At 49.7% G+C, this 265698-nt stretch overlaps 1 protein-coding gene, 4 long non-coding RNA genes and 1 pseudogene across 18 annotated transcripts; 3 read left to right on the top strand and 3 right to left on the bottom strand.

The window, feature by feature from the left end:
• Positions 1-3342: 3342 nt before the first annotated feature.
• Positions 3343-188205, bottom strand: Dab2ip (DAB2 interacting protein). 13 transcript variants are annotated; one of them, XM_074051086.1, is made up of 16 exons: positions 188045-188205; positions 101896-101999; positions 84240-84382; positions 30879-31032; positions 29409-29507; positions 28004-28558; positions 25089-25233; positions 24860-25004; positions 22024-22260; positions 20412-20613; positions 18091-18269; positions 15363-16251; positions 14568-14720; positions 12670-12863; positions 7277-7364; positions 3343-6520 (listed from the first exon to the last, which is right to left on the bottom strand). In XM_074051086.1, the coding sequence occupies exons 1-16, from the start codon at positions 188082-188084 to the stop codon at positions 6353-6355; spliced, it is 3495 nt and encodes a 1164-aa protein (XP_073907187.1). In that variant the 5' UTR covers positions 188085-188205; the 3' UTR covers positions 3343-6352. The 13 variants fall into 13 exon arrangements, with proteins under 13 accessions (XP_073907187.1, XP_073907185.1, XP_073907188.1 ...); XM_074051084.1 differs by lacking the exon at positions 188045-188205 and adding an exon at positions 164978-165108; XM_074051087.1 differs by lacking the exon at positions 188045-188205 and adding an exon at positions 163799-163937.
• On the top strand, positions 83615-91717 carry LOC141415375 (uncharacterized). The gene is made up of 3 exons (XR_012440329.1): positions 83615-83975; positions 90364-90515; positions 91584-91717. It is a non-coding gene; the product is annotated as an uncharacterized lncRNA (long non-coding RNA).
• LOC141415374 (uncharacterized) lies at positions 162081-191375 on the top strand. 2 transcript variants are annotated; one of them, XR_012440328.1, is made up of 4 exons: positions 162081-162164; positions 164739-164807; positions 188289-188422; positions 189924-191375. It is a non-coding gene; the product is annotated as an uncharacterized lncRNA (long non-coding RNA). The 2 variants fall into 2 exon arrangements; XR_012440327.1 differs by having other exon boundaries at positions 188289-191375.
• LOC141415373 (U6 snRNA-associated Sm-like protein LSm5 pseudogene) lies at positions 172221-174569 on the bottom strand (annotated as a pseudogene).
• Positions 191376-244655: 53280 nt separating the features above from the next.
• On the top strand, positions 244656-245620 carry LOC141415618 (uncharacterized). Its single transcript, XR_012440614.1, has 3 exons — positions 244656-244930; positions 245188-245267; positions 245482-245620. It is a non-coding gene; the product is annotated as an uncharacterized lncRNA (long non-coding RNA).
• Positions 245621-246367: 747 nt separating this feature from the next.
• On the bottom strand, positions 246368-251854 carry LOC141415619 (uncharacterized). Its single transcript, XR_012440615.1, has 3 exons — positions 251734-251854; positions 249337-249504; positions 246368-246486 (listed from the first exon to the last, which is right to left on the bottom strand). It is a non-coding gene; the product is annotated as an uncharacterized lncRNA (long non-coding RNA).
• Positions 251855-265698: the final 13844 nt, after the last annotated feature.

A 265698-nucleotide genomic window follows, 5' to 3' on the forward strand; every position in this document is an offset into this window, starting at 1 on the left:
TCAACTGTCGGGGGTCCTTGGCCATGTCCACTCTGCAATAACCTGTGTGTGTGTGACATGAGCAGGGCATCTTGACTGGTAGGTACCAGTGTGGGATGCTGGGACGATGACTAAGTCTTTTCATTGAGGAAGCATCTGGAAGTCTCTCTGAAGCTAGTTGTCCCAGAGGACACTCCAGTCAGCTGCCTGGGGGTCTCTGAAGCAGTGAGGTGGCTGTTGGGAGAGGGAAGAGGCTCACTCTCTCCTGTCACCTGCTTTCTGCCTTGTACCTTACAAAGTCTTCTGCTTTGCCTCGTATCCCCAGGTCCAGAGCACACGTGTTTCAGTGGCTGCAGAGAATACATGCATAGCCTCTTGCAAGATGAGGGAGGAAGAATTTCCTGGCTGTGCAAAGCAGGGGTGGGGGAAGGCTGGGCTAGTGCCCCTGCACTGCCTCCTGCCCACCCCCCCAGACCCTCTGGGGGCTCCATGGAGCAATGAGCTCGCTCCAAGTCAGTCTCTCTGCTAATTTCTTCCATACTCCCTCAACAGCTTCCAACTGACAAAATTTCTCAATTCCCTTATCTCCTATCTCCTCCCACATTCATTTTGTCCTTATAGCTGATAACCCCTTTATTCTTTTCCTGTCAGTATAATGATGTTTGGGGAGAAAAGAAGATAAATGCATGTGGTCAATATTCCTTGCTCAATTGGAAGACTTAAAAAGTCTAATTCTAGCACCTGGATGATGCACACCTGTAATCCCAGCATTTGGGAGGCTGAGGCAGGAGGACCACAAGTTACACACATAGTGAGAACCTGTCTCAAAAGATATTTCATTCTATTGATTCACCATTTTTAAAAACTCCTGATGGTGTGCTGAGTTTTTAAAAAATCATTTATTATCTCTCTAGTTTCATTGCTTTAAGGCCCAGGTTATGTCCTGAACTGGTTCTCTGGGCAACTAAAGGTTTTCTTCGTGTCTCAGGAGAGCCAACTTCGGGTAATGACTCAAATTGTAATCCGAAAGGTGTGTTCTCTCTAGGGTAAGGGTCTCTGTGACCCTCCTTATTACAACTTATTAAAATCCTCTAGGTCCTTCCATTTGCTTCCTTGATCTGTAATAAACTAGCGCTGATGGTGTGTTATCTCCAATGCAGTTTTTTGCCATTTGTTAGTTTTGGCTTTTTGTTTGATGTTCTTTGTACCTTCGTTATAAATGTCTTCTATCCATATGAAATGACTTCTTTGTTTCATTCATTGCTGGTTACTTGGGTTCTGGGTCAGTTGAACGACATCATCCCTACAGAGGGACGCAGATCCCTGATCACCTGGATGGGGGATGGCACTACAGAGGCCCCCCAGGGGCCCATGGGCATGACAATGAAAAGATAGACAAAGGTGTGGGAGGTGAAGGTAGAAGTGAGATGAGGACGGAGATGGGAGGTCCCTGAAGACAGGATACTTTTAAGACACTGGCTAGGAGAGAAAAGACAACACAGCTTGAAGCAGGTGGTGATCTGGCACTTTACAAAGCTTTGGGAAAGGCTAGGGATAGGGGTATACACCTATAATCCCCACACTCAGGAGGATGAGGAAGGAAGATCACAAATTTGAGGCCAGCCTGGGCCACATAGTTCCAGGCTAGCCTGGGCTACATTGCAAAATCCTATCTCAGGAAAAAAAAAAAAAATTAGGACAGGCACCTGTGTTGTACTAATGCCTGTAATCCAAGCTACTCAGGAGGATCATGGTTCAAAGTCACCCCAGGCAAACAGTTCATGAGACCCTTATCTCAAAAACAGTCAACACCAAAAAGGGCTGATGGAGTAGCTCAAGTGATAGAGCACCTGCCTAGTAAGCATGAGGCCCTGAGTTCAAACTCCAGTACCACCCCCCCTGCCAAAAAAAAAGCTTAAAAAGTAAGAAAGCTGTGGGAAAGAACCAGGACTACAGGGGGATTGGCGGGAGAGGAGGTTCAAGAGGTGGGATACAGGGACTGACTGGGCTTGGGACTGCCTTGGGAAGGAACAGGGTGCCTCCTCTCTTGTGGCTGTGGAGAGCTGGTAGTGGCCTGGGGCGGTGGGGCCACCCAGGAGGTAGGCGGCCTGGTTCTCAGAAGGGAGAGCTGGCTGGCCAGGAGACAAGGAGAGACACAAATTCGGATTAGCTTTGGCCATGGTATGAACTGGTGACCTTTGTTTTTGTCATCTAGACAGTGCGGACATTAGGTGGACCCACCACTTACGGGTAAGAGAACGCTGTCAAAGAAGGGGTAGAGGAGGGACATGGCCTGGGCTTGGTGGGGGAGGTGCCTGAGGACAGGTGTGATGAACAGAGCTGGACAGAGAGGCCTGGCGGCTTGTCCTAGAGAGCAGCATCACAAGGAGGTTGCTTTTCTAGGCAGAAGGTGACAGCAGTCGGGTGAACCCCAGGAGCAGCTGAAATAGAGGGAGAAGTCCTCATAGGAGAGGCCAGGGTTTTGGACAGGTGGCTGTGGTCACCCAGAGTGCATGGGGCAGAATGCAAGGGTGGACCTAGAGCACCCTACTGTGGCTTGCCCCTCATCTCCCACTGGCTGCAGGGACAAGGACAAAAGTGGCTCTGGGGTTCTCTCAGGGAAGGCTCCAATCCCCAGCTGGAGCCAGAGGCCCTGTGCAGGAGACCTGGGGCTTCAAATGCAGATTTGAGGATACACACCTCTGTCCCTGGACTCTCCATGGGTTCACCCCAGACTACTGTGCACTGGAAGACAGGATGCTGAAGCTGGGCAGGCTCCAGACCTCAACCTCTCTCCACCATTCAGCAGGTGCAGCTGAAGGGCTGCAGGTCGGCTCCTTCCCAACTAGGGCCCTGGGTTCCGTTTTGCAGGTAGGTCTGGCTCAGGAGAGCTTGAGTCAGCCTTTCTGGGTGCTGAAAGCTTGGAAACATTGTCCCAATCACTCATTACTTGCTGGTGACCCTGGACCAATGTCTTGCCCTGCCTGGTCTCTTCATCTCAAAACCTTTTTCAGGGTATGAGAGAGCATTTCATGCAGAGCCTGGCAGGAGCTGGTGTCCACTGCAGGGAAGGCACAGTGGCCATTCTCTCTCTCATGAGGCAGTGGGCCAGCAAAGACCTCACTTCTGAGCCCCTGGGAGCCAGGGGAGGGTTTAAGAGATCACCTCTCCACTGCTGGTGCAAAGACCCCGACCTGGAGGAGGATCTCCGGTCACCCAGTGGGCCACTCGCTTGAGGGGCTGCCCCTGCCCAAGGGGAGCCAAGAATGTGATCCCCTTGGTAATGTATAGTATCAGCTCAGGACTCAGAGGCACCCCTATAAAATCACCCAACACACAGCTGAAAAGAGAGGCGAGCCAGGCTTAAAATAGCTAAATAAATCTTTAATATTTCTAATTGCAAATGTACAGAAATTGCACAGCCACACAGTCTTAGAACACCAACAACTTCTCTGTACATTATTACATGGTTAAAAGTCACAGCTAGAGGAGGCACTCCAGCCAAACTCCAACGTTTGCATTTTTCCTTTTCACATACTTACAAAGGTGGGGCTAGGACACAGTGGAGGGCTAGGGGTAGCCTGTGGCCAAGTGTGTAGAAAAGAGGGGCTGGTTCCCTGGACAGTCTGGCTCCCAGATGGACAGGTGTGAGGGAGTGGTGTCCCTCGGGCAGGTGCTGGGGGTGGTGCATGTGGAGCTCTGGCCCTGATTCCCACCCCTTCCTGGGCAGTCAGAGAAGTCTTCATTCATGAGAAATTTGGCAGTTTCCTTTACCCTGAATACAGGAACTGAGCAAAAAAGGCCAGGTTTCTGCACTGGTGGGGCAGCATTCACCAGCAGACCTGGAGTTTGGAGGCCAGGGAGCTCTGGAGCGTGGCCTTCCCTGAGCAGGGACCATCCTTCCCTCAGGGACCTCTGGCAACCCCAGGCCTGGCTCTGGCCTGCGGTGCAGGTTCTCCATGGCCTTGCACAGAAGGCCTCTTTACTGGTCCCATCAGAGCACATGTCCCCACCAGCCTCCACCAGGACAGCATGCTGCAAAGCCTACAAATTAATGCCACGGGAAGGGAAGAGACACAAACACCCAGATCCCAAAGCTCCTTGTCCTGCCCAACACTGTCCTCTAGGTTCCAAGGTACGGTATGAACCATTTGGAGAGCAGCGGTCCCGGCCGGCCCTCACAGCACCAGGACTAAAGGACTATGTACATCCCTTGGGTGAAATAGTTACATTACAGTCAAACACCAAGAACATTTACAAAAATCTTCAGACTTGCAATAAGATAAAAATCTGTGAAGAGTCTGTACACTTTTACAGTTTTTGCACTAGGTAAATAAGGCTCTCGGCCGGAGAGCTCTCAACCTCCACCAAGGGTGGCCACAGAGGCCACAGCGACTGGCTCCCATGCCCTCCTGTCCAGGCCTTAGGGACCTCCCTGTATTGCTCGGAGGTGCTGAGTCCAAGGTCACTCTATGAGGCATGGGTGGACGGGGTGGGTGGGGAGGAGAGCAGGTCTCCCTGGGCAGTGGGAGAAAAACAGCACTGGTACCAGGCCCTGCTGGAGAGGCCACCCTGGTTGAAACGTGCAGGTGCAGAGGTGTGGACAGGAGTGGGGCAGGAAGAGAGGCAGCAGGACCTCAGCCCCTACCTCCTTCCTTCCTGAGGCCTCTGACCTTGGTGGCCCAGCCCACTCTCCACCAACATCTGTCCCTAGCCTAACTGGGCTATAGGTTACATCTAAAAGCCCTTCACAGAGCAGCCATGTCACCTGTGCATGGGCTCAGGATGGGGTACAGTGTGGTTCTGGGCCACTCCTCCAGGACTTCCACCCTTCCTGGTAGGGACTCTGGCACATCCCAGGCCCTGGGGCAGAGGTGGTGGCTCTTGCAGCCCACCCAGCCCTGGCTCTATTGTCTGGGCAAAGGCCATAGGTGACCCAGGGCCAGAGCTTGGACTCTGTAGGGTGTGAGAACAGAGGGGGCCAAGTAGAGCCAAGCTCCTGCCCATTTATGGCCCACAAAGTGGGGAGGGGCAGATATGCTACAGAACAGCCTAGAGCTGAGGAAAATCAGCCCCAGCTGTGGGGTGTGCCCCTCCCCTGCCTGCAGCGCCTGGGTCCTTGGCTGGGGCCGGGAAGGGTGAGGAGGAGGCAGGTGCACACACAGGGCCTGGTGCAGGCTGCTGCTGTCTTGGAGAGGGAGCAACTCTAACATCCTCCAGGGCCGCTATTTCCCATGCAGTGCGCACGCTCAATTTAAAAGGCCCCTGTGTTCCAGCAAGCGAGCAAGCGGGCTTTTGTTTCTAATGCATACTGTGAAAGGAAAAAAAATCACAGTTATCCACCTTCTCAGGTCCTGCGGGCCTTAGAATTTTTCTTTTAAACCATCAGAGAAAAGATCACCTTTTCAGGGTGAGCACCAGCTGGTCATTCCCCAGAGGGCCACTGTGCCCAGGATGCACTGGGCCCCTAGAGAAAACAGCTACAATGCACTGTGCTATGTGGTCAGCTCTGCCCAGCTCTTTGGCTTCTGGGAGCCAAAATTTGTAAGCATATTAGCAAAGCATCAGTCTAGGCCCATGGGGCAAGTGTAGCAGGCTTTAAATCCTCCCCACAGGCACAAAGGCCCAGGAGAAAAAGCTATGATCCTCACTGGTCTACTTGGCGATGCAACTGAAGAGGGAAAGGAGGTAAGGTGATGAGTGTGGAACAGGCACTGGGGTGGGGGTGGATACTTGGTTCCTCACAGCCAGGAGGGGTCCCTGACAGGCTGCATGCAGGGGCAGGTGCTCAGGGCAGAGATGGATAGGGGCCCCAGAATCCCTCATGTTCTCCCCACTGTCTCCCTGCCTGCCTACTGACCTATAAGGTTCCAGGCCCCACAGGGCGGAGGCCTGGTGGCCAGAGTCCTAGGCCCTGAAAAAGCGAAGGGAAGCTGCAGGGTGGCACCCTGGCCCTCACCCAGCCCCTCTCCAGGCAGCTCCCTCCCCGGAGAGGGTATGGGGTACATGCACTTGGCCAGTCAAGGAGGAAAAGGTGACACACACCAATTCAACAACCATCAGACATGTGTTTGGCAGGACCCTGCTCCCTCCAGGCTGTCCCCACTCCCCAGTGTGCAGTCTCTTCTGCCTGTGCTCAAACCCGCTTCCCAGGCGGGTGGAGAGAAGGAGAGCACTGCGCCCACCTCATGTTGTGTCAGTCTCTGTGGCTCCCTCTGTGCTGCCTCCTGGACAGCAGATGAGGGGAGGGGAGCACCTCAGCCTCCTGCCACCTGCGCAGGGCTGCGACTGTGGGGCGCCTCCCGGCCGAGACCCTGCCCTGGGCCACCACAGTCCCCCTTTCCTTGGGGAGGGTCCTCCCTCCTCGGGCCGGTTAGCAATTGCTGCTGTTTCTGAACTCGCCGTTCTCAGTAATCTGCAATTTGGTGGGGTTGGTGGGGGAGACGCCGTTACGGGCTTGCATGCTGTACCTCTCTTTCAGTTGCGTCAGGGCACTCATGAGGCGGGCATTGGCAGCGTCCAGGGAGGCGATGCGCTTCTCCTGTGGGCAAGGAGGGTGTCAGTGGGACACAAGATGGGTTCCAGGATGCAGGGAAGATCATGCTGGGCAAGGGACCTCCCTGGGGCTGCAGATGCCTACAAGAAGCAGGGAAGGAGGACCAGGACGCACTCATGCCAAGTGCGTGGGAAAGGACCTGGCTGTGGAGCAGCTGGTGCCATGCGAAGAGGCTCTGCATCATCATGAACAGAGACCTTACTGCCCGCTCCTCATCCCAGACAGTGCAGCTCTAGAAGCTGTACCCATCAAGTCACCTGAGGCCCTGAGGGCAGTCATCCTTGCTCATGTGCATGAGGGACACCAGAGGTCACTAGTCTGGTAGTTTTACAGTCTCCCGATTCATGGCTTATGAGGAAAGAGCCCCAGAGAGCCACAGTGTCCTGTGTGTCTCTCCTCCTAAGTCTGAAAGTCAAAGCACTGAACAAGAGTCCCAGTCCTCCCTCTGTCCAGCCTACTACCCATCCCCAGCCTTGCCCACTCCTCCCCTTTCCCAATAGCTCCCAATCCTTGCTCAGCATCCCAAGCATCCCAGCAGCAGAATGGGCTGCCCGTCCCCTTTCAGAGCCTGTGCTAGTCAGGAAAATTGACTTCTTAGAGCAAAGATCCTGGTCTCTTACTCCTCCTCAGTTTCTGCAATGAGGTATGACTAAGGAAGTCAGAGAAGCCAAAATCATGCTTTCCTCACCCCAGGTCCTCCAATACCCACAGCTAAGCAAAGAGTTAGACAGAGTCTCCCACCTGGGCATCAATGATCTTCTGTTTGGAGTCTACAGCAGCTTGCATCTCGGCATGGTCCTTCTTCAGTTCTTCCTCCACAGACATCAACCTGCACCAGACAACCAGACAGTGACAGACAGGCTGTCAATGGGTGATCTGAGAAGAGGGAGGGGCCTTGGGGAAAGTCCATCACACCTGCACTAGGGGAGCCCCTCCTCAGGCCACAGATTTGCCTCTCACACTTGTTGGGGCCAGCAACTGACATGTCTGGTCTACTCTGTCCTCACAAACCCTCTCTAACCCTAGCTGTTCCTAAATGCCCAGAAGCCCATGGGGCTGTCCCTTTCCTGATGTTCTAGGAACCAAGGTGGTAGGGTGGAGTCAGATCTTCATGACCTCCCAGATCATGAAGAGTTAGGCAGGTGGTGCTATGTCACAGGAGTCACAGTACAGGGCAGAAGCTGAAATCCCCTCCTGCCCCCACTGTATTCACTGAGGTTGTCCAGGTCCTATGCCACCTCTGAGGCCAGGGAAGCTCAGACATTTCCCTCCAGGACTCCAAAGGAGGTGAGTACTGCCCACTGCATGGCTGCTGTCTGGGAGAATCACAGGCCCATGTACAGAGCACAAGAAACACTCTCTCTGCTGAGGGGCAGGCCATGATCAGCACCGCCAGGCCCCTGAAGGACAGGCAGCAGGTAAGGAGCGGCCAGAGGAGCACGGTTCTCCTTAGCACTGTCTGCTCCTTCTCTGGAGCTTTCTGATCTTATCCTCCTCATCTCTGAAGCTCTATCACCACCAGTCACACCTGCCTTCCAACTCCCTCTGTGGCTCCTATACCCTTACTCTCTCGATCTGCCTGCTCTGCAGATGTCTGGTCACACCTGTCCCAGGACATGACGGTTTCATGGCTCAGGCCTCAGCATCCATTCTGCTTGCTGAATACACTCTCTCAGAGGAGCCCACCCACTCCCACAGCCTCATTTCTGATCCAACCCTCAACACTTCCCCAGTTTGCAGGCTCAGCCCTGCTGGTGCAGCACCTGCGTACTCACATTAGAGCACAGGGAGGTCAACGGTGCTGAGCAGGCCCCTAGGGCTGCTGTGAGAGCTGGTGAGGAATTAATTCGGGGAGAGGCGGGGCATGGATGGATAGTGCCAAATAAGGGAAATTACATTCGAAGGAGATTAGATTTACACTCTTGCCTCTGTTTTAGAGATGTCTAGAAAACTAGACATGGTATCTAAAACAAAGGTCCTCAGACTGGGAATCTGCTTCCTAAGGGAAGGGAAACCAGTAAGGTGAGCCTAGCTCATGGCCTGCAAGCAGAGTGGGGGAAGCCAGCAGCCTCCCTGGTTGAGGAAGGTGGAGGTATAGCGTTTGTGGGGCAGAGTGCCACACAGACATAAACTTCATGTATCTCCCTTGAGTTTTGCATGAATCCTCAACACCAACCTGCAAGTATGTGAGCAAACGAGCAGGCAGGGCAGGAACCACTGCAAAGGACAAGCATGGAACAATGCCAGGTACAGTGTCAATCCTACCAGCTAGAGTGGAAAAATGCACGAACACGGGGCATCAAGAAGGAGCTCCGGAAACACTGCTTCAGTGGTGTTCAAGGACCTAAAGGCCCCTCCCTAGCAAGGCACCAAAAACCTCAGGATTGAGCTGAGTCCAGGAAGTCTCACCGTGGCCCAGAGCAGATCCCAAGGGTATTTAAATAAACACAAGAATGAACACCACCTGCCTGCCATCTAACCAAAATTACCGTACGCTGAGAAACAGGATAAAACTGTAACTAGGAGAAAAACCCGTAAGTAAAAAGACTGTTAGGTTTTGAATGTGGAATGTGCCCCACAGCCTTGTGCACTAAACATTTGGTCCCCAGTTGGTGACGCTATTTTGAGAGACCTGTGAGAATTTAAAGACGGGGCCACACTGGAGGAAGTAAGTCACTAGGGGCAGGATGCTGGGGGTGTCGTGGCCCCTTCCTGTCTCTTTTTTTCCTTCTGTCTGAAGGAGGGGAGGAATTTCACCCACCACATGCCCCTGTTGCCACATTTGCCCAAGCACATGGCACAACATGGATGAACCCCCTGAAACCATGAGCCAAAATAAGTCTTTCCTCCCTTATGTTGTTTCTTTCAAGTATTTGCTCACAGTGATAAGAAAAGTAATTAATACAGACTCAGATGTCACAGGTGATAGAATTAGTTGGCAATGACATTAAAACAACTATCATATATATGTATGTTCTGTATGTTCAAGAAAATAGAAGAAACTATGAGCATTAGAAAAAACTGTTTGGAGTTTAAACCAGAATGAAATTCTAGAGGTGAGAAATTAATACCTGAAGTAAAAAAAATATCAGGTAAGATTAAAAGCAGATTAGACGGAGGGGGTGAATTCAACTATGATATATTGGAAGAACTTTTGTAACTGTCACAATGTACCCCCAGCACAATAATAATAATAATAATAATAATAATAATAATAAAAAGCAGATCAGATACTGAAGAAGACATGAGTCCCAAACTTGAAGACAGTATAAAGTCTCTACCATACACACGCAGAAACAAGAGAGCACCAGTGAGATGTGGAGCAGTGTAACGCAGCCTAATGGATGGATGATGAGAGTCCCAGAAAAAGAAACAGGGAGGTGGGGACATAGAACTACGAATCCAGACAACATGAAGAGCCACACTGAGGCATGGCGTAGTCAGATAGTTATAATCAAACTGTTGACAACTGGTGTTGAAGAAAAAAAAATTCTTTTTATAATGCTAGGAATCGAACCTAAGCTCTCAAGCATGCCAGGCAAGCACTGAGCTATATACATTCAGCCCAAGAAAAACATCTTAAAAACAGCTAGAGGAAAGATACACTAAATACAGAGAAAGATAATGACAGAGTCCCTGTCATTGTGGCCTGTAGGTGGGGATAAATCAGGCCCACTGCTTATTTTAGTAAATAAACCACCACATCACACAAAGAATTCTGCTGTAACAGAAGAGCACATGGCTGCAGTATCTGCCCTTCACAGAAAAGCTTACCAACCACTGTCCCAGAGCAGCACAGATACAGAGCTAATAAGCCAAAAAAAGGACATAAAATGGAATCATAAAAAAAATGCAGTCCAGCCAGGCATCGGTGGCCATGGAAGCAATCCTAGGTACTTGAGGGGCAGAAATCAGGAGGATCGCAGTGTGGTTTGAGGCCAGCCCTGGGCAAATAGTTTGCAAGACTTTATCTTGAAAATACCCAACACAAAAAAGGGCTGGTGAAGTGACTCAGTTGGTAGAGTGCCTGCCTAGAAGCCTGAGATCCTGAGTTCAAGCCCCAGTACCACCAAAAAGAGGAAAAAAAAAAAAAACCCAAAAAAACAAAAATGAAAAAGACACAGAGATGCTATAAATAGAAAGATAGTAGATTTAATTGGTAATTACATTAAATGTATGTGGTCTAAACACTCCAATTGAAAGGCAGAAATTGTTTAGGTTAGATAAAAAATAGCCTCACACCTGTAATCATAGCTATTTGGGAGGCTGAGATTGGGAAGATTATGGTTAAAGGCCAGCCTGGGCAAATAGTTCACAAGATCCCATCTCCAAAATAACCAGAGCAAAACAAAATAGGTGTGGCTTAAGAAGTACAGCTCCTCCTTTGTAGGCATGAAGCCCTGAGTTCAAATCCCAGTCCCAACCTCACCCCCACAAAAAAAAAATCTGAAGGATTTGTCTATTCCTTTTGACATATAAAGACACAGCAAAAAGGCACTGTCTTGTGAAGGCAAGAGCTCTCACCAAATCTGCAAGCACCTTGATCCTGGATAGCCCAGCCTTCAGAACTGTGAGAAATAAATTTCTTTTATAAATTACCCAGCTCAAGATAGACTAAGCAGTGGACTAAGAGTCTAAGATGGAAAATGCTATATAATAGTAACATTAATCAAAAATAAAGCGGGGAGACAGGCACGGTGGCCTACACCTGTAATCCCAGTATTCAGAAGGCTGAAGCAGGAGTTGAGTATGAAGTTAGCCTGGGCTACATAACAAAGATTCTGCCTAAAAAAAAAAAGAAAAAAGAAAGAAAGTAAGTTGGCGTAACTGCATGAATAGACATATAGTAAGGCGTATTTCAGAGGAATAGGCATATCATGATAAGAAGGTGATGTTCCAAAGAGATCAGTTCACTAATAGTACATAATAATCCCCAAAGCATATAAGCACCTAAGAATTGAATGTCAGTGTGCATAAAGCAACAACCAATAGAAACCAATAGAAACGAAAGGAGAAAATAAAGAATCTGTAATTATGATTAGACGCCTTAATATCCTTTTTAGTAATGAACAGAACAGTAAACAAGCAGACAGAAAAGCAGTAAAGCTATAGAAGACCTAAATGACGCTTTCAACCAAACCATCCTAACTGACATTTCCACTGGGGAGGAAATACACCCGGATCAGTTAGTAGAAACAAAATACTAAGCAAGCCTCTGAATTCAGAAGCGAAGGCAACTCGGAACACACACAGGGAGGAAGAGGTGGTCAGGATGAAGATGTGCCAAGAGCATAGCTAGAGGTCAAGTGAACAGAAGGTTTCTGAGCACCTGGGTTCTGCTTGTGTTAATCCTTTATAATGAATACACCATGGGGAAATGAAGCAAACAAGAGTCAGGAAGTCTATGTAGGGGAAATTTGGGAAGGGTTAAGAAAAAGCAAGAGGCCACACAGGGAGACACCCTAGCCCTGGATCAATCTGTCCAGGTAAAGGACGGGTCCTTAAAGTGAATAAATAAACAAACTATGAAACACTATTTCTCCTTCTACACCTGGTCTTCCTGTTGTTAGGAAGTAAGCTTCAAAACTGCGGCATGGTGGGCTGGCCTGTACACTACCTCTGGACTGCACTCCTATCTGTAGACTACCCCAGGTAGAGACAGAGGGATGGGGCAGACCTGACATAGTCTTCAACAAAGATGAAACCCATCAAAACCACTGACCTAGAAACCCTCCCCCAGATAACCCAGGCACCTAGAAACTCAACAGATCAAATTGCGTCGTCACTTCTTCCTCTCTACCCAAATTGGTCCTCATGGATAGGTGGCATTTCTCACACCCACACCCAATGCTCGATACAAATCTGGAGGTTATTTTGTCCTTCCTTTCTTACCTCCACTGAATTCTCATTCCCACTGAATGGAACTGACCTTCCCACTTTTCCAGCTTCCAAACTCCCCGAAGAGAGCTTGCCAAGATGACCTGACTCCTTACAGGTACCCAGACCCTCTGGGAGCTGGCCTTGGCTGGTTCACACTCACTCCTGCCCTGTGCTCCACTGTCCTGCCACCCGGGACATGGTCTTCCCTCCTCTTGATCTTCTGTGGACCAACTCCCCCTGGCAGGGGCCCTAACCTGCTGATGATGCCCTTCATCTGGATGTCCTTGTCTTCCTGTTGTCTCCGCAGCCGCTCCTCACCCTCCTCGAGCCGTGCCTGGTACTCCAGCACCAGCTTCTGTGTTGTCTCCTCCTGGCACTTGAACAGGGTCTCATATTCCTCCAGCTTCTTGGTGGAGATTCGCAGCTTGTCCTGCAGTACAGCCAGGTCCTGCCAGCAGGACACAGCATGTCACAGGCACAGCACCCAGGACAGAGAGCCCAGTCCAAGTGGGAACAAGGTGGGAGGGAGTCCCATAGGGAATGGCCCAGCAGCTATGATGAGACAAGCCTATGCTACACCGAGGGTCTCTCCATTCTAACCTCCCAGAATGACCTGTAGAGCCATGAGGTAGATGGAGACTCAAACCCAAGTCTCAGGAGCAAGGGTGTAACTACAGCCTTGAAGCTCATACCACCACACCCAACTTATTAACTTTTTGCCTGCACTGGCCTTAAACTGCAATCCTCCTGCTCTCCACCCCCAGTAGCTGGGATTACAGGCACGAGCCTCCTTGCCTGGCAACCTTGAACTTTTTATAATAAACAAAGATTTAAAAACCCTGGAATATATGAAGGACATCGGATAGTACCTTGAGAGGTGAGGGTTCTCAAGTGGGGAAGTGATACCCAAAAAAGCAGCCAAGTCCCATGGAGAGTGACTCATCAGTAGAGGAGACCCTAGCCTCCCAGCTTTGACCTAACCCTAATGACATGGAAGTTGGCATGGGACATGGAAAGAACGGGAAAGGTAAAAGGCAAAGGCAAGGTGGCTCAGGCTTTCCGGATCTGACTCAGCCTCTTGGGAGAAAGGAGGTGTGAGGGGCAAGAGAAACTGCACCAGAATGCTGTGTGAGCTGCAAAAGGAGCTGGCTGCCTCCATACAGGAAAGAAGCGGGGGCAACCCTGGAAGTAAGAGGGCCAGACATGTGAAAATGCAGGGAGCCTGGGGTGTGGCCAGGCCTCTACTCTTGCCATCTCACCCTGCCTCCTGGAGCACTGTGTAGTGTCCCCTTGTTTCCTTTCATATAACCAGTGAAAGCAGGTAGATGCAGTGGACCAGAGAGAGGTGGAGGTTAGTGTATGCAGCATGGAGATGGACCTCACCCGAGGCTAGGGAGAGGAGCACTGCCACACTGACCCGAGGCCCCTGCTCAGGAGGCTGCTACAGGCTTTCTGGGGCCCCAAAGGGTGAGAGCACCCAGAGGCAAGGGAAAGTTGGCTGTATTCTGTGGGGGTGGGGGTGGGGGTGGGGAGAGAGTTGTATTGGCTCCTCCATCTACCTTGGCTCTGGCCTCCAATGGAAAACAGACTACCCACAGATTCAGGGCAGCTGCCACTACTGGATGGTTTTGAGGGTACAGCTGAACCCCAGTGCTATGCCAAAAATTCTAGAGGTGGCAAAGGGTTAGATTTTTTAGAGCCAACTTTTTCCCCTGAGAGGAAGAAAATGTCCCAGTGGCAATTTGACCTCACCTGTCATCCTCATAACTGTTATTTCCTCCCCAGGCCCTGGCAGAGACAGAACTCAAAAGAATCAGGCTTTAGGCTGGCACAAACCCAAGGGAAAAGGGGTCTGGGCGGGGTGGCTCTCCTAGCTGTCTTGGGGACTCCTGCCTTTGGTTCCCAAGAGTCCCAGGAGTCTGCACCTAAGTCCACTGTCAGGTAACTGATATGCAACCTATACTGGAAACCTACAGGTCTAAGCTAAATCCCTATGGACACTTTCCTTCCATATTTCACTCACTGCTATCCTTGCAGAGGGACTGGTCATCACTGAAGCAAGCAGCACTGCCTCACTGAGGACTCTTGGGAGACTCCTCAGCACCGGTGGAAGGCAGCCCGCCCTGCCCACCCAGCCCAGGTCCAGTGTTACCTTTTCTGCTTGGCTGAGTTCCTCCTTACTCCTTAGCCTATCCCTGTGGGGGGGGTCTGGGCCCAGGCCCTCGTCTTCTAACAACTGCGCGTTCATGGTCAAGAGCCAAGCAGCTGTGCGGTCCAGGGCATTGGGGCTCACGGGTGAAGGGCCCTACAATGAAACACAGCTGTGAGGGGCTGTGGTGAGGCAGAGGGAGGGAGGGATGGGGAACCACAGGGACAAGTGGTTCAGAGGCATGGTGGGAAGGGAGGGGACCTCCAGCTGCCTGAGTGCCTACCAAGGATATCTGTGTCTCAGAAGGCAGTCAGAGCCAGTCAACAGTCCACAGCACCATACTCTGTTACTATAGGGGCAAAGTGACAGGCCCGGCTGAGGAGTGGCCAACTCAAAGCACATTCACTTATGTCCTGCTGGGACAGGGATGTTCAACCTCTGGCAGCTGTGCATAGAGGCTGGCTCAGCCTATGTGAGCACTTTGGGAAGGAAGTGTGGGGTCAGAGCAGGGCAGGCAGATATAGACTGTGGGGCCAGGGCTTCAATAGGCATAGAACTGGAGATGACTGGATCTCTCCTTCTTGCTCCCTGAACCCAGACTGCCAAGAGGATCTGGCAGGGGGGCTTGGTGCTCCTTAAGGCTGTGTTGGTCCTGGTTTGCAGATGAGTGGATGGGGCTGGACGTGGCACCGCTCAGCATGGGATGGCAGCTGGGTGCAGGTGAGGTGAAATGACCGAGGAGGAGCATGATATGAGGTGTGACGCCCGCTGAGAGCCCCACCCATCCACAGTGCTGACCTGCTTATGCACGGCACGCGGTTTCAGCTCTGGGCTATCCCCCTTGGAAGAGGAGGACTGCTGCCGCAGCCGGGCACCAGGGCCAGCCCAGTCAGGCGAGGCTGATGCCAGGGTTCCACTCGAGGGCCGTGGGTACTGCAGGGTGCTCAGCAGGGTGGGGGGTGTGCGGCCCCGGGGAGCAGGAGGAGGAGGTGGTGGTGGCGGGGGTGGTTGGTCAATCCTCCGCTGGGGACCAGCGCTATTCTGCCGAGGCATTGTGGGCTGACCACCCTTCTCAGTCAGTGACATCTGTCGCCGTGCCAGCTCGCCAGGCCGCCGTGCTAGCTCCTCTGCAGTGGTGCTAAAGCTTCCTAGCTTGGCAGCAGCTGCCAACTCTTCACTGTTGCTGTGGGAGCTCAGGGAGCTATGGCCCTCAGAGCCTGAGTCTCCAAGGCCACGGGGAGACAGCGGAAGGCCAGCCGCCATCTGATACACAGGGTTCTGGAAGGAGAGTGGTGCCAACAGCTGGGGCCGGCCTGGTGCACCCTCAGAGGTGCCTGGTGTGGTTGGTGTCTGGCCTGCGCGCCGCACGGTGGCCAGCCCCGCCAGGTTCACTGGGGCTGCCCGAGCTGGCCACCCAGCCACCAGCTGAGTTGCAGGTGCCTGCCCATCACTGGAGAGGACGTCAGGGCCCGCTGGGGAGCCCGCTTCCCCGTCCAGCGTGCGGGTGTCTTGGAGGTCCACCATGGACAGGCTCTTGCCACCGTTGGCCATCTGGAGATCAGGCTCATTGGTTTCCGAGTAGCTCGAGCTGCGGGCAGGTGAAGGCTGGACCCCAGAGGACCTTGTGACAAAAAACAAGTCCTTGTTTTCGGGGGTTGGAGACGGTAACCGGGTGAAATCTATCAGACTGCAGGGAGACAAGCACACACAGGGAAAGAAGGGGAAAAGAAGAACTGTGAGTGCAGTCACGTGGGTCCAAACCAACAGTACTGCCAACCTGCTAGGGCCTGATAGCCCCAGCTAGGGCTAAGATGGAGATGGCTAGGTGGTAGGAAGGGAGAGTCCAGGGACCAGAATCTCTGCTCTAGGGACCAGTCCTGCTAGTTTCAGGCTTGGTTGCCTGGCAGGGACTTTCCCTGTTCAGTTGCATCTTGGGACAACAGGTGCTGGGGCCTGATGTACTTTGGAAAAATCCCCTTAGCTAAACACAAGCCCTCAAGCTCACTGGCTCTCAGCCTCCCATGGGTCCAGCACTGCGAACTGTGACTTCAAAGTCACCAGGGCTCCCTCTGCCTCTTACCTCTAGTTTCTAATCAGCCTGATAACCTAAGTAGGGCCTGGAGAAACTGCTCCCTCCCCAGCCTCCTGCTGCCACTTCCTGTTTGAGTGACAGGCGGGGGCTGGCATTTCTGGCAAAAACAGGGAGTAAGAGGAGGATCCGTCAAGTGTAGAAGCAGGTGGGGCAGATCTGAACCTGTGCTGCAGGCTCCACCTCCCTTGGTCCACCACAGCCCCAGCCTCCTCCTTAATCCACACCTATCTGCAGTCTCTTCCTGGACATCCCTGAAGACCAAGCGCATCTGTAGTGGGGCTGGGTGGGCTGTGGAGGAGGAAATGTGGTAGTGCACAGGCTCTGAGTGGGTAAGAAGCAGCAAGGACTTGGGGGCCTGACAGGGGCTTACAAAGAATCATTGGGGCCTCAGATGAAACAAACACCAATGCCCTGAGACAGGGCAGCTGCAGCCACTTGGAGCTGTGGCACTCCTGGACAAGGGCAGGAAATAGAATGAGAGAAAGTAAAACCAGCCAGGGGTCTGGGCTGCCACGCCACACAGGTAAGGTCTCCTCAGTACTCACAAGCCTAGCCAGCTCATAGCCTTTCAGGTGTATCCCCACACGAACTCTTGCCTGGTGACTGCTCTGCCACTTGGCAGGTTAAATGAACAGACTCCCTAGTCAACACTCAGAGGAACCTGGGTACTTGCACTATGGCCTCTGGGCACCAACCCCTGCACCAGATCTGGCTCGATCCCTCCTGCCTGCTTCAAAGCCTGTGCTGGCACCACTTTGGAACAAGCTCACACTCCCCACTCTGCTGCTCCAGCTTCATTCTCACAAGCTGGGGGTGGGGGTTGGGGGACAGGGAAAGGAGTGGAACAGAAATGGTTGTGAGTAAACTCTTTAACAAAGTTTTCCCGTTCTGACTTAAACACTCAAAGGCATCTTCCCCCACTCCACCATGTGTGCTGTGTACATTGAGAAGGCTGCACCCAGGACTTAGGGCTCAGTACCTTTGTATTCTCTGGGCTCTCAGCCTCAAAGCCTAGCAATCATCTCAACTCCTAAAGGCCCCCCAAATAAGAATGGTTGTTCTTATTAAGCATGGGGAAATCTCAAAACGCTAGAAGTATATGGAACTGGTATTTGTCACTGGGCACAGGGGTTTTTCTCCAGGCCTTTGCTGGTGCTTGGCCCTTTACCTAGAATGCTTTGTTTCCTAGTGGAAATGCTACTTTTCTAAAAAGGCTCAAAACCTATAGCACTTCCTCCAGGAAGTCTTTCCTGGTTTTCTCCCCAACAGAGGTTTACCACTTAGGACCTTCCCTATACATTTTGAGACTCATCAGGCTTGTTTCATAAGCATTTGTGTGGGTGACCTCTCCCCCATTATGCAACTACAGATGGGCTACGCCTAGTCTGCATGCATGCCCTGCTACTCCCAGCACACCTGGCACGCCGCTCTTACCCAGAGAGGTCATTCTCAATCACCATTTTCTGCAACCCAGCTGAGATGCTACTGCTGCCTGATCCTGGTGTGGAGGCCAGGTCATTGGTGCCAGGGAGTTGCCCACTGCCTGGGGTGCTCAGTGCTGTGTGGACATCTCTCAGGATCCGAGGCAGGGGTCCCAGTTTGGACACGATGCTCTGCAAAGACATAGCAAAAAGCAGGTCACAGGGCCACTTGCAGAGACTAAGAATGCTGCAGAACTCACTCAGTTCCTCAGAAATGCAAATCCCTGGCCCACCAGTCAGATCCAGCCGGTTTGTGAAAGGACGAGCCCAGGATCTGTAAATCTGTCTTGGTTACCAGCGCTCTAGATATTCCTGGAGCAGGAGTACAAGACCCACCAGCCTGAGGCTTGTTTGCCCTCCCCTGGCACCTAGCAGAGAGCAATTCTGGGAACACTAGAATTTCCACTTTTATCATCTAAAAGGCTTCTGTGTCAGCCCCCTCCCACTACCTACTCCATGAAGTGAGCTAGGCCTGACCCCTCTGATAGCTGAGCCCCAGTGGAGATGGCCCAGGCTCAGGGCAGACATCACAGGGTGTTGGCCAGACAGAGGCACTACCTGGGCCCTTCTGAACCTGTCATGGCTTAGACATGGTATAGAGAATTCTGAGCCAGGCACGAAGCTAAGGGAGGGGGACACTGCTTTTGCACAGTGGAAACCCATGTGTCAAACGGTGAAGGCAAAATGTGAAAACTTGTACAGCCAATACAGCAGACTTGTAGAGGCAAATAGCTTCATTTCAAATATTCATTGCACCTCATCACCTGGGAGACAATGCTGATCACCTTCCATACTTCCTGCCTGGTTGTGAGATCCATGGGACAATGATCAGCACAGAGCTCAGTAAGGGTGGCAGTGAGTGACTGGTGTAAGCTGCAGTGCAGGCTCGGGACTGGAGGAAGGGATTTGGCTTTCCTTTCTACTCCCACCTCCTGAGTTTCTCACAGCTAAAGGCAAGTGGATAAATTGGCTGCAAAATTAACTGCCTGTGATGGCAACAGTGGCAGTTTCAGAGAAAGCTGGGGCTAACCCATGTGCCCATCAGTAGAGGATGGTGAAATAAACTGTGCTCAGGTTGGAGTGGCAGCTCAAGTGGTAAATTGTCTGCCTAGCAAGTGCGAAGCCTTGAGTTCAACTCCCGAGTACTACAAAAATAAATAATTAAATAAAAATAAACTGTTTTCATAACAGGATAGTCTGCAGCTACTCAAAGGGCTACAGAAGTGGTACAGGACAGTGATGTGGAAAGATGCCCATAAAAGTGGATGAGAAACACACTACAGTGTATGCAGTACATTCTCACTTGGAAACAAACTTAAAAAAGAGAATGGCACGTGCTTGTGCCTGCATGTGTGCACCCACGCAAAGATTGTGTCTAGAAGGCTGCATATCACAGTGCTCCAAGTGGCCACCTCTAGGGATGGGACCCAAGGCAGGAAGGCCTTCAGGCCTGGTTTCAGCATTAGTTACTTTTGTAAAGTGGTCCCCTGGAGCCCGGGAAAGCAACAGATATTCAAGAAGTGTTTCCTAACAGGTCTGGACTTTAATGCCAAAAAATTGCTCACTGTGTGGGCTGAGGCTGCTGGGGCAGGGGTGGGGGTGGGGAGGTGGGGTGGGCGGGGAGGTGGGGCGGCAATGGGGTCAGTGGAATGCCAGGCTGGCAAGGGCTCAGTCCAGGTAACTGAGGCAACGTCAGGTATTTAGGGAATAATTTTGTCAACTGACATCTGAGGACAATCTACAAAGGTTTTGTTTGCTTATTTTGTGGTGCTGGGGATCAACCGCGGGGCCTTCTGCATGCTAGGCAAGAGCTCTACCACTGAGTCAGACCCTTTAGCTCTAGAAAGGTTTGTAACTTCCTGCATGGTATGTGGAGGTACAGGTCTTCAGTCAATCTTTTTCATCTGGGTGGCTTCAAAACCCAGAGCAAGGGTGTTTTTGGTGAAGTGGCTAAGTCAAATCCCATTTCTCTCACTTCTTGGGTAGGAATCTAGCCTTCTTCATATGTAGAACTCAGCCACCAGAGGTGGAGCGCGTAAGCACAGCCCCAGGCCCCATACCCACAGTGAGCTGCTGTGGCTGGTGCTGAAGAGTGAACGCCACACTCATCAACAAAGAAAACAGAGCCAGATCACTGGTATGTTCCACAGGGCCTGGGCTGGAAACCAGGGCTGAGGGTGCAGCTACTTGACCCATGTCACCCTCTGACCTTCTGGCTGCTCTGGAAGGAAGAGCAGCCTTTGACCCTGACCTCTGACCTATGGCCACAGGCACCTGTTCCAGCTGGCTGACAGCCTCCCAGAGCAGCGAGTGGAGGCTGGAAAGCTCACGACCCAGGTCGATGTAGCCCTCGAAACCAGCTGTGTTGGAGATGGTCTCAGGGTTGGAGATCTCCAGCAGGAAACGCTGCATGTTGGTCCACTCGTGCTCCAAGAACTGGTTCATGAATGACATGTATTCCTCCTTGCTGCCAAACCTGGAAAGAGGGGGTAGCCAGGGTGAGCAACCCTTCTCTGAGCCACCTCAATTCCCATCCTCCTACCCCCACAGCCCATCCCACTGACGCTCCAAGTCAACTGAATCTGCTGTGACCTAGGTCACCAGGACCTCCTTTGCAAAAGGCCAAGACTGGTGACCCTTTGGGAAACCTCTAATCACAGGACCCTCGCAGGAGCCCATTATCCTTCCTCTTTTCTCCAAGTTTCAATGCCTGGTATAGATGATTCTTGGGCCCACGGTCACCCACGTCTCCTCCGGGGAGTCCCAGATGCCTGAGCAAGAAGCCTGGAAGCAGTCAATTCTCCCTCTTTCTCATCACCAATAGGCAATGCCTGCTAACATTATCAACCAACCTTGTCCCTAGCAGCCACTGCCTCCTGAACTGTCCCTCCCCCACCACACACACACACACACACACATTTGCATTGCTTCTAACATTTTTGCTAGAAACACAGCTATGCTCTCCCCCTGGGTCTTCCCCTCCCTCCCCTTGACTGGTGTTCTTTTCAGGATCCAGAACAGATTAAGGGTGATCCTCTCACTTGTTTAAACCCCTATGTGGCGTTCAGGGCCATGCTATTCTCTTAGTCTTGTCTCCTGTCTCTCCTGGCCTAGTACTTGATGATTCTGAGTCCCATGGCACCACCACCCTCCCCGGCATGCCAGTCTCTACTCCTGCTGCTCCCCTTCCTTGAGCTGGATGAATGGGCTCCCCATCTTCTTCCCCAACAAGCCACAAGCCCTCCTGAGAGTGGTGTATCTCAGTCACTGCTCTGCTATTTGTTGCATGGCTCCCTCTCTTGAGGGCTGAGGCTGGGGCTGATGTATCTCTGCATCAGTGCCCAGCAGAAACAGTCCTAGAAGGCTCAATCCACACTTTGTGAATGAATGACAAGATGACCAAACCCTGCCACTTCCACTCACACGCTCTAAGAAATGCAGCTGAATACACCAGAAATGTTTTACAAGCAAAGCCATCCTGATAGCATTAATCCAAGGCAGTCTAAAACCTGAGCGCCTGGCCACTCAGGGGATGGTTAAGAAAACATGGGATATCAGTCACTTGTTTCAAATTAGAGCTTAGAAACGTCAAGGGATGGGGAGAATCCTTATGATAATGTTAATTCAAAAAGGCAGAAGGAAAAAATATCTTGTCTTCTCACCTTTGAAATTCAAGGAAACCTACCAAAATGGCATGTACTTTTACTAGGAGGATGGAGTGTGGAGGAGGTTTTATTTTGAAATGAGGGGGCAGGGAGGAACTGAGAATGACAAAGACAAAGCAGGGCGTGTGCCCAGCCAAGCTCAGGGACAGAAGCATGCCAGGGGCCTGTCCCTGTGGACTACAGCCCTTGGGTCTCTGCCCATCAGGAGTAGTGGCACTCACTTGGCAAAGTTGGCCAGGTTTTGGGTAACCTTCGCAATGAGGGTGAGGGTGCGGGCTGTGCGGTCATCAGGATACTCCTGCAGCAGGTTGAAGAGTGAAGGTGACATGATGGCTGGGCAGAGGAAGCGCAGGAAGAGGGAGGCACTGATGAGCCGCTCGCTGATATCTGGCCGGCCACGGCTGCTGCACTCCTGCCGCCATGAGGCGAACACCTCTTTCAGCTCCCTTGGGAAGACACTGTGGAGGGGACAGACAAGGGTGGGCCTGATAGTCAACAAGGGCCAAGGATAGGAGGGCACAGGGCAGAATCTGGTTCTGGGTCACACGGAACCCTTGGTTCAAACCCTCCTCCAAAGAGTACTGAGCTCTTTGCATCCATGATCCAACCAGTCAGTCATTTGTTGGTCAGGGCTGCCTACTGGGTAGGGCTGCTGGGGGAGCTGAGATAGTACAGGGGGAGTAACCAGCACAGGGCCAGCACAGACAGGGTATTCAGCTAGCAGGAGACCCAAACTCTAGTCAGGAGCCAAGTGGCTGGGAGACAAGGCCTGGGGAGCTGGCTCTATGTCCTAACAGCATCAGTAGCATAGGCAGAACTGAACTGCCTCTCTACCTGCCCAGGGGCAACATTTTCCACCCTAACAGTAGGCATCTGGGCGCGGAGGATCTGGAAAACTCGAGGGACAGATCAGCATCCCTTGAGCTCTTATCACTCCCTTTGCCTGGATAACATCATAGGAACCTAGAGGTTTCTGGAAGAACCTCAAATAATCAAGAAGAGGAGAATACCCTTATCCACAGGATAAGAACAGAGTTCCTTCTGCTCTAGATGGAAGGGAAACAGAGGCAGTGACTTCTCGAGGACACATAATGAGAAGACACCAGAAGCCAGGGTTCCTGGCTCCACAGGACATTTTGACCTCTCAGTCAGGCCCCACCTGTTCAACCTTCAAGTGGCTTTCCTACCTTTTTACCCTAAAACAGACCCTAAAACATATACTTGCACCTGCTGGGGTAGACCAAACCCCAGTGCTCCCCTAAACCCAGTCTATGCTTGGCTCTCTCAAGGTCAGGGTGACATGACCAAGACCCTGGCCTCCCTGGCCCTACTTGAACTGACAGCAACGTCTGCCCTCTCACGATCTTTAGCCATCTTTAGGCTGAGGTACCAGGATCCTAATAGGGCTTGATCAGCTTGACATGCTTTCCCCCCATAAACCTAGCAGCCGGCCCAGCAGGCTCTATGACAATGAATAAGGCTAAACCAAGGTGATGCCAGGAGAAGAAGTGAGGTGAGTAGTCTTTAGCCCTGGCCCTCATAGTACATGGCACAGAACTGGGCAGTGGTAGGCACTGAGCAGTGTATCTACCAATGGCCTTGTCCAGAACAGCAAAGAGCCTCTGATAGATGCCAGAAAGAGGAAATGGAAAATCCTTGCCCACAGAATATTTTCCCTGTGTCCCACACCCAGCTGCCCTGGGAATGGTGGCAGAGGGTGAAAGCCTGACCCAGCAAGAGATGGGGAGAGTGTTCTCAAGAGTTTAAGGTTCTCTGGTTGTTCCCTCTAGCCAGGTCCAAGGCTGTGAAAGTGGCACATTTCTGGCCCCAGGTAAGCACTTTGTGCAACATGAGCTGAGGAACCTGGGCAGGTGGGCACAAACCCTCCTGCCATTCCCTCTGCCCCCTTCCCAAGGTCACTGCTCACCTAGCAAGGTTACTTTTGCCTGTCCTTTGGAAGCAGTAAACACACCCCCTGGCCCTCCTGCATGCCTAGCCCTGAGTGGGTGGATCCACCTGCCCCCAGGATGTTCCTGCATATGTGGGAAAGATATTCAAACACAGATGCAATCCCACTCTGATGGAATCAGGGATGCGACAGCAGGGCCCTGAGAGGGGTAAGCAGACCTTGTCTGGTGCAATGAAGGGCCACAGAGGGGCAGATGGAAGGCCTCAGAGCAAGAGTTTGTGCAGGTCAAGGTGGGTGAGTGAAAAAAACAACCAAAGACCAGAGGTATGGCTGTGGAGGTGTTTAGGTAGGAAGAGACGTCAGACCTGAGTGGAACAGTGACTCAGACTGAAGTCTAGGCAGCTTCTCCAGTGTGAAAACAAACCCATTTGGGGTAGCAGCAAGACAACCTGGACACACGTATCCTCCAACAGTAAGGTTGGACTTGGCACCCTATCAGTTGGCCATCACAAACATATCCCAGGAGCAAGCAGGATATCGGCCTTACTGGATATTTCCCAGGGACTGATCCTAGACCCAATCATGGTCCCACGTAAGAGACGAGCAGCTTACTCACAGGCCCTGTTCTATTGGCAACTCCCTTCTTCTCTGTTCCCTAGTGCCAGCAGGATACCTGCCTGGTGCTTGGCTTAAAAACCCACACATGCCCCTCCTGCCCTGCTGGGCCCAATCACGAGCCCATGGCAGGAGCACCATAAGTCAGTGAGGACTCTTACAGTGGGTGCCCATACAGGGCCTCATCAGTCCCACTCTATGATATACTAGCCTTCACATGTGCTGGGCACTCACCAGTCACAGGTAAAAATGGACTGCCATTTCCAACTTCTTTCTGATAATACTATAAAAACTGTGTCCTACAGACATTCTGGAATACTCTCCAATATTTGAGAGTCCCAAAAGAACCAAAACAGCAGCCTGGCAATCCAGTAATTCAGTGGGGTCAGGCAAAGGGTAGATTCTGACCCCTGTGCCTAGCACACTGTGGGCACACTGACCTAGAACAGATGGACAGGCAAAATAATAATGCAGGAAGGCCTGGGCCCCAAATACAGTGCAAGACTCCCGAGGGGTCCTGGGCAGACACTGACCAGTAGGAGTTGATGATCTTGCAGAAGGCCAGTTCACAGCACATCTTGAGGTTGCCTTGGTGCTCAGGGAGGTCAGAGGCCGAGCACTTGCTTGGGTCCACTTCACAGTTTTCGTCTGACTCATACAGAGCTTTAATGAACTCACCTGTGGCCAGGAAAGAAGGTGGAATGAGGGCTGGGTGCACACTGTCCAGTCTTCTGCCCACCTGCTGGCCTGCATCTTTCCTACCTAGTGCATCTTGCAGGTACTTCTGACCGACCAGCTTGAGGTACTCCTCAATGGCTTTGGTGGCAAGCGTGTTCTCCCGGAAAATGAGGTGCTCATTGTCCCCACAGCGGTCCACCTCTGACATCATCAGGTCTGTCAGAAAGTCCTGGAGAGACAGGAGGTGAGTAGGATAGGATCTGAGTTAGCTTGCTGACACAACTGTAGTACTCCAGACCCAACCAGAAGAGAAGCCCCTGCTTCTCAAGGCTGCTCAACTGCCATGCTACTGAGGAAATGGAAAGGAATGGAATACCCATACTGTAGGCTATCAGGGAGCACAAGCAGCCTAGTAAGAGAGCAGGGTACAAGGATGGGGAAGTATGCCTCATAAGGAGCCATAGCCACCCATCATCATGTTCAGATTGGCTGGACTCAAACCCTTATTCAGCCACGTCCAGGCCTATCTGTGTGGCCACAGGAGAATTCACCTCTCCCCTACCATCCTTTGCAGAGGATGGACAGGACCACTCTCTGCTTGTAGTACAAGCAACCACCAGGATCCACCCAAGACTGGTGGGGATTTCTCACCTTACACAGACTCATTCTCTGCAGCCCCACAGAGAAGAATGAGAGGACAGAAGCGGTATAGCTGCCCTGGATGGTAGTGAGCCTCATGCTCAGAGTGACAGCAAGGCGGATGTCCACCTAGCAGGATCCTGCCCGTGGCTGAAGGCTGTGGCACCACAGCTCCTCACTGCTGTGGGTCTCAGACTGCTTCAGAGGATAGCTGGTGAGCCCCTTGCCCACTAGGTCCCACCTAGTGTCATGGGAAGACCTCAGCAGAGGAGCTCAGCCATACTGTCCCTGACTGCAGCACTGCCCAGATGGTTACCTCCCTCACTCTGGAGACCTCATGCCCACAGTCAATCTGTGACTTGGAGAAGGGAAAAAGAGGCAGACAGGCAGCCAGAATGAGGGAAAGGGACCAGCCAGCACAGAACCTAAGTGTTGGGTCAGGTTTCTGGTGTCTGAAAATCCCTCATTCCAATGTGTCAACTTTGGGGCTCCTTGAAATACAGAATCAAGTCCCAGGCAGAGGAGACCAGGCTAGTGAACTGAAGGATGGAGAGATAGGAAGAGATAGGAAGGGCCAAGGGGAAGCTGCCGTTAGCCTCCTTGAGAGTCAAGAAGCCTAAGAATCCTTTCCTGACCTGTAGATAACTACTAGGGTTATCTCTGAAATACACTGAGCAAACATAAGAGCTCTGCTAGGGCTCCCACTCAAGCCCATGGTCTCCCTGACCTCCTGTGGTGGTATAGGCCCCAGCATTGGGATGAAATGCTCTTGGGTCCCAAGAAGGGGAAAGCAAAGCACAAAGCTGGAAAACAACGTGTCCAAGGCTACACAGCTACCCAGGGGCCTAGTCTTTTGCTTCCCAAGCCCCTTTACTTATCCAAGATCATACAGAGAGGATAGGGAAGTCTGAGAATAGAAACTTAAAGTGATGGCCTGAGGAGAGGGCCAGTAGGGGATACTGTGTGTAAGTGAATGCCGCCATCACCTTGCGTGGGCAGGCCATCTGTGCTTCATCGCACAAGCGGCCCCCATCACATTTTCTGCTTTGCACAAGAATACCCCACTCGTTCCCGAGTGTTCCAGAGAATGTACTATGTCAGCAACATCAGTTACTTACCAAACTCCAGCCACTGCTTCCCCACCCCGAGGGCTTCCCCACCCTAAGGGCCCACAGGGCTGGCTGAGCCCTGGCCCACTGCTGACAGGGTCTCTGGGATAAGGTAGGAGGACAAGGGGCACCATGGAGTGCCCAAGCCTGGCTCCCTACCTGGACCCCATGACCCTGGGCAGTCTTCCACCCCTATCACACAAACCACTAGCTCTCAAACCACATCACTGTCCTGAGGGTCAAGGCCCAGCTCCTTGGACAGACTCTGGGGTCTATCCATGTCATAGGCAGCTAGCCCAGCCCTCTTTCTTCTACCCCCCACCCTTTGGCAGTTCCCTCTAAGAGAAAAAACATAGTGAAGAAGGGGTGCCTCACCACACCAGTTAGGCCCAAGAGCTGTGTTCACTAATCTGGGCAGGTAGGAGATGGCATGCCTTCTAGGACCACCCAGCCAAGGAGCCTATTTGGTCCCAAAACCAGGTGGGTGGGGGCTGAGGTGTAGCCTGCTGGATCCATTTTCCACTGTATCAGGGTTTGAAAAGTGAGAGATGGGGGAAGTTGGGCCCCTACAGCCTTATGATCCCATATTTTGTTAAGCTCCGGGGCCAGAGCTGGCTGGGTATCTCTCTCTCTCTCTCTCATATAGAGATTGTCTCTCTCTCTCTCTCTCTCTCTCTCTCTCTGTGTGTGTGTGTGTGTGTGTGTGTGTGACAGAGAGAGAGAGAGACAGAGAGAGAGAGAGAGAGAAAGAGAGAAAGAGAGAGAGAATCTCAATCTCTGTGAGAGAGAGAGAGAGCTGTGTGTCTGAGTGTAAGGGTGTGGGGGTGAAGATAGGGGCTATGATGTTGGTTACCTGTTGGGGGTAACAGCCAAACCCAATACCCCACTGGATGTTTGAGTTTGGATTGCTAGGGCTGGTAGGTTATGGGGCCCATGTGTGCTGGGAAAGCCCAGCTACATGCCTGTTTCTCGAGCCACAGGCCAGCCTCTGGGATAATAGAGAAAGTACTTGAAGGCAAGCACAGTCTTTCACTAAAGCCACAATACATCCATGCCTCCACATGGGTCTCAAGGACCAGCCTTGCCATGGGGGAGTATGAAGCCCCCTACCTCATGATACAACTTTCAAGTCACGGAGCCCACCTGGCTATGATCCATGACCCCAAGGCCTCCACTGGAGAGGACACAGGATGGGCAGGTAGCCCAGTCCCTGTTACTAGGCCTTTCATGACAGCAGTGGACCACACGCACCTTCACCTTGCCCGTGCTCTGCAGGATGTGCACCAGGGCAGATGCCATCTCTTCCTTAGTCTTGGCACTGAGGATGGGCTCGAGGGCTGCACACAGCCCCAGGTAGTGGTTGGTGATGTGTTCGGCAAATTCCTTATACATCTCCATGGGCAGGATGGTGACGGTCTGGTAGCGTGCCTTGATGCGGATCATGGGCCCAGGGCCCTTGCCACCCTTGGGGTTGGGTGTCACCACTGGGTACCACTTCTCCACAAACTGCCGCCCAGCCACCGAGGCAGCAGGCAGGCTCACCAGGCCCAGGTAGCTGTTGCGCTCCTTTTTCTTCTTCTTGTCAGTCTCCCGGTACAGGTGGACAGTGACTGTGCGCAGAGGAGGCAGGTTGTGGAACTCGAAGTGCTCACCCCAGAAGACATTGTCCGTCTTGAGTTTGCCCGTGGTACGGGCATAGAGCACATCATCTAGGCACAGCTCGCACAGGTACTTCTTCTTGGCCGGCAGATCCTTGGCCTCAATCACCCACAGTTTTAGGATATGCTCCACACGCCGACTGTTATCCTGCATGAACACAGGGGCCGGGGGTGGTCAGCTGCAGCTGCCACCCCAAACCCAACAGGTCCAGAGCCCAGGAATCTGCAGGAATCTGGGAGAGGCTCTGAGGGTGGTGATACAGGGGATGAGGTCTGATGGACATGGCTGGATCTCTGGTCTATCCTGCTGATCACTAGCTAGTTCACTAACCTTGAACAAGTAGTGTTTTATCCTTGGACTCAGTTTGCTTTCCCCCAAAATGGGAATGAAATAAGCCCACCTCAGAGAAGGAGAGACTAAGGAAGGAGGTTAATGCCTGCCACATCACAGGTTATGGTTCTCAGTTTGTTGGTTTGTAAAGGAACTTAAGAGGTGAATACTGGTCCCTTCCTTAGTGATGTCACAGCGACCACAGCTCAGCCCAGGCCCACAAGTCAGATGGGGAGACAGACATAGGAGTGGGGATTACAGTTGAGGTCCCAACCAGATGGGGGAGGCCAGGAGCAGTAGGAACTCAGGAAGGCACCAAGCTGAGTTAGGGGTGCCTGCCTGGAGAAAGGGACAGATGTCTAAGTTAGAACAGGATGGATGAGCAGGAGTTAGCTACAGGAAAGTGGGGACAAGTGGACACAAGAAGGACACAGAGTCTGACTCCCCAAGGCCCCAATACCCATTTCTCTGGCTCAGCCTCCTTAATATGTAGCTTTGGGTATAGGCTCACAGCAGCCCAGCTGTATCAGCTTGGCCAACTCAAATTGTCTGAGTCCACTTGGGCCCTGCCTGTACCAAAGGTCCAGCCCTCCTGCTTCCTCATGTCCACTTCAATTCTCTAGCAAGCCTCACTTCAATTCTCTAGCAAGAGGGGGTACAGTCCTACCTTGTTGGGGTGCACTGCTCGCCGCAGGTTCTCCATCCACTTATCCCGCTCAGCTGCTGATCGGCAGGAAAAGCACTTGCTTCCAGAAGATGTTGTAACCTGTGGGGGTGGGCAGAACAGTGTTATAGGGAAAGGGACCTCTCGGCGTCACACAGCCAGGAAGGAGGAAGGACAAGGCTCATAATTACCCCGATACCTCCTATTTCAGATGGTGCACTGAGCCCTTTGTCCAGGGCAAGTCAGAGGGAGGAAAGAGACTAGACCCATGCCATCTAGTTGCTGGGTCTGCCTCCTCATCCCTGGCTCATTACTCTTCTGTCCAAACAGGAAAGCATCTTTCTGTCTGACTCTGATCTCCCTCTCCCTCAGATGAGCGAAGAGAAAGACAGAATGGGGTACCAGACAAGGGTAGACAGAACAATCACCTCAGTACTCATCTGGTATCTCCAGGGTTCTTTTGTCCAGCAACAGAAACAACGAAGGTCATAGAAATCTAATTGTATGCCAGATCCTAGGTTCCTACCAGAACCACTTAGACATCTTTTCCAGGCAAGGGAACTTGACCCAAGCTGCTTCCACTCTGTCCCTGCTGCCCCTGGCACCACACCCAGGGTTCCACATGGAAACCAGATGCCTTACCTGGGCCTGTACATTCTGAATTTGGGCCCTGTTGTGCACAAGTGGACAGGCATCAACTGTCCCAAGGTGAGGATGTCTGAGTCCAGATCCAACCCACTCAGCCAGGAGTCTTAATCCAAAAACAGCAGAGGGGGGCACAAGATATGGGGAGATGCAAGAAGGTTGTCATACTAGTCCCCAAATGGTGGCTTGTCATTAGCAGGCTCATTCCTCTACCAGAGAACTCTCTGATCTATGTATGATTATTGAGGTTGAAATGGGTTGGGATAGGAATCTTCCCAGATATACAGGTAGGAAGACAATACAAACAAGTGGAGAAATAAGTAGGAACTCCTGTGGCATTAGTAAACCTGGTCCTGGCTTGGTCTTAGCCTGGCTGCATGATCTCTGACATCTTGCCTTCTCTAGGCCTCAGATTCCCCATTTACCATGAGGGACTGTACAGGTAATCCCTGCCCAGGCTGATCCCTGACCCTGTGCTATCACCTGGGGCCATAGAATGCTGGGCAGGAAAGGTCTGAGCTTTCTGCACAGAGAAAGAGGCTCCTTTCCAATCCACACTACACTGGGGGTGAGCAGGCTCCAGAGAATAGGTTTTGGGGCTTAAGCAACTTTTCTTACTCAATTTCACCTACTGGCAGCTTTACTTATTAGTATAGAGAGCAGGTATGCAGACCTTCCCTACCCCCAAGCTCAACCTTGTCTCCCAGGAGCCAAAAGCTATGAGCTGATTCCTGCCACTATCCCCAAGAACCTGTTCCCTGCCGAGGTCACAGAACTCCAGGGTGTCTGAAGGAGACCAGACTGGGGAAGGGCTATGGTGGGACCCACCTCGAAGCAGTAATCCTGGCCCAGGATGCTGCTGTGTACAGGCTTGATGACCACTTCCTCCTCCATACTGAGGTCCAGCGCCTCCACCGCGCTGCTGGGGCTGAGCAGGGACTCGTGGGAGCGAGACTCTTTCAGCCTTGGCATCAGATGAGACCTGGGGAGGCGGGCAGTTGGTATGTCAGGCAGAGCCTGCCAGGGCCTGGACCAGGCTAACTGCCAACTACCCACCCACTTGCTCTGTCCCGGTTCCCACTCCCCTCCCCAGAGGCAGTCACTCCTCCCAACCTCCACACTCTTCTATCTTCAGGTAAGTCTTAGGATGGTTGTGAGGCCTGCCAGTCCCCACTATGGGGTGCTGGGCAAACGGCTTGGCCCCTAAAAGAATAACAAGCTGAGGATTCTATGACTATTTGGAGGGTAATAGTGAGCTTTTGCATCTGCAGAGACCTGCCGGAAAGAGCCACCCAGGTCCAAGCAGCCTTCTGGAGTTCTGGGGCCTCTCCTACCTCCTCTGCCCTGAACTTTGTCCAGGACCAAAGTAGTTACCCTATCCCAACATTTGTCCAGAATACCACTGCCAGCAGAGCCCTTTGTCTTGCAGTCCCACTCTGCCAGCCTGACACAAGGCAGGAAATTACTAAGAACCTTGACTGCTTCATTTAGCAGATAAGAACAGGAGGCTATAAGTAGAAGGAATGCTACAGTTTCTGCACAGTACCCAAAATACTGAGACTCAGTCAGGTTCCACAGGCTGGAGTTCTGGGGCCCAGGTCAGCATCAGTGGGCCTAACACAGCCTGCACACAAGGAGCAAGCACAAAGATGTCACCTGGAGCCTAGAGCTGGACTAGCTCTAACAGACCTGGTCTTGGGCCCGAGCCCACTTCTCACTGATTGCTCACTGGCTGTGCAGCCCTACGCAAGTCACATCCATCTGCACCTCAGTTTCCTCCAGACATGGCCCACTGCCCACCCCAGGAGACTCAGTCAACCTTTTCCCTATGCCTCTCCATGCCCAATCTGAAACTGGCCACAGAGAGTTCTGAGGAAACAGGCCAAAGCAAAAGAAAACTGTGGGGCAAGCCAATCTTTTCCCCAATGGCCTAAGGCTACAGGCCTCATAAGCTGTATGGCTCTATTGCCCCAGGATCCTTTCCAGATGCCTAATTCAAAAAGGCACACAGTGGCCTACACATCATGCCACACCATCCTAGGTGTTCAGACAGGTTTCCGTCCTCGACCTCAATCCCTGCTCCAACAGCCCAGCTCCCTCCTTACCACAGCACTGACCAATGCTCTGGGAGGTCTGTCTTCTTGTTGGGGCTAAGACCCCAACTGGGGCCAGGGATGGACAGCTACCTCCCTGCCAGATGGGGCTTCATACCACAGCAGATATGTCCTGCCTCGGATGCTTAGGAAGTCACCTCCCCTAGGAACTGCCAAGATCCACAGCTCCTGAGGCCTGAAGTCTGGGTCCAAAACCAGTTTGCAACCAGGCGGAATCAGGCTGCTTTCTGGCCCAACATGGAAACTCCTGCCATGTTAGGATGTTGGGAGCCAGGGCGGGCCCAGTAGGGGCCGGGCCCAGGAAGTACAAAGGGCACTGCTGGTGAGCTACGGCAATCTCATGCCCGAAGGCACCTGCAAATGCTGGCTGGCTGGCTGACTGGGGAAAGGAATAGGAAGGGTTTAGCACACTGGGCCTGTCCAGTGAGACCCAAGGAGGTCCTAATTCTAAAGGCCCAGGCCAGACCCCCCGTCCCAAAATAGCCAGGGCCCAGAATCTGTGGCTGCAGAGCACTTCCCCTCCTTCCTCATCATGCTGTTCCACAGACATGACCCAGCTGGTCCACCCCTTGCTAGGACGGTTCCGGGTGACAGCGGCTGAGAAGCTCAGGGCCCTTAAGGCCTCTTGGACTCACCCAGCCCAACTGGCCACAGCTAGTCAACCTGACTTTCCCACCTCTCCAGGGCTGCTAGTATGTGCATGGGGGAGGGGGAGGAGGAGGAGAATGTGGAGCAGAGGCTACACCAGCCCTGCAGTCCCAGCTCACTGGAAGGAAGAGGGGCAGGCTGCTCCTGGGCAGCACAGAACACTGGCTAGTAGTGTCAGGGCTTGTGCATCTGCAGCTCCTTCCTGTTTTAGCCTAGCATCTACCTACCAACTGCCCCTCCCACCCTAGCCCTAACACACAACAACCTCTGTCCTCACCCAATCTGGGCCCAGAGAGAGCGGGTCTGCTGTGAACCCACCATCATGTACCCTGTGGTGTTGGATGCTAAGAGGACATGGGCTTTCATGGTCATGAGATCACTTCCTAGGCCCAGCGGGACCATCTCATGGCTGAAGAACCACCTCTTCAAGAAGTCAGCTCTGTCCCTTGCCCACAGCACTCCACACCAAGGATCACCTGCCCCATTAGTCACCAAGGCAGGCCTTTACCCCCACCGGACCCTCAGCTCACGCCAAGATATCTAGGTCAATTTCTTCACTCCTCCAGCCTCTGCCCTGCCAAGTGGAGCAAGCAACCCATCTAAGGCAAGAAGGGAAACAGCACCCAAGATTTTCCAGGTTCTGAGAGGGCAGTGAGTGGGTGTGGCCTCTCTACTTGGGAAGTTTGGGTGAACGGAGGTGAGCAGGCACCAACCTCTGTCTTGTTCCCATTCCACTCCCAAGACAGGGTGCTCATGGGTACTCATCAGTATGCAGCCGGTTCACCTGTATACCACCCCCTTTCTTCATTTCAGTTGCAAAACTCTGCCATAGATACTCATCTACCCATTTTATAGAAAAGGTAAGATAGGCTCAGAGAGGAGCAGCTGCTCGATCTGCCAGAGGCTCTCTGCTGTGATGAGACTTACATGTAAGCTGCCCCAGGCTGCCCCTTGTGGGATGGGATCTGGGACTGATGCCATTGTACAAAGGGCCTCTGCCGTCCCCAGCCCCTGGGTTAAGTTCCTCCCTGCTAACCAAGGTTGGGTGGGAGAGAAGGTAGCCAATCACATGCCTTCCCTCAGTGCCCACGGCAGTCTTGTGATAGCTTCCCTTGCTGACTTCCTATGGTCCTTGGAGACTACAGCCTTAGTCCCCTCAGCAAGGTGACACCATGGAGGGCCTTCAGCCAGCAGTCTCCATCCCTACAGATCACCTCCCTATCCCAGATCTAAACTACTTCTCACAACAAGCCTGAGGGAACACTGTGTGACTACACTGTGTTCTGAGAGATTGGATCACATGTCTACAACAGGACCAGGTCTCAAACCACACACCTGCCCCTCCTCATCGGCAGAGGCAGTAACCCTGGCCCAGGTTTACCCTGGGCTGTGAGCCACAGGAACCACCACACATATCACCTTGTGGAATCTTCAAAAGCCCAAGAGCCAAATGCTGACCTCACCCTGCAATATAGCAAGGAAACTGAATCCTTGGGCCCCATATTTCTCCTAGTATTGCTCCACATCCCAACCCCTTGGGCTATTTCCTTAAGTGAAAAGAGGAGGGAGGATTCTTCCCTTAAGTGGAGAGCAACAGTTCTGGGCATTCACTGAAGAAGTGCTGGAAAGACAAGATCTTCAAGGATAGGCATTTTTCAGGCTTTTGAGTCATGATGGAGGTGGGGTGTCACTCTAAAAAGCATAAGATTCAGTTCAAGAATGCCTAGACTTGGCCCTCTGGGCTGTTGGCTGGGTCTTCCTGCCTGTTTCACCTGACCAGGCCTACTGCTTGCAGTGGCCTATTGCTGGCAGTCCCAACCCTGGGACTTCACTAAGTCTCCCTGACCCAAACCATTGGTTCTGCTAAGTGGTCCCCTTGCAGCAGTCTTATGTAACTCTTAACACCTAGCATCAGTGCCCTTTCTTGTCCTGACTCCCTGGGCAGACAGTGACATTCTCCAGCCTGTGTTGGGAAAGTCGGCCACACAGATATTCCCTTGGCAGGCAGGGGGCTCCTCACTGGTACAGCTGGGTCTGGCTTAGGTCCAAGATTCAGAGCCTCAAAGTTCCTGGACTAAAGTCCTAATACTCTAACAGCCAAGGTCAGCTATTACTCAGGGGCAAGGTCACTTGGGACAAGGACAGACCTTCCTGAACCCAGACCCTGTTGACGTGGCTGTTTCCTGAGAAAAGGGACAAAGAAGACCCAAGGGAAGGTTGTCAGGTACTGGCTATTCAAGTCTAATTCTCAAAAGCAACATCCTGATGTCTACCCCAGAATCTCTGTGAAAGAGAGCCCAAGGGGGCTCATTCTGTCTACTTTAGAAGCACCCTGCTCCCCACAATCCCAGTTCTCTCTGGGACCTTCTCCAACATGGCAGGTTCTTTAGCCTCATGACTACCCTCCAGGGACCAGAGGCCTTTTCACAGTATCCTCCATTCTATGGAAGCTTGCACCTCCTAGGGAAGGGTGGCACCAAGATCTCTAGGTCACTCACAGGTCAGCCAGACCCTGCAGGGAAAGAAGGGTGACCCACTGGCTTTCCTTTTCTAGACCCCATCAGCACCCTCTAAGAGAATATGGTCCTCTATCCACATGGCCTCACTCTCACAGTTTATGTGAGAGTCAACTCCCAGAGGCCTCAAACCGGTGCCTGAGACCTTTTTGAAAGACCCTCATGTGCACCCTGATAGTGACTAGCAACGGACTCTGCTCTCTGGGGACCTTGGCCCAGGTTCTTTCTTCAGTTCATCCCTCCAACGCTCTGCCTAACAAAATGCTCTCTGTTCTCAAGGCCCAGCCCAAGCCTCCATGATGTTGTCCCTAATCTCTCCAGACAGCCTATACCTATGACACCTGAGTCCTACTTGTGCCACACTGTCATTAATTCTCATGATGGTCCTGTCAGGACTGAGCTACTGCACCCCAGAAAGGCAAAGTGACTCGCTCAAGATCTTGCATGCAAGTGACTGAGTGGAATCTGATGGCAGTTCAGTGAAGCACAAGGCTGTTTCCACCAGCAAAGGCCACGGCCTCAGCCTGGCCTTTCAACTGTCCCATAGTAGCCACAGCAGTAGTGGTGGAAACGGGGCAAGGCCCACAGCTAGGTTGGCTTGCTTGCTGTGACCCACTCATTTGAGGGCCCAGGAAACATGGGCATGGGGCCAGAGCCAGCCCCAACAGCAGCTCATTGTGAGGACAGGGCAGCAGGAACAACAGGACATTGTCCTGGCTCCTGGAACACAGCCTTATCTGATAGCTTTCCAGCCAGCCCACAAGCTGTTTTCAACTCTAATCCTTTATTCTCTTAAAAGGTTAGTGACACAGAAGTTCAGCAAATTCTCCGTTATTTTAAGAGAGAGAGAACCAAATACCAAAAACAAAACTTGCAACAATGAAAAAGCTCTATGCTGGAAGCTATGGGTATAGGGAGTTGAGAGTAAGATTTTTCTAGCCTAGAAAGTAAGGGGCTCAGGATTACCCTCCAAATCTCCAAGGGACAAAAGAGCTGCTCTGCAAGTCTCCAAAACAGTGCTGGGAACAAGGATAGGCCAATTCCAGTTCAATATAGCTGCTTCTGATAGGCCAGGCTCATTTGATTTCAGAGACAGTGGGTATCCTGTCACTGAAAGTACACAAGCAAGAGCTGGGAGACACCTTTAAGACATGCAGGGGAGGGATGCCTTCACTGCCAGGGACGGCTGGGGTAACAAGACTGGCAGCACAGGCAGATAAGCAGCAGAATGAGTACTGAGAGTAAACCCGCATGCACACTTACACACGTGAGGGCATGCTACAGAAACACCATTAGCAGCTGGAAATAGGCACGAAGACAGAGGGCATTAGTATCCAGGATGCCCAGCAGAAGTAAACCCATCTCTAATCTTGATAAAACACACAACCCTGAGTTGTAAGTCATTCAGTTCTCCAGACCTGTTTCCCATCCATAAGTGGGGTAATAACACAACCCTCACAGGATCACTGTAAGGATCAAATGAGACAATGCAAGTGGTGGGCTTAGGAGGGAAAGGGTCAGTGCCAGTGACTACCATTAGTCACTCGTGACTGTCGTGTCTCCCTTCCCTCTCCACACAGCCATGCACTGTTCAGGAGCTGGGACACAGCTGTGACAACACTGAGGAGCTATGGGCACACTGTCAAGGATGACATTTCTAGGATAGGTTACACTTTTGACATTGGAGAGAGGATTAAGGACTTCCCAGCCTGTTCCCTGTTCCTTCCACCAGCCACTCAAATTCCTTACTTCTTCCACCCTGCAAAACAGGGATCAACCTCATCTGCTCAAATACTTCAAATTTTTAGAAAGCCCTTGTTTTGCTTTGTTTTTTCAGTAAATGAAAGGAAAAGAGGGTATGCCTAGGAGGTACCTGTGACTCCTGGACACAATGGTCCCAGGACTTGTATGCCACCTCCCACTGCCACAATCTGCCTGGAATAGGGAGAAATTCCATACAAGGTGGGTCTCCACAGAGTTAGTGTCCACCCCAAGGCTGGAGTCAAAAGCCAGCCATCAGGCCCAAACACGCTCACCATGCCTCTGGCTTCTGCAGCAGGAAGGCCCAGGCAGCAATGCTGGAGCTCTCTGCTCACACTGGAAGGAAATCTCATCTGGACACCATCCTCGAGTATGTCAGGACGAGGGCGCTGACCTCCTGGGAATCCAGCAACAGGACATAAACAGGGCCATGCTCCACTGGGATCATCCAGCAAAGCCATGGCTCCGTAGCCCAGGCTTGCTCTGCTGGCCTGGGAACTGGTGGTTGAGGCCAGTGCTCACTTCTGATCCAGCAGCAGCCCCAGGGTGAAGAATGGGGGGGAAGAATGCAGCCATCATAGCCCAAGGAGACAGAGCCTGTCCTAAAAAGGCAGAGAGGCTGGCAGCTTAGCCTGGGAAGCTTCTGGGATGACAGGCCTGGAGGCATGGTCTCCTTTAGCCCTATGTTCCTTCAGTTCAAGGCCAGAACTGGGTCCTGACAGTCACCAGAAACCAGTGTGATGTCCCCATGGATATACATTGAGCTCTAACCTCCTGCCCTCATCCTATATCCCTGAAATCTCCATACTGTAGAGCTAAGCCAGCAATGAGGGTCTACACCCTGGCAAATAAAACAGAACAGGGCAGCTCCTGGCTTGCTATGGCTACTATGTAGCCTGAGAGGCCTGGCACCAGTCATACTGAAGAGATACTGATGGAATGAATGATACTGTGGCAGCCTGGACCTAACAATACTTACTGTGCACCTACTGTGTAGCCAGCTGTGTGACAGGTGTTCTTACACAAGTACACATATTATCTCACGGCCTGGCACTGAAGATGGCATTGCCCTTGCAGACAGGAGAGTAAGAACTCAAACTGAGGCCCAACTAGCCTGGCTCAGGGGCAGCTGCCACCCCCCAACCCTACTGTCCCCAGTGATTCCAAAGGGTTCATGAAGAAAGCTTTAGGGCATTTGTACTTTGCTAAAGTGGAAACTGAGACTTGCAGAGTGTCACACAGTCCAAAGTGAAAGTTGAGATCTTGTCAGCCACATCACCCTCTGTTGGGTAGTCCTGTACCTGCATCACAAGTGCCAGGTGTGGGGATGGGGCATCCAATCAGCCTAGTGCCTCAGAAAGAGCCCCATCTCTCTCATCTCCAGGGAGCAGGAGTCAGGGAGAAGCTGGCCAGGGAGTGCATTGGGTCCCAGGCTTCTGTCCTGGCTCCACCTCTCCTTTCCCTTGGATCCACAGACCCTGTACAAGTTCCTTCCACTCTCTAGGCTGCTGTTTCCTCATATGCTGAACCACTCCAGAAAGCCTCAAGGCCCCATGTCAACCACATATAAACAAACATAAGGTAGCATCACTACTGCTATTGTATTACCATTACCACTACATCAACAACATAAAAGCAAAACCTCGCTGCAAGCTGGCAGTGACTTGGGCTACAGTCTTAGAAGAGGTCAGGAAAAGCAGACATCAGTACCCAGACCAGACCCTACCCTACTCTTTCCAGCAGAACTGTACAGGAGTAATGGAGTCTACAAAAGATATTTGGGACTACATTTACCTTTCCAAACCTTATTTCCTTTTTGGGAAGGGGGAAGCATAGAGAGAAGAAACAAAAAAACTTTCCATCTAATCCCTCAAGTCATCCTGCAGCCTGAATAATTTCAGGTTTTTAATCAATAGCTGTCAGACTTGTCAAATTACTTTGGGGACCACAAAGCAGTTTTTAAACATTCATAAACCTCAGTAGAACAGCGAAGTGCCCTGAATTTTAAAATAAAGAGAATCCAAGAACACTTACAGAATGGGATGAGATTTGGACAAATCAAGAGTGAGTCGAGGGCCAACTGCCCTTCATGCTTACAGCTCTTGGCCCCTCCCTGGTCTCCAGGAGAAACTCCAGGCTTGGCCTGCCCTCAGGAAGATCAGGGAATGGGATATCCCCAAGCCTTAGGCCCTGCCTCAGTCATGCCAGGGAAAACCCTTGCCCTGGATCCCAGGATAGGAGCCCACTTTCTCTATACAGTCATCAGTACTCTGACCCCAGCATTGCCTATAGTCCCTATTCCTGCTGCCCTATCTCCGGCTTTCCCATTTGGACCATTTATGGAGATGTTTCATGGCCCTGGAAGACGTGTTTCTCTCCCCTGCAAGCAAGTTCAATCTGTCCCAGTCCAGAACACACCAAGGCATCCCCTTGGTCTAACAGGTCACACTGCTCAGTGTGGGGCTGGTTTCTGACTGGCTCCTCCAACTCTGCTGAGAACCATAAATACTTCCAAGAGCAGTTTCAGGAAGAACCCAAGTACAGAGGTAATAACCAAATAAAAATAAGGAAATGAGATAAAATCCAAGTACTCCCATTCCCCAGGAAGAGGCTTCCCCTCTGCCTTACCTAATTCTTCCCAGTTCTCCACCTCCAGGAAGCCTTCCTTGGCTTATGCTGGCCCTTCCAGAATGTGGGGACATAGGCAGCATCTTCTCCATCCAAGACCCAGTGCCATGTATGCCATGTGGTCTTCAGAATTGTGTGGACTCCTCACATTAAAGTCTTTTTCCCCTACCCCTGAGGACGAGGCTTCTGCCTCAACCAAGGACAGAATCACTTCTCAATCCCCTCTTGGCACTATGCTTCTTAGATGAATGGTTAAATGGAGGAAAGGAGGCCTCCTTCTTTAAAACTACATACAAACCAATTTCTGTGATCTTGGTCAAATTAATTACCTAGGTCTCAGTTCTTCTCATCTGTAAAATGGGGGTGACACTACTTTCGGCCCCATCACATTGTAGGAGCCTCCTGACATGGAGTGAGTTCTTGATACACAGCCCCTGTGACCCACCCTGGTGGCCTCCATTGCCTCTGGAGACTGAGACTCTGCCTCAACCTGGGCATTCTGTTCCCTTACCTCAGCACTTCTCTGATGCTCCTGGCTTCTCCCATCCCACTGAGATTTCCAAGATGCCTCTCTCACTCCACCCAGCCAGCAGATCCTTCCTGTTTGTCCCCACAGCTGGACTCTCAAAAAGCTTCTCTGCAAACTGACCCCAGACAATCTGACCTGCTCTACCACCCACCCCAAGATCAGGCCCAAAAGCATAGGTCATTTGGGGCAGGAACATCAAAGATCCCCACTTAAAGTGGGACATATCTGGAAGTAAGTGCTGGCACACAAGACTCTAGACCCAATACCCATTCTCAAACTGGTGCCTCTTCAATTGTGGTCACACAGGATCTATTCTTTGTCAGCAGTCTGACCTCAGAGACACAGAAGTGGTAAAGGCATTAAATAGAAGGGGTGCCAAGGGAGTAAGCCCTTCTCCTGCCAAATGGGCTGTCCTTCTGCAGAACCTGCTGAAGACTCACCGTCCTAATGTCCCAGCCCTTGCTGGACAGGGTTGATCCAGCCACTAAGTATGTAGCAACTAACTCTTCCAGTATGCCAACATGGACCTGGGGACCCTAGTGGACAAGAAGGCTGCTGCCTCTCACATTGTATCTAGCAGGAGGCAACCAGAAGTGTTCAGCAAAACAGTGAGAGAGGGCAGTTGCCAGTAAGTCACAGGCTCCTAGTCACTGGTAAGGGCAGATACTCAAGAGAAACAATGTCAAAGAAAACTCCATAGGGGAGGGGGGCTCTCAAGTATCTACACACCCACCACACACCGATGCTAGCCCACACTCCTAGAAAGTGCATGCGACAGGTGCGGGCTCCACATTTTGTAGGCCCCAATCCGGCTAACTGCAGTTAAGCAAACTGAGGCTTGGAGACCATCTTCAGAGCCCCAGATTCTACACTGGCTGATTCCAGGATAAGCTAATATTATCTGTTGTTTGCCACCTGGCCCAAGGGGTTTTAACTAATCAAGCCACACACTCACATTCCAAGGTGTGCCCCAAGCCAGCAGTGCAGGTCCTGGTCACAGCATTAGCTCCAGTCAGGTGGGGCTGCCCACCTTTGTTCAAGGCAAGACACTCTCACTAGCCAAGCCCTCTTCTCCATCTGTGCCTGGCTCAAAGGCCACCACATGCTGGGTGTGGTGGCACCCCTGTAATTCCAGGATTTGGGAGGCTGAAGCAGTAGGATCACGAGCTCCAGGCCAGCCTAGACTGCATATATCGAAAAAACAAAAACAAAAAACAAAACGCTACCACTTCTATGAGCCTTCCCAGCACCAGTGACAACTTCCTCCAGCTCCCCCTCAGGAAGTGAGGAGAAGTTCCCAGGCACAAGGGTGGGGTAGGAGACCTGGCATCAAGGCTCACTCCAAACTCTTCTGCCTATATTGCTACCTCAGGTTTTCACCCAAACTACAAAAATCCCAAGCCTACTTTCAAGTAACCACAGGAACCTTGGTGCATCAGAACTGCATTCAGCCATGCTTTGTCACCTTATGACTCGTAAAACGGTGAGGACATCTAACTGGCAGGCAGTCTTACCCATCCACTTATAGCACAGAAGTAAATGAGGGAGATCAGGATCAACAGGACCCAAGATCTAGCTGAAACAAGCCAAACCCCTCCTCTGACTTCTCCAGAAGTGGGGTCCTCCCCAGTGAAAACTCCACTGACCTGGCTTCTGATAACTGTTTTACATATCTAAGCTGGAACAGAGACACATGCCAGGCCCAGACACAACCTTCCCTGTCTTCTGCTCCCTCTACCCAAACCGGAGGGTCTGGGCCTAATAAATCAGAAAGCAGATGCAGAAGGGAGAAAGTGAAAGACAGAAAGTCTGGTAGGGCTTGGGCAGAGATGACAGGGCCTCCAAACCCCAGTGCAGCTCCACCCAGCTCAGACTGGATGGCTCAGAGCAAAGGCCAAGCTCCTTAGCTCAGAAAACTCCAAGCAGTTTCCAGCATTTTTCAGTTCACAAGCCACGGGGGGCCGCTGAAAAAGGAGTGTGGACACTGGGTCCCCTTCTCTTTGAAACCAGGATCAGTGGCAGCACTCTTCTTGGTTTTCTGCTTTGGGGCAGACCTATCCTAACTGCTTCCATGGTCTGGGCTGGCAGTTACAGTCTGCACAGACACTATCATTGGCAACTCAAGTCCCTCCCCAGATTGGGCACCTATGACAACCACTCTGGTGCCCACAACCATCCAGCCCATTCAGATCTCCTTGGGCCTAAAAGCCTGCTTGGTGGCCTTGAGGCTTCCAGCCTCATTCCTTCCCAGCCTCCCTCTCTCTTATTCCAACCTCCACTCAGGCCACTCACCATCTCTCAGCACAGTCACCAGGCTTGCCAGGTTAGGGACAGCAAAGGAAGGCCAGGCTAGTAGCTGGCTGTTCCTCACCAGCCCCAGCCAGTTCAACTTCGCTCCGGTCCTAGATATAACACTCTAGCCCTGTCCACTCCAGTCCTGTCCGCTGGGACCAATCATGGCTAGTTAAACAAAGGCCATGTTCCAACTCTCTGTAATGTGCTTTTAAAGGGCCAGTGTCCCACAAAGTCCTGCTGGGAATTTAAAGGTACAGATCCCTTTTTCTGTATAGAAAGCAGGAAAGCAAAATAAAACTCCAAGAGTCATGATCAGATTAGAGGTTTTAAGACTGATAAGGGAGACTTCAAGCAAAATAAACAAGAGTCAAATCCAAATTTCACTTGAAGGTCCCAAAGAACCCAAAAACAGAAACGCCAAGACTTAACTCTCAAGAGTAAGAACGGGAATGGTGGCCATTGTTGAACATTCACTCTGTGCCAGACACAGCACTTAGCATTTCTAGAACTATCCCAGATAGGCAGTGCCATCATCCCATCTTCCAGCTGAGCAAACTGAGGTCAGCAGGAGGCTTCACAAGAATTCCATAGCAGGCCAGCAGCAGAGCTGGGAAACAAACCATGGAGGTCAGCCAAAGTTGAAGTCTTCTTTCCACCTGCTCCCTCCCAAGAGACCCAGTTTTTCCCACTCTGACCCCTGGCCCCCCTGCCCCACATCCTCCAGTATCCTTCCTTCCCAGGAAAAAAGAAGGTAGTAAGACCATTTGTCACAGATACCCAACTGCTGGGCTTTCAGGCTGACCTCCAACACCCTTTGAGGTCCGTTCTCACTTCCAGATGATTAGACTGGGAATCATGAATTTTGACCCAACACTAAATGAGACACAAATGTCAGGTGAAGACAGAAGAGAAACTCGGGATAGAGGATGGGGAGTGGGGAAAGTGTGCCAGCCCTGCAGGGGTACAGGCACTTTACATTTACATGCAGGCTCTTAGCCCCTCCCCAAATAGGCCTTGTGACCAGAGGTAGCAGGTGAAGTGAACCAAAGTTAGGTGAGGGTAAATATCCAAAATACAAGGCTGAGGCAAACCAAGCCTGTTCACAGGAATAGAGGTACAGAGGTATGGGAAAGGGGGGGCTCTCCTGGGGCCCCTAAGCTCCAAGGGTTGGGAGGCAGAGGAAAGGGAAAGAGAAGAAACTTGACTACCTGGATCTCAGGACCTGGACAAGGAAGCCAGCCAGTAAGGCTGGGCCATTCTGGCACCGGAGTGGCTGGGTTCACAGTGGCTGCTATACGACTAACCACCATCAGAAGAGTGGGGCGTAGGCCTCAGGCTCAACTCTGCAGGACCAGGCCAATAGAGGATTTAGTACCCTCAACAGTATTTCAGGGAACTTAGACATCAAGTAAGTTTGAGGATCTTTAGCTTGTGGTTAACCCTGAAGCTGGATTGCCTGTGTTCAAATCTGGGCTGTGTCCCTTGCCACCTGTGTAGTTTCAGATAAGTCAACTCACTTCTCTGTGCTTCCCCCAGTTTCCCTCTCTGTAAAACAAGCTGTCTCGTATGATGTAGTACTTACATCATATGGTTGCTGGGAGGATTCAGAACAAAGCCTGGTTCAGAGCAAGCACTCAACAAAGGCCAGCCTGCAGCTAGGCTGAAGGAGGGAGCCCAGGGTGTGTTGGGAGGCACAAAAAGGGAATGACCTTGCAAGGTAGTGACATGGGGCAAGTCACCCTTTTCTTTGAGAAAGAATGCTCAGGAATTCCCAGGCAGGATCACTCTCTGCCACCTCCTGGATGGCTGTACTTCTCCAGGAAACAAGGAAGACTCTGAGAAAGGCTGAGCTGTGGCCAAATCCTTTGAAGCTACAAACAGGCTGCTCAGTGTCCAGTCCTGGCTAACTGAGGTCAACTGGGTCAGGAGGGGGCAAGAGAAGGAGGTCCAAAGCCTCATGGGCCGATCAGGAGGCAGCAGAAAGTTTCATCTCTCCAGATGGAGTTCCCTAACCCCAGCCTTCTTTGATCTCAGTCTTTCCATTCCTCAGATGACTCCCATGGCACATGGCGCAGCTTAGCTAGCTTTGCCTGTGGAGAATGTGTCATCAACCGGCACAACCTCCCTCAAAGCTCCCTCTTTCTGCCACAAGCACCCCAAAGCCTGAATAAAGCTCAAGGTCTGCCTCAGTCTATCTTCTTAGAGCCTGATGCAGCTGGTGTGCACGTGCGAAAGAAATGTCCAGCATCAGAGGGAACAGGTGGTCAGCTGAAGGCAAGAGGACTGCCCGATAGCCCTGGCAGAACACATGGTTCCAATCCCTGAGATACAGTGAGAGACCCAGTGCCTTAGCTTAAGTCCCACCATTACCACCTCATCTATAAGGTTAATCAGGCAATAAAGGGAGTCTTAGGACAAGAATCTCCCTTTCTCTTGCCTTCAGAATCCAATTCATCAGCACATTTTGTAATTCTGGTTGTGTTACTTAGCAATTGTGGAAGGTTGGTCAAGTCCTTTCACTTTCTTGAGCCTCAGTTCCCTCAAGTGTAAGATGAAGTCATATACTGCAGTTAACACATGTAACAACAACAGTTAGCCAGATCAGAAAAGGCAATGAATGAAGCAAACTGGGAACTCAAAAAACTTAAATAATCTCAGGATCATTTATACAATAGGCATTGGGAGCTCACCACAGCTCCATCAGACCTCAGACAGTCCCCAGCCCTGTACAGCAAATCACATTCTAATTTTTCCCCAGAGCCAGGCAAATTTTGGGGGAGGTTAAGGTCCTAACCACCAAAATATTCTGTAAAAGACCTCAAACTTCTCTGCAAGCTAAACACACAGGGAGACCTCCAGAGAATGGCCATTAGTGTAAGGAAGTTCTGCTCTGAGTAAGATCCTTGGTGCAATCCCAGCTCCAAGGCTGTCTGATTTTAGAGGCCTGCAACCCAGCATAAGACTGGGGTAAGCAAGGTGAAAGGGACAAGCCAGGGCAGGGTCAGAAGACTCAGCAGGAGTCCAAAAAAGTGAGACTGACACAAGGCAGTTGGCAGGCCCTCCAAATACCAGAAGGAGGAGGCCTCAGAAAGCTGTTGATATGATTTTGAGAGGACAAGGTGGCTCTCCTAAATCAGCACCCCTAGAGATTCTGCTAGACTTGTGATGCAGGCCCTAAGTTAAGATCCACAGACATGGTCACCCAAACACACTGCTGGGGAACGCTTAAGCCCCTCATTTGGCCTCCCCTCCTTTGCACCGCTCTGCCCCCTGCTGCCTTCTTTTTTCTATTCAATGCATGTGTCTGTTCTGACCCATCCATCCATCTCCAGGTCACCAAAGGCCTTTGTGTTACCAGAGCCAACATGACAGAAAAGCTTGCTCCTTCCCTGAGACCCAGGCCTCACAGGCCTCTACTCTTTACCTCCTTTCCACCAGGCATGGGGATTCCTCAAAGCTCTGATTTTGGAAGCATCTTTCTTAGCAAACAGTTTCCTCTGGTGAGCTCATTCACTCCCATATCTTTAAATACCTCCAGTGTGCTCACGACTTATAAATTTGTACCAGTAGCCTCCCCTCTTCTGAGCTCCAAAATAATACCTAACTGCTGACAGGCAGCTCTTGGATGCCTCACAGATCTTCAGGCTTGAAAAGTCCCATGTGGACCCTGTCTCAGAGGCTAAGCCAGGAGTCTCTGGACAAAAAACCATTCCTTCTCTCACCTTCAGAATGTAACCCATCAGCCCATCCTACTGCTACCCCTCCCTGACATTAGGCTCTTCCTATCTACTACTCTCTACCAAGAAGTTAGAGGAACCCTTCAGAAATGCAGTGCACATCATTTACCTCGTTGGCTTAAAACTTTCAATGACTCCCCCTAGCACTACGAATAGAATACCTGACCACCTCCTCACGTGGAAGAAGCTGGCAAGAGTGGCCTCAGCCAGCAACACCTCCTGAGGTCCCCACTTTTCCACTTGCTTCAGGGACTTTGTACTTGCTGCTCCCTGAGCTAGGCGTTCTTGCTCTACCCCACTCTCTGAATAGCTTGGCATCTCCTGAAACTCATCCTTTCACCACCGCTTCAGCCACAGCAGGTCCTGCCCCACCCCCGTTTTTCCCCCATGAAAACACTTGGCTTATTTTCTTCAAAACATGGTGCTCATTCAGCCAGCAAATATTTGTTAGGTGCAAACTATGTGTCAGGCACTGTTCCAGGCACTGGGGATACAGGTGCTGATCAAAGCAGACAGAATTCTTGGCTTACATATTGATACGGGAACTTTACTCAACCAGGAATAACTTTGTTTCTCCACTCATTTTTATTCTTATCTGTCTCTCCCACCACAAGGCAAGCTCTGTGTAGCTAAGGGCTATGGGTGCTATGTCAGTGTCCTAAGAGAGGACGTGGCATAGAGTAAGCCCTGTATTTACCAATGTGTATGCAAAAACAAGGACAAGGGCCTTCTTTGGTTCCCAGCCAAAGAACCAACCCACAAAGACATTAAGACATCAAGACCCGGTAGGCTTCTCATTGCCCCTGGGGCCTCAGGTAAGAAGGAAGGTTTCTAAAATGCCCTGGCCTGACAGCCTAGTCCTTCTTGGGAACAGACTGATGCACAAGTGGCAGTTATGTTTAAATGCTGGAGATCTAAGCCTGAGCAGTCAGAGAGTACTTCCTGAAGAAGTGAGGTCTGAACAAGACCAACCCTCAACCCCTCTCAAACCTAAAAGAGAAAAGCAAATTTGTGTTTTAGAGCTCTGATGTTCTTTGCTCAAACAGAAAAAAAACTCTGTTCCAAAAAACCTTTACTTTTTATTAGTGTCTGGATCAATAAAAGTTTTAGGAGAAAAGCTTCTCTCCTACAATACTAACTAGGAGAGATAGACTTGGATTATTAAATCTGTCTGGGAGAGGCAGCAGCAGGGAGAGCGAGGGGGTGCTGGAACTACCTATGCTGGGAGCCCCAGGCTAAGGGCACCAAAACAGAGGGTACGGGACTGAGGATGTTCCTTGGCTCAGCAGCCTGAGGTGGGATGAGGATGGGGTGAAACCCCTTGCTCAGAATAAACCTTCCCAACCCATAGGACCCCTAGGCTGAGATCAGCAGCCAGGTCACAGGAGGCCCACCTTCCAGGCACCTCACCTCCCCTGTGAGGTGCTGTAGGGCTTCTTCCCAGTACCCAGGACTTTCGAGGACAGGAAGGGGAGGGCTGAGGAAGGGGAGGGTTTGGCTCCTGAAGAGCAGGAGGAATTAGTCCAGTAAGCCCAGCCCAAGGGGTCTTTGCCATTGACCAACACAGGGAACTGACTGGCAGGTAGAATCCTAGAGCCAAGCCTGCATGGAAAAACAGCTGCTTACTTTCTAGCCTACCCCACTCCCATTAGAGACCTGGGTGACACCACACATGGCCAGAGACACATGAGGCAGGAAAGAGGAGACGAAGCTTCCCATGCCTCCTTCCTCCTTCCTCCCTCCCACAGGGTCCCACACAGACCTTGGCAGTTGCTGGAGCACAGGCCTCTCCGCTGACCTGGGTCTGGGCACCCAAGGCCAGGGAGCCAGGTCGGGCTTCTGAGGATGGCTGGATCTCCACGGAGAAGCCCCTCTGGTCCAGCCCAGGATCTTGCCAAGGTTGTCACTGAGAAGTCCAAGGCCACAAAGGCCCATTCCTGAGGGTGGCGTGGGCCCAGGTAAGTCTCTTGGTCAGATGAAGGGGCTTCTCAGCCAGGGCTGTCATCTAAGAGGTGAGCCCAGCAGGGCTTCCCCTTACCACAAAGCACACGCTGAATCTGTGTCCTCAAAACTGAAATTCCCCAAATGACTTTAGAAAAACATAGAGGTAACAATATCTAGACATTTCCGGGTTCTTCAGGGAACAAATGGAAAATTACAGTCTTCTATACAGGTAACCACAAGGCACAACCTCCCTGTACAAGAAGTCCAGAAGGGCTCTTGAAAGTAAACAACTGCTTTGAGCCACGGGCAAGTCTCCCTCCCAGGGCCTCTGGCAGGGTGCAGGCATAGCATGGAGCAATTCCAGGAAACTGGAGGAGCCCTGGCCCACAAGTCCCTTTAGGCACCTCCCCTAGAGTACTGGCTCCACCCAGGGTCACTTCCTGCCCTCTGCAGTCCCGCCTCTGGGCCTTTGCACTTGCCATTCCCTCAGCTTTTCTCAGCTCAAAGCAAATATGGCTTCTTCTCATTCTGGTCTCAGATCAAAAGGTTTAGCCTGGGAGAGCCCCTCCCTGACTATCTTACTAAAGGGACAACTCCCACCCCCACCTGTTATCATCCTACTTCATTTCCTTCATAGCACTGATCTGAGGTCATCTTTCTGTTTTGCCGTCTTTTCCCCACTAGAAGAACCTTGTCTATTCACCTGGTAAGCCCACCTTGAACCAGTAGCTGGCAAAAGTAGGCACCTGACAGACGTATGGAAAGAATGAATATATTTTCCTATCTAGTCTGAGACAGGCCAGTCAGAGTCATGTTAAGGAGCTAGGGGGCTAGGAACGTACATCAGTGATACATACAGTGCTTGCCTAGCATGAGTAAAGCCCTGGGTTCAATTGCCAGCAACACAAGAAAATAAAAAAGCAAACAAAAAAGGACCTGGCATAACCAAAGATTTGGAGTGCCCCAACAACCTCTCACCCCTGCAGGGACCCCAGACTTCCTGAGGTTCACCACGTCCTCAACTCTGTCCAGGAATGAAGGGACATCTTACCCTAGTCCTCCCAGGACCTCAATGTCCACCCTGGTCCCATCCACCAAACAGCAACAAGCCCTTCCCTACTCAGGCATGGTGGCCAGTGACATTCCATGGCCAGCTGTCTCCAGCTGTAACCACTTTCTGTTCAAGACCAGCTGCTGGGGGGTGGGTGGGGATGAGGTGAGGAGGACTAGGATGAGAGGATAGGAGCTAGGGTTCCCACCTTGCAGTCTCCCTTCCAACCTCCAAAATGCTAGAGCCCTCCCCCTCCCCTCTGCCTAGGCCAGTGGCAGCTCCAGTGGTGCCCTAACTCAAGCTCCAGGGATCTTCTGAGTCAAACCAGCACAGCCAGAAGACCTGACAGAGTGAACACTTTCCCTCCTCATTCCCATTCAAACATTTTTAAAAAGTAACACAAACTGAGGTTCAGACAAGGCCTGGGGTTTGCCTACTATGGTCACCCTGGCAGAAGGGTGACCAGGTAGAAAGGTGACAGGGAAGCTGGGCTCTACTCAGGACTAGGCAAAAGCCTTCCAGTTGGGAAGGACACTAAGTCCCAGGCAGTAGCCCTGGGTTTAAAATTCCACTCCAGAGCAGTTTTCTCTTCTGCAGGAAGCTTCTGGCTACACCATCAGGGCTGTGTGAGCTGTCCAGGTTCAGGAATGCATCTAGATGCCTGGGGACAAACAGACCCCTGGGTCAAATGCTACCATCTGAAGATTCATCTTTGGATCCTACCACACACAGCCCTTACTGAAACACAGAGACATTTCTTCTGGGGTCACCTTTCCATGCCACTAGACAAGCCACAGTACCAATCTCCACTTATTACTTAGCCTTACCACCAGCAAGGGTCAGGCCTCCTTCCCTTATAGCTATGTGTAGGGGAAGTTCTGGAAGAGCATAGACCTGAGCCCTTCACGAGGGTACTGCTGTATAGCTGATGATGCCATGGGCTTATGGAATCTAGTCCTTCAATGGAAATATCCATAAAAAGAGGCCTGGAGAGAAACCCCCCTGTCTTGGAGGCCTGCGTGGCTTGCAGCCTTCTCCACTGGGTCCGACTCATTACAGGCCTAGTTTGGTCCTTGGCAGTTTCCATGTACCTTAGGTCTCATTAAGCCCCAGACTGTGTCAAGCACCTACTGTGTGCAAGCACGTGGGATTTTGAATGAGGTGACTGTAAGAATAGTGAAGAGGTTTTACTGTGGTCTAGCAGCCACCCTCAACCTGGAACGTTCCTGACTTACTCCATTCCCTGCTGGGCCCCAGGCTCCCAGCTCAGCTATGTTCTAGGCACAGGGGCCCAATATCACCCATCTGTCCACATCTGTACCTACCCATCCCCCAAAGCCCAGAGGGCACCCAACTCCTGCTATCACCTATGGGGTTCCACAGCGAGAGGTGCATTTATAGTGGTCACCTTCCTTCTGAGGCAAGATTTGGAAATCAATGTGAGTCAATGCCCTGTATAGCTATCCTTATCTCAACCAGCAAAACCCCTTGTTCCTTCCTATTATTGCTTATACTCTCTCTACAACAAAATCAGAGATAAGGGCAAAATAGTTTCTGCTGGGTATTGAGGGGGGGAGCGGGAGGGGGTGGAGTGGGTGGTAAGGGAGGGGGTGGGGGCAGGGGGGAGAAATAAACCAAGCCTTGTATGCACATATGAATAATAAAAGAACAATGAAAAAAAAAAAAAAGATTTACCCTCCCAGCTTTCATTTCAAGATGTCCAACATTCTCATAACATTTCCTAGCAAGGAAAAGGTGAGGGTGTACTCACAGAGCAGCAAAAGGGCCAGGGAAGCCAAGGCAACAGGAAAAAAGAAGTAGAGCCCATCTTCTGAGCACAAATGTGCTGGCTCCAAGTCAACCCACTGATTTCACGATCATGGCAACAAATAGGCAATACAGGTCCTGTGGCCATTTTACACAAAGTCAAATCTAGAGAGGCTCAGTCATTGTACAAGTTAACCCAACTACATCCGAAAGTAGATGTGCCTCACCCCAGACAACTGTACCCAATCTGTTTATACTACTCACCCCTCTTCTCCCCCCACCCCAATTCCAATACTTCCTCCTAGAAGCTAAGCTATCGAGTGGCTCCACACTGTTTGTCTTTTTGCTTTTGTCCTGAGACAGTCTTGCTTTGTAGAACAGGCTGGCCTTGAACTCAAGATCTTCCTGCCTCAAGTCTCCTGAGTGCATGTACCACCACTCCAGGCTTCCACACAGTTCTAGTATCTTATAATAAAACAGAGTCGTCCTATGTCAGGACCTCTTGCTCTGCCATGACAGCTGGCACAGGAGAGGGTAACAAGTTAATAAGAAATAAGGGTGAGATGTTCATCCCAAGGTGGGCTCCCACACTCACCAGCTGTACAGTCTTTGGGGAAGTTACATCCTCCATGTCCTCCTAGCCCCAGCTAAAGGTCTGCAAAGCCTCTCACAGGCTCATCACAGAGTCATCTGTAATAGTGCACAAACATGGAGTGCACAAAGATCATCCTTGACCACCCATAACTGGGAGAATTTCAGAGGCTGCCCGGATCCAATCACTCCTGGATCCGGCACCTTCCATGACCCTGACCACCCACAACAGGCCTAGATCGTAGGCCTCCCAGATCAGCAGGTCCTACCTACCCAAGCAAACACCAGTGCCAGCCAACATACCCTCCCCTTTTTCACTGCCTCCCCACACCACCTCCCATCCCCAGCATGGCCTTCCTCACAGCCACCTCCTGTTCCATGACACATTTTGTTCATTTGTAAGGCTCAGTTCAACCGCTCCCATTTGAAAGCCTTCCTCATTGTCCCGAGGAATAGAGATGAGCCCCATCACTCCTTCTCTTATCCTGAAGTCCCAGCCTGGATGTTGCTGCCTGCCTTGCTGGGCCTTCCTTGGTGTCTATTCATCTCTGGTTGTTCGGGGTTGGGACTCAATGATGAATGCTAGAAGCACACACCCTGCAGCTCAGTCTTCTCCCAGAACTCAGGGTCCAGGCATTTGACCTTTCAGACTGAAGATATCCTTAGTATTGTGTGGGGTTCTCTCCAGGATTGTGAAACCCGTTTTTCTCCAAAAGATTCCTTTTTCTGGAATGTCAACAGAGTGAGCTCCAAGACTGTCAGAGGACAGACACTTCCAGGCTGTGCTTGTACAACCCCGTGGGGAGAGATGAGCTCCCAAACTTGTGGCTCTTTCTGGAGTAAGTGTTGCTGTAACCCACCCACCTCAAGATGAGTCTGTAGGACAAAGCAGGGGCAGGACCAGCAAAGGATTCCTGCAAAGGAGTTGCCCAGGGCCTGGTTATTGACTCCTGCTATGTTCAACTGAGGGTGGGAAGCAAGCTTGGTACACTGAGGAACAACTCTGAGAAGTAGTTTCAGTGCAACCCAGTTGTTAATTTATGGGAACACATTCATGCCCGAGTGGCTTTATCATCACTAATAAAGAACAAATGTGTCCTGGCACCTGCACGATGCCAGGCCCTTGTGTAAGGTACTTTATATACATTATCTCCTTATTCCTCGAGGAACCCTAAACTTGGGTATCTACACTACATACATCTGACTAAAACTGAAGGGAAGCAGAGAGTATGGGGGTAAGCCACTCAAGGTTATACAGCAAACTGAGTGGGAACTGGGGTCTCAGGACCTCCAACAACCTGGCCCCAGCCTGCCTTTCTGGTCTAAGCGGCCAATGTTGATTATTTCAGAGTTCTGCCATCTGTTCCTGTCCCTGATGCTTGCCACTTCCCTTGTTATGAGTTGTGTGGGTAGTTAACACAGGTGTCTACCCTCAGTTCCCAACTCCCTTCCTCATCTCCATCTGCTCAGTAGCACCTCCTCCTTCCACTAGACTCTCACCTGTCTGGGTACCTCCACCCCAATATCAGCCTGGGAACATCACTTCTATCTGTCAGACCCCAATCAGTATCTTGTGGTGTTAGCTGGCAGAGAAGCCTGGAACCTTTCCCCCGATAGTGATGTTGACACATGTTGGTTCCCAAAATGTAGTGCTTCCATCGAAGCATTTAGTGCGAGTAAATTCCTACCCATGTGATTCCCCCTCTGAAAAATAGAAAGCAAATTTACTAGAACAAGCAATGTGACATGGTCAGCATTTCTCTTTGTTGTCACAGTGCCAGGTGCTAGGCAGCACCACATGGGGTGCCAGGAACTGGATATTATCAAAAGGAAGGGGAAGCTGGGTGCCAGTGGTTCACTCCTGTAACCCTAGCTACTTGAGAAGCTAAGATCAGGAGGATCCTGGTTTGAGGCCAGCCAGACAAATAGTTTGAGAGATCCCATCTCCAAAATAACCAGAGGAAAATGGACTGGAGGTATGGCTCAAGTGGTAGAGTGCCTGCTTTGCAAGCATGAAGCCCTGAGTTCAAACCTAATCCCACCAAAAAGAGGCAGGTGAAAGGGGGCGACCAGTCGCCAAGTCTGTGACTGCTGACCCATCGTGTACATTAGGTGCTGCAGTCAATCCATGGTCATTGCCCCTATTCCTGAGCCCTGCCCCCCAGACACAAAACACCACTCACTGGACTCCTGACAGAACCTCACTTCTGTGTCCCTAAGTAGGTCACCCACCACCAGTCCCCAAGTCCTATCCCAATCCCACCCAGCCATCATCACACTATGTCTACAACAGGCTTGCTGCCAGAGTTCATACACACGCTTCTTCAAAGCTCACAAAATTCAAACCTTCCTGAACTGTGGCCTTATCTCCAACACTAGGACCAGTAACAACATCATGGGATGGAATCCTACTCTACTCCCAGGTCCCATGGCTACCAAAAGAAGAAAGCTAATGCCAGGCAACATTCATTGCCTGGGTGCCAGGAAGTCAGTGGTTACCAGTGAGGGCCCAAACTGTTCCTGCCCGTCTTGGACCAGCTAGAGCAGTCCCTTCCTGTGGAAGGCATGGCCTTCTGCAGAGAGATGGGAGATCAGGAGAGTCCATAGGCCCTGTTCTGACCCTGCTGTGCATGTAGCCACAAAGCAAATCTTCAAGAATATGCCATTTACAACCCTTCTCAGGATTCCCCAGTGTCTGCCCCCTCAAGACATTCCTACTTCAGGAGGTGGAGTGGGAGCCTCTGGTTTGACTTCCTCCCAGTGTTTCCCAAATCTATTCCATGCAGGCATGTACCACAGTGCTGCAGCATGAGATACTACTGACCTCCTCACCTTGACAACAGGCCCATGGAGGCAAACAACCAGTCCAAGGCCACCCAGCTAGGAAGGGAGTGACACCAAGGATCCAAACAGGGGGCAAGACACCCAGTCTCTGCCTTCAGGAAGTTGATGGTTTAGTGGAAAGGGGAAGGCACACCAACACTAGGGCCAAAGAACTGTATCTTTAATAGGCTGTGTTTCCAGAGGAAGCTTCAGTGCAGGACCTCACAGAGCAGGAGACTTACAAAAACTGTGGGCACAACATTACCATTTAGGGAGAAGTTTAGGAAAAGTTCATGGAGAGGATGGTCCCCCAACACATCCTCCTTCTGAGACCTGTGTCTCCCACCAATCTCTGTGCCTGCTACACACAGAGTGCTTTCTCATGGGCCCTTCTTATGGTCAGGGGATTAATATTGGGCTGGCTGCTGACACTCTGCATCCTGTTTACATCAGGGAACCCAACCCAGTGAGGTACATCAAGTCATGCCTCATTTACAGATGTGGCATCAGACGTACACAGTGGTGAAATTCTCTGCTGCGAGCCTCACAGTTCGTAAGAACTCTGCTCCTGACTCTGAGGCCTCTAGCAAGCACTGAATTTCTCTGAGCCTTGCTTCCTCATCTGCAGAAACTGCTGCGAGAAGCATCGTTCCTATAGACTAGAGCCTAAGACCTGAAGCCTGGGTCCAGGAGATGGTAATCAAACAGTTCAGGAGTCTGAACAGCAATGGACCAGAGGTCAGCTCCTGCAGCCTGTTGGGCAAAGAAGCAGAGGATGACAGGTTTCATTCCTGGTTCCTCTCTCCCTGAGCCAGGCTTGCCAAGGAACAGCCACCAATATGGAGTTGTAATTGGTGAGCTTGGTGGCTCAGAGCCAACAAAAGACCCAGTGGGTGACGGTGTTGCAGAGGAAACAGCTGAGCACAGCGAATATAGCTGCTGACCCAATTCAGTTCCGTTCTGTCTTTGAGAAAATAATTGAGTTTAAATGAATAGGTTTCCCATGTCCCCTCTGGGCCTCAGAAGGGGTGGAAGGGGGAGGGGGAATGGTTCCCCAGGCTTACTGTTGGTTATTTTTGAGTCATTAGGCCTGGGAAAGGTTTTTTTTTTTTTCTTTTTATGGTGTCCAGAGGGGGTCAAACATGGTCAAAGGGCAGCAAGGTGGAATGAGACCCATATAAGGTGGATCATGAAGATGGAGTTTTAAGTTCTGGTCTCATCAGCAGCTTTGTGGAGTGACCCAGTCAGTCCCTTCTGGGCCCCAGGTTTCTTATCTGTAGAACAGGGACAGTATAATCTCCCACACCTCCCAAGAGTCACTGGGAAGAGCCAAGGAAGGCATTCTAGGGAGGAGTCTAGAATACAGGCCCAAAGTTGCCAAATCTTTTTTTTTCAAGGGAATACAGAAATTCAGACTTTCGGGTGAATGTTTTAGGGTTGTGTAAAGTGTTGGTAATCAATGTAAGTCAAATAAGCAAGCAAAATAAAACCTTTCTACCCTATCAGATGAAATGCAACCTCTCTGTGGGCTACAACTGGCCACGAGCAACTCTGGGCAACTTCCAATTTAATGACACCCTATGTAAATTAACTTATGATGTGCCAGTGTCCTCCTACTTGTTTATTGCCTTGTAATTTTCTTTGGCTGAGAGGCCAGACCTAGTCCTGCTTGAATAGGAGAGGTGACCTCTCCTCCCCCTCAAAGTGGTCTTCTTTAAGACCTCAGAGGAGGCTGCCACCCCACCCCTAACTGCTGGGCCTGCTTATGCCCTAGAAGTTGGGGGCCTGGGCTCACCTCCTACCTATGCTCTGCTCCCTCCTGGGGTCTCAGCTTCCTCTTTAGGAAAATGTGGGTTGACAGAGCTAAATGAAAACAAGAGAACTTAGTGATAAAGCTGAGAACATGTGCCGAGTGTTCCCAGAGAAGCAGTGCACAGAGCAGAAAGAGCCTGTGAGATGGCATTTCCCTCCGGGCTCTTGGCTGTGTGGATGCAAGAAAGCTACCTAACCTCTCTGTACCTCAGTCTCCTCCTTCGAACGCAAGATTAAATGAGATGATGACTGCCAAGTGCATGGTAGGATGCCTGGCACACAGCAAGGGATCAAAAAATGATAGGTATTATTACTATTGTTATCTTTAGTGAAAAGCATGCCAGAGAATTCTGAGTGGGTGACTACAATAACATGGCACAACCAGGCAAACTTGTTAACAGATGAGGCCACCTATAATTAGCAAAATCATTACATATGCAAATGACACTGCTCAGATGCCTGAGAAGGGTGTCCTTTCAAATGTGTTTAAAAAATCCCTTTCCCCTGACTACCCAACCTCCACAAATCTTGTTTACACTATTAATTTCATTAGCAAACGTTTTCTTCATAAAATCAGGCAGCACTCTATGCTGGTATGTTTGAATCACAGAGGTTTTTAAGGGTTGGGAAGTGGCTCGGTAGTAAGGAGAAGCCTAGAAGCTTCTCCTAGAAGCTTCTTGCCTAGAAGCTCAAGTAAGGCCTTGGGTTCCCTCCCCTGCAGGGCAACAAGCCAATACTTTAGGAGTTTTAAATCAGTTGAGCCCCTCCCACCCCACCCAGAACTGGTTCTGGTTCTGGTGTTCCTTGGCCAGCTACAGTCTGGGCTGCTAGTTACTGCTACCCAACCTGTTCTCTCAGCAGGCAGGCAGAGGATCTCTGCCAATGGTCCCCCTCCTATACAAGGAGCTCTGGTGAGGGAAAGCATTGGGGGTTCATTCTTGGCATGAAACAGGCCCTATATTTGAGAAGAGGATCTTGGTGGCATTAATATGATCAATGTTGGCAGGACCTCATAATGCCCAGCCCACATCAGAGAAAACCCAGTCTCAGAGATTTAAGGAAGTAATTGACCCAAAATCCCACAATTACTAAGCTGTAACAAAGTCGGATTCAAACTTCAGCCAGTGTCCCATCTCTGGAGTCTGTTCTTCTGGTCTACCTACCTGATGGGCACAGAGTGAAAACTGGTTGGCATCTGAGACTTCAGTTTGGAACTGAAGAAACTGAGGCTCTGAAAGACCCTATATAATGTGCCACAGTTCCACACTGGCCCAAGAACCAGTGTCTTGCACCCCAGGACCCTACTACTGCATTTAGAATCTTAAAAACAATTCAAATCTTCTTCCCCCTTGAAGGCTACATCAGTAGCCTTCACTGAGCCTGTGTCCCCTGGGTCCAGAACAGACCCAGGCAAACAGAGGATGCTACAGAAATGTTTGCTGAACTCAACTATTTTCTTACCAAAATAGAAAGCGGAAGAGTGAAGGCATGCACAGGGAGACAGAAGGGACAGAGTACAGGAAAGCACAGCTTGGGAAGGGTCTATCAAAGTACTTCTCTGCTGAAGGGCCTTGGAGGGGGAACAGCGTATTCGTTTCTTTGAAGGAAAATTGAACAGAAGTATGAGCGCACATGGTTAGCCCTCATCTGCCCCTTGCAAGCTCAGGCCCTCATTCCTTCCCTTGCTACCTTCTCAACCCAAAAATTAAGGCTCAGAGAAATGGGTGACCTGCCCAGAGTTGGAAAGGGGCAGATACTAGAACCCATATATCTTTCCCCCGCAAATAATCTCCTCTAACCCCACCTCAGCTTTTGGAAACCTAAGGGGGCTTGGATAATCCACCAGCACCCTTGTCTCAACCTACTCCCTACAGCATCTGCCATGGCAGACACCTCTATGTATAGGCACTCTATCAAGTACTCCCTTTAAAAAAACACATCCTCACAAATACCCTAGGCAGCAAGTACAATTACTGCACCCATTTTCTTAGAGAGGGAAACAAACTTAAGATAGAGCACATAAGCTGCCCAAGCAGTGGAGATGGGATTCATGACAGACAGTGCAACTCAGGGTGACCTATAGTTGCTACCCACACCACCACCCCATTTCTGGGCCAAAGTCCTAAATAAACCTGGAGGAGGGCTTTGTAGGGTTTTTTTTTTCTTCTTCTTCCTGGTACTGAGGCTCCCTGTCTTTCCAGAGCTATAGAAGCCCAGCAAAGTATTTTTAGACCTTTTAAATCCCCATCACCTCCTATCCCCAGTCTACCACCATTGCAGGTGTGGGGACTGGAGCCTTGGCCTCTTGGCTGAGCTCAGCTGGCCCTGGCACTGGTTCCTCAAGTTTCGTATGAGGGAGAGGGACAAGCTCTTCCCCTAGCAGCAAGCCCATCCCTCCTCTCCTCTGGGAAACCTTCTACCAGCCTTCACCATCACTCTGGGCCCAGCACCAGTACAGGGCCTGTGGACCATCTGCCTCATCCAGCCAGTAGGAGCCCTTGAGAACAGAGCAGAGGCTGATGTGGCTGCCCACTGCCTCCAGCAGAGTGCACACAGTGGGCCCAAGGGAAACACTGGCTGAACCAGCTACACTTGGCTCTCAGGTCAATGAGGCCAGATCTAAGGGGCTCCTACTCTTGGAGTTAGACATGACTGTGAGCCCCGGGGTGAGGTCACACTAGGGCTACCTACCGGCTCTCCCAACCCAATCTGTTAGAAGAATATGGACGGTGCCAGGCCCAGTCTTTCCATGGATGCCTGACAATAGCTATGTGAGAATCATAGGAGATGAAGTCATCACTCCCAGAAACAGGCTGATTAAGAAGACATGCCAGCAACGCAAACAGCAAAGCTGGACGGACACACACACACACTCACTCTCTCACTCACTCACTCACCAAGTGCTTCTCCACCCTGGGAAGCTGGGCCAGGCCTGAACTCCTCTGAGTAACAGAAATCATGCCAGGATCCAGAGCCAGCACAAAGAATCTAGAGGTAGTAGATACAGCTGGACTTTGAGAGTGGCTGGTACCCAAAGGAGTCACTTTGCAGGGGCTCCCAGTCCTGACCTTGCTGAAGTCTAACCTGCCCCCTGGCCCTCTCTGACCCCATGGTTTCTTTTCTCATTTCCTCCTTAGCCCCACCCTTTTTCTCTTCCCAAAATGAAACTGAACCCAGCCTTTCAGGCCCATTCTGATCCTTTCAGGAGGCAGGCCTGACTAGTTTAGAGGCAGGGGAGAGCAGCTTCTACTGGCTAAGGCAGGGCTTCTGGGGCTAGGTCCCAGGCTCAAATCCAATTCTGTGCTATATGAGCTGTGTGTCCTTGGGCTAATCAATCCACCTCTTTGAGTTTCCTCATCTGTAAAATGCAGACAGCAATGGGCCTACCTCATGGGTAAGATTAACAAACTAAGTTTATGTGTTAATTCATCAACCTTGTGTCAGGACCTATTCTAGGTACTGGAGACACATGAGGGATCACAGCATAAAAGTCCTACTCTAGTGAGACTCCTGAATCCAAATGCCTGTGGAATCAGACTGATGAGCTCAAGTGCTCTATTCAGGCTCAGGTGGGAAGGAGGTTGTGCACTGGAGGTGGAGACTAACACATGAATGGAGACAGGAAGCAGGGTATTCCAGGCAGAAGGACAGGGACAAAGATGGGGCTGGAGCTCAGGAGTAGAAAGGCAGGCAGGAGCTGCCCACTCAGCGTTCACAGGACAGCACCTTAACAGGTCAGGACAGGTGAGCAGCGGCCTTACCCAAGCATATTTTAAATATTGCTCTAGCCATGGCAGAGAATGAACTACAAGGGGAGTCACAGGTGAAGTGGGGAGACCAGCCCACGAGTCAGCTACAAGGTCCACATGGGAGATGACAGGGCAGTGGTGGCAGGACAAACAGCACTGAGCATAGCACCCAGCACAACATAAATCCTCCATAAAAATTCTTTATTATTGTCCCTGTCGCTATCCTTGTTACCATCTACATCCTCATCATTTTTAACACTGGCTCAAGTTCCACTGGTCCCAAAACTGAGACTGGCAGGCAGGCCCTCATAAGAGCCCTAGGAATGGCAGGGCTCCTCCACCACTTTAGAAAGACAAAGACCCTTGCTCTAGCTCTAGCTCTAGCAGTGCCTGGTCAGCACTTCACTTACTTAGCCCCAGCTGTCCAGCCTAAACAGACAGGTCTTCCTATGCATGGCCTCCTGGACCCAAGGCCCAGCCTCCAGCTTGATCTTACTCTACACAGAGCCCAGGTCCAGCATCTCATAGGTTTCAGAGTTCCAGCCCAGGCAGTTTCTCTCCTGCTGAGAGGAAGGGGCTGCAAGACCATTAGGTGAAACCACCAAGAGAGCTGGGAATCTCAGCTTATGGACCTCATCCTCCATAGGCTTTCCTGAGTCCAGGCCATACTCCTCCCTGGCCTCCTCCTTTGTACTGGAGAGGATTCACTGAGAGCAGACTGAATCTCATAGGACAGCAGGTACCTCTCCAGCACAGGCAGGGACCACAGCTGATTCTTGTCACCATCCCCAAGGCTGGGCACAGGTGAGCAAAAACAGAAATAACTCAATCCCAAGGGTCCCTTGGGGGAACCCTGTCTACACTAGAAACTGAGACACCACAATGAGCCTGCCCACCTCCTGCCTCCTTCCTCCGTGGCTGGCTGGGGCAATCCTGTGCCTCTGTGTTTGTGTGAAGCAGCTAGGAAACACCGGTCCTCCACCCTTCCCTATAGAACAGAACTGCAAGCTGAAAGGCAGGAGTGCTGGCAGGTAGGTGTGCTGCCCAACTCCGGGTGGAGGAGAAAGAGATACCTAGTCCAAGCACAAGAAGAAAGTCTCCTAGCCACAGTACTTGGAGGTTTGGGTGAGGTGTACAGTGGCAAGGCTCTGTTTCACTTTTTGCTTTACACTGACTGGAATTTGGTACTCTGTGCTTGTGATATTATCATTACTATAAAAGGAGACTTAAATGGAAATAAGTAAAAGTGAGTAAGACAGCAGTGAGGAATTTAGTAAGTGTTGGCTGCTGTCACTCCCCTGTCCCCTGAGCCAGTGCTACCTGACTGCCACTGGCCACCTGACACATGCAGAGAAGATAGGGCAAGAGTGGAGAGGGGACAGAGCTGGGAGAAAGCCAGGAATCCCCAGCTCAGACCCCCATCCCCTTTTGCCTTGCTGTCCTTTGCAGACACTAGACTGGATGGGTGTCTACTCCACCAGTCCAAGGGTGCCCTGTGTCACGGTCACCTCTCCAGCTCTGACTCCAACACCCTGCATATAGCAGGGGCACAATGAAAGTTTCTTAGACAAACCTCCAGGACAATCTGAAAGATCAGGCACCAGGTGATCATTTAGAAAGTCAAATATAGATTGCACAGGGAGTGGCAGCAAGGGTGGAGAAAGAGAGAACAGGGGAACTTTTTATGCCTGCAGGCCTGAACACGAAAACACTAGACAGACTTAGGCCAGGCTGGAGCAGTCCAAGCCCTCTAAGAGTATAGACTCCTGCAGGGGAAGGACAAGGAGAGGAAGGGGCAGAGAAAGAAGAGGGCTAGAGCCCTATGAAGGCTCTCCCCAGCAGCTCCAGTAAGAGCTGTCAGGTAAGGACATGGGAAGGCATGGACACACAAAAGGATGAACAGCCCAACCCCATAGCTATGCAGTCACCCCTTTGCTGAAGATCAGGATCCAGGTATCACTGGGAGGTGCTGCTGTGCATTTCTCTGAAACACTTGCCACCTTTCCTCCCTGAGCTCTTGGCTGGCCAAAGCCTCTTGTTTATGTGACAATGCCAGGAAGAAGCACCTGACTGGGGCAGCAGACATGGTAGAATGCTCTCAGGGTGGCTTCAGTCAGCCTGACTGACTCAGACCAGGCCAGCCCTCAGCCAGATAAGCAGGGTGTTCACAATTGGGCACTGGTCCCAGCAGTTCTGCTCTCCCCCCATCCCCACTCAGTTCCAGGCCCATTTGCTGTCCTCAAAGTGCTCCCACAGATTCTTACCATCACACCTCTGCCCAGGGGGCTCCCTCCCCAGAAAGACCTTGCCTCCTCCCCTCTGGCCAGTTGAGCTTTATCTAACCTTTAGGATAAAGCACTCTAACTAAAGAGTATGGCTGTGTTTGGTCAACATTCATGTTTTGTTTAGCCCATGCAGTGTTTGACATTTTTAAGTTTTGAATCAATTGCCAACATTTAAAGATGTGAAATTTTCAAATGTCACCAAAACAACTCTAGAATTCTGCTTCTCTTTTAAACCCAAAGGCCTGCCACCAATCCCAGTGGCTGCCCTGCCCCTCTCAGGACACACTCCCTACAGACTGCCACAGTTGCCACCATAGCTGTGCCTCAAGAGTTCCTGTGTCACATGGGCATAGACAGGACCCAGAATATATCAAACCTCCTCTCAGGGCCACACCCAGCTCCTGGCACCACTACAAACTTACTTAATGTTTGTGGGACAAAGAATAAATATGCAATGCTTCACCATGCCCAGTATTTCCTGATTGCTATGCCACTTCTTTGCAGGACCATCCTCCCCCAGGGACAGACTAATCCCCTTCACCTTTGTGGTTCTCCTCTCACGGCACTCTCACCGGCAGGATGCATTGGGAGTAAGCCTTCAGGCTGTGTCCAGATCTCTCCAATCATTACTTGATCTTTCTTTCAAAAGTTGGGCCTTTTTAGTGCCCAGCCAAAGTAAGAGCACTGATCCTAGCATCTCCACACCTTCTAAAAGAGGTGGCAGGATTCCTGGCTGGCCCAGACAGCGATCCCCAGGACTTTTATTACACTGAAAAAAGAAATTCATCAGCAAGAACTCACAAAGCCAAAGCTTTCTCAAAGTCTGCAGGAGCCTTGCCCCTCTTTGAAGCTGGTAACCAACTCTTCCCTTTCTGTCCAGTAAATGAAACCCCACAGGGTTTTCAAGGTCAGAGCTGCATTAGCAGAAAGGGTTCTCTTTGTTCTCCTGCCTCTGACTTGCCCTAAACACAGACAATTGCCCCCTGACAACCAGGTCCTGCTAGGATGGGGCAGAGGACCAACCAGGTGCTTCCTGTGGTCCCCCAGGAGACCTGCTCCCCTGGATACGATTCTCTGCTGGCCTGGCAGCTCCATGTCTGCAAGTAGTTTGGGGGAGAAACAGCTGTTGGTCCCCAGAGTGTGCTCACAGCCCAGGGAATGGGCAGGACTCAAAGGATGATGACATACTGAGGATGTGACCTCAGGCTACTTGGCCTCCTCCCTCTTAGTTTCAGTTTCCTCATTTGGAAAATGGGGGAATAAATACCTAATGGGAGAGAATCACCCTCCTAATGAGACCCAGAGGAGCTATGGGAATCATAAAGTGCCATGCCAAAGTTAATTATTCCAGTGCCTGGCATGGAGTGTGGCATGCAATAGGTGCTCAAAGTATCATTCACGACAGAAACATTTACAGGGCACCTGCACTGTTCCAGGCTATGTGCTCAGTGCCAGAGACCAGTAGAGCTATGCCCCATCCACAGGAGGTCTGCCCTTCAAATGGGGCACTCAGACAACTATCATACCAGGAAAACTACAAGAAAATTAGGAACAGAATGCAGTGGAACCTGAAGGAGGGTCCTAGACTCCCCAGGGTGGAGGTGATGACTGAGATCTTATAAGAAACCCCACCTCTCAACTGTCTGGTCCTCTGACGGTTTCCTAACAGGCTTAATTAGGGAGTGGCCAGGCATGGTGAATGAGTTGCTCACTGAAGGCACCCATGTGCAGTGCAGGTCTATGCCATATGCATCCAGACACACGTGCCAGGACCTAACAATGCCATGGCACCTGCATAGGCCAAAGCTTGTGCCTCACTCTCTGTAAACATTCTCCTAGGATCCCCTACACCTGTCTAGTGGGTAGACTACTGGCCCCCTTGACAGATGCCAACCTTTCCTGAACAGGCTGTGGCCATCAGCAGACCTGCGAGTTATGCTGTCCACAGTTCACATTCTGACTTTTCCCCTTACTAGCCTGAGAGACGTTGGTCTCTCTACCTTTTTTTTTGTTTGTTTTTTGGCAGCACTAGGGTTTGAACTCAGGGCTCCATGGTTGCTAGGCAGGTGCTCTTACTGTTTGGGATGGGTATTTTTTGAGATGGGGTCTCACAAACTATTTGCCCAGGACTGGATTCGAATGGCAATCCTCCTGATCTCTACCTCCTGAGTAGCTAGGATACAGGAGTGAGGCTCTGGTGCCCAGTTCTCTCTACCCTCTTTTCCCAGCTCTGCATCAGACTGCTGTGAGCACTGTAATACAAAGCACCTGGCAGAGAGGGACACTTACCCGAGGCCCATTCACCCTACCTTCGCCTGTCCTTACCTGCCATCCAGGCCTTTGGAACTACTTCCTGCTCTCCCAATGCTCTGAGTCCTTTCTTACCTGCCCGCCCCCCCCCCCCCCAGTTTTCCCAGCCCGAGAAGGCAGGAATATTCTAATCCTGAGCCCCCAGTACTCGTCCATGGGATTCCCTCTGCCTAAATGCCCTTCTCTGGGTTTGCCACCTGATAAGACTCATCCTCAACTACAGTCATTTCTTCTGTGAAGATCAATTTTCTGAGAGCTGGCCAACTCCTGCCCAGCCCCCAGCAGAGAGGTGTGGAAAGAAGAAGGCCAGAGGCTGCAATGCCTGCTTGGCCTTGGTATAGCCCCTCCTCACTCTTGGCCTCAGCTTCCCTCTCTGTAAGAGAGATCTCTATGAATGAGTTTGGCTAAATGTTCTATTTGGGAGGAGGGAGACCATAACCAGGTTCAGACAGAGAACTACTTGGAGGGCTGGAAAGAAGCTAGACTCTGCTTTGTTTAGGGAAGGACAAGTCAGCTCATGAGACCTTCACCCCCTAGGAAGCCCCACTACTACCAGGGACAGCAGTCCCAATAATGGAAGCGCAGAAATTAAGTACAGAAAATGTGGCACAAACCTTTGCTCCTAGGACTGGGCAGGGGCAGTGAGGAGGTGTTGGGGCAGCTTTAAGTAGAAGGATCTGGAACTTGAAGGATAAGTAGGAACAAAAGAAGAAGAGTGTGGAAGAGGCATTCCAAACAGAGGGAGAACCCGGCAGGGAACACACAGCATGACAATGGTGAATGAGCCTCAAAGGCCTGTATGTGCCAGGGACTCAAAGCACTTGCTGCAAATTTCCCCTATTCCTCTCCACAACACTGATAGGAATTGCTATTATCCCCATTTTACAGGTAGGTAAGCACCCCACAATCACAGAGCTGGTGAGTGGTAGAGCTGGGTTTGACACCAGGCATTGACCTGCATCGTCTGTGTGAGTAAACAGGGGAGAGAGACCATGGCACAGGGGCTCAGGGGAGAGGGTGGAGCAGCAAGAACAAGATCCTAGGGGCTCCTGAGAGACTTGTTAAGACCTCATAGTCGGCTTTGCTATCCCTGCAGAGTGATCTTGAAAGATACCTGGTCCAGTCCAGCATATGCACATGAAACCCTGCAGAGAGCCTCACGGTGCATGAGGGCATGCAGGCAGACACAAAGAGTCCGAGAACCCCAGCCCCCGTGCCTCCTTTCTCCATCTGCCTGAAGGATGCAGGGAGCTGCCGCTAAGGAACGAGCAAGGAGCAAGGGAGCCAGAGAGCACAGCCAGTCAGGAGCTGCGCCGTCAGCAGCTACACCACAGGCTGGTGCAGAGCTGTTGCCAGGGCGGCCAGAGAGTCTGCCTTCACAAGCAAAGTGATTTAGAATGGTCGCTCTCTCTGGGCCACCAGCACGACTGCCCAGTGCCTCCCACCGAGTGCTTGGCCTTCTAAATCCTCAATAAAAAAATGCCAGGGGCCCCATAGGGGGACCAGTAGCATGAAAGACCTTTAAGACAGCAGGTATGGGCATTTCTGATTCATTGGAAACAGTTCCTTATCACAACACAGCACAAACAGGGACCTGGCCAGGACTAGAGGCTTCTGGGCCAGGACATCCGGTAACCCAGTTTCATCTCATAGGACACTCACCATCATGCCGTACCATCGTGCTAAGGGGGCCTGGGACAACAGGAAGTCTAGGCATTGAACAAGGTGGAGCTAAGAGGATAATGGTAGGAGGAAGGCAGGCCCAGACTATTCCCACCCGGCCAAGTCAGACTGGCCCTGGCCACTGAGGTAACAACTATGGTAGGTAGGGTGGGGCAGCCACCTGGGTGAGGCAAGGGAACTTCAGGTCCAAATACTCAGAATGCTGCGAAGGAGTGCATGCATAGTCCAATTTGACACAGCAAAGTGAATTCCAGTGTGTACCTGCAAGAAACCTACCCAAGGGCAGACTCGCCAGAGCCCCTAGTCAGGAACCCACATGCTAGGGGTAGCTACAGGAAGCCCACTCAATAGTTTTCTCTAAAACTGCACAAAAAAAAATTCATTGTTTTAGCTTGTATTTATGTGCTTCCACAGAGGACTAAGTGGCTTCGCACTAGCTGGATAGAATGACCACGAGGCACTGCCATCTTGCCCTAAGGTTTGGCTAGTTCTGCAGGACCACTCTTTGGATGCCACTCAGGATTCAGAATTCCGTTTGTCCTATCACTTAACAGAAGCCCCCGAGCCAGTGAGAACACTGGTATACTGGGAATGACCTGGCACAAGTGCCTTTCAGAAGGCAGGAGCATAAAGCAAGGGGGCTTCGCTGCCTCCCAAGGGGCCCAGGGCTTGTCTTTAGGAGTGCTTGCTACAACATTTGTCCATGGCCCAGGGCAAAGGAGTCCAAGTCCCCCCGCCCCTCGCCAGCTAATCTTATCAAAAAACAACTAAGTGGTCACCTTGACTTAGGAGGGAGAGACTACAGAGAAAACAAGTTACCACACCTGCTGCTGAGTGGTCCAGGAGCAAGCGATGGGGCATATGCTCCCCAGATGGGCACTGTGGAACCAAGCTCCACTGTCTACTTGGATATAACTGGGCTAACAAGCACAGTGGCCAGGGTGCCAAGCTGGGGTAGAAACTAAGGGATGGAAGACTCTCCAATTCTCTCATGAGCTCTGGAGAACAAAAGTGTGTGGGACAAGCCTTGACTCAGCACCTTTGGTTTCCCATCTGCCTAGGCTCAGATTGGTCCAAGTTTGTCACTATGGAGGGATATGAACAGCGAGAAGAACCTGGATTGGGTACCCAGAATCAGAAATGCTATGCTAATCCTGAAATAGGTGCCCATGAGGTACCGAGCCTAAATTTCTCTGAGGGAGGGGTCTGGCTCAAAAGAAGCAGAAGCAAGACCAGAAGGCAGTCCTCTGCACATCACCTCCAGGCCACCACTGGGGTCTCCCTCTAGCAGCACACTAGAGTGCTGGGATAGAGTTGGATCCCCTTCTGTGGCCTCAGAGGCAGTCACAGACTTGCCTAGAACCTCACAGGAAATGCCCTGCTGTTTATTTGAAGAACTAAGCAGAATTCTTTTGGAAATAGAATCTGAGCAGGACAAAGAGTTCTGGCGGGGCTCTTCAAACAGCCCACATAAACACTTAGCCTTTAGCAGGGTAGGGCTGCAGTTTACATTTGGCAAGAGGCAGAGAACAGCCAATAAGAACGGAGTTTGGGCTGAAACTCAGCTTCCAGCCAGCAACAGCAAATCTCCCAGGCCAAGGTCCTGCCTCTTCTGGGGCTCAGCAGCCCACTTGGCTCTGCCCTACCAGTGATTTCCACCAATGAGGGCTGGCTCCCTGAGCTGGAAGGGACTGGTACATCCAGCCCCAAGGTTTCTCTGCAGCCTGTAACCTAGAAGCCCAGAAAGATGGAAGCACAGCCCCTCAATACAACCATCCCCTAGAAGCTTGGGACCCTCCCCCCCGAAGGGAAGAAAGAATGCAAAGCACTAGCTGGAGGTTTCAATGCTTGAGTGGGTCTTGGATCCCCTGGAGTTCCTTCATGAATACAGATTTAGGAGCCAACCTCAAACCTGTGAATCCATCCCTCCCAGACTGAAGCTCTGTAATCTTTTTACCAGGTTTCTGGGCACTAAGATACTCAGCTATCTCTAGGATGCAAGGTGGGGTGACCTCTGATGCACCCATGTCTCCTTCCTAGTGCCCAAAGGAAACATGTGGTCTAACTGGGGTGACTGGCAGGGAATAAAATGACCCACCACTTCAGAGGGTGAGGGTATTTGGGGAGGAGTTATTTTCAGAGTTATAAAGAGGAGTCAGTTATTAGTTGCTTGGCATTTTGAACATCATAGAATTACCCCCAAGTTATATTGCCATTAAGAGGAAGCAAAGACCCAATAAGGCAGAGATGCCTGGGTTTGGGACTGTTGGGGGTGCTCCCTTTCTGGAGTCCTATTAATCCCCTAGCTCAGAAGACTCTAAGGCAGCTACCCTGAGGTCCCTGGCCTTGCAAGAGTGAAGTCCTGACACTGGCTACAGAGACCATCCTCACCATCCCCACCACCCCCCACTCCCACAGGGGAGCAGGTACCAAGGTCAGTTACCTGCAGCATGTTGGCATGACCTTTAGCCTGGAGTTAACAGAGACCCAGGTTCAAATTTAGCCTCTGCCATTTAAGTTCTATATGACTTTGGGCAAGTTCTTGTGAGTCTTCAGACTTGGTGGTTTCCAAACATAAAATAAGTATCAGTTTCCTAGGACTACCTGAGGGTTAAGGTAGTCTTTAACCCAAGTACTCTTTCAGCCCCTAGCAGTCAGACCCATGGGATCTGCACAAGCTCTTCCACCTGCCCAGAAGGCTCTTCCCTAAGAGTCTTCCTCGGTAAGCCATCCCCACACCCCGTACACACACACACACACACACACACACACACACACACACACACACACACACACACACACACACACATACACACACACCCCCATATTAAGCTCCCCCAAGCCTAGATTCACTGTTCTCAGTGAATTGACCTGTGGAACAATTTCATCCCACCTGTCTCCTTCAGAAGGGGAGGGGTTGGGCTGGTTTTGCTCAACATTGCACTGTACCCCTTCACCCAGCACTGAGCCTTGATAGGCTTAACTAATCAGTGCCCCTCCCTTGGAAACCAGGTCATCAGAACTTCTGTCAAAGCCTAGGATTCTCACAGTAACTCCTTGGTTCCAGCCCCTGTAAAAATCAGTACAAATCAGTACCCTACCCTAACAGGGCTCTCTTAGACCTGACAGCACCACTGGTACCTCACTGCCCAATAACTGCCTGAGATTCACTCAGCCTTTCAGACACTCCAGATTCCTCATAGTAACACTTTCTCAGAGTTTCAGAAGCAAACCGAAGTCATTTGCCAACTATTTTCTCCCATTAATCTCACAATGCATTTGCAATTTTCCCTCTATAATGACTCATTTAGCAGCAACGGAGCAATTAGACAGACCACAGAATATTGATTTTCTAAGTGGGAGAAATGTCGGCACAAACATCATTTCATGCCTGTCTTGGGCCATCTCTTACTATATGACGGGTGGATCCTGGAAAGGCTGGTCTGGATCTGCTGTCAGGATTCTGGGGTCTCAAACAGAAGCTTAAAAGCGTGGTATGTGTGAATGTGTGATGTGAAGATGACATGGTAAAATTATCACATAATATACACGATCCCATGTTGACTTCAGAACCTGAGATGGTACATGCAGTGATCATGAGGAGATGGATTCAGAAATCAGATGACTTTGTCTCAGATCACACAGGAAGCTGGGAAGTCAGATAAAGACACAGGTCCATGTATTGGCAGAGCAGAATTCTGCTCATCAGGCAGCCCTGAGGTGGCAATGCAGTCCCTTTTGTAGTATGTGAAACAGCTAGTCTGAGTCCTGCAGTCACATCTCAACCTCAGAACAACCCCTAAGCCTAGATGAGAACACCTCAGGCTGCCCCCACCAATCCCCAGGCTTGACCACTGACTCTTAGAACCGCCCAGAGAAAGACAAGCCAACTGGAAATCCTGCCCTCCTCTCCCCCTCTCTTCACACCACCACCCCAAGACCAGTACCTACCTAGCTCTTAGAATACTTCAGACATCCTCGCCCTACAAAAAGAGATGATGGGAAGGAAAAGGGTGTGAGTGGCAGTTTTATACCCATACTGACATAAGGTATCAAAGTCAGCCCCACAGGTACTGACTCTTAGGTCAGTCCTTTTAGGGAAAACTCTTAGGTTATGGCTTACCTTCCCCTTCCCTAGACGTTCATTCTAAGCAAGCGGGGAAGGGCGATATAGGAGCAACAGGTCCCCACCACCAGCAACATACTGGCATTTACTCAGGGAGTAAATGGTTTCTTGGTGGCTGAGAAGAGCTGAAGGAGGACAGACAAAGGTTCCAATGCCAACTCTGTGTGCCTTTGGGTAAGATAATTACCCTTTCTGGGCTTTAGTTAGCTCATCTGTAAAATGGGATAATCCCTGTCCTGCCATGGCCCTGGCTGGTGTGAGAGCCAAGTGATAAATGACCCAGTGCCATATGTACATTGACCAGAGACGCTCATCAAAGGGGATCGTGCTCAGGAGCTGGCACATCCAGCAACAGCATGGGCTGCTCCAGGTGGGGAAGCATCTCCTGATCAGAGATGTGGCACAGTCTGTGGGGGAAGCAGAGCATCCTGCATTCTCTCTCATAGGCTAAGACACATATTTGCACATCAAAGTCTCCAAGGAGTCACCTGTCGAAAAAACTTACTTCCTTTGACTCACTGGATGCTGCTCTGACCTGTTCAGAGGATGAAATTCCCTCATTACAAGACCCACTAACATCTGCAAGAATGTGGTGTTCCATGGAACCCAGTTTGAGAAATATTCTTGTGGGCAGTCTGGACAGAGTAGGGGAGGTGGGAAAAGAGGAAGGACTTTCAAGTGCACCCTGGCTTGGAGAAACGACGGGACATCCTCCCACGCCAGCCACACGGAAGGGGCACTCATTCCTCAACTTCACTTTCTGGCATGAAATGACGCAACGTCATAAGCAGAGACAACATCCACTTCAATGAAGCACTGTAAAAAGGGACTTGGAAATTTCGAACAGTAGTCACTCCCAGGCTACTCCTGACCTTCACAAACCCAGAAACCTGGAGGGGCTGGATAGGAAGAAGGGCCCCCAGCAGATACATCTCACCCTCCTCTGCTCTTGCCTTCATGCCTCCTATCTATCCCTAGGTAAGCATGGTGCCCTTCAGGCTACCAGAAAAGGAGACTAACTCCCCACAATAGATGACCACACGTCAGAAGAATTTGTAGAAGCACAGAAAGCAGGAAGAACACAGAAAACCAGCCCATCTGTACTAGAGACCCTATTTGTGGATCCTGAAAGGAAGGAGTATGACCATCAGCCCTGCCCACTGGGATACCACGGGGACCATGTAGAAAGAACACTAGCACTCCCCACACACATACATCAAAACCCAGTGCCCTCTCCTCTGTCTGGGGGGGAGGGGGGCTCCAGGAACCACTGGACCCCCTGGAAGAGCTCTGGCAAACCCATCTATGGCAGAGCCATCCATAATGGCGCAGACGTTGCTCCCAGCAAGGACAGAGCTTTATTAATTATTCAGAGAATGGTGCAATTATGCAAATCTGTGGGCAGCCTCTGCCCAGCTACTGCCTTCTGCAGAGGGAGCCTAGGGGGGATGGGAAGGCCCAGAGCCCAAGCTACCGGGTCCAAAGGAGCCACTCAATCTGCAAAAGGAGCAGTAAACCCCTCATACCCTGGTTAGATAGGGCCTGTCCCAACTAGACTACCTCCCCACTGAGGGCTCTGGTGTGGCCATACACCAGAGCTTTGAGGAATTATTCTTAGGCCCTCGGATGCCTCTTTCCAAAAAACATAATTCTACTACCTAAGCCAGCAATGCCGTTGCTCAAGGCTTGGTCCTGAAGATCCCGAAGGCAGGGAATGCTTCTAAAGTTCCCTCTTAACAACATGCTCCATTTAATGTTTAACAAATGATGCTCTGCAGGACACTCCTGCTCCAGATACTATCAGCTACTCCTGGGCTGGGGGGACACAAAACCCTGGATTAAGCAAGGCAAAACTGGTCACTGTCCTGCAGGACCTCTCAAGTCTTTAATCCCTGGGATGAGGATACAAAATGTATTTGAGCACACAACCTCTTTGGAATACATCTAGTCTCACCTCTAGGAACCTCTGGAACTCTTCTGAGAATCTCTGAGAAGACTGATTCCCTTGACCTATTTGGGCTATGGAAGTCCCTCAACCCTAGCACTCCTTGAACAGCATGCTCTGTGGAACTCAGTTTGGGAAACATTCCTATGGGTGCATAAGGGCACATAAGACAGAGGTGGGGAAGCAAACAAGGCATTCCAAGGCAGCCCTGCTTGGAGTTCCATGACAGCAGTTAGCCCTTGACTCTGAAATTCCTTGGAGCAGGTTTTCACTATCCTCCTGAACACCCATTATCAAAACCCAACATTTCAGAAGCCCAGAGCAAGGAGACGAGAGCCACCTGAGGCAGACCAAATGGGTCTCTTAGCAGGATGCCCGGCTATGGTACTGCTACTGCCCCCACACCATATCTGGTCGTTTTAGAAGTCCAGTCAGTGAACCCCTCGGCACCAGACTCACCCACCTTCCCACAGATCCAGAGCAAAGCTGGCCGGGGGTCCCCTGCCCACCATTATCACTTTGCTCTGACCCTCCTGGGCAGGGATGAAAGTCATGTCCACATTCTGACAGCAGGGGGGAGGGGGAAAATGGATACAGGTACCATGGAAGGCCAATTACCCAGCACCGTCCCTCCCACCCACCTCACCAAGCACTATAATCAACAGGCCCAAGTGCAGCCACAGCTCATCAGCTCTGTCAAGAGGAAAGGAGATTTGGAAGCCCACAAGACAGCCATTTGAAAACTGCTGCAAATGGAAAGGGCAGTAACTGAGCTAGACTTGTGCTTCTGTCCCGGAGACCCCACCCACTGAGGGCCTGCTTCCACTGCCACCAATCCCCCACTCCTTACCCCCCACTGCAAGACCTCACCACCACAACAGCCTCCTGTAGAGCTACTGGTGGCCTTGAGACATGCCCTCAGAGCTTCCTGGCAGCCGTCATGTTGTCTCAGGTGAGAGACAGTGAAACACTCTGAAGAGATCTGAACACAAATCCTGTATCTGCCACTCACCCACTCTCCAACTCAGAGCAAGTGACTCTTACCTTTAAGAACCTCAAATTGCTCATCTGTAAAATAGAGAGAGGTGAGCACTATGCAGTGGTTAAAGCACAGAGGAGCCAAACTGCTTAGGTGTGGATCCCAGCTCTGACAGCACCAGTACACATGGCATGGGCATGTCATTGGAGGGAAGTGAGTTCATCTTAGCAGAGTGCTAAGGAAGGGGCTGGCCATATAATGTGCTCAACCATGTGAGCTATTACACTAGAGAGAGCCCTGGCTTTGGATCCAAAGTAATCTAGAGTCTAAATCCATTGTGCGGCTAATCCTGGAGCAGCAATTTACCTCCTGCAGTCAGTCTCCTCCTCACCTGTCAGACAGGGGAGGTTAGTGAGGCAGGCCAGAGGATCAGAGATGATGTGTGTACATCACATAATGCCCAGCACACAGGTGCTTCACAAACATGTGATTTGTAGAACACAGCATGTGAGCAGAGACCATGTAGAAGAGTGGTGGATGCTGGGGGCTTTATAAGGCCACACTGCCTGGGACTCAATCCCAGCTCTACCACTTGCAAACTGCAGAACTTGAACAAGTTGCTCAGTCTCTCTGGAACTCCATTTTCTTCTCTGTAAAGTGAGGACAGTAATAGCACCTGTCCATAGTGCTTTGTAAGGAAGAAATGAGAAAATGCACACCAGACGCAGAGCCCAGCCCATCCTCAGTGGCCCCTCAAGGGCAATGGGTAGTGCCTTCACAGCGCCAAGAGAAGTCTGCCGTGAAGACGGCAAGATGAAAGACATCTGCGTCCCGCCCCACTACAATGGCTCCATTCTACAACAGCTCCAGGGGCTTCATGACCTGAATGCAGTGAACCAAAGTCCAGGAAAGATTTCATGTGCTGCTCTGTGCCAGCCTGCTTTCCTCCAGGAATCCTAGCCCTAGATAATCGGTTTCTGCTTTTGCTTTACTAAGACAGGGAATCTGAGGATCAGAAGGAACCAGCTGGTGGAGCTGGGCTTGGACCAGCTCTGGAAGATGGACTACTGAGCAACTGGCAGTGCAGGGGATGGGGTTTTGGAACAGACACCCATAGGTCTAAATTCTAACTCCTGCCTTACAGGCCAGATCCCCTTCCCCCTCCTATCCCCATTCTCTACCCACCACCCTAGCAGATGCCTGACAGCACAGTACACCCCATCTGGCCTGGCCTCTCTACAGTCATTCTCATCCCTAAGCAGGGCTATGCTGAAAAGATCTCCTGGGGAGGGTACCGCTTCAGCCCTGAAACACTGACTTGTCCTGTCCTAGGGGCTTTGACTCAATGGACCTGGGCTTGAATCACATTACTACCACTTGCTTGATCCTGGGTAAGTAACATGCTCTTTGAACCTCATTTTCTCCACCTATAACCAGAGAGTCAGCAAGAGTAGTAGACCTTGGTGGCACAGGTGGGTTCAGTATTGGACCTTGAGTTAGAAGACCAGCTTCAACTCCAGCTATGCCTCTTCCCCTCTCTGACACTCACCCACCTACAAAGCAGAGTATCAGTGCCCTGCCTGCTTCAAGCACCTCAGGAAATTCAAGAGTACTAGTGCAAAGGAGTTTTGCAAAGTGACAGCCCTATGCAAGCACCAGACAGGGATCCTGATTCTCATCCATGGAGGAAGATCACAACCTTAAAGTGAAGCATGTGACTGGCTAATGGAAGCATCTCAAGCTCCAGCCAGGGAATGGACACCTAAGTAGAGATTTCTCCAAAGGACAACTTGAGACCATTCTCATACTGAGTTTCAGTTTCTACACCTGCGCAATGGGAAACAAAAACCCTCTTGCTATGTTTGAGGAATCACAAATATAGCATGTGAAGTGCTTAGGCAAGCTGCTGGCACACAGCTGGGGAGCAATTTTTACAGCCCACCCCTACCCCCAGGAATGGTTCTCAAACTTTGGGCAACAGCTCTCAAACTGTGGGGAAACACAATTACCCTACCTAGAGAGTATAATTCAGAAGGCCTAGGGTAGGGCCCAAAAACCTGTATTTTATCAAGTGTCCCAGGCAACTTCCTCTTGAATAGGTCCTCCCCAGCCCTGGGCTCCTTGGGGTGTCCATCACAGCAAATTCTGGGGCTGCATTTCCCAATGTAGTCCCGAAAGGTTGGAAGAGGGTAAGAAGGCACGAAGGGGAATAAGGAGCAGGGGGCAGGGCTGGGAACAATCTATTAATCAATCTCCTCCCCAGACAGAAACAGTAATTGTCGAGGCTTGCACATCCTTCACGTGCTAACAATCTGCAGCTGCAATACAACGCTTTGATTATGAATGTCAAAAAGACAGAGCATGAAATTAACTTCCCCTCAGTCAGTGGGCACAGGGAGATGTTACACTAATTCACTGCCCTCGGTATGAAAACTCCCCACAACAACGTCGCATCAAATTAGGGCCCGTGCTACCCTGGTATCATCTATATCTCTGCCCAATGCATTCTTTTACAATCAGGCTGGGCTTTTGAACAAGGACCGTGCTTGTTCAAGAAAGGTCAGGGTGACAGGCAGGAGGTGGCATCTAGGGTTAACTGAGGGCAGAGGAGGTGGGCAGAGCCAGCTTGGACAGAAGTGGCTGCCCATTGGAAAAGGGAGGTGGGGGATCACTGTGCTCAGGAAGAACTCACCCTGCAGGGTAAGGAAGGCAGGGAAATAGTGAGGTCAATTCCTGCACTATTGGCTCTAGGAGATTGGAAAGCTGAACTCGGGGCTTCAGTGGCTTTTCTAACACTGATCTGAACCTACAGCCAGGCCCATAATTCCTGCACTTTCTGCTCCAGCCTGGCCTCAGCAGTCTAGGTATCTAGGAGAGATAACAGAAGGGGGACTGGCAAAGGCCTACTCAGGCTGCCTTTGCGGGGAGCTCAAAGGAGCAGGGTCTGCAGGCTGCTCATCCCTCTTATAAACCTATGCACATTCAATTATTCACTAGCAAACACTGACCACCTCCTCTAGAAGGGCTCAAAGTACTCTTCTTGTGTCTCCAACTACTCCACCACTACAGTGCTGAGAAGAGTCAGGAGCATGCAGGCCTCCTGAGTGGGCACAGGTAGGGTCAAGAGAGGAGGAGGCCTTATTCATGCCATGCCCCTTGCATCAGGCCTGGCCTCCAACCTTGGGATTGCTTCTTAGCCTCTCCCAGGGAATTTGCAGACACAATGCTAGAACTCTTGCAGGGGCACTGAACCCCTGGATCCTAACCTCACCTCCTACCTGGCACAAAGATGGGACAGCCAGTGCACAAAGACTTGCTTTCCAAATGCCAAGGAAGGGTCATACGGGAGCCCACAGAGTGGCATGTGGTGTAGCCTGTACAATCAAAGGCAGACAACAGCATGTTCATGGTGGACAGATGTCCACTAACTCAGGAGGTAAGGTAAGGTAGGCACACCTGGCTCATCAGTACCACAACAGTCTCCTCTGAACCTTGGCAGGCAGAATAGGTGGTAAGCAGGATTTGAGATAGTTGGCAGGCAGGATCCTGATGGGTAGAAGGGGGAATAGAGAGGAAGCATGGCTTACCCAATCATACAGAGCATAGAAGGCAACAAAAAACCAAAAGTCCAAGAAAGGGATGTGCAAGCATGGTCAGTCTCACTTTACCCATGGGCCACAGGTGACTCCACACTGAGCACCAAGGGGATCACACAGCAAGGAGCTGGGCCCCTGGTGGCAGCCTCCAAGGTTCTGACTGGGAGGAAAGGAGAGTATCCTCTGCACAGGAGGAGTAGGAAAGGGTTAGCTTCAAAGCAGAGAGGCCAATAAGGATCCATGGCAAGGCCTTGGCCTGTCACCCGGCTCTTCTGAGACCAGGACAACCTCGGCTCAGTCCAAGTCTGCTGTCCATACCTATACATGCATGCACACATACACCCCACACCAGTCTGGGTTGTTTCCAGCGCCCTCCTCCCAGACAGACTGACAGCCAGAAGACTAGAACCACTAGAACTTCTTCGCACAGGGGTGCTTCCCTTCATGCACAGGCAAGCCCACAGGGGAGTGGGCTGACAGCTCAGAGTGGGCAGAAGCTAAGCACACCCTGCCACCCTGGGAAGGAGGCACCAAGCCTGCTGGGAGAGCTGCGTGGTTTTCCTTTTTGCCTTTTCGGTCTCCCTATGATCTCTAGATTTCTTCTGTGTCCTTCTAAAATACCCGTTAATTAGAGCCTGGTAATTAACTTTCTGGTTCAAATAATATTTTGCAAAGGAATTCCATTACAGAGTCGATTTGCATATCCTCAGATAGCCCAGAAATAGACAGGGCTACTTACGGAGAATGGATGAGGTCTCATGGTATCCCCTGAGGGTCTGCTTAGCACCTGATGGTGAGAGGGGAGTCAGAGGGTTGTTGTTGCCCCAAGAAACTGGGCAGCTTGTTTACAAAATCAGCCAGTTCAGTGTTCACATGCCCAGATGGAAACTGCACACATGTGCACAGGTGTGCACATGCAAGCACCCAAACACAGAATACACTATAACACTATACACACATTAGCAGCAGGGTATATATAAATACACACACAAACACACAAGTAGACAAACACACAAGAAAGCACGTAACACTAATAATGGTAGTTGACACTGAGTACTTAGATGGAGTCATTTCCCTATATTTAACCTACCAAAATAGCTACTTCATATGGTCCAATTCAACATGAGGTCTGACTTTTCTTATTGGTCTGTCCAAATGTTTTACATCTATTAACTTATCTGAAATGCACAGACATGAACAAGGCATTTAGACACCATGTACACACACCTTCATGAGGACAGAGACACACTTGAAAAATATACAAAGCATATATACAGATATACACATGCTTATTCAAAGAAGGCTTCTCCATTCTCCAGCCTTTGAACGCCAGCCTGGCTGATCACATTCTCACTGTCTAATTCCCACTGTTCCTAAAAATGTTGCCCAGCTCACATCTCTGGAAGGTACACGAGGGAGCCGCAGATATAAAAGAAGGGCAATAAAAATGAGAAAGCAAAAATAAATTGGCTCTTCTATGTGTCCAGGTCGTGTTCTGTGGTTTCCCTCTCCCTCTCTGGAGATGAGGCTCAGAATCACAGTCAGTCCTGCCCCCAAAGGTACTCACACCCCTAGTAAAATGCTAGTCAGGAGAAGATCTGATATGAGGCCTGGCTTTCTTGTGGTTCTCACCTCCATGCTTGAATATATACCTCAGTTTCCCTTGACGTCACAGCCCCTTCGCTGCCTATCTACCCTGCCGTAGGGGAAGAGGACCAGTCAAAGTGCTGTGGAAATATAAGACCTCCTTATAATAATTATTGGATTAAGAATTAAATCTGATTCCCTTGTTGTGGGGAGAGGAGAGAGGGAAGAGCTAGGTAAGCCTTCCATGACAGTAATTAATGAATTCCTTGTCATACCTCATGGAAGGCAGAGGCCCATTTAACATGTGTAGAATCCACCTACACAGAGCCTCTCAGCACTGAGGATGGATGGCCAAACAGAGCAATCAAACTTCCTGCAAAGGGCCTGTCAGAAAATTCAGGAGAAAAAGGACAGGAAGAGAGAAATCTCAAAAAGTAGTAGCACCAGTGGTCATTCAACTTAAGAAAGCAAAATTCAGTCACTGACAAGCAAATAAATGCAAATAATAAAAGAAATGCCATTTTTCTGCCTATCCAAATAACAAAGACTTTTAATATGACATCCAATGTTTTCAGTGGTGTGAGGAAACAGGTAAGCACTCTCAAAAATCACTGGGAGAGTATAAATTATTAGAGGCTTTTGATGATGGGCATTTTTGTCAAGAACCTCAAACTTCATACACTTTGACTTAGTAATTTCATTTCTAAGATGTTATTCTATGAGAAAATCAGAGATGTAGACAAAGATGAATATTCCAAGGGTTGGGGCTGGTGGAGTAGCTCAAGTGATAGAGCAGGTGCTTAGCAAGCATGAGGCCCTGAGTTCAAACCCCAGTATGTCACCCCCCAAAAAAGGTATTTAAATTCCCACATCATTTTTAATAAACAAAAAGTAGGCATAAACTACATGCCTAAAGGATTAAAAACAAGAACAGTCCAAACATATGCTGGAATGATGAACTTTTAAAGTAGATTTTTTGGGGGCATGGCTTAAGTGGTAGAGTGCCTGCTACAAAGGCAACCCTGAGTTCAAACTCCAGTATGACAAAAACAAAACACCCACAAGCACTTTTTGCTTTCCCAGGTGTAGACAGGAAAAGGGTCACGTTGCCCATTTCTTAGCTGTTTCTTTTGAGGTTAATAATGACCTTCCTTTTTTTTGTGGGGTTTGGACTCAGGGCCTCACAGTTGCTAGGCACCTGCTCTACCACTTGAGCCACTTGGCCAGCCCTTTTTTTGTCATGGGTTTTTTTTCCAGATAGGGTCTCAGGAACAATTTGCCCAGGCCTGGCTTCAAACTGCAATCCTCCTGATCTCTACCTTCTGAGTAGCTAGGATTACAGGCATGAGCCACCAGCGCCCAGCAATAATGATCTTTATGGCTTGATTTGCCCCATCAGGAGAACCAACATCTATTATCTCTTTTGAACTTTAGAATGACACTGCGTAATTGTTTGTTGTTATTCCCACATTGTAGATGAGAAAACTGAGGATTACCAAGAAGTGACTTATTCCTACCAACACTAACACTTACTGAATCCTACAAAATGTTAGTCTAGTATCTTTCACACATCATTTTATTCAACAAAATTTTACAAATATTTAAGAAATGTGGAAGACCCAACATTAAGTGCCAAAGAAACAGCACTAAACAGGCCACTGCTGATTAAATATGTACTGAATGCATTAATATTAATGTCTCCAACATTATTATGCCCATTTTGTGGATGTACAAACTGAGGCCCAGAAAGCTTAAGTGACTTGCTCCAGGAATGGCTTCAGAGTCAAAGATCACATACTCTCACCACTCCTAGTGACTGTCTAAGCTGCATTATCATCTGGCCATCACCACACTTTACAGACCAGTCCCTGAGGAAGGCAGGGAAGGACCAGACCCTCCCTATCTCTAGTAGATGAGAAGTGAGGGCACAAACCTCAGCCTGGGTGCCCAGCTCTCCTACACCTACAGTTAGCAACAAAAGCAGGAGAAAAGCTCTACCTTCCACTTCCTCTGTTCCTCACCAAGCTTCCTCTCTTTCCTTCCTCCAAGGACTGTCTCACCCCAAGAGACAGAACTGATTCCTATTTATTCAGGGCTAGTTGATGGTCCCTGGAAGCCCCCCCCCCCAATGCCCAACTTCCAAGTAATCTCCCTCCAGTCCTACGCCACCTGGAATTCCTCCGTCAGTAATATGCAGATGTGGAAATTCCAATAATGCACACATTGCCTGGAAGGGGTGATGCAGCTCTAACTGCATACTTCCCAGCCTTGCCTACCTGTATCTGGTTGCCTGTATTTATGAGCTAACTTTTGCACCAAGCCAACTGGTAAGAATGGTGGGAGACGGGGTAGGGGGATTGCTACTACAGGGGTAGAGACAGTGAACAGTCAGAGGAGACACACTCTCAGCACGTGCGAAGGGTCAAAGTCACCCAGAAACAGTATCAGGCAGAAGAAAAAAGGGATGAGGAAGGCGTACATTGCCAGCTGACCCTCCTGGCTCATCAGGAACATTAACAAATAAATAAGTGACTTGGAATCATCTTCTGGAAAGGCAGAACCACCACATCCTGTATTGCTTTTACCAACATTAAAACAGCCCCGTAAATGAAGTGGTAACATTTCCAGCCTGCAAAATGAAAATGCCTTTGCCTGCACACCTTTCACCTGGAAAACACTCTGGGTAGCGTTCATTTCAGCTATCCAGGAGAAATGATTACCTGTCCTGATGCTTATGGCCAAAGCCTCCAAGGGAGAAAGGCATATGTGAGGGACTCAGGGACTGTGAAGACCAGCTGGGCACCTCCCCAAAGCCATTGCCAGGAGAAAAAGTACAAAGGCTCAAACCTGTTCTGAAGCCCTGAGCCCACCCAGCCCTGGGATGGCCTGACCCCAATCTCATAACCACTCTGCAGCCGGACTCACACCTGGGACCAACTCCTTTCTTAGGGAGCCAAATGATCCCAGCACAGAACCAACTGGTTTCCAACCTCCAGATGAAAGAATTCCAGTGCAAAAGAACCTCCCCAACACAGCAGTTTGCAGAGCACACAGCCAGCGTGCAACAAAGCCTCTTCAGAAGCCATTTAAACCAGACAAATTCACCCAAAGTCAGACTCAAGTGGCTCCCCAGAGAACCCTGGCTGTCCGTCTACATGAAAATGCCAAAGGGAACAGAGCTCATACTTGCTACCCCAGAAGCCCCCACCCACCTTCCCATCCCTGTCCTGGTCCACTCACTGAGGCTGATGTCTCTGCACTTACCCCAGCCCCAACAAGAGGCTTGGTAGCCAGTCGGGAGGGGTTCCATGGAGTGGGGATTCACCTGTCTTTGCACCTAAGCCAAGCCAAAGGCAGCCCATTTCACCCACCTAGACTCAACAGCACAAACACCCACATGCAAATAGGAGGTATCTCTCCACTCACCCAGATTTGACCACAAGATGGGGGGAGGGAGCACCACAGTTGGTGTTACTCCAAGTCAGATAACCCTGGGGACTGCCCCAGCAAAATATCTGCTCATTCATCCCAGCAGAAGCTGGCAAATCTATTCCTGAGCAAAGCAACAAATCAGGAGACCCCAATTCTAGCAAAGCCTGTTTCAGCTTTAAGGCTGGGCAAAAAGGATTTCAAACCCCATCTCTCTGCCTGTCCAATGGAAATCTGTCCTCCCTTCCTGTGCCAGAGAAGCCATCAAGCCAGATTTTGTTTATATAAAATTAATAAGACAATTGCACACCAGTGAAATTCAGCTCCAATCACTACCAGCTACCGTTTACCATGTTTCCAGAAATATGCTTGTAGTTTCTCTCCCAACCCCCATTCTGCCCCCCCTTCAGCATGTAGCAAGGCTGACCTGAGGCTAGGCTGGGCAGGACCCAAGGGAGGTCCTCTTGGCCATGCCTGGACCTCCAGCCAGGGTTGCCAGTCAAGCACTTGCCAGGCTTCTTGGTGCAGCTTCCCGCCAGAGGAAGGTAAACATGACATGCATGCCGCCTGCTCCCAGGAGGGTAGACACACTCAGAGGCTGGACTGCCTGCTGACTCTCCTGCTCCCGGACAAGTACCACATGCACACAAAACCGGGTACGTACACGAGCCCCCGCATGCGGGTGCAGAGGGTCCGGACCCCCGCCAAAGAAAGCGTAGAGAAGGGCATGTTCCTTGGGGGAGAGAGCCGGAGATGGGGGCTGCGCAGAGGGAGGAAGGCAGCAAACCGGGTGGCCTGCCACCCAGACAATAACAAAGATGGGAAGCGAGATTTTCAAAGACGCAGTGGTTGCACCCAGCACTGAGCTCTGGCCTGGCTGCATCTTCCTGTCAAGGCACGCCTGGTCCCCTGGGGCACCAAGGCCATCTGAGAAAGGGTCCTGCCTTAGGCTGGGCTTGGCAGCTGGGGCAGGAAGCCCGCTGCAGCAGTGCTGGGGATCCACTGGAGAGAGCAGCTATGGGCTGATGGAAATGACAGGTCTAGCAATTTTACTGCGATGCGGGAGGGGCACTCTCTGGGAAGATGCTAGGGGTCAGTTAAACAGTCACTCCACCTTGGGCAGGAGTTAGGCTAGAACTTGTACTCTTTTCCTGCTGGAACCTCTGAGAAGGGGAGAGACATTGTCATTCTACCTACGCCTTCCCTACAGGGAGTGCCAACTCACCAATCGTACACACGGAGCACAGCCCTGGGAAGACAGATGCCAGTGGCCTGAGATGTTGGGGCTGAATGCTGAAAAGCCTCCTTGGTGCCTGCCCCTTCTTTCACCTCCACGACACGTTCTAACTGGCACAGGAATCTATCACTGTGCCTGTGCCTAAGCGGGAAGGTGCCTGTGGCCGGCACCAGTCATGGAGAACCTGGACCCCAGAGACTGTGTCCGCCCAATGCCCCCGCATGGACAGGACGGCTTGCCCTTGCGAGCTGAAGCCTGCTCATTGCCGATTACTCCCAACAGGCTGAACTACCTCCTCCCTCTCCTCCTCTCTGCCCCACAAGCCACCTCCCCCTGGAATTTCCACACCTGCTCCCGGCTTGCCCAGGAGAAGGAACATGGAGCAAGAGACACCCCTGGGAGACAGAAGAGAGGGAGGGACTCAGCTGTCCAGGCTGGAGAGGGAAGGGCTTTCTGCCCGGCCGCAGGCTGTGCCCCTGAACTCAGGGCCTGAGCACTGTCCGCTCTGCGCGCCCCAGCCCCCAGCGGAGCACGTGCCCTAGTTAGAGCAGATGTGCCCCCTAAGCGGCCCAGCCCCCTGCTCCTCCCCTCCAGATGTTCACCCTTTTCCTCACCACCGGCACTGCCGGGTCTCGGTAGAACCCAGCAGAAAATGCCTTTTGTATCGGACACCCTAGGACTCCCGAGTATGGGGGATGGGTCCTGGGGGTGAAGGGACCACTTCCGTCCCCACCTCCAGGCACTGCACGGTCCGGGAAACAATGCCCACCTTGGCCAGGCGAGGTAGGACTTCTTGGGGACAGCACTTCCCGCCCGGCTCGCTCCGGGCCTTGGGCACCCTCTTCACAGCACCCTGGTGGGGAGACGGAAGGGACCTCCTCTCGGGCCCCTCGGTCCGAGGTGGCCCCACAAGTTCCCGGAGGACGGCGCGGAGTACCCTCCCCGGGGGAGCGCGCCCGGCCCGGGCTCCGGCTTTGTCCCCGCGCCCTCGGGGCGCAGCCCGGGCGGCGGCGCGGGGAGGCCGGGCGGCGGCGGCGGCGGGCTCACCTCTCATTGTCCGCAGCGGAGGCGGCGGCAGCGGCTGCGCTCCGGAACCCCGGCAGGATGTGGCGGAAGCTGTGGTTGCGGTCCAGCTTGGGCTGGCTCTTGGTGCGCTTGATGGAGCCCTTGAGGCGGCGGCTGAGGAAGCCCTGCGCGCGGGGCGACAAGAGGGGGAAGGGGAGGCGGGGTTAGCGCGGTGGTGGCGGCGGCGGCGGCGGCGGCGGGCCGGGACCCGCACCCTCGCTGGGCGGCCGCGCGGCCGACGGCGGGCCGGGCTCGGGCTCGGCCCCAGCAGCTCGCGGCCCGCGCCGCCGCCTGCCCGCCCGCCGACCGAGCGCCGACGGCCCGGCCCGCGTTGCGCGGCCCAGCCTACCCCGCGCCGCCCGCCGGCCGGCCCAGCCCGCCTCGTCGCCCCCGCCCCCTAAGCCGCTGTTGCTATGGCGACGCCGAGTCGAGCCGCGCCGACAGCAGCCGAGGCCACCCGAGCCCCTCGGCCGCCGGGCGGGCGGGGCAGCGGAGGGGGCGGGGCTGTGGAGGGGCGGGGGTCCCCCGGGGGGCTGGACATTTATCTGCCCCTCACCTCTTCGCGGCCTCTCAGCTGGTCCTCTCGCAACAAAGTCTCACCCCCACCCACCTGAAGGAATCCACGCCCTCCCCCGCCCCGTCGAGGATTGACAAGCGCCTTTCTCCACCTGCGCGGTCGTTGCTCTCAGTCCCTGGTTGCAGAGATGGGGGAAACTAAGGCTGAGAGCAGGCGCGTGGTCCTCTGAGGAACCAGCCGGCCAGCGTCTAGCAGTCCTCTGGTCACCTTTACCCCAACCTTGGCGGCAGTCGTTGGCTGTCTGGGTGGAGCCTGAAACAGTTGTACCCCAGGAGGGCAACCACCTTAGGGACAGGATCTCTAGTGCCCACCTTAGGGAGGGGCCTAAGGGAATGAAGGGCTTCCTGAGTATACTCATTGGGTGATACTTCATAGATTCACAGTCTACCCTGGACTCTGCGGCTAGGGCTTAAAACTCCACCCCACCCCCCAAGAGCAGCGGGGAGGAACCAGGAGGAGAAGGAGACAGGCCTTCAATACACAGGTTGCAGCGCTCCATTGACAGGTGATGAGTAGATATGGGGACTCAGGGGACCACAGCTGGGTCCTGCTGGGCTTGGAACCTGCAGGCAGCTTGAGGGAGGAAAACTGGGGGAGAAGTTGAAGGAGGACACCCTGTTGGAGGAGGACTTCTCTGGGAGGGGCTCTAGGACTCACCCACCACTGCCTCAAATCCAGGTGATCCAAGGATAGAAGATATTAACTTATTTTGAAGTTAGTGTTGTACATAAATCTGAATAGCACATTTCATCTATCACACAATTAAGGGTGAGCTTGGCAACCCTCTCTAGGTGCAGGGGGAGGGGACACTTGCTGCAGACCATGCTCTGTGCTGCTCATGTCCATCCCTGTGGCCCCAGCACCATGCATGACAAGATCAAACATTGGCTATATAAGTCATCTCATGCCACCAACACAACAGAAAATGACAGGAAAACTTTATTTGCAAATGAAGCCTTGCTCAGAGAGGTAAAATGGCTTTATCCAAATACACCCAGCTTTCAGAACTGCCAGAGTTTTCCCCACAAGGCACCCCTCTTTGCCCATGTCTTTGAATTTTCCCTTTTCCTCTCCTTTTCTCTCTACTTTTTCCTCCTTCTCAACCTCTCACATCCATAGAAGACATATCCCTGTGGTTGGTTACCTGTCAGCATTCTACACATCCTCCAAGGCCCACTTGAAATGCCACCTCACCCAAAAGATCTCCCAGGTAGTGGAGTCCAAATGCATCTAACCTCTGCAGCCTATATTACTGTCAAGTTATTCAAATCTGTTGCAGCTTGCAAATATCTTTTGGCATACAGGGTGACCCAAAGACATGGCAATGCAGACTAAGGGGAGTACTAGGCTCTTGAGAGACACCATGAAGGCAGAGACCCACACCTCCATGTAAGCTTTAAGCTGCCCCAACATCAGCGCCACCTGGCTAACCTACATGGGCTCCCACACAGGTATTGTGTCAAGCAAATTCCCCCAGCAGGCTGGTACTTTTCTTGGTTTTTATTTTCACACTGATGAAATTTTCACAATTTTTAAGCTCTTATGGTGTGAAGAACCACACGGCATGTTTCACAATTTATGAAGCTCATTTTGTAGCAATATTGACAGCTTGATCCTATTTCTGAGTTTTAAAAAAGAAGTCCTCTCCCCTCTAGAAGAGTGGGTAGAACATGTGCCACTTCCTCTTCCCCTCTCCTCCCCTTAAAGCTCAGACACCCAATGCTCCTCTGACAGCAGCCTCCTCTTGAAACCCACTTTGAAGCTACCTCCCCCCCAAACCAGCAATGTCCTTGGGACTCGGTACTTTCTATAACAGTCACTCATTCACCTTATTAAAAGCCTCATATACTAGGCACAGGGACCACAACAGGCATGGACACTACAGGGTGAGCAATGTCTACATTTCCAAGATGCCCAGGAGCTCAGATCATGGGGAAAGTGATTTTTCAGGGGAACAGAAAGGGCTCCAGGTGACCTCCACCATCCCACACCTCTGCCCTAGAGACCTTGTGTACCCCAGGGAACCCATCTCAGGGCCCTGTAGACTCATCATCCTTGAAGGAGACTCAGATCCAAAAGGCTGCATTACTGAGTGCGACTAAGGCCCAGAGAGGGGAAGGGGCTTCCTCAAGGTCACACAGCAAGGTTAATCAAGGACCTCAAACTCCAGCCCCTGCTCTGCCCAGACTTACAGATTACTCTCCTTCCTGGGGCTGGAAGGCCCACCAGGTGGATCCTCACCCTGTCCTGCATGAAGAAAGATAGCCTTTTCGTCCCTTCTTGGGCAGCAGCTTCAACCCTGAACTTAGAAAGTGGCTGAATGGTGTTCAAATAAAATCTTACTCTAGGCAAAACTAATCAAACCCACAGCTCTCTCTCTCCTATGTGCTTGCCAGGCAGGTGCTCTACCATTTGAGCCACACCTCCAGCCCAGAAACTCTTATTCTAGCCCCAAGTCAAGGGGCTAGAAGTATATCTACTGCCTGCCTAGCATGTATGAAGCCCTGGGTTCAACCTCCAGCTCTTGGGGGAAGGGGTGTGAAACCACAAGTCAACCTTTAACAGAGTAGCAGTTGGCAAATCATGTCCCTTCTCTCAGTTAAAACAGAGTTCTTGATGTCCACTTTCTGGGCTGCCCTGGGGCCTGCTGATACAGCCCAGTATCTGAGAACTGAGAGGTACAAGCAGACATTCAGGGCTCCAACCCTGCTTCAAAGACTGGTCCCTTTGCCTTGGAGCTGACAAGCAAGACCACTGACCTCTCTGTGAAATGGGTGGGGGCTGCAGTGAGGATTAGATAGGACAGATAACGCTGTTGTGGCTCTAGGCTCAGAGTGTAGTGTACAGTAAGTGCTCAACAAAAGCCAAACATTATTCTCACTCCCGATTTCCACACAAATGCCCAGGCTTGTTTGCAATGCCCTCCCTGGCCATCCCCCAGGCCCTGACCCCTTAGCCATACTACCACTTCCCCATCCCTCTTACCCACCCTCTCCTGGAGGCTGCCTCCCCACCCCCCCAGTACAGCAGCTCAAGCTCTCACACAGCACCTGGGTTCAATTCTTTTTTTTTTTTTTTTCTGATGCTCACTGTGTAGCCCAAGCTGGCCTCAAACTCACAATCCTCCTGCCTCAACCTTTCGAGTACTGGGATTACAGGAATGTGCCACCAAGCCTGGGTTCCTGGGTTCAATTTTTAATTCAGACAACCTATAGGCAAAATTAGTAGGCTTCTCTGAGCCTCAGTTTCTCCATCTATAAAACATGCTAATGATATGATACCTACTTTATGGGATTGTGGGAAGGGTTAAATAAGATCAGACATCACCAGAAAGACAGTAAACATCTAAGCAACCACACACAGCAGCTGCTAGCTTTATTATCACTATTACTGAGGTTGTCTCCACTACAGCCACCTTTTTTTGTTCCAAGGGGTAAGTAACCACCGTGGGCAGGAGTCTATCTGGACTCTCCTAGGACCCTGAAGGCCTCCTGGTAGTGGGGACAGGGACATGAATGAATGTGCTTGCAAAATGACCTTAGAGACACAGAGTGACATCCAGTTTGGAAGTTTTGAGCTCTTTTTAACAAGCACTTTCTTCTAAAGCAACCTCACAGAGACTCCCTGTGTGCACTGTGCAGGGGCGGGCAGGGCTGCTCAGGTGAGGCCTCGGCTTTCATCCTAGGGAGCAGGGACTGAAGTCTAAAGCACAGTGAGCAGCCTCATAGTCCACAGGGACAAGCCTGCTCCCTCCCAGACAGGCTCCCCGCCTCCATTAACGCAGCAGGCAGCTGTGCCACTGTGCTGGTTTCAACTAAGGCCCCAGGGCTTTCGAACAGGCTGTTGTTTCCCAGACCTTGCCTGACAGCTGGGTGTGGCACCTGTGAGGCTTCTGTTGCCTCTGTGGATGGCCCTCACCTGGCCAGACACCTCCTGATACACAGGCCCCCTATGCATCTCTCTGTATCACAGACCAAGGCACAAGCCATACCTGAGACGAAGACAGAAGCCTGTGGGGCCTTTGGCTGGAAGGACTGAATCCTTAAAGAGCCCCCAGTTCCGGCCACTCCCCCACCATCCAGACATCCAGCCCACACCCTGTTCCTTCTCCAGGAGGCTCTCAGTCTTGCTCAGAGGACTCTCAGAATTCCAGACACACAATTGATTCCTTCATTCACCCATTTCAATCAATTCCAAGTGATGATGATGATGATAAATGACCAGCTATCAAGCTCCTGTTCTGCCAAGTCGCTGTGTCCGAGAAAATTCACTGTACACTTCCCACCCCAGGAGGCTTGATACCTCTACTCAGAGTCCTTGGGAGGACACGAGCTTCAGCTACAGAATGTTTGGGGTTTTCAGGATAGGAAGTGGAGGCTCGGCAAAGTTAAGGCACATGCTGAAAGTAGCAGAGCTGTCACGTGGCAGAGCTGGGACTGGACCCAGGAGAATTCTGCCACCTGAGTGGGCAGGATGGGGACACCCTCCCCCACATATGAAACTAACAGCTAGGATCATCCTCTCCACACAGGACCCAGGCAGAAGGAAAGGTATATATCACCATGGGAGCCCCTTGACACTAACAGCCTCTGGGCCACTGTCTCTCTCAATGTGAAGCACCGAGCCTGTGGCCTGGCACACAGCAGGTACTCAGTCAAGCGCACCTTCCCCAACCACAGCATCTTTCCATTGTGCAACTTCCACCCAGGTCTGCCTTTATCACATCCTCCTCTCCCTACAAACTGACCTGGGACACTGCAGGTGAACAGTTGGGCCTAATACCCTTTTGTCTCCCCTTGAGCCCTCAGCTGCCAACCTTAAGACCTAAAGAAGTGCTCAGGATGGAGGCAGAACCCCAGGGGCCCGCCTCCAGCCAGGTCCAACCCCTCCTGTGGCAGTTTCCCAAGTCCAAACCCAAACAGACAAGCCTGCAAGGAGGGAGGCTGTTTTGATAGACATCTCTCTTAATATCTTTCTGGGGTTTTGTCCAAATGCCAAGAGCACATCTAAATAAATAGGAAAGGCAAGGGAAGATCCCATCCAGGTAGCACCACCTCTCAGCCCCAGGAGAGCAGATGCTGAGCACACAGGCTGGAAGGCGAGCCTAGCACCTTGTCAGGCTGGCAGGGACAGAGGATGGGGGCAGTGGGAGTCCGTTTCTGGGTCACGGAGCAGCCAGGCTGGTGCCCATATGACACAAATGAGGCACTCAAGGGCCAGAGGACTCTGGGCAAGCTGGACTTGCCCAGAGTAACTAAGCAGGGCAGTGGCAGGACATGAGCACCCAGACCTTCCTTGTGCTTCCCAACTCTAGCACCCCTAATTCAAGAATCTTCTGGACTCCCCACACTCCCTCTTTGCTAGCCTCAGTCTTCCTATCTGTGTAACATGAGGCTGGAGATCAACTACTCTTTATGCACTGACACTTGATTCTATAAAGTTAGAGCAGATGCTAGGCCCAGGGTGACTGGCAATCTGGGCTTGGCACTAAATACCAAGGAATTCTCTGGCTTTGTCTGTGTCTTTCAGATATGCCATTCCTCCTGCCATAGGCAGGTGCCGTAGCACCATAGGCAAGCTTCCCAGCTTTCCTGATCTCCTCTCCAGGGAAGTCTGCACCATCAATGGACACCTCAACTGGGAATGACTCACTACTGGTGGAATGTCAGGCACTGTGACAGGTGACAGAGGGGAGGCATTTTAAGCCAGGATTAAGTTGGTGCCTTTCTGGTGGCCACCCACTCACAGGCCACCTTACACTCTGTAATCCCATTCCAGTATTCCATTGAACATAAAAGACCTCTACGTTCCACCTTGCCCAGAGAAGGCGTCAGACCATTTGGGTCACACAAAGAGAACCAATTCATGGACCATGAGGGCCCAAAAAGAGGCTGGGACACTCAAGGGTCACTCTTGACTTAAGATGGTACCTGAAAAACAAACCACACCTCACATTCACATGGAGAAATACACAGGACCAGAAATACAGAAGTTCAATGACAGGCATGCAGGCATGCATGCATGCAAATGCACACCAGAAGGGCATGCCCACAAAGAAAGGCATGTGTAATTGAAGCATACACATCTCCTCCACACTGCACCCACAGATGCATGCACACACATGCACATTAACAAACACACACACAAACACACATGCATATACACAAATTAACAAATCCACTGAAATAAGCTCACAGATGTACACCTATACTCAGCTGTCCACGGGCACCCACGAATCACACAGGCCAGTCACACAATCATAGATTCCTGCTTTTAAAGTCTTGTAGCCTGGCAAGAACTGGACACTCCTACCCCAAACATGTCTCCTCCTGCCCATCTGAAATCCCTGTTTGTGCCTGCCTCCATGGAATCCCAGGCCAAGTGCAAATGTCTTCTCCCTCCTCCTGAAGAGGCAGGAGAGCAGAAGGGTCCACTACTCCGTGGCTATGGGGCCTCCCACCAGTGACTGAGCGGCTCTTGTTGTTTCCTTTTACATTTTACATTTTATGTAAAATGAGGACAACCATGACCACTCACTGATGTTTGTGATGGTAATGAGATCACGAAGGAAAGAACTCTGTCCACAGTAACTATCAACCTGCTATCATCAGTGGCATGATCACTTCCACTGGTATCAGTGTTTTCAGTGCTTCCTTTGACTGCCAGAGAATTATCCAGAAGGGCTACCTGAACCAGAAGTCCACTTTGCCCCAGGGACCCTGCTCACGCTCAGATTTCTCTCCTCACAGGCTGGATCTTGAGGAGGTCAGATACATGAATTTGTCTCCCACCTACACTGGACTGGACAGCCCCAGAGCAGGAGCCATGGCAGCCTGGCAGATATTCACAAAGTATTTCCTGAATGAATTAATAAATATTGATGACAACAGAAAATAGAGAGTGTTCTAGGAGGCCTTTTAAAAGATTTCACTAGGGACAATTCCAGTGGGCTTGCTGGAGGAGGAAGCCTTTGAGGGCATTTTAGAATACTGAAGGTGACACAGCAGGTGGGCTTGCTAAGATAAGAGATCAGGGGAAAGCAGGGCAGCCAAAAAGGGCAATCCAGGCTGACTAATGGCCCAGGCAAAGGTGCATCGTAGGGCAGCAATGAGTTGAACTGTCTGGGAGTTATTGCAGGGCCTTCTGGCCTCAACGTTCCACACACCACCCTAACCTAGGCTTATAACCCTTCTCCCCCCGGATGGGGAACACCCAGGCCAAGGGGCCCTTAGGAGCCCTACAAATTGGAGGAGGAAGGAAAGGGGAGTGGCAAAGTGGGAGGGAGAGAGAAGGACAACAGCAAGGCCCAGTGGTGACCTGCCAGTGCCCAGGACTGAGAAGGCATCAATCCCAGAAATCAGACATGCATTCCTGAGGTCTCAGCCCAGGATGTGACAAGCTAGAGCAGCCAGGGAGTGACTCACCGTCCCATAAATCCTCTGGCCCATGGACCCTGGCCTTAGCATAATAAGCCTGTCCCAGAGACACAAATGGCTCACCAGCACCTCAAGGTCTGGCCAGGCTTGGCCTGGGGATGGGGAGGTGACTTCAGGGAAGCCACTCCATCAAGATGTCTCACCCCAGCGGCAGGGCCTCTCCTTTCCCCATCTCCCTCTGTGACCCTTCCAGCGCTGGGACTGAAGTCCCACCACCGAGACCAGTCTCCCTGAGAGACTCTCTGACCTCTATACTTCTTCTTCCCCAACAAAACTTCTGCGTCCTTGCCACATGCACCCTGCATGAGTGAATGCTCTCAGCAAAGGCTGCCAGGCGGAGCAGCAGGTAAACCACTGAGGTCAAAACCCAGTTGTGCAATTCATCACAATAAGGGCTAGCCCAGCACTAATGATAAGTCAATGGACTCATGAAGCTTACTTCAGATACAGTATTAAAGCTTTCCAGAATGCATCTGGTATAATTCTCACAGCCCAATGTGTAGATGGGACAGCAGAAGCTCAGGAAGGACAAGCAAAACAGCTAGGAAGTGACAAAGCTGGGTTCAACCCAGGGAGACTACTCTCCAGCTGTAGTCTTACATATTTCCAAGGTGCTGAGCAAGCACGTTGGCCTCTTAGTGACTCAGTTTCCTCATCTGTACAGTGAAGAGATTGGTCTGGATGATCTCCAAATCCTTTCCAGCTAGGGCATGCCTCCCTGATGATTCATTTGCAGGTAACAACAAATAAGCCAGACCTTTTGGTGACAAAGCTTGCCCAAAGGATAGCTGCTGGGTCAGATGGCCCTGCCCTGCCCTCCCAGGTGCCCAGCAGCTCCAGGGCAGCAAGGCAGGGGAGAGGCACCATCCTGGTCTCCCTGAACCAAGCGCCACCAGGGAACAACAGAGCCACTGGGGGCCCTTGGCCTGAGGGCCAGTAAACCTGAATAGGAGGAGGGGTGGTGGCACCCCATAAGTCCCTGAATGAGCAGGGCTGTTAGACACTGTTTTCACTATACGAAACAAACACTTAGTTGGGAAGGACCTTATAGGCTACTTTCCTCCTGGGTGATTGACCATCTGCAAGCCAGGCTTACCCTGGAGTCCTGGTGTCAAGACTTAGAGGACCCATGGGGCAGAGTCAACATCCAGATAAACGCTGCTTTCCTCACTGGGGCCCTGTGGGGGGCCAGAAGACTTGTCAGACCTCTCCCCCTAGGGCAGTGGCCACTGTAGCCTTGAACACACAGTGTGGGAGTTCTCAGACTCAGGGAGACACCGCTCACCCTCTCCCCTGCTCACCTGACCTCACTCCATTTAATTTATTTGCTTCCTGCTTCTCTCTCTCTCTCTCTCTCCCTCACCTTCATTCCCGGAGCCCCTCCAGATGCCACCATAAGTAAGGCCTTGTCCCAGCACTGAGGTCTGGAGAGATCACAAACATACCCTGTCCTTGAGAAGGTCACCATGGGTTGGTAGAAGACACAGACACAAGGGAGATCTTTAGGTGACAGAATCTGTGAGAGAGGACATAGTGCAAGCAGTGTGCTCTGCAGCCTGTGGAAGGGACACCTGCCTTGGCTAGGTCTTCCCAGGATATCATGAGGAACTCTGGAAGCACAGACACAGCGAAAAGTTGTGACAGAAGAGCCAGCCTGTCCTGTGGCATGGAAGCTGGGTCAGGCCTGCAGGGCCTCAAAGCCAGGATCCCCCACACCACTGGAGCCATCTAAAGCTCCAGAGCACGGGAATAACAATCATGGCTCATTTTAGATGTTCTTTAAGCAATTCCACAGGAAAACTTACTCATCGCAATGTAGACTTGTGTCGGAAACAGATGTCACTGCTGCCACCTCCACAGAGGGGCCTCCTGGCTTTGGAAACAATTCCTACCCAAGAACTCACATATAATTATGTCTGCAATCCAACTCAAATGCCAGGCGGTCGCTTTGTTTTCTCAGCATGAGAAAGTGGGGAATGAAGGCATCTGTGCCTTGCCCCCCACATCCAAGCTCCTTGTCCCCAGGAAGAGGGGAGGGCCTGCAGGGCCACAGGCCAGGGTGCAAAGCGTAGGAGGCAGTCCTCTCCTACCCTAGGGTGTCTGACACGGGCTGACCCATGAGACCAGGCATGCAGGAAGCAGGGTCTGGACAAGATAAGGCAGAGAAGGGAGTCAGGGCTGGCATTTGAACCCCTCCTAGCTGTGTGACCTGGGTCACCTCCCAGCTCTGGGTCTCAGCATCCTCTTCCATAGGGGAGAGAGAGAGAGAGAGAGAGAGAGAGAGAGAGAGAGAGAGAGAGAGAGAGAGAGAGAGAATAACAACACTGGCTAGCAAAGACAGCGCTGCACGCAGAGGGCCAGGCTCTGTAAAGACTTTACATCCAGGCTTTCAGGGGAGCGAGCCTAGGTGAGACCTTCACTCTGTCTGCTCATTTCACCCCTCGGAAAGTGAGATGTGTGGGGGTGCCTCTGGGGTCATCAGGATAAAATGGACAATGTCTGAAGAGTGCTTGGCACAAGGCCTGTGCAAACAGGCCTTATGATACCCTCTCTGTACACACAGCCAAAAGAAGGCAGAGCTGAGATTCGAACTCAGGGCAGTGGATCTTCAAGGCCAGGCTCTGAACACACTATCTCTCCCAGAATGTCCGCCTTCTCCCTCCCAAAGCAGTGGTGAGGCTGGGACAAGGGGTCTATAAACGGGCAAAGGATGACAGTGATAGTGTCCATCCACCGACCCCAGTCTGATGACCACAGCACAGGAAACCTGCCTCGCATCCTATTCCCCTCCTCCTGATGGAAAGCTGTCTTTGTCTCTCAGACCCTGGCCCTCCAATGTCCCCAACAAGGGTCCCTTTCAGAGGTCCAGTTCTCTGGTTAACCCAAGCCCAGGCAGCGCAGCCACCCATGCCAGGCCTAGCTGTCACCAGCTCTCAGATGCTCCCTCTTGGAACTGTTGCCGCCTCCCCAGCGGTGGGGCTCTGGGCTTGCTTATTTCAGCAGGTTCCACGTGGCCCTAGCACACAAACCCCTGGGACTTCACTCTCCCTCAAAGTAGCCACCCAGCGTCCACTCGCTACCCTCTGCTGCCCCCAACTGGTGGGAAACCACACTGCACAGATGCCTCCAGCTCCATCCATCTGTACACTGGTCCCCTGCGCCCCTCTCCACCTTCTGGTGCCAAAGCTGAGCCTCAAAGCTCTCACTGGGGTGGTGCTGTTTCAAGTGTGGAGTGCAGAAGGGAAGGGTCTGTCCTGTACCTGGGGCTCTGGGCAAAGTGTGAGGAGTGGGTGTCTCTAGTATAAGAACTGATTGAATGCCTTCCTATGCCAGGCACTGAGACCTCTTAGCTTCTCTGTACCCATTTATAAATAGGGAAAGAGAGGCTCAGAGCTGGGCAACTTGCCTAAGTGTTACAGAAGGGAGCAGTGATCAAGATTCAAATCCACTTCCCTCCCTGGTAAGATGCAGGGAGGAGGAAGCACTGCACCCCAAGAGCTCAGAACAATTGTGAAGAAATGAAGGTGGCTCCCAAATAGCATCCCACTTGCTAGTCCCTGAACCTGTCATTCCTCCCAGTGGGCGAACTTGCCATTGACAAGGAGCACATGACACTGGGACTAGGGGTATCCATTAACAGCAATGGAACAAGTTTATTGGATTTCCAAGGAGCAGGGCTAGGGGATGTAGCTATCAGGGAAGACCCCAGGGATGGAGGCAGTGCTGGAAGGGCCCAGGGCAAAAGAAGAGGGACACCAGGCTACCCTTGTTCTCTTCCCTCTCCACCCTCCCACCTAAGCTGCCCGAGCCAGGCTGGCTGTTCCTAGGATTGAGCAAGAGATTCAGGGCTTTTCACAGTTAGCTCTTCTTGTGTTCCAACTCAAAGACCCTCACAGGACATCTAAGCACAGGTGTTGGTAGCAGGTGACAGCCAGTGTGAGAGAAGCAGTTGGCTTGCCCCTTCACCCTTACCTTGAAGCCCCTCTGCAGTCCTGGTCTCTGTCCGGTGAAGTACCCCCTGACTCTGCTGGCCTTGCCATGCACACTGCCAGTCTCTTCTGCCCCCCTGAACTTCGGCTTCCTGATCCGTAAGACCAAGCTAAGGAAGCCGGCTTCCTGTTCATTAACACGGTGAGCAGTTTCCCATCCCAACCAAAATCCACAGTCCCATCTCTGCCCCAGGCCTCAGACTCCGGAAGCTGATAGCCCCTGGCTCACCCTCCTGTCCTGTCCCCCTGTGCAACTCCTGAGTCCAGTGATCTGCAAACACATCCCACCTCGCTCCATTCCCTCTGCAGGGCAGGGGCACAGAAGACAGACATAGAACAAGTGACAGAGACTCTTTGTTCAGGCTCCTGTGTAGAGACAGCTTCCTAACAATTAGGCTCCAAGAAAGGTAGCTGGAGGGGCTGGGGATGGGCAACCCGCTGACAGTTGACCAGGTGCCACAAAGGTCCTACTTATTTGGCTGAAATGAGCAAGGGAGATCAGTCTTGTGGCAAATTCCACATATTAGGAGGAGGAAACTGGATCCTGTCATGGGACCCTCAATTTGTGGTCCAGCACCAGGGCCCTGTCTCAGCCAGCCATAGCTGTATGACTGACCCCTCTGTCTGTATGTCAGCCACAAGATGCATATGTGTTCTGAGTGAATGGGCCTTGGAAATGGGCCAGAAGCAGCCAGGATTGCCCAGGACCTGCCCAGCAGGTGTCCGGGGCAAGCCCTTCTCTCTGGGCCTCGGTTTCCCTATGTGCACAGACAACTGGTACAGGCAATTTGTGAGCCTGACCAAACCAGCTTGTCTGTCCCCTCCCCCTGAGGACAAGGGCAGCTGCTTTAGTTGAGAAGGAGCTCTGATGGGGACAATGAGGCTGCTGTGCCAGAAACAGGGACTGCCATAATCCTGCCCCTCCAGGCAGCCCCCAGCCCAAGGGTCCAGCCCACTGTGGGTCCAGTGGTCAGGGGTGGCCATGAGCTTATGGGTGGGAGGGCGTCATCCGAGCCTCAAGAGGCAATCAGGGCCAATCAATCCCTCCTCCCAGGAAATTAGGGGGCTGGAAGAGGGGCCCACTGACACAGACGGTTTATATGTAGGTGTTGGGAGAAGGCAGGGAGGGAGCAAGGGGCAAGGAGACTTGCCCTTGGACTGGGAGATGGAGAGGACTGGGCTCAAGTTCAGGGCCTCCCCAGGCACCCTGTGTGACCTTGAAAAAGGACCTCTCCTCTCAGAGTCTCGCTTCATCCTCTGTATGGGGAGTGGTTGGACCCTACCACGTCTAACAGGCTTTCCATGGTGGTGCTGGGCTGGGTGGGGACGTGGGGGGGGGAGTCACTGCTGCATGTCTCTGTTCAGGCACCCATTTCTGTGTTGTGGGATAAACACAGGGAGGGTACAGGAGTCAGGAAAGGGCTGAGTGGCTAGAAGTCTCCAGACCACATCTCAAAGGCCTCTTGCTGGCTGCGCCCTTAACCATCATCCCCTATGGCTCCTGCATCCTATAAGAGAAAGCCCACAAGCTTTAGTTCTGCCCTCAAAGCCCCTCACTCTTCTCTCTAGCCTTCTCCTTCAGGCTCCAGACCCAGCTAACACTCCAATCACACAGGGCCATTGGTTCATTCTTGCTCAGTTACATCTGCCTATAACTGAAATATTCTTCTCCCTTGTTCCTGAGAAAACTCCTACACATTCCACAAAGCACAGCCACAAAGATCCCTCCTATAGGAATTCTCCTCTATCCATCCCAGCCAGAGATCCCTTGTTCAGGTACCATCCCAGCCAGGGTACCCCAGGCATACCTCTGTTACAACATCGGAAGAATGACAGGAGCCCTGTATACAACCAAGCACCTAGTAAAAGTGAGTTTCTGAAAAGAAGCAAAGACCCACTCCTAGAAGCATCTGCAGTCAGCCTGGTACTGAGTTTATGTGCAGCTTCTGCCAGCCCCCTGAGCCTTCCCCTCTCTGACACTTCTCCATCTCGCAAAAAATAGCCCTGAGACCTAATTTCAGTTAAACCTTCAAACACGACTCTCCCCTTTCAGCTTCCCATAGAGGAATCAACTGACTGTCAAGTTTCCCAGTGCCTTTGCCACCTTCCATACCCTCGACCCTGCCAGCACTCCTCAGGATCAATGGGAGGGTGCGGGGTAGAGGAAGGAAGGAGGAAAGACCCAGCCCACACCAGGGAAGGCTGGGCTTGGGGCACCCAAGCCCACACCAGTGGCAGGCTGAGGACTCTCCAAGCCCAGTACAGCCCGTGTCACCTCACCCCATATCCACCTGCAATTCCCCTGTGCACACAGCTAAGGGCCCCTGGTACATGCAGATCCCGTAGACCTGGCCTGTCCCACAGCCTGCAGATCCATGGCCCCACTTACTGACCCCTCCTTCCTCCTAGGAGACACCAGGTCAGAGCAGACAGACCTGGGTGTGAATCCCAGCAGCCTGAGAGCTGTAGCCATAAAGGAGCAGGAAGCCTCTTTGGTCATCTACGTCCAGGTCCCCCACAGCCCTTAGGACACATGGCCCTGGGGAGGAAGTTGCACAGAAGGGCAAGAAAGGTTCACATCTTGCCCAAGTCAGCTGACTCTGAAGTCCTTTCTCTTAACTACTGCACCAGAACATTTAAGCACCTGCTGTATGCCCAAGCCACATCCTGCCTTACAAGGTCCATTTCCTTAATGTCACAAAAGAGAAAACTGAGGCTCTCCCAAAGTCTCCACAGGACAGAGACAGGGACTAACCCTGAGTCAAATGACTCACAACAGAGTCACAGCAGGGGCTGAGGGGCGGGGGAGGTGTCTCAGACTTGATTAATTGCTCCCTGCAAGGTGGTAGCTTCCCCTCCCCACCCCATGGAAGACCTCAGATCCCCCTAGGGGCATCTCTGTGAGAGATGGTGACGGCCCATCACCTGGGCTTGCAATGGCAGTGGCTCAGCACACCCTGTGGTGTCTCCCCCGCCTCCCCCAGGCAACACTGTGTTCCCCAAGCTCCCTCCAGGTCTACATGGAACAGCTGTCAGCAGGGCATGAGGATGCGGCTGTCAGAGCTCAGGAGCCAGCGTGTGCTCAAGGCTGGGGCTGGTGGTGTGGAGGGGGCCATGGCCGCACAGGTCTGTCCCCAGAGTGTGTCCTCTGCCCTCTACCCCAGCCCACGCAGATCTTCACTGGTCTGGAGCCAAGAAGGGAAACAGGATTTGAATGATTGTGGTGGCCGTCATCTGTTAAACACTTACTATGAACGGACCCGAGCTGGACATCATAGGACCCTCCATCACGGTCCTTCAAGGCAGGGCTGTTACTCCCCCGTTTTACTGATGAGGCCACAAGGCTCAGAGAGGCTGAGTGACTAATGTGGCCATGAAGAGCCACACAGAAGAGCTAGAATTTGAACCCAGATCCCCATGACTGAGCACTCCAGTCCCCCAGGTCTGAGCACCCAGTACAGAATGGAGTCTCCACTCGTACCCTTTTCCTTAATGGTGGCACACAGAAAAAGGACCAAGATGCCCCGAGAACAACACAACACTGAAGTGTCCAACAGTCCTGGTATTTGTGTCTGTCTGTCACTGGGTATTGTGTGACACCAGGAAAACTGCCCTACCTCTCTGAGCTTCAGTTTCCTCATCTGTGAAATGGCAATCCTTAAAGTACCCCACAGCATTTCCATGAAGAGTGGGAAAAAAGTCCACCCCCAACCATGGTCTCTGCCCTGCAGACCCCAATCAGGCAGGTGGGCTGTGAGTTGATTCTGAGGCACTCAAGGTACACAGACTATGATCTGAGCCTGATCCACAGGTGGCTTCCGCCCCAGGAAACAGAATGAGACACCATCACAGGAAAAATGCCAAGCCCAGCTGACAATTACTGAGCTGCAAATTACAACATCTTCGAGGTAGGATGGTACACAGCAGACAGATGAGACTGGCAGGGACTGGAGCCAGCAGAGAATCAAGGCCAAGGTCCTCCTCCTCCCTGCCCCAAGAAGCCCAGTGCCTGCCTGGGCTCAATCATGCATGGCCACCACTTATTAACAGTTGGAGCTTGGGCAAGTGACTATCCCTCTGAGCCTCACTTTTCTCCCCTGGAGAGTGGAGTGCCCAACATATCAGTTGTCTGAAGGATTGAGAGAGATCACAAAGGTAGTACAGTGCACACAGTAGGTGCTCAATCAATGCAGGTGACTACATGAGTCATCTTGGACCCCAGCACTTATAAGCAAAGCTTTTTTTTTTTTTTTTAGTGCCAAAATGACAGGCAAGAGGATGAAGAATACTGGGGAAACCCCTATACACTTCTCCCGACCTACCCTCACCACCTACCTGTTCCTCCAGACCCCCGAGCACCAGGCCCAGGCAGCAGGTGGACACTCCACATACCCCAGGGTCAAGTGTAGCCACATCTACCTGCTACTCCTCCCTACTCTTGCCTAGCCCCCACCCCTACTCTTGCCTAGCCAATTCCTGCTGACCTTCCAGGGCCAGAGGCACCTCTCCCACCCACCAGGGACAGTCAGTCACTCTCAGCTACCCTGAGCTGGGACAGACAGGCTTGTGCTCTCTCTGTTCTCTCTGCTCACTTGCCACAGAACTGGCTCCTCATCCACTGAGCCTCATCTCATCCATCACTTCTCAACCACATCACTTTAAAGAAGCCCTTCTCCACCATCACAGCAGCCCTTAGTATCAACCTCAGAGCAGATCCAGGGCCTTGTCACCTGTGTTCCACTGACCAACATCCCCCTCTCAACCCACGTCCAGACAGAATGACGCCTGCATGAAGCAAGCACACTGTGAAATTTCCTGAGAGAACGAGTGGCTGACTAAATGATCAAAGTTCCATTTCTGATCCGGACCTGAGCTCCCAGAAGGAAGACAGTGTGTCTACTACTTCTCTGTGTGTTGGTGCCTGCCACAGCACCGGATGGAGGGACACAGAAGTGCTTGCTGAACGAGGGAGTGTGTGTGTGTGTGTGTGTGTGTGTGTGTGCGCGCGCACATACATGTGCATGTATGTGTGCATACATAGGGGTGTGGCAGTCAGATGGTAAGGGTCACTACATTCTGTTTCCATATAGTCATTTAGGATTGCAATTTTTTTTAAAAGTACATATACAAATTGCCCAAATTCAATAGTTATAGTATATATGCTGTGTTTGTCAATTCTTAAGCCTCATCAATTGGAGAATACAGAATTATTTTATTTCCCACCAAGACAGAATTAAATTAGGGCACGCCAAGGACTGTTCCAGGAGAGACATTAAAATACAGAAACAAAAACTGTGCATCTTAAGGGTGGAGGAAGAGCAGTGTATGCATGTGTGCACACCTGGGGTACACTAATTTAACCCAGCCTCTTCTCTTCCCAGACCTGGTGGCCTTTAGGACTGTCCTCCACCTGTCCCATCTCTTAAAGGATGGGACCCATGGCGGGGAGGGGGGAGAACATGTAGGGCTGAGCCACAGAGAAGGGAGCTGCCGAGGGATTGGATACCTAGAGCAAGGGAGGCTGGGTGCTCTCCCGGTCCATGAGGCTCCAGAAAGGGGGGCCGCGGGGTCACAAAGCAGCACCCCAGGTGAGGTGGTGATGGTGGTGGCGGTGGTGGTGACGCAGAGATAGTTACCGTGACCCGGAACGGTGTAGCAGCGGAGGGCTCCATGCTGGGGCTCTTCTCTGAGAGGCTGCCGGGCAGGCTGCGCCGGGAGCCCGGTCTTTCTTGGGGTGACTCTGTCAAGACAGGGAGAGAAAGAGTGAGACAATTCAATAGCTCTGATAGAGATGCCATCACCCTCCTATCACCCCATCCAGGCCAGGACAACATACAATCTGGTCCCTATAAAATGGTGCAGCTGTCGGGGAAAAGTGTTGCAGCCACCTCCAAAATTAACGGTAGAATACCCATGTCCTAGCCATCCCACTCCTATGCATATACCCTAAAGAAGTGAAAACAGTGACTCAGACATACAATTCAAGTGTCATCATACACAGCATTGTGTACACATGCAAAGGATTGTCACCAGCACATGTGACAATGTGGATGAACCTTGAAAACATCATGCTGGTGGCATAAACAATGACAAAATTGTAAGATTACACCTATAGGAAGTTTCTAGACTAGTCAAATCCATAAAGACAGAATGCAGATTACCAGGGGTGGTGGAGAGGGGCAAAAGGAAGTTATTGCTGAATAGCACAGTTTCCCTTTGGGAAAAGGGAAAAGTTTAAAAAAAAAAATGGATAGTAAGGATGGTCACATAACATTGTAAATGTACCTAAATGCCAAATTTTCTGTATTTACCACGATTTTTTTTAAAAAAGCTCCCCAAAGTCTGCACTTGAAGCCCACAGTCTCATGATGCAGTGAGCGCCCCCCTCCCCCCACCACTGGAGGTATGTAACAGCTGGATAACTGAGCCCTGTCCTGGGATGCCACACTGGATGGGAGCTTCGAGGCCCTCCCAGGTCCCTTTGGTCATGAGAATCCATGACCTCTGACTTCCAATCCATACCTTGTTGTCCAGAAGCGTTAAGTCTAGGAGACCTGCAGAGGCTTTAAGCCGGGGAGAGGGCTGGCTCAAGTGGTAAAGCGCCTGCCCAGCAAGCATGAAGCCCAGAGCTGTGGGAGACCTTCAGAGGCCTGGCAGGTACTTGAACCATGGAAAGTAGCCAAATGCCCAGCTTCAGCTGGAGGCTGGGGAAGATGGCAGGGGGACAGGGGACAGGGCAGTGTGGCCACAACTTCCCATAGTTTTTTAAGATATGAAACATTTATATTCGGAAATAGTGACGGCTAATGCAAAACTTTAACCTGAGTCAGTCCAACCCGGCCACTTCCTTGCAGGTTCCCCAGACCATGCTTGCTACCTTTTTTCTGCTGAATGGGTAGTGCCCTCAGAGGACTCCCCACGGGGCTCTCCACCAGCCTAACTAGTAGGAGGAGGAGACCCTTGCTGGCCCTCTGCCTTTGGCCTTGGCCTCTTCTGGCTCCTTAGCAATAGCTGGACCTGAGTCTCTCCCGTCAAAGCTGTCATTTCCAGAGAGAGAGAGAACTCCTGATGCCCACGCCACACCTGAGCTGGCTGCATCGCTACAACCCCAGTGCCCTGCACACAGTCTGGTGCATGGAGACACTTGAGAAAGACCTGTTGACTCACAGGGAGAAAAGGGACAGAGCAGAGATTTCCCCAGGACATGGTGACACATGGGTGCAGAGTGAGAGGTGCTGCACGCACGTTCACCTTCAAGCAGATGCTCCATGTACACCCCAGACCACTGCAGGTGCCTACGGAGTGAGGATGTGAGCAGCCACGGGATGGAGGACACAGGCGCTCATAGGAGAGGGTTCCTGAAAGGCAGGACTCTCCCTCGCACTTTCCACTCCATTCTGTGCAGATAGTCAATTGGACAAAGTTGGACAAAGGTCCCCAGAAGCATGGAGGAACAGACCTGAGCCCCTCACCAAACAAAGACAGGCTCCAGTCCTCAGCACTGGCTAAGAGCCAGGCAGGCAAAGTCACCTATCCAGCCCTGGGTCACCTCCTCCACAAAAAGCCTCCTTCACAGACACTCCTCTGCAGCCCAGTGACAGCCACCTCTTAAGGCCCTGGCTGCTCCCTTGCTGTGTTTTCCTGCTTAGAGCTTTCCTCCCCTCTCCTCCACCGTGTCTGCTAGTCACACTCGACAGACACCTACTCTTTTTGGAGGTTTCCCTAGGAAATCTCTTCCCACGCACCCCCATCTGCCTTCATCTCTCCTCCCCCAACCTTCCCCCAGCACCCACATGTGCTCTGTAACAGTGCACATCACCACCTCGGAGGTGTCCCCTAGTGCTCTGTGACAGAAGAAGTCACCCCACCTCTGAGTCCTATCCATGTGCAAGGCACTGTGCCCGGTCAAGCAGGAGTTGTTATTTCTATTTTACCAGGGCAGAAAATGAAGTTCAGACTACAGCCACTAGTTAAGATCACACGGCTAGTAAGTCCATGGCTCCTGAGGTACTGAGACCCCAGGTTTAAATGTCCAGCCAAGGGATCAACACATAACCGTCACTCACCCCTCAGTCTGGGATGCACAACTCAGCCAGAGGCAGACCTGGGCCAGCCTCCTCTTCAGGGAAAAGAAAAAGGCTCCAAGTGGGCACCACACAAGGTCAGGCACAGTCAGACCCAGAGTAGCCTGCTTCTATTGCCCTGGGTGCCCTCAGAGAGGCTGACTGCCTCACACAGGCACCTAGAGACATTCTGTGGCACTGGCACCCCACAAATTGCTTCCCTCGCCAACCAATTTTACTGTGCCTGCCATGGGGTGGGAATGTTCACTCCCACACCTTTACCCAGGAAGTCCTCTCTCCCTCATGAATGGCCTGGATTGCCTCCAGTGAACATGGTTCAGCCTTGGGGAAATGACCCTCTCCACAGACTGTGGAACCAAGACTGGTGATTGCAAGGTTCCTCCCAGAATCCTGCCTCTTGGTTCTCAGCCAGGAGATTCTCAAAGTTACCTGGTCCAATCTCCCATTTTACAAATGATAAAATGATAAAACCGAGGCCAGAGGGGAAGCAGCTTCTCCAATATTCCCAAAGCCAACAGATCAGTATCAATGAGTCTCTTGGATGCTCCCAAATAGCTTTCAACTTGCATTCAGAAGCCCTGAGATCCTACACAGTGGCACACCTGTTGTCCCAGCCACTTAGAAGGCTGAGGTGGAAGATCACTTGAGCCCAGAAGTTCTGGGCCAGCCTGGGTAACATAGCTGAGAAAATGGACAGCCCAATGAGGAGGCTGTAGGGCATTTGGGATCAGAGCTGCTCTCTGGGGCAAAGTAGAGGGCTCTCCTCCCTGACTCACTGGGCCTTTGAGCCCAAGCCCAGGGCAGGGCTCTGTACTCCAACAGAACACAAAGGGAACCTTGGTACCTCCCCAGGTGGTGTCCCTTTGCCCCAGGTTCACTCTCTCCACCTGCCTCCCACTGCAGGTCCACTGCTCTGTGAACCTTGGGCTTTCGTGGGGCTTGGCCAAGGGAAACCCCTGGTGGGTCAGAGGAAAGAGAGTTCTACGGTTGGCTGCTCTTCACTGAATCATCCAATCTCCAGGCCCTTACCTTCCAGTACCATGTTCTCCACCCTGCTCCTCTTAAGGGTCTCCATGGAAGAGCCTGTGCTTCCCCATACCTGACACAACTTTGTCACAGCCCCCTACCTAGCCCCCCTCAAGTCAACCTAGTGTGTATGGCATCTGCTCCCAGCTGGGCCCCAGAATGACCCACCAGATAGGTTCTCAGCTCCCTGAGAACCACTCATGGGACTATGACACCTCCTTTACCTAGAGACAAAACCCTGAGCAGCTATGACATGCCACTGTCACGATACGGGCAGGGTCTGGGCCAGGCTGGGCTCTCTCCTGACCCAATACTCAAAACGGTTTCCAGCCTGCCACAAGCTCTAAACACAAAGTTGATAACAATAAAGAGATTTCTGGGTTCTGGGCCAATGTTTCAACCTTTTTTTCATGATCACTCCCCATAAAAGGTCTTCTTAGTCTCTGGTTTCCTAGTACCCCCCCATAAAATTTAATATCAAAGACACACGGTCTTTAAAGTACTGTATACATACCGGGCTTTATGCACAAAAATAGTACTTTTGTTTTTTTACAGCTCCCACCGAAAACGAATGTCTTGGACCATTTCAGATACAGTCCCATGTGGCACTTGACAGTCACAGTGTGCTGTTTTCTAGATGAAGTAACTGAGGTTCAGAGAGGCAAAACTGACTTCTACACATCTTCCAGGTAGAAGCAAAAGAATCTGCTGAGAGTTCCTTAAACAGCCCCCAAATCCACATTTATAGCCTCAAGGAAGAGAGGGTCTGAAACATGCAGTGCAGAGGGGACTGGATTTGAACCTGATTCTGCTGTGCAGCTCCAGGTCAACCTGTTTCAGCATCTGGGCTCCTGATTAATCATCACAGTGAGACAGAGAGTAAGAGTGATGACCACCTTCACGCCCCCACTCCCCTCCCTCAAAGTAAAAGACCTGTATTTTACACAGAAAAAGAAGGCAGGGACCTAAGTTGGCTTCTGCCTCTGGGGATTTAACTTCAGACTTAAGCACTGCCTCCTTTGACCTTTGACCTAGCGGTACAGTCTGGGAAATAGACACTAAGAGGTCTGAGCAACACAGCTGCTGCAAGCAGAATCCCAAAGAGGTTTAGGGAATCCGAAAAGATCACACAGCATGAAAGTAGCATGTCTGGGAAATGACTGTGGGAAGGGAGACCCAGCGACCTCTTTCAAGTCACCCCCCAGACCTCAGAGCACCACAGCCTTTCCTCAGCTTACACTCGTTATGTGACCTCTATATTACCTCCGGACTCTCTGAGAAACTGGACCCTGGGATCAGCTGATCCTTGATCCCTCCCTATTCCACTAAGGGACTGAACAAATCTTCATTTTACCAGTAAGACCAGGCTGTCTTCCTATTCTCGGAAGCCACTGCCAGAAAAATGCATTTTAACCTTCATTTGTTTGCAAAAAATAAATAAAGTAAAATCGGTTTCATTCAAATGCTGCTGGCTTGGTTGCCATGGATACCACCTAATCATGAAGGATGACTGTTACTTGTTGCCATGGAAACACGGCGGGCCTGAGGAACATCCTGTAATTTCAGACAAGACACCAAATTTCAGTTGTTGGGTTGCAGTGCCCAGACTTTAATGCTTGAACGCAGGTGGGAGGCAGTGACCTGGGGCAACTGTCAGCAGAGACGAAGTCAGCGAGGGTGTGGATAGAGTGCACGTTGGGTGTGTGGGGATGGGTGGGGGGTCCTCACAGTGATCAAGAAACGACCACATGCCATTTCACATCTTTTAGAGAGGTTTAGAACCTCTAAACCTCAGTCTGGAATGAAAAAGAGATTTAAAAGAAGCCAGAAATTAAAAAAAGCAGTGGCTCCAAACAGTTGTCAGAGATACCATGGAACTCTTTTATCTCTGCTAGTGGAGTACAAAGATTTCAGAGAACAATTAGACAATGGCTAGTTGAGATGACACTGCACACACTCTAGGACCAGAAATTTCTCTCCTACAGATCTGATCTGGAAAAATGCTTCATCCTGTGCACAAGGAGCTGCACAAAGATGTTCACTATTTGTAGGTGCAAAAAAGCAGAAGCACCCTAAATGTACACCAAAGGGGAATAGATTATGCATTTTGGAGGAGTCGGTCTGTGGAATGCTATATGGCAAGGAAAAAGGTACAGCTGTCAGGAAAACCATTCACATGGAATACAACAGCATGATAAAAGACCTGGATCTTTACATGAGTAAAACTCAGAAATAGGATGTCAAGTGAAAAAAAAATCAGTTGTAAAAATATACAGAATGTGACCCATTTATGTACATTTTTCTTAAGATGTTCATAGCAACTTTGTTTGTAATAGCACAAAACTGGAAACAAGCAAATATCCTTCAATAGGTGTGTGATTAAAACTGTGGCCCCCCTAATGTGTAAGGCAGAATGGCCCCCAAAGAAGTTGACACTCTAGCTGGTGGAGTGGCTCAAGTGGCAGAGCACCTGCCCTAGCAAAGGTTTGACCCTGAGTTCAAAACCTTCTACCACAAAAAAAAAAAAAAAAGAAATCCATACCCTTATCCCCAGAGCCTGTGCTCATGCTACTGGATGTAGCGAAAAAAGGACTTTGCCTAAGCAATTCTGGATAAAGATTGCAAGATGAGAGATGATTCTGGATTAACCAGGTGGGAACAGTCTACTCATGTAAGTCCTTAAATGTGGAAGAGGACAGCCAAAAGTGACCCAGAGAAATGCAATGAGCAAGAGGCAGGAGACATTGCAAGCATGAGAGGACTCCAGCCACCACTGCTGGCTTTGCCAACAGATGAGGGTGGTCAGGAGCCAAGGAATGCAGGTGGCCACCATCTTGAGACTGGGCCCAGCTTTCAGCTGACCAGCAAGAACAGAGGGACCACAGTCCTACACCCACGTGAAACTGAATTCTGCAAACAGGGAATGCACACTGATATGGGTTTTTCCCTAGAGCCTGCTGACACCTGATCTTGGTCTGGCAGGACCATTGCCAGACATCTGACTACAGAACTGTAGTAAAAAAAAAACCTGTGTTGTTCAAGCTACATTCTAACTTGTTACAGTAGCAACAGAAAAGGAGTATAGAGCCTGGGGTGTGGCTCAGTGGCACAGTGCCTGCCTAGTATGCATGATACGTGAAGTCCTGGGACCACAGAGAGAGAAAGAGAGAGGAGCACCACACATTCCATGGAATACTACTCAGCAATAAAAACAGAGCATGCTATTGATCTGTACAATTTAAATGGGTCTCAAATGCATCCTGTTGAATGAAAAGTCAGCATGACAAGGTCTCATAGCACACACATGACCCCATTTATTTTCAAAATGATAAAAACAAGAACAAAAACCAGTAGGCGTTGTCAAGAGGATAGTGAGGGTGGGGGCAGGCAGGAGGGAGCAGGCAACAGGGGTCAGCACAGGAAGGTATTGGCGAAGATGGAACGGTCTTGATCCTGCCTCTCTCTTGTAGTGGTACCCACACATCTATGCACATGATGAGCAATGAGGCAGAGAACTGTACACACACATTGTACCATCGTGCAGAAAGGTGAGGAAGGAAAAAAAAAGTCACCCTTTTTTTTGGAGGCCTGCCTGACAATCACATTCGAGACACATTAGTCTCCTTTTGGACAGGAAGCATCTCCCAGGACACCAACCACAGATGAGGTGACTGTGAGACTGTGATAAGCAAGACAGGGTGAGGTCATTTCCTAACTGTGTCTAAGCAACCCACAAAGACAAGGTCACTGTGCCACCCACAAAATACCAACTCAGGGAAAATGAACAGCTGCTGCTTCTTTACCAACGACAGCATCAGCAACATGCAAACCTCCTCCCCCCACAAGAGACAAGATTGGGTACCCAATCCTAGCCTCGCCTCCCTCAGCTTTCTGATAACAGCCAATGGATCTTCAGGGAACCCTCTGCCTGAAACATCCCCTAAACCACACAACCCATGCCGAGACCTTACCAAACATGGTCCCTAACACATTCCTACTGAGAAGCCCCAGGTGGCCCATCCCTGTGTTCTCCCTCACCACCAAAGAGTAATAAATACAATTTGTTCACCTAGTGGAGCACTCCAGGTGATCCCTTGGCTGCAGAGTAGCAGCTGAGGGTGCAGACTACAGCCATGCAAGACACAACCCGGGGCACATGGGTCCTCCATGGGACCACCTATACTATTTGGGCAACTGCCTGGAAATCTGCAATCATTTCAAAATAAAAAGGTAAGGCCTTCCTGGCATGGTGGCGTATACCTGTAATTCCAGCACTCGGGAGGCTGAGGTAGGAAGATCATGAATGTAAGGTCAGCCTAGGCTACCTAGTGAGACCTTGTCTCAAACAAACAAAAAACCATCCCCAAAAAATCTTTTTAAAGTTAAGGCTTACCATAGGTTGAAATACATTTGCTGTTTAGATGATTAAAAATGAATACATCTTACTTTATGTGTGTGTGTGTGTGTGTGTGTGTGTGTGTGTGCTGTCACATAGAAAAATATCAAGCTCATTTTCAGAACTTCTCTTTGGAGATTGGGCAGGCTCAGTGGGGACAGGTGACAGCACTACTTTCTGAATGAGAAATTACTAAGACTTCCAAAAATTAATAGTAACATTAAAATATAAATAGGTGATAAAATGATTCAGTACAAACTGAACCCTCTGAATAGATCTGAAGAGAAAGGAAATGAAAACAGAGAAAAAAACAGAATCAGAAAACAAAACATGGAAACCAGCAGAGAATGTGGGTCAGGAAAGCCCAAAAAGCAGACTTAGAAACAAAGGCATGGGTGAGAGAACACAGCTCCCACACCTGGACACCAGCTCCCAAGGTAGTGACCAGGCGAACTGAGTGGGAAACCCAGGGTAAAACCCACCATGCACATACACATGTGTGTGTGTGTGTGCGCGTGTGTGTGTGCATGTGTGAATGAAGTACATCCATATTGTTCTTCTCTGCTGTTAACAGCAAGATGAAGAATGTTTGCCAAAATATGATTCTGATAAGTCCCTTATCAGATAAGTCCCTGCCTCCCCTGGCACATTTTTCCCAGTTCAGCCTTTGGCCACCCATCTGTGGGGCAGTTGTTACTTAGAGGTCACTAAGCCTTACCTATCTGTGACAGGTGAGTAATGGCCCCCAAAGAGCACACAATCCCTGGAACCTATGAATGTGTCACTTTAAATGGTAAAAGGGACTTTGAAGATGTGATTAAGGATCTTGAGTTGGGAAAAAAAGATTATCTTGGATTCTTTGGGTCCCCCTTGGACCCAAAAGTTCCTTTTTTTTTTTTTTTAATTTTTTCTTTAACAGGTTCTAGCTATGTAGCCTAGGCTGGCCTTGAAATCATAATCCTCCTGATTCACCCTCTTGAATGCTGGGATTACACATGTGCAATACAGAGTTCAGCCACAAAGCTCCTTATAAGAGGGAGGTAGACAGCTGGGGGTGTGACTCAAGTGGTACAGCACCTGCCTAGCAAGCTCAAGGTCCTAAGTTCAAACCCCAGTACCACAAAAAGAGAAGACAGAGAAAGTGATGACATCAAGAAAGGAGAGCTGAGAAAGGTGGGGCCACCAAGCTGAAAAAGACAAGGAAATTGTTCTCCCAGGAGCCTCCAAAAGGATGGAAACCCTGCCAATACCTTTGACTATAGCCCACTGAAACTGACTTCAGACTTCTGACCTCCAGAACGGTAAAATAATTAATTTGCACTGCTTGAAGGCACTTAGGCTGTTGTAATTTGTTTCAGTAGCCCTAGGACACTAATACCCCAACAATCAAGGTTCAACTTTTATTCTGGTAGCATGCAAGAACAGAACCTCAGATCACTCAGGGTCAAGGACCATCAGGGCTCTCATCTCTCTTCTCCCAAATTGACAACTGCTTTAAAAGAGGAGAGAGCTTCCTTTGAGCAACATAATTGTAGCCATAGTTAATGCAAACTTCCTTTCTGTACAATATACTTGTTATCAAATGACATGTGGAAGGGCCTAAAACCTACAACAATGTATAGGACTTCTGTTGTGCATTTTGTAACATAGCTTGAAGATGTTTTTACAGCCATGCACAGAGAATGTTCCACTTACACCCTCTGTATTTTATCCTTTTATCCTTAGTACAGATACTAATTACACCAACAATACTTCTTTAGGGCATAGAAGTTCTAATTATAGCACTTCAGGAGGAGCTGGGATTATAAAAACTTAAATATACAGATGTATTTCTAAATTCGTCTTACTTTTTCACTTCATTCATTAATGATAAATGATTTCTTTTTCCCAAAAATCTTCCTCGTATTTAGTGTTCTGCACTTTTGTTTTAAAACTGTCTTATTAAATTAGAATCATGTGGCTATATACCAGGTTTATCTTTTCTAGTAAATTCAGCTAGGCATAAAGTTTTAAGCATATATTTATTCATTTTTACATATAATTTTAAAACATTCTTTACCTTTCTGGATTTGACAACTTGGAATTCAATTTTAAATTATCCCTGAACTCCTAATTTGATGATGTAATACTAAATTGAATTTTATTCAGTTCCCTGTGTAATTTTTAGACTAAGGAACAGTTGACTCATAGATTGCATAGCAGATTCTGAAAGAGACGTGAGGTTATATTGGAAAAACAGCAGAATGGATCCTTTTATTTATGCCCTAGAATAGCCCTAGGTATTGGGGGAGGGGCACCAATGTGAATTTGAAGTTCACACTGGCTACTAAGCCCTGACTGAGTCACAGATCCGGTGTCTCTGACCCAGGGATCTTGTGCCTTCCCCCAGTACCCACAAAGCTCTCAGACCAATTTCTTAGCCTGTAAATCTGGCAACATTCCAGATCCTTCACAGTGATTACAAAGAACATCACAAAATACTTAATAAACTTAACACATACAAGATCAATAACTAAAAGCCACTGCTGGAAGATATTAACAAAGATCTAAACAAATGGGCTCCAAGGACTGGAAAGCTCAGTAGTGGTAAGAGCGAATTTCTCTCAAACTGACCAATGCAATCCCAATCAAAATCCTTGCAAGCTTTTCAAAGACACTGACAAGCTGAATTTTAAATTTAGATGGCAAAGCAAAGGACTTAGAATAGCCAGTCAAGTGAGAAAGGAGAAAAAGGTTGGAGGACTTACATTGACTGTTTTCAAGGCATACTTCACAGTCTCAAAATATAGCTAATGTACACAAGCCGGAGTGGTATTAGCATAAGGATAAGACACATAGATCAATGGAACAGTCCAGAAATAGACCTGCACGCATATGACACTTTTGGAAAAAAGGCCCCAGGTAAACTGATGGTGACAAAGGTAATTTTTTTTTCAACAAATAGTGCTAGAACAACAGGCTGTGTGTAATAAAAATGGACCTCCAGGAAATGTGAAAAACAGATCTAGAGAGACAGTACCCATGCCGTGTGTGTGTGTGTGTGTGTGTGTGTGTGTGTGTGTGTGTGTGTGTTTCTATCTTAAAACTGACTTCCCAAGTAAGAACATCAGCTCCGACTTCAACAGGAGGAAACTGAGGTTATAGGAGACAGAGGGCAGGATGCAAGCCCAGGGATTCCCGAATCTGAGGGGTGCCCCATTTGGAGACAGGAGCCACTGTGCACAGATGAGCGAGAGGACGAGTCACCAATCCCTCAGGCCACCCAGCATCCTCCCTGTCCTGGTCCCCTCTCCATATTCCCAAGCTATCCCAGCCCCTGTCACACACCAGAACAACATGAGGGACATCTTGCATTTCACATTTTGTTTTTATGACATCAGGTTTGGGGTTGGGAGACCCCATGAAGCCACAGAACTGTGGTTCAGAGTGCGAGGACACTCTCCACTGCTGCTGGGGAGGGGGGTAGAGTCTGGTGAGAAGGACATGGGGTTGACACAAAGGGCTCAGTGTTCAGGGCACCCATCCCTGCCCTGAGGACCCTCACTAAACATAGAGCACCTGGTGGGGTGCAGAGGAGACAAAGGGGTCAGGCTCGGAGTTGGTACTCAGCAGTGGAGAGAATGAGCTCATCCCGGTTACATCTCAGAGTCCTGTGCAGCACCTCTCCAACAGGGCAGGGCAAGGGTTCATTCCATTCCTGACCTCTGGCTCTCCTCATTAACAACCCAGCGTAAACCCCATACACTACTCAACATCTATAGACTTTATCACCAGACTTTATTCCTCCACTCACACTACTTAACAACATTTTCCCTACGCTTATCCTGAGAGACATCCCACTTCCAAAGAATTCCCATTCTTCCAGGGAACTCCGGACTTCCTGGCCACTCTGAGAAAGAACAGCTCTGAAGGCTTCTTTCTTCCCTGAGTTTTTTTTTTTCCTCTAAAGACTTCTAGTAATTTCAGTCTGCAGGGGCCCATCTCCTTTTCATTCCTGAGTTTTCTCCTGCACCCCTTTTCTTTGCAGCTGGAGGGCCCCTTTGAGGCTGACATTCACTCTGTGAATTACATTACACAATGTAATGTAATTCTGCGTATTTTTAAGCATGTGGGTATGTAGTAAAAGCATAAAGAACATGGTGCAAGATACCTACTATCTTCAGGCAGCTGGTTATCCCTGGAGAGAAAGTAAGCAGCCATAGCTAGAGGTCAGGGGGTCAACAAACTTTTTCCAAAAAGGGCCTGACAGCAAATATTTTAGGCTTATGAAGCCATATGGTCTGTCTCAACCATCCACGTCTGCCTTTGCAGTGTGAAAAACAGCTATGGACAATTCATAAACAAATGAACACGGTTGGAACTTTAATTAGGGACACTGGAATTTGAGTTTTACATAATTTTCACGTTAAAAATATTCTTGAGCCAGACATGTAGGCCCACACCTGTAATCTCAGCACTCAGGAGGCCAAGGTAGGAGGATTGTGAGTTTGAGGCCAGCCTGGGCTACAAAGAGAGACCCTGTCTCAAAAAAACAAACAGGCTTGGATGTTGAGTGTCTCCCACTAATACTTTGATCATTCACAGAGTGAAGATTAATGGGCCGTGGATATTTACTTTTTCAGAGAAGCATTAGTATGATATCCAAAATTTTGTTCAATTTCTACAAATGAACAATGGGGGCATTCTTTCACATTTAATTTTTTTCCATTGTCCAAGCATTCAGAATAAAGACAATAAAATTCTGAAAAAAAAAAAAAAACAGGCAAAAAAAAAAAAACCCAGCTTTTTAGCTCACAGGCCCTATGTAAAAAATAGGTGAGGGCGGGGTTGGGGTTTAATACTTTAATGACTTCTACACTTGCGTCATTTTATTTCTAAGAAAAACAGAAAGTATAGCAAGTTCATATTTATTCAATCTGAGAGATGAGTGCACGGATGTTGGCAATATTATTTTCAAATCTTTTCTATTCTTTCAAATGTTTTAGAATTTTTCAAAAACTTTAAAAAGGGAAGAGGGCTGGGTGTGTGGTATAACACTTACCTAGAAAGAGGGCACAAGGTTCTGAGTTCAAGTCCCAGTACTGCCAAAACCAAACCAAAAAACAGAACTCTCTAGGGCTAGAGGTGTGGCTGAAGGGGTACAGCATTTGCGAAATAAACCCCAAATACTCCTGGAGTTTATCAGTAAGTGCTGGGATTAAAGGTGATTGTTTTCTTTTATTTTATAATATAGTTACTATTTTTGTTATTCTAGGAACTAGGGAACTCTTAACATAAACATAAAGAAAAAGAAGTTGGAGGAGCATGGACCATTAATGTCCCTGTGATAGGCTGTCCCTTTCCCTCCAGCCTCAGAGCACTGCCAGCAGGGAAAATGACCCCTCCCTCTGTAGGCAGCACTGCCTGTGGGAGCAGAGCCAGCGGCCTGGAGTGGCAGCTTGGGTTGTCTGAAGGTTAGGGTTCCAGAAGTGCTGGGAGGCTGCTGCTCACTGGAGGGGGGTGGGGGGACAGGGAAACACTGGGCTCCCCACCCTGCATGCCCTAAATCTACAACCCTGAGCAGGTCCTAGATTCCATGTGGACTTGTGACTGCATAGTCGGTTCATGGGAGACCCAAGAGTCTCCCAGATCCCATCTCTACCAAGCTTCTCCCCAAGATCTAGTTCTACAAGCCACCCCTTCCCTTACTTTTGGATCCTCTTCCGTCTCCAGTACCTTCCCACCACTCTATCACGGAAGGCCCTGTGCCCCCCCACCGCCAGCACCAGCACCAGTGCAGGCCAGATGCCAGGCCCCCTCCCCACACAGTCCTTGCTTTGCCCTGCACCTTCCAAGGGCCGATCCCACCACCAGCTGCCAGCCCTCCCTTTCCATGAAGGCAACTCCTGGGTCTCTTCTGAGTGCCTCACTCCCCTTCTTTGAGAATTTCAGGAATCAGTTCAACTCTTACAAATAAAAACTATGGGACAGCAATAATATGGGTGGGCAACATAGAGCCCTGACTTTGTATCTTGCCAAATTCAAGTGTTAAAATAACAATGACTGTCATCTCATATTTCATAAAAAGAATGTTCTAAACCCAAAAAGAGTCTGGGACACCATCTCAGAATAAAACAGAGGGATTGAAATATGTTACTGAAACGAAATGGATGTCATGGAAAACTCACTACTTCATGTTCCTTGCTCGGCCCCAGGCAGGAGTCCAGCCCTGGTCTGGGGAGGGAAGCGCAGCCTCTCTTCTGTGCCCACCCTTCCAATCTTGTCGGCTCCTCCCATCCTGCCTGCTGCCTCCCCACCCTTACCTACTGGCATCTTCCAGAACTCCGGTGGGCTTGACTGACTTGCCCAGCCCATAAGCACTCCTCAGGTCACCTCTACAACATCTCCACAGAGGCCTGAGGCTGCCCCACTCTCCCAACTCTCTCGTTCTTCACCCCCCTGCATCTCCCCCATGCATCAGCATGGACCCAGGCCCTTTCACACCTGGACAGGCACCAGAGGCACCTATGATCATGGACACCCAATCTCTCAGGCTTCCCCCTGCTCCACACCACTCTAGCTTGTGGCTGCTAAGTCATAGCTCTAATTAGTGTAGGGAGGGTCAGCCATCCTAAACTCTGGGGCTAGGCAGCGGGGTGGTGGGAAGCAAGCCACTTCAGTCTGAGCCTCAGTTTTATCATCTACAAAGTGGGGCTGATAACAGTGAAGACTTAATGCAGTGAAACACAAAAAGTACTCAAAACACCTGACACTGTGTGAGTGCTCAAGAAATGGGGGTCATCATCATTATTATTACTATTATTTTGATTCTACATCCTGCTTTGGGGGCAGGGCACCTCTTGGCCATCCGTTCAAGGTCCCACCTATCTTTCCAGCCACAGCATCTGCTCACCTGATTATAGGCCTCCCTTAAACTGAGGCCGCCAGCCCCCAGGGCAGCCTTTGGCCCAGAGCTTACAACACGACAGGTTGTAAGCTCAAGCCCTGCTGCTCTAAACAGTACCCTTTTACCTGTGGAGACTTCTGGATAGTTCCACATTGCACTTCTACATCAGCCCTCATAGATTTGGGTGTAGCCCCTCAAGCTTGGGATGAACAGAAATAATGACAATTCATCCTGTATCACATTTATTTGCTAGGCATGCTGTAGAGACCAGAGATGGGCAATGACTTGTCTGAGATCATACTACATTTATGACCCAGTCAGGAACCCCGCTGTAGCTACACTCCTGAGCAAACTCAGTGTCTCCAAAATAGAGGTATAAATGTCTTTTTTCTAATGTCTATTCCAGATTTCGAATTTATTGGTGTCCCATGCCAAGCAGGACCCAAAGGTGTCTATCTGCCCAGTTTCCACTCTCTCCTCTTCTTTCTGCTGCCTCCTCAGCAAGGAACCTCAGGGAGGGATACAGAGCCTCATGACCCCCACATCTTTCTGCAGGAACTCTGCCTTTTTCATTTCACAGCCGTGTCAGTGCATCACCTCCAAGGGCCATGGAGAAAGAAATCACACAGCCCAGGTGCCGACAGCTCTCTCCTGTCTGTCAGGAGAAGAGAAGAGAGAAATAAAAGCTAACAAGAAATACAAAAGCAAAATCCCCAAACCAACACTCAGTACCCAGCAGCTGTCAAAATCAACACAGGAACTGGGAAAAGGGGGGAACACAACCCAGATTAAAAACCTCGCAGCTGTGGAGTCTGCACTGCACAAACCAAGCCCATCTGCAGGTCCAAGGGCATCATAGGCGTCCTCAGCACAATTGTCTCTGCAACATACCAGGGATCTGTCTAGACCAAGAAACCAAGTCTGCCTGTTGCCAAGTACTGAATCTACTTATTTTTTCCCCATTATTATTATTTGGAGGGCTATTGAGATTCCCTTGCTTCCTTATTTATGCAATCAGAGGAAATCACGGCAGAGAGCCGCTTCCAAACTCAAGGCCACGTGGGCCAATTTCGGATGGATAATTAAATATTGAACAAACGCTGAAATGCCTCTACTGGATGGGGATGGCTAAAAATAACCACCTGCCACTCCTAGCGCGGGCACCCGATACACAGGCATCAAGGCTGCTCATTCTCAAATCCCCCCTCCCAGCAAGGTCTGCACAAACTTCCCTGGAATGGCAGAGAGGGGCGGGAGCCGACTCCCCAAATACCTACTTAACAAAAAACAAAACTTCAGCTCCCAGCAAGCTCTGAATGTTCCTGACCAGGAAATACTCTCCCTTTCCTGACATTTAACCAAGTGGCCCCTAGAGGAAGGTGCTGGGGAAATATCACAGTCTTGCTTTTCTTTTAAAAATAGCCAAAGGCTTCATGTCGTTTCTAAAGCAAAACATGTATGCAGTTCAGGATGTGAGCATGTTTGTGTCAAGTTGTGCAGGAGTTCCATCCCTGCTCTTCTCCCCCAAGAAGATCCAACAAGGAGCACAGCTGCCTCAGTTTCCCTATCTGGGCTAATCTTGGGAAAAGCAATGATGGAAACCAATACAGAAATAAGGTACAGAGGGGTCTAGGTTCCAGACTGCATCTCTCATCACCATTTTTAGTAACCTCTGGGAAGTGGTTGTGACTATGTGGGTCTCAGTTTCCCCAGCTGTCAGTGGGAATAGTTGCCTCCTGGTACTGGGGTCTCACCAAGAGACTCCAAGTATAAAGCCTTCCCATCCCCCTGCAGTGGGTGAGCAAAGCAGTCTCCCAACTCCTTGGAGGCCCTTCACCACCAGGCCTCAGAAGGAACAGAATTAAATAGAGCAGAGATGGGGCCCCCAGAAATCAAAACTCTAAATCTGACCCACAGAGGTCAAGAGTGCACCTGGGGACCATCCTGTGCTCAAGTCACACCAGCCAAAGATAGGCAGTTTCCAAAGTTGTGGTTCTGAGTACAAGCTTTGGAATCCCATGGCCTCAGCTTTAATTGTGCCTTACCTTCACCATCCCAGCTCAGTTTTCCCAGCTGAAAAGGGAAGTGACAATCATGACCCCTACCTTCAAGGAGGGTTGGAGTTAGAAATGTGAGATAATTAGGTGAGGTCCAAAGATCAAGAGGCTGACATTCCAGCAGATTAACTGGCACCTCTAGCCTCCTTCAAGGACCTAGAGAGCACTGCTAGGGAGTGGGCCTCAAAGTTGCCTGCCTTTCCCACCCCATGGGAAGCTGAACCCTTGCACCAAGGGACTTAGGAGGAGAAACCAGCTGAGCCCTGTGACCTGCCCAGGAAAACAGCAAGGTTGACAGAATTGTAAAAGACAGCAGGGTACAAGGGGCAGGGCTGGGGAAAGGGGCTGGGCTGGGGGGGCAAGGAGGGAGGGGCACCTGCACTATCCCAGGCAGGTAGAGGAACCACCAGAAAGAACAATACCAATGGAGTCACAACTGCCTTCCTACCAAGTTATAGCCAGTAGAGGAAGGCAAAGAACCCCCAGTGGAGTTGCTGACTGTGCAAATCAGGTAGGAGGAGGGGGAGGATGCCTCATTAAAGCCAAGGCCTGGGCTGAGGGCATAGCTTGAGCAGTAAAGCACCTGCCTAGCAAGAATGAAGCCCTGAGTTCAAACCCCAGTACTGCCCCCCAAAAAAAGCCAAGGCCTGACCTTGAGCCTTCCTGACCATGGGCTAACAAGGCAGAGCTCAGGATATGAAGCTGGGCCAAACTGGGCTCCAGCATTTCTAAGCTGTGTGACCTTGTGCAAGGATTCCCCTCCCTGGACTGCAGTTTCCTCAAAGGAGGGTAATATCAGAAGCCATCTCACTGCACTGTTCTGAGCATTCAATGAGGTAAGGCAAGTTCAGAGTTAAGCTCACTGCCAGGAGGTAAGCAAACAGGAGCCAAAGTAAACAGGCATCATTTTACCCTTATTACATCCCATAAAGGGAGTAAGCTCCCCAGTCCCTAAGTTATGTAAGAGGAAGGGTCTTGAGAAGCTGGGACCAAGTCCCAAAGGTCTCAGCAGGAACAGAGGAAGAGAGAGGTAACAAAGGGTATACCCATTTCAGAGGTCTCCAAGGCAAGGACAGACCCTCCATCAGCCCTGGGGGGAACACATGAAGACTAGGGATCCATAAGATACAACCAGGGGTTCAAGGTGTTGCTCCAGAGACCTCTCCACAGGTCTCACTGAAGTCAGGGTGCCCTGGAGCGGCCACAGCCCCAGCACGCCCCATGATGGCAGTTAGGATTATAACCAACCATTGCTCCCAAGTAGGAGCTAGTATGTCAAAGCACCCAGTGGTGCTCCCACTGTGACAGCCAGCAGTCCTGGCTTCCGTACCCAGTTCTGTGAAGGTGGCCTTGGACAAGGCATATACCCACTGTGCCTCAGTGTGTCCCCATCTGGACCCTAAGGGTTAGATAACCCCACTGCCATGTTCTGAGCCCTGAAAAAGGACCATTCCTCTGGAGGCCAGCCCCAGCCCTCCAGGGCACCACCAAGTGATCCTCCTGCCTTCATTCTGCAAAGGGTATTGCAGAATACCCTTTGAACCAACTCCTGAGCCCCACTGACAGACCCCAACAGACCCTGAGGGACAGAAAGTCCCAGGCAAGGCAGGGAGCACATATCATAAAACAGGTATGGGTGGACCTGACTATGTCAAGAGAAAGTATCCATCAAATCTCCATTGCCAAGGTGGAGCCTGGCACGGGCTGGACCCTGGAAGAACTCAGATGGAGAAAGAACCCAACTCTCCCATGGTCATGGCTATGGGCATTCCCAAGGGTCTCCTGACTCCTGGGGCAACAAGAGGATCAGCTTCCCCTAGACATTTGGGAAGACTGAAGTCTGTGGTACACCCAGTAATCACAGCTGAACTGGGAATAGAGCTCATCACCCACTAACCACTGCTCTACCCCCCAGAAAAAGGCTCTGTGCCTCAGTGCACCCCAATAAGCCAGCTTCCCCAACCAAAAGGAATTTGTGGACAGGTAGGCACGTGTACAATTCATCTCTATGCACCCCTGCATGGAGAGAGGATGAAACCCAGCACACAGTAGGTGCTCAAGATGTGCTTGCTGGCTGAATGAATGGGCCAGGACTTATGCAGGAATAGAAGCAAACTTCTATTTCAGATTGGAAACTGAGGCCAATCAAGGGAAGAGCCCGAAGGGAAACTGTAGACCCTCCATGGCATAAAGCCATGCCAACCTCCTGTTGTCAAATGGGCAATAAACCCCTTCCCACCCATCAGGGACGTTCCTTAGAGGCAGTGGCCTGTCCAATACCCTCCCCCCAGCCTGGCCATCTGTGGGTCCCTGCCACCAACCAACTCTTCCCTACACTTTCCTATCTCTGGACACACATGGCCAGAGTTCCTGTCATTTCCCTTCCTTGCTAGTGTCAGAGGTCAGAAATCTTCCTCTGAGGCCTGCTGTCACCACCAGGGGACCAAACCCCTCTTACATGGGGAGAGGGGAGGCAACACCCAAGGTTAGAAGGAAATGATTCAACACCAGAGGGTGGCTACTCCTGTGCTGCACTCAGAACGGGCATGGCCAGGGCAAAGTCAAGTGCTGTGGGTTTAGTGAACAAGGACCAGAAGAAAGCCAGCCACCTCCCCCCAAGGAAGGCAGGGGGCCTCTGGCCTCTACCCCACACCCTGCCCTGCAGCTCTGACCCCACCCAGGACTGGTCACCACTGAAGGCCCTGATCAGGCCCAAACTGCTGTTCACTGCCCTGCCCCCATCTATACCCCTCCCCCACAACAGGAGAAGCTGTGTCCACAACACCCAAGACTTTTCCTTGCCTTCTGCATACTGTTCCTTCTGGCCAGGGAAAGGACAACAATTAAACTTCCCAACATAAACTTCCAGCTTTCCACCCACAGCCTGTCTCACCAAGACTTAGAAAGATTAACTGACGGCGGAGGTAGGACTTGAACCCAAACCTGACTCATCACTCTCTCTGCCAAGGGAAATCCAGTCCATCTTAGGAGAAATAGTCCAAACTTCACCTCCTCTGTGAAGCTTGCCCTGATTTCCCCCAGATAGAATTGTCAGGGACAGTCTTCTCCCTATTCCTGGCAGGCTGTCAGCTCCTTCAAGGCTGAGACACAAAGCAGGGCTCCTCACCAGGTGCGGGAGCTGGACGCTCAAGCTCATATGACAGCCTGACACACTGATTGTCCCTGGCCAGTCAGCTGAGCAGGAAAGGGAGTTCCGGTCCTCCTTGGGCCTTTACAACTGGGACAGAACTGGCATGAGGGAGAAAGGAGGGAAGGTCATGTAGGTCCTTTCAGAGGGGCACAGCAGGATGGGTGCAGGAGAGGCCCCAGTGGGCCAGAACATGACTGGGCATGAGCCTGTCTCTGCACTGAATCCTCCACTTACAACTACTGCCACTCTACAGCTGAGAATATGAGGATCAGAAGGGGGAGTGATTTGCCCCAGTCACAAAGCTTGTACTGAAACTTCTGGTCTCCCAGACTAAGCCTGGGGCTGGGAGTAGTGAGAGGCCATTTCCAGAAAGGCAAGGGATGGGGAACCACAGGCTTTGAGACTGAACTCCCAACGCACACCTATGCACACACCCCCTCCAGCCTCAACTTGAACTCTTAGGAAACAGAGAACTCACGACTTCCTGAGGAAGCCCTGTACATTCAGGCTAGGTCCCAACTGTGGGAAAAGTCTTCCCCATTGAGGGACCAGGGGAGCAAAGGAACACTTACTGCCTGCCTCACTGGCCCCCAGGTGACAGGGGGAACACACACCAACACACCCAAGAGTAAGAATTTCACCTCACAGTGCCTGCCAGATTCTAGACGTGGCATTTGCTCAAATCCCTCTGTGGTCAGTCTCAGCACAGGACCAGCCTTCAGTTCTCCCGAGATAACCTGATGGAATAAACTGGCTCAGTTCCCTGCAAAACCATTCCCATCCTTCCTTCCACGCCAAGAGCATCCTCCATGGGTCTGAGCATTTGCCTTACTCCCACCCCTGCAGATCCCGTCCAAGGCCTGGCCTTCCAGAGGGCCTCCCTCCCCACCAGCCAGGGAAGGAAGTCCAGGCTCTCACAGCCCAAGGCAGCCCCCTGGATCACAGTTTCCAGCTGAGGATCCTGTTACTGGAAAGAGAAAACGCTGTGCACATCTCTCCCTCCACCTTGTCCTGCCTCCTGCGCTGGAAGAAAGAGGAACCGTTCCCGAGGATCACTTGAAGCTGCCCTGGACACATAGCTAGAGGCCCTGGCTTTTCCCCGGAAGTTCACCCACCTGTCCCTCTACACTAAGCCCTAGAAAAGGAAGGTAGCCAAGCAGAAGCCAGGACAGCCCAAGATCCACCTCGACTACTTTACTGCCAGGTCTCTGAGTAAACTGAGGCACAATGAGCTAAGAAGTGGATCTGAGAGGACACAGGAGAACCTGGATTCCAGTTCTCTTCTTGATCAGGATATAAATGAGGCCCAAAGGTCTCAGCTTCCTCACGGGGGAGGAGGACAGGGGAGAAGCTGGGGCAATGGGGTCAGGCAGTCATAGTAACGGCGGACGAGATGTCCCTACAAATACCCAGAAGGATCCTGCATCCCTGGCATCCCAGGGCACCAGGTGGTGAAGTGGCGGGAGGGAGGGTCTAGGGGCCTGGGGTTGGGGTGGCGCCTACCCCGGGCGGGCCGAGTCCGGCTGCGGGAGCGGCTCCTCTGTCGCTGCAGCCGGGGCCGCCTCAGCAGCCGGTAGTAGTAGGAGGACCTCCCGGTGCTCTTCCTGGCGTTGCCGCCCGCAGACATGCTGCCGCCCGCCGGGCACCGGGCCGGGCCTGGGTGCTCACTCGGGCCCCATCGGCCGCTCCGGACCGCCCGGCGGGCGTCCAGCGCTCTCCTGAGCTCCCGGTGCAGCCGCCGCCGAGGCCAAGGCTGCCCCACAAAGTCGCTCAAACTCCTCCTCCGCCTCCCCCGCCCCGCCCCCGAGCAGCCGGCCCCGCGGCGGGGGCCCCGGACCAGGAGGCCGGGCTGGCACCGGCCCGGAAAGTCAGTGCGGGAGAAATCCCGGCCTGGAGTGAACGTGGCGAGGCGGCCCGGACCCCAGGCGGGACCCCAAGAGGGTTCTCTCCACCACCCCTGCGCCTAAGAGCTCCATGTCCCGCCTCGGGGCGCCCCATCCGGCCGGCAGGTGTGCATGGTGCACACCTGCGTGTGCGCGTCCCGGAGACCAGGGCACAGTGCACGCACCGAGGCAGACGGGCACCGCGCTATGGGAACAGTCCCCTTCAATTAGGGTCGGATACAGGCTGATGTTCCGGCCCTGTTCCTGCCCGAAACTCGCCGTGCTGCAAAACAACACACAAACACCCAGCTCCGATGTCGCCGACCCAGTCAGGCTGAAAGCTTTCCCTTTTAGCGCAGGATACGTGCTTGTTCTTTACAGTGTAAAGATCTTCCCATCTGATACAAATATTTTTACATAATTAAGACTATGGTGTGTATTTCAGGAATATGAAATGTAGCTATTATAATGCACACCTGTGTATCCAGGGGGGCTTTGCCTAACTGGAACATTGTGATCCGGACCCTTCCTTCAAATAAGCCACCAGGGATGTGTGAGTTCTTCCTCCCACAGGACATTTTCAGCAGCTCTGGCAGGTCAGAGGGCAGGACAATCCCTACCTCACCGTGGGGAACAGAAACTGAGGCTGGGGAAAGGGCAGGCGCCACTCCCTCTAATGCACCGGCAGAAAAGCTTTCTCTAAGTCACTCACTCCTCAGCTCTAGAACCTTCCTTCCATGGCTCCCCAGAGTGTATTGGACCCCAAACCCAACCATTATTCTTAGGTATTTAGAGCCCCAATAACTTGGCTCCAACCAAACCTCCTCCAGCCTCACTTACGCTGCACCCTCTTAGAGCCCCACCTCTTCTGCCTGGCTATCCTGACCCTAAGGGAGTGTTTCCTTCTCTCTCTCTCTCTCTCTCTCTCTCTCTCTCTCTCTCTCTCTCTCTCTCTCTCTCTCTCCTCTCTCTCTCCCTCTCTCGTCCTTCAGCATTTATCAACTGTTAAAACTTAAGACACTCACTTGAGCTCCATCATCAAGTACAGAAAGGGAAACCAGGGCCCAGAAGGGAGTCTAACTTGCCTGCGCCACACAAAAAGTAGCAGAGGCAAGTGGCCTAACCCTGGGACTATCACATGTAATTTAGGGATGCTAGTCACAGCGGGTGCCTGAAGCAATTTGGGTGTCCTCCTTCCAGAGCCGCTGGAAAGGTGGGGTGAGAGGGGGTGGGTAGCCTGGGCAGAATCCAGGCCAGGTTTTGCTCCTCACAAAGGGGAAGCCCCCTCTAGAGCTCCTCAGCCAGGAGGGAGGGCCCCTAGGTCAAGAGGAGCTGGGATCACAGCTGGAAGCCAGGCGCCTTCCCAGGACTAGGGGGGAGGGGCACAAGGGTATGGCTCCTCCAAACCCTGCTGGGGAGTCCAAAACCATGCACTCCCCTGGCCCCTCTTTCCAGAACACTGGCCAATCCCACAGGATGATGGAAAACCACGGTGCCCAGAGGACATCATTAGCCTTGTTTGGGTTAAGCATTGCTCCATCTCATTCCAACAGCAGACATAGCCATGAACCTCTCTGGAGACCCATGGGACGGGCTTGCACCCAGTCACTGGGTTCCACCCCAAGCTGTGGACCTCCTCTGGCCAAGCCACAGAATCCTGTAACGCACCTCCCACACAGGTGGGGCTCAGAGCCACCAGCCACACTTTGCCACTTCTGGGGATGAATAATCACCAGGCCCACCAGTTAGGGGATGGGGAACCCCTGGAAGTCCTGCTCAGCGTGGGGACAACCATCCAGCTCCCAAGGCCTAGAGTTCGTCTTGCTCAGTTTGCTTCCCAAAGCAGAATCCCTTGCTCAGTCAGATTGGAGCCCACCTGAGGGAAGGAAGGCTCACTACTAACTCTCATCAGTGAGAGGGCAGGGAGGGGGGGTGTTTACGGTTCTTAGTCTAGTCCCCAACAGGCAGACATAGGTATGTGTGGAGGGCAGGGGCAGAGCAGCTGAGAACTCAGGACCTCATCTGTGAACAGCTGGGCTCCACAGTTCTGGCCCAGTCTCTGGTCTGACTCTCAAGTCCTCTGTGCCTTAGTTTCCCTGCCTCCAAGGAGAGGCTATGAACCCCCAACCTATCTGCCTTGTCAAGGGTCAGCTAGTGAACTGAAAGTTTCCTCATTCCCAGCCTTGGGATGAAAGCAAGTACTGCCAGCCCCCAAGGCCAGCATCTCCACAGGTCCCAGGTGGTGCCAGGTAGATGTGGGCTGAGCTGCTGAGTGGGAAGGGGCAGGGCAAAAGCTAAGAGAGAAGGAGCTAGTTCCCTGTCCCTCCTGCTGGCCTGGACCCCTGGGCAGCCATGCAGACAAAAGCTTTGCCCTGTGCTCCAGCAGAGCATCTGGAATCAATCCTGCCTCTGTAGAGCTAGCCACCACCCCCACCTCGTCCCTGAACAGGAACCCCTATAGCCTCCTCTCCTGAACAGGAGCAGCCCCCATCCTCCTCTGTGGCACCTGAAAATGACACTCCCCCCTATTGCTGACTGACAGAGGACACACACACACACACACACACACACACACACACACACACACAGACAGGAGAAGCCCTCTGTGATTGGCCTCAGACAAAAGAGACTTCCCAGGCCCTGCTGATCTGATCCCTGAGCTGTGTTGGGCTGTGGGTCTAAAAGACTGGTCTTATTTTCCCACCTGGTCCCACCTCCAGAGGGTCCCACCTCCAGAGGGTTCCTAAATAAGCCTCAGCAACCAGTTCCTAAGTGCTGCTTTGAGTGTCAAGGTCACAGCCTCCTATACCCAGCTCATTACACAGGAATATTTCTGGGTTTCCCTCAAGATACTTGGTTCAGTGGGTCTGGAAAGACCTGGAAATGTGCACCTTTAGCAAGTGTCAGGCAGAGAATGAGGCTCACTAAATCAGATCTCACCCAATCAGATCTCACCCAATCCACCCATACCACTTTCACCCTCTCTCAAAAGCCCCCAAAGACAGACTCCCAGAGGACCAAACTCCATCACAGCAGTAGTCCCTCTGCACCCCCCACCCACATCAGCCTAAGGATCTGATCTACAAAGGTTCATTCCACCTTATTTCCTGCTAGTAGATTGGCTGCCATCGAGCTCTTGGAAAGACCAGGGAGGGACAAAGCCAAAGAATTTCCCCACTGGGAAGGAGGTGGTGGGTAGCATTAGAGCAGGACTGAAAGCCCAGGTACACAGTGGGCCAGGCCAGTGTCAAGTCACGAGGGACCCCAGCCCTGGACAGTCCTGAGTGTTACTGGAGTGTTGGGTTTGAAGATAATAAGGGAGGGGAGAAAAAAAACCATATGGCCAAAATTACCTTTGAAAAGCCTGAAATGGCCCTTTGTAAAGCACAGTTTTAACTTGAGTCTTAGGACAGGTATCACCCTTTTCTTCAGCTGAGCACAAGACAGAAGGGCCTGGTCTTCATAGAGGGATAATTTTATGTGGAAGAGATATACCACCACCAACAAGGTGTCTTCAAACACTAGACTGACACAGGAAGGAGAGATGTCCATGCATGGAGGTAACACAGAAATCCAAAACTTCCCAACAGAGCAGTGCTTGGAGAGCTCATTTGAAGGCAGGGTTTGGAGTTAATGCCAATAATGGTAGCTGAACTGCATTCAGCATGCACTGTGTACAGATCCTATTCCCAGAATTCCCTGGGAATATCTCATTTAATTTCACTATGACCCTGGCAGGAGGATGGTTCTTTGTTTTCACAAAACATTGGCAATAGAAGGTGAGATCTCTAAGGTTACAAGGCTTGCACTAGGAGTCAACATTTGAACCCAGGGGACTGGAAAGGTCTTAAGGTTGAGCAGAACCTAATGCAGAGCTGGGAGAAGAGCAACAATCTAGAATTTTCCTTAAGAGCCAACAGTGCCAAGGGACAGGAGGAGGCTAAGGGGGATGGGAGTTCTGACAAGCAAACAGAGTCCATACCAAGTCCAACACAATGGATGTCTGGAGGGCTAAGACCTGTCAGGTTTCCTGTCTGGACGAGGCGGCAGTGACCAGGGAAGTTACAGGCAGGCAGCTCTGTACACATCCGCCCCATAGGCCAGTCTGTACCTCTGAGTCCTCAGAGCCCTGCGGGTGAGGGGAGACACTCATGCTTAGGGTCACAGACTCTGCCCCAGGAGGTAGTCTGTCTGGCAGGCAATGATAGCTTCCTGCATCCACTGTTCTTCCAGGAATGAGGCTGGACCAGGAGCCAGATCTTCACTGGGGAGACAGGAGAGGCTGGAGCCCAGCTCATCCAAGATGGGAGGTACAAACAAATCCCATTAGGTCATCCTCAAGCACCAGAGGCCAGCCAGGGTGCTACCTCTGCCCCCATCTTCCCAAAAGCCACCAACAAATTTCATGTCATCCTTTGTAGAAAATGGCAGAGGCAGGACCGAGATGACACCAGGCTTGGATGGCTCTTTCCCTCTCAACACAGTTAGAACAGGGACCAGTCAAGCATGGACGTTTGAACACACACAGAGCCTCAAGGAATAGGAGTGCATTTTAAAACAAACCACTAAACAACTCTGGGCTGGTGGCGGTGGCGGAGTCTTAGGGAAAGGTCAAGGGTCCAACAAGGGGGTAAATCAGCTAGGGGGTGGCCTCCAAGGTGGGGGCCACTCTGTGATATGCATCTCTGGGTCTTGGGGTTCCACATCTCAAGTAGAGATGAGATAGCTCTCTGCCCAGCCCACCTCCTTGAGATTCCATCAGGGTCTAGAAATTCCCCCAGGCCCCAAACCACCATTGAGGTATCATCTCCTGTCTTCTAGGAACCTAGAGAAAAGGACACATCTCCCTTTTAGGTGTCAATAGCCTTTCATAAAACCCTAGGACAGCAGAGGTAGAAGGAACCTTGAGAGTAGACAATGGCACAGACAGGGAAGTCATTTGCTGGAGCACCTGCCTAATTCATGGCAAGTGGGGAACCCATATCAGTTCCCCAATCATAAGGGTCTGCTTGTCCCCCTACTTAAGATTGAGCAGTCAGAGTCTGGTAGCACTACTCCCTGAAGATGAGGAAGCTGAGTCAAGGAAGAGCCTCACCCGAGGTCACACATGGGACTGAGGCCAGGTTGGAATTTCACCTGGGGACCCCACAGCTGCCCAGGCTGCCTTTCCCTTCAGTGGCCTGGATCTGCCTTCCTTGCATGCCCACTGCTCACAGGCCCTGCAGTTCACTGCAGGCTGAGGCCCCAAAGCTCACCACCCAAACCCGTGGTGCAGGGAAGGCTGGGATCCGTTCTCCAGGCCCCCGCCAAGCCCTCCTCACTCCCCCCACCCTAGCAGCCTGTGTGTCAGCCCAGATGGCCAGGCCTGGAGCTACTCTCTCCCTGTACTTCCTCTCCCTGCCCTGACCCAGAAACTCTGCCAAGCTCCAGGTGGGCCTGGGCCCCTAGCCAGCCCCTCCCTTCTCCCTAGCCCTGCCTGGAGTAGATGCGGAAGGTCCCAGCTTCTTCCTCCCCCTCCAGCGAAGGATGCAGATGGCTCAACACCCACCAGGTGACCAGAGGGGGTGGCATATGGTCCCAGTGTGAGGTCAGAGAGCCCTCTCCCTTTGCAGGCAGGCCTGCCTGGTCATCTGTGAACCATGTTATGGTTGGCACTGGCCTGGGTTCCAGTGGGGAGGGGGACTTGCTCCATCCCTGAAGAGCCCACAGATGAGGACAACTGAACCAACCTGGTAGCCAGCTCCATATAGGAAGGGAGCTGAAAGGGCAAGGGATTTGCAGTGACGAGCCAGCCCTTCTCAGCTCTGTGATCCTAGTTGGTGCCTTCACCTCTCTGGGCCTCCATTCCCTCAAATACAACCCTGTGTGAGCACAGTGGATCACAGACTTGGGTCTACACTGGCCAGCATCCACCTCTCTAGGCTATCACTTTCCATACCCATTTGTGGGTTCCTTGAGAGGATGGACAGCTCAGTTCCCAGCCCAGAGCAGACTTAACACTGGAAGAGATGGAAAAAAGTGGCTGAGCCCATCTGGCTTAGAGTCAACACTGAAAGAATTGAGAGGAATGAGAAGTCCTGGAAGGCTGCCTGAAGAGTCACTGGACCTGAGCTAGAAAGCAGAGTAGGAGCTGATGGAGTAGAGAGGAGGATACTTTTGGGGAGGTAGAAGGATACATGACTAGAAACCCAGAGGTGGGAGCCAGTGAAACATGTATCAGGGATAGTGTAGTGTGTAGACTTGTAAGGCTGAAGCAAAGAATGAGGTGTGGACTTGGGGGCAGGCTGTATGAGGGATGACATTAGGGAGAAGAGATGGGAAGACAGATTTAAGTAAGGGCAAAGCCCAGGCAGCCCCTCCTGGGACCCAGGTGTAAGATCTGGGCTCAAGGCTTAGATCTGTCACTGTGTGCACTGTGTGGCTGGGGAACCTTGAATAAGTCAAGGACCCCTCTCTGATCCTTCTCTGCCTGTGCATAAGGCAGGCCTGCCGGTGTGGGGTACCCATGAACTACGTTGTGAAGTACATTGGGAATAGCCAGAAACAATTTTGGGGGATAGGTTCAAGGACTCTATTTTCTCTGTCTCCCTCCCTTCCTTCCTCCTTTCCTCCCTCCCTCCCTTTCCCCACTTTCCTTTCTGGAGATACTGGGTTTGAACTCAGGGCCTCACACTTCCTAGACAGGCACTCTACTGCTTGAGCCACTTCACCATGCCTATTTTGTGCTGGGTTTTTTTTTTTTTTTTTTTTGAGAAAGGGTCTCTTGAACTATTTGCCCCAGGGCTGGCTTGGAACCATGATCCTCCTGATCTCTGTCTGCCTCCTGAGTAGCTCGGATTACAGGCATGAGCCACCAGCACCCAGCTGACTCTTCTTTAAAGAGCTTGGTAGCAGCTTTCTCAGGGGGCCACAGACTACAATTGTCCTAGACTCAGAATATCTATACCATCTCTGGTCACAGAAAATATGGGCTTTGCATTTGTTGTTCCTTCTACCTCATTCACATAACCTCACATCTTCAGCTGTTCAGCACCTTCCTGTTATTCAGCTCAAATGTCACACATTCAGAGACCTTCTCTGGCCACTCTATCTCAGGTACCTTTGTCCTAATCTCCCTATATCCATTGCCCCTTTTAAATTCTGTAACTTACCATGCCTCCTAAAACTATCTTCTCTGTGTAGTCAGATATTCTTTCACTGTATCCCCAACACTTTTATGAGGGCAGGGGCCTTGTACCAGATCTCTAGCACACAGAGTGCTCAATAAATGTCTGGTGTATGCAGTGAAGGAAGGGAGCTGAGTTCAAAGCCCTCATTCTTTTTTTTAAGAAGGGCAGCTGTGGGACCAGGGGCAAGTGACTTTGTCTCTCCAGACCTGGGTTCTCTTCCATATGACATGTGGATGACAGACTGGAGGGTTTATACTCACACAGCAGTATGGAGGCCAGGGTGCATTCCTGACCATGCAGGAGGTACTCAAAGTTGGTACCCAGTGAGTAAACGAGTGAATGAATGCCTTTACTTTGCTGTTTGCCTTTGAACACACCTCCTCCCATTCACAGCCTCAGCTTCTCTGTCTATAAAATGAGGTTGCCTGGGTGCTCTTTCAGAGCCCTTGACTCTGACACTCAGAGCTTCTGTTGCTCAGTACAAGATATAAGTGAGAGCCACAGAAGGTGCTAGAGGAGGGGCAAGCATTTCTAGAGCCCTGGTTGTCTCACCTAAGGCCACGTAGGTGAGAATGAAGTGCAATTTCTGCCTCCTTCACCCCTCAACTCCCCTGGAAAATGAGAACAATGAGGCCCTGCCCCCACTTGGGAATTTTGTCTGGAAATTCTACCAGGGAGAGGAGGAAGGGCTGGGGCCCTACAATTTCTGCGCCTGCTCAAACAGGAAGTAGCTGAAAGTTTAGGGCCAAGGAAAACAAGTTCAAGGTCATCCTGGAAATTAGCAGGCACATGGGAAGGGACTTGCCCATTCCCCCAGATGAAGCTCCTGGAGATTAATGATTAACATAGACAGATGGGATATGAAGAGGGGGATGGTCCAGACCACAGACAAAAGCATAAGAGGAAGCGCCATTTGCCCAGCCTCTTCTGGCATACCTTTGATGACCAGTACCTCACTATACTAGGGAACCAGCCCCTTGCCTTTGGAAAGTCTGAAAGACTAGAAACTGCAGAAGGCCTTGAGAGTTCTAGTGGTCAGCCCACCCTTGAACCAGGGCTCAGGGAGCTCAGGTCTTGCCCTGGTTCCTCCCTCAGTCCCAGTGGCAGTTCTGCAGGGTAGGCAGAAGCCAATCAGAGAACCAGAATGGAGTGAGGTTCGCACCCCACCCCCATGTCCCTCCTGATTATAATGCTGGGGTGTGGCAGGGTTCTAACCTCTGGCCATCCTTACGCGAAAACCCAAAAGACATGGGCAAAGAAACTGATACGGGGCCCAGTGCCACTGAGAGCCCTGGGGAGGCAGCCTGGGGTACAGAGGCCTCCATATAGCCCCTTTGACACTGTGACTCTCTCCTCTCCCCTGTAGCCTATGGCTCAGGAAACTGGAAGATAAAACTTTCTGGGACTTGGGTTCATTGTGTCCTCCTGGTCCACCCCGATGCCACCCCAATCTCTCTTATACTGGCTTCTATACCTATGAGACCTACCTTTCAGCTCAGCCTCCCATCCCCAAATGGTGGACTCTTTCTACATCCAGCCAGGCCCAGGAACCCCAGCAACCTGGAACTCTCACCAGGTGCAGGCCAGCACAGCCCCCATGGGGCTGTGGCACTTAGGGCAAAGTCCTTGCCCCATGGGGAGGGTCAGTTGGACCAGAGCCCCACCCCAGAACTCTAGGTCTCCCAGGATCAAACCCAGGGAGGAACCATGGGTGGCATGATACAGAGTTCCAGCCTGCTGGGCAAGCCGCAAGGCAGGCTTTGTAGCAGGTTCACTTTGCTACAAAGAAGATAGCCCAGAACCTCAGTTCTTGGACTTTTAAGACATTTCGGAAGCATGTTAAAATGCAGGTGCCCAGGCCCACTTTGCAGAATCTAGCTTCAAGCTCAAGTCTGCAGAAGGACTTGGGAATCTGCATTTTTACACAGCAGGAGATGGGCCCACAGATGATTTTGAAGCAAGTTATCTGTGGGCTACATTTAGCCACACTGGCTCACCTTTGGCTTAAGCTCTACCTTTAGCCCCTGACACAGATGAATCTGCTGTTTCAAACTGCAGCCCATTCTCAGCGCCTATGCACCACAGCCAAGCAGGGTTTATAAACCTCATAGCATAGAAGGGTAAACTGAGGCCCAGAAAGCAGTTTGCACAGTCCTCTGACCCACAGTGAAATCCCCAGGGTTCCCAAATGTAGTCTGGAATCTAAGGCCCAGCAGGTCAGCTCAGGCCAGCAGCGGCCCTGACTGGCACCCTTTGTCCTGGTCTCTATACCCTCTGACTTCACCAGGTCCCAGGTTGATTAAAATATCCCCTTACAGTTCTGATAGGCATGATAGCCTCTTATGGGGCTGAGAACACAGTTCCATCTGAGGCAACACTGCTAACTTGGACCTGTGCTCTGGCCTTCTTCAGGAGCTGGACACAGCTAGTAAAGGATGGTGAGAGAACCTTCACTTGACAGGTTCAGAAAGACCTGCTAAGAGTCTTAGAGGGGAGCTCCTTGTTCAAGGTTGCCCAGCACCCACTTACTAACCCAATATGGTGCTCAGTCTGCCAAGCAGTATTACTTCAGTGAGTCCTTACAACAACATAAGTAGTGGGCACTAGGACTCTCCTGTTTACAGACCCAAGTGATAAGTGGCAGTGACTCAATCCTCACAGCCTGGATCCTGCTGATAACCCTGTACTGTCACAAATGGTCACTCTCACTGGTCCCTAGGAACTTACCTCCTTCACAAAGGCCAAGAAGACAAAGCTGTTTGCAGAAAGTTGTCCTGTAGCAATAAGGCTGGGGGCTTTGGCATCTGGTCCTAGCCCAGAGTAGTGGTCAGTGGATGTTGCCCCACCCCCACACTTGTCCCCACTCCCTACACCAACCTATTCCCCAGCTCCCACCGCATCTCTCCTTCATAACTTTTTTCCCCTTACGCCCCCTCGGACAGGACACAGAGCACTGGGCAAGCTTCCTGAACTTGAATCTTGAGAGCTCCAACTTCTAGCTTTTGTCTATCCACCTCTCTCCATCTTCAATGACATCACCCAAGGCCAGGCATCACCATCTCTAGCTTTGAGGACTCCTATGTTCCCTAGCTTCCCTCACCCCCCCCCCACCTACAGAATCTATTCTCTATTAAACAGCAAGAGTAGACATTTGAAAAACAGCCTTTGTTTCAGCCCTCCCAGGCCTGCTGGTCCTTGGACCCCCTTTCTGGCTCACCTCCGGCCATCTCCCACTCACTCTTCCTTTCCAGAAAAGTCACCCCTTTCCTCTCTAAACTCACCCCCCCACACACATCCTTTTCTCCCAGCTCCCCACTCCTTTCCCCTGGGGAGTTCATGCATTGTGCAGTGCTATACGCTTTTCCATGACTCATCTCACATCTGTGTCTACTGGCATACTGTGCTCTCCGTGAGGGTCGGGTCCCTGTCTGCCTGGCTCATCATGGGCCGGAACCCAGTGTCCAGCACAGCCCAGTCAGCCACATGGTAGCAGCCAATCAGAAGGGTGGGGCAACAAGGAAAGCACTGTGAAGTTTGGGGCACCTCAGACCCCTGGCACCCAGGCATTCCACAAAATGGGGCAAGAAGCCCTTCACCCCAGCCTAAGCTGGGAACTTGTTCGTTTCCCTCCTCGCAGGTTTCTGTGCTCCTCATTCAGTGATTTACAACCCATCAAATAAATTTCTGCCATTATCTCTCACATGCAGCATGCCGCCCTTCTGCCACTTAATAATGCATTTGGCCCACTGGACCTGTCCCCAGAGAAAGTTAAGGCTTGGCTCCGACTCGGAGCAGGCCCACAAGCCCATGTGGGATCCAAGGGCTCTTTCTAGACCCAAACCTTGAGCGAGCCCAAGCTTCAATCTGCTGCGCTCACCTCCTTCCCTGCAGCAGAAAAAAATGTAGGCTGAGGGGTCCTGGTGCCCACTGGGGCCCTCGTGGCTAGTTTCAGGGCAGGTGTGAAGACTTGATAGTCCTCCACCCAGGAAGCTGCCACCCAGCCCTGTGTAGCCCGGGAGTTGTCTGCTAGATTCAGGTGCAACAGTGGAGACTTGGAGGCCATCCTCCTAGCCATGCCTTGGTACTTGACCTCATTGCATCCTCACAAAAATCTCTAGAGGCCAAAGATACTGTCATTCCCATTTCACAGACAGAGAAATGGAGTCTCAGAGAAGCAACTTCCCTGGGGGAAGTTTTTCTAAATAGGGGGGTGGACAGGGGTCTGGAGGCTACACGCGAGCTACCCACTCAAAACAAAGAGTATCCAGGAGATAGAGAGAGCTTGGGGTGTTAGTTAAGAGTCTGACTCCCACCCCTTCTCAGCTGTGTGACATGGGGCAAGTTCCCTAGCCTCACTGGGCTTAAACCACCCACCCCATAGACTACAAAGACTTTCCTCCTGAGGCTTATCACACAACTTGAATGAGGCAACACGTGAGAAGCTGCCTTATAAGCTGTCTAGTCCTGGTAGCAAAATTTTTTGTGTGTTACAACAGCGAAATCAAGACATCACCATGCAAAGATGTACAGGAAAACCCTGGCTGCTCTAGGCAGGGGACATAAGCAGCTGGGAACCATTCAGGTATCCAGGCAGAAAATGAGGCTCTCCCTTCCTCAGACCAGCTTCCCTCATCTGGTACCAGGCCCTGTGCCCAGGTTTGGGAGAAGCCAGACAGCCCCCTTGGGCATAGGGACATTCCAGGTGTCCTGAGTCAGGCCTCCCCTTTTGCCTCCCCCTGCCACTAGATTTGCTCTCCTCCTCACTTCTGCTCCTGAAAGTTTCTGCTTCCACTTTATAGTTTCCGTGGCAACCAGCTCTCTTACTTTGTTTTCTTCTTCTCAGTCACTTCACCATCTTATGCTAAAGGGAGAATAAGAGTGGGTGGAGTAGGACATCTGGCCAGAAGGAAAAAGGATAGCAAGGGACAGGGCTGGGAGGGAGGTGACCTCTGGGGTACAACCAGGAGGCTGGTGCAGCTCAGTCTATCTCCAAAAGACCTCTGAGCCAGGACTGTACCTCTTTTGTGCAGCACACCTGCCAGCCCTAAAGGAGATGCCAATGGCTGCGCAGACCAGACTTTCAAAGCTAGCTTCCCACTACCTTGTCTTCATCCATAGAACACCCCATCCTCTGTACTTCAGGACATCCTTCCCTGTCCAAGGCCTGGCTCCAAAGTTCCCACGTGGGAAGACCTGGCTGACACCCTGCTACCACCATCACCCCCTCCAAACTGCTCCTCATCTGACTTCTCTTTTACACATCTGTCCTCCTAGCAGGCAAAGCTCCTCACTCATTTCCACATGCCCAGTGCTCTGTGCAGGACTGTCACACAGTAGGTCCACAGGAGGTGAACCCAAGCCAGTGGCCAGAGAGACCAGGGCTCCAGTTCAAGTTCTACCACCAGCTAGCCTCAAGCCCTTCTTTACATTTGTTCTAGAACTCAATGTTCCCAGTAGTAAAATAAAGACAGAACTTACTTTCTCACAGGCTATTGAAGACTGAAGTGAGTTTGTGGGTCTGAGAGAGCTCGGAATGTTCTGAGTGCTGTACTCAGCCAGGGATTATTTTTAGGCCTGAATTAGTACCATCCAGTGAATGACCCAAAGGTCTCCTTGACCCTCAGCTCTCATGGCTCTCTTTCTCCACCTGCTGACCTCCTGAGGCACTGACTGCCTGCCTTGGCCAGCTACCAAGCGTGGCCCTGCCCCTAAGCCAGCCTTCCATACCACCTCCAGCTCCCCTGTGCGCGCGCGCACGCGCACACACACACACACACACACACACACACACACTCGTGCATGCTCGAAACACAATCACTGACATGCAGGGACCTTCAGCTTTGTCAGGGCCTGATGTGTGCCACACTCCACTTCCCCTGAGGGTCACCTGGACCCTCTTTCTTTGGAATCTGGGTGCTCTCCTCAGAGAAGGGTTCCCCCCACCTTTTGCCCCCACTAGAGCAGGCTTCTTCCCTTTCTCTTTGGTGCTGACAGTGAGCCTGGAGCTCTCCCTGCCACCCAACTGCTGGCCCTGCCTCAGACCTGCACGTCACCCCTTCCAAATGGCTCACCCACGGTGCACCTGCCCAGGCTTGTGCTAGGATGGGCTGTTCTCCACACTCAGAAGATGCCTGAGGCCACAGAGGCTCAGCATAAGCTTCTGTGTATACTGGAGGGTCATCTTGTCCCCCTCCAAAAACCTGTAGAACCAGACAGTGTTAGTAGACCCACAGAAAAAAGAATAAGCCAGGATCCAGTGGCCATGACTGTAATCCTAGCTCCTTGGGAGGCTGAGATCAGGAGGATCACAGTTTGAGGCCAATCCAGGCAAATAGTTCATGAGCCCCACCACCCCCATCTCCAAAATAACCAGAGCAAAACGGACAGGAGGTGTGGCTCAAGCAGTGGAGTGCCTGCTTTGCAAACATGAAGCCCTGAGTTCAAACCCCAGTTCCACCAAAAAAAAAAAAAAAAAGAAGAAGACATGAAATATTAAAAACAAGGAAGTGAAGGCAGGGCCAGTTGTAGCTAGCCTGGAGCCTCTGTCTCTATACTTCACCTTCCATCCCTGCTCTGCTCCCAGGATCCCCAGAGTTGTCACTGGGAAGCTAAGCCTTTTGGCGCACACCCTGGGATGCACTGGGGTACTTCTTAGGAGTTGGCATTTGAAAACCCTAGCAAGTCCTGGTATAGACCCAGAAGGGACACTATATGCACCTAAGAAGTTCTAACACAGTGTGGTGGGACACATGGATACCCACAGGGATGCTAAGACAGGGGCCAGAGGCAGAAGTAGCAGGAGAAGCAGTAGCTGATTCTAACTGACAAAGAAATGGGAAATCAAGGAAGGCTTCCCAAAGGAGGTGACATCTGGCAGGCCTTTGATTTGGATTCTGACAGACAGTGGGTATGGGGCATGAGATCTAGCAGCAGCTTATATCACACAACAGAGACTTAACTGACCTCCCTCTACCAAATGCCATGTGGCTGAACCTCAGTGAGCTGTGGACTTGGAGGACGCTGGCCTGGCGTCCCTTCAACTGGGCCTTTTCAGACACAGCAGTGCTACATCTTCTTGAATGGTCCAAAATGAGGCACTTTCCAGGTCAGTTTCTAAGTCCAGACTCCAGAGCCATGTCTGTTCTGGTCACTGCTGTCACGGGGTATGGCCAGAGAGTACCACAGTAGGTAGAGCCTGGCAGGCCTGAGTTCCCTGAGGTGCCCATTCCGGAATTTCACACCACCCCATGGTCAGCCAGGAAGTTCTTCTCCCTATCTAACCTACATCTCCCTTGCTGAAACCGACACCCACCTTGCTTTGGAGACCCAGGAATAACAAAGCACAGAGCTGAAATGCCTCACCAGGAGCTCTGTTTGCAGCAGAGGTGGGAGTGGGGGAAGGAGAGGGACTCAGTGGGCAAAGACACAAGCCCTGGGCTGACAAGAGCAGACAAGGGCCTCTTTGTGTGCATGATTAATTTATAGGCCCGGGGAGGGCCACAGGAATGTCCTCTTGCTGGGCCTTGAGGCTTCCCTGACCCAATTTAGAAGCTGCATTTATTGTGTTGCTCATGTCAAACCTCCCCCAACGAGGTCTCTATTCCCAGCGTGCTCATGAATTTTCCGGGGGTTTAATCGTGCTCAATCTGAGAATGATTTATTAAGAAGATTAAACCCCCCCAACTATGCTTCTGCATGCTCTACAAAACCTGGCAAATTCTTTCTCCGTCATCAGTGCTGTGGGCTCCCCTGCCCACGGCAGCACAACCACTCTGCAGTGTTAAGGCTAGAACCTGGGAGGGAGAAAGCCTGGTGGAGGGTCAAGCCCCTGGGGAGAGTCTGGGGCAAGTGCGAGAAGGCACACATGGAACCAGATACCCAGCATTCAACCCTGTGCACTCCTGGCATGGAGGTGAAACTGCCTCGCTCCAATGACCACCTTGCCCAGAGCAAAGATCCTTGGCTCCTCAGGGAGCCCATGGTCTAGACACTCCCTGCTCTGCAACTTAGGTCACACCCTGAGCTCCCTCATTCCCAGTTCTGAGCTTCCCTAGGGACTGCTGGAGGAAAGAACTGGGTTCTTTCCCAGAACAGTACCTGGGCACTGGGTTCTGTCCTCAGATGCCAGCTGCAGAGTCCCTGGCCTCAGGAATGATCTGAAATCTCAGATTTGGCCTCTCCTCTCCCTGCATCCCCATCCTGTCCCAGAGATCATCAGGACCCACGCGTCTACTGTCTGTCTGTCATTGGTAGTGAGCACAGTCATAGCTGTGGAGTGGCTGCTGTTACTCTGCCAAGCACTGTATTGAGTTCTAAATGTGCATCTCAGCTCACATGCACAGTGAACCTGTGGGCCAGGTGCTGTCAGCACAGTATCTTAGGTGAAGAAATAAAACTGAAGAGCACAGTCCATGTGTTTAAGTCCGTGCAGTCAAAAAAAAAAAAACAAAAACAAAAACAGCAGAGCCAGGATTCAAACTCAGATAGTCCATCCCAGGACCTGAGGACTGAGCTCCTGAACCTTTCACTTCATTCCACACCCGTCCCCATGAGGACCCTCAGTCTGGGCTCAGGTTGTCGCTGGACGCCAGTCTCCAGCCCGTCTGTCCCATTGTCCCTCCATACAGCAACCAGAGGACTTGCACTGAAAACCAAAGCTGACCTCTTGAAAACCGTGTATGATCCCTGGCCACCAGCACAGGCCCAGGCTTCTCTGCCTAGCTTTCAGGGCTCCCATCCCCATCCTCCCCTCTGTGCTTTCTCCACTACCTTGCCCTTAAACTTGCCCCCTCTGGGCTTGTCACACCTGCCCCAGCCTCTGGTGTCCATACCTTTGCTCTGTCTGGTCCCTCTGCATGTCATGCTTATCCCCATCCCCACCCCGTGTTTCTTACTTCAAAATTCTCAAGGCCCAAATCTAATGCCACCTCCTCTAAGAAGCCTTCCCAGGATTGTCAATCAGATTGTTGCAGTGGAAGGGACCTCTCCCTGCTCTGATTCCGTGCAGCATGGATCTCACTGTCCCTTGCATGGCTGCTGGTATACTAGTCTCATTTTCTGGAAGGTCCTCACTCGAGAGAAGCTGGGAGCAGGCTTGCTCAGTGCTCACTTTGGCCCATCTGACATCGGGTCAGCTCAGCCCTGTGGGGTAAGCCAGAGCATCCTGCAAGGGCCCCTCCCTGGGTCTCAGAAAGACTCTTTGGCTGGGCGCTAGTGCCTCACTCTGGAGGCAGAGATCAGGAGGATCGTGGTTCGAAGCCAGTCCAGGTAAATAGTTCACAAGACCCTATTTTGAAAATACCCATCACAAAAAAGGGCTTGTAGAGTGGCTCAAGGTGTAGGCCCTGAGTTCAAGGCCCAGTACTGCAAAAAAAAAAAAAAAGAAAGAAAGAAAGATTCTTTTATCTTTCTTTATGTCAAGGCTGTGGTACGGACTAAGGATCCCTTTTCATATTTAAATGCATAAAATAAAATTCCAATTTTACTTGGAAACCAATTATACTGAAATCTGGTTATCAAAATACTTTTTAAAAATGCTAATGGAAAGATAAGCGCTTCTTTATTAGTGCCTGATATAACAAGATCCAGATCTAATAACAACTGTCATTTTGAAGTATGATGAACAAAAACATTATTTCGAGACACCCACAATTACTATCCTATGACCCAAAAGCTGTGAACAACTATCACCACCGTGGTTTATCACCTACACTTGTAATTGAAGGAATTACAATTTGTAATTGTAATTAGAAGTCAGGAAAAACAAAGATGGGATTTTTTTTTTCTTGATCCACTTCTTAGCACTCTGGACTTCCACCCAGAGACTATGGGGGTTCCGCAGATTGTGGTAAAGGTCCCTGGACGACAAGGTGGGGAGAGGGGTGATAAGGGACAAGTGCAGGATTTGTGCTGGAACCAGACCCTGGTTGTGTGCTGGCTGCACACCCTAACCTGTTTCTGCCCACCTGCCTCGGTCATAGCACCAGGAACCAAACCTGTGTCCACAGTCTAGTTGTTCCAATCAATCCCAAATCCCCTAAGTGGTTCTAGTTTGACAAGGCCCAGGAAAACAACCCCTTGGAGCTACTGTGCCCAGACAGCCCCAGCCACCTCCCAGAGAACTTGTTTTATGTCCTGAAAGAACAGAGTTGACAGGGGATAAATTGTCCAGAAAGGCTGGAGTGGGCTCCAACTGTCTGCCAGGCGCCCGCCCAGTCACCCCACCATACCCACTGCCGTCTGCCCTCTTAGGAGGGAGAAAGCACCATCCATTACCCAGAAGAATGGGCGCCGTGAGGACGCGCCCGAGCCTTCCCCAGGGAGATCATCTCTGGCCACATTTCTGTTCAAGTACCAAGCTCTTAGCCTGGCTGTTCACTTGGGCAGGACCAAGTGCCTCAGGAGAACTGGGATGGAGGAAAGCGGGCTTCTGAACCACTCAACCTGGGCAGCTAAGGGGCTAGGAATGGCATTACAACCATGTCCTGAGCTAGGAGGGGTCCTGGGCCAGCATCTCCAATCAGCTGGAGACACAAAGCTGGCAGGTCCTCTGCAGCCACATGGGGCTTGAGAAGAGCACAGGGAAGGGCCAGGCTTAAGTGCAAACACATTGCAGGAGTAACAGTAGTGCCATACGCAGCTTTCCTTATTACGTGCTTCCTTCAAGTAGAGGGACACTGGCACCTGAGCCCAAGCAGGCTCACAAAGGATGCTCTCCGTAACACGAGGATGTTCCATGGAGATCCTCCAGAGCACCAAGGAGGGACACTTAGATCAGTGTCAGGCCGTTCCAGGCGGCAGACAGAAGCAGAAAAGTAGACCTCCACATCTGAACCATGAAAAGAGCTCCAATCCTCCTTGCTGAGTGAAAGGAACAAATTGCAGGATGATAAATGATTTTTCAAAAACATTTTAAGCAGAATCATCTATATTCTACAGATCTGTGTGCTTGAAAGCACAAGCCAGCACTGAGGAAAACACCCTTCAAATGCCTCCCACATTCCCGGGACTCTGCTCCCAGGACCCATTCAACTCTACCCCTGTTCCAGGTCAGCCAAGCACTTGACACAGGAGAAGATCGTGACCCAGCAACTTTCCCGCACAACTGACAGGAGCGTGATAGCCACAGCCTTTGAGAAAGGCAAGTAGGCGATGTGTACCAAAAGCTAAAATCCATACAATGTCCATTTTAAACTCATAGTCTCCTATGCCATTCCCTCAGATAAATGTTCACAAGCATTAAGAATAGATATGCGAGGGTATTTGCACACACCTGTGTGCAGCGGCAGGATAAAGAAAACTGTGAACATCTGCATCCATGGCAGGAGGGACTGGCTGAATAAATTAGGGTCCTGAAAAGGGGACCCTATCTGGCTATTTCACAGTGTGAGGTAGAGATGTATGGAGTCTCTGTGCATTGCAAGGTAAAAATGCACACAGTAGCTGGATGCTAGTGGCTCACACCTATAATCCTAGCTACTCAGGAGGCAGAGATCAGGAGGATTTTGGTTCAAAGCCAGCCCCAGGCAAATAGTTCTTGAGGCCCTATCTCAAAAAAACCCAACACAAAAAATGGCTGACAGAGACGATCAAGCTGTAGAGCACTACAGATCAAGCATGAGAACTTCATTTCAAACCCTGGTACCATCAAAAAGAAAGGAAGAAAGAAAATGCACATGGTATTTCAAGATGTGTGGGCTGATCACCTAGGTGGATAGGACTTGGGTCAGACTAAGAAAGGGGACAGACTAAGCCATGCACAATGATACCCACCTATAATCACAACTACTCCAGAGGCAGTAAGATCAGGAGTTCAAGGCCAGCCCAGGGAAAGTTAGCAAAACCTTATCTCAAAAACAAAATACAAACAAAAGGGGACATAGTTTAACTCATAGAGCCCATGTTGCCTAGCAAGTGTGAGACTCTGAGTTCAAAGCCCAGTGGAAGGAAGGGGGGGGCAAGGGAGGAAGGAAGGAAGAAAAGAAAAAGAAAGGGGACGGACAGACTTAGTTTTCAGTCTGTTTGATTTTTTTGTGTGTGTGGTGTCAGGGTTAGAACCCAGGGCCTGTACATGCTTGGCAAGTACTGTATCACTGAGCCCCAGTCTGTAATGTTTGATTTTATTTTTAATAAATAATGAAATATGCAGATTATGGTGGAGGCTGCTGGTCGGGGGAGGCTGTTTAGGGGGCGGTCGGTGCTGGGAGTATAGAAGAACTCTATGTACATTCTATTTAATTTTCCTAGGAACCCGAAACTGTTCTCTAAAACATAAAGTCTATTAAAAAATAAAACATATTGAAAGTCTTGAGAAATTAAAAACACAAGACAACCCTGTCCCTCAAAGACAGCGTTCCTCTGCTAGAATCTCCTCAGGCCTTCAGCATTCTTGGGCAAGTCCCAAATTCCAGCCTGGCTCCAGCCTGGGGAGGAGCAGGAAGGTGGAGCCTCACCTCTAATGCTGGAACTGGGGTTCCATTGAGGTCCTCCTGGGAAGCTTTGTTCACACTATTTTACCATTTCATCTGAATAGAAGCCTCACACCTTCATTTTGAACAGTTCAAATATCCTCCCCTTTGAAGCCCATTTATTCCAGAAGCCATCACCCCTGAAACGCAGGCTCTCTGAGGACAGTCTGTGTCCTACTTACAGATCACTTTGTGGTCTCCAGGGATGGCCGGTTCCTTGCATGGAGTGAGGGCTCATTAAACATGTGCAGAGCCAATGGTCGCCCTTCCGATCACATCAATATTTCTAAAAGTCCCGAAGCACCGTCTAGATGTCTCTCTGAGGCCACTCATCTGGCCTTGAATTCTAATTCCGCCTGTCCTTGTTAGCAGCAGTTGCTCCTCACAGGTGGCTCCCAGGGTCCACGCCCTGATGTGTGCCACCAGCCTGGAAGCTCATCCAACTCCACAAAGCAGATGCCAGCATAAGCCAGGAAGTGAAGGAAATGAGAAACAGGCCAGGCCAGAATAAAACGGTGAAGTGTGACCACTCCAGCCCCACCCCAGCCCACTGCAGCCCCATTGACGGCCATCAGGATGGCAGGTGTTTCAATCTGAAGACAAGATGCCAGATTTTATGTCAAAGCCTCCTTACTGTTCCACATAGGCACATGATACACAGTTAAGGATAAACAGAGGTCGGTGAGGGGCACATATTTTGCAATCCCAGCACTCAGGAGGCATTGGTAGAAGGATCACAGTCCAGGCCAGTCCAAGCAAAACTGAGAGACAACATCCAACAAACAACTAAAGCAAAAAGGCTGGCGAGTGGCTCAGTGGTAGGGTGTTTGCCTAGCAGTCGAGGCCCTGAGTTACAAGCCCCAGTACTACAAAAACTAATGAACAAATAAACAAATAGGTCCGGGGATGTAGCTAAGTGGTAGAGCATTTACATAGCAAGTGTGAGGCCCTGGGTTGGATCCTCAGAACTGCAAAATCAAATACACACACACACACACACACACACACATCTTACAGGTCATATCAAATAGAGATGCAGGTCAGGTTTAGATCACTGCCTCTGGAAACAACTCAGAATCCAAAGCAGACATGATTTAAAACAAGCAAACAAAAAAAGACAAAGAGCCCTCCTGCCCTCTTTAGTCCTGCCATTCCATAAGCCCAAACAGAATCCACACCGCAAGGCTCCACCCCCTGACACACAGAACCCAAACCTTACACTAAAATGGACTCAAGGACCAGCCATTCTGAGGCAGCCACGTCAGCTATGCCATTATAGGCTGTGGGTCCCAGGCAAATGTTCTCAGTTTCCTCCTCTGTAAAATGGGGGGAAATGATAAAAATAGTACCTGCCTCCCAGGGGTGTTGTGTGGTCATCAGGGAAAGCCCCGGGGACAGGGAAAGTCCCCAGCCAGGAAGGGCTCTTCCTTATCTAGGCTTGGGGGAGCCAGGGATGTAGTACATCACAGCAGGGCTGGGTGTCAAAGCACGGCTGCTCCCCACCTCGGTCCCTCATCCATATCCTTGAAGGGACAGAAAATGATGGGCTCACAGCCCTGCCTAGGAGGTCTGTCCACAGGGATACACTCTTCACACTCCAAACGTTGCACATCACAAAAATCCATACCTACCACTGTGTATTAATACTAATTACTGAGATGGTGCCTGGCACTGTGCTAAATGCTTCAAATCAGTTCCTGCCTCTCTATTTGCCCAGCGATCCAGCAGTAACTGAGGTTCAGAGGTCAGCTGGTAACAGTGCAGCCTGAATTCAGCCATAGTTTACTTCAGCGCCCTCAGTTAATTCTGCAACCTTTAGGATCCTTCCTACACTAGAAACAGCACCAGTTCCTGCCCCTAGGTAGCCTTGCCGGAGCTGTCACACAAGGGCAGAGTGCCATGGACTCTGCCTGGAAAGCTGCTTCAGAGGAAGATGACACCTGACCCAGGTCAGCAGGTGCATGGGTAGAGAGTGGGCCAGGACATTGGAGGCTGCTGTCTGGAGACTGCAGTGTAGACAGAACCAACTGCACTTGGGCCAGGCAGACAAGAGGATGGTGAATGGCTGCCCTCTTGAGAGAATATGTGGATGTGGAAGAAAAAGGAAAAAAAACACCACGGAGGTGAAGGACATGCAAAGCCTTGAAGCTTGAAATCTACCCTTGAGGTTTTCCAGACCCTCAGGAGAGGCCTCTAGACTTAGGTAAAGCCATCCTTGGTCTGGCACCACCACCGTGGATCTGGGGGTTGCATAACTCAGCAACAGGGTGAGAACTGACCATGCTGAGTCACAGTAAGTCCCCTGGTTTGGCAATCTGGATCTTGGATCTTGGGCATGCCAAGCCATCATCATCTGCAAAATGGGTGTGAGAAGAGCTGGCCACCTGCCTAGCAGGGACTGCATAAGGCCCAGATGAGGCAGACCGATCAGGTGAGGGCAGCAGCCTCCAGGTGCCTCTTGTGCACACCCCCAGACCCGGACACACTCTCTCTCAGGAGCGGGACTGCCCATGGCTCTGCCTTAAGGCTGCAAATATAAAATGGAATCATGACCTTGAAAGCCCCAGTCCTTCAAAGATGGACACTATGCCAAGGACAGAATGATCACACCCTCCTATTTCCCTGCACCATCTTGATTTTAAAAGTGAAAGTCCCACATCGTGGGAACCCCCATCATTCTGGTCAAACCAAGATGATGAACCATTGTAGCCAAGGGTTTGGCCTCTTGGAGGACAAATCGTCTTCTTATTTGTACATTCTTCCAACAAATATTTACTGAGAACCTAGGGCAAGTGTTAATGGTGGAAAGCCAGCCAGGGAGCTGCCCTTATGGGCTTTTGGTCCAGTGGGAAACACAAAAATAGTGTTTAAAAACCATAGAGATGTTTCTAGAACAGTTCAAGTTTACCAAGGGGACCAGATCAGGCTCTGGATCTCTGAGCCATGCCATGGAAAAGGAATGGGCTGGAGACTAGGATTATGACAGCTCCATTTCTCCTCCCTGTACTCTCTACCATTTCCTGTAACTGGGGAAAATATTTAAAAGTAATAAATAGGTTTCTAACCATCATAAGTTCATATAGGTGAAACTAAGTTTTGGCTTATGTCAGAAAAAGTGGCCAAACCGGAAGTCAGATTCGAGAGGAGAAATGGCACACAGTGTTATAGTATATTCATACATATGTTCACACAGGATTCTGTTTAGTGTTTGTATTTTATTTTATCTTTATTTTTGTGGTGTTTAGTGCTTTTTTAATAAAAAGAAAAGGACCAGGCAAGGTGGCTCATGCCTGTAATTCCAGCTACATGGGAGGTGAAAATAGGAAGATCACAGGCTGAGGCCAGTTCTGGGCAAAGTTAGAGAGACCCTATTAAAAAAAAAATCTAAAAAGGACTGGGGGTATGTACGCTCAAGTGGTAGAATGCATGCTTAGGAAGCATGAGGCCGAGTTCAATCCCCAGTACCACAAAAAAATAAGTAAGCATATGAGAAAATTCTAAGTTAAAAAAATTATAATAGCTGCCTGGACCTGAATGAAGAAGGGGAGCAAGAAATGGGCAGATCAGTGACACTCCACAGATAAGCCTCTCTGTCCCCTTTACCATTGCCCTCACTCCAAGAAAACCCCCAGGGAATCAAAGCAAATGAAAGCCATGGCCCCAGGATGGCTTTATCCTCATCCCCTTCCCCACACACTCCACGTACTATCCCTCTCAGCCAAACCTATCCCAAACTGGCTCTGAAATGGTCTCTCCCAAGGGGTAAGGTGACCATTTGGCCTCCTCCTGGTGAGAGGGGCAGGGTGGCACTCTATTTTTTTTTTAAGCTTAACAACTGACATCTGTTAATTATTATTTGTCCATTTCTGTTTTTCTTTTGCCCTCACCATTGCTCAATCCACCCAGCAGTCCCAGTCCTGAGAAGTGGAAATACCACCTGCTGAGAGGCGGTCTGGGGTGCAGACGCCCAGCAAGCAGGCAGCGGAGGGCTGCTGGCCATGGACCAGACTGTCCGGCTGTCAGAGAATACCACATAGACAGTGAGCTGGGGAGAGTAGAACTCGGCCTTGCACCAGGCACTAGGGACCCATCCCCACCTACCTCAGACCTCACACTTGTAGAGACACCCACTTTGAGCCTGAAAGGTGACCCTCCTAGTCAGCCCAGGCACTTCGCTTGGAAGTCTACAGATTTCCAGGCTGAGCTTCCATCAATCAAGCTGTAAAGTGTATGGCATCCTCAAGGAGCCAAGGGGAGGGTCAGAAACACTAAGGGCCGTGCTCTTCTGGTTGCAGGCAGGGGCTGCCCTGCATGGGGGTCTGCGCCTCTGCTGGCTTTGTAAAGGTTCCAGGCAGGGAAATTCTGCCTGAGAATAAGGGCATGGCCGGAGAACAGGTGGGAGGCCATGACAGCGTTCAGGTTTGTAAAGCTTCCCTGGGGCACTGTGGAAGCAGGCAAACAACTAAGAGAAGGCTGTGGCTAGGTTTTCCCCTGCAGTCAGTGACAGGGACAGGGGCACAGGAGAGAAGGTGTGGCAGGAAGGGATGGGGAAGAGGGAAACCACCCAGCTGAGGTTCCCTGGCTGGGGCTGGGCAGTGTAGCCTTCACTGGCAAGACAGGCCATGCATGGAGGATGTGGTTTGCAAAGAAAGAAAAGAACTTCCACGTTGGAAGCTAGATGTGACTTTGGAGCATTCAGTGAATGTCAGTCCTCTCCATCTCACTCAGGAGAGCAGGTTAGGGTAAAGGAGTAGCCTGGGTTCAGGGGATGCTGACACCCTGGGAAAGAGCAGGCTGCCAGGTGAAAGCTGGTAGGGTACCCAGGGTAGGGCGCTCGGAGTCAGGAGACATGGACAGAGACGCTCAACCACGAGGGTCCAGAGGGCGCAGTGGTTGGGAAGGCAAGGACCGGCAGCTGAAGACCAGTGTTCAGCCTGGGGAAGGTGACCCAGCAGAGCAGTAACATCACAGTGTCAGGGGTCCCAGGTGCTGAGCAACTTTTGCGTGCCAAGTCTTGAGCTAGTGACCATTGACTGATGCTTCCAGGAACCACTGAGGTGGGTACATTTATCCCATTTTACAGATGGGAAAGATAGCAAAGAACAGCTTGTCCTATCTGGTCTTGAGCCCACATACCCCTTTAACCACCATTGGGAACGGGGAACCCATGTTTGCTGACCAGTTGGTGGCTGGCATTTTCAGTGGGGGAGGGGTTCCTAGGAGCCAGAGGTGACCAGGTGGATGCCTATAACCCTACCTCCATCTGGGAAAGTGGGAGGAAGGGGAGTCTGGTCAGGGCTCTGGCAACTATCCTAGCAGCCGGCCCAGGCAGCCAGAGTAGGAGCCGCCCATCTGAGCGGAAAAATCTGGAAGTCTGCAGCAGGGGGTCAGATCCCGGAAGGACTTTAGTTCTTGCTCTGCCTTTAGGATCCAAAGTTGGAAAACAATGACCACTAGAAAGGATTTGATGACTAAAATTTTTGACTGTTGCTAAGTTTAGCACTCAGGGTGGGGTAGGCGCAGTGATGTGCAATGAACAGACTTTGACTTCCACTACCAGCTCGGTGTGGTATTGTATCCTGGTCCCTAACTTAACTCCTTCTACTCCCATTCCCACCCTGAATAGAGGTCTATCTTTTAAGGGCCTTATCATGGGAGAAAAGTCAAATAACTTCCAACCTAGGAAGGGCTTAAAGTATCCTGTTAGTACGTAACACCTAGAAAGGGCAAGTTTAACTAAAAAGAATCTGTTGTTAATAGTGGAATTTTGGGCACCACAGGAATCATGACCTAGAAGAGCTTATGAAATCACTACAGGGATCATACCACACTCTACCCAAGTGGAAAAATGTCTTCAAGGCTCACCAAATCCTTACTAAGAAAAATCCTAGCCTTTGGCTCCTTTTCCAACATCTCTTCTTTCAGAAGCTTGGCCTTATGTAGCCCAGGGTGAAAATCTCCGTCCGCACTAAAACAGTTCCTGGCACATGGTAGACACTCAATAAACACGTGTCAACGCCATCACCACAGACAGCAGCTCATTCTTGTCACTGTAAAGGATTCTCAGGCTCCTCACTATCCTCAGAGGGCCAGGCACCACACCTTCCAACAACCACCCTTCATCACATAGCTTTGTATTATAATTTATCTCTTGGTTCTAGAGGATGATATGGTATATGGTCAGGAAGAGCTTCCAAACATATGTAGTTGGCTCTTTAAAGTTAGGAAGAAGCTTTCAACACTATTCAGGTTCAACCTAATTGTTTTCACCCCTTAAAAGCACCGCCCCCCCCCTGCCACTCTGCAATACTAGGGATCAAACCCAGGGCCTCACACATGCTAAGCATGTGCTCTGTCACTGAGCCTCATCCCCAGCCCAGTTAAAAGCACTTCTATAAGGAAGTTAGGAAGGGGAATATGGCTGATGCATTTCCTAAACAAGAATGAATATAGAATTTTTAAACCTGTTGAAATCACCATAAGAAGGGGACTAAAGTAGAAAGGAAGAAAATAGAGGGGATGAACCAATTCAGGTTATAATATATATATATATATATATATATATATATATATATATATGTACATATATATATCTCACAATGAAACACCTTTTATGGCTCTCTTAAACAAATAAAAATGTCTTTGCTTTTTCAAAAACAGAGAACAGAAGGCAAAACAGGTCCTATCTGGGGATTGGTACCAGTGGGAGGGGGAGGATATAAGAAAAGGGTGTAGGAGGGTGAAATGCTGGAAATCCTATGTGCACATGTATAGAAATGGAAAAATGAGATCTGTTGAAACTATTCCAGGGACAGAGGGAGTGGGGATGAAGGAGAGTGATGGAGGGTATGAATTCAACTATGATATATTGTGATATATTTTGTAAATGTCACAATGTACCCCCCAGTGAAAAATAGTAAATAAAAATAAATGAATAAATAATAGAGATAAATTTTAAAAATAAGATTTTTAAAAAGTACTTTTATAACCTCAAAACTTAGACTGGTCTGGGAATGGTGTACCTGCAACCTACCCCTCCCCACCTCCCCACCTACCTCACCCCACACACACCCGCCACCCCTGCCACCAGACTAGGGGACCCTTTTCTGCTGGGCCCAGATGTGAGTGCATAACCTGTCTTGGTACGCAGGGTCTGCTTCGTTTAGTTTATGGGATCTGGAGTGCCTTCTATCTGGATATCGTGCCCACGTGTAAATTCCTTCTTGGGAGAAAAATGTTTCTACAAAACTCCATTTAATTTAACAACCATTCAGAACAAGTGCTTTATGTGTTTATGGGTCTTTTGTTGGGTTTGCCTGTGTTTGCTCCCCTTTCTTCTGAGGTCAGCATCCAAGTGTGTTCCTTTTTCTATTTCAAGCTCTGTGGAGAAACAGCCCAGAAATGGGAGGAATATAGGAGGAGAGAGACAAAGAGATAGACAGACTGATACCAGGTTGTGACCATAAAGTCCCATACTTTGACCAGTTGGTAGAGGGGATTTGGTCTCTGATAGCTAAAAGAGCCTTGGCTGACCCCCATATAAGCCCGGTGCTAAGTGGTTCAAGGTGACAAAGGGTCCCAGTCCTTGAAGGGTCTCATTTGAGCAGATGGTTAGACACCAACTCCTGCTAAGAGTCATACTAAGGCCAGAGAACCGGCCCCCCTCCCCTAATTCTCCCCTCCACTGGATACCTGATGAGCTCCCAACCCCTACTCTGTCCATCCAGAGAGCAGGAAGCCCAGATCATCACTCACTCCCTGAAGGAACAAATTGCCCTGGGCTCCATTTCTTCATTTGTGAAGTAGGGATGGAAATGTCACGTGATACTCAGGCCAGAGGTCATGGAAGGATTCGCAGGGTCCAGGCCTTACCAGGGACAGTGCTCACTGTGACAAAGAGCAAGCCTTCTCTTGGGCTGGACCAAAGCCATGCCTCATGGGCCTGAAGGTTCTTTTCCCTTGCTGAGGAAAGGTAGGGGTAAAAGGAAGGAGGACTCCACAGAACCCCAAGATGAGGGTCTTCTAGCCCAAGCTTTTGTTCCCCCATCCAGAACACTTGCTGTTTCAAATTGGGGCTGTCTGCTAAGGGACTATTTCTGGGATGCACACACACACATCCAGGCTTTGTTTGTGTGTGGTACTGAGGTTTGAACTTGGGGCCTCACATTTGCCAAGCAGGGGCTCTACTGCTTGAGCCACTCTGCTAGCCTACACACTGGCTTTTCATCCACTAAGCAGATAAGCTTCTGCAGTCACAACCAGCCTCCCCACTGAGGGCTACCCTTCATGCTTCCAGCCCTATGGAGTCAGGTGCCCTGACCTGCCCTCCCCCACTCAAGGGATGGCAGTGCCATGGGTGGCAGGTCCAAAGTCAGCACCTGGGTCTGCCCAGATGCAAGGCCAGGCTGAGTAGCAGCAGCTGCTCTCCTCTTCAAGCTCTCCAAGGAGCTTCTGCAGCCTTTCTAGCCCCCTAGGAGACAGAGGGTGAGGGCCAAGATCAGGGTCAGGTTGGAATCAATGCAACAAGACTGCCAAGTCCATGGGAGCTGAGAACCTGCCTTTCACCTCCTTATATTTCCCTAAAGCAAATCTGCCCTGGTTGCAGGCAGGAAAGCATTGTGCAACCCACGCACAGTCAGTGCAAGAGGGGAAAAATGCAAAGAAAAAAATGCATTATCCATAGTCAGCATTCCAGCCCCACCATCCATCTCCAACCATCGCTAGCAGATCTGCCAGCCACCAACGCCTTTAAAAAGGCCTTTGTGGGCACTCCCTTGCCTCCACAACAGCACCCTCTCCTAAAACAACGTTCAACAGCTCTGAATTAGCCACTCTGAATTACCAAAATCAATTACTCCAAGGAGGAACTCAGGCAGACAGGCACTAGAATAAAGACAGCAGATAATTCCCACTGGCAGGTAATTGCTCCCCTGAGAATTTCAGATAATAAAAGAGAAATCTCAAAGAAAGCATTTTCCCCCAGAAAGGCAGGGGAAGAATATGCCTGGATAAATAGACAACTTTTCCTTTCCCTGCTGCTGCCTTTGTGGACTGCATCCCTGCAGGGGAACCACAGTAGGACCATGGGAATCTGCAGGGGTGGGGTGGGAGTTGAGTCGCCTTCATTTCAGGATACTGGGTCCTTCGTTGGGCAGGGAAAGGACAGGGCCTTGGGCCATCAGTGATACACGGGCTCAGGATGCAGTTAGCAGTAAATCTCTTTACTCCATGTGTCCATTTCATTCCCTCAAGAAGCCCAAATCTCTTGGAGAGCGGGTCTTTGCCTGTCACACCCTGATCTTCCTGGCCACCTGCTCTTTGTGGCTACCCCATGGAGGACCTTCAAGTGGATCCCAGATGGTGTGACAGAAAGACAGATCACTGGTGTATCTGGAGGAATTACTGAGCCTTCCGGGCCTTGGCTTCCTTAATTTTAACATGAAGAAATGATATCAAACCATTCTATAGATAGAAGTGGCCTATAACACCACACCTTCAAGGGTGTCACAGAGCCTGTCAACAGGCATTCCAAGAAGAAAGTATCTAGAGGCAGAGGTTTGGCGAATTCTGGGGTCAACAAAAGTCAGTAGATTTCTTTACGGCAGGACTTCTCAGAGCCTTTAAACTGTTAATGTGGATTGGTACCATACAAGTTGGACATGAAGCATGCAGCCGTTTACTAACTCCTTTCTACAAAGCACCTTACCACCCTACCTGGTCTGGAACACACCTGGGCTAACAATGATTGTGGATGTTCAACATACCAAGGACAGAACAAGGCATTTAAGAGGGGGTGGGAGGCTACAGGAAAATTTCAGAGGCCACAGTGCTTGGGATCAGTTCTGAAAGAAGGAGGAGGGACTCTGTGGGAAGAGACAGGGTAGGGGACATTGCAGGTACAGGAACTGCCCAAAAGGAATGCAGAGGTGGGAGAGGAAGCACTGGGTCCTGGTTGTTATCTTTTGAGAAAGCGAGAAAGGGAGGATGGGAAGGGTGTTGGGGTAAAGAACATTGCGAGGATTTTTTTTAACATCCTTGGGTACAAATAAGTGGCTTTACTTATGAGTACTGACCATGCACCAGGCCTTGTGGGAAACAGAATTCTCACAACGCTCCCATGAAGCAGGTTCTCTTGGGTCCCTTGCTCTGAAGCTAAGCTAAGTGGCTACTTCAATTCACTCAGCTACTAAGTGGCAGGGCAGGGATTCACAGGCCCCAAGCCACCAATTTCAGCCCCATACCCTTCCTTGTCCACTCTGCTTCTCCACCCAAGAGCCACCAGGGGCAGGGCAAAAGCCAGCGCCAACACCATTAAAGCGTGAAGCACTGCTGATTCCTCTCTATCCAAAGCCTTCTCCCTGCTCCTTCATTTTTTTATTTCTATTCTACTGGCGAGCACTTCCCAAACATGTACACGGGTCATTTGCTCTATATATTTAAAGAGTCTTTGCGGCCATCCATCTGTGAGCGGGCAAGATGGGGCCCAAGTAAGAAGGTGGTGCTGAAACAGACATGTTGCCAAACCCATCACACCGCCAGCAAGACTGATGTTTCAAGCACGTGGCTGCTGCTTGATTTATGGGGTGTGTGGAGCTGTTCCAGGAGGCAATGGGCCTCTCAGGGAAGGAAGGCGCCATCTCATCAGCAGATATGTCAGTAATCATCTCAATCACAGTGAAGAGGGCAGCGGGCTCCTTCCTGCCCTTGTACTGGAAAGGAAGTGAAATTGTGTGCCTTAATTCAATTATGCAATTAACTAGACAATGTGGAGAGAAATTCCAGCAAGGATATAAATACTTAAAATCCCTCGCTAGTGGGTGAAGAGGATGTCAACAACAAACAGGAACTCGGGTGGTGGGGGGGGAGGCAGGGGTAGTGAGGTGTGTCCCTGCCAGGGCGGTTTCTAATTACCCCCGTGCCAGCTCTGTGATAAGCACTTTGCAAGCATTGCCTCACTTAAGTCTCAAAACACCCCGGTGACGTAGGTAGCACGATTATCCCCATTTGATGGAAACTCAGGCCAGTGAATTGACCTGCCTGAAGGCACACGATGGGAATGACAAACCCACGTCTTCTTCCCCCATGTTCCTCTCTCCACCCCAGAGTCAGCTTAAGATAAAAGGGACTCAAGCAATGTCTAGAGCAACTGGGGAAGGAGGCAGGATGGCATCTCCACGCCTCCCCAAGGGTCTTGCCTGCCAGGCCTGGGGATCTTGGCAGACCCAGCTACAACGGCAGTAGTGAGGAACCCAGCGATTTTGCAATCCCGTTGGTAGCAACCTGGGCAGCTGTCCTAGGGCCACATCCTCTGGGAAGCCCCCTTGACCTGCACCCCCACAGACCCTTGCTGTCTACACCTACACACAGCCTCTCCAAAGACTACACAAGCTCTTTCTGTAAGAGCTGACCTTCCCAGTGGATGCTGAGGAGGGAAAAGGGGAGGAGGAGCAGAACTTCCGCCTCCACCAGCCCACCAGCAGGATGGCTTCAACACATACTCAGAGCAACAAACCTTTAGGGGAAGGAGGTCAGACCGGATGCAGGCAAGAGAAAAACTTCAAGCCTTAAAGAAACTTTGTCTCTATTAACCTCTTTGCCTGCTCATCAAAGTCACGCCCCTAAAATCCCATATCCGGACACCTTCTTATTTGGCAGTTTTGAGTCCTTGGGTTGCTTTACAAGAAAAGGAAGTGAATAATTAGTGCAGCCTGTCTAACTTAGACCTTCCCCTACCCAGAACTGCCTTCACCTTAGGCAGCAAGTTCTAGAAAGGGGCTTAGTATCCCAAGACCACTATCAAGTGGTCTTCTTAAAGGCCCTTGGTTATAATAATGCAAATAATAAGTAATAACAAAAACACTCATGGTCACAATGTGCAGATCTGCACTGTGTCCACCCTTCTTCAGAGGAGGAGCAGGTATTCTTATCCCCCATTTATAAATGAGAACAAGGAGGCTCAGAAGTGAGGCAATTTTGTCCGAGGTCAGTCAGCTGGTAGGTGCAGCAGCCAGGTTTGTCAGATGGAGCACAGCTTCCCCTTCCCCACCCCCACCAGCCTCTCTGCTCTGCCAGGCTCCTCTGCTACTTGGCTCTCCCCCTCCTCCACTCCAAGCCCAGAAGTCAGTGGCCATCAACAGACCCCTGTTCCAAACCTGAATCATCACCTTACTGGTCACTCCACTCAAAGTGAATGGCCTTGGTGACTCCTTGAAGGCACCTGCTGTTGGAGGGCAGGAAAGACATTAACACCAACATCAAAATAGCCAGGGAGCTACAGGGGATGGAAAGAGATGAACTCAGGACAGACTGGCTGCAGCTGCAAAGTCATACCTTCTAATGTGCACTTTCTCTTACAGAGCCTGGATCCAGCTGTACCTGTCCCCTCCCCCCACTCCTCCTCTCTGTCTGCTCAAGAACAGTACTGGGTGGGGAGATAGAGAAGGATGCTAGTGGATAAACAACCTCTCATTCATCCCTTTCCCACTCTCGCCTGCTTAATCACACTTGGTTTCTCTGTATATATACTTTCACAATCCCTCATGAGGCAGCCAAGAAGCTAGACAGCAGAGATGTGGAGCGCTTGATCCAGCAGACTGTAGAGTCAGAGTCGGGAAGACTAGCACACAAACCCTGGCTCTGCCCCTTCCCAGCTGGTGAGCTGAGGCAAGTCCCACCTTCCCTCTGGACGTCAGAGTCCTCATCTGCAAACTGGAAATGATAAAGGATCCCCCAGGTCTTTTGTGAGAATCAAATGGGCTAATGCTTGGAAAGCCTTAAGAACCTGACCCACAGGAAGCATGAGCTGCTTGTATTTTTATTTCAGCCCAGAGAACTCAGGCACCTTATTCAGACTCACACAGCCAGTATGAGGCACAGCAACACAGACATCAGGTTTCAGCCCTGGTTCAAGCTCTTTCTTGACATAGATCCCCTCTCCTGGGGCTCTGTGAGAGGGGACAGCCCAAGAGTTTATAATGTCCCAGTAGCTTCCCCAGGCCTACAGTTCATGGGCCAAGTACAAAGTCCCAACCAACAGGTTTGTTTTTCTTACACACACACACACACACACACACACACACACACACACACACACACACACATCAATAAGAGGCTCCCAGTGAAAGTTCTGAAACCTTGGCATTGTCCCCCATCCAGAGGTGAGCAGTGATCTCATCCCTGTGACTAAGCCAACGCTGACGCCCAGAGCCCGTGCTGGGAACCCAAACACTTGGCACTGCTGGCTCCCAGCCCCAGAAAGAGCCTGGCTACAAAACCAGGGTTCTCACAGAGCTGGGAATCCCTGGCTCTTGGGCTAAGAAGCAGAGTGGCTCTGTGAAGCGGAGAAGGGGCTAGAGGTCCAGGTTTGAGTCCAGCTCTGCCATGAACTTGTCATGCAGTTGTAGTGAACTCAGGTCCACGGATGTAAAATGGGCGGATTGCACCTGAGTTTTCTAATATTCTGAACAGTTCAGGTCTGGTTTAACCACAGTTCTGCCCCACCAGGACCCTTAGCTCAGCTGGGGAAGCAGCAGAGCTAATAAAAGCCTGGGGTTAGACAGCAAGGAGCACTGACAAGTGCAAAGGAGAGGCCAGTGTTGCTGGGCAGATTGGGACAGGCTGCCTAGAGAAGTGGAGGGTTCCAGGTGGCAGGGAAGGAATGGAAAACGATCCAGGAGTCCAGGAGCTTGTCAGGTAGGGAGCATACACTAGACACACTAGAGCATCTTAGAAGTTCCACAGAACCAGGCAGGAGAGTAGAGCCTCAGCAGAGCTCTAGCTGCCACCTCCTCGCTCTCTTCACTCCTCCCACCATGGGGAAGCCAAACAGAAAGACAATCAAAGTACTTAGTTTAAAAACTAGGAAAAAACAGAGACAGACTTTGCCCCAGAGCTGCCTCCTCTCAGAACCCAAAGACAGCAGAAAACAGGGTCCTCCCTCTAGAAGGAGACGCAGGGATGTGCAGAGTGTCTTCTAAGGGTTTAGAAGAGACTGCTCTACCAAACATCAAACAGTAACACCTGTAATAAAGCCAGGGAGCATATCATTGCACCACACTGTGCTCTGTAATCCTCAGTGGTTCCCTAGTACCCTCACCATCATGTTCAAATCCTTATTGCAGCATATGAGGTCCTCTATTTTGGGTCCCAGTGGTACTTTTTGCTGCACTCTCATCACCACCTTCCTATCTCCGCACTCCAGCAGATTACAGCCTCTGACTGCTCCTCAACCCCACCGTGACCCTTTGTCCCAGAGCCTGGATTCATCCTTGGTCTTCTTGTCATCCTTGCTGCTTTGCCACCTGTATTGTTTCAATAGACTCCATTCTCTCCTGCAGCCTGCTGGCTCAAACTGGGCTCCTCATAAGAGTAAAGATCACAGATTCACGGGTAGGGGCATAGACCTAGGTTCTGCCCCTAAATCTGGGGTGCAGTCTCCAGAAAGGAGTTGGGGACATACCTCCATGGGCTCATTTAGAAAGCGGCAGTCCACCTGTGTCAACAGCAGCCGAGCCACTTATATGAGATAACGGAGGACTCTGCACAACGTCAAGTGTGACAAAAACCCAAGGGATTATGAAGTCTATTTTTAACTCCCATATCCTGGCCGAAAACAAATCCCTCACACACCCTGCAGATCCCTATCAGGGGCTGACAGGGCCTTTTGGGAATTCTCTCCTCCTGGAAGTAGCACCAGCTTTGATGGCAGTCCCTTTGCCGGGAAAGGCCCTGAGGTCCCTGCTCGGGTCTGGGCCAGCTTCCATTATGTCTGGTTGGGTCCTCACTACCCCCAGCCATTTCCTAGTAGACTCAGTTGTCACATTTTTTCTAGCCCATGACAGCCAGACAGGGTCACAATAGATGCTGAGAAGGTCACTCATTCCTTTCTTATTCATTTACTTCCTGTCCCCACTCTGAGCTCTTCCCTGACAAGGTGGGTCCTGTTCTGATCACCTTGGGTCAGCCATGAGGCACCTGTGCTGCTAGGATACTTGGTTTAGGAGGCAGCAGGGGTAAAGACAGGTAAGCTGACAAAACAACCATGAGGACATGTTCAGTGACAAAGCAAGGATGGCAGGGCTTAGGGCTTCGAGGGCCCCATAGAGGCAAGAGACTTGGGGTGCGTGTGAACATAAAGCCAAGTCATCATCAATCTCTCTCCTGTCTCTCCAGGATCCCCAAGATCCTTCAAAACTTAGTCCAAGATGGGTTTTAATAAGTACCAGTCACTACGACCTACAAGGAGATGAGAGCGTTGTACCTTAGGACAGAGGTACTTATCTGGTCATCTGGCCTATCTGTGTAGGTGTTAGCTGAATTTTATTTATTTATTTATTTATTTATTTATTTATTTTGGTGCTGAGCACCAGGAATGCCAGGCAAGTGCTCTACCACTGAACCACACCCCCAGTCCTAAATTCGCATAGACGTTAACCCTTCTCCCTGGTCCCACCTCCCCCCACGTCAGCCATCTGAGTTGGCTCTCATCAACTAGCCAGGAAAATGCCCCCAACACAAAAGTCTCCAAGGAAAAAGCCTCCCAGTGACTGGGAGCCACCATGGACAGCCTCCTCTGGCTGGCGCTCCACCAGGAGTGCTGGAGCCCAAGCAAGGGAAGCTAGAGGACTTGTGCACTACCTCTCTCTGCCTGTCTGAACCTACCCAAGTGACCCCTCTCCCAAAGCCTTGGTTTCCTCAACAGAAAGTTGCAGGGAGACTGAGAGGGGGGCTGGGCAAAATAGGCCACTCTGAGTGAAAGCACTTTACAAACATGGAGTTTCAAATACTGCTTTGTGGCTTTCCCATACCTGCTTCTAGGCCTGTGCATCTTTGATGCCACAAAGCCAGAGAGACTTTATCAAAATTAGATCAGGACTGGGGTGTAGCTCAGGAGTGGAGTACTCACCTAGATAGCACGCACAGGGTCTGGAATTGATACCCAGCAAGACCCAAAACCAAACAACAGCAATCAAGAATAACCCAAGGGAAGGAGTGGTGTCTCTCCATAAACCCAACGCCATCCCTGTCTGTGCCTCAGCAGGAAGCAACCCTGCCCAGAGCACAGACACAGAGGCCCCGCCTGGCTGTTGGGGAGTGGGGTGCAAGGCAAACACTGAGACAAAACATTAGTTACAACCCAACCCAAAGCCAATCCCACACTGCAAAGCTAGATGAGTGCTCACTGCACCAAGGAAGGTCCTGGCTGGGCCCAGGTGTGTGGGCCCAGTGTGTGGGCTGTGCGTACTGAGATGAGAAGCACTGCCAGGTCTGTGACCTCCACAAGTTCAGGACGCATCGTGTGAGACAGGTAAACCCACAATAAGCAAAAAACAAGGTGGTGAAAAAGAGCGGCAAGCTAGCACTGAGCACTCCAAATGGACCAAATGGAGGTGACATTCATGCTGGGCAGTGGAACAGTGGCAGAGACCAGGAAGCAGGAAGCTTAAGAGCGGAGAGACAAGGGGTAGGAGGAAAGCAGGAGCCAGGCACAGGACCTTGTTTGCTGAGGCAGGGGTCATGGGCTTGATGCTATGGGTAGGGGACAGGAAGCCACTCTGAGAGAGGGAAGAAGACCCATGATGGACCTGGAGGGCATCAGATGGGAGTCAGGGAAGGCTGAGGAGGCCCAGGGGTGAGACATGTAGAGACTAGGGAGGGAGAAAAATGGCTTTACACTTTATCCCTGGCCTCTTGGCCTAGGTTACCAGCTAGGTTGGTCCCCCAAGCCGCAAGCTCTCCTTGGCTCCTATTTAGGACCCCCAGGCACTCTCACTATCACCCTCTTGCAGTGTTCATAGTGCAAAAGTCTGTTTTCATTCTGAGAAGAGTGACTTCACCAGCCTGCACTTCCCCTGCTACCTAACCTCTTCCCCAAGGTCTCCCATGTTCCCCCATCTTGGAGGACTTCATGCCTAAAGGACACTTTTGGCTGGTTTCATACCAATCTCCAGCACAGCACCCTGCTCTGCCACCTAACCCCTCACCCATGCTCTGGGTCCATCATGGACATCCCATCCCCAGAAATGCAGCATGACCTGGGAAGGTCAAAGATGAAAAGAGCCTCAGAGGTCTAGCTGAACAGCTCCACATCTACCTTCTTTGTAGCCAAGGACCCTAAACTTTTAAGAGATGACAGGCTCTGCCCAGCATCACCCCGCCACATCTCAGCCCAGGTCCTCCAGTTTCCAGGCAAGAACACTGGCACCAAAGCCAGCACTAGGTGGACAGAAAAACAACGAGGTATAGGATACAATGCAAAGTATGCCTGTGCATACTATCAGGGGACTAGGGTTCAAGTCCCAATTCTGTCACCTTCTTCCTACCCCACATGCACATTAGGGCTTTGAACATGTCACTGCAGCTTCCTGGACTCCAATGAACTGTTCCATAAAATGGGTGTTTAAAATTCTGTGCCTTCAGCAGGATCAAAGAAAATAAAGGCAGAACGCGCTCTCTATGTGCAGCAGAGCTTGGACGCCAAATGTGACATTTCTGAGGTCTATGCCAGTAAGTCCTTCCCCCGACCCTACCCCCAGCCCTCCAATCTAGCCCAGCCCAGTCCATTCCTGTGGCCTCAGGGGAGACATTTTTCCAGAACAAGTCTCCAGGGGAATAGATGGATTTCTAGACATGAATTTAAGACACGAATGTGCACAACAAACACACCCCCACTCCCACCCCCAGGAGAGTCAGGCCAAGCACCTTCCAGCTGGAAAGGTTGGAGGCCTCCAGGGTAGGATGGTGGAGGAAGGTATGTATGAAGAGAGGTCATCCCCACCTCTCCAGGGTCCCCACTATTCTAGCCAAGAAACCTGAGCACAAAGGCCTTATCCAAAGTGCATTGATCCTTCTAGAAATTAGAGGCCAGGAGACTTTGGGGGGCAGCAGGCTTGCCTCTATCACACACTTCATCAGGTTCCTCTGTCCCCCAGAGCCTCCCCTATGACCTTTGACATGGGGGAGGGCAGTGTAACCTGGTCACAGGCAGCAATCATCCCACCTGTGAGTACACAACTGTGCCTGTTTTATAGTTGGGAGGAAGCCAGGAAGAAAAGGCAACTAGCTCAAAAGAGTGAGGCCAAAATTTGAATTCAGACCTCTTGGGACTCATACCCTGTTTTTCTTCCTAAGAGTACCTTAGGGCTACAGTTCCAACCATGCCATGCAGGAGAACGGCCTGAAGATTTTTTTAAGTATAGATCTCTAGGTCTGGAGTAGAGATGAGGAACTTACATTTTAACAAGTGCCTAGGTGCTTGTGATAAAAGCATCCCAGGACATACCACAGGCCCAGCTGGGTTTACAGTGAGGCCCACCCCCTTACTGGTTGTAGGACCTTGGATAAGTCTCTTACTCTCTTTAAGCCTCTTTCTATCCTTCCTTCCTTTTATCCTTTCCTCCTTCCTACCTTCCTTCCTTCTTCTTCTTTTTTGTGAACTTCCAGCAGTAAGCTCTCTACTACTTGAGTCACACCCCCCAGTTCTTAAACTTGCTTTTTTATGTGCAAGGAAATACTTGTTAAACCCCCAGCACAAGGCCTGGCACAAAATAAACTCAATAAATGATCCTGTGATCACTGCCAAATGCAGTTCCAATGTGCTAAATGCCTAAGGGAAGGAACAGAATGTCAGGCACCAGGGGACCACGTGAATACTTGAGCCAGTAAGAGCTGCCCGAAGGGTTGTGCTAGAATCGGTGGGTAGAAGTCACAGGGACACAGGTTTCAGCTTAAAACAGGAGGAATTTTATTAACAGACTGGAGATGCCCAATCATGAAACCACCTGCCCGGTGAGCTCACTGTCACTAGATTCTCGGGGAGACGCAGCCCCAGGGAAGGAAGAATAGAAGGGGATGGGCGCTATAAGATTTGGAAGGTGGCTTTGGATTGGGTTCTGTGGGTCAGCTTCTCTCCCATCATGCTGCTTAATTGGTTCCTTTTCGCCTCCTTGATACTTACATTATATCACTCCAGGTCTCTAAAGAGGGCAGGGAAAGGCCTTACACTTTCTGAACCAAGAATAAGTGGGAGCATCTTAATCCCAGGCCTACAACCCCACTGAAACCATATGCCCCATGGGTGTGTGCATCTGTGCTCTCTCCTCAAAGAGGCTGGTTAAGAGGGGCTGGTCTCAACCCATTTTTGACAGGAGAGAAACTGAGGTACAGGGGTGCTGAGTTTCTGAAACAGCAAGAAGGCTCAAGCTCCAGGATGCAGACTAGCTGTTCAAGGCTGTTGCTGTCCTATGAACCAAGGTGCCTTTTACAACTTACCTCACAAAAGCCTTACTAAATCTCCCTGGGATAAGACTTTTGAGCTCAGAGAAGTTAGGAAGACTGTCCCAGGACACATAGCTAGAGAGCACAGGGGACTGAGTTTCAAACGTAGATTCTGTAGGTTTGATTTTTAACTCTCAGGCATATGGTCTTAGGTCAAGAAAAAAGAAAGAAGGGCCGGGCTCCAGTGACTCACTCCTGTAATCCTAGCTACTCAGGAGGCAGAGATCAGGAGGACAGAGGTTCAAAGCCAGCCCAGGCAAATAGTATCTCAAAAAAAAAAAAAATCTATCACAAAAAAGGGCTGGTGGAGTGGCTCAAGGTGTAGACCTGGAGTTCAAGCTCCAGTACCACATTAAAAAAAAAAAAAGGAATTAACATTGAGGGACAATATTGCTAAAGATTATGATCTTACTGGTGATGAGTTACATACTTGTCCACCTATAATTAAAATTAAGGTAGAATTTCCCCCCACTTAAATAGCAGAAGGGGCCAGGGGACAGCCTAGCACACAGCCCAGATAGCTCAAAGGAGTAGAAACCAGAAAACCCTGCAATCATGCCCACCAGGCTGGGATCTGGAAGCTAAGTGGTTGCAGTCAAGATCCCCACTCTGTGTTCTTTTGGAGGGTGCGGTTCCAAGCAGGCCAGGAAAGGGAAAGGGGGAAAAAACCTCATCTCAACCACTTGCTTCCCTAGTAATTGGGGGTACCTCAGCAGAGAGGGTTGGGGGCTCCATCACCAACCCTGGGGGAAGAGAGGATGAGTCTGCGGTTTTGGGAACTCACTGGAAGCGTTGGGGGTTGGTAGGTTGGTGAACCCCCACTCCCCAATCCCCCACTCCTCCATATCAACTCCCCCGCAGGGAGCGAGCCCCGCTAGAGGTTCCTTCCTGGTGACTCCCTGCAGGCAACTCTGGCCTGCAGGTTAGGGACAGAGGCAGAACCACGAGAAAAGTTTAAAGGGTCAGCGCTTGGTACAGAGGTCCTCGCCGGACGGCGGACTTTAAATGGAAGAAGGGTAAATAAAGGAGAGACGAGGCCCACTCCGCAGTCCTGTGCCCAAACACCTCACCTCTGAGCCTCGGATCCCTGCAATCCTCCAGGGCCCCCCTCCCCCTCAGCCTGACCAGCCACCTCCAGCTTTTACCTCTATGCGCCGGCCTGGCCGCGGGGCGCTGCCATCCCAAAGGCGCGGGAGCCAGAGCGGCCCAGGGCCAGGGTCACGAAGTCGCCGGATTTCGGGGTCACGGGCTCCCAAGGTGGCAGCAGGAAAGTTTGGGTCGCGCCCGCTGAGCTGAGTGCAGCTGGCCGGGCAGGAGCGCGCTCCGGCGGGCTCCGCGCCTCCCCCGGTGCCGCCGCTCCGCGGCTCGGCGGCTCCCCGGCTCCCCGGCCACTCGGCCAGCCCAGCCCTGCCAATCGCAGGCCCCGCCGCCCGCAGCTCCGCCCGCCGGCCCCGGCCCCGGCCCCGGCCCGAGCGGGGGCGGGAGGGGAGGGGCGGGGGCGCACCTGTTTGGTCAATCGACCCCATCTCCACCACCCGCCCGGCCGGACTGAGCAGGGCTGACCCCTCGGCTCCCAGAGCACGCCCCCGCCCGGGTTTGGCTCAGGAACTAGGCCGGGCCACACGTCCCCTCCGCACCCCGACCTGGGTGTCAGCCAGCCCGCGAGGTCCTTCCCCCCGCCCAGAAGTTCAAAGATAAAATCCCGGCTTTAGCTGTGGGGTTCTGGAGATAAGGGACGAGCGGTGGCAGAAGTTTGCTTTCCTCACTCTTCTTTCACCCTACATGTCCCCTCCCGCAAGGACTTTCCTGAGTCCGCTGACCCCTTAAACTTTCCAGTGCGTATTGCTTCTTCGGTCTCCGACCTCAGCGCGGAGGATTAATGCGGGCGCCAGACCTGGGAGGAGGACCGTGCAAAGGCTGTCGCTGGAAAGGCACTTTAGGACCCCCACCAACATAACCCTGAGGACCCCAGCTATCTCTGGCGGACTTCGCGCATGCTTCCGATCCGCTTCAGCGGGTCCTCCGACTTCTCTTAGAGACACACCAAGTATTACAGTGTCACAATTTTATTGTCCCATTTTCTAGATAGGCACACTGAGGCCAGGAGGGGGCGAGCGCTTTTCGGACCTGGTTGGCGGGACCTTTACAAACAAGGTGAGTTTGCAGAGTTTGCCTGGTTCCCTTTCTCGACGACCCTGAGCGGACAGGAGCCTGGCGTCGCCCCACCTCGCTCCCTGGCTGCGATCTGGGGGGTCGGGGAAGAGGATGAGGCCTCTCGCAGTGCGCGTGGTGCGCGGGCACGGCCGCCGCACGCCCGACCTTACCTCGGCAGCAGAGCGGGTCCTCGCAGAGCGCGCCGGCGGGAGGCCCCAGCAGGGGCAGGGAGGCCCAGGCCAGGGCGCGGGAGGCCGCGCCGCCGCCTCCCATCGCGGCCGGCCTCGATCGCGCCTCTGTCCCGGGGCCTTCCACCCTCCGCGGCACCTGCGGGGCCAGCGCTGTGCCCGCGACCCCGGCCTCGGGGGTCGATCCCGGGCCAGGCCCGGGATGGGCGGCGGCGTGCAGGGCTCCTTGCGATCCTTGGGCCGTCCAGGCTCGGACTTCCCACGGCGGCGGCCCGGGCTCGAGCGGACGCAGGTCGCCCTGGGCTGGGCTCTATTTTTAGCGAGAGCTGCTCACCCAGTCCGACAGACAGAACCAGTTAATACGGCCACTCGGGAAGGGCCTGCCCGGGGAGCTCCCCGGAAAGGGGAAAGGCAGCCGCAGCTCTGGTGAAAGCTGATCCTTCGCATTCCTGCCTCGCGAGGCGGGAGGGCGGGAGGACGGGAGGACGGGAGGACGCCTCTAATTCCAGGGGGAAGCTGGCGTCCTCAGAAGGCAGCGCCTGGGCCCAAGTGCACGCCCGGGATGGCTCTTTACATTGGCTCTGAAACCTGGCCCCACTTCCTCTCCTGACCTCAAGGCTTCAGACGAAGTCCTAACATGCCTACCTACAGTCTCCCTTCTTGCTGGTCTCTAACACTGTGAGGGCCCCTCCCAATGGGATCTGAGCCCAGCATGGGACAGAGCTGGCACACAGCCATCATCTGCTTGTTGAACGAAGGAGTGAACAAGACACACATGCGGACAGTAGAAGTCTTTAGGACCTGGGCTATATGGGGTGGGTGGACCCCTTGAAATCTGAAGGAACCCTAGATACAACATGTCTGGCTGTGTTACTTGGCAAGCCATCTTACTTCTGTGCCTGTTTCCTCTTCTACAAAGGGGGTTTTAGGATCCCAAGGGAGAGTATTCCAGAAACCGTTTTTTAAACAGAAGCATTACATAGGATGTTCATGAAATGAATGAAGATGTAAAGAAGAATAAGATATGCGTCTGCTCTCAGGAAGCCCCCAGCTCTTTTAATTTGAGGACTTAATTTTTAAGTCTAAAAAAGTACTAGACCATGTGGCATTGGAGTTAGGGTAGCTATATGAAGCAGTAGACTAGGACAGAGGCTGCAAAAATAGAGCTACACATGTATGGAAACAGTATTTGGCAGAGGTGGCACTGCAGGTCATTGTGGACTCTTCTATATATGGTGCTGGAGCAATTGGATGGCCACCTTAAAGAAAATGAGATAGAATCCCTACCTCACACCACACATAAAAGATCAACTTCAGGTGTACTGAAAAACGGGAAAGAAACCCATAAAAGTCTTTTCATGTTTCAACAGGAAGATGGATACATTTAATTAAAAGATGAAAAAAATGTTTGTCAAGGCAGGTGCTGGTGGCTGCCATCTGTAATCCTAGCTATCAGAGATCAGGAAGATCAAAGTTCAAGTGCCATTTCACACCTATTAGACTAGCCCCAAAACAAAGAAGTGGCACAGCAGGCCTATGGAGCTTGGAGAGCTCTCATACTCTGGAAGCAGGGGGGGGAAATGGGTACCCCACTCTGGAATGCAACTTGGCAGCACTGAAAAATGTTGAGGACTTGGGCTGGTGCAGTGGTTCAAGTGGTATCTGCCTGCCTAGCAAGTGTGAGGGTCTGAGTTCAAATTCCAGGACCTGGTGGGGGGGAGGAGTGAAGCTGCACGTATCTAGTGAGCCATACTTTACTTTGGGACAAACCTCGAGAACTTCCTGCTCATTGCAACATTTTCTGTTGTAAAGAAGCAGCTGAAACAGCCCCAGTGTCTGTCAGAAGAAGGATACATAAACAGACTGTGGAATGGTTAGAGAAATTCTTCTACTCAGTGAAATAAATTCCCTACAAATCTCCAACGAAGAAGCAAGTTGCAGAAAACCAAATTGTATGATCTCATTCATTCTGATTTGGGATTTTTTTTGGATTTGAATTCAGGACCTTATGCTTGTTAGGCAAGTGCTGTACTACTTGAGCCATTATTCTGATTTTTAAACATCCAAAACAAATACATATATTGCATAGGAATGCACAGATGTAAAAGTATAAAGACATTCAGAGATGTGATAGATATGCCATTCGGGGCTGGGGATGAGGCTCAGTGGTAGAGAATTTTCCTAGCATGTGTGAGGCCCTGGGCTCGATTCCTACCATTGCAAAAAAAAAAAAAAGAAAAAAAATTGTGTGCATGTGTGTGTCTGTGTCTGTGTAGGAGCACATTCCTATAATCTTAGCACTTGGGAGGTAGGGGTGGGAAGATTGGGAGGTTTCTTTTGTTGTTTTGTTTTGTTTGTGGTACTGGGGTTCGAAATCAGGGCCTTGTGCTTGCTGGGCAGATGCTCTAACACTTGAGCCACACCTGAGCTTAAGGACTGGGAGTGTGAAGCCAGCCTGGGCTACATAAATAAACAAACAAACAAACAAACAAACCCCAAACCTTGTGTGGGTGTATGATGCTAGGGATTGAATCCAGGCAAGCACTCTACCACTGAACTACACCCCTAGTCCCCCAAACCTTTTTAGGGCACAGAGCACACATGATATAAAATCCAGTCCTGCTCCAAACTTCAGTTTTCTTTTTTTTACAACACAGTCATCAGGTCTAAGTGCTCGACACAAAGCATGGCTCATGGTGAAGTGCTCAGTAAATCTGAACAGCGGAACAGCTCTCTCCCCAGTCTCCACTGGAGTCCTTGCCACCATAGTCACAGCCAGCTGCTCTCCCACACCCAAGCACCACTGTGCCACCAGGCCTCCAAGCCCCGCAAGCTCTGCCGCGCCCTCATGCTTTGCAGACTCTACTCATCTTGGAAGGCGAACTTCCCTATCTCTACTGGCCATTGCCTGTCTCTCTACCACAGTCCAGCACAGGCACTGCCGCCCATGGAGGGCCTCTGCGAGCTCTTCACCTACTCTTCAGACAGAGTTCCCTGGGCATCTATCCATTCCACTTTCCACATGTTATCACCTGGGGGATTATCGTACCTGCTTGTGGGGTAGTTTCCTGGAGCTCTTCCAGATTATAGCCCCACCACCTGCATGGGGCTTAGATTTAGGAAGGTTTGTTGATTGAATGTAAATTCTGAGTGGATTCAGATACTCAGAAACCAAAAGGGATCCTGACAAACTCTCAAAAGGAAAGCAGCCCCATGACCTGCTAGAGGGACTGCTTAGTCTTCATGGAATGTTCTTGATGGCCACATGAGCTCTGGGGTCAGAAAGAGTGGAGCCACTGGCCAGCTGTGTAACTGAACATGCCGTTACATCTGTCTGAACCTCAGCACCCAGGCGTGCACAACCAGGATGTGACTGGGGTTTGCTATAGGGAGTTATTACAAGGAATTGAATGAGATGGTTCTGTTCTAAGGACAGGTAGCAATTATGTAAACACTGGCCAAGAAGAAGATGTTTGCAGGGAGGGTAGAAGGAACCCAGTTGGGTTACTATGTAAGTGGAAGGCTTATTTAAAAAAAAAAAAAGTATAAGAATGTCACCAGTTCTGAACAAAAGCAACACCTGGAGATTGGTCCAGAAGCCAGCGTTGGGGTGTGGGAGTGGAGGTGGGGTCAGAACATGCTCTGAGTCAGTGTTCCTAGTGTCCTCTGTCCTGTTCTTTGTCCCAGCCTCCTCTTTCCCGGGTGATGGACTGCACAGCATTTCAGTACTGCAGACCCTCCTCTCCGTCTCCCATGGCTGCTCTGGCCCCACCAATCTGTTCTCACACATATCCCAGAGATCCCAATCTGGGCCCATCTTTTCCTTGCCAGCTTCCATCTGTAGGGGTGACAAAGCCTGCGACACCTTCCCCAGGGATGCATCTGAAGTGATTTTCCAAATGCACGTTTGCACTATATATGCAAAGTCCACATATGTCCACTTGTCAGGAGCTTCTATCCAGGCAGCACACAGGATGGGAAATTGCTTATGGTCCAGACTCAAGAAGATGAATTGGCCAGTATTACATGCTGTACATTCAAACAAATGCATGAAGACGACAGGGCTGTATGGCCACGGGAAAAGAACAGCACTGTGCGCTTCAAGGTTTCTGATGAGACTTTCTGAGCAGATGAGCCAATCCTCTTTGATCCAGACCGCATGGGACAATGTAATAGTATCCTGGTGACATGGATATTAACCACTGATGGCCGTTTGTCCCATGCAAATGATCACGCAAAACAAGAATCCCACCCACCTTATGTCTGCCATCTTTCTTACTGGCTCTCAGGAAAGCCACCTTGTGGGTAACACCAAAGGATACTCTTTCATCTCACTCACCTGATCTCTTGGCAATCCCTAACCCCATGGAAACTTCTGCTCCCTTCTGTCTTACCACACTCTCAATTTTCTCCCCCTCACTACCTCATCTTACTCTCCTAGGCTATAAAAATTCAGACTGCCAGAATTGGGCAGTCTGGAGATGCAGACTGTCAGAATTCCCCTTCACCTTGACTTCTCCACAGCAACTTCAACCACGTGGAGTACAGGACTTCAATCACTGTTCTTATGCCCGTGACCCTCCTGTTCATCTCCAGCCCAGTGTGGGCACTGTGGTCCCTTGCCCAGACTTCAGTAAGTTTGGAGTTGCTTCCCTGTGTCTGCCTGCCTCTTTCCTTGTTGGTCCCTGATCATTGGTTCACTTCACATCATTCCCACTCCTGCTGAAAACTTCCAGTGGCTTCTTGTTGCTTTCATGTAGCCCTGGGTCTGGCTCCTCCAGCTTCTTTCCATGCCCTCTTCCTCCCCCTTCTCTACCTTTAGCCACTCCAGGCAACTTCCAGGTCCTCAGATATGCAACACTCTTTCCCATGACATGGCTTTAACACACTAAGTTCCCACTTCAAGAACACTCTTCTCTGTCCCCTCCCCTCTGAGGTCTAGTTAGCTTAATGTCACGTCCTTAGAGCAGTGTACTCTGACTTCTCACACTACACACTTATGTCTCTAGTTGAGTTAGTTTACAGTACTGATCTCAGTTGGTGACTGTATCTTTATTGAAGCTGAATGGATTGCAATTCCAGGGCTAGGCATCCCTGAACACAAGGATCACTGCTGATTCTGCTCATTAGCACACCTCCTCCCACCCCCATGGAAACCCCTGTACATAATGGATATTCGGTGAATGTTTGTCAAATGAATAAGTGAATCCAAGTCTACTTGCACACCTCCCCTGATGAGCTGCTTAATCACTGTTGGACACAGTTACGGTAAATCTCTCCATTTCTGTCCACTGATATGTATAAGCAAGGAGGTTCTAGTACAATCAATTTTTATTTGACATATGAGGAAACGGAGGCTCAGAGACTGTAAGCAACTTGCACAAGTTCACTCTTGTGTAGCGCTTGGACTCAAACCTATGTCTATTTGATTCTAAATCCTGGGCTTTGTAACCATGGTCCCCACCACCCTGTTCATGGAGGGTGGATCCGGTAGTACTGAACAGGAGAATGGCTAGCATTCCCAGGACAGGTCTGCTAGGAGGGGACAGCCTGGTTGGAATCTAACCAGGTCCCATGCTTTGATTCTGCCTCTGCAGGTTCTCACACCCACCTACTGTTTATGGATTCTCTAAGCACCTAAGAATCCACAAAAATGGCAAAGGCCCCATTTTGTGCCGGCTCTGGGTGGACCGCTGGGGACACAGGTAAACAGAACAGTGAGCTGCTCCCAGGTACAGGGGAAGACAGGCCATGGTACTGCCACAGCAGAAGATTTCCCTTCTCCAAGTGTGGGAAGGCTACTAGACCACACCCTTCAGCTCTCAGCTCTTTGAACTTGCTGTGCTGAACAGAGCCACCTCGCTAAGAGGTGACAGCCCCTTTCTGGGTGTCCTACATCCAGTGACTGACTAATTCAGGAGCAGAAAAGCCCAGACAACTCTGAAGGGCCCACCCTAGCTCACCCTGTCTCAGAGTGGATGAGACCTCATTGACATGGCAAGGTGGCTTGGCTGTCCCTGTGCCCAGCCATGCTTCTTCCCCTTTGTTGCCATAGGTGTTGAGTCCAATAGGAGTTCCTATGAACCTCCCACACAGAGCCTCTTCCTGGGGAGCCCAACTGGGGACTGGGAGGACCACAAGTACTCACTAAAGTGTCCTGGCTGTTAAGGATGATCCTACAGAAAGTGTGGCTTTGAAAATGGCAGTGACAGAGGTCAGTGTAACTCAAGAGAGCAGGCAAGGTCCTGGGAGAGGCACAGAGGCTGGCACAGATTGGAGGTGATTTGGGGAGACATTGGGCCAGGAATGGAGGGAGTCATAGTCTTAACATTTTTTTCCTTTTGCAGCCAGAAGGTGGTAAGGTTGTCTGCTTAGGGGGAGTAAAACAATCACATAAGAAAATATGTAGGACTCGGATGGTGCACACCTGTAATCCCAGCCCTCAAGAGGCTGAGGCACAAGGATCCCAAGTTCAAGTCCAATCTAAATTTTTGAGACCCTGTCTCAAAAAGCAAAACAAACAAAAAAGCAGGAGAAGGAGAAAGTGATTACCACAGTGTGTGATATATCGCTACAATCGTGGGATGAGTGCAGGGTCTCACAAGTGCATAAAAGTCCTATGGGAAAAGTCAGCCAGGACAGAGGAGCCAGCTAGAGGATGATGTGAGGGCCTGGGGGTGAGATTGCCAGATGAAGTACAAGATGCCTGGTTAATGAATATTTTTTGGTATAATTCTGTCCTGTGCAATATTTTGTATGTACTTAGTTAAAAATTTCTCTGTTTACCTCATCCCCTTCCATCTCCCTCCCTACCAGTGCCAAATACTGCTGGTGAGGCCCAGGTAGATCTCAGATTCCAGTTTACCCCTCCCTTGCTCAAACACCCTCAGTGGCTCACCATTGTTTAAAGCCTAAGGCAGTCTTCCAAGGCCCTCTGTTTTCTAATCCTCAGCTAGCCTGTCAAACCCATCTTCCATCCTCAGACCCATCACCTTCCCTTTAGTCCTCTGCCCCTTCCTCTGCCTACAGTGCCCTCTCCTTAAGTCCACCCTGCCAGCAAGCCTCTGAGGTCTGGGCCCTGCTGGATGGGCAGGAGTAGTTATGGTCACTGACGGTAGAAACATCTTAGGAAAGTTCTGTCACTCCTCTGAGTCTCCATTTCCTTGTCTCTAAAATGGGCACAATACTGCATCTCTCATTGTGTCTAGAAAGGGTCAGACACACTATTTTTTTTTCCTTTGAGACAAGACATGGATAGGTAGCCCAGGTTAGCCTTGAACTTGTGACCCTCTTGCTTCAGCTTCCTGAGTGCTGGAATCACAGGTGTGCACCACCATGCCCAAGTCCAGCTCAAACACACTGTTTTTTCAAACTCAAAACATCATCATTTTTCAGTCTTCACAAACTGTTGTTTCCAAGGTAATCATGATTAACTTAGAATAAATGGGCATATAATACATCTCTAAAGCATTTCCCTTTAACGGGAAATGTAGCTTCATAGAACCTAACCATTAAAAGGTTTTTTAAAAATTCCATTTCCTTACCATGATAAGACAAGACAGAATCTAGTGTAAGTCAAGAAAATCCATTCATACTTCAGGTCCTTCTCCTCTAGGAACCAGCATTGTTATATTATTTCCATTTAGCAAAATCTCATCTAATTTAGTAATCTTTCTTACTTCTGATATGATTTCAAACTCAGTGACATCTTCCAGCACCATATTGGCAAGATCATCAAATCCTAGCAGTGTACCAACAATTTCCTTATCGCTGTACATCACAGCGTGAATTCTGGATCCTATACATTTGTCTACAAGCTCTAGCCATAGTAGCTACAAGTGGCTGGTGGTAGTGTTAGCGCCATGACTTCACCAGCACTAGGATGCTCAGAGACTCTTGAAGGTTGGTATTCCCCCTGCTTGTGGCCAGAACCCTGCCTAGCAACCAGGGACGTCCGTGCATGTTGGCTGAATCAGTCGACTCAAAAGTAGTGAGGGTTTTTTGTTTGTTTGTTTGCGGTACTGGGCTTGAACTAAGGGCCTATACCTTCAGCCACTCCACCAGTGCTTTTTTGTCTAGGGTTAGGGTCACATGAACTGTTTGCCCTGGGCTGGCTTTGAACCTTGATCCTTCTGATCTCTGCCTCTTGAGTAGCTAGGATTACAGAAGTAAGTCACTGGAGCCCGGCTAAAAGTTCTGAGTTTTCACAGGTTAACTGGCTTCTCAAAATTACAAGGTCCATCATTGAAACAGACAAATTCAATTTCCCATATTAAGATGATCTGAAAAGCAATGGATAATGAGGCTACTGTAATTCTGACTGGGTAATAGGTTTCTCCTCCAGTCAACAATGGGCCATACCAGCTCCTCACAAAGAGCCCTCTTTGGAATCAAACACGGTGCCCAGCCGCTCCAGCTGGAAGCAGGTGCTGTCCACCACACACATTTCTGTCACAAAGCTTCCCCATTCCAGACCACGAAAGGTGATTTCTTAGAACCATTAACATAATTATCCGACTGCAATGCTATAGAACAGCAATTAGATGAGCTGTGATTTTTGCACAGTTACTTGTCTCAAGAAAGTCACCTGAAGTTCATCTGCCATCAGGATTCATGGCTGTATTCTGTAATCGTAGGGAATGATTTTGCTAATAACAGAGGTACCTTGATCTAATTTCGTTTTAATGCCAGGAGGTACCCTCCCAGAATAATCAGCTTCAGGGCAATTCCAATTTCCAGTTTTCTTACACATTCCGGAGAAAAGATTCAATTCAAGGCAGCTGAAGTTACTTCTTTATCACCCAAAGTCATCTAGGGTGAAATGGAACCTACCTCTATGTGTTTGCAGAAAAATGCAGAGAGAGGCCCAGCCACCGGGAGCCCAGCCACAGGAAGCCAGGCTGGGCTCCCAGCCCAGGGGAACAACCAGGTCAAGTTTGAACCATTAAGCATTCCCTCTGAAAACCCTAATTTCTCTTGCATTCCTTTACTATCTCATTCATTCTTTGTCCCGTTTTCCTCAGCAAGCCCTGGGTCATGCATGCTGTTATCTGGATACAAATAGTGATCACGTACACAGATACATACCACCCAGTTCTCTGTGCTTTAACATTTACCAACTCACTGCATCCTGTGAGCCAGGCAGAGAGGTTAAGAAACTTGCTTCAGGTTACACAGCCAATAAGGGGCATGATGGGATTTGAACCTTCCGCATGTTCATATGCAATAAAGAATCCTGAGCCCACCTGGAATTATTCGGTTCCTTCTCTGTGCTTTCCTTTGCTCCCTTACAACAGCTCTGGGATGGGAATGATACTACTCTCCTTTTATTGAGGAAGAAACTGAGTCACAAGAGAGCATTGTTTTGATCGAGGTCAAAGCAGTGAGTGCAGGGAGGAGTCAGGATTTGATCCCTGAGATTCTGATTTTAAACCTGGTGCTGCCTTGGCCAAAGCCGAGAATTCTGTGAAGTGTGTTTGAACGACTTTTGGCAGAGGCTGTGTTCACGGTAATTAACTAAAGCCGTGACCAGCCACTCAGCTCTGTTCTCCTCTTCCTGCTTTGGGGCAGCGCCTCCTCCATCCCCCACCCCTTGCCCCAGAAACCAAGTGTCCTTTGTTGTCATTCGATGTTACCAAACAAAACCTACTTTCAGATTCCTATTCACTCACTCATATGTTTATGCTTTCAACAGAGGGCTGCATGGTCTGCAGGAAGCACCAGGAGGTGGACTGGCTCCATCCTCCCTGGGGATGAGGGCCACACCTGTGCCTCTCAAGGCTTGTCTCCCCATCTTTACAAGAAAGGAGGGGCTGAGGTCATTGCTCTTTAAACCAACAGAGCCACAAAACCTTTGTTGTGAATGATACACTTCAGGCATCATTACCCAGCCTTTCTGTCAGATGGAGTGAGCTGCTCTGGTCAGAGTTGAGTTAGGGAAGGAGGTCTTTCCTACATGGCAACTCCAATATATCTCCTTGAATACAGCTGGAAAATTGTCTGCTGGGCTGGACAGGGTCTGTTGGCTCCTGGAGTTCTCAGTGCCAAGGAACTGGGCTCCACTGTTAACAGGTAATGCCTGTAGTGCTCCGTGGGCTACTAGATGCCTACCTGGGGCCTCCACCCTATCCCCTGAACACCTGTAAAAGGCCCTTTCAGCAAGACACTGCCTTTAGGGGAGTGAGCTGTCCAGACACAGTGTCTGTGCCCATGCTTGAGGCTGAGGGTCAGTCCTACCTGGCACATTTCTTTTGGCCTGGTAGACAGGCTACTCCTCCACGCCTGTTAATAGTCTGTTTTCTCTCTTGTCTTCTCCCCTTTCTAAAACCACACTGTTTTATTCCGCCCTCCCTCTGATCTTTCTCCAAACACTGCCCAGGTCACCACTTTCTGTGGCAGGTCTGAGGCCACAGGAGAGTGAGACAAACACAGAGTACCTCAACACAGACCCTGCACGCACAGCCCTCTGCATCTTGAAGTACCTGGGACACCCCAGGTACTCTGTCACTGTGCATGGAAGGCTTCCTGAAAGCAGGGGGACCAACAGGGTACCTACTAGTGAGTAGGAGTTGGAAGGTTTTAGGAATGGGGACTGCAGGTGGGCAGAAGGCAAGCATTTGAGGCCCAGAAAGGACAACGACCTAGCGAGCCTGTGTTCGAAGGGCTGTCAGCCACTTGACCTGCATTGGTGGCCATTGCAGGTGGGGTGAGGTGAGCTGCCCAGGATGTAGGCAGCAGGTTCCGCACCCCCCAGCTGCCCAAGGGACTTTGGTTGGTGGAAGTGCTGTTTAACAGCCTTGAGGTTCATGTGTAGCTACAGGAGGTGGGAGGCCAGACTTGTGTTTGGAAACTCATCTGTTTGCACACAGTTGGAGGGGCTGTGTAAATGGAGCTCCCTGTTGTCCCTTTCTCTCCTCTGCAGCTACCAGCCTCCTCAACACAGTATAAGTAGCCCATGTTCCTGCTGAGATACAGCATGTGCTCAAAGGGAAGGGGGACTTCAGGCTGCCCACTGCCTATATCCCACCCTGGCTGGCCCCAGCCTAGAAGGCTGGCCCCTGATTTCTCATCCTGATGTTGCGTTGACAGGCAAAGGGCCTGTTTGTATGGGACAGAGGCTCAGGGAGAGGGCAACTGTGAACCCCCTTCCTGTCCCTTCCATCTCAGTCCTACCTCTCACAAGTCCCTTCCCCAGCCCTGTAGCCCCTCTTGGGCCTTGGTGACTGTCCCCACCCAACTCCTACACCGTAGTGGGGGCGGTCCTCTCCCCAAACACAAGCTCTTTTGTTCACAGGCAGATTGGCTGCTGCTGGTGGAGTTTTCCTCACACTTAATGAGCCTGGGTCAGCTGAGGGATGAGGCATTGCCTTCCAGGACTGAGCTGGGCTAGAGCTCAGTGGCTTCTGGCTCAGACCCCTGTCCTTCCCCTGTTCAAACCCCTTCCACAGCTTCTGCCTACTCCAGGACGATTTTGGTCCCGATGACACTAAGCAATGTCTAGAGACATTTTTGCTTGTCACAGCTGGTATCTAGTGGGTAAAGGCCAAGGGTGCCATTCCCATGACATGCCATTCCTGCCCCAACAAAGAGGGTTTCTGAGCAGTCCTCGATGGCAGCAGTTGAATGCTGAGAGCCCCTGCTCCAGGATGAAGCCCCACCACTCAGGGAGACCCACCTCTCCAGCTGTTGGGCCTTTGAGCCAAATGCTTCAGGCTGGGAACCTCCTTCACCTTTGCTCCATCTGGTCCCCTCACCAGGGTGCCCTCTACACTCCACTGAGCTGAATCTTGTTTCTCTCCACCCCTTCTACCTCTGGGATCCTCCCCTGTTGCTTGTACCAACCCCAGCTCCCTGCTCCTAGAAACCACCTGATTCCTTGACCTCTGGATTCGTGCTGGTCAGCTTTACCTCCCTACGTCCTGGTTTGCCTTACTATTCACAGAGCAGCAGAGGTCATTGCTGACGCGGTCATTCCTGCCTCTTCTTGGAGTGAACCCAGGCACATGGCTGCTGCATACAGACACAGAGCAGCCATGTACAGTGGGAAGCACACAGGCTTCAGTGGAAGTGGGGCCACAGTTCAAATCCTGAGTCTACCACTTTTTTTTTTCTTATGGAACTGGAATTTGAACTCAGCTTTGCATTTGCTAAGCGGGCACTCTACTCCTCGAGTCACACCTCCAGTCCATTTTGCCTCCCAAGGAGGATTACAGGCATGAGCCACTAGTGCCCGGCTCTGCCACTTCTTAGTAGGAAGACTGTGGGCCATCCCCAAGCCCCTCTGCCTCAGTTTCCTTCTCTGTAAAATGGGGGAAACTGCAGTGAGAGTTCTGAGGGCTCATGCATTTTTCCCTTCCCCATTTCTGTGGTTAGCTCCTTAAGGTGCAGGGGAGTATTGGAGTCGCTTCCCTACCCACCCCAAAACTGAGCTCTCGCAGGGCTGCAGAGGACATTGGGGGACAGAAACCCCTAAAGCCACCACCTGGAAACTGAAGGCTCAGCAAGTCTGGGCAAGTGGCCAGTCCAGGAATGCCACTGCCCCGTGGCTCCTGACTGCTTGGACTCTCCCTTCCTGCAACAATTCCTGCTGGAATTGTGACCTCCCAGAGATGGGCAGCCAACCACACTCACTGAGCTGAGCACTCTATACTGAACGAAGCTGGTGTTTGCAGTCTTAGGAATTCTGGATAGACTCAGCACAACCACATCCCTCCCCTGCCATGCACAGCCCCCTCAAGGCACAGGAGATAGTCAGACCTTGAACCTGATTTCAAGGTTCTGCCCAGACCCTGCTCACCTCTCCAGCCTTCCCTCTTTGTTCATATGGACTTTGGGGTCGGGCCGCACTGAATTGCTCCAGGTTCCCTGGAGGGTCCCATGTGGGTCTCAATTCCAGGCCTTCCCCTGTGGTTCCCTCTGCCTTTTCACCACTTCCTTCAGCAGTCCAAGCTCTTGTTATCTTTCAGCTCAGCATCCTCTTTGCCTCCCTCCAGGGCCTCCCCGCCCTGGGCTGTCACTGGAGCTTCCGGCTGTTCTGAGCTCCAAACTAAGGCAGAGGGCTCACCTGGTACCTCCCTGGAATGCTCACACCCAGCAGGGGACCATTACAGATGAGGTGAAGCTGAAATTAAAGCAGCAGTGAAGGTAGGCAGGGAATGAGACCTGGGCCCAGTATGCCTGCTCCAATTCCAGCGGCTGCCCTGAGAACCACCTGGTAGAGGAGGCAGGATGGGTTTAGACCTTCCAGTGCCCAGACCCCCTCTGGGCTAAATGAATTCCAATCTCTGTGCTAAGGCTGGGCATCATCCCAAGGCCTAGCAAGGATTAGAACTCTCTGGGTGAGCTGAGGTAGCCCAGGTCCCCTCCCACTGCTCAGATGCAGTGGATATTTCTGTCAGGTGAGGCCAAGCTTCAAGAGGCTTCAAATATCTCTTCAAAACCATCCTGTGTGTTGGGGTCAGATGGAAGGAATCAAAAGAGAGCCCTGTAGAGTTTGCAAAGTACTTGTAGTTGCATTGAGTCATTCAGCCATTCATTATTCATTCAACAAACATTCTGGGAAAACCTTTAGGGCAGAGTTGAAGCTCCAAGGTGTGCATGCCAGGATCAGACCCACTGACAAGTAGATGGACAAGGCCACCGGGTGTGACAGAACTGTCCCAGAGTCCTGAGTGGAACAGTGGATGAAGCATGATACAGAGGTCTCCTGGTCTGGGGTGGAGCCTGCATGGAGTAGGGAAATAAGAGGCTGCAGTCAGAACTGGCAAAGGCACAGGCAGGGGTGTGGCCTGAGTGAAGGATGCATTTGAGACATGCAGATGTGAGGAAGGGTGGCAGGGATATCAGAGGGAAAGGACTTGGCTAGATGAAGGAGTCAGTGGGGGAGCCTGGAGCGAAGACTGAGAAGGAGGAAGTGAGTGAGGTAAGATTCCAGCACTGACATCACAGACAGTAAGAGTGCTAGCAGCGCAGGCTGCCTGAGCATTCCCTCTCCACCAGAACAGCTCTGGGGATTTTCATGAACCAGTGCTTCCACTCCTCGGTGCCACCTGGGAGACAGAGACCCATGCCATCATCCCATCTCACAGATGGGAACATTGTTTCCCAGAGCCACTACTTGGGCAGTGGCAGGGATCTGGTGCAGACTCACTGGGGCTCCAGGGACTTGTCCTAAGTGAGCCTCACAAGGCCTCTCAGCCAAGGGAACTGGAATTCTGGACTCTATGGATGGGGCACTTTTGGGGACTGGATTGGTGTTGAGGACTGTGTGGCAGTGAAGAAGCAGAGACCAGAGGAAAAGAGGGACCGGACATGGCCACAGGGAGCAAGGCCAAGAAGAAGGGGTGGAAGAGACTTCCAAGGCCAGGGAAGAGGAGAGTAGGGTGGTCCTCAGGTAGGCAGCATGGGATAGAAAGCCCAGCAGGCAGGACTGGGGGTGGATAGTGAGGCAAGGAGTGAGAACTGGAGAAAAACCAAACTGTGGGTGGGCCTGGAGAGGGACCCTGAGAGGCCTTGGGGGCTTGAGTCCCACTGCTCTCCTGTGGCTGAGCATAGCAGACCCTAAGAAAGGATGTGGCCTGTGTGTGGCTGAGAGGGGCTGCATATGACGGGAGAGAGAGACGGTCAGAGAGAGATACAGAGATAGAGATGGATCCAGATGGATCAAGCAGAGAGAGAGGAGAGATACAGCGATGATGTAGAGTGAGATAGTGACAGAGAGACAGACGTAGAAAAGCAGTGACAGCAACAGGGAGAAGCAGTGTCTGGAAGCCACCCATGCTCTCTGTACTGCCAAAGGCAAGTCTGAAAGACACTGCCTTCATGGAGCTGGCAGAGGAAAGACTGAGGGATCTCAGTGCAGGGCACCTGCCAGAGTCCTCGTGTCCCTCCTTCTGGCCACAGAATCAGAACAGCCCCTTCCTCAGGGACAGGCCTTGAACTGAAGGAAGGGACCCCTCCACTCCACCCTCAGGAAGGAGGCTGCTGACCTGAACTCCAGTCACAGGGGCCTCTGCAGACCCTGCCCAGCCTTATGCTGTGGTTCCAAGTCCCCCTTCCACTGCCTCTGCTAGGCGTTGTGCCTTTCACTCTCAAGGCCTAGTATTCCACTATAGCAAAAGGCAGTGTGGAGCCATTTGTGGGGAGAGAGTCCCAGGTAGAGTGTGGGGGCACAGACTCTGCAGCCATCTCAGTTGCTGAAATCCCTTGAGCTGGCTTTTCTGGAGCCTAGAGTGGGGGTGTGGAGTCCCCACTCCTTCACGAGCTCATGCTTGGGCTTCTGTGGCCACAAAGGGTCCCCCTCACAGGGACTCCCACAGGCCCTGTTCTCCACATGCTTGCTCATTTGCTCACACACAGGTGCTGGAGGAATGTAGGTCCCAGACAGGAAGGCCTAGGGTGGTGGCAATCTAGTCACTGGGTGCAGACTTCAAATTGGATGGAAATGTGCCCTTCCTCCATGGCCTCTGCCCCACTTGCCTGGGTCAATCTGAACCAACTCACCCTGTTCTGCCCAGGGCTCTTTGTCACCGGTCTCTTCTAGGGTGTTTATGCCTCAGCTGGGCAATATGGCATCTCCAAGAGAAGAAATGTGCCTCTTGACTTGAAGCATTTGAAGGTATAGCCCATGAGATGTCCCAGGACACAGGCAAGAAATGAGCAGCAGCTATGGTCAAGGGGGAGGGCAGAGAGGCCTCCACTGGGCTGGTTAGAGGTGGCTTCCTGGGAGAGGGTGGCTGAACCGTGACTGGGAATCTGAACGGAGGCCTCTGACACTCTACTGCTTCTAACACATGAGGTGGAGGTCGTCCCTCCACCCTGGACTTGGGGCCTCTCTCAAGATCACACCTGGAAGGACCATCGCAGCTCCTCTACAAAGCAGTCATATGGACCAGCTGGCACAGCAAGCCCAAGATATCATTGCCCCTTGCATCCAGAATCTGCTCTGCTACCTATGTCCCCCTCTCAATGTGGACACCCACCTCTCCTGCTATGTAGGTCAAAGATCAGGAATGCTCCTGGCTTTTGCTTTGCTGCGCTTTCCTCAGCCTCCAAGTTCTCAGTCTGGCTTGCCAGGGAGCTCACAGTCTAGAGACAAACTGATGAGGTGGCTCATTAGTTTGTGGTGGGGTAGCAGGAAGCCCAGGAAGCCCACACATGGCAGGCAGGAAGGCTTCTGGAGGAAGTGACCAGAGCTAAGCCCTCAGGATGGGTCAGAGTTGAAGGCTGGGGACAGAGGTGAATGGGAGATCATTCCAGGCATGGGGAACAGCAGTGCAAAGGCAACAGAGAAAGAAGTGGCACATCTAAGAGATGTTAATTCATGAGCGTGAGAGTGGAGACAGAAGGGTGGATGGAGACCACAGAGGTATGGCCCCCTGTCAGTGAGTTTAGACTTTATTTTGCTGCAGTGGGGGCTGCACATATGCTATGAGTGACCTCCTCTGGCTACACATGGAGGGTGAGCTGGGAACAGGTGCCAATGGGGAGCCCCAGGAGCTCCCAGGTGCCAGCTGCCCAGGTGTTCAAGGTGGGCCTGGTGAGGGGGTGGGGGGAGTGGAGGCGGGGAGGCTGGGGGATGGAGAGTCAGGGAGGCTGTCTGCACCTTCTAGGAGGTAGGTAGACCTTAAGTGGGTCTCCCTCTTCCTGTCACCCGATGAGGACACACAGGAAGACACTGGTCAACCCTTTCCCCTGAGTCTCCTCATACCTCAGGCAGTTTCCTGCTTGCTCCAGCCTCCTTGGGTGACTTCCTGGGAGAAGTCCCAGTGGGGAGGGGCACAGCTAGGGGTTCAGAAGGCCTGAGGTGGACTCACCATCCCACGGCGTACCCACCCCACAGAGGCAATGGGATGGATGGGTATTGGGAAAAATGCTGGACACAGAGTGTTCAGTGTCAGCCCTGGGAGGCCTGCCAGTGAGAGGAAGCTGGGGACACACTGGCTTGCCTTCTTGGAACACGGAGGGCTGAGCAGCAGTCCATCTTAGGCCCCCTTACTCGCAGGACTCACACTTGGGTGAGATCTCAGTTTCTTCACCTGTAAAATGGGAATATGGGCTGGGGGATATAACTCAGTGGGAGAGTACCTGCCTAGCATGAAGGAGGTCATGGGCTCAATCCCCAGCATCCCCCCCCCCACACACCTGCAGTAGGTGGCAGGGGAAATGGGCCGTGTTACTGATGCTTTAACAAGAGTCAGCACCACACCCCACGATGAGGCAGCTGCTGGCCAGAGTACTAGGAGAAGAAATGATTTAACTTGCTAGTTCTTCCAAGAGGAGCCCTGCTGGAGGGCTACTGCCATCTGTACTGTCTGCTGAGGTCAAGGTCAGGGCTTACTTGTCAGTACAGCAGGAATGAAGACCGGGCTTCCATGTGCCATGTGCCCTTCAGGAGGGCGCCGTCAAGAAGCTATTGAACATGCAATGTCTTTGTCTCTGCTGCATGAGCAGAGTGTCTCACTCAGAGTGTCTCCCTAGGGGACACCAGCTGCTTTCCACTGAGCTTTATCCCAGCTCTGCCCTGCCCAGCTGCAAGCACAAGACCCCAGCCTCAGTCGACCATCTTGTGCAGCCAGCTGCCCAGGCTTGGGTGCATCAGTAATTCAAGCCACTCCCTGTCCGGCCTCATTGTTCTTCTTTATTGACTCTTCTTCCTGATTTAGCGCCACCACGCCTCCACCGGCCCCTCTGGGAAGTCCAGAGGCATAGGCATGGCTGGCCAGCAGGCCTGAGGCTCCCCAGGCACGGGGAAATGGCCATGGATCAGATTGGAGTTCAGGAGATCCGGGGTTGGGGGCAGCCCAGAATAGTAAAAGAGAATAGGTGTTTGAGTCACAAGTGCCTTCACTGGCTGCGTGGTCTTTTGGAGCCTCAGTGGCCTCATTTGAATAAAGGGGCTGTTCCTACCTAGGTAAGGAGTCAAAGGCTCAATTTGTAGAACATTTGGCAGAGTCTTGCATATAGTGAGTGCTCAGTAAAAGGACTGAAGCCCTGCCTCTCTGGCCTCATCTCCTCACTAGTGACAGCCTCAGGTGGGATGCAGCCCCTCCTCGGCCTTCGGGGTTCCAGGACAGAGCCCCAGTGCAAGATTCTGGTATTTTGGATTCTGGTAGACCAGGCTGGTATCACTACCTTGCCACAGATAGGGAAATTAAGACTTGGCAAGTCTCAGCTCTTTGCCCAAGGCCTGGTGAGTTCACTAAGGGGCACAGCCAAGAGGAGGCCTGGCAGTGGTGTCTCCCATCCCCCCTCTTACAGATGCAGCCAGAGAAGGACCCAGAGGCCCTGGTTCAGAGAACAGGCTCCTTAGAGGGCAAATGCATGTGACTTGGCTTGACCATCACTAACTAGCTGTGTGGCTTTGGGCCAGTGACTCTGCCTTTCTGAGGTTCACTTTCCTTAGCTCTAGTATGAGGATGGTGACACCTCAGGGTTCAGTGGCAAGAGGAAGTGAGCTGGGGACTATGAGGCTTGTGGCTGGGCAAGTCGCTGTGGTCTTTAAGCTTAGCTGTTCATTGCCTGCTGAGGCAACGCTCCTTGATGGCATCTTTGGCCCCCCTCCCCGCTTTGAGGGAAGGCAGGGCATGTGACATCAGGCCCCTTGAGAGCTTCCAGCCCAAAATAACCCTCTCTTTAGATCAACCCCATTCCATTACAGCTGCTTCTGCCTCCTGCTGTCCCCTGCTGAGCTGACATGGCTCCTGCCATGTCATATAGTCACACTGCTTATCCCTAAACTGGTTCAGCTGACACTCCCCAGGAGGCAGGATTTTCCATGAGCAAATGGAGAGCCTGCAGGTGGCAGCTTTGACACAGTGGTAGCTCAGAGAGGGCACAGCAAAGTAAACATCCTACGCTTGGCAACAAAGTAGACTGGGATCAGATCACAGCACTCACTGTGTGTTCTGTGCCTCAGTTTCCTCATTGCAAGATAGTCTGCTAGCAACTGACCAGGTTGGTTGAGAGGATTCAAGTGGACAGTACAAACAAGATCTTTCTGGAGCCTAGATGATAAAATCACACCTATCTATCTGCCTCCCTGCCCAGGCCTCCCAGTGACCCTGGAGGAAAATGTCTTTACCTGTAATTGTTATGAAGAAACAGGATCTGAGTTCTGTTCTGTCCCCCGGATTTACCAGTGTTTGTCCTTCCTCTCCCCCACCTCGTGCCCCCCACCCGGGCTCCCCCAACACACATATCAAACCATCTCTGAGCCTGCTTGACCCTGTAGGAGTCACAGACTCCCCAGCAGGTATCCCGTCACACACTCATTCACTCACTAAATCCTTCATTTACTCACTCCTTAATTCATTCATTCACTCACTCACTCATTCACTCACTCCTTCATTCATTTACTCACTCACTCATTCATTCACTCACTCACTCCTTAATTCATTCACTCACTCACTCACTCATTCACTCACTCACTCCTTAATTCATTCATTCACTCACTCACTCATTCACTCACTCACTCCTTCATTCATTTACTCACTCACTCATTTATTCAATGAGTGTATATGGGGCTCCTTCTCAGGCCCAGACAGCAGTGAGACCCTGGGGACACAGAGACAAACCAGGCAGAACCGTGTCCCCAAGCATCTTTGGTTTTAAGTAGGAGTCAGGCTAGTGACCAGGCAATGAAATTGTGCCTTGAGGCGTCACCGTTAGCTGTCAGCCACGTATGCACTGTGTCAGCAGTGTAGCAGGGGAAAAAACCACCGGACCCTGAGTACCCAAAGAGGGAAAGGTGGGGTCTTCTTCCTCGTGCTGGCTCACTGTCAAACACCCTCTTGTCCCCTTCCTTGACAGTCAAAAGGCAGACGGAAAGAATGTGCTTTTCTGAAAGACAGATCTTAAATTTTTTCAGGGGGTTTGAGACAGGGTATTTCTTTGTAGCTCAGGCTGGTCTCAAACTCATGATCCTCCTGCCTCACCCTCCTGAGTTCTGGGATTACAGGTATGCACCACCATGCCAGGTAGAAGAAAAGATCTTGTCTGACCCTCACCCCCATTTACTTATGGAGAAATTGAGGTCTGCCCACACAAAGCTCTGCCGGGGTCAGTACACAGATTCCAAGCTCTCTTCTTCTGCTTGTCTTTCTGCTTCTGATTGGATAGAAGGAAACCACTGCTCCTCCCCACAGCTGTGGTCTGAGCCTCGACCTAAGAAGCTCTCACCTCTGGACCACCTGATGGTCCCTGCTTGCACATCAGTACCAATGGCTGTGCTCCCCACCTCACCCCCCCACACACATAGGCCATGCCCTCGAACACCTGGTGAATGGAATCAGAGCTCAGAGCTTCCACCAGATCGGAGGGAGTCTTGCTGAGCTGGAAGCAAGGAGGAGCGCCCAGAGCCCATGCTCTGCTCTGCCAGACCCAGTTTTGTCCCCACTAAAGCCCCCCAACTTTGTTTAGAGCTTGGCTTGCCAAGCCCTGACCGAAAGCATCACTCTAATAATAAGTGTCAGAGAAACCTCCAGCCTCTTTGCCTTTGCACCTGCTGATCCTTTTGTCTGGGATGCCTGTCCTCACCTAGTGGACTGCATTCGTTCACTTTGTCACTCACTCAACAAGTGTCTACTGGGTACTCGCTACATGCCAGACAGAGAGCGTGCTTTGGGTACACTGAGAACTCACAGATTAGTAGGGAGCAGGAGCATATAACTTAACACACAATGTGTTATGCCAACAAAGACAGGCTCTATAAAAGACAAGAGAGACTCAGAGAGTGGGGTCTAATTTCATGGGCTGGTGGAACATGGCCTAGGGAAGACCACTCAGTGCAGAGTGAGAGGAAGAATGTTCCCAGCAGAGGAAAGAGCTGTGCAAAGACGCTGGGGTAAGAACTAATTTGAGGAGTGAAAGGAAGGTCAGTCCTATATGACTGGAGTGTAGAGGTGGAGGAGGAGTCAGCTGGTGCTAAGAGGCAGAAGACGAAGTTCTGGAAGTCAGGGTGACCTGAGCTGACAGAAGGAATCAACAACCTTCTCAGTAGAGGAGTCACCTCCTCCAGGAAGCTTTCCTGGACTCCAGGTGTGGTATTAGTTGACGTCCCCTGTCAGAGCACTGGCATCTCTCCCAGACTAACTTGAGAATGCCATGAAGGAAACAGCAAGGCTTGGCTTACTCCCGCACCCCAGAGCTCAGCCCAGGACCTGAAAGTACTTGGATGGATAAATGTAGAACCAGGGCCCAGACAGGGGGAAGGACTTGCCTCCTTTGCTGCCCTGGCCCAGGTTGGTCCCTTCACTTTGCTGCTGAGGTTGGCTGGGTGGGAGGCCTGGGCTGGAGGAGGCCAGAGCCCTTTCTAGCTGGGCGTGGAACACCCCGCCCCCCACTCCCCCGGGAGGGGAGTAGAGCCTGGGCTCTAGTCCTATCCTGCCTGCACTTTTCCTATTGCCTCCTCTGTCTCCTTGCCTTTTTCTTGGATCCCAGGCATCTCTCTGCCTGATCAGTGTACAAGAGAACAGCAGCAGGCTCCCTGATAGGCCAAGACAAGGGGCTGATTGTACCCTAGGCACCATCAGTTTCTAGCCCTGCCCTGCCCAGAGGCTGATATTAGCAAATGTTGACATGAGTCGGTGCTGTGGCCTCCTGAGACTTCCTGAATGGGTGATGGAACGCTGAGGCATCTGAGCTTTGCTGAGCCATGGCTCCCCTGCCCCCTCTCCCCCACGAGACCCCTGGGACCAGGGTCTGTACCCTCCACAGACAGCATCCACGCAGGCCATTTCTGTCCCCCTGCCAAGTTTCAGGTGGGCAGCTCTGGAGACAGGCAGCCTGTCCCACACCCCAGACTGTCCACCCCCAGTCTCCCCTGAGGAATGAATCCCTGGGAATCCAGTCTCCATCATTTGTCTCCCATCCTAGGATGGGAGCTCTTCCAAGGCAGAGGTTTTTTCTCTTTCTCTCTCTCAATCTCTCCTCTCTGTCTCTGTCTCTGTCTCTCTCTCTCTCTCTCTCTCTTTTTCTCCCTCTGCCTCTCCTGCCTCAGTCTCTCTAAGTGCCAACTCCAAGCTCAGCACCCTGAGGTCACTCGGGGTGCCATGACCTGCTGCCTGACTGCCCAAAGATATTAGGTCCTTGGCAGGATCTAGCCACGTTCCCTTGGGGGCCATAGCTCCAAAAGTGGCAAATCTGTCTCCCTAGAGGAAGCGGGGCTGCTGTAGGAGGAAGGGAATTTGGCCTTGACTCTGTGCCAGGCAGCCAGGCCTGGCTGGAGCAGCGGAGTCCAGAGGGAGAAAGGTTGGGTTGGTCTCAGGAAGACCTGAACCCCCAAAATGCTGTCCTTCTACCACTCATCTCTGAGACTAACAGGGCCTTTTCCCCATGAGCCCCCAAACCTGCCATACCCATACCAGCCTCAGTCCCTTGGCCACACTCCTGCCCCCTGCTTCCCTGCTGCCCAGAGACAGGCACAGTGTGCCCAGCATCCTGGTGAAACAGGCAGCAGCTTGGCTAGTTGAGCAGTCGAGGCGCTTGGTTACCTGCATCCCCGCAGTCCCAGGCCTGCAAAAATCTCCATGGAGGAACCCGTTCTGTCCCTACCCTGGACACTGCCTGGGCTCTGTCCCAAGAAACTTTCTCCGGCCCAGGGCTTCTAGCTGCCTGGGAGGCTGGGCAGGGGTAATTCCCTGGAGGCAGCCTCCAGCTGGTGCCCTGGGGAGCACTGTGCTCTGCACCCTGGCTTTTAATCACAAGGTAGTTCCCGCGGTCTGCTCCATAATTGAATTCTTCACAGCAGCATGCAGGCCTGGGGGACAGGGAGTGAGACAGACAAGTAGGGGCTGCAAACTTCCTTCCTTTCCTTCTCAGCCAAGAGCAAAACATAAGCAGCCAAGAAACTCTCTCCCTTCCCTGGACCTGGCCTATGCTGAGTCTGAAGGGGACCCTGCAAACCCTGTGCCCCATGTCCCAGGGCGCCCATGCCCGCCCAAAGTCCCAAGACCAGACAGTGCTTGGCTGTCTTCCGGCCCCCCCCCCCACTTCAACTTGGATTCCTGAAGCAGAGAAAAGTCTGTTGAAATCCCCAACTCTGCTGCTTACCGTAGGAGTCGCCTCGGTCCAGGAGGGAGTCTGGCTCCATGGTGTGTGGGCCCCAGGCCCCTGGCCCCACCTGATTTATGAACCGAGGCCGTCTCCATGAGCGCCTGGGTTTCTCCTTTTGTATTCCATCTGGCGGCTTTTCCAACTAGATGACTGGGTATTCCTGCAAGCAGGCCTCTTTCCAGCCCTCGCCTTCATACAGTACATTTAAAGTAGCAGTAACCTCTTTTTCCTCCCCCCGCAGCCCGGCTGGAAACATTAGAAGGGACGAGGCAGCAAGATGTCTAAAATAGGAAGACGCCAGGGATGCTTGGCCTGGCTGCCCGCAATGCTGGCTGCGGGGATCTGGCCCGGTTGTGCAGATGGAAAAGCTAAGAGGTAAGGCAGAGACCAGGCTTAACATCTGGAAGCAGGCTCTGGGGCCCCAGGGGCCTGTGGGGGGTGGGAGGGTAGACTGACCCACTCTTGGGAGGGGATGGGGGTCCGCCTTATTCACCAGCCAGCACCCAAGCCCCAGGGGCTTCTCCCAGGCTCTGCTGGAACCTCCCACTCAAATCTGTTCCCAGACATTTCCTGCAGTGTGGAGGATGCAGAAATTGACTCATCCATCCATTCAGTTAGTCACTAAATTTTTTTTGTTTGAGCGTTTAGTCCTCAACAGACACGGAGCCTCCTGCTGGTCACTGTTTCTGTTCTTTGCATGAGGTAAACAGCTCACAGGTAAACTGGTCATCACGATGCAAGTGCCTCAGGAGCACCAAGGGGGGCTCATCCCAACGGAAGATGTGGTCTGGGAAGGCTTCCTGGAAGAATGGGCATGTAAGCCAGGGCCTAAAGGATGCTTAGGAGTTAGCCAGGTAAAGAAGGAGGAGCAATTGTGGGTGCAGTAGCTAGAGTAAATGAGGCATTCAGTGTCTTCCCACGTGAACCCAAGTGGTTGAGGCCCAGACAATAAGGAGAAAAGAGTGGGTCTGGCCAGGCCTGTGGAGATGATCCCGGCCCTGCTCTGAGGTTGGGTCATGGAAGTGACATGATCCCACCTGTCCTTGAATCCCAGCTGTGTAAAAAGGAGTCGGCAGCGTGTCAGGACTGGACGAGTATCTATGACCATAACAAGACAGCCACAGAGCTGGGTGTGGTGGCATACTCCTATAATCCCAGCACTCAGGAGGCTGAGGTGGGAGAATCTTGAGTTTGAGGCCAGCCAGGCTGTACAGCAAGACACTATCTTCATAATACAAAACAACCATGGTTACACTGAACACTGGGGACCAGTCATTAAGCACCTCTCACAGACCAGAGGTAACACCTTTTGGAGTACTTGCCTCCCAGTGGTTCCTTCTGGTAGAAACTGTCATTCCATGGCCCAGATGAAGACAATGCCATTTAAACAGGTGACAGGAGGGTCGGTCTGTGAATGACCTCCAGGGCAGAACTGGCCCCTGAGAAGTCCCAGCCTTGGTGCTGGAGGATTGGGGAGGGCAGGAGGACAGAGATGCAGTAATTCATTCTGCATTGTCCTGTCCTACAAGCCCAATCAGAATATGGGTCACTATCACAGGCTCACGGGAGAGAGAGAGCTTCTTTTGAGCCCAATCAGGGGAGGCTGCCTGGGTGAGGAGGCATCTGACCTGACAAGAGAGAAGAGCAGAGTTTGGATGGGCTACACAGGGGAAAGGTAAAGCCTCCAGGCAGGCAGAGGGACAGCAGGAGTTTGAGACAGGAAGGTAGCCCGTAGGGAGTGGCTGCAGAAGGTCAGGGCTGTGGGCTGCTCCCAGCCAGAGCATGCAGGGGCTGGAGCACCAGCTTGGGGCGTGGCCTGGCTCCAGGGGCACACACGGCCCCGAGGCATCTGTCCAGAGGATGACCTCCTTTCCAGTGCACGCCCGGATGTTCCTGCGAGCACCCTTCGCCAGCCTTCCATATGTGCTGCACTTTGTACCGGAGAAGCCTGCGCTGCCCGCACCTCATTGCTGGAACACCGGGCCTCAGTGACCTGCTTTTGGGAGACATGTCTCTGGTATAGGGGTAGAGGGGACTTCAAGAGGAGAGGGACAGATGACAGGGACACTGGCAGAAGGGCCCAAGCAAGGCGCAGCAGGGTGAGCAGTCCACACAGGATTCCTCCCAGCTGCCTGCTGCTGTCCAGCTGCTCCCAGAGAGCCAGCGGTTGCTGACGTGGTTGGCCTCGCCACAGGGAAGCTCCTCCTGTCCCTTCACCCTTCCTCCCCACCTTTGATGACCGAATCCCAGCTCTCAATCTTCCGCTGCCTTAATTACAGGGAAGCCAGGCCCTAGGCAGGCCAATGGTAAGCACCAGGCTCCCTGGCTCCCCTAATCAGTGGGTGTGCTGTGTGGGGGAGGGGGAGGCCCAGGAGTGGGGAATCTGGTCATGGGCCTCCCTGGGCCCCCGCCAATGGACACATCCAGATCCAGCACTCTTGCCAGCTCACTAGGACTCTGGAGATCATGGGGGACCTAGGGGCCCCTTTGGGCATAGGCACATGAGGTCTCTACCTAGATAGCATGGTATTAAGAGAATGGGGTTATGACAGAGTGTGGTGGCTCACATTTGTAATCCAGCACCTGGGAGGCTGAGACAGGAGGATGGAGAGTTCAAGGCCACCTGGGATATATAGCAAGACCCTGTCTCTAAATAAATAAATAAATAAAATAAAAGGATTCATATTCAGGCTCTGCCATGGACTAGTGAGGTGATGCTGGGTGAGTGACTCAATCCCAACAGGGCCATTGGGTGAGAAAATTAAAGGGGGTAACACACCTCAAAGTCTTAGGACACTCAGAAAAAGGGGGTGCTCATCCTATATAAACTCTGGTCCTCTCCACAGCCTGCTAAGGGAGGGAGGGACAACATGGGCCCATTTTACATTTGAGGAGGCAGAGAGATGGAAAAGCATCTCACAGTGGGGCTCAGATGCACCCCTCACTCACAGGCCTGGCCCCCAGCCCAGGGTTAAGAGCAGGAAGTGGGTCTTGGTGTGAGGATGACCTGGGCCCCCATCCCGGCTATGCATGTGACCTGTAGTGAGGTCTGCCAGCTCTGGGCCTCACTTTCTTCACCAGTGGGGAAACAGAGTTGGGTTAACCTGGTGTCCTTCTCATCTGATTCCCTCGTTTTGTGAATCACCTATGTTTATTTAGGCAATCAGATCTCCTCCCCTCCCCGATCCATTTATAATAAATGTGTGTTGCCACCAGGCACCAGCCTCCATTTCCTTCCTTTGTGACATGTCAGCACAATCAAACCCATCTCCTTCTGCTAATCCACCCTTTGGCAATGCCCTAGCTGGTTTGAGCCAGCTCCCCTCCTGATGGACGCCTAGGTTGTTGCCAGTTGTTCATGAGCACAAGCAACACTGCGGTGAGTATGCTGACAAACCTACCCCTGTGCCCATCTGTGTAATGGTCCCTGCGGAGGTAAAACCGTACATACCAAGTTGCTGGATCAAAAGATGCCTAAGTGCATTCCCAGCATGGCAGCAAAAGGCCTTCAAGACCCACCTGGTTCTTTTATTCATTCTACCAACAGTTAACAGTGCCAATTCTGTGCGTGCCCTGGTGAGGGCCTGGGATGGCTGCTCTCCCTTACGCTTGTCATTTAAATTCTAGCTGGAGGAAGAAGAGGAGATGCAGGAGAGGGGTGCATGGAGAGCATTAAATCAGAGCCGGGAGGAGTAACTTTTGAGCTATGACTTGACCAGCAGGGTGGAGGCAACTGTGCAAAGTCCAGGGGACAAACATCCCACAGTGGGTAGTGTTACGCTATTGCAGGACTGAGTGGGAATAAACTTGGCAGGCGGGAGGGTCAGAACAGAAGGCAGCATGACTGGGGTGTGGACAGTGGTAGAGCACTGGCCCAAGAGAAGAGAGAAAGGTTGCAGAGGCTACATCAAGGAAAGCCTTGTGAGCCAGGGGAGTACGGGAGCCAAGGCAGGTGGAAGCAGGGGAGTGACCAAGGAGCTCCCTGGCTATAATGTGGAAAGTAGCCAAAGGAGGGAGGCCAGGTAGGCTACAGCTGTGGTCCTTTGAGGTGGATGACGCTGGGACCTCCTGCGGGGGTTGGTCATAGAGGTAGAAAAAAGCACACGAATTCAGGAGCCATGTGGGGACCTTGGGTACAGTTGAATGGTCACAGGGAAGAAGGAGAGAGGTGTCATCCCGGAGGCTTTTGGCCTGGGCAGCCAGACTGCTAGATGGAGCTGAGTATGGGTGTGTGTGGGGCGGGAGGGGCAGATAGGAAGGAGAATGATGGAGGCCGGGCCACCGGAAATGTGCTGTGGTTGCTTGTGTGAAGTTTGAGAAATGTACATAGGCATGAGATGTTAAGGAACTCATGCTTGCTTTGGTGTCAGAGTGCAGTGCAGTGGGGAGGATGGCTTGACACTCTGCGAGACACAGCTCCCCACACAGCCTGATGCTGCACAGCCTGCTACAGTCACAGGGACCTGTCACTCCCAATGCAGAAAGGAGCTAAGCAGTCACCGATGGCAGCTGGCCCTAAGCAGGGGAGCATGGGGGAGTTGAGGGGGGCGGGCAAGAGCCTACAGCAGGTGTGGGGGAGAGAGAAAGGCAAGTTAGTTCCTGGTGGTCATTTGCTCATGGCCTCCTCCCTGCCAGGAAGGACCCTGCCAGCAGGCCAGAGTGGGGAGACCAAGTCCCAGGCAGGGCCAACAAGCAGGGGGAGGCAGATATCTAGAGGAAAACTTGAACTTCAGAGATGTGAAAGTCAGATAGAGGGTAAGGACAGGTTAAAGCAGGTTGTGAGGGGGGAGTCAGCTCAGGAGAATCAAGGAAGCCTTTGTAGAGGAGGGGCCAGCAGAGTTGGATTCTGAGGGATGAAAAGGAGTTCATCAAGCAGCCTGGAGGAGGACAGGCATATACTACTATTGCATATACCAAGCATGGATACCTCCCTCAGCCTGGGCTTTTGAGTTATTTTCCTGCCCTGGGTTCTGACTTTCTAGCTAAATCTTCTATGGAGCCATAGGAAACTGGATGGGGACTGACCCCAGCCAGGTGCTCTCTCCTTACCCACCACTCTCTCTAGGCAACAGACAGATGTGGGCTGGGTTCTCAGCTCTCGGCCTCCAGGCTGGGTTTCTCCCAGTGGGGTCGGGTGGCAGTGCTTCCGAGTCTAGGATCTGACATCCCAGCTGCCACTTACCTGCTGGGTGACCTGGGCATGCCATCTCCCTTCCAGTGCCTCAGTTTCCTCCTCTGCAAGTGGAGGATGAAGGGAGGCCCCAGAGGGCTGTTGGGAGAATGAAGAGTTGAGACAGGGAGAACTTAGGCTGGAACCTGGGTGGAAGAGGCACCTAGACACCCAAATTCTAGAGCGCTTAGCACAGCCTCCAAGGCCCTCCACTAGCTGTCCTCTTTCACTTCCTTTGGCTTTTTACCTCCTCCTCCCTTCCCCCCTCCCCCCAAACACATTGGCCTCCTTGTTTTGATTTGTTTTGTTATATGTTTGAGACAGGATTGTGCCACATAGCCCAAGTGGCCTCAAACTCATGGTCCTCCTACCTCACCCTCACAAGTGCTGGAACTATAGGTAAGTGCTACCATGCCTGGCTTGGCCTCTTTTTTTCTCTTTAACCTGCCCAGCATTCTCTCATCCAGTCTCTCTGCTAGAGTGAGATACCCCCAACTCTTCCCACATTCAGGTCTCTGGTCGGGTACTGCCTCCTTAGAGCCCTCCCAGACCTCCTGCCCTAGCTGTACTTTTTTCCTGGTCTTTGGCACACAGCGTGACACTGCACACTGCATTACCATATATCTATATAGCCCTGCTTTCATGCCAGCTCCATTCTGTACCCGTGTACCCAAAACAGTGCCCAGTGGATCACCAGTAACATGGGATGTGGGAAGTGACAATATGAGCCCTCAACTACTCTTTCTCTCCCCACCTTAGTTTAGGGCACACGATCCAAGGAACCCTTTTGGAGATGTCAGGGCCTTTCACATGGAGATGCTCCTGTCTGTGTCTTCCTCTGCCTCTGCCTCTTACTGGACCAGGTCTTCCTTCCTTATGAAGGACCGGGACCCCAAGGCCATAAAAAGGACGGTGGAGGCTGTACTGAGGCTGGTCCTCCCCACATGCCTCACTTGGCAACTTTCTGCAAACAGATCTGTGGAACCCCATTTCACAAATGGAAAAACTGAAGGGCACAAGAGTGGCTGAAAATTGGCAGAGCCGGGGTATAAACCCTTGGCGTCCTGGTGGGAAGTCCCTGTTGGCCCCCCACTGTGGCACCCAGCCAAGGAGGTGGGAGAGGGCCATGGAGAAGGGATGTCAGTCAGCCTTTGCACTGCTCTCTGGGGACCCCACTTTACATCTGGGCCCCCTCCAAGCCACTGTCCTCCAGCTCATGAATTAAAGAAAGAAAGGGTCAGTTCTACTTCCTTGGTTCTTTCAAAGTTCTTGAAACCGAAGTTTGGTACCTTCCCAAAAGTTCTGAGCCGCCCCAGGTTCAAGGCACTATCCAGGCTGTCCCATCAGTGACACCACCGAAGGAAGGAGGGGCTGTAGGACAGAGATAGTGGGCTGCTTCTCAGGACAGAGGCTGCCAAGACTGCTTGTGTAGAGATGTGTGAGTTCCCTGTCTCTCTGGGAATCCTAGCCACATTGTTCCCAGGAAGCCAAGGCTCAGAGAGGAAGGCCTGCTAACACAGGGTAGAAGCCCCGCCCCCACACAGCACCAGCACTGTGCAGTGAGGAGGATTAGTAACTGCCCCTCTCCCTGCATTGACCCCAGGGCCAGCTCCCAGCCACCAAGCCCTGTGAGAAGGAAGCTAGAAAGAAAGAAATGCCTGGAGTTTAGGGATTTTTAGGGGATTTCCAGGGCTGAGGGGATGGGATGGTGGCCTAGAGTCCTCAAAGTTGCCCCCAAATCATCAAATTTATCATGAACCTCTGAGGCTGAACTTGAGGTGACCTGGCTGCCGGGTCCCATGGCCCAGGAAGCCCTGGCATTCCCAGCGTCCTCCTCATTCCTGAAGCAGGCACACGGTCAGGTCGGTGCAGAGATGGGACACAGGCTGGTCAAGAGATGGCCTTCTGCCCAGGTGGCCCTGCCTGGAGTCATGCTCGGTGTGCTGTTGTCTCTCAGTTGTTCCTGGCTCTTTTCTCTATGGTCAGGCAGAGTGAGTCTGTCCTGGGGAAGCCCCTGCCGTCATCAGATCCTCCACCATGAGCTCAGCTCTCCGTGATCCACCTGACCGCCCCTCCCCAGGCCTCTTGGCTAGTTTTCAGGCTTCCTGGCAAGTCAGGAAAAACCTCAAGAAGCCTGGAAGCGATTACTGGTGCAGTCTATGCAATTCAGCAAACTTTTGCCAGGATCTCGGCCAAGGGCTGGAGACACAACAGTGAGTCAGTTAGAGCGCCAGCCATGAGGATCTCCACGCTGATGGTGTCTGGGGAGGGACTGTCCCACGGCATCACTGGGAGGAGACAGAACAGCATACTAAGGGTTTGAAAGGATCCTTTCTGATGGCTGATTTTCCACTGTTATTTAGAGGGGATGGACACAGGAGAGCAAAGCCCAGATAGCTAAACCACAGAGCTGGCTGAAGTGTGTGGGACCGATATATATATATATATATATATATATATATATATATATACATATATATATATATATATATATATATATGTATATATATATGTATGTATATACCAGGGACAGCAAACTTTCTGGAAAAGACCAAACACTAAATATTTTAGGCTTTGTGGGCCTGCTCAGCATGGCCATCATAACTGGAAAGCAGCTAGATAACATATAAATGAATGAGTGTGGCTGTGTACCAATAAAACAGTATCTGTTGACACTGAAATCAGAATTTCTTACTATTCTCATGTCATAAAATAGTATTCTTCTTTGGATATTCCTCCCAGCCATTCAGAGCTGTAAAACCATTCTTAGCCTACAGGCTGTACAAAAACAGGTGAAGGGTGCTGGGCTCTATTGTGTGTGTGTGTGTGTGTGTGGGAGACTGTGGGAGCACTGGGTAGGAAAGTCCTGGAATGCTTGAGCAGGGATTTTGGGTTAATCAGGTCAGAGGTGGGAACAGATTCTTCGTTCACTGCCCAGAGGTGATCATCAACCCAACCTCTTCTCACCCATCTGCCCATCAAACCATCACCTTTCACGAAGAAGCTAGAAAAATGTGTGTTAAGATCATCTGTAGGAACAATTTCTTTAACAATGTGTGTCCACAGGGGCCTGGGAGCACTGTAATCCCAGCTACTTGGGTGGTGGAGACAGGAAGATTGCCATTCAAGGCCAGGCTGGGCAAAAAAATGTGAGTGAGACTCTATCTCAAAGAACAAGCAGGGTGTGGTGGTCCATACTTAATAGTCGCAGCTACTCAGGAGGCAGAGGTAGGATCTCAGTTTGAGACTGTCCCCAGGCTTAAAAAAAGTGGGGGACCCTATGTGAAAAATAACTAAAGCAAAAAGGGCTTGGGGGTGTGACTCAAGAAGTAGCATGTGAGGCCCTGAGTTCAAAATCCCAGTACCTCAAAAAAATTGTGTCAAATTTCAGAGGAGTATCAGCTTATTGTTAAGTCAAGAAAGAAGTGTATAGAAGAATCGGTGGGAGTCTCTTTTCAGATCCCACTCCCCACCCTGGGGTGACCATGGTGAGGGTGGGACAAGTGAGTCCAGGCCCTTCCCACTATATAGACATGTGCCCGTGGGCACACCGTCATGCAGAGCCTTCATTATTCTCAACTCACAAGTCTCGTGCTATACAATTGTTTTGTCACTTAGCGACCGAGCCAGCTTCTCCCCCTCCCAGCACATGGGCCCATCCTGTTTGATCTCTACACCCCTCCTGTCGGGCAACCCTGTCTTACATGACCGACGCCTCTTTCTATGCACACATCTATCTCTGTGCATGGTGCTCGTCTTTTTTTGGATGTCTTTTTTTTAGCTGTGCTCAAGGCCATGAAGACTTCCAGTCTGGATCAATGTGGCACACCATGTTTTCTCTGTGTCACACAGAAGAAGCCCTGTGAACCCTCTGGGGCCTGAAGAAGTCCCATCAAGCCTGTCAGAATCTGGGGCCTCAGTGTCTCTGGGCTCCAGGATGATTCCAGGGCTCAGGCATCTGTAGAGTGAACAAACCTCCCTGTTCTTACATTCAGGCCAGTTCACCTGCCGAAGTGGTGGCCCTTGGGGACAGTGTCTTGGTCCATTTATCTGTGCGTCCATCCATGCATGTAACAAATATTTACTGAGCACTGATTGTGGCTGGAGTCCTCAGGCTGTGGTGGTGACCACAATCTGGCCCCAGCTACCAGTCTTTGCTGTCTGCCAAGTGATTTGTCAATTGTTTATTGAGAGTCTAATTCATGCCAGATACCGTTCTAGTCACTGAGACTATAGCAGAAACTGCAAAAGAAAAAAAAAAATCCCAGCCCTCCCAGACTGATAGTCTAGGATAGGAGACAGAATGAACACATAAGCAAATGTGATATCAGAGGTGACAAATGAGCTAGCAAGGAAAATGGGCTCACTTTGGGTGTAGATTACTCAGGGCAGACATCTGAGCAGAGGGAGGGAGTTGTGCAGCTGTTGGGGAGAGGGTCACAGGCAGAGGGAACAGCCAGCGCAAAGGCCCTGAGATCACTGATGGAGTGGTGAAGAGTAGGTCAGCTCCCAGAGTCTATAGGCAGGGAAGGGCTTGACCATGCCCTGAGTGGGGAGCTGACCTGTGGAAGGTTCTGGAATTGGGAATAAACTGCAGGGACTGAGGCTGAAGCAGGGAGGCTGGCAGGACACTGTACTTGAGCCAAGAGACCTAGGACCAGGGAATCTAGGTGGAGGTGGTGAGAGAGGTGGGACTAGGGTGTTTGGAAGGTAGTCACGGGCTTTCTTGGTGGGCTGGTGGTAAAAGAGAGAGAAGGATGACACCGGGTTTCCTGAATCAGGCAGATGGAGTCTATAGAAGAGGAGTGCCTCAGGAGGGGTTTCACCTGTGAGCTTGATTTGTACCTGGTAGGTTGGAGGTGCCTGCTGGACCTCAAGTAATCTCAAGTACATAGGTGAGCAGCAGGTGTGGAGCCAAGCCCGCAAAGGGGTCAGGTTTACCCTGGAGACAGGAACTCGGGGATATCAGCTTGTAGACAGGACTGAAAGCCATGTGCCCGGAGGCCAGTAACAGGGACAGTGAGATGGGAGAGTCTGAGTCTTGGGACATGCTGATTTTAGAGGACAGGAGGTGAGAAAGAACAGCCAAGAGAACAGGGGAAGGGCTGCCAGGGACCAGTGCCACCCAGAAGCCAAGGAGGAGGGATTTCTGCAAGGAGGGTGTGACCAACTGGGTCAGGGTGCCAAGCAGCTGCCCAATGGGGACCGAACACTGACCACTGGGTTTGCAACGAGACATCCCAAGCATTGGCAACACAGTGTGACCAGGGTGGAGTTGGGGGAGCCCAGCTGACTATGGGAGCCCTAAGGCTCCCAGATCCCTAAGGGGCATCCAACCAGGGAGGGTTTCTCAGAAGAAGGAGTGTCTAAGCAGAAACCCGAGGAGTGCACATGTGATTCCCAGGCAATAGGGGAGGCCTAGGCTGAGAGGACAGCTGAGAGGCCGGGAGAAAGTGGCTATCATGGCCCATTTGCAGAACTGCAGTAGATAATCTGTCATTAGTGGGGACACAGGAAGGGTGAGAAGTAAGTGGGAAGGGGGTGTCATCCTCACAGGACTCTGAAGAGGCCAGCAAAGCAGTGGTAGGGTCCCTGATTAGATAACAGGTTTTGGTGGCAGCAGGTGTGTGGGAAAGGGACAAGGGGCTATGGTGTCAGGGATGGGAGAGCTGTCCTGAGATGGGCAGCAAGGAGAAGCAAGTCAAGGAAGGATGGTGAGTTCAGATGACAGGAGGATGAGGGCATTCATGGGGAGATCATCAGCAGGGGACGTGGCTGGACACTGGGGCTGGGAGGCGACCACGTGTGCAGGAAAAAGCTGGTAGAGCTGACCCTCCCTTGCCTTCATTTCCTTTCTGGTGCAGTTGAAGTCAGCCGGTGTCCAGCCACCACTATGCACTGGGGGACCTGGTAGCCACCTGCCATTTTGGCTGGTTTCCCCAGAGGGTTCAGTTGTTCCTCCAGGTACACTGCTGTACTGTGCCCTGCCCTTCCCATCTGCATCTTCTGTCACCTCTTTGGGCTTCCCAAAAGCGAGGAACCTCACCAGGCAATGCACACTCGCCAACATCCATGCTCGGCACAGTGATTTGTGAAGTACCTCATATCCTGGGACTGCAGGAAAAAAGGTGCTGAGCCAGGCAGACAGCCCTACCCTACACATGATCAGATGCAAGTGGGGTGTTGGGAAAGGGAAGCCCACCGTAAGGAGTGGCTTTTAGAGTTAGAGAGGCTTCCAGGAGGAAGCAGCATTTAAACTATAGGTCTGGGAAGGGTGCAGTAGCTCACATCTGTAACCCCAGCTACACAGGAGGAGGAGGAGGTAGGAAGATTGAGGCCCAAACCCAGCCCTGGCAAAAAGCTCAAGACCCTATCTGAAAAGTAACTCAAGCAAAAAGGGTTGGGTATGTGGCTCAAGTGGTAGAGCACTTACCTTGCAAGCACAGGGCCCTGAGTTCAAATCCCAGCATAGGAAAAACAAAAACAACAACAAACTATAGGTGTGAAGGACAGGTCAGAGTTAGCCAGGAGTAAAAAGGGTGAATGTAAGGATCGGTGGAGCACAGAGATGAGAAGGAGCAGGCAGGTGGGAGGGAGTGAGGGGGTTCAATTCAGTCTGGTGGAGCATGGGTGTTGGGAGATGGAGTTGCTGACAGGGTTGTGTGGTGCAGAAGCCCAGGAGTCAGGCTCCGGAGCTTCTCCCGAGCGCAACATGGGCTGTGCTGCCATTTGTATGTAAGAGAATCAGCCCCCCAGGTCAGAAGCAGCCAGTGCTTCTGGATGAGGGCTATCTCATCCAAGGCAAGACCCTTGTCCCCTCTTGCAGCCACCTTGACAGGTGATGTGGGCCATGTGGCTTACATTCCTCCGGGGACCTAGAGCTCACTACCTCCGGAGGTGGCCGCTGCGGAGTTTGGATAGGGCCACACAAGTAGGTTCCGGGAATGAGGACTTGTCCCTGGGACACAGGGGGCCATTTAACCCAGAGAGGGGCAAGGTGGGCTGGGTGGGTGATAGACCCGCATCTGGCGCTGAGATGCTCACGAGCCACCCATAGGGACGATTGACTTGCTGCGAGGAAGCGCTCCGGATGCCACCTGGCAAGGCTGCTCGCGGGATGCTGAAGACATAAATCTGTGAAGTGGCCCCTTGGCCCGGGCACGAGGATCCGATGGGCTACCCTGCAGCGCCATCGTGTGGGCAATGTGGGTTATGACAACCGGATGTGGGTCACTCACCTGAGAGCAAGACACCTCAGTGCAGCCTTTCATTATATATTTTTAACTTATTTTTTCAAAATGAGAAATATATTTTTGGCCTGTTGGCTATTTGAAATTATTAAGTAACACATATTTAATGAAAGATATTCAAATTCCATGGACTGTACATAAGGCAGAAATGAAGATTTTTATTCATTTTCCTTTCTCCCAGCCAGGACAAAAAACGCAGCCATGTTTTGGCATATACAATTCAATTTTTTTTTCTACAGAAAAATATGTGTGTGTGAACATGTGTATGTGTGCGTGCATGCACACAAATGAGGGTGTACATATTACATGTGCCTTATGTTCTGTGATTTCCTTTGCTTTTTAAGTTTGTTCTTATTAATTGTGGAGCACAGACCAAGGAATGTTTGATGTATCCAAGGCATGTGAATCAAGCTGAAGTGAACACCGAGTGCCTACTGCCCAACTTAAGCAATTTATTTTTTGGTGGTACTGGAGTTTGAACTCAGGACCTCACTTGCTTGCCAGGCACACAACCACAGCCTGAAGTAATTTTTATTACCTTTGACATTTCTTTAATGCCTCATTTTTAAAAAGCTAAGCCATATAATTTATTTTTCCCTTTTCTTGCCTTATTCTGGATTGCTCTGGTATTTTTATTAATCATGTCACAATTTTATTAATTTACTAGTTTTCCTTTCTCTTAGTGGTTATCCTAAATATGTTAACATGCATTCTTGACTTATTAAGGTCTGATGTAAATTAACATGCTCATTGCTGGTGCAAACACGCAAAAAACTCGGGCCACTTAAAACCCTATTTACCCCCTCCTGATTGATAGAGTATTGTCATCTGGTACCATCTGGTATCTGAACTCTATATATTTCAAGCTCCCTAAGATGTTATCATTATTATTGTTTTGTAAGACAATATTTGTTTAGATTAACCAAATATTTTCTCTCTCTGTCAGTCTTCATTTTTTTCCCCTGACTCTCCAAGGATCCATCTGGGATCTGTTTTATCCTGCCTGAAAATCACCCTCTCTAATTCCTTTGATGGGATGTGGTGGGGATGAATTTGTTGGGTTTTTTTGTGTGAAATGTCTTTGTTTCTAAGAGGTATTTTCTGCTGGATGTATTATTTCAGGTTGGTGAGATGAGGCAAGAAAGGAGAGCAAAGTAGCAGAGACAAACAGAAAACCAATGGGAAGATGGGCAGGCTAACCAAATATATCAGCAATCACACTCCATGTAAACAGATTAAATACCACAATTGAAAGGTGACCATCACCACATTGGATCTTAAAAAGCACCGGCTGCTTATGAGAGAGGTGTGTCAAACATAAGGATAAAGAAACAAGGAGAGAACAAGGATGGAAAATGTTAAATCAAACAGACAACAGAAGTAAGTGGCTATAGCTATATTATTTTGTTTTGCTTTGATTTTGAGACAGGGTCTTACTATGTAGCCCAGGCTGGCCTTGAACTCTTGATCTTCCTGCCTTAGCCTCCCGAGTAAGTGCTGGTATTACAGGCATGCACCACCACACCAGGCCATGGTAGAGCTACACTGTTACCAGCAAAAGCAGAGTTTAAGGGGAAGAACCATGATGTAGCTACACAGAGCTATTCACAATGGGAAAAAGTTTGATTTATCAAGCAGGTACAATTAGCCTCAAAATACATAAAGCAAAAAATCAAGAGAACTAAGAAACAGACAAATTCACAATCCTTTCATTAACTGATAGGACAAGCAGATTTTAAAAATTAATAAAAACTCACACATCTGCAGGAACATCACAGACGTGTGCTACATTCTTTTTATTGCATTCTGTCAGATGGCTCAGGATTTCTATTTGTCTCATTGATAGCTTGATAAGATGGTGTCTACTGCAAAATTACCCTTTTTACATTTGTAGTTAATAATTTTGTGAGGGAGGCACCTTGAAATTGTTAATAGGCCACTCTGTATCAATTTATTCAGTTATGTCAATGCGGACCCATGGATTCCTGGTTTATCAGTGAGTTATAATTTGTTACACCATTAGCATTATTCTTTTTTTTCTTTTTCTTCTTTGGCAGTGCCAGGGATCAAACCCAGGACCTTTCCCATGCTAACGAAGTACTCTACCACTGAGCCTCATCTTCAGCCCTAAAAATTACTCATTTACAAGTTCAAATGTTTCCAGATTTGACCACTGGGAGCTTCCTCCTTGCAGGCGGCCTCACTTTCTGGCACAGCTCCTCCTGCATTGTTTCTCCCTCAGGAACCAGCCACTTCCCTAAGGAGCCTTGGCTATTTTTTGTTTTGCTTTGTTCTGTTTTGTTTGTTTTTAAGACAGGGTCTTAATGTGTAGCCCAGTCTGGCCTCAAACTCAAGATTCTCCTGCCTCTACTGCCTCTGCTGCGATTACAGGTATGTGATACCATGCCTGGTCATTATTTTAATTTTTAAATATCTTTACTTCTCCTCTTGCATTTGATCAGTTTCCACATAACTATATTAGCTACTGATTGCTACATAAGAAATCACCCCAAGATTTTACAGCTTAAGGCAGCAGAAAACGTTTATCATTCCCTCCTTTCTGCTGGCCAGGAATTTGGGAGCGGCTGAGTAGGGGCTTCTGGCTTGAGCTCTCTCATCAATTATGTGTTTGCTATCAAGTGTCAGCCAGGCTGCAGTCACCGGGTGGAGGCTTGACTCCAGCTGGAGGACTTGCTTCCACGAAAGCTCACCCACACCACAAGCCCCTTGATTTCAGTAATGGATAGAACGGCAGACAAAAATTAGTGAGAACCTGGAGTTGGTATAGGCAGTTGGCAGGAGAGCTCAGCTGGCTTCCCCAGAGAGAGGGCTCCCAGAGCCAAGATGGAAGAGGTAATGTCTCCCATGGCCTAGCCTAGAAATCACAGATGTCTTCTGCTGTGGTCTTTTGACCATCCAGACAAACCCAGAAGTAAAGTAGAAGGGAGCTGCACAAGGGAACGGATATCAGGAAGCACGGAAAACTGGAGGCCATCTAGGAGGGCACCCCACACGGTAACTAACATTCCAGTGCTTCTGCCACTGCCTCTCAAGGTAGGGACACTTCATCGCCCCACGGGGCTGACACCCTGAACCAGACTAAGCACCTCTCCAAGGGTGCCCTCCTCATTCTACCAGGGCTCCACCATAATGATTATTATTTAATCATTACGCTAGACAAGATGGTGTCTGTCCAAAACCTTTCCCGGAGCTAAGAAGGGGGCTGAGGTAAAGCCAGGAGGGACAAACAGTCCCACCATACCAATTTGGGATGATGAGCTGTCCCACGAATTGCTGGGTGAGGATTAAAGAAGGTGAGAGTGCCCAGAAAATGCCCACAGCGCTTGGCACATAGCAAGTGCTCCCTACCACAGACCTCACTCACCCACCTACACCTTCCCTGCTGGGTGAGGACAGATGGTCCATTGCTACTCTGTGGCCAGTGGCACTTATTGCTGCACCCAGAGTGAAGCGTGCATGGGAACTCTCGTGCAAGGAGAGCTTTCTAACTTTGGTTTACTATCTAGAAGGGTAGGAAATAAGGGTGAGGGCTGGGGTGGCTCCTCCCAGGCCTGAGTTCAAGTTCTCAGATCTTTCTCAGAATGCCCAAGTGTCTTCCTCCTTCCCATGGTGGGAGAGCCCTCGTGGCTGTGATCACCGAAGGGCCTCCGTGTGTTCAGTCACTTCTTTGTTCAAATTCAGCCTCTGCAGTTGATTGTAAACTATGGGGCCTGGCTCTGTGGGGCTGGGAGTGTGGTTGATACTCAGGAGATGTGAGGGAATGGGATAGAAGAGTGAATGCCTTGGGGTGGAGGCCAGGCCAGGGGGCCTGAGACCTTGGCATTTTGTGGACCCCCCGCATACCACCACATGGAAAGACCTTGAACTCAGAGTCAGACTGTGAATGTCCAACTCTCTCTAAGCCTCAGGTGCCTCTGTAAGGGGCCACAGAGCTGCCTCCAAGTTGGGAGGACAATATGGGGCCAAGAGTTGAGAAGTGAAGGCAGAGAAGTGAGCAGACGGGTGGGCGCAGGCCCTGTGTAGACAGGACACTCCCTGGGGACCCAGAGTCAGGGGGAGGGGTGGACTCTAGAATTTGAAGGCTGGGAGTCTCAGTCTTAGAGTCAAAGTCTTTGCTGGGTCTCTGGGGAGGCCAGCAGGGGGTTGCCATGGAAACCGTCCCACACTATCCTACTGCCATGAGCGCTCACGAAAGTCCCCTGACTAAGAATTCTCACTTAGGATGCTGCGTCCTGCCTACATCTGTCCCTCTGAGGGACATGTGTGTATCTGCGGCTGTGCTGGGGTGTTTGTGGATTCTGCGTCAGTGTGTGGTCCCTCTCACTGCATGACTTGACTCTCCTCAGTGGCCTGGCTCTCTCTTCTCTGGGCCTTTGCACACACCACGTCCTCGACCAGAACAGCTTGCTCCTTGCCCACCTCCACTTTGCTTGGAAATCTCTTGTCCACCCGTCAGGAGTAGGTGGAGGCGCCTTCTTCCTTGGCGGGCCTTCCCTGATCTCCCCATTCCTGGTCTCCATGTTCCCACGACTCCCATTCCTGGGGCTTCCTTCTCCCCAGCACTAGTGCGTCCTTGAGTTCAAGTTCTTGGGCTGGGTCTTACCTATTTCACTGGGGAAGTGCCTGCTCACGAATGAAGGCATGAGTGAATGCAAACACAAACAGCCATTCTGCAGAAGAGTGTGGGACATGGGAGTCGCCCCTTCAGAGTTAGCATGTCCCTTAAAGAACACTGCCAGGACCCAACCTGGGAGCTTTTAGAAATGCAGCATTCCAAGCTCCACCCAGATCCGCTGAATCAGAACCTGTCTTTAAAAAAGAATCCCTGTGACTCACATGCAGGGTCCATTTGAGAAGCTCTGCTCTAGTGGGCTTCCCATTTGATAGACAAGGAAACTGAGGCCCACAGAGTGGAGGGGACTTGCAAGGCAGGGCTGGGATGCCAAGCCAGGTAGCCTTCTCCCAGGTCCAGGTTCCTGTCCCTCCACACCTTCAGCTCACCCCCTGGCTTCCCCACCTTTGTGGTTGCCAGGCTTCAGATTCCAGATCCTTCCTGCTGAGCCTCCCAAGGTCTTTGCAAGGGTCTTACAGCTCCCCTCATGGGCACAGGAGGAGATGGCCTGGCCTGAGTCTGACTTGACTCCTGGTTCAACATTAAGGAATGGAGCAGGGGGCAGAGAGCAGCGGGGAGCACAGAGGTTTGGGTGGGGAGGGACACAGAGAGAGGAATAATGGCGCTTACCTCCCTGGCCATGTGAGGATTGCGTGGATGAGAGTGGAAAGCTCTTAGCGCAGGGGTGGTGGGACGCTCCCAGCCCTGCAGGGCGCCCTCTCCCTTCCCACCCTCAGAAGGCTCTTGCAGCTGCACTTCCTCACAGGTGAGGGTGGAGGCCCAAAGAGTCGAGGCTGTACAAATACCCAAAGAAAGAGTTATAGCCGAGTGGTCTTTTGCTAGTTTTGAGGAAGGCTCTGGCTACTCATTACAGCTGCACAGGAAGCACTCGGTTCCATGCGCCCACTCTGTGTTAAGCATTCGTTTTGAAAGATTATATTTACCCTTATTTTGTGGGACTGGGATTTGAACTCAGGGTTTCATGCTTGCAGAGCAGGAGCTCTATGGCTTGAGCCACTCCTCTAGTCCATTATGCTCTGGTCATTTTTGGAGATGTGGTCTTGTGAACTATTTTTCTGGGCTGGCCTCAAACTGCAATCTGCCCCATCTCAGTCTCCCAACTAGCTAGGATTACAGGCGTGAGCCACCAGCACCAAGCAATGCCATCCCTTTTTAAGGCTGAATCATATTCCATTTTGTGTATTGTAGGGAAGGAAAAGCATATGAAGATACATTTTGCTTCTAACTAACCATCTAAATTCTTGACTGAGATCCCAGTAACAGAAAACAGATAAACAAGAGAAAAGCGTGCCCCACTATTTCATGTTTTAGGTGACACAGGAGCCTTCCTAAGGAAATAAAGACTTGAAATAGTCACTCCTGAGTGTTTTTACTTTAGGTTTGGTGATGAGTGGAGGGGAGTGACAGAATGAAGAGCTAAGTGTCATGAAGTGATGGGGGACTAGCCAGGCCTGTCCATTCAGGTTCCTTTCAGTGTCCCTTTGTCTTCCAAGAGATAAGAAAGTTCCTTTCCTCCCAGGACAGGAAGGAGACCTTTCACATGAGGGTTTTGTGACCTCCCTCACAGGAATGTCTGAAAGTCCTTCCTGCACAGTTCATTTTTCAAATTCCCCCAGTTTAAAATATCCACTGTGCTGCACTTGGGGGTGGCATGTCCTGAACCCCACCAGAACATAGCATATTTTGTTTGTCCGTTCATCCATGATGGGCACTTGAGTGGCTCCCACTTTTTGGCTGCTATGAACATCGGGAACAGGTATCTACAGTACTCATTTGTTTGGAGAGGACACCTGGCTGGAACTGCTCCATCCTGTGGTAATTCTCTGTTGAAGTTTTTGGAGAGCTGTCAAGCTGTTTTCCACTTGTGCTGACTGTTCTCAATGCCTCATCCCATGTAGCTGCAGCTGCTGCCACCCCTGGAACCCTGTTAGTGGCCCTCTTCGCAGGGGAGGACTATGAAGTCCAGACAGATGGAGTGAAGTGCCTGCATCCCTTGGCTACTAAGAGAATCAAAATCCCACCAGTGCTGGTGGCTCACACCTGTAATCCTAGCTACTCAGGAGCAGAGATCAGGAGGATTGTGGCCTGAAGCCAGCCAGGGCAAACAGCTTGCGAGACCCTATCTTGAAAATACCTAACACAAAAAGGGCTGGTGGAGTGGCTCAAGGTGTAGGCCCTGAGTTCAAGCCCTAGTACCACAAAACAAATAAAAAGAGAGAGAGAGAGAGAGAGAGTCAAAATCCAAACCCATATGGACTGACTCTGTGAGCCCATGTCACCTGGCCCCGAGTGGCCTGGTGTCCACATATGCTGACCAATGGTGTGAGGAGCCAAGAACTAAGAGAGGAACATCACTGGTTACCAAGGAAAGGAAGACATAGAAGAGGGACAAGCCCTGCCGTCCTGCAGGACCACCTCAGACCCTTGGCCAGCTCCCTGCTTTTTTCCTGGGAGGCCAGCAGTATCAGACTTCCTAGACGGAAAAGGATGCCTAGCGCCCTCTTTTCTGGCCACAGACTCCTGTTTTTTTTAAGGAGCTCCTGCAGTCTCATCCAGGTGACTGGGTTGCCTATAAGGGGGCTAGACCCAGACTTAGCCTGTCAGTGTAATTCTTTACCCTTGACTGGTTCTCAGAGAAGGGCCTGGCTGAGACCTTGGTGGGAACCATGGGGAAGAGAGCAACTGTTCCCTGGCATGCTGAGAGGAAGAGGGTGGGACTGAGCCAGCGATGCTGGCATCCACTCATTCCCTCATGGGCACCTGCCTGGGAGCTGAGCAAGCAGGAAGAAGCAGATGGGGTGCGAGACTGGGTGCTGGTGTCAGTTTCTGTGTTTCTGGATCCAGATGTACCTGAAGCTGGCTCTGAGTCAAGACTTCTTCTTCTTCCTTTTTTTTTTTTTTTTTTACTGGACTCAAGTTTGAACTCAGGGCTTCATGGTTGCTAGGCAAGTGCTCTACTGCTTGAGCCACACCTCCAGCCCTTTTTGTTTTGATTATTTTAGAGATAGGGTCTTGCTTTTTACCCAGGCCTGCCTGGACTAAGATCGCCTATATTTACACTTCCTGCTAAAGCTGGGATGACAGATGTGTGCCACCATATCCTCTTTTTTCCAATGAGATAGGCTCTCACAAACCTTTTTGCTCAGGCTGGCCTGGAACAACAATCCTCCCAATCTCAGCCTCCCAAGTAGCTAGGATTACAGGAGTGAACCACCAGTGCCTGGCTCCTGTCTTCCTTGTTTTGCTGAGGTTGACTTGGGGGATTTTGTCATTTGCATTTCAAGAAGTGCTGATTTGGGGATCTAGGGGCATCTGGAGGTTCTCAGCTTCCTGGCTGCATGCCTTGTACCTGTGCCCTGCTGTTCTCTTCTGTGAGCTGCTATGGGAAGGTCTCTGTTCATCTTGACCAGTTCAACCAGCCCTAAGCAGAGGAATGTCACCTGGCCTGAGACACTCAGTGCTGCTGGGTGGCTGCGATTCTCAGGGGAGACAGGCACAGTGTGCGCCCAGGCAGGGTCCCCGAGCCACCTTGCAGGAACCCTGGCACCACTGGTGTTGGGAGGCAGGTAAGCAATTCTGCCTTTCCCAGCAATGCAGGACTTAGGAGAAAGACTGGTCTTTGAGGAGGAAAATCTGAGGAAGAGACCAAATTCAACGTGCTCACAGCCCCCCATGAAGCAAACCCCACCGAGGGGAACCTGCCTTCTCGATAGTCGAACATCTGCAGGGTGCACTAGGCCAGCAGAGAGCCAGTTGCACAGTCCGCATGGTCTGAACCCCATCAGAAGACCTGCGCTGTCCTTAGGTCCATGTGATGCCCCTAAAGTGTCTTGTGGCAGGCTGTCACTGGGGACCTGACCCATCTCCTCTCACTCTGTCTCAGTCCTCTATCACCCATCCCGATAGCACCCAAAGTCCTACTTCTGGGCAGTTAGTTTGTCCTCATTCATAGACTTTGGGAATTATATAAGTGGCTACATTTCTTTTTTTTAATGCCACCTGCTAGGAAGCTTAGAGCTGAAGTATCATGAAGGAAGCCAGGCCCTCATATCAAAAGAACTTCATGCTGGATGCCAGTGGCTCATGCCTGTAATCCTAGCTACTTGGGAGGCTGAAATCAGAGAATTGTGATTCAAGGCCAGCATGGGCAAATAGCTCCAAAATAAGCAGAGTAAAAGGGACTAGAGGTGTGGCTTAAGATATAAAGTACCTGCTTTGCAAGTGCGAAGCCCTGAGCTCAAACCTCAGGCCCACTCAAAAGCCAAATCAAAACAAAACAAAAAAAGAAAAGAAAGAACTTCACATCTCATATTCCATAAGTTAACAGAAATACCCTTCATGTTTTACTCCTTCAAAATTTTATACCCTTCGATCCTCTGGAGGAATGCAGTCATTCCAAATATTTATTCGACTCTCTTTTTGTGGGAATACTTCATTGTGTTTACTGTGTGCTGAGGTTTGATATGGTGTGTATGTGTCCTCCAGGGTTCCTGTGTTGAAATTTAATCCTTATTGTGAGATAGTAAGAGGGTAGAAACTGCTGAGCTCCCATGGCTTACACCTGTCATCCCAAGTTACAAGGGAGGCTGAGATTAGGAGGATGGTGGTTCAAGGCCAGCCCACCAAAAAAAGTTTGTGAGACCCTATCTCAATGGAAAAAAGCTGTCATCACAGCAATGATGGGAAGCTTAAAATAGGAAGAGTGTGGCCATCCTGGGGTAAAAAAAAATGAAACCCTATCGCCAAAAGAACCAAAGCAAAAAGGGCTGGAGGCATGGCTCAAGCAGCAGAATGCCTGTCTAGCAAGTGAGAAGCTTTGAGTTCAACCCTAGTACTGTCAAAAAACATAAAAAAGTGGAAATTTAATCTGACTATGATGTTTAGAAATGGGGTCTTTGGTAGCTGATTAGCATTAGCTGAGGTCATCAGGGTGCAGCTCCCATGACTGAAGATGACTGAAGACTGGTGCTTTATAAGAAGAGGGAGGAGGGCTGCCAGAGTGGCTCAAGTGGCAAGAGTGCTTTCCTAGCAAGTGTGAGGCCTTGAATTCAAACCCTAGCATCACCCCAAAAAAGAGGGAGAGAAGCCAAAAGATACACAGACACACATGTGTGCTTCCTGTCTCTCTCCAGGTGATGATACCTTGTGCCTTCTTGGGACTCTACCAGAAAGAAGGCCTTTGGCAGCTGTAGAACCTTAACTTTACATCAAGAGCCATTAGCCAAAACATACCTCTTTACTTTGTGAAGTTACCAGCCTCAGGTATTTCATCATAGCCATGAAAACCAGACCAATACACTGTGACCCTCCTTGTTTTCAAAATCATTGTAGATGTGAATCACTTTTTGAAGCTATACTGTAAGGGTGTCCTTCTCTTGTCACCTCCTTCTGGAATTCTGAATTCAGAATTCAGAAGGTGATGTCCTTCTGAATTCCAGAAGGAGGTGATGTGTGTGTGTGCACATGTGTGTGTTTGTGTGTGAAATTGTGTGTTAAGTCCCTGCATAAAGAAAACCTGTAGAGGCTGGGCTGGTGGAGTGGCCTAAGTGATAGAGCATCTGCCTAGCAAGTGTAAAGCCCTCAGTTCAAATTCCAGTGCCTCCAAAAAAAAAAAAAAAAAAGAGAGAGAGAACCTGTAGAGTTGTCACCCCACCATGGCTGGTAGATGCAACCCTCATTCCTCTGAGTGCTGAGTAAATAAGAAAAGTCGTCTTCAAAATGTTCTGGTTTACAGCTGGGCACTGGAGGCTCACTCCTGCAATCCTAGTTACTTGCGAGGCTGACATCAGGAGGATGGAGTCTCAAGGCCAGTCTGGAAAAATTGTTTGTGAGACCCCCATCTCTAAAATAATCAGAGTAAAATTGACTGGGGGTGTGGTTCAAGTGGTAGAGCACCTGCTTTACAAGAGTGAAGCCCTGAGTTCAAACGCCAGTCCCCCCAAAAAAGAAAAAAATTCTGTTCTGTGGCCTTATTTCTGAAACTGGAGTTTTCAGAAACTCTTGAGATTCCATATGCCAGGTCTGGCACCCACTCCAAATGCCAAATAAAGAGACATGGTGAAGGCAGAGAAAGGAGGTTTCCTACACAGCTCAGGACCTGCTGTGATGGTAGATGGCAGAGTAAGCACTCAGCTCATTTATAGCCATCTTTGAGGTACGGACATGAGCTGTAGGTTTAAGTAGACAACTGAACGGTGGGGGAGGGGGAGCAAGAGACAAAGATATGCATAGTTAAACAGTCCCAGTCACAGGTGTGGTCTGGTTGACCATTATCTCAGTCCAAGCTTTCCCAGAGGGATTGGAGAAGATGTTATCGCTGTCATCACTTGAGGGGAGCAATCTGGTTCTCATGAAGATGACTGCTCCTGGTCCAGGGTGCAGCCTCATCATTGTAGGTAATTGTCCTCATCTGGAGGAGTGGTCTGTCCTGCAAGTCTCCGCTGTTCCTTATGGGAAATTCCAGTCTCTTGTCATAAAGATGTTATCAGTTCTGTCCTATCTGGAATCCAAGGTGATTATAAAGTGACTGCAAAGAGAATGGCTTAGAGCAAAGATAGATACAAAATGGCGACTGAGATGCCAAGCTTCCCCTGATTTTAGTTAATTCGTGTGCCCAAGTAAGGAGTCAGTGCTTTTCAACAAAAGCAATTTGACAACCTCTTACATTTCCACGTGGATACTTCTGCTCTATGTTTTAATGTACTTGGCTACTTTGCACACCATCCTGTGTTACTCTCTTCTCCCCACACATATTTTCTGCTCTGGTGTCTGTTATGCTCCCCTGGAAGCTGCCTGAGATCCTTCTGCAGTGGGGCAGAGAGTGAACCATTCAGCTAACCCGCATACATCAGGGCTGCTGGTCTCTGGCTGGGGTCAAGCAGGCTGAGGTTATGACTGGGTCCTTGTCTTTCTAGCGATGGCCAGAAGATGGCACTACGGTGGCTTTCAAACGTCATCCCAGGGTTAAGGCCAGTACAAGCTCCAGTACTGAGTGCCTTGAGGCACGGTAGAGGCAAGGAGAAGAGGGCTGAGAAACAGTGCAACCTGCAGGCTGGAGTGAGACTCAGGCTTCCCAAGCTCATTCATATGGGACGAGCTTTCTAGGTCACTGTCAAGAGTGAATGGGAGAAGAGATTAATGCGCTCAGTGCCTGGCCTGCAGCTGCTCAGCATATGATGGGACCCTTCTTCCCTGCTTTGTCCAGGAGTGGGTGGCTTTGCCCCTTAAAGGACCAGGGCCAGGGCCAGCCCACACCTCTCCCCTGGCATTGTGAGCCTGTCTTTGAGGACAGAACTCAGGACAGACATATGCTGGAGAGGCCTCTCATTCTCCAATGTAGCTTTCTTTATGGCCTGGGAGGACATGGTAGAAACAGCTGCAACACGTCCCACTTCCCCTTGTCCTTCTGGTTCTTCCCTCACAGAACAGGAAGTCAGGGGGAGGACTCCTTACCAGGGGCTGCAATGTCCCCTACAGTGAGCCTTGGTGGAAAGGACAACAGGGAGAACCTGAAACCCTGAGTTTGTATTTGGTGCTCTGGTTAAAAGCCTGGTTTTTAGCGCCAGGCAGACTTCAGGCTCAGTTAGCATCTGGATGCTGCTGCTTACTGGCTTTCTGACCTTGGGCAAATTACTTAATCTCTCCAAGCCCCCGTGTCCTCATCTGTATAAGGAGAAGAGTGATACTTACTTCATACAATAGTGGTGAGGTCACAGCTCAGATCAATGGGGTCTGTCACTACAGCTACCATTATTGGCATGGGGAAAACAATTTGACCCTGCAGAGCCTTGGTTTCCTTCTTTGCACACTGGGGCTCCTGGGGTTGTAGGATTGAGGGTGCCAGCACATGTGTGACTCTTGGACTTTCTATTTGTAGGGCTACCACTCATCTTCCAGTAGATTTCCAGCCAGGAGTTAAACATATTTAAAACCTTTATTTCCCAGAGGCCACCGCTAACTCCTCGCTTCCCTCCCTGTGAATAGGAGCCTCTGCTAGATGAATTAGTCTTCTAGCCTCTGCAAAATTAGATTGTGGATCTGGCAAATAGTTGAGGGGGAGGGGCGTGGCTGTAGTTCTTCTAGTTTAGGAGGGCAATTAACTACTTCTGTGCTGGCACTGGGATTTTCCTGCAATGTTGGAGATCAGTGCAAGAGGCTGCTTCTAGAACTGGTAACTCACACAGTCAGTGTGTGTCCATGGGCTACTGTATATGTTATCATCATGCCTGATGCTCAGAGCAGCAGACACTGGCTGTAGATGGGAAAACAGATTCAGGGCATAAGTGGCCAAACTGGGAGCTCCAACTGTACATGAGTTTATTTGTTCTTTCAAATGGTCTCCGAGTCCCCAGTCTGTACTAGGCCCTATGCTGGGCACTGGGGCTGCAGTGAAAGAGACAAAGATCTGATTTTTTGGTAGGCTAGTAATAAGAGTCAATATAGAAGGACAGAGAGCAGAAAGGAACTTATTCTCTCTGGGAGCTAAAAAGATGGCCTTCATCCATCCATCCATCCATCCATCTACATTTCCATCCATCCATCCATCCATTACCCATCCACCTACCCACCCATCCACCTACCCACCCACCCACCCACCCACCCAACGCACCCATCCACCCACCCACCCATCCACCCATCCACCCATCCATCCTTCTCACCCACTCACCCATCTGTCTGCCCAACCATCCCACAAACATGTATTAGGTGTCCAGAATCAGGGGTTCCCAGAAACAGGACCCTGACTATTGTGGACATTTGTTACTTTCATCGCTCACCATCTTCTCTCTCTTCTGAGGTAATATTAACCCTGATTTTGCTCTGTGGGGACCTTGTCTCCAGTCCATGTGTGTCCAAAGTAGCAAACTGCATCTCCATCTTCAGGATGGAGCACAAGATCTAGGCTAAACCAATCAGGGCTTTCCATCATTTTGGCCATGACAGTTGGTTCAGGGATGGACCCGTGACCTAATCAGGCCCGAAGAACCTCATTCCCAGGACTTTGGCTTGAGATATGGAGGAAGAACACCCTCTTTTCCCCTGCACTTGGTGGTGTTAGGGGCTACTGAGGGTCAGCCCAGGGAGTTGCAGGATGGAGACAACCAGGTGCAGTAGATGGGGACAGGAACCCCGGTGACATCATTTTATGGTCATAATCCATTTGCACCTGAGGCCAGATCTCTCCATTTTGTGAGCCTTTTTTGGTTTACACCAGTCTGGGTTCATGCCATTTGCTACAGAAAGAGGGCACAACCCCCTCCAAGCTGACCCTGGTTCAGTTTCTGCTGCCATGTCTGCCTCCTACCTCCACCTTAGCTCCCAACTTGGACTCCCTCACTCTCTCAACCAGCCTGTCCTGGCAACCCAGCTCTATTTGCTCCCTTTTTACACCCCAGACTTGGAAGGAGCCCTCTGTCACTGACAGAGGCAGCTCCCTGGGGTTTCTGTCTGTTGCAGATGCTTCCTGTGCTGGAGATGGCTCTTCCTCCAGAAGTCAGCCCACCACCCCATTTCCTCACAGACATGGCCTGATTCCTCCTCCTTTTCTGCTGAAGCTGTGCTGGTTCTGGCCCATCTTGTCATCTGCCTCCTAAAGTGTCCCAACCTCTAATCCAGACTCCAATCCATCCTGCACACCAGCTCCAGCAGACACATCCTTATGAACCAGTGATATCATGCCTTTCCCTCTGCAAACCCCAAGGTCCCCTTTAGCCAGCAGGGGTCTCCAGAATGGGTCCTGAGGAGTGAGATCCTATGAGGAGCCCTGTGCAAAGGGAGCTTTGTGGTCAAAGAAATCCTGGAATTGCTGCATACCTGTTTCCCTCTTGGAGAGTCTCAGTGTGATTAGCAAATTGAAGTTCCCAGAAGTCCTGCAGCCAAGCAACCCACATCCGGGCTTCTCCCAGCATTTCCCATCCTATTGGGTCACAGACCATAACACCCAGCAGGTGTTCTGAGGCACACACTGGGAGAACTGCTTTCAGACATACAGGCAACTCCTTGGTGAGCACTGGAGGTCCCGGGAGGCCTCCCCTCCACCCTTCCCTCTTGTTCCTCCACCTCCTCCCTTCCCCTCCTCCCTTCCCCTCTGCTCTCTTATGGTTCTCTCCCTCTCCCAAGCCTCACAACTTGGGAACTTTGTTAGGTTCCATGCACAGCATTATTCAAAAAAAAAAAAATCTTTGTTGGGGGTATAATTGATTTACAAAATGCTGCCCATATGCAATTTGATGAGTTTGGACACGTGCCCTGGAACTGTCACTATCAACAAGGTGACAAACTGCCCATCACTGACAAAGGTTTCCTTGTGCTCCTTTGTTTTGTTTTCTTTTTTGTGGTAGGAACACTTAATATGACATCTATCATCAAATTTTTCCAGAGTGCACAATACAGTGCTGTTAACTACAGACATCATGCTGCCCAGCACTGTTTCTTCTTTCATAACTAAAACTACAACTGTTGAACAACTTCCCCACCTGGCAACCACCTTCTATTCTCTGTTTAAGTTTGGCTTTTTTTTTTTTTGCAGTACTAGGGTTGAACTCAGGGCCTTTTTCTTGAGCCATTCCACCAGCCCTTTCTTGTGAAGGGTTTTTTTGAGATAGGGTCTCGTGAACTATTTTCCTGGACTGGCTTCGAACTGCAGTCCTCCTGATCTCTGCCTCCTGAGTAGCTAGGATTACAGGTGTGAGCTTCTGATGCCCGGCTAAGTTTGACTATTTTAAATCCCTTATATAAGAGCCACCGTGCAGTTTTGCTTGGGCAGGTCTTAATTCCTTCTAACACTTGTCTCTGCTGATGGTGTTCTATTCCTTCCCTCAGCTGAAGATGCAAAGGCTGAGGATAACTCATGGAACTGTGTCAATCACTCATTCCCGTGTCTGTGGGTGCTGCTGGCTAGAGTCCGGTATCTAAGATGGGCTGTGAGCTTTTCCACCTGGCTGCTTAAACTTCCTCGCAGCATGACTGGTTGTTCACGTGAAAATGTAAGGCTTTTAAAAAGGTGGTTGGAAGCTAAATGGTCACGGTTGGGCTCCAGAGAAAACAGACAGAGGGTGGGCAGAGCCATCATCGTTATCATCGTCAGTGGAGGTCCAGCCTTTGGGACTCAGAGAAAAGTCCTCTTATTTCTTGTGTGTGGTGGGCATGGCTAACATGCATTCAGGGTGTCTTACTACTTAATTCCTCTGGCAGTCCTGTTCTCTGCTCTGCCTGCTCTGTGCGACTCTGGAGACTTGTGGCTTAAGAACATCAGTTTAAAAAGGAACTGATGTTGTTAGGTCTATAGGAATAGTCATCTGGCAGCATGGGAAGGGAAGAAGACCTGAAGGATTTCCAGCCACATCTGGTCCTCCAAGACCTGGGCTTTCAAGGATTTTCCAAGACACACTGGCAGCATATCTCCTCTGTGGGCATTGGAGGTTGTGACTGCTCATTACTTGGTCCTTCTCTGCTACCATCCTGTCTTCCAAGTTTTGTTGAAATCTTTTTTCAACTCATGCATCCTCTCACATCTTCTTGGCCATGGTGGGCTGATTTCTATCTCCTTTTTTCTCCTCCTCCAGTTTAGTTTGAGTCTGGGGAGGAAGAGGAGACAAATGCCTGTGGCCAATCCACCATGTTTGAGTGGCTCATGACCAAAGTATGTGAAAGATTTGTCTTGCCTCCCACTTGCTCCTCACCCATTCCCACCCAGTCTCTGCACCACCACTCCACAGTGACCTCCCATACCAGGTCTCCTAGCAGATACATCAGGGGACTATATTTTGTCCTTGTCTTTCTTTTTTTCTCTTCCTTCTCTCTTTCTCTTTCTCCTTCCTTCCTTCCTTCCTTCCTTCCTTCCTTCCTTCCTTCCTTCCTTCCTTCCTTCCTCCCTCCCTTTCTCCCTCCCTCCCTCCCTTTTTGGCAGTGCTGGGACTGAACTCAGGGCCTTGTGCTTGCTAGGCAAGTGCTCTACCACTTGAGCCACACCTCCAGTCTGTGCTTTCAGTTTGTTTTTCAGCTAGGGTCCCATGCTTTTGCCCAGGCTGGCCTCCTCCTCCCAAGCAGCTAGGATCATAGGTGTGCACCACCATGCCAGGCCTTGTCCTTGTATTTCTTGATGTCTTGGTAGGCTTGTCACTGTCAAACTAGTTCTTCCTACTTTCCAATTTTAGCTTCCTGTTGGGAAGACCCTCCCAGTGTTTCTCTTGCATCTCTGGCCTCCGCCTCTGAGTGTTATGCTGGCTTCTCTTTCTCTCCTCCTTGAACCCATCCCCACTCTCGGGGGTCCACTCTTAGTCCCTTCCTTTCTCATGCCACATGCTCTCTGTGCCTAGCTCATCCACTCCCATGGTTTCAGTTTCTCTCAGAGGGCTGATCTTTTCCAAATGTTGCCCTCCAGCACTGGCCTTGTGCCCACATTCCAGGCCCACGACTCCAGCTGTCTCCCACATTTCTCCTTGGATGGCGCTTGGCCACTCAGATTCATCACGCTGAAAGCTGGCCTCCACTCCTTCCTCCTCCCAAACCTGACTCTCTACTTCACTCCTAGCTCAGGAAAGGTCACTACCATCTGTCCAACTGCCCAGAAATTAGCATGTCATCTTTGACTGCCCCATTTTCTTGATTTCCACACTCAATTAATCGCCAAAGCCCATTGACTTGACCTCTTTTGATAAATTCCCGCTTGTCCTCCACTTATCATCTCTACAGTGCCAGCCTCAGTCTCCCAGCTGACACCTGCCTTTGGTCCATACTGGGATCCACCCATATGCAAATCTGACTGTGTCATCCTCTGCTGAACAGCCCCTGGTGCTCACTCTCTAGGAACTGAGTCTGCATCTCCCCCGAGGCTGGAGTTGCCAGATTTAGCAAATAAAAATACAGGATGTCCAGCTACGTTTGAATCTCAGATAAACAATGCATTTTTTTTCTTTAGTATGAGCAATATTTGGCATCACAGCCTTCACTGGCCTGGATGTTTTCCACATCCCCAGCCCTGTTTCTTGTTATGTTGTGTTTCACGTTGGAAATTTGGGACAGATGGAACTACTTGAAACTCCCCCAAGTGGGTCAGATACTTCCTCATCAGTCTACTCTTCTTACCTGTTCTCTGTCCCCCACCAAGTCTGTTCCCCCTTCTTGCTTTGGCCCATTTCTGCTCATTTCTTGGGTTCCCGAACACTGGTACCTCTTCTCCAAGAAGCTTATCTACTCCTTTGTAATGGATTGGCCCCTTTCCTGGGTGATCAGAGGACTCTGGTATGCCTAGACGGTGGCATTCACCCTGGGGATTATCATGGCACTTCACTCATTGTCTCTCTGTCCTGAAGACCACGTATCACCAGCAACTCTGTGTTTCCACTACCCTCCCCACATCTGGTGGGGTCCACAGGGCCCCATGCAGCTGGAAACTCCCGAGGGCCCCAGAGCCTTGGCCGAGCCTCAGCTTTCTTCTTGCTCTCCTGGCCTGGGTCCCAGTCTGAGCATTCACACACCCTCCTTGCCTGAGTTCCCACAAATAGCAGCCTCCATCCCAGCCCCCTGCCCAGGAGAAGATTACAGAATACTAAGACAATGGAGGCTCCTCGCCAACTTTCCAGCAGGCCTGCCGCCAAATCACCCACAGCATCTGCTTGTACATCTGGGGACAGATTCAGGCAGCTGAGGCCATGGAGAGCTTGGCTTTGACACAGTGGGTTATCCTGGGCCTTGGTGGGGCTGGAGGAGATGGAGTTGAACCTCAAAGTAGGACATGGGTTTGAAACCCAGCCCTATACCTTTCTAGCTGCCTGTTCTGAGCAAATGAGCACCCTTCCTTTTAAGCCTCAGTTTTCTTGTCTGGAAAATGGGATCTGTAGCACTTATGTCACAAGGTTCACTATCAAAGGAGAGCACCTCACACATACCAGGACATGCAGCAGCTATCAGGACACTGGTTGTGGTATTCACTTGCCTTTTCAGGGCAGGTGATAATAGGCCCCAAAGACCAGAGCTCTCCTTGTGGATTTCTTCTTCCAGACTTACTAACCAGACCCTACTCTCCTCCTCTTACTCAAGTTCCACACAGCACCTGCATGGTGAAAATGGCCAACTTAATTGCCCGTGTAGACACAGAGCTGTCAATCAAGCTAAGGGTGAGAGTGACTGAATAGGGAGGTGACAAGGAGTAGGATGGCTCTGGTCTAGAGTTGGAAAAACTGGGGGTGTCCTGCCTCTTAAGGCTGTCCCTTCTACCCTTCCTCTCTCCCCCAAAGACCTCTGTCGCCACTGTAGGGCAGTCTTGGTTAACCTTTGTGGTCTTTTTTTTTTTTTTTTTGTGGTACTGGAGTTTGAACTCAGGGCCTACACCTTGAGCCACTCCACCAGCCATTTTTTTGGGGGTTGGGTATTTTTGAGATAGGGTCTCACAAACTATTTGCTGGGCTGGCTTTGAAGCATGATCCACCTGATCTCTGCCTCCTGAGTAGCCAGGATTATGGCGTGAGCCACCGGTGCCTGACTCCCTGAATATTTTCTATCCTGGGTTGGTTGAATCCACAAATGTGAAACCTCAGGTATGAAGAGCCAACAGTACACACACACACCCACATGCATTTTTCCAATTTCACTCCAACACCATATAAAGAGCTTGGCAGTCATCACTTCTGTCCCCAAATTAAGTAAAGTATATAAAAACTGAAAAATCAACAATTTGTCTTCCATATAGCAGAGAATTGAAGTCAAGGGCAAAACATCACCCTAAAAACTGGAGGGAGAGGGGAGACTCAATCAAGACCAGCCTGTTGGGGAGAAGGAAACAACAGGAGTCAGTAACTGGTAGGAGTGCTTCAAACAGTGACAGCTGGAGGCCCAGTATGGACTAAGTGGAGAGTTAGGAACCTAGGGGAGCCACCACATTTTTTGTGGGTGTATCTCCAAGAGCCTACCTCATGGTGAAGATTGCAGAAAATTATCTCTGTGCTCCTGAGGGGAGGGCAAGAAACCATCTTCCTGGAAGATCTCTTGTCTAACAAAGGCCTGCCCTCAAGGGAACCTACTTTGCTAGAATCTTATCTGATCTGGGGAAAGAGCAACCAGACAATCCTACCTCCTTTAGCCTTTCTGTCTCCTGTAGGGAAGAGGGACAATTGAAAAAGCTAAGAAATTCTTCTAAAGGTCACAGCTCAGGGACTCAGGACTAGTTTAAGAAATAAATAGGCTGTATTTGGTTAAAGGTCATTATACAATTGTTTGAAAATATCACAATGATACCCACTATTTTGTACAATTAATATATATTAATGAAAAATGAATAACTTGGATTTAATTATAAGATTATAGAATGCTTTCCCTCCCCAAATCCTTACCACCACATGAATAGGTGAATTATAATCAGAGAGCTGAGAGACAATGACTCTATTTAAGAAAGAATTCTTGTGAAAACCAAAGGCAACAGGAGAAAAAAAAATCACCATAAGAAACTAGAGGAATTTATTTAAAGCCTCTGATATCTATAGCTTCAGGAAATATTAAAGGCAGCCCAGTTTCCTGAATGTAAAATCTCACAAGAGAAGCTTGACTCAGTTATGTCATGGATAATTTTAACAAAAAAATTATAAGATGTACTAAAAGCTATGAAAGAACACAATGTGAAGAGAAAAAGCAAGCATGGGAACAAGACCCAATCTGATATAGATTTAGGAATTATCAGATAAAGAATTTATAATAACAAAGATCAATACACTGACAAAGACCCTCCCCTTTGACCCAAGCTAGTCAGGTCCCCCTGAGTCTTCTGCTTGCCTAGACATGACCTTGGGCTTTCCTGTCTGCTCTTGCAGAAACCACTTTGGACCAGAGTCCCATGAAATCAGGTTAGTGGCAATCCTCCACCAATGGAATCTGACCAAGCTCAATATCTTATCATCCTGGCCTGCCTTCAACAATCATTCTGTGGAGTCAGCTTGACCAGAATGTTCTTGTTCTTGGTGTATCCTCTCAGTAATTTTCCATTCATTAACCTTCCCTGCCTATAAATCTCCCCTCCCACCCCCACTGCTTTTGTTGGAGTTGAATCCAATCTCTCTCCCACTATAAGACAATATTGCAGTGGTTCCCACACCTATGACCATGGCCTCCCTTGAATAAAATACACCTTGTCATCTTTTTCTGAGGGGAGGGGGGAGGGTAGGGAGGGTGCTGGGGATCAAACCTAGGGCCTTGCACAAGCCGGACAAATGTTCTACCACACTTCCAGCCCAATGCCTTACCATCTTTAACAAGTGGTTAGACAAATGTTTTCTTTTGTAGTGTTCAGGGTTGTAATGGAAAGAGGAGACACCATGCAAAAACAAATGGTATTGTAAGCCATTTTAGATGGAAACGCTAAGAAAGAATTGAAAAGAAATGCTAGAAATAAAAAGCACCATAACAGAAGTGAAGAATGCCTTTGAAGGGCTAATCAGTAGACTGGACATGGCTGAAGAAGACCAGTGAGTTGGAAGATATGTCCATAGAAACATCCCAAGTTGAAATGCAAAGGTGAAAAGAATAAATAAATGAAAGAGAACAGAATATACAAAACCGTGGAACAATCACAAAAGATGTAACACCTGTGTCATTACAGAAGGAGAAAAAAGAGAGCAAGAAATATTTGAATTATGGTGGCTGAGAATTTTCCAAAACTAATGTCAGATACTATAACCACAGATTGAGGAAGCTCATAGAACAACAAGCAGGACAAATACAATAAAACAACAATAAAATCCCTCAGCAAACAAACAAAACCCAACCAACCAACCAACCAACCAACCAAATAAAACCTATACTGAGATACATCATGTATTCAACCTTCAGAAAATAAAAGACAGAAAGTTAATCTCTCTTTCTCTCTGTCTCTCTCTCTCTTTGTCTCTCTTCCTCTCTCTGTCATAGTACTGGGGTTTTGAACTCAGGGTACAGTGCTAGGCAGACACTCTACCACTTGAGCCATACCTCCAGCCCTGGAAAGACAATCTTGAAGAAGCCAGAGACCGATACATGGTGGTACATATTATAATCCCAGCACTTAGGAGAGTGAAGTAAGAAGATCAGGAGTTTGAAGCCAGCCTGGTTTCATAGTGAGACAATGTCTCAAAAAATCAAAAAACAAAAGCCAACCCAAATGCCTTGCTTATAGAGGAGCAAGGATAAGAATTATATCACTTCATGTTAGAAACCATGTGAGTAAGAGTGGGGTGAAATATTTAAAATGTTAAAAGAAAAGCCTACCAAATCCAGGAAAAACATCCTTCCAAGGTGTGTGGCACATACTCAAAACATTTTCAGTTTGGAAACATTTCAGATTTGGAATTTTTTGACTAGTGATGTTCAACCAGTAAAGTCTATGCAAATATTCCAAAATCAGAAAAACCCTGATTCTTCCAAGCAGTTTGGATAAGGGACACTCAACTCATGTTCCCAATTCCCAAGGTTACAAGGATACCTTGTAACCTTGCAATCACTGGATCCTCTTACCTAAGCAACAGTCATCCAATACATCATTGCTAAGCAGTTACTTATTAGGTCAATTAAGAACAAGAAAAATGAAAGTTTTTACTTTCATATACTGTCTTTGATACACTTCCTTCCATTACCTAGTCGTGAGTTTCTAACCTATATTGTTTTCTTTTTCTCTCTGAAGAACGTCTTTAAATATTTCTTATATAAGCCAAGTCTAATGGCAACAAATCCCTTTAATTTTCATTTGCCTTAGAAAGTCTTTGTTTCTCAGAACCACTAGGCCATCCTGCCATAGAGAAGCACTTATGCTGACTGTTGTTACAGGCAAGGTTTCCGCCTTTGTGGCACTTAAAATTTGGAGGAAGAGGAAGAGAGTTAACAGACAATTCCATCAGTAAATGAATGCTGTCTGTACACTCAGGGCAAAGCAGGAACAAAGGAGACCCTTTCCCAGTCAAAATAACTTCTTCCAAGGTTGACTAATGAGTTAGTTTCTTTTAACATTTATATTAGTGTAAAATAATTGCACAGGGGGTTTCATTGTGACATTTCCATATGTTTGTTACAATGTACTTTGGTACATTCATCACCCTCCATCATTCTCCCTCATCCCCCTCCCCCCTACTTAAAATGATTTTGACAGGCTTCAGTGTTCTATTTTCATACACATATATAACCTCTTCACTCCTCCTCCTGCTCCCACTAGTACTCTCCCCCAATAGGACCTGTTTTACACTCCTGTCCTTCATTGTTTAAGTGGGTATTCCTTGTTCAGAGGGGTTTCACCATGGTATTTCACCTGTGAATATATTGTGCTTTAGTCAGTCTAACCTTCTCTATTATTATAGTCAGCAGCTTTCAGTGTGTTTCATTGTGCTTTGTTCCTACACAGGTGTGATGTATTTCAATATTATTCACTCTCAACCACTCATTTCTCCCTTCCCTCCTTCCCTAGTCTCCCCAAACAGTCCAACTATTGGAAACATGTTCTGTGTATATAGATCATATATATATGATCATGCTTGTATTTGTGTATACATTTATCATTTGGATCTACCTTTCACATATGAGAGAAAACATGCCACCTTTGTCTTTCTGAACCTGGCTTACTTTGCTTAACATGATGATCCCCAATTCCATTTATTTATCTATAAATGACATAATTTCATTCTTTATGACTGAATAATACTCTATTATGTATATATACCACCATTTTCTTATTGCATTCTTCAGTTGCAGACATCTGGGCTGTTTCCATAGCTTAGCTATTGTGAATCGTGCTGCAATGAACATAGGTGTGCATGTATCCTGATTTAGATTCCTTTAGAATGCTGGATCATATAGCAGTTCTATTTTTAGTTTTTTGAGGAGCCTCTGTACTGTTTCCCATAGCGGTTTTACTAATTTACATTCCCACCAGCAGTGTATGAGGGTGCCTTTTCCCCCACATCCTTGCCAACATTTGTTGTTGTTTGTGTTCTTGATGATAGTCTGACTGGAGTGAGGTGAAATCTTAATGTGGTTTTGATCTGCATTTAATTTATGGCCAAGGATATTGAATTTTCTTCATGTATTTTTTGGCCATTTTACTTCTTTGAAAAGTTTCTCTTCAGTTCATTTGCCCATATCTTCATTGGGTCATTGATTTTCTGGGAGTTTAGTTTTTTGAGCTCCCTATACATTCTGGTTATTAATCTTTTGTCAGCTGTATAGCTGGCAAAGATTTTCTCTCATTCTGTATGCTGTCTCTTCAGCCTGATGATTGTTTCCTTTGCTGTGCAGAAGCTTTTTAGTTTCATGTCGTTCCATTTGTTGATTATTTCTCTTAGTTGCTGAGCCATTGGAGCTCTATTCAGGAAGTTACTGCCTGTGCCTATATGTTCTAAAGTTTTCCCCATTCTTTCCTGTATAGTTTTACAATTTTAGGTCTTATATTAAAATTTTTGCTCCACTTTGAATTGATATCAGTACAGAATTTGAATTGATGAAAGACAGGGGTCTAGTTTTGCTTCCACATGCAGATACCCAGTTTTTCCAGCATCATTTGTTGAAAAGACTATCTTTTTTCCCATGTATGTTTTGGCCTCTTCTGTCAAAAACCAGATTGCTGAAGCTGTGTGGATTTATGTCTGGGTCCTCTATTCTGTTCCATTGGTCTTTGTTTCTGTTTTTGTGCCAATACCATGTTGTTTTTGATTGCTGGCTCTGTAGTATAGTTTGAAGTCAGGTATTGTGATACCTCCAGCATTGCTCTTTTTGCTCAGTATTGCCTTGGAAATTCCTAGTCTTTTGTGCTTTCATAGGAATTTTTCTATCATTGGAATTTTGATGGAAATTGCATTATACGTTTAACTTCCTTTTGGTAGTGTAGTCATTTTCATAATATTAATTCTGCCAATCCTTGAGCATCGGAAAGCTTTCCATCTTCTGATGTTTTCAGTGATTTATAGTTTTTGTTGTAGATGTCTTTCATTTCCTTTCCTAAATTTATTCCTAGTTTTTTTTTTTTTTTGGTGGGGGAACTACTGTGAATGAATTGTTTTCCTGATTGATTTCTTTCTCATTCTGTTCATTGTTGGTATATAGGAAAGCTACTGCTTTTTGTATATTGATCATGTATCTAGTCACTTGGCCAAAAGTGTTTATGATATCTAAGAGTTTTTTGGATGGAGTTTTTAGTGTCTTTTAGATATAAAATCATACATCTACAAATAAAGATAATTTGACTTCTTCCTTCTCTATTTGAATTCCCTCCTCCTATCTTATTGCTGTGGCTAGGAATTCTAAAACTATATTGAATAAGAGTGGGGAGAGTGGACACACTTGTCTCTTTCTTGATTTCAGAGGAAATGGTTTCAGTTTTTCTCATTTAGTATGATATAGGTTATGAGTTTGTTAAATACAGCCTTTATTATATTGAGGTACATTCCTTCTATTCCTAGTTTCTTCAGAGCTCTTATCAAGAAAGGATGTTGTAGCCAGGCACTGGTGGCTCATACCTGTAATTCTAGCTACTTAGGAGGCAGAGATTAGGAGGATTGTAGTTTGAGGCAGCCTGGGCAAATAGTTCACAAGACACTATCTCGAACAAACCCATCACAAAAAAGGGCTGATTGCCAGGTGCCAGTGGCTCATGCCTGTAATCCTAGCACTCAGGAGGCAGAGATCAGAGGGAATCATGGTTCAAAGGTCAGCTTGGGCAAATATTTCATGAGACCCTATTTCGAAAAAACCCATCACAAAAAAAGAGCCTGTGGAGTGACTCAAGGTGTAGACCCCAAGTTCAAATCCCAGTACCCAAAAACAAAAGGGTGTTGAATTTTGTCAAAGGCTTTTTCTGCATCTATTGAGATGGTCATGTGGTTTTTGTCCTTGCTTCTGTTTATATGCTGTATTCAATTTATTGATTTGTGTATGTTGAACTATCCCTGCATCCCTGGAATGAAATTAATTTGATCATGGTGTATGATCTTTTTGATGTGTTGTTGAATTCAGTTTGCCAGTATTTTATTGAGAAATTTTGCATTTATGTTCATTAAAGATATTGGACTATAACTCTTTTTTTGTTATATCCTTGTCCAGTTTTGGGATGAGTGTAATACAATGAGTTATTTTCTTTCACACAGCTTTTAGTGTGGTAAAGCTATTGATTTGTAATACTGTTAGGTTATTGGCTAATGTTTGCATTCCATTTGGGGGTTCCCTCCTACAGCCTCACCAATTTATTTCTTTTTATTTATTCTAGGGTTATATGAAAGTTGTGATGGTTCTACAAAACAGAGCTGTACAAATGATGTACTCAGAGAAGTGTCACTTGCCCTTATCTCTCCTCCTGTATTCCCACTGCCCTCTCCTGATGTCCCCTCTTGCCTATCTGCAATAGATAGGTAAGAGATCACCTTAGCTCCTGGTTTATCCTTACTGAATTTCTTTCACTCAAATGAGTAAATACATGTGTATTTCCTTATGCCCATTTATTTAAAAAAACATTTTGTAAAAGTTTCTATGTGTTCAGTTCCAAGTGTGAGAGTTCTGGTGTGGGCTGCATGTGTTTCTCAGATCAGGCAAATTGTTTCCACATTGTAGAGTTGGTGCTTAGTAAGCAGTGGTGGGATGAATGAATGAATTCTTGGCTTGAGCCTGGCTCACTGTGTGATGTGGGAAGTGGCTCTTCATCTGTTTGGACTTCAGTTGTCCTAACTTCATAGCAAGAGAAAGACCCCTGTGTATTATAGAATATACCAATGGAGGGAAATGATGCTTGACCTTTGTCCTCCTTACCCCTCATCATTCCTCCTCTTTCTTGCCATCTATCTTCTGCATTCCTTCTCCATAATCAGCTTGAAATAAAAAAAAAAAACCAGTAGCAACAACAATGACAGTGGCTACAACTATAGTCCTCTCAGTATTCAAGGGATCTGGTTCCAGTACCCCAGTGTATGCCCAAATCCATGGATGCGCCAGTACCTTGTATGAAAAGTCATATTTGCCTATAGTTTTGGCATCCTCCATGTACTTTCAGTTGTCTCTAGGTTACTTATAATACCTAATACAATGTAGATGCTAAGGAAATACTTGTTAAATGTATTGTTTAGGGGAAAGGATGAGCAAAAAGTCTATACATGTCCAGTACAGATGCAACCATCATAGGCTAACTACATAGTATACATCAGCCACAATGAAACCATTTTTTTCTTCATTTTTTGATTCAAAGTTGGCTGAAGCCAGAGACATGGAACAAGTGGACACAGAACGCATGAATGTAGGGAGTTGATTGTGTCACTGCTTTCCAGGCACATTATCTCATTTAGTCCTTACCAAAACCACTTGTGGTAGGAACTTTTGTTATTCTTTTACAAATGAAGAATTTAAAGTCAGGGAGAGTTAGTAACTTGTCTCAGGCTGCATAGTTCCAAATCATGGGGGCAAGACTTGAACTCATGCCTATCTGACACCTGAATCCAGATGGTTACATACTTTGCTCAACATTCACCCTATGCCATTCCTACAAATCTGGCTCTTACTGGGCTGTTGATCAAATTTCTCATGCCTAGCACTTCTCATGCTTGATGGATCTAAACAGCTGATTTGTGCTGGTGCAAGGTCAAAGCCTCTGACCTCAGGACTTACGACCCAGCACGTAGTGTGACTCCCCATAGAGGCCTGAAGGATACAGAGTTGTCTGAACTTACATAAATAAGCATGCGAGGCAGGCTAGAAGTAGGAAAAGTTTGGGGCTCATGAAGGTTGTCTAGGGATGACCCAGACCACCCTCACCTTTCTGGGAACCGCCCATTCCCCTCCTGACGCCTTCATTACTGGGTGGGAATCTGCCGTCCCCATAGGTTAGTGTAGGTTTTAAAAGCACCTGAAAAGGAAAAGCACGCTTTCTCTGCCGGTGGACTCCACCCGTGCCCTATCATGCTCCCTTTGTATTCCCTTTCCCAACTTTTAATAAACCCCATTTACACCCACGCATTCTGCTTGGATTCTTCCATGCTGGAAACACAAGGACCAAGTTCTTCTGAAATCACTGGTTCGCTATCAACATTTGGTGAGCCAGCCAGGAGAAACAGTGAGGTCCCAGACCCTACAGTTTAGAGGGTCACTCTCATTGTTTATTTATTTTTTTAATTTTAGCAAGGATTTATTTTAGTATAACAGGATAAAGTATGGGGTGGGTGGGGGTGGGGTGGCGGGGGGGAATGCTGGGTCAGGACCCAGTGTTGTCTGCCTAACAGGTGGGCCTCCCTGCAGGTGGATTGCAGAGGTGGGTAGCAGTGGCTGTCTGCTCAATGAATGCTCCCCCCAGGGCTTGGGGCTCACAGAGAATGGGCAGGCCAGGTGCCTTAAAACTGCAACATGCTTTCCCTTCTTCCTCCCTAACCTTAACCCCCTCCTCCTCCTTTCCTTTGGTGATAATGATCACGCTGTGGGAGATCATACTTCAAGGCATCTAACCCCCAACATGGCCAGGGACAATTAGGAATGCCCGGGCATTCTGGCTGAATTTCTCTACTACACCCTCTTCTTTCTATTCTATTCTTTTCTCTCTCTCCCCAACTGGTGGTTTTAGAGGGCATTTGAAGCTGCTACCACCAGGTCTTGGGAGCACGAGCTGCTGACCACTCCAGCAAATGGGAGGCCCACAGATGCATCACTCCTCAGCAGGCCAGTGCTCAGTCCGCCCCAACCAAAAGTTCCAGTCCCCACGGCTGGCATCCATTTCCAGAGCCAGCCACATGGACAAAGGTGGCTGGAGGGCATGGTGCATGGCAATGTACAGCACTGGCAGTGGCAGGGCACAATGGGAAGGTGGGGAGCCGTGGGGCACAGTGGGGCGGTGGGGCACCATGGCAGCAGGGCATGGCCTGTGGTGGGCAGTGCACGTACAGCCTTAGCAATGGTATGCACAACAGCTGCACACCCCAAGAACCAGCGCTACATGGCTGAGTTCCACAGTTGCCTTGAAAAAAAAAATTAAAGGCATCGCCTTCGTGGACGTTGCCCTGGGCCCCAGGCCAGCGCCGCTCTTTCCTGCAGCTACCATGGGTCCATAGCCTTCTCCCTCTTCCTCCTCTAAACCGGTCCCTTCCCGCCTCTGTTTCCCCTGGCCACTTGAGGAAACACTCACCCTGAGGTCCCAAGGCTAAAGTTACACTTTTAATACAAAGTGACTAACAGTTGGTCAATAGAAAAGCAAATCTATTTGGGGGAACTGACACTGTCTTCATAAGCTTCTAAGCGTTCTAAAAGCTTTGAGTTTTGTTACTGCTGCACACCTACATCTGTGTAGCTGTGAAGTTAACTGTTACTGTCTTTAAATGTTAAATATATTTAAATTTGCTTAAGTATGTTTTCTAAAATTAAAAACAGTGCCATTTAGTTAAGGATTTGACATTGGTCACCCATAAAGTATATATCTGTGATAAAAACTAATTGTAACTTATTTAAAATTCATTCACTCTAAAGGCAAAATTTAATGGGGAAATGAATTTTGTTAATAAGATGTCATTTTTTACACTAAAATATGAGTTTTAAATATATACTTAAGATGAGAAAAACTTAATAGTATTAATTAATGCTGTCCATCATAATTATTATTCTAAAATGCAGTATCAATAAACATTTGAAAACATTCTAACTTTAACTGTTCTCTGCTAATAAAATTAGGCTTACTTATAGCCAAGACATTAAAAAAAATGGGTCCTTATGTGTGGATATTTTAAATAGATAATTTAATTACAGGTTTTATTTTTAACAATCAATTATTTTTATTTTAAAATTAATAAATTTTGTTCCCTATAGCTCAAAGTAGTATGTCAGATTCTAAACTTAAGGTCACTTCCAAACTGTAGATCTGAAATGGCTGGGTTCTACAGGATTTGAATTCTTGGCTTTCTAGGTAATAACCAAGCCTCTCAAAGCTTAGAGGTTTACTGCCATTTACCCTAGCCCTAGTAGTCCTAAATTTAAATAAGCCTTTAACATTAAAAGACAGGACAGTATATTCCAAAAAAAGTTCTTCAACCTATGACTAATTCTCCAAAACTATCAAATGATGTCACATTCAAGGAGGCTACAAAACCTTTTAAATCCCACCTTAGCTTGCTTCAATTATTTGGCCTTTTCATTAGGATGAACTCATGTGGACACCTGTCTTTCAGTGGAAGTTGTCTTTATTCCTATAACAGACTACTATTTTGAGCCTATATGTTACATGTGTCATGTCTTTGTGTTCTATTTGAGAGAAGTTTGGAGAGACCATGTGGTCACAGGGTCACCATGATGAAGCCACCACATATCCAGCAACATCTAGGAAAATTACAACTAACTTGTGGTTAACATTCTCCAGATTAATATAATTTTTATAAATGTTGTTTTTACCACATTAGTCTGCCAAGGATTGGACAAAGGGGGGTGTTTGTATTGGAGATCTGTTTTGAATTACTTAGGAGTCTAGCTGACTAATCTACTAAAGAAAATGACAAAAAATGGTTTGGTTATTAAGATTAAACTCTAAATTAATATGATTTCTTTATGTGTCATTGTGTGTGTTTTCTGTGTATGTCTTTGTCTCCTACCGATTGTGGCCACTTAATTTTTACTTTTTTGAACTTGTATGCGTGCTTATATTCTTTGGCGTGCTTAGACCAAAACATCTGTGTGTGTGTGTGTGTGTGTGTGTGTGTGTGTGTTTAGATGTATTTAGGATGGTTCTCAAGCTGCTTTTATAAAGTTAATGTGTACAACTGTCTCAAAAGTTCTAATCCCAACCAGGCCCAACTAGTCTCTGTCTTAAAACTGAAAAAAAAAAAAAAAAAAGACCATAATCTCTGTTTCATTCTATCATGAGTGCAATTTACATTTAACTGTTTTATAATTAGGTTTATTGACCCATGTGTTCTTGTAGGTTGCTATTATTAAAAAGATAGTTTAATTTTTTTCCTAAGTCTTTTAAGGCATAAGGCTACTAAGAGTTTTATTAAAAACAGTGTTATCTAAATTCAGGTTTATACAAAGGTTGTTTTAAGATACAAATTAAGGTCTTAAAGCTTATACGTTTACATATGTATATGACTGGGTTGGCTATAGTCTAAAGTTTGCTTAGAGAGTTTTCTAAGGTCAAGATTTAAGGTACTAATGTATATTTTAAAAATGGGTTTCTGTTTTACCAAAATAACTATCAAGATCTTTTGGTGCTATAGGCTGATACAAAATTTTACCAAAACCAAACAAAGGCTCACCCTCCAAATGGGATGATAAAACCTTAAGTTTTTAGGAGTCTACAAAATGGTTATTGATCCTAAAATACCAAATTATGCACATCAACTCCCAATGACAGCCTGTCATTTTTAGATTCCAGGGTCTAGCTGCAGGTCAACAACAACCCTGCGATGTGTCCCAAGTCATTCTGTAACATCAACAGTCTAGGATGTAATTTCTTAACAGCATCCAGGCCATGGCCCTCAGTCATTGGGTCTCCTAACTTTATGCCTTTCCTCTTAGCTCTGTTTCTGTATCTAATTATTTGAGATATTAATATTAATGGTTTATTATTATTTGATAGTTAATTTTGTACTGGCTGTACAAAAAGTTCATATTAAGATGTTTTCCCTTGTAATAATCAACAGATCGTCTTCCTGCATATTGTTACCTTTTCATCTTACATGTTGTTTTGGTATCAGCCTCTTCGCCCAGTGTGCAATAGTTGTAATGTTTTAATAGTTGGGTCAACATTTAGGATCAGCATCCTATCTAAAAAATCCCTCGTGCTGGGGTGGAAGAGATGGGCCCTTAGGAGAACGGATGATTCGAAAGACAGAGCACTCTGCCATTCACTTGCTCCAGAGATAGCTGATGGAAACAGGTCAGAGGGACCTGAGTTGCGGCTTTCAGGAGGTTCAAGAAGGATGCTTCATGGATCTAGAAAGGTCTCATTTTTCTCTGTCCAAAAGGGCAACTTTCCTCCTTTCCTTTTCCTCTCTCTCACTCGCTTCCAGCCAGCATAGGGAATTACATTCAGGAGCCTTTGTGGGGTCTGGGGAGTGAAAGGATTTCCTTCTCTCTCTTTCTACCAACGAGCATAGGGGAAGCTAACATATCTACTTGGCTGTATCTTTAAGAACTGGGAGATGCTTTGATCCTACTAACCAAAAATAAGCTGACTAGTTTTCCTCAAAGCCCATTTAAGGTTATTTACTATTCTTTACATCCTGCTTAAATTAGTCTCTTGCCAGACATAAAACCCCTAAGGTATTTTTCTGATAACACTAAAGGTGCTAAGTTAAAACTAAGTAAAATTCTTTTAAATGGTTCTAATACTGTTAGTGCCTTGTACGTGTATCTAAAAATCATTTATAAAGTTAAAACTGTATACATGTAAACAGGTATAGTTCTTTTTTCTAAGCTATATTCTATCTAATAAGGTCTTCCACATTTCTACTCTTTATAACAAATGCTAAAAGTTCTACCATTTAGGCCTGACATCTGTCTGTCAGAGAACACTGGTTTATCTGACATTAACTAAATAGTGTATTTGATATACAATTGAGCATTAAAACAGGGGCTACTTAAAATTACTAACACTGCCTTCCCCTAACCAATGGAAATGTTAGGGTTTTCAATTGTCAGTACTGTATTGACAGTACTGATAACCACTAACTTGTTACTTTACCTAACCAAAATTCAGGGTTTAAATTGTCATTAACCATAGTTACTTTAAGTTTTGTCATTACAGTTCTGATCCTCCAAGAACATTTACAGACAAGCCCATGAAAACTGACTCTGACAATTTCTTATCTATCAACCAGGACAGACATTCTTAAGTAATGGGGTAGTTTTGTATTTTCCTTATAAAAACTTTACTACTGCTACCTGCTAACAATTTATAGCAATTTAAAGGGGTCAGCACATCCCCTGTGGGACAGACAATTAAATTTAATTAGGCCCAGCCAAAGAGCCATTTTTAAAAATAAATCAATGTGGCCATAAAGGTCACATTGGCACTGACTTCTGCTCTGTTGATGTTACTTGCCCTCCTCTGTGGGTCAAAATCTGACTTTCTGGACTTTCTGGGAGAAGCCACTCCTGCAGCGATGGACAAAACTGCCAAGTGGCAAAATCTTCAAAGACAACTGTTCAGAGCAACAGTTTACGAGGATGTGATCCCCAAACAGTCAGTGACCGCCACCCCCACCCCGCAAACTTCTCAGAGGAACAAGTAGCATTCGGCCACTCGAGACCGTTCAAAAGGACGGCACAAATGTGGGGACTTTTCCAGATCCAGATGGAGTCATTTATGCCAGAGCTCTAATAGTAACCAAAGCTGAGAGGTTTTTAAAAAGGGGCTCCTACACATGTGCTCTAATATTTAAGCCTTCTAGGCTTCTGGCAAAAGGCAAAGTCATGTCTTTGGCCAAGGCCTTCTGTTTAAACAAAGGCAATATAACTTTCGATGGTATCTAACTTCTGTTTAGGGACGCCATGAGTCTTCTTTCTGTACAGAACTGACTCTTTGAGGTTTACTCTTTAACTGGACTAGCACCTGCCCCCTGGTACACCTGGCCCCTAATGTAGTCATCCCCTAACTGCCCACTATAATGACAGCCCAAAATAGAGGGCCATCTAAGAGTTAAAAACAGCTACAGATGTAAACACCAATAGGCAAAGTACCCATAAGGCTTTCTGTCACATTTAAAAATTACTTTATCCTTCCTGCCACACCTGGCAGGGACTCTTCTGGTGCTCCTATTATTGTTAATATTCAGGTCATATCTTCTAAACCAAATTTATCTCTTTCAGAATAAAAGCCTTTAGGATCCAAAGCATGAGGCAACAAGACTATTGATCTCTGCAGATGAATGAGATCTTCATGAACAACCTGGATCTGCATGAGAAACCTTGACTGTGCTGGACAATAACTCAGACACCTTGTGTTCAAATAAGCCCCAAGGGAAAAAAGTAGGAGAGACAATTTCCCTCTATAGGTAGGGTCTGCTGCCACTTGTTAGCTGAAAGCAGATACTGAAGCTGGACTGCCCCTACCCCCCTCTTCAGCCACTCCCAAAAAAGAAACTTTTAGAATATTGTCTTTCAAGGAATTTGAGGCAGGCTAGAAGTAGGAAAAGTTTGGGGCACATGAAGGTTGCTGGGGACGGCTCAGGCCACCTCCATCTGGCTGGGAACCACCCATGCGCTTCCCAACTCATTCATCATTGGGTGGGAATCTCCTGGGTCTGCCCTCCCCAGGTTTAGTGTAGGTTTTAAAAGCACCTGAAAAGGAAAAGCACGCTCTCTCTGTCAGCAGACTCCACCTGTGCCTGACCATGCTCCCTTTCTATTTCCTTTCCTAACTTTTAATAAACCCCATTTACACCCACACATTCTGCTTGGATTCTTCTTCCATGATGGAAACATAAGGAGCAAGGTCTTCTGAAATCACCGTGTTGCTGTCAACACATGGAGATCTTTTTCTTGCAACATTTACTGACATCCCATGCATTTTGTAGGGGGTAGGGGCACACCTTAACTTGGGGAAGCAGGAACGATGTGATCCAAGAGGGTCTTTCTTTGGAGCATGGTAATTTTCTGAAGCTTGTAGCCTAGTAGCATCTGTAGGCCAAAACAGGTCCTGGACAGCTTCCTCTGCTTCCCAAGGATAGTTCTAGAAGCAATATGATGTTCTTAACCCTTTTGCACCAGGTGAGGGAGTTTGGCCTTAGCTGCATTTCTCCTGGCTCAAGAGGAAAGTGCTAAATATAGTTTTTCTGCTGTTTATGGTTAGAGAGTGTCACCGGCAAGGCCTCAGGGGAAATAGGCAAAAGGCCCTAAAGACAGCAGGCTCCCTCAGAACAGCTCTCTTGGATGAAGAATGCTGCTCAGGGTTGCTACCTTGCATTAGTCCAGGCGGCATTGTTCTCACAGAGTACACCCTTCCGAGTGTCCCACGAGGTCCCCGCTAGTGGCATTCCTTGCCACTGGGTAGTGTAGCGGTCCTTATGCTCTTCTCCATGTCCTGAGTCCCAAATCAAGGCTTCCTTCTGCTGAATAAGGAAAAGAGAATTTTAAGAGATAATATGCCTCTCCGGGCACTGGTGACTCACACCTGTAATCTCAGTACTAAGGAGGCAGAGATCAGGGGACTGTGGCTCAAAGCTCACCTGGCAAAGAGTTCACAAGACTCTATCTCAAAAAAAAAAAAAAAAAACCATCACAAAAAAGTCCTGGTGGAGTGGTTCAAGTGGTAGAGCGCCTGCCTAGCAAGTGTAAAGCCCCAAGTTCAAACCTCAGTACCACCAAAATAATAATAATAATATGCCTCTAAGATCTTGAAATTACAGCATTTTCCAGAATGTCTTAATGAGCGTTATTACCCCCAAAATAAAACAGAATTACTGGGTGAGGGATAAAGTTTAGATATATTCCAGAACTTGTGAAGTTAAATAAAATGCAATAGATCCTTTGTTACAGGACTAGTCAGAGCTTTTAATATACTGAAGACTGTAAATCTAAGGGAAAGATGGGCTGTGGCATTTCTCAAAGTTATTTGAACATAAAATTTCCTTGCCCCCCCCTCCTTTGAAACATGTTTTGGGAAATGTACTTTGGAAAACTGATGTAAAAGAGTATTTTTCCAAAAAAGTCAACTTTCTCCAAGGACATATAAACACATCATCATCCCCTTCTGTCCCTCCTAGCTTAAGTCATTGTTCCCAATTCCTGAGACTCTTGGCACCCTGGGGCAGCCCAGTCTACCAGCCTGTGGGTCCTGGAATGAACTGTAGTATGGGTTGAAGTTCCAGGATGTGTGAGAGTTGGGCTGATGAGGTTGAGCAATCTGTGGGGTTGAGCTACCCCAATGACCCCATTCAGGGCTGCAGTTCCCAGCTAGGCTGGGACCATCGGTTCAACATCCAGCATATTTAGCTAGGTTAGTGTCTGCTAATTACGGTGTTAGAGACCTGCACCTACTTTGTTAACCCCCTGTCTTTTGGCTGAGGAATTACTATAAAGGGTGTGTCTGCCCAACTGTCCTGCCTCCTATCACTTTCGCTCAGGCTCTGACACCAAATGGAAGGGAATTCTCACTCTAACTCTGCCACAATCCAGAGCCTTGTGAATCTGGATGTGCTATATAACCCCTTTGGGGCTGATTGTGCCCACATCATAAGGAAGTTATAAGGCTTTCACTAGATAAAGGGTATAATGTGCTTACCCAGCACCAGGTGCACAGCAGATCATACTAAGTCCTCTGTGGTTAAGTGGTTCCCAGCTGTGCCACTTAACTGACTGCGTGTCCTTGTGCAATGTATTTCTTGAACTTCAGTTTCTAATCCTTAATCCTATAGAGTTCAGCAAGTCATTGGAACACCGAATGAGATGATGCATGAAAATGCTCCTTGGAAGCTCTGAAATAGTAACCATGGTAACAGTGAGGTGTTAGTGAGATATAAAGTTGCAGCACCAACTACCAGTAACACGTTCTAAATCCCCCAGGAATTCTGTGTACTTGGCAGCAGTTCCTATGGATTGACAGCCATTCGTCCCACAGATATCTGTGGCTGCCAACTCCACGCCAGTCTCCCAGCTTAGGTTGGGGATACCGATGAAGAATTGGAGAGGGTGTGGCATTTTACTCAATGTAGAAACTGACTTGAATGCTGGCCAAAGACATTAGCCTCCTGGGTCAGTGATGAAGGACTTTATCATTCATTAGAATCTTTGCATTGCCTCCAAGTCCCATGGGAGTAGAGTTGCCAGATTTAGAAAATAAAAATAGAAGGTACCCAAGTTGAATTAAAATTTCTAATTAACAATGACCAATCTTGGTCTCAAAATATTATATCATGCATTCATATATTAAAAAGTATTCATTGTTTATCTGAAATTCAAATTTAACTGGGTGTCTTGTATTTTAACAGACAACTCTACACAGGTCCAGGTATATGACTACACATGTAGTGGGTTGCATTGCAGGAGACAAACCTTCAACCTAGAGAACCTTAATTTTTTTCTTCCTTCCTTCCTTCCTTCCTTCCTTCCTTCCTTCCTTCCTTCCTTCCTTCTTCTTGTCTCTCTGTTTCCCTCTCTTCCTCCCTCTCTGCCTCCCTTCCTTCCTTATTTTCTTTCTTGAACTAGGGTCTTTCCTAGGATGGTCTTGAACTCTGGTGGTTAAGTGATCCTCCCACCTCAGCTTCCTGAATGCCGGGATATAGGTATACACCACCATGCTTGGCTAAACCCAAATCTTCTATCATGGGCAATAAGCATGCCTGCTGTTGCTTCAGCTTTGCTCTGTCTTCCAAAGCTGATTGTTATACAAGTGTCTGGAAAAGATGGTCTGTAACAAAAGGCAGCCAGAGACTCTGCTCACCAGACTTGGGAAGCCTTTTGGAGAAGTATCTCTTGATAGCAACCGAGTGCACAGGTGTGGGGAAGAGAAGATTTTACAGATGAGGAACTGAGGCTCAGAAACCTGAAGTGATTTGCCCAAGCTGTGCTATTAAGTGATGGAGCTGGCTGGCTGGTCCACCATCAATGTCCTTCCAATGGCAGGAAATCTATGGGACCTTTGAGCTGAGGTCTTCTCCAAATGCAGGTGTGGCTTCTGGAAGTTTGGGAACCATGAACCATAGTGGTGACTTCCCACTCCAAGCCTCTCTGCTTGCTGTTTCTCCTCTCCAATGTGGGGCAGTCTACAAGACTGATGGAATTTGTGGACATTTGAATTTCTGATGGTCACGGCATTGAAGCCCACGGCCACCCTCCTGACAAGATCTTCCCTGAATTATTTGCTTTTAGTCTTCACAGAAAACCTGCGGCTGGCTTCTTCCTGCTCTTGCTCAGACTCCCCCTTCACTCCCCTCTGTCAACCCTGCTCCAGAGGCAGGACTTGGAATTGAGGACTGAGCCTCCTCCCATATGCCTGGGTTTGCTTCTGGAGAGGAAGTGTTCAGGGAAAGACTGCTGGGCTGGAGTTGGCAGATATAACTTGCCCATGACCCCCCAGGCATCGTCAGGGATCAGAGGCCTTCTCTTTTGCAGTTCTGGTGATATGTAGGGACTAGGTGACCCCTTCTGGCAGCAAATTCTATCCCATCTCTAGCTGTTACATTAACATTAGCATGTCGGAAGTCCTGTATGATGCTCTTGGATTGGGAAGCTCTGGGGGTGCAGGCGTCCTGCCTCAGCTGCCGGTGCTGCTTGCTGCTGTATGGTCCTGCTAGAGTGACTGTCCTTGATATCTATCTACTGCATCTGCCCCACGCTGCCCAGTTTCTAGTTCAGGTCACTGTGATCTTTCCACGGAGGAGGACTTAGTTGGCAATTTTCTCCCCACTATGCTGAGCTCAGTCACTGGTGCCCCCAGGCTTTGCAGTGCTCACACTCCATCAGGTGTCAGAGCAGTAAGGGAGTAGGGTACATGCTCTGCCTCATGACCCAGTCTCCAGTCCAGGAGCCTCCAAAGACAGGACATTCTCCCTTACCCACTAGAAGCATTCAGGGTATGTTCTACCCCTTTCTGTAATGTGGGCTTTAGGACTCACAGGAAGTACAGGAATTTAGAAATACAAAGGTCTTATATTCTCTCCTTGGTAGTACTGGAGTCCTGGCCTCCCTGAGGGTGGCTCCTTCCTGAGTCAAATGTTCTTCCTTCCCTGCATTCCAGCTCAGCTCAGCTCTCTCAGACCTCTTTCTCCAACGGCAAGAAAACCAAACTCAAGTTGAGCTGTCTAGGGGCTGGCTCCTCACCCTGAGACAGCATCCCAGCCTGTCCAGTCCCCACCACCTCATGAGAGAGGGGGTTTATGGGGTTTGCGAATCCATTTTAGAAGTCAATAAGCTCTTCCCTAACGAACACTATAATCAGAATGGCGATTGTTTGCTGAGTGCTTCCACAACATTTCATGTGACTCCCACATCAGAGGCACTGTCCATTCTGGCTCTTCTCCAACACCCATACTCCTATTCACCATCCTGATTTCAAGCCCCAAGCCCTCCCTAAGTTTGTCATTTGTGTAGGCTACACTTCTTTAGTGTTAGGCTTACTTAAGCCATGGAGCCTTATTTCTCTCTTGTTGTCAGGTCTAGGGGGGTCTAGGTTGGTGGGTTGTGGTGGTGCTCAGGCTGCTAGTGGATCTGCCATTGTCAGCACTTGGCTTCTAAGACCATTCCAGGTGCAGGGAGGGGATGGAGTAGGATGTTTCTGGGCCAGGCCCGAGAGTGGCACTCATCATGTCCGTGCATGTTCCACTGGTACAAACCTTGTCACTTGGTGACATGGCTCTGCAAGCAAGGCTGGAAGGTAGAGCAGGATGTGGGCACAGGAAGAGGGAGAGATTGGATTTGCAATCTGTGAAACCAAGCTTTCTCAATTTCCTGGATTTTTCATTTTTTCTTCCTTATGTGTGGTCTCGGTTTCATCTGCTTTGCTCAGACAGGAAACAACTCTTACTGAGTCTCATATTCTCTCTCTCTCTCTCTCTCTCTCTCTCTCTCTTTATATAAAGTGCTTGAGGATTAGCAGATGTGATGATTTTAGAGCAGATGAGATAGAGGCACTGTTACAAGCAACTTTTGGGAAAGAGTAGCAATGCATATCATTCTAGAACTTTCCATTGGTCACCCATCCCACAGTCTGCCTAGAAGTTTGGTTGTTCTCCCTCCCTAGTGTTGGGCTCTCTCCCTTTTTCTGGTTCTCCTGTCTGCCCCTTCCTCTGCCTCCCACATCTATCTCTTACTCTTGTTTCAGGAGCCCCCTGCCTTTAGCAGTCTTCTCTGCCTGCCCATCTGACCACATTCAGCCTGGGGAGGTCTGACCAAGAAGCTTACCTAGTTGTTGATTTTATATAAAGACAGTTAGATCCTAGCTGCTGCAGTAAGAGGTGCTGGCTATTAAGATAACTTTATCTGTCCCTTTTTTCACATTCAGGTAACCCCAGTAGAAAGCATTGGTATCTGACTTTCCCAGGAGAAAACTGACACTGGGAGAAGAAAAAACTTGCTTAGGGAAACAGCTGCTCAGTGTGAGCCTTGGCTTGGTCTAGATCACCCAGCTGGCTGCTGCTAGGGAAGGACACTGGTACTCCTTAGGTGTGACCTGTATATTTCCAGAATTGGCATTTCTTTTATTTTACCCTGAGTGTCTCCCAATTTTACAGATAAAGTGTGCATCAGAGACAGAGAAGTGGCTTGCTTGAAGTTGGCAGTATAGCTAGTACACTTTTCTGCCTGGTGAGTCTCTGGTCTGTCCAGAGCCTGGACACCTTTTTAGCTGCCAATATACTTGAGAGTCTGCTCAGAGGACAGGAGACATTTGATTGCCCATGATCTTGGACAATTTGCTTCCCAGGGCTGATGGAACAGGCTGGATTAGGCAATTCTGCCATCACTGGCTGTTTAGAGGCTGTTGATACTGCCCAGACTTCCTTGGCACCTCTGTGGGTGAGGACCCAGAGAAGACCCCTCTGCCTATAGCATCCGAGTCTCAGCATTGACCCCAGGCTCATAATGGACTTTGTCAGAAGGGAGACTGTATTCCTTGCCAATCACCCCCGACTTCCTTTGACAAAATCTCATGTGTAGCCAGTGAACATCAAACTGTGATTGCCCCAAATTGCTTTCTAAATAATTGCGGAGGGGGAAGTCCTCATTCCTGAAGAAGAAAGGAATTAGATAACAAATAAAACCAATTACAAAACTCCCTTCTTGTGTACACATTCAGTAGTTCAGGATTGTTTGGGCCCTGGGCCCCTCCCTGATTTCCAGCACTTTTGTACCTCTGAACATGCACAGCACTTTCTCCAGTCCAATACTAACCAGGCCCAACCCTGCTTCGCTTCCCAGATCGGAGGAGATCGGGCGTGTTCAGGGTGGTATGGCCGTAGACCTGCACAGCACTTTCTCTTAGGGTGACCAACTGTCTCAGTTTGCCTGTTATTGTTCCCATTTTAAAACTGAAGCTGTTATTTCCAAGAACACTGTCAGCTCTAAGCGAGCTGGGATGGTTAGTCACGTTTTTAGCATTTCTATCTTAAGAATTGCTTGGTGGTAACTGGGCATGGGGGTCCACTACTATAATCCCAGCTACTCAGGAGGCAGAGGTAGGAGTATCTAGGTCCAAGACCAGCCCGGGCAAAAGTGTGAGATCCTGTCTAAAAAATAAACTGAAATACTAAAGAACTGGGAGGGGAGGAGGGGTTGGCTTTTGTGGTACAGCAAGCATGAGGCTCTAAGTTCAATCCCTAGTACTACACCCCTGTCCCCAATATTTTTCCCTTGGTAGTTAAGACTTTGGGTTCTGGAGTCACACAGACCAGTGTTGGGATTCTGCCTCTGGACATAAAAATCGTGCAGTACTGGGCAAGTGATAACCCCTCCTGGAGCCTTCATTTCTTCAGCTGTAAAATAAAGAAAATAAAAAACATTTTGTCTCCAAGGGTCAGTGTGACATCTGACTGAGACAATGTTTAGTGGTAGCTAGCCTCTCAAGTCACAAAGCAAGCACAATCCCCCAGCCTTTCCATTTGAGAATGGACGACAGACAGTAGACAACTATCGGAAATACGGCGGGATAAGGTTATAAGGCAGGAAGGTGCAAAGTGTCCTAGAGACCACATGGGAGGACAGAAGAGACCTGAGGGATACAGAGCCAATGACTGGGGCTTTGTGGGGGAGCTGGAGTTGTTCAGGAGGAGGATGGGGAAGAATATTCTAGGCAAAGGAAACAAGCTGGGGAAGTGTGTGTCTGGTCAGATTTAGCTGAGCTGCAATAATGCTTCCTGGAATTTCCTTTGGGTTAGGGTTGGCCATAAGAAAAATCAGCCTGAGATCTGGAAAGGGGAAGTGAAGCAAGGCGTGTTTGTATCAAGAAGGTCAGTCAGGGAGTCATGGAAGTAGCTCACACATGTCACAGATCTAACAGGTCACATTTTGGGGTGACTGTGAGAGCTGGGTTTGCATCTGTTCCAGTTCCCCTGGGTTCTCTCCTTCAGTTTCTTCATCTCCTGAGCTGACTTTTCCAACAACTTTAGTTTCTCCTGAAGGTCACTTGAGATGGGAGCTACACTGGGAGACTAGTGTAGGTTCTGACTTGCCCTTGCTCTCCTCGCCTGTGTGTATTTTCTTCTGATCACTCTCCTTGCTGGCCTCAGTCAACACCAGATTCAGAAGCCATAGCTGTGCACAGATGAGTATAGAGCTGTGCAAACACCTGTGATGGCCCAAGATCAGCCCCTATTATAGTCTCCATTTTCTATCACACCGAATGGTTCTGCTTCTTCAAATCAGCTCTGACTTATCCACTGCATCCCATATGATGGGGGGGCTGGAGAACTGGGGACACGGGGGGAGCAGGATAGGAGTGAGGATAGAGAGAGGGGATTGAGCCTGAGGCCCAGAAAGTCACACTGGGGTGGCTTACAATGTATCCTGCAACCAAGGGGGAGCCACTGAAGGTTGTAGAACAGAAGTGTGACATGGTCACACCCTACTGTGCTGGGTCCTAGGAGACAGACAGTGAAGGTCAGATGTGGATTCTATCCCCGGGGGGCTCAGAGGGGCGTGGAGTAAAGTGTCTTTGTGTCTCTGTCTCTGTCTTTTGGCAGTCGTGGGTTTGAATTCAGGTCTTTGTGCTTGCAAGGCAGGCACTCTAGCACTGAACTACACGTCCAGCCTTTGTGCTCTGGTTATTTTAGAGATAAGAGCTCACTTTTTGCTGGCCTGGACCATAATTCTCATATTTTAAGCTTCCCATGTTGCTGGGATGACAGTTGAGGGCCACCACACCCAGCTCTTTCCATTGAGATGGGATGTCGCAAACTTTTTTTTTTTTTTTAAACTGGCTATAGCTTGGGATGAAGGTGCATGCCACCGCACCCAGGTATTAGTTGATGTGGGAGTCTTGGGAACTCCCTGCCCTGGCTGGCCTGGAGCCACAATCCTCCCAGTCTCGGCCTCCCATAACTCAGATGTGAGCTGAGCTATGAGCTGAGATGCGGCTGAGTTACTGTCTCTTATACAAACTCCAAGGCAGAGTGGTCACGGCCACAAAAGAACACACTGTATTCCTTAGCCAGACACTGACTTCCTGGATGTCCCCTCCCAGGGCTGAGTACACAGAAGTACTCCCCACGTCAACAGGAAAATACTGTAGCCCTCTTTATCAGATGAGGACAAAAACTCTTGGGGCAGCTGAGCACAAGTGGCTACTCAGGAGGCAGAGATCAGGAGGATCACGGTTCAAAGCCAGCCCGGGCAAATAGTTCAAGATACCCTATCTCAAAAAAAGCCCATCACAAAAAAAGGGTTGGCCGAGTGGCTCAAGGTGTAGGCCCTGAGTTCAAATCCCAGTACCACACACACACAAAAAGAACAAAAAACAAACTCTGGGCGCCTCACATAAAACAGGCAGAGGTTTGAAAACCACCTTTTCTTCTCTTGCCTTTGTTTGCACAAAAGTGCTTGTGTATCTGGGTATTTGGAGGAGCCAGGAGGACATCGTCTAAATCCTGGGTCCCAACTGGTGGAGCTGGGATTCAAGCACCTTTGTCCTGTGTTCAGTAGGTGCCTCTCCCCAGTCAGCACCATCTGTACTTACAGATTTACCCAGGGCTGAGGAGCTAGCTGGAGGGAGACATGCATCCACAATCAAGGTTCCACCACACACAGATGTGCACAGCAGAGTAGGACAGACCAGCTGCCAAGGCACTCAAGGATTTCTTCCAGAGGGACAGGGATCCTGCCTGGTGTTGCATACTCAGTGACTGGCTGGGGAGGAGACCCAGGTGGAAGGTGCAGGAGCTGCCTCACTAGACTCTAACCAGTTGGCGCTCAACTGTGGGGCCAGAAGACAGACAGCAGTATCTCTAAAAGGATGTGGCAGTACTGTGGTATCTGTGAGTAGGTAACAGTGTACCAGGCTGTCTTGGTGGTGGAACCTCAGAGAGGCTTAGGTGACAGCTGTGTCAGATGACACGTCTTCTGTAGGCTAGCAGCGATATCAGTATTGGTGTTAGTCACTTCCTATCTCCAAGAGCCCTGGCCGTGGTCACCACATGAGCAGTAACCAAGACCGACTGGAGTGATGGTATCACACTCCTTGGGACTAGAGTTCCTATGTGTGCAGGCAAAAGGTTTCTGACTTGTGTAGCTGCTAGAGTGACAGCAGCAGATCCACCAGTGGGTTACACCAAGTAAGACAGAGCTGGTGGAAGCATGGCGTTAGAATGGGAGGAGACTAGAAATCTTGTTGTACATGGTGAGGAGGATGGAGGGTGGGGAGGACAGAGCCAAGGAAGGGGAAGAAAGAACGGTGCGAGTGGGGGAGGGTGCATGGGAGGGAGCCATCACTCTCTCCTAAAGGACTGTAGAGCAGACATGGGAAGCCGTCAGGGACCATGGAAACAATCAGAGGAGGCAGATTTTCCCTCAACCCAAGGAAGAGCTTTCTAGCAGTCAAAGCCCTCCAGTAAATAGTGAGCACCCGGCCCCACAGGACTGCTAGCTCCTGGGATGACTAACAGGTGAGATTGTTGAAGACCAGTGATGCCAGGCCCTGAGTCTCGTGAACCGAAAACAAACAAACAAACAAAGTAATTCTGGATACCAACACCAAACAAAAGAGGAAGAACGTACTCATAGCCCTTCCCAAAAGGGAAAAGCCAAATGAATACGTCACAATTTATGTACCCAATTCTCGTTCATACAAATGATTACCATACAGCAGTGAAAATATAGGAACTGAAGCCAGAAACAAGAGTGTGGTTGAACTTCAGAAACAGAATGTCAAGGGGAAAAGGCAAGACCCAGACATTCAACATGGTTCTTTGCGAATACAAGTTTCAAGAGTAAGCAAAACCAAATAATAGTGTTTAGAGGTGCTACTTCTCTGGGAAACTGCCTTAGAAAAGAAAAGCACCAGAATCAGGATCACAGCTAGGTAGTGGTTATAGTGAGAGCAGCAGGGGATAGGGTGGAGATGGTACAAGATGGCTTTGACCATTGGTCACACTCCAGGACCTGAGGGAGGTGGTGAGTATGTAGGTCTTTGTGGTGTTATAATGTCTCATGACTTCCTACAGTGACAGGTACTTTCTCACTCTAGGTCTTCCTTTTCCAAGTTCCCAGTGAGCTACTGTCATTGCCACTCCCATCCTAGCTCCATTCTGAAGGACTATTTCAACAGTAAGTATTGGATGGCAGTGGGATGCAGCCCCTAAAATGCCAGGCAACCATCTTCTCCAGTACCCATGTCCTGGTGGCGTCTCCTCCTCCTGAGTGAAGCGGAACCTGTGACTTACTCTTAATGAGTGGAATATGGCAGAGAAATGGTCACTACTTCTGAGACTAGGTTACAAAGACCCCAGCTTCCAACCCTCACACGCTCTCACTTCTTTAGACTATGGGAAGCCCGTCAGTTGCTGTGTTGAGAGTTGTTCTAAGGACAGAACCATGTGGTAAGGAACCGAGTGAGACCTGTGGTCAACAACCAGTGAAGAGTGACGCACTCCAGTCCAGAAGGTCATGAGGAACTGAATCCTTCCAGTCACCATGTGAGTGAGCTCAAAACTAGATTCCCTGACACCCACTCCATGGCATCTTCAGCTGAGCCAGCAGCCCCAGCCACACCTGGGGTCCAGCCTCCCAAGAGAGGTTGATCAGAGGCTCCTTAGCAGAAGCTTAACATTTGTGGTTTAAGCCATGCAGCTTTGGAGTAATTTGTTACATAGCAATGATTAACACATTGGCTTTGCTCCTTCTTTCACCAACTCTGATGGTCTCTGGGAGTGGCTGCACCCTCCTTGGCCTTCTGTTTCCTGCTTTGCTTGTCACCAATACTCCTGTTCTCCAGACATCTGTCCTTCTGTGTTCTGGGCCATTCTGGGGAAGGGGAAGAACCTTTCTATTCCATGGGGGTCTCTTGGCTTCTCTCTGTGACATTCTCTGACTCTGGGGCATCCTGCCTGGCTGGAGGGTGACTGCCCAGGCAGAATTTGGTCCCAAAGGGCACTAACTCTGAAGACCTCTGCAGGTTTGCTGGGTAACTCTTGCGGCCATTCACCTCCCTCATGCTCCAGCTCTCTGGGTGGCAGGATTGCCAGAGATGCTCTCTAGTGACTGTTGCTACAAACAGAGAGCAGATGGATGTCTGGAGCCTCTCCTCCCAGGTTTGCTGGTCTCCTGGGTCAGCTGCTTCCAGTGTCGTCATGGAAGACAAGGGTTGTCAAGGGAAACCCAGAGAAGTAGCCAAGTCGTGGGGGTTGGTGATGATGACTGGGCCCAAGCCTCCCAGTGTTGGCCTGCTTGTGACTCCAGAGCCAAGCCTGTTCCTCATCTCCTTGGAAGGGCTTTTCTGAGACCCGCGTCTGTCTCACTTCTCTGCCACTCACACTCTGCACTGTGTCTGGAGGAAGACAGGGAGAAAAAGACTCTGGATTTACAGTCAAACCTGGTTTTAAATCCTAACTCTATTATGCTCTATCATGTTGGAAAAGTCAATTCATTTCTTGGAGCCTCAGTTTCCTCATCTGTAAAGGTGGCAAATCACCTCTGCTTTGTTTTATTATGATAAAAATATGCCTAAAACAAAACTTACCATTTTGACTGGTTCTATGTGTGTAATCCAGCGGTATCCAGTACATTGACATTGTTGTGCGACCATCTGCACCATCTACCTTTGGAATTTTCTCAGCTTCCCAAATGGAAATTCTGCACCTGTTAAATGCTAACTCCCCATTCCCTCTCTGCAACCACCATACTATTTCCTGTCTATAAATCCACCTATTCCCCTCATGTGTGGGGAATTGTATATCTCCCCCATGTGTCTGGCTTCTTTCACTAAACTGATTCAGAGTGCTCTGAAAAATCATGGGAAACCCGTGTGGCAACTCCAGTCAGGGCTATCATGCAGTAGGTGCTTAGAGACACGAGGATGACTAACTGTGCCCAGTATCTCCCTCTGTCTGCAGGCTTCCCAGCAGAAGGAGGAGGGTTGAAAGAGAGAAGGGCCCATTCTCCACATGGGGAATCCAGGCCCCAGGAAGGAAATAGCTCCCCTTGTCACATGGCTACCCAGGGATGAGATTGGAACACCAGGTCATCCTGTTCCAAGGCAGGCTATGTGGCTTATGATGAAACTGAAGGTCTGTGCAGTCAGTGTCACTGCTCCAGGTTTCTTGCTAAGGGCTTCATTATTCTGATTCCCAGCTTTTCTCCAGGCTCACTGCTTCTCCTGCCATAAGCTCCTTAGAAGCTGGGGCCCTGACTTAGTCAGCACCGTGTCTCTTGAATTTTTAGGGCAACCCAGCAACCAGTACTTCCAGCATTAGCTGTGGTGGACAGTCTGCTTACATCTTCAGACCCAGTAACCATGGCTGCAGCCTAGCTTGGCATCTCTCCACCTCTGCATCCTTCTCAGACTCATACTCCTCTTCTGTTCCTTCCTCTGCTTTTAAAGATTCTTTGGGCTTACCTCACCTGTGTCTGAGTCCAGTTGGGATACTTCAATGATGTGTCATAGACCGGGGTACCTATAAGCAGCAGCAGTTTATCCCTCCCTATTCTGGAGGCTAGAAGTTTAAGGGTGGAGTGTCCCAGGGTTGTTCTGGTGAGGGTCCTCTTCTGGCTTCTCATTGTGTCCTCACATGGTGGAGAGAGGGCTAGAACACTCTCTCTCTGGGGCCCCTTTTATAAAGGCACTAACTCCATTTACAAGGACTCCAAATTCCCCAGCTCCTTACACCATCACATTGAGGCTCAAGCTTTTACCGTATGACCTCCAGAAGGACAGGAACATTCAGTCCATCCTACCTAGATAATCCAGAGTTGAAAAATTTGTTTTAAAGTTAACAACCTTAATTCCATCCACTACCTCAGTTCCCCCTTGACATGTAACATGACATATTCACAGGTTCTGGGAATTCAGATGTGGCCATTTTGGGGGAGCCATTAATCTTCCACACTTCATCACAATGCAGATTCCCAGGCCTCCCTGCAGACATGGGCTGAATCAATATCTGTGACCCAGGAGTCTGCACTTTACAGCTTCTCTGATAATTCTAAGGATTAAATTTGGTCAGGCTTGGAAACTACAATCCTAAGAAGGTGTGTGTGTGTGTGTTATATACACATGCACACGTGCATTTGTGACATGAGTATAAATATGGCTGGGGTCTCTGTGTGTGCATCTGTTGAGTGTGTTTGAAATAGACCTCCCAGTCTGCTATGTTAACATGCCAAAATCTCTTTGTCCAGCAGGTTTGGTTGCAAGGCATGCTGGGAACTCAGGGGCCCAGGGCAGGAAATGGGGACTGGAGAGGAGGCCGGGCAGGTGGAGCTGAAGTAGGAGTTTGCCTGGTCAGCTCTCCACAGACCTATTTGTCTCTAAAGGGCCTCCTTCCCCCTCAGCCTCAGCAGCTGCATCCTCTTCCTCCTCCTTCTGCTCAAACCCAAAACCCCAGAGCACACTACACAGCCAGCGCATTTCCACCAGGGGCCTGAAGTGTGTGCTTGAGTGTGGAGGTGGGATGTGGGGGAAGGTGGAATGTAGGAGGGAGAGCAGCAAGGGCACCCAAGTGAGGAACCTCTAGTTCCTCCAGTGGATTCTTCTGACTCCTGGAAATGTGCCTTCTGTCCCCTGTGCCACCCTGCCACCTTCCTGCATGAATAAGACCTTAGCTGTTGAGACAGCAGAGGCAGCAATGGCCTCTATATGTGCCTCTCTCACTCTGAATCATGGGATGGTGGAGGGTGTGCTGAGGGCCTGCTAGGGCTGGCACAGGAGTCCTGCAGGGGTGGAGAGAGTGTCACAACAGCTGGGGAGGAGTCATCTTGTCATGAGAACTGGAAGATGAGGCTCTGGTGGTCTGGAATGAGGAAAGCCCTGCCTGAAACCCCCTCAGTTCTCTACCACTCTTTCAGGGGAACAGTGGGCTTGGGTTCCAGATTAAGACAAAGGAGCTAATTTTCTATAGCCCATGGCAGTCAACAGTCATTGGGTGCCCAGTGCCCTGTGGAGGAAATGACCCCCTAGGCAAACCAACTTCCATGGGTCTAGGACAATTCTCCAAAGAACGTGGGTGTGGTGGTGCATGCCTGTAATCCTAGCACTCAGAGGTTGAGGCAGGGGAATCAGGATGCAAACCCATTCTACATAGTGATACCCAGTCTCAAAAAAAAAAAAAAGGTAACTAAGGAAAGGGCAACTGTGACCTTAGAAGCCAATGTTCACAGAGGCTGGTAACAGGAGACAGACCTGGGTGGGGCTCCAGCAGCATCCATCTCACATGTTCCACCTCAATGTCAGGAGCCTCATTCATTCAGTGAGGAAACAAGATCTGAACTCAGGCTGTCTGCTTCACTGTCTCTCCCCAGGTCTTCTTTTCTTGCATGTGCTGAAGCTCACCTGGCTAGGGTGGGAGACCTGGGCACACAGCAGAAGAAGACAGAACTGGGACTCCCTCCTTAGAGCCACTGCCATAGTCTTTTCCTCCAGACCCTCAGTGTCAGGACAGGGTGTGCAAATGAGCTTCAGTTGAGCTTGAGAACATACCATTCTGGTGTCTCAGGAGATGGGTGACTACAAGGCTGTGTTACATTTATTTATAATAATATCAAGCTGAAAATATTGTGGGCCTGGATTTCTTTCTTGTCTTACCTTGTTCTAAACTCTTTTTTTTTTTTGTTCAGATCAATTTGATTGACTCTTTTGTGCCAGCAGGACCAAACACAAATGACTTCCTGGAAAAAGACTGAAATCTAGCCTGGAGTCCAATGTTTGAGGAATTTGTTTGGGATCCACCGTTACCAAAGGTGCCATCTACACCCAGGAAAAGGGTGTAGCCTCTGGCCTTAGGATATGCTCCTTGTCTCAACTATCAGGCTGGGTCCCTTCATTTTAGGTTGAGACCAAGGAAACAGGCAGAAACTTGCTTGAACAAGGGCTTGTATCCAACTATCTAGCTATCTTGTTCAGGGTAACTTTCCCTATACCGGTCACATTCACCAACAACTTAATGGGGCTAGATGATAAGGATGGTGGTGATGACAGTGATAATAGAGGTGATGATGGTGATGGTGGTGGTAGTGATGGTGTGGTTGTGGCAGAGGTAATGATGGTAATGTTTAGGATGATGGCAATGGTGGTTGTGGTAGTGGTGGTGGTGACAATGATGGTGATGTTGACTTGAGATTATAGTAGTGGGGGTGATGGTGGTGGTGCTGAGGGTTATGGCACAGATGATGGTGGAGGTGGTACTGACTGAAATTATAATGGTGGTGGAGGGTGATGATGGTGATGGTGGTTGTGGTATAAGTAGTGATGGTGATGGTTAGGATGATGAAGGTGATGGTGTTGATGGTGATTGGGGTAGTGGTGATGGTGGTGGTGGGGATGATGGTTATGATAGAGGTGATGATGGTGACTATTAGATGATGATGGTGGTAGATGAGGATAGCACCTCACCTGTAATCCCTACTTCATTCCACATTCTGTCCTCAACTCTAGCAAATTATTACACTTATTTTGCTGCTGAGGCACAGAGTGGTGAAGTTATTTGCTCAAGATCACACAGCTGGTAATAGTGCTAGTAAAACCAGAGAAGACTGTGCTGACTCATAAACACTGGGTCTCACTCTGCTGGGTCTTTATGTAGGTGGGGCATCTGAAGCACAGAGAAAGGGACTTGGTCAGATACACAGCAAGATAATGGTGGAGTGTCTTCCAGGAGGAGCTGAGACTCAAGCCAGGGCTCTCTGGTGTGGAAGAGGCCCACTTGGTTGGGCTGAGAAAGCAGACTTCGTCAGAGGGCCAACGTGAAGTGCTACTTGTCAAACTTACAGCAACAAAGCAGGACCCCCAGGAGGAACTGGTCCCCCTTTGTCCTTGAAAAGAGACTGAGACCAAGAGCTATAGATGAGGGTCAAAATGCATGCAGATTACATATAGTATGTGAGAACTCACACCCAAGGTTGAGGGTCGGGCTCATAGTAGTTACTCAATAAGTATTTTAAATGAATTGTGCTCACTCTACAAAAGAAACCATAAACTAGGCATAGTAGCACACACCTGTAATCCCAAGCACTCGGGAAGCAGAGGGGCACACACCTGTACTCCTAGCTAGCAGGCAAATAGTTTACAAGACCCTATCTTGAAAAACCCTTCACAAAAATAGGATGGTAGAGTGGCTCAAGGAGAAGGCCCTGAGTTTAAGCCCCAGTACCACACGCACACAAAAAAAATTATGAGACTCCACCTGAAAGGGGGAAAAAGTTGGACATGATGGTGTGTGCACCACAAAAGCGGGAAGCATAAATAGGAGGACAGCAGTCTAGGCTGATCTGGGCAGAAAGCAAGACCTTATTGCCAAAATAACCAGAACAAAAGGGCTGCGGGTGTGGCTCAAGCGGTAGAGCACCTGCTCAGCAAGCAGGCAGCCTTGACTTCAAACACTATTCGTGCCAAAAAAAAAAGTTTGAGGCCAGTCTTGGCTATAAAGCAAGACCCTGGAGGTGGGGGGTGGGGATGGGGATGGGGAGGAGATTGCGAGAGAGAGAGAGAGAGAGAGAGAGAGAGAGAGAGATTGGAAAGCCATAGTTACAGTCAGCTGCAAGAAATGATCATGAGAGCAGCCCACAATGAGATTGTCCCTACCTTCCTGTGTGAGGACAGATACACGGCTGGACTCTTTGGGATGAGAAGTTGGTTGTTGTCCACAGCTAGATTTGAGATGCCCAAGAATGCCCATCCACCCGTGTGCCTTCCCAAGTTTCTGTCCTGACAATACTCACAGGTGCCCAATGCTTCAGGAGCACCTCCTCTCATTGCTGAGTCCTGCGGAGGCAGGTTTCCTCATTATATAAATAAGGACACTGAGCTTCTTAAAGGGGCAGCATCTTGTCCCCAGCCACCAGCTGGGAAAAGTCGAGGTAGGATGGAAGCCAGCTCTGTTAGAATTCAGGACTTCTCTCTTTGCTGGGGCTGCCACTGATAACACTGGCACAGGGTTGCTGTGTGGGAAACAAGGCCTGTGGCTGCCTGGGACCAGAAGAGCTCCCATGAACATCTGGATGAGGACCCCCATCAAAACGGTCCCAGAACACAAGGGAACTGGGCAGAGTGGGCATGAGTGGGAAGCAAGTTGCAAGTTCTTTGTGGCAACTTGAGGCCATTCCTTCTTTTGTGGCTTTCAGGTTCTGTAGAGCTGGGCAAAGCCAGTGCTGGCACTTAGAGTTGTACAACTTTGGGACGTCACTTTGAGCTTTAGTTTCCTGGAAACCTTATACCCCCTCCCAGGCTGTGTTCTGAGAACTAATTAACGTATGTGGTTGGTGTGAATTTGCTCCCAGTACAGGAAACTGCATTGCTCTATCTAAGAAATCTGTCTTTCTTAGTCCCCCTAAGCCACCTAACTGAATTTCTACTCCACCCCAATCTTGTTTCACTGATGACAAGAGGCCAGAAGTCCCTCTTCAGGTGGGCAGGCCCAAACCAGTTGAATCTAAGGTGGCTGCCAGAAGGACTGCCAGACAACCTCTGACAACATTATATCCCATCTGCATGCTAAATGATATCTCCTCCAGCTCTGTGACCATTAACAATTGCCATGATGACCAGAAAGAACCATAAAAGGAATGAAAAGAGACAGTGCCAAAATTCCTGGAAATTTTCTGCTCGTTTCCAGTACATATAAATATCCCTCCCCTTAATTAGCCTACCTCTCACTCTCATCCGCTTTAGAAGTACAACCTCTGATCCTCAAGGGTTGAGAGCTGAGTTTTGAGTTTATCTCCCACTTCTACTCTTGGCCAAGAATAACAGTGTTCTTTAATGCTTGATTGGCACCCAGTCTTTTTTTTTTATTATTATTCATATGTGCATACAAGGCTTGGGTCATTTCTCCCCCCTGCCCCCACCCCCTCCCTTACCACCCACTCCGCCCCCTCCCTCTCCCCCCCCTCAATACCCAGCAGAAACTATTTTGCCCTTATTTCTAATTTTGTTGTAGAGAGAGTATAAGCAATAATAGGAAGGAACAAGGGTTTTTGCTGGTTGAGATAAGGATAGCTATACAGGGAGTTGACTCACATTAATTTCCTGTGCGTGGGTGTTACCTTCTAGGTTAATTCTTTTTGATCTCACCTTTTCTCGAGTTCCTGGTCCCCTTTTCCTATTGGTCTCAGTTGCTTTTAAGGTATCTGCTTTAGTTTCTCTGCGTTAAGGGCAACAAATGCTAGCTAGTTTTTTAGGTGTCTTACCTATCCTCACCCCTCCCTTGTGTGCTCTCGCTTTTATCATATGATCAAAGTCCAATCCCATTGTTGTGTTTGCCCTTGATCTAATGTCCACATATGAGGGAGAACATATGATTTTTGGTTTTTTGGGCCAGGCTAACCTCACTCAGAATGATGTTCTCCAATTCCATCCATTTACCGGCGAATGATAACATTTCGTTCTTCATGGCTGCATAAAATTCCATTGTGTATAGATACCACATTTTCTTAATCCATTCGTTAGTAGTGGGGCATCTTGGCTATTTCCATAACTTGGCTATTGTGGATAGTGCCGCAATAAACATGGGTGTGCAGGTGGCACCCAGTCTTGTTACTGGTTCTGAGCAGGATAGATAGGACAAGGTGACAGTGGAAAAAAAAAATCAGAAAACGAAAGCAGAGTCAGGAGAGCTAAGATTAAAAAGAAAGCCCTAGAGCAGCAAAAGCTGCATTAATCATTTAAACGAGCCAGGGCACTGGTGGCTCACACCTGTAATCCTAGCCACTCAGGAGGCAGAAATCAGGAGGATCATGGTTCAAAGTCAGTCCTGGGCAAAATAGTTTGCAAGACCATATCTTGAATAAACCTATCACAAAAAAAAGGCCTGGCAGGGTGGCTCAAGTGGTGAGAGTGCCTGTCTAGTAAGTACAGGGCTCTGAGTGCAAACTCCAGCACCACCAAAAAAATAATAATAATTTAAATGCTCACCTGCATTCATTCTTTCTATTGCACCCCTTTGTTTTAGATGGTAAGTGGTATATAATTTCCTTCTATGAGTAACTGGGTCAGAGATTAGAAGATAATTCTTTGACCAGAAATATATACTAGAGGTCACAGGAACAGACACCCATGACACAAGACCCTTTGATTGTAAAGCCACCCTAAGCTCACTGCCCTCATGTTTGGGAGATAGTAAATCCTCCCCAGACCCATGAACTCCGTGATATCATTAGAATATGAATTTAGCAAAGTAATTGAAAGTCACCAAATGACCACATATGTAGTTAAAAGTTCAAACCGGAATCTCTCAGCCCAGAGGATATAAATAGTCCTGGGCAGAGGAGCCCTCTGTGTGTGAGAGCTCTGCATGGATGGGGAGGAGGGGGTGGTTATTTTTCGCTCTCTATTTACCCTGCCTTACTACATAAATCTTTACTGGTCTGGTGAGCCTCCTTTGCAAATCTCTTCAAAATTCTTTTCATTGTGGAATTCAAGAGCCTAGGACGTGAGTGGTAGTTGGGGAGTTGAGTCTAGGATTCCTACCTCTCCCACTGAGGATCCTTCTTATCCCAAAAATCTTCCATGGTGACAGTTCCACAATTCAAACAGGGGAAAAGGACCAAAGTTGGGGATCAAAATTGGTCACAGATGGTGTAAAGAGTCCACAACAAAAGAAGCTCACAACAGTGAGGAAAGGGAAAGTGACCCTAACAGAAGGTGGTGGTTAGCTTGGGAGTCAGCTAGACCTGTGTTCAAATCCCAGCTCTGCCACTTAACAGTGCACTGACCTTGGGCCAAGTTTACCCAGCTCTCAGCTGCCTTACATCTAAGAAATGGAGACAGTAACAACACTCTCCTGGCATTGTTGTTGAAAGGATTAACAGCGGTGCAGCAGCTCTGTTTCACATTCCAGCTCTGATCTTCAAGAGCTGGGGACCTTTCTTTACCTCTCCAAGGCTTGTTGTCATTGCCTGCAAAATGGAGGTGATCAATGCCCGTAATCATTCTGCCTTGGGATCTGCAGACTCAGTCGTGGGAGACACATGAACCTGCTTTTTCCAAAAGCTGATGGGAAGCTCTCAGTTGTGTTGTTACTGAGCACAGTTGGGGCAGTGGTTGCTGAAACTGAAACCAGGAGCTCTGGGGTCTCGTCCAGCCTCATAAAGACACAATAAAGTCCTCCCAGGGCACTGCAGTGGCACAGAGCACCAGCCTCTATTCCTCCCAGAACCCCAGACCCTGCTGAATCTTGGGGACTCTCTCTCACCTCTTTGCTCTTCCCTCCTTTCCACTCTTGCTCAAAGGTATCAGTCTCTCACCTTCTGGCATAATTGCTTTTGGCAAATTCAGGCCTTTGAAAACAAAAGCCAGGATGGAGTGTGGAAGGATGGCGTTCAGACAACTTCTACTATGGCAGTGACTAAGGGACCTTGAGGGCCTGGCTAACCTCAGAGACAAATTACTAGGTGTCAGCTCCAAATTAGTGCTCAGATAATGGGAGCTGCTGTTATGGTGGCAAGGGGACATCTGACTCCCAGAGACTGGTGAGGCCAGGCAAACAACAGAGGAACTGCCAGAACTCAAATCCAAGGCTGCCTGACGGGAGCCATTACTTCTGGCCAGAAAGGAATATGTCAACTACAGAAACCTCAGAAAGCCCTATCTCAGAAAGCTCAAATATGCATGTGGGCTGCTTCCAGCGTGGTTAATTCTGTGACTGGACAACCTCAGGCCCAAGGGTTTTCATCTTTCTTCTCTGTCATACTTATTGTCACAGAAGGGCTATGATAGCTTGAAGCCTCCCCTCCTCCCTTCATTCTCCATCACCTGAAGGCACATAGGGAGAGCTGACCATGTCAGAAAGATTACTGAGGGCCTGGCTGCACATGGAGGAGGCAGTTCACTTATCTAGTCATGACCTTCAACAGAGATGCATTGAGTTCCACAGGGTGAGGGACCACAGGAAGTCACAGGAAGTCCCTGCCCTCCTGGGGAGCTATCTAATAGACACATTAATCAATAGCGGAAAGTCAGTGCTTGTAAGTGCTGCAGGGAAACTAAAGTAGGGAAGGGGACGAGGAGTGTGATGGGGCAGGCGTGTCACTTAAGTGGGGTGTCTGAGAGATGCCACTTGACTATGGGGAGGAGGAGCCCCGGCCCGGAAATGGCAGGTGCCAAGGCCCAAGTCTGGACTGTTTGAGGAAGAGTGTGAAGGAGACTACAATCCAGGGGGCATGGTCTAGAGGTAGCAGGTGGGGGACCAGAACAGGGTGCCTGAGCTGAGAGCCGCATGGGAGGGTAACTTGGTGAAGATGGAACAAACATCATGGAGACAGGAACCTCATCTCTGCAGAGTCTGGTGACTGAAGAATTCAAAGTATCTATGACTATAATTGATTAAAGGAGCTCCTTTTGCAAAAACACACATTATGTCATTTTTATCTTTACCAGTCTCTGAGAGGGAAAGACAATTACCCCAATTTTACAGTAAGATAATTGAAGCTCAGAGAGGTGACTTTTTTCTTAAGTTTGCACAGCTTATGGAATTTTGGGAACAGAACCTGAACCCGAGATGATCCCAGGCTTGTTCTACTAGATTCAAATTTTATTTCTAATGTCCAGAAGACGGTATTCAAATTTTTGAGAAGACCTAGTAATTCCCTTTTTATATTTGTGCCTTTCAATTTTTTTATGTACTTCATATAAAAAATAGATAAGACATTCTCATAGAATGACAACCCAAAATTATAAAAGGGTTTGCAGCAAAAGGATCCCTCCACTCAAGTGAATTAATGATTTGTCTGATCTGTTTTAGAGGTTGTAAGGAGCATACTTTTAAAGCCAATGGAATGCAACTTTATAAATTTTGGTTACATAGGTAAAATTTTTATTTCAACTGGTAAAATTCTTTGGCCTTGGAAGCCCTGACAGTTTTTAAAAAATAAACCCAAGAGCATAAAAATACTTGGCTTTCTCCCTGTTTCTGCCTTTTAAAATTAGATATATGTAAATGCCAGAGGTGGAATTTAGTATCACTAGAAAACATAGCACTTCCAAGTACATAGCTAAGTAACAAAAATACTTCTTCCCCTGGAAATAAAGATTCTACCAGCATTTTCTTGGGTCAATAAAGGACAGAGATGTTGATGGGAAACTCAGTTCTTCCCAACTTATTTATTATTGTCAAGCAATTGATTTGATGTCAGTTTCATCTCTCTGTCTCTTTTCTTTATCCACAGGTTCATGTGCTGACCACTTGGTCCCTGGCTGATGGGGCTATTTTGGGAAGTTCTAGAACCTTTAGGAGGTAGGGCCTAGAAGGAGGAAGTGGGTCCCTAAAGGTGTGCCCTCCAAGGTTATTGCTTTCTGTCCTTCCATGAGGTGAGCTTCCTCCTCCACACACTCTCCCGCCACCATTATGATCTGTCTCATCATGGGCTCAGAATCAATGGGGCCAAAGACTATGAACCAGGAGCCAAAAATAAATCCTTTCTCCCTTAAGCTATTCTCTTGGGTATTTTGTCACAGTGACAAAAAAGTGACTAACATTTTCTTCCCTCCCCTCCCCTCCCCTTCTTCCCTCCCTTCCTCCCTTCCTCCCCTCCTTCCTTCCTTCTCTTTCCTTCTGTATCTCTCTGTCCCTCCTTTTTTTCCTTCTCTTATGACAGTTTTCTAGCAGTGACTCTGATGTCCAGGTACAGAAGTATCCCCTTCAAATACAAATCCATCATGTCACCCTCACTTCTCTGGGACCCACCAGAGGCTCCTTTTTAAGAACAGGGCAACATCTGCATCTCTGGTCTTCTCTGGAAACCTCTGTCATGACCCTTCCAGGGCACGCCTCTAGCTGGCCCTGCTGCTCTCTAGTGCCTCCTGCAGGGACCTGCCTGCTGCTTCACCTGTGCCTTGGCACTGGATCCAACCTGCCTGGCGCCTTCTCCCAAGTGCTTCCCAAACCCAGGTCCCACACTCACTTTGAGCTTTTCCTGACTAACCCTACCCCTTCTGCAAGCTTCTTTAAAGCATCTTCCCTTGAGGACCCTGAAGTTTCCCCATCTGCCTGTGGCTGAGGAGCAAGGGAGAGCCTTGAAATGAGTACAGCTCTGAAAATTCCAAGCCTGTGGTTTTGAGGAGGTCACTCCCCCATCTGGATCTCATTTCCTCATCTGTAATTGCGGGCTGGGACTGGCCACCTCTGGAGGCCTGGGCTGTGTGTTCTTCTGGTTCAGTTGAAGTTTAGGAATCCCTTTATCCATTTTCTATGAGAAGGGCTCATCAGATGTTGGGGATGTTGATTCTGCTACCTTCACAGGCAGTTCTCTTCCCTATCAAGGTCACATGGAGGCAATTTTCCCTTTCAAGAACCTTCTGGCTATGTATTCCAAACCCTGCCTGCTACAGGCCATCTCACCTCAGTATTCTGGACATGGAGAATCTGAGGCAGAGAACAGCTTTGTTTAGAGGAGGACAGGGTGAGAGAGGGGGAGGCTGTTAGCAAATGCCATGGATATAGGAGATGGATGAGATGGTTGCCATCAGAACCCTGCCTCATGAAGCTCACCATCTAGCTGAGGCAGGCACATCAGGGATCACATTAAATGTTCTGTTTGTCCCTCCATCCAGCCAATCCTGTTTATTTCATCTCACTGTGTGCCACTGATTGGTGGGACATGCTACGTGGTTACGATAAGTGTCTGACCCAGTGACACTTCAGCCGGGACCTCACTCAGGGATGAACATGGAGGAATATTTGTATTTCCCTGTTTATTTGCAGGAGCTCTTCACATATTTTGAGTACCAGTCCTTTGTTGGGTATCTGTATTGCAAATGTCTCTCCCAGCCTCTGAGTTGTCTACTGATTTACCAAGGTCTCTTTTTAATGTAGTTAAATTTACCCTTGCCTTTATGGGCAGTGTTCCGTGGGCACAGCAAAGTAAACTTACTCAGTTTGAGGTACAGTTAAAAGCTGCTTCTAAAAGTTTTAGAGTTTCTCTTTTCCTTAGATATTTCACATCTCTATTACACAGAGTGTGTTTGGGGGTGGGAATCTATTCTTATTTTATTTTTTTGTATGGATAGCCAATTGCCCAGTGACACTTTTTTAAAATTGGAGTACAATTCGTATAACATGAAATCACATGTAAAATGGCTGTCATTCTTCCTTCCTTCCTTCCTTCCTTCCTTCCTTCCTTCCTTCCTTCCTTCTGCCCTCTCTCCTTCCCACCTCCCTCCCTTCCTCCCTCCCTCCCTTCCTTCCAGCAGGGTCTTGTGATAAAGTCCAGACTGGTTTTGAACTCACTATCCTCCTGAGTACTAAGATTACAGGCTGTGTACCACCAGTCCTGGCTCTTACTTTAATTTTTTTTTAAACATAGGGCTGGACTAGTTAGGCCTCACTAGCCACACTAAAATTATACACAACCTAAAATTTTTATTTTATTTTATTTGCAGTGCTGGGAAGAGAACCCAGGGCCTTGTACATGGCTAGGCAAATGCTCAACCACTGAACTACACCTTCAACTCCCAGAAATGGTTAAGTCTTTATAATTCAGTGGCAGAGCATTTAGAGAGTTGTGTGACTCTGCCACTGCTTAGTTCCATTATCCATTCTTCACGAGGAAACCTGTACCCATTAAGCAGTCTGCCCCCTTCTCAGCCCCTGGCAACCACCCGCCTGCTTCCCGACTCAGTGAACTGGCCTGTGTGGTGTCCCCTATAAACAGAATCACACAATATGTGCCCTTCCGTGTCTGCCTTCTTTCACTCACAATGGTTCCAAAGTTTACCCACGTCGCAGCAAGCACCAGGGTGTAATTCCATTAGCTGCTGAGTAATATTCCATGGTAGGGACAGACCATATTTTTTTTATCCATTTCTCAAGCGATAGACATTTGGGCTGATTCCACTTTTGGGCTCTTGTGAGTCTTGGTCAGCCTCGAACCTTCCGTACGAGTGTTTGTTGGCACACCTGTTTTAAATTCTCTGTGGTGCCAGCAACACATTCTGCATGTTCTGATCTGAAGCCCACTTCTGTCACACACCGACTTCCCGTTGTGGGTCTCTTTCTAGGCTCCTTATTCTTAGCCATTGGGCTAACAACCAATCCTGGTACAAACACCACGCAGCAGTCCCCACTCATGCTCAGTTTCACTCTCTGAGGTTTTAATTACCCTTGGTCAGCCTCAGACTGAAAATATTAAATGGCAAATTCCAGAAATAAATAATTCATAAGTTTGAAGCAACTTTTTTCCCCTTTATTGTGGTTCTGCGTAAGGATTAAGTAATTTTTTTTTTTTTGAGGCTGTTTTACTATGTAGCCCAGGCTGGCCTGCAGTGATCTATGCAATCCTGTCTGGCCTCAAAATCACACTCCTCCTGCCTTCGCCTACTGAGTGCTCGGATTACACGTGTGCACCACAATGGCTAGCTTTTAAATAACTTTCCATGATGACTAGCTTTTAAATAACTTATATTACAATATATTGTTAATTGTTCTATTTTATTATCGGTTACTAATTTCTCACTGTTCCTAACTTAAATTAAACTTTGTCATAGCACAGGTATATATGTACAGGAAAAAATGATAGTACTGATTCCCCTTGCTTTGATGGGATTATGTCCTGTGGTCAGTTGAAAACACATTAAATATACCATACCTGCCAAATATCATAATTTGCCTAGCCTAACTTAAATGTGCTTAAAACACTTTAGCCAATATCATCTAACACAAATTCTGCTTTATAAGAGATAATTTACTGAATATTTTACAGAAAGTGAAAAATCAGAATGGTTGTATGAATACACTTTGACACCACTGTAAAGTCAAAAGATTGTACATTGAACCATCATACATGGGGACTCTCTTTGGTTTTAGGCATCCACTGGGGTGGAGGGTGGGGGTCCTGGAATGTATTCCACTTGGATAAGGAGAACCCAGTTCTGCCTTAACCATTATAGTTTCATTGCATATGCTGATACCTGGTCAAGCAAGGATTCTACTGTCCCTGCCCTGGATTGTCAAAACTATATTGGTTAAATATGGTCCTTTGCTCTTTTAAAACAATTTATTAGCATATTATAGTTGTACTGGGGAAACACTGTGACATTTACAAAGTGCTTACAACATTTCTTAGTTAGATTTACCCCCTCCATCATTCTCCTTTATCCCTGCCCCCTTCTTAGAACAGTTTCAGTAAGTCTCGTTCTATTTTCATACACAAGTACACAGTACTTCCACTATGTTTGCCCTCCCTCACCCTTTCCTTAGGCCTTCCCTTCTCCCACTGTTACCCACCCCTGTACAGGACCTGTTTTACCTTCCTGTCCTTCATTTTTTAAAAAAGACATTTTTGTTTGTTTATGATGGCTACACAGGGAATTTCACTGTGATGTTTCCATATACATACATATATGTGTGTTTGTGCATTATACCCTGAGTTGGTTATCACCTCTGTTATTTTCCTTTCTTCCTTAGTCCCCTTCTTTTTTTTTTTTTCTTCTTTTTTTTAATGGTAGTGGGGCTTGAACTCAGGGCCTATACCCTGAGCCACTCCACCAACCCTTTTTTGTGAAGGGTTTTTCCGAGATAGGGTCTAGTGAACTATTTTCCCGGGCTGGCTTTGAATCGTGATCTTCCTGATCTCTGCCTCCTGAGTAGCTAGGATTGCAGGCATGAACCACTTAGTCTCCCTTCCTATGGTGATTTCAAAAGGTTTAAAAATTCTATGTTCATTCTTGTATAGAAATACATCAACCATATTCACCTTCTTTACTTCCCTCCTTTGCCCTCCTCCCTCCCATTACTGCCCTCCCCTTAAGGTGACCTGTTTTATATTCTTGTCCTTCATTGTTCAGGTGTCTGTTTGTCATTCAGTGGAATTTTTGCCTTGACCTTTGCTCATCTATACAAATTTTAGCAGCTCATTTAAGTTACACAAAAACTCTACTGGGATTCATTTTGAATTTATGGTGGCTTTGAAGAGAATTGTCACCTTCTTGACTGGCGTTTTCCAGCACACTCATGAATCTTTTTACTCCTAGCCCAAGACTTTTGGTTGCCATTTGGCTGGAGCCACTGTCCCTCAATTCTCCATTTAGCCAACACTCTCCTCAGATCTCAGCCTTCCTACCACTGAGATCCTTGTCCCTGGGGGGTCTCCCTCAGAGTCCTGGTGGCAATTGTCCTGATAGGATGAACCAGGTGGTTCTTGGTTTACTATCTACCTCCCACAGGGTGGCAAACTCCTTCTGGACTATGACATTGTCCAGGTCATTCTCCTGGTGTTTTCAGCTCTGACAGATGTAGAGCCCCATTAAATGTTTGTTGAAAGAATGAAGGAAGTATGAGAGGAAGTTCTTTTGGCCCCAAGCATTTGGCTATAGCTGGAGAGATGGTAAAAAAGTTACCCAACTTCCTTTGCCACTCTTTTCTCCTCTGGGAAAGAGGGTGTGATTCATATCTACTTTGTAGGGTGAGCTGAGTTAACTTTTGTCCATGTAAAGCACTTACAGCCACTGCCATGTCCACCCAGTGGTCATGAAACCAGAGTTTTGGACCTGAGACACAAACTCCTGAGACTCCATATGCCAGGTCCAGCCACCTGCCCCTAAATGCCAAATAAAGGGGCATGGAGAAAGCAGAGAAAGGAGATTTATTACACAGCTCGGGACATGCTGTGGGAGAGGCAGAGTAAGCACTCATCTCATCTTCAGGGTACAGACATGAGCTATAGGTTTAAGTAGACAAATGATCTAGAGGCAGGGGACAAAGATATGCATAGTTAAACAGTCCCAGTCACAGGTTTGTTCTGGTTGACCATTATCTCAGTGTTAGAGTTCTGAGAGGGGTTCCGGAGAAGATATTATCACTGTCATCACTTGAGGGGAGCAATCTGGTTCTCATGAAGATGACTGCTCCTGCTTCAGGGTGCAGCCTCATCATTGTAGGTAATTGTCCTCATCTGGAAGGGTGGTCAGTCCTGCAAGTCTCTGCTGTTCCTTATGGGAAGTTTCAGTCCCTTGTCATAAAGATGTTATCAGTTCTGTCCTATCTGAAATCCAAGGTGATTGCAAAGTGACTGCAAAGAGAATGGCTTAGAGTAAAGACAGATACAAAATGGAGGCAGGGATACCAAGCCTTTCCCCTGCTCTTAGTTAATTTATGGGCCCAAGTAAGGAGTCAGTGCTTTTCAGCAAAAGCAGTTGAAGTACCTCTTTCAGTCAGGACTACCTAAGTGTTTGCCTGGCCCACCTTCCTCTCCAGGAAATTTCCATTTTCACAGGCCTTTGATGCTTGGGCTTTTCCATGAAGTTAACTCATTTTTTATTTAGCTTCTCCCTGGAACTAGCTGTCATACCCCAAGTTTGCGTAAGAGGCAAATGAATCTCAGAAGGACAGAATGACTCATCTAAGACCTTGCACCTAGAAGTCCTGGCCTCAAACCCAATCTATAACCCAATATAATCTTCAAGGTGTATTCCAACTCATTCAGTCAGTAGAATCAGTAGCTTGACTTCGAGAACTACATGGAAAAAAAAGATGGGTGACTTACATTATTTTTATTTTATTTTTCCCCCAAGTAGTTATAAATCTAAAATTGAACATAGGATTCTTTTTAAAAAAATTTATTAGGATATATTCATTGTACAGGAGGGATTCATTGTGACAATTCCAAATAGGCTTATATTGTGCATTGGTTAGATCGACCCTACTGTCTCTCTCCCTCCCCCTCCTACAGCCCCACTTAAGCAATTGCAAGAGGTTTCTTCTGTTTCATATAAGTATATGAAGTCCATCAATCATATACCCTCACCTTAATCTGCTTCATTCACTCCCTCCTCCCCCTCCCACAAGCAACCCTCCCTACACACCAATCTATTTTACAGTCCTGTCTTTCGTTATTAATATTTAAGCCAACATTCCAAGGGCTTTCTTAATGTGTCCTGGCTGTAAATCTACTTTACTTTGGTCCATTCAATCCCTTCCATTGCTCTCTCTTACCCTTTTACCTCCCACCCCCCATTTTAATAGCTTTCAATCACAGATGTCACGTTTTACGATATTGTCGATTCTGTATTATTCTCTTTTCCTTTCCCTGCTTCCCCAAGTTCCATAGAGTTTTTGAACCAAAGGTCCAAACTCCTGAGATTCCATATGCCATGTGCAGCCACCTGCCCCTAAACACCAAAACGGGGCATGGTGAAGGCAGAGAAAGGAGATTTATTACACAGCTCAGAACATGCAGTGGGAAGAGACAGAGTAAGCACTCAGCTCAATTATAGCCATCTTCGAGGTACGGACATGAACTGTAGGTTTAAGTAGACAACTGAACGGTGGGGGAGGGGGAGCAAGAGACAAAGATATGCATAGTTAAACAGTCCCAGTCACAGGTGTGGTCTGGTTGACCATTATCTCAGTCCAAGCTTTCCCAGAGGGATTGGAGAAGATGTTATCGCTGTCATCACTTGAGGGGAGCAATCTGGTTCTCATGAGATACCTGCTCCTGCTCCAGGGTGCAGCCTCATCATTGTAGGTAATTGTCCTCATCTGGAGGAGTGGTCTGTCCTGCAAGTCTCTGCTGTTCCTTATGGGAAGTTTCAGTCCCTTGTCATAAAGATGTTATCAGTTCTGTCCTTTCTGGAATTCAAGGTGATCGCAAAATGACTGCAAAGAGAATGGCTTAGAGTAAAGACAGATACAAAATGGAGGCAGGGATGCCAAGCTTCTCCTGTTTTTAGTTAATTCATAGGCCCAAGTAAGGAGTCAGTGCTTTTCAGCAAAAGGAATTTGAGGGCCTCTTACAAAACCTTCAAAACAAACACAGACAGACCCTCAAACCAATTTAAAAATTCAAATCAATATTAAATAAGGGACTGGTTAACTTCTGACATTGGGTTAACAGTAGCAGAGTGTACTAAGAGTAGCTAAGAGCACTTTAGCTGTGGCAGAGTGGAAGTGTCATATTCTCTTTTGATTTTGATCACAAAGGGCCATCATTTGAGCTACTGTAAGAGGTGCTCAAACTGCTTTCACTGCAGTCACCTTGGATTCCAGGAAAGACAGATAATATCTTCATGACAGAGGGCAGAAACTACACCCAACAGTAGACCTTCCTTTGGAAGGACCACCTGACATCTTCGAGAACAAAGACTAAGATGACCCACCAGGCCACACCTGTGACTGGACTGTTTAACTATGCATACCTTTTGTCCCCTGCCCCTAAGTCTTTGTCTATTTAAACCTATAACTCATGTCTGTAACCCAAAGATGGGCTGAATGCTCACTCTGTCTCTTAACCACCATGGCAGGTCCTGAGCCACGTAATAAAACTCCTTTCTCTGCCTTCACCATGTCTCTTTATTTTGCATTTAGAGGTAGGTAGCTGGACCTGGCATATGGAATCTCAGGAGTTTGGGCCTTGGGCCCAAAACTCCAGTTTCACTACCATCATTTTCATTATCATAGTTTTCTTTTAAACAAAAAAGTTTATAATCAAGTTGGATGGGTTGAGCATTCACAAATGCAATGATGAAGAATGAGAAATACAGCACATAGCCTAGCATCACTGTGTATTTGTTGTGGTGCTCAATGCCAATGAACTATGGTGAGTGCGTTCACAAAAGACA

Source organism: Castor canadensis, chromosome 13 (assembly GCF_047511655.1).
Source record: "Castor canadensis chromosome 13, mCasCan1.hap1v2, whole genome shotgun sequence".
NCBI lineage: Eukaryota > Metazoa > Chordata > Mammalia > Rodentia > Castoridae > Castor > Castor canadensis.

What these genes read in the sequence shown, in the direction of transcription:
- Dab2ip (XM_074051081.1), bottom strand. Translation starts at nt 85,207, where the DNA reads ATGAAGTATCACCCAATGAGTATACTCAGGAAGCCCTTCATTCCCTTA. An exon ending in AGAGCACGGGCAAGGTGAAG is followed by an intron (nt 25,234 to 28,003) that starts GTGCGTGTGGTC and finishes CTGTCTCTCCAG; the next exon opens with GACTTTCTGACAGACCTGAT. An exon ending in GTACCTGCAAGATGCACTAG is followed by an intron (nt 25,005 to 25,088) that starts GTAGGAAAGATG and finishes TCCTGGCCACAG; the next exon opens with GTGAGTTCATTAAAGCTCTG.